Source organism: Salmo salar, chromosome 14 (assembly GCF_965601325.2).
Source record: "Salmo salar chromosome 14, fSalSal1, whole genome shotgun sequence".
NCBI classification, from domain to species: Eukaryota; Metazoa; Chordata; class Actinopteri; order Salmoniformes; family Salmonidae; genus Salmo; species Salmo salar.
In genome coordinates this window covers 59,030,596-59,318,953 of record NC_138304.1, presented here as the reverse complement: position 1 = coordinate 59,318,953, position 288,358 = coordinate 59,030,596, and positions in this window count along the sequence as shown.

The window sequence follows — 288,358 nt, the reverse complement described above, 5'->3', positions numbered from 1 at the left end:
TCAATTCTTAAGGTAGACACTTCATATTCAGGATTCTTTTTATGTCTACCCCAAAGACAACGTCTGTGGATCAAGAGCTTCCTGTGACAACCGGAAGTTGTTAAAAACAGCCTAGAGCTATTGTCATATGGCCAACCTGCAGATAGTAAAAATCACGCAACTCAACCATGTGTCATTCAGTCAATTCTTAAGGTAGAGGTTTCATATTCAGGATTCTGTTTATGCCTACCCCAAATACAACGTGTGTTGAGTAAGAGCTTCCTGTGACAACCGGAAGTGGTTAAAAACAGCCTAGAGCTATTGTCAATTAACCTGCACATAGTGAAAATCACGCAACTCAACCATCTGTCATTCAGTCAATTCTTAAGGTAGACACTTCATATTCAGGATTCTTTTTATGTCTATCCCAAAGACAACGTCTGTGGATCAAGAGCTTCCTGTGACAACCGGAAGTTGTTAAAAACAGCCTAGAGCTATTGTCATATGGCCAACCTGCAGATAGTGAAAATCACGCAACTCAACCATGTGTCATTCAGTCAATTCTTAAGGTAGACACTTCATATTCAAGATTCTGTTTATGCCTACCCCAAAGACAACGTGTGTTGAGTGAGAGCTTCCTGTGACAACCGGAAGTGGTTAAAAACAGCCTAGAGCTATTGTCAATTAACCTGCACATAGTGAAAATCACACAACTCAACCATCTGTCATTCAGTCAATTCTTAAGGTAGACACTTCATATTCAGGATTCTTTTTATGTCTACCCCAAAGACAAAGTGTGTGGATCAAGAGCTTCCTGTGACAACCAGAAGTTGTTAAAAACAGCCTAGAGCTATTGTCATATGGCCAACCTGCAGATAGTGAAAATCACGCAACTCAACCATGTGTCATTCAGTCAATTCTTAAGGTAGACACTTCATATTCAGGATTCTGTTTATGCCTACCCCAAAGACAACGTGTGTTGAGTAAGAGCTTCCTGTGACAACCGGAAGTGGTTAAAAACAGCCTAGAGCTATTGTCAATTAACCTGCACATAGTGAAAATCACGCAACTCAACCATCTGTCATTCAGTCAATTCTTAAGGTAGAGACTTCATATTCAGGATTCTTTTTATGTCTACCCCAAAGACAACGTGTGTGGATCAAGAGCTTCCTGTGTCAACCGGAAGTTGTTAAAAACAGCCTAGAGCTATTGTCATATGGCCAACCTGCAGATAGTGAAAATCACTCAACTCAACCATGTGTCATTCAGTCAATTCTTAAGGTAGATGCTTCATCTTCTGGATTCTGTTTATGGCTACCCCAAAGACAACGTGTGTTTAGTAAGAGCTTCCTGTGACAACCGGAAGTTGTTAAAAACAGCCTAGAGCTATTGTCATATGGCAAACCTGAAGATAGTGAAAATCACTCAACTCAACCATGTGTCATTTAGTCAATTCTTAAGGTAGAGACTTCATATTCAGGATTCTGTTTATGTCTACTCCAAAGACAACGTGTGTTGAGCAAGAGCTTCCTGTGACAACCGGACGTTGTTAAAAACAGCCAAGAGCTATTGTCATATGGCCACCTGCAGATAGTGAAAATCATGCAACTCAACCATGTGTCATTCAGTCAATTCTTAAGGTAGAGACTTCATATTCAGGATTCTTTTTATGTCTACCCCAAAGACAACGTGTGTAGATCAAGAGCTTCCTGTGACAACCGGAAGTTGTTAAAAACAGCCTAGAGCTATTGTCATATGGCCAACCTGCAGGTAGTGAAAATCACTCAACTCAACCATGTGTCATTCAGTCAATTCTTAAGGTAGATGCTTCATCTTCTGGATCCTGTTTATGGCTACCCCAAAGACAACGTGTGTTTAGTAAGAGCTTCCTGTGACAACCGGAAGTTGTTAAAAACAGCCTAGAGCTATTGTCATATGGCCAACCTGAAGAGAGTGAAAATCACTCAACTCAACCATGTGTCATTTAGTCAATACTTAAGGTAGAGACTTCATATTCAGGATTCTGTTTATGTCTACCCCAAAGACAACGTGTGTTGAGCAAGAGCTTCCTGTGGCAACCGGAAGTTGTTAAAAACAGCCTAGAGCTATTGTCATATGGCCAACCTGCAGATAGTGAAAATCATGCAACTCAACAATGTGTCATTCAGTCAATTCTTAAGGTAGATGCTTCATCTTCTGGATTATGTTTATGGCTACCCCAAAGACAACGTGTGTTTAGTAAGAGCTTCCTGTGACAACCAGAAGTTGTTAAAAACAGCCTAGAGCTTTTGTCATATGGCCAACCAGCAGATAGTGAAAATCATGCAACTCAACCATATGTCATTCAGTCAATACTTAAGGTAGATGCTTCATCTTCTGGATTCTGTTTATGTCTACCCCAAAGACAACGTGTGTTGTGTAAGAGCTTCCTTTGACAACCGGAAGTGGTTAAAAACAGCCAAGAGCTATTGTCATATGACCACCTGCAGATAGTGAAAATCACGCAACTCAACCATGTGTCATTCCGTCAATTCTTAAGGTAGACACTTCATATTCAGGATTCTGTTTATGCCTACCCCAAAGACAACGTGTGTTGTGTGAGAGCTTCCTGTGACAACCGGAAGTGGTTAAAAACAGCCTAGAGCTATTGTCAATTAACCTGCACATAGTGAAAATCACACAACTCAACCATCTGTCATTCAGTCAATTCTTAAGGTAGACACTTCATATTCAGGATTCTGTTTATGCCTACCCCAAAGACAACGTGTGTTGAGTAAGAGCTTCCTGTGACAACCGGAAGTGGTTAAAAACAGCCTAGAGCTATTGTCAATTAACCTGCACATAGTGAAAATCACGCAACTCAACCATCTGTCATTCAGTCAATTCTTAAGGTAGAGACTTCATATTCAGGATTCTTTTTATGTCTACCCCAAAGACAACGTGTGTGGATCAAGAGCTTCCTGTGACAACCGGAAGTTGTTAAAAACAGCCTAGAGCTATTGTCATATGGCCAACCTGCAGATAGTGAAAATCACTCAACTCAACCATGTGTCATTCAGTCAATTCTTAAGGTAGATGCTTCATCTTCTGGATTCTGTTTATGGCTACCCCAAAGACAACGTGTGTTTAGTAAGAGCTTCCTGTGACAACAGGAAGTTGTTAAAAACAGCCTAGAGCTATTGTCATATGGCCAACCTGCAGATAGTGAAAATCACTCAACTCAACCATGTGTCATTCAGTCAATTCTTAAGGTAGATGCTTCATCTTCTGGATTCTGTTTATGGCTACCCCAAAGACAACGTGTGTTTAGTAAGAGCTTCCTGTGACAACCGGACGTTGTTAAAAACAGCCTAGAGCTATTGTCATATGGCCAACCTGAAGATAGTGAAAATCACTCAACTCAACCATGTGTCATTTAGTCAATTCTTAAGGTAGAGACTTCATATTCAGGATTCTGTTTATGTCTACCCCAAAGACAACGTGTGTTGAGCAAGAGCTTCCTGTGACAACCGGACGTTGTTAAAAACAGCCAAGAGCTATTGTCATATGGCCACCTGCAGATAGTGAAAATCATGCAACTCAACCATGTGTCATTCAGTCCAATTCTTAAGGTAGATGCTTCATCTTCTGGATTCTGTTTATGGCTACCCCAAAGACAACGTGTGTTTAGTAAGAGCTTCCTGTGACAACCGGAAGTTGTTAAAAACAGCCTAGAGCTATTGTCATATGGCCAACCTGAAGAGAGTGAAAATCACTCAACTCAACCATGTGTCATTTAGTCAATACTTAAGGTAGACACTTCATATTCAGGATTCTGTTTATGCCTACCCAAAAGACAACGTGTGTTGAGTAAGAGCTTCCTGTGACAACCGGAAGTGGTTAAAAACAGCCTAGAGCTATTGTCAATTAACCTGCACATAGTGAAAATCACGCAACTCAATCATCTGTCATTCAGTCAATTCTTAAGGTAGAGACTTCATATTCAGGATTCTTTTTATGTCTACCCCAAAGACAACGTGTGTGGATCAAGAGCTTCCTGTGACAACCGGAAGTTGTTAAAAACAGCCTAGAGCTATTGTCATATGGCCAACCTGCAGATAGTGAAAATCACTCAACTCAACCATGTGTCATTCAGTCAATTCTTAAGGTAGATGCTTCATCTTCTGGATTCTGTTTATGGCTACCCCAAAGACAACGTGTGTTTAGTAAGAGCTTCCTGTGACAACCGGAAGTTGTTAAAAACAGCCTAGAGCTATTGTCATATGGCCAACCTGAAGATAGTGAAAATCACTCAACTCAACCATGTGTCATTTAGTCAATTCTTAAGGTAGAGACTTCATATTCAGGATTCTGTTTATGTCTACCCCAAAGACAACGTGTGTTGAGCAAGAGCTTCCTGTGGCAACCGGAAGTTATTAAAAACAGCCTAGAGCTATTGTCATATGGCCAACCTGCAGATAGTGAAAATCATGCAACTCAACAATGTGTCATTCAGTCAATTCTTAAGGTAGATGCTTCATCTTCTGGATTATGTTTATGGCTACCCCAAAGACAACGTGTGTTTAGTAAGAGCTTCCTGTGACAACCAGAAGTTGTTAAAAACAGCCTAGAGCTTTTGTCATATGGCCAACCAGCAGATAGTGAAAATCATGCAACTCAACCATATGATATTCAGTCAATACTTAAGGTAGATGCTTCATCTTCTGGATTCTGTTTATGTCTACCCCAAAGACAACGTGTGTTGTGTAAGAGCTTCCTTTGACAACCGGAAGTGGTTAAAAACAGCCAAGAGCTATTGTCATGTGACCACCTGCAGATAGTGAAAATCACGCAACTCAACCATGTGTCATTCAGTCAATTCTTAAGGTAGACACTTCATATTCAGGATTCTGTTTATGCCTACCCCAAAGACAACGTGTGTTGAGTGAGAGCTTCCTGTGACAACCGGAAGTGGTTAAAAACAGCCTAGAGCTATTGTCAATTAACCTGTACATAGTGAAAATCACACAACTCAACCATCTGTCATTCAGTCAATTCTTAAGGTAGACACTTCATATTCAGGATTCTTTTTATGTCTACCCCAAAGACAAAGTGTGTGGATCAAGAGCTTCCTGTGACAACCGGAAGTTGTTAAAAACAGCCTAGAGCTATTGTCATATGGCCAACCTGCAGATAGTGAAAATCACGCATCTCAACCATGTGTCATTCAGTCAATTCTTAAGGTAGACACTTCATATTCAGGATTCTGTTTATGCCTACCCCAAAGACAACGTGTGTTGAGTAAGAGCTTCCTGTGACAACCGGAAGTGGTTAAAAACAGCCTAGAGCTATTGTCAATTAACCTGCACATAGTGAAAATCACGCAACTCAACCATCTGTCATTCAGTCAATTCTTAAGGTAGAGACTTCATATTCAGGATTCTTTTTATGTCTACCCCAAAGACAACGTGTGTGGATCAAGAGCTTCCTGTGACAACCGGAAGTTGTTAAAAACAGCCTAGAGCTATTGTCATATGGCCAACCTGCAGATAGTGAAAATCACTCAACTCAACCATGTGTCATTCAGTCAATTCTTAAGGTAGATGCTTCATCTTCTGGATTCTGTTTATGGCTACCCCAAAGACAACGTGTGTTTAGTAAGAGCTTCCTGTGACAACAGGAAGTTGTTAAAAACAGCCTAGAGCTATTGTCATATGGCCAACCTGCAGATAGGGAAAATCACTCAACTCAACCATGTGTCATTCAGTCAATTCTTAAGGTAGATGCTTCATCTTCTGGATTCTGTTTATGGCTACCCCAAAGACAACGTGTGTTTAGTAAGAGCTTCCTGTGACAACCGGACGTTGTTAAAAACAGCCTAGAGCTATTGTCATATGGCCAACCTGAAGATAGTGAAAATCACTCAACTCAACCATGTGTCATTTAGTCAATTCTTAAGGTAGAGACTTCATATTCAGGATTCTGTTTATGTCTACCCCAAAGACAACGTGTGTTGAGCAAGAGCTTCCTGTGACAACCGGACGTTGTTAAAAACAGCCAAGAGCTATTGTCATATGGCCACCTGCAGATAGTGAAAATCATGCAACTCAACCATGTGTCATTCAGTCAATTCTTAAGGTAGAGACTTCATATTCAGGATTCTTTTTATGTCTACCCCAAAGACAACGTGTGTGGATCAAGAGCTTCCTGTGACAACCGGAAGTTGTTAAAAACAGCCTAGAGCTATTGTCATATGGCCAACCTGCAGATAGTGAAAATCACTCAACTCAACCATGTGTCATTCAGTCAATTCTTAAGGTAGATGCTTCATCTTCTGGATTCTGTTTATGGCTACCCCAAAGACAACGTGTGTTTAGTAAGAGCTTCCTGTGACAACCGGAAGTTGTTAAAAACAGCCTAGAGCTATTGTCATATGGCCAACCTGAAGAGAGTGAAAATCACTCAACTCAACCATGTGTCATTTAGTCAATACTTAAGGTAGACACTTCATATTCAGGATTCTGTTTATGCCTACCCAAAAGACAACGTGTGTTGAGTAAGAGCTTCCTGTGACAACCGGAAGTGGTTAAAAACAGCCTAGAGCTATTGTCAATTAACCTGCACATAGTGAAAATCACGCAACTCAATCATCTGTCATTCAGTCAATTCTTAAGGTAGAGACTCCATATTCAGGATTCTTTTTATGTCTACCCCAAAGACAACGTGTGTGGATCAAGAGCTTCCTGTGACAACCGGAAGTTGTTAAAAACAGCCTAGAGCTATTGTCATATGGCCAACCTGCAGATAGTGAAAATCACTCAACTCAACCATGTGTCATTCAGTCAATTCTTAAGGTAGATGCTTCATCTTCTGGATTCTGTTTATGGCTACCCCAAAGACAACGTGTGTTTAGTAAGAGCTTCCTGTGACAACCGGAAGTTGTTAAAAACAGCCTAGAGCTATTGTCATATGGCCAACCTGAAGATAGTGAAAATCACTCAACTCAACCATGTGTCATTTAGTCAATTCTTAAGGTAGAGACTTCATATTCAGGATTCTGTTTATGTCTACCCCAAAGACAACGTGTGTTGAGCAAGAGCTTCCTGTGGCAACCGGAAGTTATTAAAAACAGCCTAGAGCTATTGTCATATGGCCAACCTGCAGATAGTGAAAATCATGCAACTCAACAATGTGTCATTCAGTCAATTCTTAAGGTAGATGCTTCATCTTCTGGATTATGTTTATGGCTACCCCAAAGACAACATGTGTTTAGTAAGAGCTTCCTGTGACAACCAGAAGTTGTTAAAAACAGCCTAGAGCTTTTGTCATATGGCCAACCAGCAGATAGTGAAAATCATGCAACTCAACCATATGATATTCAGTCAATACTTAAGGTAGATGCTTCATCTTCTGGATTCTGTTTATGTCTACCCCAAAGACAACGTGTGTTGTGTAAGAGCTTCCTTTGACAACCGGAAGTGGTTAAAAACAGCCAAGAGCTATTGTCATGTGACCACCTGCAGATAGTGAAAATCACGCAACTCAACCATGTGTCATTCAGTCAATTCTTAAGGTAGACACTTCATATTCAGGATTCTGTTTATGCCTACCCCAAAGACAACGTGTGTTGAGTGAGAGCTTCCTGTGACAACCGGAAGTGGTTAAAAACAGCCTAGAGCTATTGTCATATGGCCAACCTGCAGATAGTGAAAATCACTCAACTCAACCATGTGTCATTCAGTCAATTCTTAAGGTAGATGCTTCATCTTCTGGATTCTGTTTATGGCTACCCCAAAGACAACGTGTGTTTAGTAAGAGCTTCCTGTGACAACAGGAAGTTGTTAAAAACAGCCTAGAGCTATTGTCATATGGCCAACCTGCAGATAGTGAAAATCACTCAACTCAACCATGTGTCATTCAGTCAATTCTTAAGGTAGATGCTTCATCTTCTGGATTCTGTTTATGGCTACCCCAAAGACAACGTGTGTTTAGTAAGAGCTTCCTGTGACAACCGGACGTTGTTAAAAACAGCCTAGAGCTATTGTCATATGGCCAACCTGAAGATAGTGAAAATCACTCAACTCAACCATGTGTCATTTAGTCAATTCTTAAGGTAGAGACTTCATATTCAGGATTCTGTTTATGTCTACCCCAAAGACAACGTGTGTTGAGCAAGAGCTTCCTGTGACAACCGGACGTTGTTAAAAACAGCCAAGAGCTATTGTCATATGGCCACCTGCAGATAGTGAAAATCATGCAACTCAACCATGTGTCATTCAGTCAATTCTTAAGGTAGAGACTTCATATTCAGGATTCTTTTTATGTCTACCCCAAAGACAACGTGTGTGGATCAAGAGCTTCCTGTGACAACCGGAAGTTGTTAAAAACAGCCTAGAGCTATTGTCATATGGCCAACCTGCAGATAGTGAAAATCACTCAACTCAACCATGTGTCATTCAGTCAATTCTTAAGGTAGATGCTTCATCTTCTGGATTCTGTTTATGGCTACCCCAAAGACAACGTGTGTTTAGTAAGAGCTTCCTGTGACAACCGGAAGTTGTTAAAAACAGCCTAGAGCTATTGTCATATGGCCAACCTGAAGAGAGTGAAAATCACTCAACTCAACCATGTGTCATTTAGTCAATACTTAAGGTAGACACTTCATATTCAGGATTCTGTTTATGCCTACCCAAAAGACAACGTGTGTTGAGTAAGAGCTTCCTGTGACAACCGGAAGTGGTTAAAAACAGCCTAGAGCTATTGTCAATTAACCTGCACATAGTGAAAATCACGCAACTCAATCATCTGTCATTCAGTCAATTCTTAAGGTAGAGACTTCATATTCAGGATTCTTTTTATGTCTACCCCAAAGACAACGTGTGTGGATCAAGAGCTTCCTGTGACAACCGGAAGTTGTTAAAAACAGCCTAGAGCTATTGTCATATGGCCAACCTGCAGATAGTGAAAATCACTCAACTCAACCATGTGTCATTCAGTCAATTCTTAAGGTAGATGCTTCATCTTCTGGATTCTGTTTATGGCTACCCCAAAGACAACGTGTGTTTAGTAAGAGCTTCCTGTGACAACCGGAAGTTGTTAAAAACAGCCTAGAGCTATTGTCATATGGCCAACCTGAAGATAGTGAAAATCACTCAACTCAACCATGTGTCATTTAGTCAATTCTTAAGGTAGAGACTTCATATTCAGGATTCTGTTTATGTCTACCCCAAAGACAACGTGTGTTGAGCAAGAGCTTCCTGTGGCAACCGGAAGTTATTAAAAACAGCCTAGAGCTATTGTCATATGGCCAACCTGCAGATAGTGAAAATCATGCAACTCAACAATGTGTCATTCAGTCAATTCTTAAGGTAGATGCTTCATCTTCTGGATTATGTTTATGGCTACCCCAAAGACAACGTGTGTTTAGTAAGAGCTTCCTGTGACAACCAGAAGTTGTTAAAAACAGCCTAGAGCTTTTGTCATATGGCCAACCAGCAGATAGTGAAAATCATGCAACTCAACCATATGATATTCAGTCAATACTTAAGGTAGATGCTTCATCTTCTGGATTCTGTTTATGTCTACCCCAAAGACAACGTGTGTTGTGTAAGAGCTTCCTTTGACAACCGGAAGTGGTTAAAAACAGCCAAGAGCTATTGTCATGTGACCACCTGCAGATAGTGAAAATCACGCAACTCAACCATGTGTCATTCAGTCAATTCTTAAGGTAGACACTTCATATTCAGGATTCTGTTTATGCCTACCCCAAAGACAACGTGTGTTGAGTGAGAGCTTCCTGTGACAACCGGAAGTGGTTAAAAACAGCCTAGAGCTATTGTCAATTAACCTGTACATAGTGAAAATCACACAACTCAACCATCTGTCATTCAGTCAATTCTTAAGGTAGACACTTCATATTCAGGATTCTTTTTATGTCTACCCCAAAGACAAAGTGTGTGGATCAAGAGCTTCCTGTGACAACCGGAAGTTGTTAAAAACAGCCTAGAGCTATTGTCATATGGCCAACCTGCAGATAGTGAAAATCACGCATCTCAACCATGTGTCATTCAGTCAATTCTTAAGGTAGACACTTCATATTCAGGATTCTGTTTATGCCTACCCCAAAGACAACGTGTGTTGAGTAAGAGCTTCCTGTGACAACCGGAAGTGGTTAAAAACAGCCTAGAGCTATTGTCAATTAACCTGCACATAGTGAAAATCACGCAACTCAACCATCTGTCATTCAGTCAATTCTTAAGGTAGAGACTTCATATTCAGGATTCTTTTTATGTCTACCCCAAAGACAACGTGTGTGGATCAAGAGCTTCCTGTGACAACCGGAAGTTGTTAAAAACAGCCTAGAGCTATTGTCATATGGCCAACCTGCAGATAGTGAAAATCACTCAACTCAACCATGTGTCATTCAGTCAATTCTTAAGGTAGATGCTTCATCTTCTGGATTCTGTTTATGGCTACCCCAAAGACAACGTGTGTTTAGTAAGAGCTTCCTGTGACAACAGGAAGTTGTTAAAAACAGCCTAGAGCTATTGTCATATGGCCAACCTGCAGATAGTGAAAATCACTCAACTCAACCATGTGTCATTCAGTCAATTCTTAAGGTAGATGCTTCATCTTCTGGATTCTGTTTATGGCTACCCCAAAGACAACGTGTGTTTAGTAAGAGCTTCCTGTGACAACCGGACGTTGTTAAAAACAGCCTAGAGCTATTGTCATATGGCCAACCTGAAGATAGTGAAAATCACTCAACTCAACCATGTGTCATTTAGTCAATTCTTAAGGTAGAGACTTCATATTCAGGATTCTGTTTATGTCTACCCCAAAGACAACGTGTGTTGAGCAAGAGCTTCCTGTGACAACCGGACGTTGTTAAAAACAGCCAAGAGCTATTGTCATATGGCCACCTGCAGATAGTGAAAATCATGCAACTCAACCATGTGTCATTCAGTCAATTCTTAAGGTAGAGACTTCATATTCAGGATTCTTTTTATGTCTACCCCAAAGACAACGTGTGTGGATCAAGAGCTTCCTGTGACAACCGGAAGTTGTTAAAAACAGCCTAGAGCTATTGTCATATGGCCAACCTGCAGATAGTGAAAATCACTCAACTCAACCATGTGTCATTCAGTCAATTCTTAAGGTAGATGCTTCATCTTCTGGATTCTGTTTATGGCTACCCCAAAGACAACGTGTGTTTAGTAAGAGCTTCCTGTGACAACCGGAAGTTGTTAAAAACAGCCTAGAGCTATTGTCATATGGCCAACCTGAAGAGAGTGAAAATCACTCAACTCAACCATGTGTCATTTAGTCAATACTTAAGGTAGACACTTCATATTCAGGATTCTGTTTATGCCTACCCAAAAGACAACGTGTGTTGAGTAAGAGCTTCCTGTGACAACCGGAAGTGGTTAAAAACAGCCTAGAGCTATTGTCAATTAACCTGCACATAGTGAAAATCACGCAACTCAATCATCTGTCATTCAGTCAATTCTTAAGGTAGAGACTTCATATTCAGGATTCTTTTTATGTCTACCCCAAAGACAACGTGTGTGGATCAAGAGCTTCCTGTGACAACCGGAAGTTGTTAAAAACAGCCTAGAGCTATTGTCATATGGCCAACCTGCAGATAGTGAAAATCACTCAACTCAACCATGTGTCATTCAGTCAATTCTTAAGGTAGATGCTTCATCTTCTGGATTCTGTTTATGGCTACCCCAAAGACAACGTGTGTTTAGTAAGAGCTTCCTGTGACAACCGGAAGTTGTTAAAAACAGCCTAGAGCTATTGTCATATGGCCAACCTGAAGATAGTGAAAATCACTCAACTCAACCATGTGTCATTTAGTCAATTCTTAAGGTAGAGACTTCATATTCAGGATTCTGTTTATGTCTACCCCAAAGACAACGTGTGTTGAGCAAGAGCTTCCTGTGGCAACCGGAAGTTATTAAAAACAGCCTAGGCATATTGTCATATGGCCAACCTGCAGATAGTGAAAATCATGCAACTCAACAATGTGTCATTCAGTCAATTCTTAAGGTAGATGCTTCATCTTCTGGATTATGTTTATGGCTACCCCAAAGACAACGTGTGTTTAGTAAGAGCTTCCTGTGACAACCAGAAGTTGTTAAAAACAGCCTAGAGCTTTTGTCATATGGCCAACCAGCAGATAGTGAAAATCATGCAACTCAACCATATGATATTCAGTCAATACTTAAGGTAGATGCTTCATCTTCTGGATTCTGTTTATGTCTACCCCAAAGACAACGTGTGTTGTGTAAGAGCTTCCTTTGACAACCGGAAGTGGTTAAAAACAGCCAAGAGCTATTGTCATGTGACCACCTGCAGATAGTGAAAATCACGCAACTCAACCATGTGTCATTCAGTCAATTCTTAAGGTAGACACTTCATATTCAGGATTCTGTTTATGCCTACCCCAAAGACAACGTGTGTTGAGTGAGAGCTTCCTGTGACAACCGGAAGTGGTTAAAAACAGCCTAGAGCTATTGTCAATTAACCTGTACATAGTGAAAATCACACAACTCAACCATCTGTCATTCAGTCAATTCTTAAGGTAGACACTTCATATTCAGGATTCTTTTTATGTCTACCCCAAAGACAAAGTGTGTGGATCAAGAGCTTCCTGTGACAACCGGAAGTTGTTAAAAACAGCCTAGAGCTATTGTCATATGGCCAACCTGCAGATAGTGAAAATCATGCAACTCAACAATGTGTCATTCAGTCAATTCTTAAGTTAGATGCTTCATCTTCTGGATTATGTTTATGGCTACCCCAAAGACAACGTGTGTTTAGTAAGAGCTTCCTGTGACAACCAGAAGTTGTTAAAAACAGCCTAGAGCTTTTGTCATATGGCCAACCAGCAGATAGTGAAAATCATGCAACTCAACCATATGTCATTCAGTCAATACTTAAGGTAGATGCTTCATCTTCTGGATTCTGTTTATGTCTACCCCAAAGACAACGTGTGTTGTGTAAGAGCTTCCTTTGACAACCGGAAGTTGTTAAAAACAGCCTAGAGCTATTGTCATATGGCCAACCTGCAGATAGTGAAAATCACTCAACTCAACCATGTGTCATTCAGTCAATTCTTAAGGTAGATGCTTCATCTTCTGGATTCTGTTTATGGCTACCCCAAAGACAACGTGTGTTTAGTAAGAGCTTCCTGTGACAACCGGAAGTTGTTAAAAACAGCCTAGAGCTATTGTCATATGGCCAACCTGAAGATAGTGAAAATCACTCAACTCAACCATGTGTCATTTAGTCAATTCTTAAGGTAGAGACTTCATATTCAGGATTCTGTTTATGTCTACCCCAAAGACAACGTGTGTTGAGCAAGAGCTTCCTGTGGCAACCGGAAGTTATTAAAAACAGCCTAGAGCTATTGTCATATGGCCAACCTGCAGATAGTGAAAATCATGCAACTCAACAATGTGTCATTCAGTCAATTCTTAAGGTAGATGCTTCATCTTCTGGATTATGTTTATGGCTACCCCAAAGACAACGTGTGTTTAGTAAGAGCTTCCTGTGACAACCAGAAGTTGTTAAAAACAGCCTAGAGCTTTTGTCATATGGCCAACCAGCAGATAGTGAAAATCATGCAACTCAACCATATGATATTCAGTCAATACTTAAGGTAGATGCTTCATCTTCTGGATTCTGTTTATGTCTACCCCAAAGACAACGTGTGTTGTGTAAGAGCTTCCTTTGACAACCGGAAGTGGTTAAAAACAGCCAAGAGCTATTGTCATGTGACCACCTGCAGATAGTGAAAATCACGCAACTCAACCATGTGTCATTCAGTCAATTCTTAAGGTAGACACTTCATATTCAGGATTCTGTTTATGCCTACCCCAAAGACAACGTGTGTTGAGTGAGAGCTTCCTGTGACAACCGGAAGTGGTTAAAAACAGCCTAGAGCTATTGTCAATTAACCTGTACATAGTGAAAATCACACAACTCAACCATCTGTCATTCAGTCAATTCTTAAGGTAGACACTTCATATTCAGGATTCTTTTTATGTCTACCCCAAAGACAAAGTGTGTGGATCAAGAGCTTCCTGTGACAACCGGAAGTTGTTAAAAACAGCCTAGAGCTATTGTCATATGGCCAACCTGCAGATAGTGAAAATCATGCAACTCAACAATGTGTCATTCAGTCAATTCTTAAGTTAGATGCTTCATCTTCTGGATTATGTTTATGGCTACCCCAAAGACAACGTGTGTTTAGTAAGAGCTTCCTGTGACAACCGAAGTTGTTAAAAACAGCCTAGAGCTTTGTCATATGGCCAACCGCAGATAGTGAAAATCATCAACTCAACCATTGTCATTCAGTCAATCTTAAGGTAGATGCTTCATCTTCTGGATTCTGTTTATGCTACCCCAAAGACAACGTGTGTTGTGTAAGAGCTTCCTTTGACAACCGGAAGTGGAAGTTGTTAAAAACAGCCTAGAGCTATTGTCATATGGCCAACCTGCAGATAGTGAAAATCACTCAACTCAACCATGTGTCATTCAGTCAATTCTTAAGGTAGATGCTTCATCTTCTGGATTCTGTTTATGGCTACCCCAAAGACAACGTGTGTTTAGTAAGAGCTTCCTGTGACAACCGGAAGTTGTTAAAAACAGCCTAGAGCTATTGTCATATGGCCAACCTGAAGATAGTGAAAATCACTCAACTCAACCATGTGTCATTTAGTCAATTCTTAAGGTAGAGACTTCATATTCAGGATTCTGTTTATGTCTACCCCAAAGACAACGTGTGTTGAGCAAGAGCTTCCTGTGGCAACCGGAAGTTATTAAAAACAGCCTAGAGCTATTGTCATATGGCCAACCTGCAGATAGTGAAAATCATGCAACTCAACAATGTGTCATTCAGTCAATTCTTAAGGTAGATGCTTCATCTTCTGGATTATGTTTATGGCTACCCCAAAGACAACGTGTGTTTAGTAAGAGCTTCCTGTGACAACCAGAAGTTGTTAAAAACAGCCTAGAGCTTTTGTCATATGGCCAACCAGCAGATAGTGAAAATCATGCAACTCAACCATATGTCATTCAGTCAATACTTAAGGTAGATGCTTCATCTTCTGGATTCTGTTTATGTCTACCCCAAAGACAACGTGTGTTGTGTAAGAGCTTCCTTTGACAACCGGAAGTGGTTAAAAACAGCCAAGAGCTATTGTCATATGACCACCTGCAGATAGTGAAAATCACGCAACTCAACCATGTGTCATTCAGTCAATTCTTAAGGTAGACACTTCATATTCAGGATTCTTTTTATGTCTACCCCAAAGACAACGTGTGTTGAGTGAGAGCTTCCTGTGACAACCGGAAGTGGTTAAAAACAGCCTAGAGCTATTGTCAATTAACCTGTACATAGTGAAAATCACACAACTCAACCATCTGTCATTCAGTCAATTCTTAAGGTAGACACTTCATATTCAGGATTCTTTTTATGTCTACCCCAAAGACAAAGTGTGTGGATCAAGAGGTTCCTGTGACAACCGGAAGTTGTTAAAAACAGCCTAGAGCTATTGTCATATGGCCAACCTGCAGGTAGTGAAAATCACGCAACTCAACCATGTGTCATTCAGTCAATTCTTAAGGTAGACACTTCATATTCAAGATTCTGTTTATGCCTACCCCAAAGACAACGTGTGTTGAGTAAGAGCTTCCTGTGACAACCGGAAGTGATTAAAAACAGCCTAGAGCTATTGTCAATTAACCTGCACATAGTGAAAATCACGCAATTCAACCATCTGTCATTCAGTCAATTCTTAAGGTAGAGACTTCATATTCAGGATTCTTTTTATGTCTACCCCAAAGACAACGTGTTTGGATCAAGAGCTTCCTGTGACAACCGGAAGTTGTTAAAAACAGCCTAGAGCTATTGTCATATGGCCAACCTGCAGATAGTGAAAATCACTCAACTCAACCATGTGTCATTCAGTCAATTCTTAAGGTAGATGCTTCATCTTCTGGATTCTGTTTATGGCTACCCCAAAGACAACGTGTGTTTAGTAAGAGCTTCCTGTGACAACCGGAAGTTGTTAAAAACAGCCTAGAGCTATTGTCATTTTGCCAACCTGAAGATAGTGAAAATCACTCAACTCAACCATGTGTCATTTAGTCAATTCTTAAGGTAGAGACTTCATATTCAGGATTCTGTTTTTGTCTACCCCAAAGACAACGTGTGTTGAGCAAGAGCTTCCTGTGACAACCGGAAGTTGTTAAAAACAGCCTAGAGCTATTGTCATATGGCCAACCAGCAGATAGTGAAAATCACGCAACTCAACCATGTGTCATTCAGTCAATTCTTAAGGTAGAGACTTCATATTCAGGATTCTGTTTATGTCTACCCCAAAGACAACGTGTGTTGAGCAAGAGCTTCCTGTGACAACCGGAAGTTGTTAAAAACAGCCTAGAGCTATTGTCATATGGCCAACCTGCAGATAGTGAAAATCATGCAACTCAACAATGTGTCATTCAGTCAATTCTTAAGTTAGATGCTTCATCTTCTGGATTATGTTTATGGCTACCCCAAAGACAACGTGTGTTTAGTAAGAGCTTCCTGTGACAACCAGAAGTTGTTAAAAACAGCCTAGAGCTTTTGTCATATGGCCAACCAGCAGATAGTGAAAATCATGCAACTCAACCATATGTCATTCAGTCAATACTTAAGGTAGATGCTTCATCTTCTGGATTCTGTTTATGTCTACCCCAAAGACAACGTGTGTTGTGTAAGAGCTTCCTTTGACAACCGGAAGTTGTTAAAAACAGCCTAGAGCTATTGTCATATGGCCAACCTGCAGATAGTGAAAATCACTCAACTCAACCATGTGTCATTCAGTCAATTCTTAAGGTAGATGCTTCATCTTCTGGATTCTGTTTATGGCTACCCCAAAGACAACGTGTGTTTAGTAAGAGCTTCCTGTGACAACCGGAAGTTGTTAAAAACAGCCTAGAGCTATTGTCATATGGCCAACCTGAAGATAGTGAAAATCACTCAACTCAACCATGTGTCATTTAGTCAATTCTTAAGGTAGAGACTTCATATTCAGGATTCTGTTTATGTCTACCCCAAAGACAACGTGTGTTGAGCAAGAGCTTCCTGTGGCAACCGGAAGTTATTAAAAACAGCCTAGAGCTATTGTCATATGGCCAACCTGCAGATAGTGAAAATCATGCAACTCAACAATGTGTCATTCAGTCAATTCTTAAGGTAGATGCTTCATCTTCTGGATTATGTTTATGGCTACCCCAAAGACAACGTGTGTTTAGTAAGAGCTTCCTGTGACAACCAGAAGTTGTTAAAAACAGCCTAGAGCTTTTGTCATATGGCCAACCAGCAGATAGTGAAAATCATGCAACTCAACCATATGATATTCAGTCAATACTTAAGGTAGATGCTTCATCTTCTGGATTCTGTTTATGTCTACCCCAAAGACAACGTGTGTTGTGTAAGAGCTTCCTTTGACAACCGGAAGTGGTTAAAAACAGCCAAGAGCTATTGTCATGTGACCACCTGCAGATAGTGAAAATCACGCAACTCAACCATGTGTCATTCAGTCAATTCTTAAGGTAGACACTTCATATTCAGGATTCTGTTTATGCCTACCCCAAAGACAACGTGTGTTGTGTGAGAGCTTCCTGTGACAACCGGAAGTGGTTAAAAACAGCCTAGAGCTATTGTCAATTAACCTGCACATAGTGAAAATCACACAACTCAACCATCTGTCATTCAGTCAATTCTTAAGGTAGACACTTCATATTCAGGATTCTGTTTATGCCTACCCCAAAGACAACGTGTGTTGAGTAAGAGCTTCCTGTGACAACCGGAAGTGGTTAAAAACAGCCTAGAGCTATTGTCAATTAACCTGCACATAGTGAAAATCACTCAACTCAACCATCTGTCATTCAGTCAATTCTTAAGGTAGAGACTTCATATTCAGGCTTCTTTTTATGTCTACCCCAAAGACAACGTGTGTGGATCAAGAGCTTCCTGTGACAACCGGAAGTTGTTAAAAACAGCCTAGAGCTATTGTCATATGGCCAACCTGCAGATAGTGAAAATCACTCAACTCAACCATGTGTCATTCAGTCAATTCTTAAGGTAGATGCTTCATCTTCTGGATTCTGTTTATGGCTACCCCAAAGACAACGTGTGTTTAGTAAGAGCTTCCTGTGACAACCGGAAGTTGTTAAAAACAGCCTAGAGCTATTGTCATATGGCCAACCTGAAGATAGTGAAAATCACTCAACTCAACCATGTGTCATTTAGTCAATTCTTAAGGTAGAGACTTCATATTCAGGATTCTGTTTATGTCTACCCCAAAGACAACGTGTGTTGAGCAAGAGCTTCCTGTGGCAACCGGAAGTTATTAAAAACAGCCTAGAGCTATTGTCATATGGCCAACCTGCAGATAGTGAAAATCATGCAACTCAACAATGTGTCATTCAGTCAATTCTTAAGGTAGATGCTTCATCTTCTGGATTATGTTTATGGCTACCCCAAAGACAACGTGTGTTTAGTAAGAGCTTCCTGTGACAACCAGAAGTTGTTAAAAACAGCCTAGAGCTTTTGTCATATGGCCAACCAGCAGATAGTGAAAATCATGCAACTCAACCATATGTCATTCAGTCAATACTTAAGGTAGATGCTTCATCTTCTGGATTCTGTTTATGTCTACCCCAAAGACAACGTGTGTTGTGTAAGAGCTTCCTTTGACAACCGGAAGTGGTTAAAAACAGCCAAGAGCTATTGTCATATGACCACCTGCAGATAGTGAAAATCACGCAACTCAACCATGTGTCATTCAGTCAATTCTTAAGGTAGACACTTCATATTCAGGATTCTTTTTATGTCTACCCCAAAGACAACGTGTGTTGAGTGAGAGCTTCCTGTGACAACCGGAAGTGGTTAAAAACAGCCTAGAGCTATTGTCAATTAACCTGTACATAGTGAAAATCACACAACTCAACCATCTGTCATTCAGTCAATTCTTAAGGTAGACACTTCATATTCAGGATTCTTTTTATGTCTACCCCAAAGACAAAGTGTGTGGATCAAGAGGTTCCTGTGACAACCGGAAGTTGTTAAAAACAGCCTAGAGCTATTGTCATATGGCCAACCTGCAGGTAGTGAAAATCACGCAACTCAACCATGTGTCATTCAGTCAATTCTTAAGGTAGACACTTCATATTCAAGATTCTGTTTATGCCTACCCCAAAGACAACGTGTGTTGAGTAAGAGCTTCCTGTGACAACCGGAAGTGATTAAAAACAGCCTAGAGCTATTGTCAATTAACCTGCACATAGTGAAAATCACGCAATTCAACCATCTGTCATTCAGTCAATTCTTAAGGTAGAGACTTCATATTCAGGATTCTTTTTATGTCTACCCCAAAGACAACGTGTTTGGATCAAGAGCTTCCTGTGACAACCAGAAGTTGTTAAAAACAGCCTAGAGCTTTTGTCATATGGCCAACCAGCAGATAGTGAAAATCATGCAACTCAACCATATGTCATTCAGTCAATACTTAAGGTAGATGCTTCATCTTCTGGATTCTGTTTATGTCTACCCCAAAGACAACGTGTGTTGTGTAAGAGCTTCCTTTGACAACCGGAAGTTGTTAAAAACAGCCTAGAGCTATTGTCATATGGCCAACCTGCAGATAGTGAAAATCACTCAACTCAACCATGTGTCATTCAGTCAATTCTTAAGGTAGATGCTTCATCTTCTGGATTCTGTTTATGGCTACCCCAAAGACAACGTGTGTTTAGTAAGAGCTTCCTGTGACAACCGGAAGTTGTTAAAAACAGCCTAGAGCTATTGTCATATGGCCAACCTGAAGATAGTGAAAATCACTCAACTCAACCATGTGTCATTTAGTCAATTCTTAAGGTAGAGACTTCATATTCAGGATTCTGTTTATGTCTACCCCAAAGACAACGTGTGTTGAGCAAGAGCTTCCTGTGGCAACCGGAAGTTATTAAAAACAGCCTAGAGCTATTGTCATATGGCCAACCTGCAGATAGTGAAAATCATGCAACTCAACAATGTGTCATTCAGTCAATTCTTAAGGTAGATGCTTCATCTTCTGGATTATGTTTATGGCTACCCCAAAGACAACGTGTGTTTAGTAAGAGCTTCCTGTGACAACCAGAAGTTGTTAAAAACAGCCTAGAGCTTTTGTCATATGGCCAACCAGCAGATAGTGAAAATCATGCAACTCAACCATATGATATTCAGTCAATACTTAAGGTAGATGCTTCATCTTCTGGATTCTGTTTATGTCTACCCCAAAGACAACGTGTGTTGTGTAAGAGCTTCCTTTGACAACCGGAAGTGGTTAAAAACAGCCAAGAGCTATTGTCATGTGACCACCTGCAGATAGTGAAAATCACGCAACTCAACCATGTGTCATTCAGTCAATTCTTAAGGTAGACACTTCATATTCAGGATTCTGTTTATGCCTACCCCAAAGACAACGTGTGTTGTGTGAGAGCTTCCTGTGACAACCGGAAGTGGTTAAAAACAGCCTAGAGCTATTGTCAATTAACCTGCACATAGTGAAAATCACACAACTCAACCATCTGTCATTCAGTCAATTCTTAAGGTAGACACTTCATATTCAGGATTCTGTTTATGCCTACCCCAAAGACAACGTGTGTTGAGTAAGAGCTTCCTGTGACAACCGGAAGTGGTTAAAAACAGCCTAGAGCTATTGTCAATTAACCTGCACATAGTGAAAATCACTCAACTCAACCATCTGTCATTCAGTCAATTCTTAAGGTAGAGACTTCATATTCAGGCTTCTTTTTATGTCTACCCCAAAGACAACGTGTGTGGATCAAGAGCTTCCTGTGACAACCGGAAGTTGTTAAAAACAGCCTAGAGCTATTGTCATATGGCCAACCTGCAGATAGTGAAAATCACTCAACTCAACCATGTGTCATTCAGTCAATTCTTAAGGTAGATGCTTCATCTTCTGGATTCTGTTTATGGCTACCCCAAAGACAACGTGTGTTTAGTAAGAGCTTCCTGTGACAACCGGAAGTTGTTAAAAACAGCCTAGAGCTATTGTCATATGGCCAACCTGAAGATAGTGAAAATCACTCAACTCAACCATGTGTCATTTAGTCAATTCTTAAGGTAGAGACTTCATATTCAGGATTCTGTTTATGTCTACCCCAAAGACAACGTGTGTTGAGCAAGAGCTTCCTGTGGCAACCGGAAGTTATTAAAAACAGCCTAGAGCTATTGTCATATGGCCAACCTGCAGATAGTGAAAATCATGCAACTCAACAATGTGTCATTCAGTCAATTCTTAAGGTAGATGCTTCATCTTCTGGATTATGTTTATGGCTACCCCAAAGACAACGTGTGTTTAGTAAGAGCTTCCTGTGACAACCAGAAGTTGTTAAAAACAGCCTAGAGCTTTTGTCATATGGCCAACCAGCAGATAGTGAAAATCATGCAACTCAACCATATGTCATTCAGTCAATACTTAAGGTAGATGCTTCATCTTCTGGATTCTGTTTATGTCTACCCCAAAGACAACGTGTGTTGTGTAAGAGCTTCCTTTGACAACCGGAAGTGGTTAAAAACAGCCAAGAGCTATTGTCATATGACCACCTGCAGATAGTGAAAATCACGCAACTCAACCATGTGTCATTCAGTCAATTCTTAAGGTAGACACTTCATATTCAGGATTCTTTTTATGTCTACCCCAAAGACAACGTGTGTTGAGTGAGAGCTTCCTGTGACAACCGGAAGTGGTTAAAAACAGCCTAGAGCTATTGTCAATTAACCTGTACATAGTGAAAATCACACAACTCAACCATCTGTCATTCAGTCAATTCTTAAGGTAGACACTTCATATTCAGGATTCTTTTTATGTCTACCCCAAAGACAAAGTGTGTGGATCAAGAGGTTCCTGTGACAACCGGAAGTTGTTAAAAACAGCCTAGAGCTATTGTCATATGGCCAACCTGCAGGTAGTGAAAATCACGCAACTCAACCATGTGTCATTCAGTCAATTCTTAAGGTAGACACTTCATATTCAAGATTCTGTTTATGCCTACCCCAAAGACAACGTGTGTTGAGTAAGAGCTTCCTGTGACAACCGGAAGTGATTAAAAACAGCCTAGAGCTATTGTCAATTAACCTGCACATAGTGAAAATCACGCAATTCAACCATCTGTCATTCAGTCAATTCTTAAGGTAGAGACTTCATATTCAGGATTCTTTTTATGTCTACCCCAAAGACAACGTGTTTGGATCAAGAGCTTCCTGTGACAACCGGAAGTTGTTAAAAACAGCCTAGAGCTATTGTCATATGGCCAACCTGCAGATAGTGAAAATCACTCAACTCAACCATGTGTCATTCAGTCAATTCTTAAGGTAGATGCTTCATCTTCTGGATTCTGTTTATGGCTACCCCAAAGACAACGTGTGTTTAGTAAGAGCTTCCTGTGACAACCGGAAGTTGTTAAAAACAGCCTAGAGCTATTGTCATTTTGCCAACCTGAAGATAGTGAAAATCACTCAACTCAACCATGTGTCATTTAGTCAATTCTTAAGGTAGAGACTTCATATTCAGGATTCTGTTTTTGTCTACCCCAAAGACAACGTGTGTTGAGCAAGAGCTTCCTGTGACAACCGGAAGTTGTTAAAAACAGCCTAGAGCTATTGTCATATGGCCAACCTGCAGATAGTGAAAATCACACAACTCAACAATGTGTCATTCAGTCAATTCTTAAGGTAGATGCTTCATCTTCTGGATTCTGTTTATGGCTACCCCAAAGACAACGTGTGTTTAGTAAGAGCTTCCTGTGACAACCAGAAGTTGTTAAAAACAGCCTAGAGCTATTGTCATATGGCCAACCAGCAGATAGTGAAAATCACGCAACTCAACCATGTGTCATTCAGTCAATTCTTAAGGTAGAGACTTCATATTCAGGATTCTGTTTATGTCTACCCCAAAGACAACGTGTGTTGAGCAAGAGCTTCCTGTGACAACCGGAAGTTGTTAAAAACAGCCTAGAGCTATTGTCATATGGCCAACCTGCAGATAGTGAAAATCACTCAACTCAACCATGTGTCATTCAGTCAATTCTTAAGGTAGATGCTTCATCTTCTGGATTCTGTTTATGGCTACCCCAAAGACAACGTGTGTTTAGTAAGAGCTTCCTGTGACAACCGGAAGTTGTTAAAAACAGCCTAGAGCTATTGTCATATGGCCAACCTGAAGATAGTGAAAATCACTCAACTCAACCATGTGTCATTTAGTCAATTCTTAAGGTAGAGACTTCATATTCAGGATTCTGTTTATGTCTACCCCAAAGACAACGTGTGTTGAGCAAGAGCTTCCTGTGGCAACCGGAAGTTATTAAAAACAGCCTAGAGCTATTGTCATATGGCCAACCTGCAGATAGTGAAAATCATGCAACTCAACAATGTGTCATTCAGTCAATTCTTAAGGTAGATGCTTCATCTTCTGGATTATGTTTATGGCTACCCCAAAGACAACGTGTGTTTAGTAAGAGCTTCCTGTGACAACCAGAAGTTGTTAAAAACAGCCTAGAGCTTTTGTCATATGGCCAACCAGCAGATAGTGAAAATCATGCAACTCAACCATATGTCATTCAGTCAATACTTAAGGTAGATGCTTCATCTTCTGGATTCTGTTTATGTCTACCCCAAAGACAACGTGTGTTGTGTAAGAGCTTCCTTTGACAACCGGAAGTGGTTAAAAACAGCCAAGAGCTATTGTCATATGACCACCTGCAGATAGTGAAAATCACGCAACTCAACCATGTGTCATTCAGTCAATTCTTAAGGTAGACACTTCATATTCAGGATTCTTTTTATGTCTACCCCAAAGACAACGTGTGTTGAGTGAGAGCTTCCTGTGACAACCGGAAGTGGTTAAAAACAGCCTAGAGCTATTGTCATATGGCCAACCTGAAGAGAGTGAAAATCACTCAACTCAACCATGTGTCATTTAGTCAATACTTAAGGTAGAGACTTCATATTCAGGATTCTGTTTATGTCTACCCCAAAGACAACGTGTGTTGAGCAAGAGCTTCCTGTGGCAACCGGAAGTTGTTAAAAACAGCCTAGAGCTATTGTCATATGGCTACCTGCAGATAGTGAAAATCATGCAACTCAACAATGTGTCATTCAGTCAATTCTTAAGGTAGATGCTTCATCTTCTGGATTATGTTTATGGCTACCCCAAAGACATCGTGTGTTTAGTAAGAGCTTCCTGTGACAACCAGAAGTTGTTAAAAACAGCCTAGAGCTTTTGTCATATGGCCAACCAGCAGATAGTGAAAATCATGCAACTCAACCATGTGTCATTCAGTCAATTCTTAAGGTAGATGCTTCATCTTCTGGATTCTGTTTATGGCTACCCCAAAGACAACGTGTGTTTAGTAAGAGCTTCCTGTGACAACCGGACGTTGTTAAAAACAGCCTAGAGCTATTGTCATATGGCCAACCTGAAGATAGTGAAAATCACTCAACTCAACCATGTGTCATTTAGTCAATTCTTAAGGTAGATGCTTCATCTTCTGGATTCTGTTTATGGCTACCCCAAAGACAACGTGTGTTTAGTAAGAGCTTCCTGTGACAACCGGAAGTTGTTAAAAACAGCCTAGAGCTATTGTCATATGGCCAACCTGAAGAGAGTGAAAATCACTCAACTCAACCATGTGTCATTTAGTCAATACTTAAGGTAGAGACTTCATATTCAGGATTCTGTTTATGTCTACCCCAAAGACAACGTGTGTTGAGCAAGAGCTTCCTGTGACAACCGGAAGTGGTTAAAAACAGCCTAGAGCTATTGTCATATGGCTACCTGCAGATAGTGAAAATCATGCAACTCAACAATGTGTCATTCAGTCAATTCTTAAGGTAGATGCTTCATCTTCTGGATTATGTTTATGGCTACCCCAAAGACATCGTGTGTTTAGTAAGAGCTTCCTGTGACAACCAGAAGTTGTTAAAAACAGCCTAGAGCTTTTGTCATATGGCCAACCAGCAGATAGTGAAAATCATGCAACTCAACCATATGTCATTCAGTCAATACTTAAGGTAGATGCTTCATCTTCTGGATTCTGTTTATATCTACCCCAAAGACAACGTGTGTTGTGTAAGAGCTTCCTTTGACAACCGGAAGTGGTTAAAAACAGCCAAGAGCTATTGTCATATGACCACCTGCAGATAGTGAAAATCACGCAACTCAACCATGTGTCATTCAGTCAATTCTTAAGGTAGACACTTCATATTCAGGATTCTGTTTATGCCTACCCCAAAGACAACGTGTGTTGTGTGAGAGCTTCCTGTGACAACCGGAAGTGGTTAAAAACAGCCTAGAGCTATTGTCAATTAACCTGCACATAGTGAAAATCACACAACTCAACCATCTGTCATTCAGTCAATTCTTAAGGTAGACACTTCATATTCAGGATTCTTTTTATGTCTACCCCAAAGACAAAGTGTGTGGATCAAGAGCTTCCTGTGACAACCGGAAGTTGTTAAAAACAGCCTAGAGCTATTGTCATATGGCCAACCTGCAGATAGTGAAAATCACGCAACTCAACCATGTGTCATTCAGTCAATTCTTAAGGTAGATGCTTCATCTTCTGGATTCTGTTTATGGCTACCCCAAAGACAACGTGTGTTTAGTAAGAGCTTCCTGTGACAACCAGAAGTTGTTAAAAACAGCCTAGAGCTATTGTCATATGGCCAACCAGCAGATAGTGAAAATCACGCAACTCAACCATGTGTCATTCAGTCAATTCTTAAGGTAGATGCTTCATCTTCTGGATTCTGTTTATGGCTACCCCAAAGACAACGTGTGTTTAGTAAGAGCTTCCTGTGACAACCAGAAGTTGTTAAAAACAGCCTAGAGCTATTGTCATATGGCCAACCAGCAGATAGTGAAAATCACGCAACTCAACCATGTGTCATTCAGTCAATTCTTAAGGTAGAGACTTCATATTCAGGATTCTGTTTATGTCTACCCCAAAGACAACGTGTGTTGAGCAAGAGCTTCCTGTGACAACCGGACGTTGTTAAAAACAGCCAAGAGCTATTGACATATGGCCACCTGCAGATAGTGAAAATCACACAACTCAACCATCTGTCATTCAGTCAATTCTTAAGGTAGACACTTCATATTCAGGATTCTTTTTATGTCTACCCCAAAGACAAAGTGTTTGGATCAAGAGCTTCCTGTGACAACCGGAAGTTGTTAAAAACAGCCTAGAGCTATTGTCATATGGCCAACCAGCAGATAGTGAAAATCACGCAACTCAACCATGTGTCATTCAGTCAATTCTTAAGGTAGAGACTTCATATTCAGGATTCTGTTTATGTCTACCCCAAAGACAACGTGTGTTGAGCAAGAGCTTCCTGTGACAACCGGACGTTGTTAAAAACAGCCAAGAGCTATTGACATATGACCACCTGCAGATAGTGAAAATCACACAACTCAACCATCTGTCATTCAGTCAATTCTTAAGGTAGACACTTCATATTCAGGATTCTTTTTATGTCTACCCCAAAGACAAAGTGTTTGGATCAAGAGCTTCCTGTGACAACCGGAAGTTGTTAAAAACAGCCTAGAGCTATTGTCATATGGCCAACCTGCAGATAGTGAAAATCACGCAACTCAACCATGTGTCATTCAGTCAATTCTTAAGGTTAGACACTTCATATTCAGGATTCTGTTTATGCCTACCCCAAAGACAACGTGTGTTGAGTAAGAGCTTCCTGTGACAACCGGAAGTGGTTAAAAACAGCCTAGAGCTATTGTCAATTAACCTGCACATAGTGAAAATCAAGCAATTCAACCATCTGTCATTCAGTCAATTCTTAAGGTAGAGACTTCATATTCAGGATTCTTTTTATGTCTACCCCAAAGACAACGTGTGTTGAGCAAGAGCTTCCTGTGACAACCAGAAGATGTTAAAAACAGCCTAGAGCTATTGTCAATTAACCTGCACATTGTGAAAATCAAGCAATTCAACCATCTGTCATTCAGTCAATTCTTAAGGTAGAGACTTCATATTCAGGAATCTTTTTATGGCTACCCTAAAGACAACGTGTGTGGATCAAGAGCTTCCTGTGACAACCGGAAGTTGTTAAAAACAGCCTAGAGCTATTGTCATATGGCCAACCTGCAGATAGTGAAAATCACTCAACTCAACCATGTGTCATTCAGTCAATTCTTAAGGTAGATGCTTCATCTTCTGGATTCTGTTTATTGCTAACCCAAAGACAACGTGTGTTTAGTAAGAGCTTCCTGTGACAACCGGAAGTTGTTAAAAACAGCCTAGAGCTATTGTCATATGGCCAACCTGAAGATAGTGAAAATCACTCAACTCAACCATGTGTCATTCAGTCAATTCTTAAGGTAGATGCTTCATCTTCTGGATTCTGTTTATGGCTACCCCAAAGACAACGTGTGTTTAGTAAGAGCTTCCTGTGACAACCGGACGTTGTTAAAAACAGCCTAGAGCTATTGTCATATGGCCAACCTGAAGATAGTGAAAATCACTCAACTCAACCATGTGTCATTTAGTCAATTCTTAAGGTAGATGCTTCATCTTCTGGATTCTGTTTATGGCTACCCCAAAGACAACGTGTGTTTAGTAAGAGCTTCCTGTGACAACCGGAAGTTGTTAAAAACAGCCTAGAGCTATTGTCATATGGCCAACCTGAAGAGAGTGAAAATCACTCAACTCAACCATGTGTCATTTAGTCAATACTTAAGGTAGAGACTTCATATTCAGGATTCTGTTTATGTCTACCCCAAAGACAACGTGTGTTGAGCAAGAGCTTCCTGTGGCAACCGGAAGTTGTTAAAAACAGCCTAGAGCTATTGTCATATGGCCAACCTGCAGATAGTGAAAATCATGCAACTCAACAATGTGTCATTCAGTCAATTCTTAAGGTAGATGCTTCATCTTCTGGATTCTGTTTATGTCTACCCCAAAGACAACGTGTGTTGAGCAAGAGCTTCCTGTGACAACCGGACATTGTTAAAAACAGCCAAGAGCTATTGACATATGGCCACCTGCAGATAGTGAAAATCACACAACTCAACCATCTGTCATTCAGTCAATTCTTAAGGTAGACACTTCATATTCAGGATTCTTTTTATGTCTACCCCAAAGACAAAGTGTTTGGATCAAGAGCTTCCTGTGACAACCGGAAGTTGTTAAAAACAGCCTAGAGCTATTGTCATATGGCCAACCTGCAGATAGTGAAAATCACGCAACTCAACCATGTGTCATTCAGTCAATTCTTAAGGTAGACACTTCATATTCAGGATTCTGTTTATGCCTACCCCAAAGACAACGTGTGTTGAGTAAGAGCTTCCTGTGACAACCGGAAGTGGTTAAAAACAGCCTAGAGCTATTGTCAATTAACCTGCACATAGTGAAAATCAAGCAATTCAACCATCTGTCATTCAGTCAATTCTTAAGGTAGAGACTTCATATTCAGGATTCTTTTTATGTCTACCCCAAAGACAACGTGTGTTGAGCAAGAGCTTCCTGTGACAACCAGAAGATGTTAAAAACAGCCTAGAGCTATTGTCAATTAACCTGCACATAGTGAAAATCAAGCAATTCAACCATCTGTCATTCAGTCAATTCTTAAGGTAGAGACTTCATATTCAGGATTCTTTTTATGGCTACCCCAAAGACAACGTGTGTGGATCAAGAGCTTCCTGTGACAACCGGAAGTTGTTAAAAAAAGCCTAGAGCTATTGTCATATGGCCAACCTGCAGATAGTGAAAATCACTCAACTCAACCATGTGTCATTCAGTCAATTCTTAAGGTAGATGCTTCATCTTCTGGATTCTGTTTATGGCTACCCCAAAGACATCGTGTGTTTAGTAAGAGCTTCCTGTGACAACCAGAAGTTGTTAAAAACAGCCTAGAGCTTTTGTCATATGGCCAACCAGCAGATAGTGAAAATCATGCAACTCAACCATATGTCATTCAGTCAATACTTAAGGTAGATGCTTCATCTTCTGGATTCTGTTTATGTCTACCCCAAAGACAACGTGTGTTGTGTAAGAGCTTCCTTTGACAACCGGAAGTGGTTAAAAACAGCCAAGAGCTATTGTCATATGACCACCTGCAGATAGTGAAAATCACGCAACTCAACCATGTGTCATTCAGTCAATTCTTAAGGTAGACACTTCATATTCAGGATTCTGTTTATGCCTACCCCAAAGACAACGTGTGTTGTGTGAGAGCTTCCTGTGACAACCGGAAGTGGTTAAAAACAGCCTAGAGCTATTGTCAATTAACCTGCACATAGTGAAAATCACACAACTCAACCATCTGTCATTCAGTCAATTCTTAAGGTAGACACTTCATATTCAGGATTCTTTTTATGTCTACCCCAAAGACAAAGTGTGTGGATCAAGAGCTTCCTGTGACAACCGGAAGTTGTTAAAAACAGCCTAGAGCTATTGTCATATGGCCAACCTGCAGATAGTGAAAATCACGCAACTCAACCATGTGTCATTCAGTCAATTCTTAAGGTAGATGCTTCATCTTCTGGATTCTGTTTATGGCTACCCCAAAGACAACGTGTGTTTAGTAAGAGCTTCCTGTGACAACCAGAAGTTGTTAAAAACAGCCTAGAGCTATTGTCATATGGCCAACCAGCAGATAGTGAAAATCACGCAACTCAACCATGTGTCATTCAGTCAATTCTTAAGGTAGATGCTTCATCTTCTGGATTCTGTTTATGGCTACCCCAAAGACAACGTGTGTTTAGTAAGAGCTTCCTGTGACAACCGGACGTTGTTAAAAACAGCCTAGAGCTATTGTCATATGGCCAACCTGAAGATAGTGAAAATCACTCAACTCAACCATGTGTCATTTAGTCAATACTTAAGGTAGAGACTTCATATTCAGGATTCTGTTTATGTCTACCCCAAAGACAACGTGTGTTGAGCAAGAGCTTCCTGTGGCAACCGGAAGTTTTTAAAAACAGCCTAGAGCTATTGTCATATGGCTACCTGCAGATAGTGAAAATCATGCAACTCAACAATGTGTCATTCAGTCAATTCTTAAGGTAGATGCTTCATCTTCTGGATTATGTTTATGGCTACCCCAAAGACATCGTGTGTTTAGTAAGAGCTTCCTGTGACAACCAGAAGTTGTTAAAAACAGCCTAGAGCTTTTGTCATATGGCCAACCAGCAGATAGTGAAAATCATGCAACTCAACCATATGTCATTCAGTCAATACTTAAGGTAGATGCTTCATCTTCTGGATTCTGTTTATGTCTACCCCAAAGACAACGTGTGTTGTGTAAGAGCTTCCTTTGACAACCGGAAGTGGTTAAAAACAGCCAAGAGCTATTGTCATATGACCACCTGCAGATAGTGAAAATCACGCAACTCAACCATGTGTCATTCAGTCAATTCTTAAGGTAGACACTTCATATTCAGGATTCTGTTTATGCCTACCCCAAAGACAACGTGTGTTGTGTGAGAGCTTCCTGTGACAACCGGAAGTGGTTAAAAACAGCCTAGAGCTATTGTCAATTAACCTGCACATAGTGAAAATCACACAACTCAACCATCTGTCATTCAGTCAATTCTTAAGGTAGACACTTCATATTCAGGATTCTTTTTATTTCTACCCCAAAGACAAAGTGTGTGGATCAAGAGCTTCCTGTGACAACCGGAAGTTGTTAAAAACAGCCTAGAGCTATTGTCATATGGCCAACCTGCAGATAGTGAAAATCACGCAACTCAACCATGTGTCATTCAGTCAATTCTTAAGGTAGATGCTTCATCTTCTGGATTCTGTTTATGGCTACCCCAAAGACAACGTGTGTTTAGTAAGAGCTTCCTGTGACAACCAGAAGTTGTTAAAAACAGCCTAGAGCTATTGTCATATGGCCAACCTGCAGATAGTGAAAATCACTCAACTCAACCATGTGTCATTCAGTCAATTCTTAAGGTAGATGCTTCATCTTCTGGATTCTGTTTATGGCTACCCCAAAGACAACGTGTGTTTAGTAAGAGCTTCCTGTGACAACCAGAAGTTGTTAAAAACAGCCTAGAGCTATTGTCATATGGCCAACCAGCAGATAGTGAAAATCACGCAACTCAACCATGTGTCATTCAGTCAATTCTTAAGGTAGAGACTTCATATTCAGGATTCTGTTTATGTCTACCCCAAAGACAACGTGTGTTGAGCAAGAGCTTCCTGTGACAACCGGACGTTGTTAAAAACAGCCAAGAGCTATTGACATATGGCCACCTGCAGATAGTGAAAATCACACAACTCAACCATCTGTCATTCTGTCAATTCTTAAGGTAGACACTTCATATTCAGGATTCTTTTTATGTCTACCCCAAAGACAAAGTGTTTGGATCAAGAGCTTCCTGTGACAACCGGAAGTTGTTAAAAACAGCCTAGAGCTATTGTCATATGGCCAACCAGCAGATAGTGAAAATCACGCAACTCAACCATGTGTCATTCAGTCAATTCTTAAGGTAGAGACTTCATATTCAGGATTCTGTTTATGTCTACCCCAAAGACAACGTGTGTTGAGCAAGAGCTTCCTGTGACAACCGGACGTTGTTAAAAACAGCCAAGAGCTATTGACATATGACCACCTGCAGATAGTGAAAATCACACAACTCAACCATCTGTCATTCAGTCAATTCTTAAGGTAGACACTTCATATTCAGGATTCTTTTTATGTCTACCCCAAAGACAAAGTGTTTGGATCAAGAGCTTCCTGTGACAACCGGAAGTTGTTAAAAACAGCCTAGAGCTATTGTCATATGGCCAACCTGCAGATAGTGAAAATCACGCAACTCAACCATGTGTCATTCAGTCAATTCTTAAGGTAGACACTTCATATTCAGGATTCTGTTTATGCCTACCCCAAAGACAACGTGTGTTGAGTAAGAGCTTCCTGTGACAACCGGAAGTGGTTAAAAACAGCCTAGAGCTATTGTCAATTAACCTGCACATAGTGAAAATCAAGCAATTCAACCATCTGTCATTCAGTCAATTCTTAAGGTAGAGACTTCATATTCAGGATTCTTTTTATGTCTACCCCAAAGACAACGTGTGTTGAGCAAGAGCTTCCTGTGACAACCAGAAGATGTTAAAAACAGCCTAGAGCTATTGTCAATTAACCTGCACATTGTGAAAATCAAGCAATTCAACCATCTGTCATTCAGTCAATTCTTAAGGTAGAGACTTCATATTCAGGAATCTTTTTATGGCTACCCTAAAGACAACGTGTGTGGATCAAGAGCTTCCTGTGACAACCGGAAGTTGTTAAAAACAGCCTAGAGCTATTGTCATATGGCCAACCTGCAGATAGTGAAAATCACTCAACTCAACCATGTGTCATTCAGTCAATTCTTAAGGTACATGCTTCATCTTCTGGATTCTGTTTATTGCTAACCCAAAGACAACGTGTGTTTAGTAAGAGCTTCCTGTGACAACCGGAAGTTGTTAAAAACAGCCTAGAGCTATTGTCATATGGCCAACCTGAAGATAGTGAAAATCACTCAACTCAACCATGTGTCATTCAGTCAATTCTTAAGGTAGATGCTTCATCTTCTGGATTCTGTTTATGGCTACCCCAAAGACAACGTGTGTTTAGTAAGAGCTTCCTGTGACAACCGGACGTTGTTAAAAACAGCCTAGAGCTATTGTCATATGGCCAACCTGAAGATAGTGAAAATCACTCAACTCAACCATGTGTCATTTAGTCAATTCTTAAGGTAGATGCTTCATCTTCTGGATTCTGTTTATGGCTACCCCAAAGACAACGTGTGTTTAGTAAGACCTTCCTGTGACAACCGGAAGTTGTTAAAAACAGCCTAGAGCTATTGTCATATGGCCAACCTGCAGATAGTGAAAATCATGCAACTCAACAATGTGTCATTCAGTCAATTCTTAACGTAGATGCTTCATCTTCTGGATTATGTTTATGGCTACCCCAAAGACATCGTGTGTTTAGTAAGAGCTTCCTGTGACAACCAGAAGTTGTTAAAAACAGCCTAGAGCTTTTGTCATATGGCCAACCAGCAGATAGTGAAAATCATGCAACTCAACCATATGTCATTCAGTCAATACTTAAGGTAGATGCTTCATCTTCTGGATTCTGTTTATGTCTACCCCAAAGACAACGTGTGTTGTGTAAGAGCTTCCTTTGACAACCGGAAGTGGTTAAAAACAGCCAAGAGCTATTGTCATATGACCAGCTGCAGATAGTGAAAATCACGCAACTCAACCATGTGTCATTCAGTCAATTCTTAAGGTAGACACTTCATATTCAGGATTCTGTTTATGCCTACCCCAAAGACAACGTGTGTTGTGTGAGAGCTTCCTGTGACAACCGGAAGTGGTTAAAAACAGCCTAGAGCTATTGTCAATTAACCTGCACATAGTGAAAATCACACAACTCAACCATCTGTCATTCAGTCAATTCTTAAGGTAGACACTTCATATTCAGGATTCTTTTTATGTCTACCCCAAAGACAAAGTGTGTGGATCAAGAGCTTCCTGTGACAACCGGAAGTTGTTAAAAACAGCCTAGAGCTATTGTCATATGGCCAACCTGCAGATAGTGAAAATCACGCAACTCAACCATGTGTCATTCAGTCAATTCTTAAGGTAGACACTTCATATTCAGGATTCTGTTTATGCCTACCCCAAAGACAACGTGTGTTGAGTAAGAGCTTCCTGTGACAACCGGAAGTGGTTAAAAACAGCCTAGAGCTATTGTCAATTAACCTGCACATAGTGAAAATCACGCAATTCAACCATCTGTCATTCAGTCAATTCTTAAGGTAGAGACTTCATATTCAGGATTCTTTTTATGGCTACCTCAAAGACAACGTGTGTGGATCAAGAGCTTCCTGTGACAACCGGAAGTTGTTAAAAACAGCCTAGAGCTATTGTCATATGGCCAACCTGCAGATAGTGAAAATCACTCAACTCAACCATGTGTCATTCAGTCAATTCTTAAGGTAGATGCTTCATCTTCTGGATTCTGTTTATGGCTAACCCAAAGACAACGTGTGTTTAGTAAGAGCTTCCTGTAACAACCGGAAGTTGTTAAAAACAGCCTAGAGCTATTGTCATATGGCCAACCTGCAGATAGTGAAAATCACTCAACTCAACCATGTGTCATTCAGTCAATTCTTAAGGTAGATGCTTCATCTTCTGGATTCTGTTTATGGCTACCCCAAAGACAACGTGTGTTTAGTAAGAGCTTCCTGTGACAACCGGACGTTGTTAAAAACAGCCTAGAGTTATTGTCATATGGCCAACCTGAAGATAGTGAAAATCACTCAACTCAACCATGTGTCATTTAGTCAATTCTTAAGGTAGATGCTTCATCTTCTGGATTCTGTTTATGGCTACCCCAAAGACAACGTGTGTTTAGTAAGACCTTCCTGTGACAACCGGAAGTTGTTAAAAACAGCCTAGAGCTATTGTCATATGGCCAACCTGCAGATAGTGAAAATCATGCAACTCAACAATGTGTCATTCAGTCAATTCTTAACGTAGATGCTTCATCTTCTGGATTATGTTTATGGCTACCCCAAAGACATCGTGTGTTTAGTAAGAGCTTCCTGTGACAACCAGAAGTTGTTAAAAACAGCCTAGAGCTTTTGTCATATGGCCAACCAGCAGATAGTGAAAATCATGCAACTCAACCATATGTCATTCAGTCAATACTTAAGGTAGATGCTTCATCTTCTGGATTCTGTTTATGTCTACCCCAAAGACAACGTGTGTTGTGTAAGAGCTTCCTTTGACAACCGGAAGTGGTTAAAAACAGCCAAGAGCTATTGTCATATGACCACCTGCAGATAGTGAAAATCACGCAACTCAACCATGTGTCATTCAGTCAATTCTTAAGGTAGACACTTCATATTCAGGATTCTGTTTATGCCTACCCCAAAGACAACGTGTGTTGTGTGAGAGCTTCCTGTGACAACCGGAAGTGGTTAAAAACAGCCTAGAGCTATTGTCAATTAACCTGCACATAGTGAAAATCACACAACTCAACCATCTGTCATTCAGTCAATTCTTAAGGTAGACACTTCATATTCAGGATTCTTTTTATGTCTACCCCAAAGACAAAGTGTGTGGATCAAGAGCTTCCTGTGACAACCGGAAGTTGTTAAAAACAGCCTAGAGCTATTGTCATATGGCCAACCTGCAGATAGTGAAAATCACGCAACTCAACCATGTGTCATTCAGTCAATTCTTAAGGTAGACACTTCATATTCAGGATTCTGTTTATGCCTACCCCAAAGACAACGTGTGTTGAGTAAGAGCTTCCTGTGACAACCGGAAGTGGTTAAAAACAGCCTAGAGCTATTGTCAATTAACCTGCACATAGTGAAAATCACGCAACTCAACCATCTGTCATTCAGTCAATTCTTAAGGTAGAGACTTCATATTCAGGATTCTTTTTATGTCTACCCCAAAGACAACGTGTGTGGATCAAGAGCTTCCTGTGACAACCGGAAGTTGTTAAAAACAGCCTAGAGCTATTGTCATATGGCCAACCTGCAGATAGTGAAAATCACTCAACTCAACCATGTGTCATTCAGTCAATTCTTAAGGTAGATGCTTCATCTTCTGGATTCTGTTTATGGCTACCCCAAAGACAACGTGTGTTTAGTAAGAGCTTCAAATCAAGTCAAATCAAATCAAATTTATTTTTATATAGCCCTTCGTACATCAGCTGATATTCTCAAAGTGCTGTACAGAAACCCAGCCTAAAACCCCAAACAGCAAGCAAAGCATGTGAAAGAAGCACGGTGGCTAGGAAAAACTCCCTAGGAAAAACTCCCTAGAAAGGCCAAAAACCTAGGAAGAAACCTAGAGAGGAACCAGGCTATGAGGGGTGGCCAGTCCTCTTCTGGCTGTGCAGGGTGGATATTATAACAGAACATGGTCAAAATGTTAAAATGTTAAAATGTTCATAAATGACCAGCATGGTCAAATAATAATAATCATAGTAGTTGTCGAGGGTGCAACAAGCACGTCCGGTGAACAGGTCAGGGTTCCATAGCCGCAGGCAGAACAGTTGAAACTGGAGCAGCAGCACGGCCAGGTGGACTGGGGACAGCAAGGAGTCATCATACCAGGTAGTCCTGAGGCATGGTCCTAGGGCTCAGGTCCTCCGAGAGAAAGACAGAAAGAGAGAAAGAGAGAATTAGAGAGAGCATATTTAAATACACACAGGTCACCGGATAAGACAAGAGAAATACTCCAGATGTAACAGACTGACCCTAGCCCCCCGACACATAAACTACTGCAGCATAAATACTGGAGGCTGAGACAGGAGGGATCAGAAGACACTGTGGCCCCATCCGATGATACCCCCGGACAGGGCCAAACAGGCAGGATATAACCCCACCCACTTTGCCAAAGCACAGCCCCCACACCACTAGAGGGATGTCTCCAACCACCAACTTACCGTCCTAAGACAAGGCCGAGTATAGCCCACAACGATCTCCGCCATGGCACAACCCAAGGGGGGGGGGCGCCAACCCAGACAGGAAGACCACGTCAGTGACTCAACCCACTCAAGTGACGCACCCCTCCCATGGACGGCATGGAAGAACACCAGTAGGCCAGTGACTCAGCCTCTGTAAAAGGGTTAGAGGCAGAGAATCCCAGTGGAAAGAGGGGAACCGGCAAGGCAGAGACAGCAAGGGCGGTTCGTTGCTCCAGCCTTTCCGTTCACCTTCACACTCCTGGGCCAGACTATACTTAATCATAGGACCTACTGAAGAGATAAGTCTTCAGTAAAGACTTAAAGGTTGAGACTGAGTCTGCGTCTCTCACATTGGTAGGCAGACCATTCCATAAAAATGGAGCTCTATAGGAGAAAGCCCTACCTCCAGCCTTTTGCTTAGAAATTCTAGGGACAATTAGGAGGCCTGCGTCTTGTGACCGTAGCGTACGTGTAGGTATGTACGGCAGGACCAAATCGGAAAGATAGGTAGGAGCAAGCCCATGTAATGCTTTGTAGGTTAGCAGTAAAACCTTGAAATCAGCCCTTGCCTTAACAGGAAGCCAGTGTAGGGAGGCTAACACTGGAGTAATATGATCAAATTTTTTGGTTCTAGTCAGGATTCTAGCAGCCGTATTTAGCACTAACTGAAGTTTATTTAGTGCTTTATCCGGGTAGCCGGAAAGTAGAGCATTGCAGTAGTCCAGCCTAGAAGTAACAAAAGCATGGATTAATTTTTCTGCGTCATTTTTGGACAGAAAATTTCTGATTTTTGCAATGTTACGTAGATGGAAAAAAGCTGTCCTTGAAACAGTCTTGATATGTTCATCAAAAGAGAGATCAGGGTCCAGAGTAACGCCGAGGTCCTTCACAGTTTTATTTGAGACGACTGTACAACCATCCAGATTAATTGTCAGATTCAACAGAAGATCTCTTTGTTTCTTGGGACCTAGAACAAGCATCTCTGTTTTGTCCGAGTTTAAAAGTAGAAAGTTTGCAGCCATCCACTTCTTTATGTCTGAAACACAGGCTTCTAGCGAGGGCAATTTTGGGGCTTCACCATGTTTCATTGAAATGTACAGCTGTGTGTCGTCTGCATAGCAGTGAAATTTAACATTATGTTTTCGAATGACATCCCCAAGAGGTAAAATTTATAGTGAAAACAATAGTGGTCCTAAAACGGAACCTTGAGGAACACCGAAATTTACAATTGATTTGTCAGAGGACAAACCATTCACAGAGACAAACTGATATCTTTCCGACAGATAAGATCTAAACCAGGCCAGAACTTGTCCATGTAGACCAATTTGGGTTTCCAATCTCTCCAAAAGAATGTGGTGATCGATGGTATCAAAAGCGGCACTAAGATCTAGGAGCACGAGGACAGATGCAGAGCCTCGGTCTGACGTCATTAAAAGGTCATTTACCACCTTCACAAGTGCAGTCTCAGTGCTATGATGGGGTCTAAAACCAGACTGAAGCGTTTCGTATACATTTTTTGTCTTCAGGAAGGCAGTCAGTTGCTGTGCAACAGCTTTTTCTAAAATTTTGGAGAGGAATGGAAGATTCGATATAGGCCGATAGTTTTTTATAATTTCTGGATCAAGATTCGGCTTTTTCAAGAGAGGCTTTATTACTGCCACTTTTAGTGAACTTGGTACACATCCGGTGGATAGAGAGCCGTTTATTATGTTCAACATAGGAGGGCCAAGCACAGGAAGCAGCTCTTTCAGTAGTTTAGTTGGAATAGGGTCCAGTATGCAGCTTGAGGGTTTGGAGGCCATGATTATTTTCATCATTGCGTCAAGAGATATAGTACTAAAACACTTTAGTGTCTCCCTTGATCCTAGGTCCTGGCAGAGTTGTGCAGACTCAGGACAATGGAGCTTTGGAGGAATACCCAGATTTAAAGAGGAGTCTGTAATTTGCTTTCTAATGATCATGATCTTTTCCTCAAAGAAGTTCATAAATTTATTACTGCTGAAGTGAAAGCCATCCTCCATTTGCGAAGGCTGCTTTTTAGTTAGCTTTGCGACAGTATCAAAAAGAAATTTCGGATTGTTCTTATTTTCCTCAATTAAGTTGGAAAAATAGGATGATCGAGCAGCAGTAAGGGCTCTTCGATACTGCACGGTACTGTCTTTCCAAGCTAGTCGGAAGACTTCCAGTTTGGTGTGGCGCCATTTCCGTTCCAATTTTCTGGAAGCTTGCTTCAGAGCTCGTGTATTTTCTGTATACCAGGGAGCTAGTTTCTTATGACAGATGTTTTTAGTTTTTAGGGGTGCAACTGCATCTAGGGTATTGCGCAAGGTTAAATTGAGTTCCTCGGTTAGGTGGTTAACTGATTTTTGTCCTCTGACGTCCTTGGGTAGGCAGAGGCAGTCTGGAAGGGCATCAAGGAATCTTTGGGTTGTCTGAGAATTTATAGCACGACTTTTAATGCTCCTTGGTTGGGGTCTGAGCAGATTATTTGTTGCAATTGCAAACGTAATAAAATGGTGGTCCGATAGTCCAGGATTATGAGGAAAAACATTTAGATCCACAACATTTATTCCATGGGACAAAACTAGGTCCAGAGTATGACTGTGGCAGTGAGTAGGTCCAGAGACATGTTGGACAAAACCCACTGAGTCGATGATGGCTCCGAAAGCCTTTTGGAGTGGGTCTGTGGACTTTTCCATGTGAATGTTAAAGTCACCAAAAATTAGAATATTATCTGCTATGACTACAAGATCCGATAGGAATTCAGGGAACTCAGTGAGGAACACTGCATATGGCCCAGGAGGCCTATAAACAGTAGCTATAAAAAGTGAGTGAGTAGGCTGCATAGATTTCATGACTAGAAGCTCAAAAGACGAAAACGTCATTGTTGTTTTTTTTTTTGTAAATTGACATTTGCTATCGTAAATGTTAGCAACACCTCCGCCTTTGCCGGATGCACGGGGGGTATGGTCACTAATGTAACCTGGGGGTGAGGCCTCATTTAACACAGTAAATTCATCAGGCTTAAGCCATGTTTCAGTCAGGCCAATCACATCAAGATTATTATCAGTGATTAGTTCATTGACTATAACTGCCTTGGAAGTGAGGGATCTAACATTAAGTAACCCAATTTTGAGATGTGAGGTATCACAATCTCTTTCAATAATGGCAGGAATGGAGGAGGTCTTTATACTAGTGAGATTGCTAAAGCGAACACCGCCATTTTTAATTTTGCCCAACCTAGATCGAGGCACAGACACGGTCTCAATGGGGAAAGCTGAGCTGACTACACTGACTGTGCTAGTGGCAGACTCCACTAAGCTGGCAGGCTGGCTAACAGCCTGCTGCCTGGCCTGCACCCTATTTCATTGTGGAGCTAGAGGAGTTAGAGCCCTGTCTATGTTCGTAGATAAGATGAGAGCACCCCTCCAGCTAGGATGGAGTCCGTCACTCCTCAACAGGCCAGGCTTGGTCCTGTTTGTGGGTGAGTCCCAGAAAGAGGGCCAATTATCTACAAATTCTATCTTTTGGGAGGGGCAGAAAACAGTTTTCAACCAGCGATTGAGTTGTGAGACTCTGCTGTAGAGCTCATCACTCCCCCTAACTGGGAGGGGGCCAGAGACAATTAATCGATGCCGACACATCTTTCTAGCTGATTTACACGCTGAAGCTATGTTGCGCTTGGTGACCTCTGACTGTTTCATCCTAACATCGTTGGTGCCGACGTGGATAACAATATCTCTATACTCTCTACACTCGCCAGTTTTAGCTTTAGCCAGCACCGTCTTTAGATTAGCCTTAACGTCGGTAGCCCTGCCCCCTGGTAAACAGTGTATGATCGCTGGATGATTAGTTTTAAGTCTAATACTGCGGGTAATGGAGTCGCCAATGACTAGGGTTTTCAATTTGTCAGAGCTAATGGTGGGAGCCGTCGGCGTCTCAGACCCCACAACGGGAGGAGTAGAGACCAGAGAAGTCTCGGCCTCCGACTCCGACTCGCTTAATGGGGAGAACCGGTTGAAAGTTTCTGTCGGCTGAATAAGCGACACCGGTTGAGCATTCCTACAGCGTTTCCCTCCAGAAGCCATGAGAAAGATGTCCGGCTGCGGGGACCGTGCGAGGGGGTTTATACTAACGTTACTATCTGTACTTACTGGTGGCACAGACGCTGTTTCATCCTTTCCTACACTGAAATTACCCTTGCCTAACGATCGCGTCTGAAGCTGGGCTTGCAGCACAGCTATCCTTGCCGTAAGGCGATCGTTCTCCTGTATATTATAAGTACAACGACTGCAATTAGAAGGCATCATGTTAATGTTACTTAGCTTCGGCTGTTTGAAGTCCTGACGAACCATGTCCAGATAAAACCTCCGGGGTGAAAAAGTTGAATGAAAAAAGTTGAGTGAGGGAAAAAGTAAAAATATACGGTAATGAAAAAGTAAAAAACCGTCAGGTATCAAAGTAAGATCGGCAACAAAAACGCACAGCAGCGTAAACAAGTCTGCAAGTTGTGACCAGGTGTAGACCAACCGGAAGTTGTTAAAAACAGCCTAGAGCTATTGTCATATGGCCAACCTGAAGATAGTGAAAATCACTCAACTCAACCATGTGTCATTTAGTCAATTCTTAAGGTAGAGACTTCATATTCAGGATTCTGTTTATGTCTACCCCAAAGACAACGTGTGTTGAGCAAGAGCTTCCTGTGACAACCGGAAGTTGTTAAAAACAGCCTAGAGCTATTGTCATATGGCCAACCTGCAGATAGTGAAAATCACTCAACTCAACCATGTGTCATTCAGTCAATTCTTAAGGTAGATGCTTCATCTTCTGGATTCTGTTTATGGCTACCCCAAAGACAACGTGTGTTTAGTAAGAGCTTCAAATCAAATCAAATCAAATCAAATTTATTTTTATATAGCCCTTCGTACATCAGCTGATATTCTCAAAGTGCTGTACAGAAACCCAGCCTAAAACCCCAAACAGCAAGCAAAGCATGTGAAAGAAGCACGGTGGCTAGGAAAAACTCCCTAGGAAAAACTCCCTAGAAAGGCCAAAAACCTAGGAAGAAACCTAGAGAGGAACCAGGCTATGAGGGGTGGCCAGTCCTCTTCTGGCTGTGCAGGGTGGATATTATAACAGAACATGGTCAAAATGTTAAAATGTTAAAATGTTCATAAATGACCAGCATGGTCAAATAATAATAATCATAGTAGTTGTCGAGGGTGCAACAAGCACGTCCGGTGAACAGGTCAGGGTTCCATAGCCGCAGGCAGAACAGTTGAAACTGGAGCAGCAGCACGGCCAGGTGGACTGGGGACAGCAAGGAGTCATCATACCAGGTAGTCCTGAGGCATGGTCCTAGGGCTCAGGTCCTCCGAGAGAAAGACAGAAAGAGAGAAAGAGAGAATTAGAGAGAGCATATTTAAATACACACAGGTCACCGGATAAGACAAGAGAAATACTCCAGATGTAACAGACTGACCCTAGCCCCCCGACACATAAACTACTGCAGCATAAATACTGGAGGCTGAGACAGGAGGGATCAGAAGACACTGTGGCCCCATCCGATGATACCCCCGGACAGGGCCAAACAGGCAGGATATAACCCCACCCACTTTGCCAAAGCACAGCCCCCACACCACTAGAGGGATGTCTCCAACCACCAACTTACCGTCCTAAGACAAGGCCGAGTATAGCCCACAACGATCTCCGCCATGGCACAACCCAAGGGGGGGGGGCGCCAACCCAGACAGGAAGACCACGTCAGTGACTCAACCCACTCAAGTGACGCACCCCTCCCATGGACGGCATGGAAGAACACCAGTAGGCCAGTGACTCAGCCTCTGTAAAAGGGTTAGAGGCAGAGAATCCCAGTGGAAAGAGGGGAACCGGCAAGGCAGAGACAGCAAGGGCGGTTCGTTGCTCCAGCCTTTCCGTTCACCTTCACACTCCTGGGCCAGACTATACTTAATCATAGGACCTACTGAAGAGATAAGTCTTCAGTAAAGACTTAAAGGTTGAGACTGAGTCTGCGTCTCTCACATTGGTAGGCAGACCATTCCATAAAAATGGAGCTCTATAGGAGAAAGCCCTACCTCCAGCCTTTTGCTTAGAAATTCTAGGGACAATTAGGAGGCCTGCGTCTTGTGACCGTAGCGTACGTGTAGGTATGTACGGCAGGACCAAATCGGAAAGATAGGTAGGAGCAAGCCCATGTAATGCTTTGTAGGTTAGCAGTAAAACCTTGAAATCAGCCCTTGCCTTAACAGGAAGCCAGTGTAGGGAGGCTAACACTGGAGTAATATGATCAAATTTTTTGGTTCTAGTCAGGATTCTAGCAGCCGTATTTAGCACTAACTGAAGTTTATTTAGTGCTTTATCCGGGTAGCCGGAAAGTAGAGCATTGCAGTAGTCCAGCCTAGAAGTAACAAAAGCATGGATTAATTTTTCTGCGTCATTTTTGGACAGAAAATTTCTGATTTTTGCAATGTTACGTAGATGGAAAAAAGCTGTCCTTGAAACAGTCTTGATATGTTCATCAAAAGAGAGATCAGGGTCCAGAGTAACGCCGAGGTCCTTCACAGTTTTATTTGAGACGACTGTACAACCATCCAGATTAATTGTCAGATTCAACAGAAGATCTCTTTGTTTCTTGGGACCTAGAACAAGCATCTCTGTTTTGTCCGAGTTTAAAAGTAGAAAGTTTGCAGCCATCCACTTCTTTATGTCTGAAACACAGGCTTCTAGCGAGGGCAATTTTGGGGCTTCACCATGTTTCATTGAAATGTACAGCTGTGTGTCGTCTGCATAGCAGTGAAATTTAACATTATGTTTTCGAATGACATCCCCAAGAGGTAAAATTTATAGTGAAAACAATAGTGGTCCTAAAACGGAACCTTGAGGAACACCGAAATTTACAATTGATTTGTCAGAGGACAAACCATTCACAGAGACAAACTGATATCTTTCCGACAGATAAGATCTAAACCAGGCCAGAACTTGTCCATGTAGACCAATTTGGGTTTCCAATCTCTCCAAAAGAATGTGGTGATCGATGGTATCAAAAGCGGCACTAAGATCTAGGAGCACGAGGACAGATGCAGAGCCTCGGTCTGACGTCATTAAAAGGTCATTTACCACCTTCACAAGTGCAGTCTCAGTGCTATGATGGGGTCTAAAACCAGACTGAAGCGTTTCGTATACATTGTTTGTCTTCAGGAAGGCAGTCAGTTGCTGTGCAACAGCTTTTTCTAAAATTTTGGAGAGGAATGGAAGATTCGATATAGGCCGATAGTTTTTTATAATTTCTGGATCAAGATTCGGCTTTTTCAAGAGAGGCTTTATTACTGCCACTTTTAGTGAACTTGGTACACATCCGGTGGATAGAGAGCCGTTTATTATGTTCAACATAGGAGGGCCAAGCACAGGAAGCAGCTCTTTCAGTAGTTTAGTTGGAATAGGGTCCAGTATGCAGCTTGAGGGTTTGGAGGCCATGATTATTTTCATCATTGCGTCAAGAGATATAGTACTAAAACACTTTAGTGTCTCCCTTGATCCTAGGTCCTGGCAGAGTTGTGCAGACTCAGGACAATGGAGCTTTGGAGGAATACCCAGATTTAAAGAGGAGTCTGTAATTTGCTTTCTAATGATCATGATCTTTTCCTCAAAGAAGTTCATAAATTTATTACTGCTGAAGTGAAAGCCATCCTCCATTTGCGAAGGCTGCTTTTTAGTTAGCTTTGCGACAGTATCAAAAAGAAATTTCGGATTGTTCTTATTTTCCTCAATTAAGTTGGAAAAATAGGATGATCGAGCAGCAGTAAGGGCTCTTCGATACTGCACGGTACTGTCTTTCCAAGCTAGTCGGAAGACTTCCAGTTTGGTGTGGCGCCATTTCCGTTCCAATTTTCTGGAAGCTTGCTTCAGAGCTCGTGTATTTTCTGTATACCAGGGAGCTAGTTTCTTATGACAGATGTTTTTAGTTTTTAGGGGTGCAACTGCATCTAGGGTATTGCGCAAGGTTAAATTGAGTTCCTCGGTTAGGTGGTTAACTGATTTTTGTCCTCTGACGTCCTTGGGTAGGCAGAGGCAGTCTGGAAGGGCATCAAGGAATCTTTGGGTTGTCTGAGAATTTATAGCACGACTTTTAATGCTCCTTGGTTGGGGTCTGAGCAGATTATTTGTTGCAATTGCAAACGTAATAAAATGGTGGTCCGATAGTCCAGGATTATGAGGAAAAACATTTAGATCCACAACATTTATTCCATGGGACAAAACTAGGTCCAGAGTATGACTGTGGCAGTGAGTAGGTCCAGAGACATGTTGGACAAAACCCACTGAGTCGATGATGGCTCCGAAAGCCTTTTGGAGTGGGTCTGTGGACTTTTCCATGTGAATGTTAAAGTCACCAAAAATTAGAATATTATCTGCTATGACTACAAGATCCGATAGGAATTCAGGGAACTCAGTGAGGAACACTGCATATGGCCCAGGAGGCCTATAAACAGTAGCTATAAAAAGTGAGTGAGTAGGCTGCATAGATTTCATGACTAGAAGCTCAAAAGACGAAAACGTCATTGTTGTTTTTTTTTTTGTAAATTGACATTTGCTATCGTAAATGTTAGCAACACCTCCGCCTTTGCCGGATGCACGGGGGGTATGGTCACTAATGTAACCTGTGGGTGAGGCCTCATTTAACACAGTAAATTCATCAGGCTTAAGCCATGTTTCAGTCAGGCCAATCACATCAAGATTATTATCAGTGATTAGTTCATTGACTATAACTGCCTTGGAAGTGAGGGATCTAACATTAAGTAACCCAATTTTGAGATGTGAGGTATCACAATCTCTTTCAATAATGGCAGGAATGGAGGAGGTCTTTATACTAGTGAGATTGCTAAAGCGAACACCGCCATTTTTAATTTTGCCCAACCTAGATCGAGGCACAGACACGGTCTCAATGGGGAAAGCTGAGCTGACTACACTGACTGTGCTAGTGGCAGACTCCACTAAGCTGGCAGGCTGGCTAACAGCCTGCTGCCTGGCCTGCACCCTATTTCATTGTGGAGCTAGAGGAGTTAGAGCCCTGTCTATGTTCGTAGATAAGATGAGAGCACCCCTCCAGCTAGGATGGAGTCCGTCACTCCTCAACAGGCCAGGCTTGGTCCTGTTTGTGGGTGAGTCCCAGAAAGAGGGCCAATTATCTACAAATTCTATCTTTTGGGAGGGGCAGAAAACAGTTTTCAACCAGCGATTGAGTTGTGAGACTCTGCTGTAGAGCTCATCACTCCCCCTAACTGGGAGGGGGCCAGAGACAATTAATCGATGCCGACACATCTTTCTAGCTGATTTACACGCTGAAGCTATGTTGCGCTTGGTGACCTCTGACTGTTTCATCCTAACATCGTTGGTGCCGACGTGGATAACAATATCTCTATACTCTCTACACTCGCCAGTTTTAGCTTTAGCCAGCACCGTCTTTAGATTAGCCTTAACGTCGGTAGCCCTGCCCCCTGGTAAACAGTGTATGATCGCTGGATGATTAGTTTTAAGTCTAATACTGCGGGTAATGGAGTCGCCAATGACTAGGGTTTTCAATTTGTCAGAGCTAATGGTGGGAGCCGTCGGCGTCTCAGACCCCACAACGGGAGGAGTAGAGACCAGAGAAGTCTCGGCCTCCGACTCCGACTCGCTTAATGGGGAGAACCGGTTGAAAGTTTCTGTCGGCTGAATAAGCGACACCGGTTGAGCATTCCTACAGCGTTTCCCTCCAGAAGCCATGAGAAAGATGTCCGGCTGCGGGGACCGTGCGAGGGGGTTTATACTAACGTTACTATCTGTACTTACTGGTGGCACAGACGCTGTTTCATCCTTTCCTACACTGAAATTACCCTTGCCTAACGATCGCGTCTGAAGCTGGGCTTGCAGCACAGCTATCCTTGCCGTAAGGCGATCGTTCTCCTGTATATTATAAGTACAACGACTGCAATTAGAAGGCATCATGTTAATGTTACTTAGCTTCGGCTGTTTGAAGTCCTGACGAACCATGTCCAGATAAAACCTCCGGGGTGAAAAAGTTGAATGAAAAAAGTTGAGTGAGGGAAAAAGTAAAAATATACGGTAATGAAAAAGTAAAAAACCGTCAGGTATCAAAGTAAGATCGGCAACAAAAACGCACAGCAGCGTAAACAAGTCTGCAAGTTGTGACCAGGTGTAGACCAACCGGAAGTTGTTAAAAACAGCCTAGAGCTATTGTCATATGGCCAACCTGAAGATAGTGAAAATCACTCAACTCAACCATGTGTCATTTAGTCAATTCTTAAGGTAGAGACTTCATATTCAGGATTCTGTTTATGTCTACCCCAAAGACAACGTGTGTTGAGCAAGAGCTTCCTGTGACAACCGGAAGTTGTTAAAAACAGCCTAGAGCTATTGTCATATGGCCAACCTGCAGATAGTGAAAATCACTCAACTCAACCATGTGTCATTCAGTCAATTCTTAAGGTAGATGCTTCATCTTCTGGATTCTGTTTATGGCTACCCCAAAGACAACGTGTGTTTAGTAAGAGCTTCAAATCAAATCAAATCAAATCAAATTTATTTTTATATAGCCCTTCGTACATCAGCTGATATTCTCAAAGTGCTGTACAGAAACCCAGCCTAAAACCCCAAACAGCAAGCAAAGCATGTGAAAGAAGCACGGTGGCTAGGAAAAACTCCCTAGGAAAAACTCCCTAGAAAGGCCAAAAACCTAGGAAGAAACCTAGAGAGGAACCAGGCTATGAGGGGTGGCCAGTCCTCTTCTGGCTGTGCAGGGTGGATATTATAACAGAACATGGTCAAAATGTTAAAATGTTAAAATGTTCATAAATGACCAGCATGGTCAAATAATAATAATCATAGTAGTTGTCGAGGGTGCAACAAGCACGTCCGGTGAACAGGTCAGGGTTCCATAGCCGCAGGCAGAACAGTTGAAACTGGAGCAGCAGCACGGCCAGGTGGACTGGGGACAGCAAGGAGTCATCATACCAGGTAGTCCTGAGGCATGGTCCTAGGGCTCAGGTCCTCCGAGAGAAAGACAGAAAGAGAGAAAGAGAGAATTAGAGAGAGCATATTTAAATACACACAGGTCACCGGATAAGACAAGAGAAATACTCCAGATGTAACAGACTGACCCTAGCCCCCCGACACATAAACTACTGCAGCATAAATACTGGAGGCTGAGACAGGAGGGATCAGAAGACACTGTGGCCCCATCCGATGATACCCCCGGACAGGGCCAAACAGGCAGGATATAACCCCACCCACTTTGCCAAAGCACAGCCCCCACACCACTAGAGGGATGTCTCCAACCACCAACTTACCGTCCTAAGACAAGGCCGAGTATAGCCCACAACGATCTCCGCCATGGCACAACCCAAGGGGGGGGGGCGCCAACCCAGACAGGAAGACCACGTCAGTGACTCAACCCACTCAAGTGACGCACCCCTCCCATGGACGGCATGGAAGAACACCAGTAGGCCAGTGACTCAGCCTCTGTAAAAGGGTTAGAGGCAGAGAATCCCAGTGGAAAGAGGGGAACCGGCAAGGCAGAGACAGCAAGGGCGGTTCGTTGCTCCAGCCTTTCCGTTCACCTTCACACTCCTGGGCCAGACTATACTTAATCATAGGACCTACTGAAGAGATAAGTCTTCAGTAAAGACTTAAAGGTTGAGACTGAGTCTGCGTCTCTCACATTGGTAGGCAGACCATTCCATAAAAATGGAGCTCTATAGGAGAAAGCCCTACCTCCAGCCTTTTGCTTAGAAATTCTAGGGACAATTAGGAGGCCTGCGTCTTGTGACCGTAGCGTACGTGTAGGTATGTACGGCAGGACCAAATCGGAAAGATAGGTAGGAGCAAGCCCATGTAATGCTTTGTAGGTTAGCAGTAAAACCTTGAAATCAGCCCTTGCCTTAACAGGAAGCCAGTGTAGGGAGGCTAACACTGGAGTAATATGATCAAATTTTTTGGTTCTAGTCAGGATTCTAGCAGCCGTATTTAGCACTAACTGAAGTTTATTTAGTGCTTTATCCGGGTAGCCGGAAAGTAGAGCATTGCAGTAGTCCAGCCTAGAAGTAACAAAAGCATGGATTAATTTTTCTGCGTCATTTTTGGACAGAAAATTTCTGATTTTTGCAATGTTACGTAGATGGAAAAAAGCTGTCCTTGAAACAGTCTTGATATGTTCATCAAAAGAGAGATCAGGGTCCAGAGTAACGCCGAGGTCCTTCACAGTTTTATTTGAGACGACTGTACAACCATCCAGATTAATTGTCAGATTCAACAGAAGATCTCTTTGTTTCTTGGGACCTAGAACAAGCATCTCTGTTTTGTCCGAGTTTAAAAGTAGAAAGTTTGCAGCCATCCACTTCTTTATGTCTGAAACACAGGCTTCTAGCGAGGGCAATTTTGGGGCTTCACCATGTTTCATTGAAATGTACAGCTGTGTGTCGTCTGCATAGCAGTGAAATTTAACATTATGTTTTCGAATGACATCCCCAAGAGGTAAAATTTATAGTGAAAACAATAGTGGTCCTAAAACGGAACCTTGAGGAACACCGAAATTTACAATTGATTTGTCAGAGGACAAACCATTCACAGAGACAAACTGATATCTTTCCGACAGATAAGATCTAAACCAGGCCAGAACTTGTCCATGTAGACCAATTTGGGTTTCCAATCTCTCCAAAAGAATGTGGTGATCGATGGTATCAAAAGCGGCACTAAGATCTAGGAGCACGAGGACAGATGCAGAGCCTCGGTCTGACGTCATTAAAAGGTCATTTACCACCTTCACAAGTGCAGTCTCAGTGCTATGATGGGGTCTAAAACCAGACTGAAGCGTTTCGTATACATTTTTTGTCTTCAGGAAGGCAGTCAGTTGCTGTGCAACAGCTTTTTCTAAAATTTTGGAGAGGAATGGAAGATTCGATATAGGCCGATAGTTTTTTATAATTTCTGGATCAAGATTCGGCTTTTTCAAGAGAGGCTTTATTACTGCCACTTTTAGTGAACTTGGTACACATCCGGTGGATAGAGAGCCGTTTATTATGTTCAACATAGGAGGGCCAAGCACAGGAAGCAGCTCTTTCAGTAGTTTAGTTGGAATAGGGTCCAGTATGCAGCTTGAGGGTTTGGAGGCCATGATTATTTTCATCATTGCGTCAAGAGATATAGTACTAAAACACTTTAGTGTCTCCCTTGATCCTAGGTCCTGGCAGAGTTGTGCAGACTCAGGACAATGGAGCTTTGGAGGAATACCCAGATTTAAAGAGGAGTCTGTAATTTGCTTTCTAATGATCATGATCTTTTCCTCAAAGAAGTTCATAAATTTATTACTGCTGAAGTGAAAGCCATCCTCCATTTGCGAAGGCTGCTTTTTAGTTAGCTTTGCGACAGTATCAAAAAGAAATTTCGGATTGTTCTTATTTTCCTCAATTAAGTTGGAAAAATAGGATGATCGAGCAGCAGTAAGGGCTCTTCGATACTGCACGGTACTGTCTTTCCAAGCTAGTCGGAAGACTTCCAGTTTGGTGTGGCGCCATTTCCGTTCCAATTTTCTGGAAGCTTGCTTCAGAGCTCGTGTATTTTCTGTATACCAGGGAGCTAGTTTCTTATGACAGATGTTTTTAGTTTTTAGGGGTGCAACTGCATCTAGGGTATTGCGCAAGGTTAAATTGAGTTCCTCGGTTAGGTGGTTAACTGATTTTTGTCCTCTGACGTCCTTGGGTAGGCAGAGGCAGTCTGGAAGGGCATCAAGGAATCTTTGGGTTGTCTGAGAATTTATAGCACGACTTTTAATGCTCCTTGGTTGGGGTCTGAGCAGATTATTTGTTGCAATTGCAAACGTAATAAAATGGTGGTCCGATAGTCCAGGATTATGAGGAAAAACATTTAGATCCACAACATTTATTCCATGGGACAAAACTAGGTCCAGAGTATGACTGTGGCAGTGAGTAGGTCCAGAGACATGTTGGACAAAACCCACTGAGTCGATGATGGCTCCGAAAGCCTTTTGGAGTGGGTCTGTGGACTTTTCCATGTGAATGTTAAAGTCACCAAAAATTAGAATATTATCTGCTATGACTACAAGATCCGATAGGAATTCAGGGAACTCAGTGAGGAACACTGCATATGGCCCAGGAGGCCTATAAACAGTAGCTATAAAAAGTGAGTGAGTAGGCTGCATAGATTTCATGACTAGAAGCTCAAAAGACGAAAACGTCATTGTTGTTTTTTTTTTTGTAAATTGACATTTGCTATCGTAAATGTTAGCAACACCTCCGCCTTTGCCGGATGCACGGGGGGTATGGTCACTAATGTAACCTGGGGGTGAGGCCTCATTTAACACAGTAAATTCATCAGGCTTAAGCCATGTTTCAGTCAGGCCAATCACATCAAGATTATTATCAGTGATTAGTTCATTGACTATAACTGCCTTGGAAGTGAGGGATCTAACATTAAGTAACCCAATTTTGAGATGTGAGGTATCACAATCTCTTTCAATAATGGCAGGAATGGAGGAGGTCTTTATACTAGTGAGATTGCTAAAGCGAACACCGCCATTTTTAATTTTGCCCAACCTAGATCGAGGCACAGACACGGTCTCAATGGGGAAAGCTGAGCTGACTACACTGACTGTGCTAGTGGCAGACTCCACTAAGCTGGCAGGCTGGCTAACAGCCTGCTGCCTGGCCTGCACCCTATTTCATTGTGGAGCTAGAGGAGTTAGAGCCCTGTCTATGTTCGTAGATAAGATGAGAGCACCCCTCCAGCTAGGATGGAGTCCGTCACTCCTCAACAGGCCAGGCTTGGTCCTGTTTGTGGGTGAGTCCCAGAAAGAGGGCCAATTATCTACAAATTCTATCTTTTGGGAGGGGCAGAAAACAGTTTTCAACCAGCGATTGAGTTGTGAGACTCTGCTGTAGAGCTCATCACTCCCCCTAACTGGGAGGGGGCCAGAGACAATTAATCGATGCCGACACATCTTTCTAGCTGATTTACACGCTGAAGCTATGTTGCGCTTGGTGACCTCTGACTGTTTCATCCTAACATCGTTGGTGCCGACGTGGATAACAATATCTCTATACTCTCTACACTCGCCAGTTTTAGCTTTAGCCAGCACCGTCTTTAGATTAGCCTTAACGTCGGTAGCCCTGCCCCCTGGTAAACAGTGTATGATCGCTGGATGATTAGTTTTAAGTCTAATACTGCAGGTAATGGAGTCGCCAATGACTAGGGTTTTCAATTTGTCAGAGCTAATGGTGGGAGCCGTCGGCGTCTCAGACCCCACAACGGGAGGAGTAGAGACCAGAGAAGTCTCGGCCTCCGACTCCGACTCGCTTAATGGGGAGAACCGGTTGAAAGTTTCTGTCGGCTGAATAAGCGACACCGGTTGAGCATTCCTACAGCGTTTCCCTCCAGAAGCCATGAGAAAGATGTCCGGCTGCGGGGACCGTGCGAGGGGGTTTATACTAACGTTACTATCTGTACTTACTGGTGGCACAGACGCTGTTTCATCCTTTCCTACACTGAAATTACCCTTGCCTAACGATCGCGTCTGAAGCTGGGCTTGCAGCACAGCTATCCTTGCCGTAAGGCGATCGTTCTCCTGTATATTATAAGTACAACGACTGCAATTAGAAGGCATCATGTTAATGTTACTTAGCTTCGGCTGTTTGAAGTCCTGACGAACCATGTCCAGATAAAACCTCCGGGGTGAAAAAGTTGAATGAAAAAAGTTGAGTGAGGGAAAAAGTAAAAATATACGGTAATGAAAAAGTAAAAAACCGTCAGGTATCAAAGTAAGATCGGCAACAAAAACGCACAGCAGCGTAAACAAGTCTGCAAGTTGTGACCAGGTGTAGACCAACCGGAAGTTGTTAAAAACAGCCTAGAGCTATTGTCATATGGCCAACCTGAAGATAGTGAAAATCACTCAACTCAACCATGTGTCATTTAGTCAATTCTTAAGGTAGAGACTTCATATTCAGGATTCTGTTTATGTCTACCCCAAAGACAACGTGTGTTGAGCAAGAGCTTCCTGTGACAACCGGAAGTTGTTAAAAACAGCCTAGAGCTATTGTCATATGGCCAACCTGCAGATAGTGAAAATCACTCAACTCAACCATGTGTCATTCAGTCAATTCTTAAGGTAGATGCTTCATCTTCTGGATTCTGTTTATGGCTACCCCAAAGACAACGTGTGTTTAGTAAGAGCTTCAAATCAAATCAAATCAAATCAAATTTATTTTTATATAGCCCTTCGTACATCAGCTGATATTCTCAAAGTGCTGTACAGAAACCCAGCCTAAAACCCCAAACAGCAAGCAAAGCATGTGAAAGAAGCACGGTGGCTAGGAAAAACTCCCTAGGAAAAACTCCCTAGAAAGGCCAAAAACCTAGGAAGAAACCTAGAGAGGAACCAGGCTATGAGGGGTGGCCAGTCCTCTTCTGGCTGTGCAGGGTGGATATTATAACAGAACATGGTCAAAATGTTAAAATGTTAAAATGTTCATAAATGACCAGCATGGTCAAATAATAATAATCATAGTAGTTGTCGAGGGTGCAACAAGCACGTCCGGTGAACAGGTCAGGGTTCCATAGCCGCAGGCAGAACAGTTGAAACTGGAGCAGCAGCACGGCCAGGTGGACTGGGGACAGCAAGGAGTCATCATACCAGGTAGTCCTGAGGCATGGTCCTAGGGCTCAGGTCCTCCGAGAGAAAGACAGAAAGAGAGAAAGAGAGAATTAGAGAGAGCATATTTAAATACACACAGGTCACCGGATAAGACAAGAGAAATACTCCAGATGTAACAGACTGACCCTAGCCCCCCGACACATAAACTACTGCAGCATAAATACTGGAGGCTGAGACAGGAGGGATCAGAAGACACTGTGGCCCCATCCGATGATACCCCCGGACAGGGCCAAACAGGCAGGATATAACCCCACCCACTTTGCCAAAGCACAGCCCCCACACCACTAGAGGGATGTCTCCAACCACCAACTTACCGTCCTAAGACAAGGCCGAGTATAGCCCACAACGATCTCCGCCATGGCACAACCCAAGGGGGGGGGGCGCCAACCCAGACAGGAAGACCACGTCAGTGACTCAACCCACTCAAGTGACGCACCCCTCCCATGGACGGCATGGAAGAACACCAGTAGGCCAGTGACTCAGCCTCTGTAAAAGGGTTAGAGGCAGAGAATCCCAGTGGAAAGAGGGGAACCGGCAAGGCAGAGACAGCAAGGGCGGTTCGTTGCTCCAGCCTTTCCGTTCACCTTCACACTCCTGGGCCAGACTATACTTAATCATAGGACCTACTGAAGAGATAAGTCTTCAGTAAAGACTTAAAGGTTGAGACTGAGTCTGCGTCTCTCACATTGGTAGGCAGACCATTCCATAAAAATGGAGCTCTATAGGAGAAAGCCCTACCTCCAGCCTTTTGCTTAGAAATTCTAGGGACAATTAGGAGGCCTGCGTCTTGTGACCGTAGCGTACGTGTAGGTATGTACGGCAGGACCAAATCGGAAAGATAGGTAGGAGCAAGCCCATGTAATGCTTTGTAGGTTAGCAGTAAAACCTTGAAATCAGCCCTTGCCTTAACAGGAAGCCAGTGTAGGGAGGCTAACACTGGAGTAATATGATCAAATTTTTTGGTTCTAGTCAGGATTCTAGCAGCCGTATTTAGCACTAACTGAAGTTTATTTAGTGCTTTATCCGGGTAGCCGGAAAGTAGAGCATTGCAGTAGTCCAGCCTAGAAGTAACAAAAGCATGGATTAATTTTTCTGCGTCATTTTTGGACAGAAAATTTCTGATTTTTGCAATGTTACGTAGATGGAAAAAAGCTGTCCTTGAAACAGTCTTGATATGTTCATCAAAAGAGAGATCAGGGTCCAGAGTAACGCCGAGGTCCTTCACAGTTTTATTTGAGACGACTGTACAACCATCCAGATTAATTGTCAGATTCAACAGAAGATCTCTTTGTTTCTTGGGACCTAGAACAAGCATCTCTGTTTTGTCCGAGTTTAAAAGTAGAAAGTTTGCAGCCATCCACTTCTTTATGTCTGAAACACAGGCTTCTAGCGAGGGCAATTTTGGGGCTTCACCATGTTTCATTGAAATGTACAGCTGTGTGTCGTCTGCATAGCAGTGAAATTTAACATTATGTTTTCGAATGACATCCCCAAGAGGTAAAATTTATAGTGAAAACAATAGTGGTCCTAAAACGGAACCTTGAGGAACACCGAAATTTACAATTGATTTGTCAGAGGACAAACCATTCACAGAGACAAACTGATATCTTTCCGACAGATAAGATCTAAACCAGGCCAGAACTTGTCCATGTAGACCAATTTGGGTTTCCAATCTCTCCAAAAGAATGTGGTGATCGATGGTATCAAAAGCGGCACTAAGATCTAGGAGCACGAGGACAGATGCAGAGCCTCGGTCTGACGTCATTAAAAGGTCATTTACCACCTTCACAAGTGCAGTCTCAGTGCTATGATGGGGTCTAAAACCAGACTGAAGCGTTTCGTATACATTTTTTGTCTTCAGGAAGGCAGTCAGTTGCTGTGCAACAGCTTTTTCTAAAATTTTGGAGAGGAATGGAAGATTCGATATAGGCCGATAGTTTTTTATAATTTCTGGATCAAGATTCGGCTTTTTCAAGAGAGGCTTTATTACTGCCACTTTTAGTGAACTTGGTACACATCCGGTGGATAGAGAGCCGTTTATTATGTTCAACATAGGAGGGCCAAGCACAGGAAGCAGCTCTTTCAGTAGTTTAGTTGGAATAGGGTCCAGTATGCAGCTTGAGGGTTTGGAGGCCATGATTATTTTCATCATTGCGTCAAGAGATATAGTACTAAAACACTTTAGTGTCTCCCTTGATCCTAGGTCCTGGCAGAGTTGTGCAGACTCAGGACAATGGAGCTTTGGAGGAATACCCAGATTTAAAGAGGAGTCTGTAATTTGCTTTCTAATGATCATGATCTTTTCCTCAAAGAAGTTCATAAATTTATTACTGCTGAAGTGAAAGCCATCCTCCATTTGCGAAGGCTGCTTTTTAGTTAGCTTTGCGACAGTATCAAAAAGAAATTTCGGATTGTTCTTATTTTCCTCAATTAAGTTGGAAAAATAGGATGATCGAGCAGCAGTAAGGGCTCTTCGATACTGCACGGTACTGTCTTTCCAAGCTAGTCGGAAGACTTCCAGTTTGGTGTGGCGCCATTTCCGTTCCAATTTTCTGGAAGCTTGCTTCAGAGCTCGTGTATTTTCTGTATACCAGGGAGCTAGTTTCTTATGACAGATGTTTTTAGTTTTTAGGGGTGCAACTGCATCTAGGGTATTGCGCAAGGTTAAATTGAGTTCCTCGGTTAGGTGGTTAACTGATTTTTGTCCTCTGACGTCCTTGGGTAGGCAGAGGCAGTCTGGAAGGGCATCAAGGAATCTTTGGGTTGTCTGAGAATTTATAGCACGACTTTTAATGCTCCTTGGTTGGGGTCTGAGCAGATTATTTGTTGCAATTGCAAACGTAATAAAATGGTGGTCCGATAGTCCAGGATTATGAGGAAAAACATTTAGATCCACAACATTTATTCCATGGGACAAAACTAGGTCCAGAGTATGACTGTGGCAGTGAGTAGGTCCAGAGACATGTTGGACAAAACCCACTGAGTCGATGATGGCTCCGAAAGCCTTTTGGAGTGGGTCTGTGGACTTTTCCATGTGAATGTTAAAGTCACCAAAAATTAGAATATTATCTGCTATGACTACAAGATCCGATAGGAATTCAGGGAACTCAGTGAGGAACACTGCATATGGCCCAGGAGGCCTATAAACAGTAGCTATAAAAAGTGAGTGAGTAGGCTGCATAGATTTCATGACTAGAAGCTCAAAAGACGAAAACGTCATTGTTGTTTTTTTTTTTGTAAATTGACATTTGCTATCGTAAATGTTAGCAACACCTCCGCCTTTGCCGGATGCACGGGGGGTATGGTCACTAATGTAACCTGGGGGTGAGGCCTCATTTAACACAGTAAATTCATCAGGCTTAAGCCATGTTTCAGTCAGGCCAATCACATCAAGATTATTATCAGTGATTAGTTCATTGACTATAACTGCCTTGGAAGTGAGGGATCTAACATTAAGTAACCCAATTTTGAGATGTGAGGTATCACAATCTCTTTCAATAATGGCAGGAATGGAGGAGGTCTTTATACTAGTGAGATTGCTAAAGCGAACACCGCCATTTTTAATTTTGCCCAACCTAGATCGAGGCACAGACACGGTCTCAATGGGGAAAGCTGAGCTGACTACACTGACTGTGCTAGTGGCAGACTCCACTAAGCTGGCAGGCTGGCTAACAGCCTGCTGCCTGGCCTGCACCCTATTTCATTGTGGAGCTAGAGGAGTTAGAGCCCTGTCTATGTTCGTAGATAAGATGAGAGCACCCCTCCAGCTAGGATGGAGTCCGTCACTCCTCAACAGGCCAGGCTTGGTCCTGTTTGTGGGTGAGTCCCAGAAAGAGGGCCAATTATCTACAAATTCTATCTTTTGGGAGGGGCAGAAAACAGTTTTCAACCAGCGATTGAGTTGTGAGACTCTGCTGTAGAGCTCATCACTCCCCCTAACTGGGAGGGGGCCAGAGACAATTAATCGATGCCGACACATCTTTCTAGCTGATTTACACGCTGAAGCTATGTTGCGCTTGGTGACCTCTGACTGTTTCATCCTAACATCGTTGGTGCCGACGTGGATAACAATATCTCTATACTCTCTACACTCGCCAGTTTTAGCTTTAGCCAGCACCGTCTTTAGATTAGCCTTAACGTCGGTAGCCCTGCCCCCTGGTAAACAGTGTATGATCGCTGGATGATTAGTTTTAAGTCTAATACTGCGGGTAATGGAGTCGCCAATGACTAGGGTTTTCAATTTGTCAGAGCTAATGGTGGGAGCCGTCGGCGTCTCAGACCCCACAACGGGAGGAGTAGAGACCAGAGAAGTCTCGGCCTCCGACTCCGACTCGCTTAATGGGGAGAACCGGTTGAAAGTTTCTGTCGGCTGAATAAGCGACACCGGTTGAGCATTCCTACAGCGTTTCCCTCCAGAAGCCATGAGAAAGATGTCCGGCTGCGGGGACCGTGCGAGGGGGTTTATACTAACGTTACTATCTGTACTTACTGGTGGCACAGACGCTGTTTCATCCTTTCCTACACTGAAATTACCCTTGCCTAACGATCGCGTCTGAAGCTGGGCTTGCAGCACAGCTATCCTTGCCGTAAGGCGATCGTTCTCCTGTATATTATAAGTACAACGACTGCAATTAGAAGGCATCATGTTAATGTTACTTAGCTTCGGCTGTTTGAAGTCCTGACGAACCATGTCCAGATAAAACCTCCGGGGTGAAAAAGTTGAATGAAAAAAGTTGAGTGAGGGAAAAAGTAAAAATATACGGTAATGAAAAAGTAAAAAACCGTCAGGTATCAAAGTAAGATCGGCAACAAAAACGCACAGCAGCGTAAACAAGTCTGCAAGTTGTGACCAGGTGTAGACCAACCGGAAGTTGTTAAAAACAGCCTAGAGCTATTGTCATATGGCCAACCTGAAGATAGTGAAAATCACTCAACTCAACCATGTGTCATTTAGTCAATTCTTAAGGTAGAGACTTCATATTCAGGATTCTGTTTATGTCTACCCCAAAGACAACGTGTGTTGAGCAAGAGCTTCCTGTGACAACCGGAAGTTGTTAAAAACAGCCTAGAGCTATTGTCATATGGCCAACCTGCAGATAGTGAAAATCACACAACTCAACAATGTGTCATTCAGTCAATTCTTAAGGTAGATGCTTCATCTTCTGGATTCTGTTTATGGCTACCCCAAAGACAACGTGTGTTTAGTAAGAGCTTCCTGTGACAACCAGAAGTTGTTAAAAACAGCCTAGAGCTATTGTCATATGGCCAACCAGCAGATAGTGAAAATCACGCAACTCAACCATGTGTCATTCAGTCAATTCTTAAGGTAGAGACTTCATATTCAGGATTCTGTTTATGTCTACCCCAAAGACAACGTGTGTTGAGCAAGAGCTTCCTGTGACAACCGGACGTTGTTAAAAACAGCCAAGAGCTATTGACATATGGCCACCTGCAGATAGTGAAAATCACACAACTCAACCATCTGTCATTCAGTCAATTCTTAAGGTAGACACTTCATATTCAGGATTCTTTTTATGTCTACCCCAAAGACAAAGTGTTTGGATCAAGAGCTTCCTGTGACAACCGGAAGTTGTTAAAAACAGCCTAGAGCTATTGTCATATGGCCAACCTGCAGATAGTGAAAATCACGCAACTCAACCATGTGTCATTCAGTCAATTCTTAAGGTAGACACTTCATATTCAGGATTCTGTTTATGCCTACCCCAAAGACAACGTGTGTTGAGTAAGAGCTTCCTGTGACAACCGGAAGTGGTTAAAAACAGCCTAGAGCTATTGTCAATTAACCTGCACATAGTGAAAATCACGCAATTCAACCATCTGTCATTCAGTCAATTCTTAAGGTAGAGACTTCATATTCAGGATTCTTTTTATGTCTACCCCAAAGACAACGTGTTTGGATCAAGAGCTTCCTGTGACAACCGGAAGTTGTTAAAAACAGCCTAGAGCTATTGTCATATGGCCAACCTGCAGATAGTGAAAATCACTCAACTCAACCATGTGTCATTCAGTCAATTCTTAAGGTAGATGCTTCATCTTCTGGATTCTGTTTATGGCTACCCCAAAGACAACGTGTGTTTAGTAAGAGCTTCCTGTGACAACCGGAAGTTGTTAAAAACAGCCTAGAGCTATTGTCATTTTGCCAACCTGAAGATAGTGAAAATCACTCAACTCAACCATGTGTCATTTAGTCAATTCTTAAGGTAGAGACTTCATATTCAGGATTCTGTTTATGTCTACCCCAAAGACAACGTGTGTTGAGCAAGAGCTTCCTGTGACAACCGGAAGTTGTTAAAAACAGCCTAGAGCTATTGTCATATGGCCAACCTGCAGATAGTGAAAATCACACAACTCAACAATGTGTCATTCAGTCAATTCTTAAGGTAGATGCTTCATCTTCTGGATTCTGTTTATGGCTACCCCAAAGACAACGTGTGTTTAGTAAGAGCTTCCTGTGACAACCAGAAGTTGTTAAAAACAGCCTAGAGCTATTGTCATATGGCCAACCAGCAGATAGTGATAATCACGCAACTCAACCATGTGTCATTCAGTCAATTCTTAAGGTAGAGACTTCATATTCAGGATTCTGTTTATGTCTACCCCAAAGACAACGTGTGTTGAGCAAGATCTTCCTGTGACAACCGGACGTTGTTAAAAACAGCCAAGAGCTATTGACATATGGCCACCTGCAGATAGTGAAAATCACACAACTCAACCATCTGTCATTCAGTCAATTCTTAAGGTAGACACTTCATATTCAGGATTCTTTTTATGTCTACCCCAAAGACAAAGTGTGTGGATCAAGAGCTTCCTGTGACAACCGGAAGTTGTTAAAAACAGCCTAGAGCTATTGTCAATTAACCTGCACATAGTGAAAATCACGCAACTCAACCATCTGTCATTCAGTCAATTCTTAAGGTAGAGACTTCATATTCAGGATTCTTTTTATGTCTACCCCAAAGACAACGTGTGTGGATCAAGAGCTTCCTGTGACAACCGGAAGTTGTTAAAAACAGCCTAGAGCTATTGTCATATGGCCAACCTGCAGATAGTGAAAATCACTCAACTCAACCATGTGTCATTCAGTCAATTCTTAAGGTAGATGCTTCATCTTCTGGATTCTGTTTATGGCTACCCCAAAGACAACGTGTGTTTAGTAAGAGCTTCCTGTGACAACCGGAAGTTGTTAAAAACAGCCTAGAGCTATTGTCATATGGCCAACCTGAAGATAGTGAAAATCACTCAACTCAACCATGTGTCATTTAGTCAATTCTTAAGGTAGAGACTTCATATTCAGGATTCTGTTTATGTCTACCCCAAAGACAACGTGTGTTGAGCAAGAGCTTCCTATGGCAACCGGAAGTTGTTAAAAACAGCCTAGAGCTATTGTCATATGGCCAACCTGCAGATAGTGAAAATCATGCAACTCAACAATGTGTCATTCAGTCAATTCTTAAGGTAGATGCTTCATCTTCTGGATTATGTTTATGTCTACCCCAAAGACAACGTGTGTTGAGCAAGAGCTTCCTGTGACAACCGGAAGTTGTTAAAAACAGCCTAGAGCTTTTGTCATATGGCCAACCAGCAGATAGTGAAAATCATGCAACTCAACCATATGTCATTCAGTCAATACTTAAGGTAGATGCTTCATCTTCTGGATTCTGTTTATGTCTACCCCAAAGACAACGTGTGTTGTGTAAGAGCTTCCTTTGACAACCGGAAGTGGTTAAAAACAGCCAAGAGCTATTGTCATATGACCACCTGCAGATAGTGAAAATCACGCAACTCAACCATGTGTCATTCAGTCAATTCTTAAGGTAGACACTTCATATTCAGGATTCTGTTTATGCCTACCCCAAAGACAATGTGTGTTGAGTGAGAGCTTCCTGTGACAACCGGAAGTGGTTAAAAACAGCCTAGAGCTATTGTCAATTAACCTGTACATAGTGAAAATCACACAACTCAACCATCTGTCATTCAGTCAATTCTTAAGGTAGACACTTCATATTCAGGATTCTTTTTATGTCTACCCCAAAGACAAAGTGTGTGGATCAAGAGCTTCCTGTGACAACCGGAAGTTGTTAAAAACAGCCTAGAGCTATTGTCATATGGCCAACCTGCAGATAGTGAAAATCACGCAACTCAACCATGTGTCATTCAGTCAATTCTTAAGGTAGACACTTCATATTCAGGATTCTGTTTATGCCTACCCCAAAGACAACGTGTGTTGAGTAAGAGCTTCCTGTGACAACCGGAAGTGGTTAAAAACAGCCTAGAGCTATTGTCAATTAACCTGCACATAGTGAAAATCACGCAATTCAACCATCTGTCATTCAGTCAATTCTTAAGGTAGAGACTTCATATTCAGGATTCTTTTTATGTCTACCCCAAAGACAACGTGTTTGGATCAAGAGCTTCCTGTGACAACCGGAAGTTGTTAAAAACAGCCTAGAGCTATTGTCATTTTGCCAACCTGAAGATAGTGAAAATCACTCAACTCAACCATGTGTCATTTAGTCAATTCTTAAGGTAGAGACTTCATATTCAGGATTCTGTTTATGTCTACCCCAAAGACAACGTGTGTTGAGCAAGAGCTTCCTGTGACAACCGGAAGTTGTTAAAAACAGCCTAGAGCTATTGTCATATGGCCAACCTGCAGATAGTGAAAATCACACAACTCAACAATGTGTCATTCAGTCAATTCTTAAGGTAGATGCTTCATCTTCTGGATTCTGTTTATGGCTACCCCAAAGACAACGTGTGTTTAGTAAGAGCTTCCTGTGACAACCAGAAGTTGTTAAAAACAGCCTAGAGCTATTGTCATATGGCCAACCAGCAGATAGTGATAATCACGCAACTCAACCATGTGTCATTCAGTCAATTCTTAAGGTAGAGACTTCATATTCAGGATTCTGTTTATGTCTACCCCAAAGACAACGTGTGTTGAGCAAGATCTTCCTGTGACAACCGGACGTTGTTAAAAACAGCCAAGAGCTATTGACATATGGCCACCTGCAGATAGTGAAAATCACACAACTCAACCATCTGTCATTCAGTCAATTCTTAAGGTAGACACTTCATATTCAGGATTCTTTTTATGTCTACCCCAAAGACAAAGTGTGTGGATCAAGAGCTTCCTGTGACAACCGGAAGTTGTTAAAAACAGCCTAGAGCTATTGTCATATGGCCAACCTGCAGATAGTGAAAATCACGCAACTCAACCATGTGTCATTCAGTCAATTCTTAAGGTAGACACTTCATATTCAGGATTCTGTTTATGCCTACCCCAAAGACAACGTGTGTTGAGTAAGAGCTTCCTGTGACAACCGGAAGTGGTTAAAAACAGCCTAGAGCTATTGTCAATTAACCTGCACATAGAGAAAATCACGCAATTCAACCATCTGTCATTCAGTCAATTCTTAAGGTAGAGACTTCATATTCAGGATTCTTTTTATGTCTACCCCAAAGACAACGTGTTTGGATCAAGAGCTTCCTGTGACAACCGGAAGTTGTTAAAAACAGCCTAGAGCTATTGTCATATGGCCAACCTGCAGATAGTGAAAATCACTCAACTCAACCATGTGTCATTCAGTCAATTCTTAAGGTAGATGCTTCATCTTCTGGATTCTGTTTATGGCTACCCCAAAGACAACGTGTGTTTAGTAAGAGCTTCCTGTGACAACCGGAAGTTGTTAAAAACAGCCTAGAGCTATTGTCATTTTGCCAACCTGAAGATAGTGAAAATCACTCAACTCAACCATGTGTCATTTAGTCAATTCTTAAGGTAGAGACTTCATATTCAGGATTCTGTTTATGTCTACCCCAAAGACAACGTGTGTTGAGCAAGAGCTTCCTGTGACAACCGGAAGTTGTTAAAAACAGCCTAGAGCTATTGTCATATGGCCAACCTGCAGATAGTGAAAATCACACAACTCAACAATGTGTCATTCAGTCAATTCTTAAGGTAGATGCTTCATCTTCTGGATTCTGTTTATGGCTACCCCAAAGACAACGTGTGTTTAGTAAGAGCTTCCTGTGACAACCAGAAGTTGTTAAAAACAGCCTAGAGCTATTGTCATATGGCCAACCAGCAGATAGTGATAATCACGCAACTCAACCATGTGTCATTCAGTCAATTCTTAAGGTAGAGACTTCATATTCAGGATTCTGTTTATGTCTACCCCAAAGACAACGTGTGTTGAGCAAGATCTTCCTGTGACAACCGGACGTTGTTAAAAACAGCCAAGAGCTATTGACATATGGCCACCTGCAGATAGTGAAAATCACACAACTCAACCATCTGTCATTCAGTCAATTCTTAAGGTAGACACTTCATATTCAGGATTCTTTTTATGTCTACCCCAAAGACAAAGTGTGTGGATCAAGAGCTTCCTGTGACAACCGGAAGTTGTTAAAAACAGCCTAGAGCTATTGTCATATGGCCAACCTGCAGATAGTGAAAATCACGCAACTCAACCATGTGTCATTCAGTCAATTCTTAAGGTAGACACTTCATATTCAGGATTCTGTTTATGCCTACCCCAAAGACAACGTGTGTTGAGCAAGAGCTTCCTGTGACAACCGGAAGTTGTTAAAAACAGCCTAGAGCTATTGTCATATGGCCAACCTGCAGATAGTGAAAATCACGCAACTCAACCATCTGTCATTCAGTCAATTCTTAAGGTAGATACTTCATATTCAGGATTCTTTTTATGTCTACCCCAAAGACAACGTGTGTGGATCAAGAGCTTCCTGTGACAACCGGAAGTTGTTAAAAACAGCCTAGAGCTATTGTCATATGGCCAACCTGCAGATAGTGAAAATCACGCAACTCAACCATCTGTCATTCAGTCAATTCTTAAGGTAGACACTTCATATTCAGGATTCTTGTTATGTCTACCCCGAAGACAACGTGTGTGGATCAAGAGCTTCCTGTGACAACCGGAAGTTGTTAAAAACAGCCTAGAGCTATTGTCATATGACCAACCTGCAGATAGTGAAAATCATGCAACTCAACCATGTGTCATTCAGTCAATTCTTAAGGTAGAGACTTCATATTCAGGATTCTGTTTATGTCTACCCCAAAGACAACGTGTGTTGAGCAAGAGCTTCCTGTGGCAACCGGAAGTTGTTAAAAACAGCCTAGAGCTATTGTCATATGGCCAACCTGCAGATAGTGAAAATCATGCAACTCAACAATGTGTCATTCAGTCAATTCCTAAGGTAGATGCTTCATCTTCTGGATTCTGTTTATGGCTACCCCAAAGACAACGTGTGTTTAGTAAGAGCTTCCTGTGACAACCGGAAGTGGTTAAAAACAGCCAAGAGCTTTTGTCATATGACCACCTGCAGATAGTGAAAATCACGCAACTCAACCATGTGTCATTCAGTCAATTCTTAAGGTAGACACTTCATATTCAGGATTCTGTTTATGCCTACCCCAAAGACAATGTGTGTTGAGTGAGAGCTTCCTGTGACAACCGGAAGTGGTTAAAAACAGCCTAGAGCTATTGTCAATTAACCTGTACATAGTGAAAATCACACAACTCAACCATCTGTCATTCAGTCAATTCTTAAGGTAGACACTTCATATTCAGGATTCTTTTTATGTCTACCCCAAAGACAAAGTGTGTGGATCAAGAGCTTCCTGTGACAACCGGAAGTTGTTAAAAACAGCCTAGAGCTATTGTCATATGGCCAACCTGCAGATAGTGAAAATCACGCAACTCAACCATGTGTCATTCAGTCAATTCTTAAGGTAGACACTTCATATTCAGGATTCTGTTTATGCCTACCCCAAAGACAACGTGTGTTGAGTAAGAGCTTCCTGTGACAACCGGAAGTGGTTAAAAACAGCCTAGAGCTATTGTCAATTAACCTGCACATAGTGAAAATCACGCAATTCAACCATCTGTCATTCAGTCAATTCTTAAGGTAGAGACTTCATATTCAGGATTCTTTTTATGTCTACCCCAAAGACAACGTGTTTGGATCAAGAGCTTCCTGTGACAACCGGAAGTTGTTAAAAACAGCCTAGAGCTATTGTCATATGGCCAACCTGCAGATAGTGAAAATCACTCAACTCAACCATGTGTCATTCAGTCAATTCTTAAGGTAGATGCTTCATCTTCTGGATTCTGTTTATGGCTACCCCAAAGACAACGTGTGTTTAGTAAGAGCTTCCTGTGACAACCGGAAGTTGTTAAAAACAGCCTAGAGCTATTGTCATTTTGCCAACCTGAAGATAGTGAAAATCACTCAACTCAACCATGTGTCATTTAGTCAATTCTTAAGGTAGAGACTTCATATTCAGGATTCTGTTTATGTCTACCCCAAAGACAACGTGTGTTGAGCAAGAGCTTCCTGTGACAACCGGAAGTTGTTAAAAACAGCCTAGAGCTATTGTCATATGGCCAACCTGCAGATAGTGAAAATCACACAACTCAACAATGTGTCATTCAGTCAATTCTTAAGGTAGATGCTTCATCTTCTGGATTCTGTTTATGGCTACCCCAAAGACAACGTGTGTTTAGTAAGAGCTTCCTGTGACAACCAGAAGTTGTTAAAAACAGCCTAGAGCTATTGTCATATGGCCAACCAGCAGATAGTGATAATCACGCAACTCAACCATGTGTCATTCAGTCAATTCTTAAGGTAGAGACTTCATATTCAGGATTCTGTTTATGTCTACCCCAAAGACAACGTGTGTTGAGCAAGATCTTCCTGTGACAACCGGACGTTGTTAAAAACAGCCAAGAGCTATTGACATATGGCCACCTGCAGATAGTGAAAATCACACAACTCAACCATCTGTCATTCAGTCAATTCTTAAGGTAGACACTTCATATTCAGGATTCTTTTTATGTCTACCCCAAAGACAAAGTGTGTGGATCAAGAGCTTCCTGTGACAACCGGAAGTTGTTAAAAACAGCCTAGAGCTATTGTCATATGGCCAACCTGCAGATAGTGAAAATCACGCAACTCAACCATGTGTCATTCAGTCAATTCTTAAGGTAGACACTTCATATTCAGGATTCTGTTTATGCCTACCCCAAAGACAACGTGTGTTGAGTAAGAGCTTCCTGTGACAACCGGAAGTGGTTAAAAACAGCCTAGAGCTATTGTCAATTAACCTGCACATAGAGAAAATCACGCAATTCAACCATCTGTCATTCAGTCAATTCTTAAGGTAGAGACTTCATATTCAGGATTCTTTTTATGTCTACCCCAAAGACAACGTGTTTGGATCAAGAGCTTCCTGTGACAACCGGAAGTTGTTAAAAACAGCCTAGAGCTATTGTCATATGGCCAACCTGCAGATAGTGAAAATCACTCAACTCAACCATGTGTCATTCAGTCAATTCTTAAGGTAGATGCTTCATCTTCTGGATTCTGTTTATGGCTACCCCAAAGACAACGTGTGTTTAGTAAGAGCTTCCTGTGACAACCGGAAGTTGTTAAAAACAGCCTAGAGCTATTGTCATTTTGCCAACCTGAAGATAGTGAAAATCACTCAACTCAACCATGTGTCATTTAGTCAATTCTTAAGGTAGAGACTTCATATTCAGGATTCTGTTTATGTCTACCCCAAAGACAACGTGTGTTGAGCAAGAGCTTCCTGTGACAACCGGAAGTTGTTAAAAACAGCCTAGAGCTATTGTCATATGACCAACCTGCAGATAGTGAAAATCATGCAACTCAACCATGTGTCATTCAGTCAATTCTTAAGGTAGAGACTTCATATTCAGGATTCTGTTTATGTCTACCCCAAAGACAACGTGTGTTGAGCAAGAGCTTGTTGTGGCAACCGGAAGTTGTTAAAAACAGCCTAGAGCTATTGTCATATGGCCAACCTGCAGATAGTGAAAATCATGCAACTCAACAATGTGTCATTCAGTCAATTCTTAAGGTAGATGCTTCATCTTCTGGATTCTGTTTATGGCTACCCCAAAGACAACGTGTGTTTAGTAAGAGCTTCCTGTGACAACCGGAAGTGGTTAAAAACAGCCAAGAGCTTTTGTCATATGACCACCTGCAGATAGTGAAAATCACGCAACTCAACCATGTGTCATTCAGTCAATTCTTAAGGTAGACACTTCATATTCAGGATTCTGTTTATGCCTACCCCAAAGACAATGTGTGTTGAGTGAGAGCTTCCTGTGACAACCGGAAGTGGTTAAAAACAGCCTAGAGCTATTGTCAATTAACCTGTACATAGTGAAAATCACACAACTCAACCATCTGTCATTCAGTCAATTCTTAAGGTAGACACTTCATATTCAGGATTCTTTTTATGTCTACCCCAAAGACAAAGTGTGTGGATCAAGAGCTTCCTGTGACAACCGGAAGTTGTTAAAAACAGCCTAGAGCTATTGTCATATGGCCAACCTGCAGATAGTGAAAATCACGCAACTCAACCATGTGTCATTCAGTCAATTCTTAAGGTAGACACTTCATATTCAGGATTCTGTTTATGCCTACCCCAAAGACAACGTGTGTTGAGTAAGAGCTTCCTGTGACAACCGGAAGTGGTTAAAAACAGCCTAGAGCTATTGTCAATTAACCTGCACATAGTGAAAATCACGCAATTCAACCATCTGTCATTCAGTCAATTCTTAAGGTAGAGACTTCATATTCAGGATTCTTTTTATGTCTACCCCAAAGACAACGTGTTTGGATCAAGAGCTTCCTGTGACAACTGGAAGTTGTTAAAAACAGCCTAGAGCTATTGTCATATGGCCAACCTGCAGATAGTGAAAATCACTCAACTCAACCATGTGTCATTCAGTCAATTCTTAAGGTAGATGCTTCATCTTCTGGATTCTGTTTATGGCTACCCCAAAGACAACGTGTGTTTAGTAAGAGCTTCCTGTGACAACCGGAAGTTGTTAAAAACAGCCTAGAGCTATTGTCATTTTGCCAACCTGAAGATAGTGAAAATCACTCAACTCAACCATGTGTCATTTAGTCAATTCTTAAGGTAGAGACTTCATATTCAGGATTCTGTTTATGTCTACCCCAAAGACAACGTGTGTTGAGCAAGAGCTTCCTGTGACAACCGGAAGTTGTTAAAAACAGCCTAGAGCTATTGTCATATGGCCAACCTGCAGATAGTGAAAATCACACAACTCAACAATGTGTCATTCAGTCAATTCTTAAGGTAGATGCTTCATCTTCTGGATTCTGTTTATGGCTACCCCAAAGACAACGTGTGTTTAGTAAGAGCTTCCTGTGACAACCAGAAGTTGTTAAAAACAGCCTAGAGCTTTTGTCATATGGCCAACCAGCAGATAGTGATAATCACGCAACTCAACCATGTGTCATTCAGTCAATTCTTAAGGTAGAGACTTCATATTCAGGATTCTGTTTATGTCTACCCCAAAGACAACGTGTGTTGAGCAAGATCTTCCTGTGACAACCGGACGTTGTTAAAAACAGCCAAGAGCTATTGAAATATGGCCACCTGCAGATAGTGAAAATCACACAACTCAACCATCTGTCATTCAGTCAATTCTTAAGGTAGACACTTCATATTCAGGATTCTTTTTATGTCTACCCCAAAGACAAAGTGTGTGGATCAAGAGCTTCCTGTGACAACCGGAAGTTGTTAAAAACAGCCTAGAGCTATTGTCATATGGCCAACCTGCAGATAGTGAAAATCACGCAACTCAACCATGTGTCATTCAGTCAATTCTTAAGGTAGACACTTCATATTCAGGATTCTGTTTATGCCTACCCCAAAGACAACGTGTGTTGAGTAAGAGCTTCCTGTGACAACCGGAAGTGGTTAAAAACAGCCTAGAGCTATTGTCAATTAACCTGCACATAGAGAAAATCACGCAATTCAACCATCTGTCATTCAGTTAATTCTTAAGGTAGAGACTTCATATTCAGGATTCTTTTTATGTCTACCCCAAAGACAACGTGTTTGGATCAAGAGCTTCCTGTGACAACCGGAAGTTGTTAAAAACAGCCTAGAGCTATTGTCATATGGCCAACCTGCAGATAGTGAAAATCACTCAACTCAACCATGTGTCATTCAGTCAATTCTTAAGGTAGATGCTTCATCTTCTGGATTCTGTTTATGGCTACCCCAAAGACAACGTGTGTTTAGTAAGAGCTTCCTGTGACAACCGGAAGTTGTTAAAAACAGCCTAGAGCTATTGTCATTTTGCCAACCTGAAGATAGTGAAAATCACTCAACTCAACCATGTGTCATTTAGTCAATTCTTAAGGTAGAGACTTCATATTCAGGATTCTGTTTATGTCTACCCCAAAGACAACGTGTGTTGAGCAAGAGCTTCCTGTGACAACCGGAAGTTGTTAAAAACAGCCTAGAGCTATTGTCATATGGCCAACCTGCAGATAGTGAAAATCACACAACTCAACAATGTGTCATTCAGTAAATTCTTAAGGTAGACACTTCATATTCAGGATTCTGTTTATGCCTACCCCAAAGACAACGTGTGTTGAGTAAGAGCTTCCTGTGACAACCGGAAGTGGTTAAAAACAGCCTAGAGCTATTGTCAATTAACCTGCACATAGTGAAAATCACGCAACTCAACCATCTGTCATTCAGTCAATTCTTAAGGTAGATACTTCATATTCAGGATTCTTTTTATGTCTACCCCAAAGACAACGTGTGTGGATCAAGAGCTTCCTGTGACAACCGGAAGTTGTTAAAAACAGCCTAGAGCTATTGTCATATGGCCAACCTGCAGATAGTGAAAATCACGCAACTCAACCATCTGTCATTCAGTCAATTCTTAAGGTAGACACTTCATATTCAGGATTCTTGTTATGTCTACCCCAAAGACAACGTGTGTGGATTAAGAGCTTCCTGTGACAACCGGAAGTTGTTAAAAACAGCCTAGAGCTATTGTCATATGACCAACCTGCAGATAGTGAAAATCATGCAACTCAACCATGTGTCATTCAGTCAATTCTTAAGGTAGAGACTTCATATTCAGGATTCTGTTTATGTCTACCCCAAAGACAACGTGTGTTGAGCAAGAGCTTCCTGTGGCAACCGGAAGTTGTTAAAAACAGCCTAGAGCTATTGTCATATGGCCAACCTGCAGATAGTGAAAATCATGCAACTCAACAATGTGTCATTCAGTCAATTCTTAAGGTAGATGCTTCATCTTCTGGATTCTGTTTATGTTTACCCCAAAGACAACGTGTGTTTAGTAAGAGCTTCCTGTGACAACCAGAAGTTGTTAAAAACAGCCTAGAGCTATTGTCATATGGCCAACCAGCAGATAGTGAAAATCACGCAACTCAACCATGTGTCATTCAGTCAATTCTTAAGGTAGAGACTTCATATTCAGGATTCTGTTTATGTCTACCCCAAAGACAACGTGTGTAGAGAAAGAGCTTCCTGTGACTACCGGAAGTGGTTAAAAACAGCCTAGAGCTATTGTCATATAACCTGCACATAGTGAAAATCACGCAACTCAACCATCTGTCATTCAGTCACTTCTTAAGGTAGAGCCTTCATATTCAGGATTCTGTTTATGTCTACCCCAAAGACAACTTGTGTTGAGCAAGATCTTCCTGTGACAACCGGACGTTGTTAAAAACAGCCAAGAGCTATTGAAATATGGCCACCTGCAGATAGTGAAAATCACACAACTCAACCATCTGTCATTCAGTCAATTCTTAAGGTAGACACTTCATATTCAAGATTCTTTTTATGTCTACCCCAAAGACAAAGTCTGTGGATCAAGAGTTTCCTGTGACAACCGGAAGTTGTTAAAAACAGCCTAGAGCTATTGTCATATGGCCAACCTGCAGATAGTGAAAATCACGCAACTCAACCATGTGTCATTCAGTCAATTCTTAAGGTAGACACTTCATATTCAGGATTCTGTTTATGCCTACCCCAAAGACAACGTGTGTTGAGTAAGAGCTCCCTGTGACAACCGGAAGTGGTTAAAAACAGCCTAGAGCTATTGTCAATTAACCTGCACATAGTGAAAATCACGCAATTCAACCATCTGTCATTCAGTCAATTCTTAAGGTAGAGACTTCATATTCAGGATTCTTTTTATGTCTACCCCAAAGACAACGTGTTTGGATCAAGAGCTTCCTGTGACAACCGGAAGTTGTTAAAAACAGCCTAGAGATATTGTCATATGGCCAACCTGCAGATAGTGAAAATCACTCAACTCAACCATGTGTCATTCAGTCAATTCTTAAGGTAGATGCTTCATCTTCTGGATTCTGTTTATGGCTACCCCAAAGACAACGTGTGTTTAGTAAGAGCTTCCTGTGACAACCGGAAGTTGTTAGAAACAGCCTAGAGCTATTGTCATTTTGCCAACCTGAAGATAGTGAAAATCACTCAACTCAACCATGTGTCATTTAGTCAATTCTTAAGGTAGAGACTTCATATTCAGGATTCTGTTTATGTCTACCCCAAAGACAACGTGTGTTGAGCAAGAGCTTCCTGTGGCAACCGGAAGTTGTTAAAAACAGCCTAGAGCTATTGTCATATGGCCAACCTGCAGATAGTGAAAATCATGCAACTCAACAATGTGTCATTCAGTCAATTCTTAAGGTAGATGCTTCATCTTCTGGATTATGTTTATGGCTACCCCAAAGACAACGTGTGTTTAGTAAGAGCTTCCTGTGACAACCAGAAGTTGTTAAAAACAGCCTAGAGCTTTTGTCATATGGCCAACCAGCAGATAGTGAAAATCATGCAACTCAACCATATGTCATTCAGTCAATACTTAAGGTAGATGCTTCATCTTCTGGATTCTGTTTATGTCTACCCCAAAGACAACGTGTGTTGTGTAAGAGCTTCCTTTGACAACCGGAAGTTGTTAAAAACAGCCTAGAGCTATTGTCATATGGCCAACCTGCAGATAGTGAAAATCACACAACTCAACAATGTGTCATTCAGTAAATTCTTAAGGTAGACACTTCATATTCAGGATTCTGTTTATGCCTACCCCAAAGACAACGTGTGTTGAGTAAGAGCTTCCTGTGACAACCGGAAGTGGTTAAAAACAGCCTAGAGCTATTGTCAATTAACCTGCACATAGTGAAAATCACGCAACTCAACCATCTGTCATTCAGTCAATTCTTAAGGTAGATACTTCATATTCAGGATTATTTTTATGTCTACCCCAAAGACAACGTGTGTGGATCAAGAGCTTCCTGTGACAACCGGAAGTTGTTAAAAACAGCCTCGAGCTATTGTCATATGGCCAACCTGCAGATAGTGAAAATCACGCAACTCAACCATCTGTCATTCAGTCAATTCTTAAGGTAGACACTTCATATTCAGGATTCTTGTTATGTCTACCCCAAAGACAACGTGTGTGGATTAAGAGCTTCCTGTGACAACCGGAAGTTGTTAAAAACAGCCTAGAGCTATTGTCATATGACCAACCTGCAGATAGTGAAAATCATGCAACTCAACCATGTGTCATTCAGTCAATTCTTAAGGTAGAGACTTCATATTCAGGATTCTGTTTATGTCTACCCCAAAGACAACGTGTGTTGAGCAAGAGCTTCCTGTGGCAACCAGAAGTTGTTAAAAACAGCCTAGAGCTATTGTCATATGGCCAACCTGCAGATAGTGATAATCATGCAACTCAACAATGTGTCATTCAGTCAATTCTTAAGGTAGATGCTTCATCTTCTGGATTCTGTTTATGGCTACCCCAAAGACAACGTGTGTTGAGCAAGAGCTTCCTGTGGCAACCGGAAGTTGTTAAAAACAGCCTAGAGCTATTGTCATATGGCCAACCTGCAGATAGTGAAAATCATGCAACTCAACAATGTGTCATTCAGTCAATTCTTAAGGTAGATGCTTCATCTTCTGGATTCTGTTTATGTCTACCCCAAAGACAACGTGTGTTGTGTAAGAGCTTCCTTTGACAACCGGAAGTTGTTAAAAACAGCCTAGAGCTATTGTCATATGGCCAACCTGCAGATAGTGAAAATCACACAACTCAACAATGTGTCATTCAGTAAATTCTTAAGGTAGACACTTCATATTCAGGATTCTGTTTATGCCTACCCCAAAGACAACGTGTGTTGAGTAAGAGCTTCCTGTGACAACCGGAAGTGGTTAAAAACAGCCTAGAGCTATTGTCAATTAACCTGCACATAGTGAAAATCACGCAACTCAACCATCTGTCATTCAGTCAATTCTTAAGGTAGATACTTCATATTCAGGATTATTTTTATGTCTACCCCAAAGACAACGTGTGTGGATCAAGAGCTTCCTGTGACAACCGGAAGTTGTTAAAAACAGCCTCGAGCTATTGTCATATGGCCAACCTGCAGATAGTGAAAATCACGCAACTCAACCATCTGTCATTCAGTCAATTCTTAAGGTAGACACTTCATATTCAGGATTCTTGTTATGTCTACCCCAAAGACAACGTGTGTGGATTAAGAGCTTCCTGTGACAACCGGAAGTTGTTAAAAACAGCCTAGAGCTATTGTCATATGACCAACCTGCAGATAGTGAAAATCATGCAACTCAACCATGTGTCATTCAGTCAATTCTTAAGGTAGAGACTTCATATTCAGGATTCTGTTTATGTCTACCCCAAAGACAACGTGTGTTGAGCAAGAGCTTCCTGTGGCAACCAGAAGTTGTTAAAAACAGCCTAGAGCTATTGTCATATGGCCAACCTGCAGATAGTGATAATCATGCAACTCAACAATGTGTCATTCAGTCAATTCTTAAGGTAGATGCTTCATCTTCTGGATTCTGTTTATGGCTACCCCAAAGACAACGTGTGTTTAGTAAGACCTTCCTGTGACAACCAGAAGTTGTTAAAAACAGCCTAGAGCTATTGTCATATGGCCAACCAGCAGATAGTGAAAATCACGCAACTCAACCATGTGTCATTCAGTCAATTCTTAAGGTAGAGACTTCATATTCAGGATTCTGTTTATGTCTACCCCAAAGACAACGTGTGTAGAGAAAGAGCTTCCTGTGACTACCGGAAGTGGTTAAAAACAGCCTAGAGCTATTGTCATATAACCTGCACATAGTGAAAATCACGCAACTCAACCATCTGTCATTCAGTCACTTCTTAAGGTAGAGCCTTCATATTCAGGATTCTGTTTATGTCTACCCCAAAGACAACTTGTGTTGAGCAAGATCTTCCTGTGACAACCGGACGTTGTTAAAAACAGCCAAGAGCTATTGAAATATGGCCACCTGCAGATAGTGAAAATCACACAACTCAACCATCTGTCATTCAGTCAATTCTTAAGGTAGACACTTCATATTCAAGATTCTTTTTATGTCTACCCCAAAGACAAAGTCTGTGGATCAAGAGCTTCCTGTGACAACCGGAAGTTGTTAAAAACAGCCTAGAGCTATTGTCATATGGCCAACCTGCAGATAGTGAAAATCACACAACTCAACAATGTGTCATTCAGTAAATTCTTAAGGTAGACACTTCATATTCAGGATTCTGTTTATGCCTACCCCAAAGACAACGTGTGTTGAGTAAGAGCTTCCTGTGACAACCGGAAGTGGTTAAAAACAGCCTAGAGCTATTGTCAATTAACCTGCACATAGTGAAAATCACGCAACTCAACCATCTGTCATTCAGTCAATTCTTAAGGTAGATACTTCATATTCAGGATTATTTTTATGTCTACCCCAAAGACAACGTGTGTGGATCAAGAGCTTCCTGTGACAACCGGAAGTTGTTAAAAACAGCCTCGAGCTATTGTCATATGGCCAACCTGCAGATAGTGAAAATCACGCAACTCAACCATCTGTCATTCAGTCAATTCTTAAGGTAGACACTTCATATTCAGGATTCTTGTTATGTCTACCCCAAAGACAACGTGTGTGGATTAAGAGCTTCCTGTGACAACCGGAAGTTGTTAAAAACAGCCTAGAGCTATTGTCATATGACCAACCTGCAGATAGTGAAAATCATGCAACTCAACCATGTGTCATTCAGTCAATTCTTAAGGTAGAGACTTCATATTCAGGATTCTGTTTATGTCTACCCCAAAGACAACGTGTGTTGAGCAAGAGCTTCCTGTGGCAACCAGAAGTTGTTAAAAACAGCCTAGAGCTATTGTCATATGGCCAACTTGCAGATAGTGATAATCATGCAACTCAACAATGTGTCATTCAGTCAATTCTTAAGGTAGATGCTTCATCTTCTGGATTCTGTTTATGGCTACCCCAAAGACAACGTGTGTTTAGTAAGACCTTCCTGTGACAACCAGAAGTTGTTAAAAACAGCCTAGAGCTATTGTCATATGGCCAACCAGCAGATAGTGAAAATCACGCAACTCAACCATGTGTCATTCAGTCAATTCTTAAGGTAGAGACTTCATATTCAGGATTCTGTTTATGTCTACCCCAAAGACAACGTGTGTAGAGAAAGAGCTTCCTGTGACTACCGGAAGTGGTTAAAAACAGCCTAGAGCTATTGTCATATAACCTGCACATAGTGAAAATCACGCAACTCAACCATCTGTCATTCAGTCACTTCTTAAGGTAGAGCCTTCATATTCAGGATTCTGTTTATGTCTACCCCAAAGACAACTTGTGTTGAGCAAGATCTTCCTGTGACAACCGGACGTTGTTAAAAACAGCCAAGAGCTATTGAAATATGGCCACCTGCAGATAGTGAAAATCACACAACTCAACCATCTGTCATTCAGTCAATTCTTAAGGTAGACACTTCATATTCAAGATTCTTTTTATGTCTACCCCAAAGACAAAGACTGTGGATCAAGAGCTTCCTGTGACAACCGGAAGTTGTTAAAAACAGCCTAGAGCTATTGTCATATGGCCAACCTGCAGATAGTGAAAATCACGCAACTCAACCATGTGTCATTTAGTCAATTCTTAAGGTAGAGACTTCATATTCAGGATTCTGTTTATGTCTACCCCAAAGACAACGTGTGTTGAGCAAGAGCTTCCTGTGGCAACCGGAAGTTGTTAAAAACAGCCTAGAGCTATTGTCATATGGCCAACCTGCAGATAGTGAAAATCATGCAACTCAACAATGTGTCATTCAGTCAATTCTTAAGGTAGATGCTTCATCTTCTGGATTATGTTTATGGCTACCCCAAAGACAACGTGTGTTTAGTAAGAGCTTCCTGTGACAACCAGAAGTTGTTAAAAACAGCCTAGAGCTTTTGTCATATGGCCAACCAGCAGATAGTGAAAATCATGCAACTCAACCATATGTCATTCAGTCAATACTTAAGGTAGATGCTTCATCTTCTGGATTCTGTTTATGTCTACCCCAAAGACAACGTGTGTTGTGTAAGAGCTTCCTTTGACAACCGGAAGTTGTTAAAAACAGCCTAGAGCTATTGTCATATGGCCAACCTGCAGATAGTGAAAATCACACAACTCAACAATGTGTCATTCAGTAAATTCTTAAGGTAGACACTTCATATTCAGGATTCTGTTTATGCCTACCCCAAAGACAACGTGTGTTGAGTAAGAGCTTCCTGTGACAACCGGAAGTTGTTAAAAACAGCCTAGAGCTATTGTCATATGACCAACCTGCAGATAGTGAAAATCATGCAACTCAACCATGTGTCATTCAGTCAATTCTTAAGGTAGAGACTTCATATTCAGGATTCTTGTTATGTCTACCCCAAAGACAACGTGTGTGGATTAAGAGCTTCCTGTGACAACCGGAAGTTGTTAAAAACAGCCTAGAGCTATTGTCATATGACCAACCTGCAGATAGTGAAAATCATGCAACTCAACCATGTGTCATTCAGTCAATTCTTAAGGTAGAGACTTCATATTCAGGATTCTGTTTATGTCTACCCCAAAGACAACGTGTGTTGAGCAAGAGCTTCCTGTGGCAACCAGAAGTTGTTAAAAACAGCCTAGAGCTATTGTCATATGGCCAACCTGCAGATAGTGATAATCATGCAACTCAACAATGTGTCATTCAGTCAATTCTCAATGTAGGTGCTTCATCTTCTGGATTCTGTTTATGGCTACCCCAAAGACAACGTGTGTTTAGTAAGACCTTCCTGTGACAACCAGAAGTTGTTAAAAACAGCCTAGAGCTATTGTCATATGGCCAACCAGCAGATAGTGAAAATCACGCAACTCAACCATGTGTCATTCAGTCAATTCTTAAGGTAGAGACTTCATATTCAGGATTCTGTTTATGTCTACCCCAAAGACAACGTGTGTAGAGAAAGAGCTTCCTGTGACTACCGGAAGTGGTTAAAAACAGCCTAGAGCTATTGTCATATAACCTGCACATAGTGAAAATCACGCAACTCAACCATCTGTCATTCAGTCACTTCTTAAGGTAGAGCCTTCATATTCAGGATTCTGTTTATGTCTACCCCAAAGACAACTTGTGTTGAGCAAGATCTTCCTGTGACAACCGGACGTTGTTAAAAACAGCCAAGAGCTATTGAAATATGGCCACCTGCAGATAGTGAAAATCACACAACTCAACCATCTGTCATTCAGTCAATTCTTAAGGTAGACACTTCATATTCAAGATTCTTTTTATGTCTACCCCAAAGACAAAGTCTGTGGATCAAGAGTTTCCTGTGACAACCGGAAGTTGTTAAAAACAGCCTAGAGCTATTGTCATATGGCCAACCTGCAGATAGTGAAAATCACGCAACTCAACCATGTGTCATTCAGTCAATTCTTAAGGTAGACACTTCATATTCAGGATTCTGTTTATGCCTACCCCAAAGACAACGTGTGTTGAGTAAGAGCTCCCTGTGACAACCGGAAGTGGTTAAAAACAGCCTAGAGCTATTGTCAATTAACCTGCACATAGTGAAAATCACGCAATTCAACCATCTGTCATTCAGTCAATTCTTAAGGTAGAGACTTCATATTCAGGATTCTTTTTATGTCTACCCCAAAGACAACGTGTTTGGATCAAGAGCTTCCTGTGACAACCGGAAGTTGTTAAAAACAGCCTAGAGATATTGTCATATGGCCAACCTGCAGATAGTGAAAATCACTCAACTCAACCATGTGTCATTCAGTCAATTCTTAAGGTAGATGCTTCATCTTCTGGATTCTGTTTATGGCTACCCCAAAGACAACGTGTGTTTAGTAAGAGCTTCCTGTGACAACCGGAAGTTGTTAGAAACAGCCTAGAGCTATTGTCATTTTGCCAACCTGAAGATAGTGAAAATCACTCAACTCAACCATGTGTCATTTAGTCAATTCTTAAGGTAGAGACTTCATATTCAGGATTCTGTTTATGGCTACCCCAAAGACAACGTGTGTTGAGCAAGAGCTTCCTGTGGCAACCGGAAGTTGTTAAAAACAGCCTAGAGCTATTGTCATATGGCCAACCTGCAGATAGTGAAAATCATGCAACTCAACAATGTGTCATTCAGTCAATTCTTAAGGTAGATGCTTCATCTTCTGGATTCTGTTTATGTCTACCCCAAAGACAACGTGTGTTGTGTAAGAGCTTCCTTTGACAACCGGAAGTTGTTAAAAACAGCCTAGAGCTATTGTCATATGGCCAACCTGCAGATAGTGAAAATCACACAACTCAACAATGTGTCATTCAGTAAATTCTTAAGGTAGACACTTCATATTCAGGATTCTGTTTATGCCTACCCCAAAGACAACGTGTGTTGAGTAAGAGCTTCCTGTGACAACCGGAAGTGGTTAAAAACAGCCTAGAGCTATTGTCAATTAACCTGCACATAGTGAAAATCACGCAACTCAACCATCTGTCATTCAGTCAATTCTTAAGGTAGATACTTCATATTCAGGATTATTTTTATGTCTACCCCAAAGACAACGTGTGTGGATCAAGAGCTTCCTGTGACAACCGGAAGTTGTTAAAAACAGCCTCGAGCTATTGTCATATGGCCAACCTGCAGATAGTGAAAATCACGCAACTCAACCATCTGTCATTCAGTCAATTCTTAAGGTAGACACTTCATATTCAGGATTCTTGTTATGTCTACCCCAAAGACAACGTGTGTGGATTAAGAGCTTCCTGTGACAACCGGAAGTTGTTAAAAACAGCCTAGAGCTATTGTCATATGACCAACCTGCAGATAGTGAAAATCATGCAACTCAACCATGTGTCATTCAGTCAATTCTTAAGGTAGAGACTTCATATTCAGGATTCTGTTTATGTCTACCCCAAAGACAACGTGTGTTGAGCAAGAGCTTCCTGTGGCAACCAGAAGTTGTTAAAAACAGCCTAGAGCTATTGTCATATGGCCAACCTGCAGATAGTGATAATCATGCAACTCAACAATGTGTCATTCAGTCAATTCTTAAGGTAGATGCTTCATCTTCTGGATTCTGTTTATGGCTACCCCAAAGACAACGTGTGTTTAGTAAGACCTTCCTGTGACAACCAGAAGTTGTTAAAAACAGCCTAGAGCTATTGTCATATGGCCAACCAGCAGATAGTGAAAATCACGCAACTCAACCATGTGTCATTCAGTCAATTCTTAAGGTAGAGACTTCATATTCAGGATTCTGTTTATGTCTACCCCAAAGACAACGTGTGTAGAGAAAGAGCTTCCTGTGACTACCGGAAGTGGTTAAAAACAGCCTAGAGCTATTGTCATATAACCTGCACATAGTGAAAATCACGCAACTCAACCATCTGTCATTCAGTCACTTCTTAAGGTAGAGCCTTCATATTCAGGATTCTGTTTATGTCTACCCCAAAGACAACTTGTGTTGAGCAAGATCTTCCTGTGACAACCGGACGTTGTTAAAAACAGCCAAGAGCTATTGAAATATGGCCACCTGCAGATAGTGAAAATCACACAACTCAACCATCTGTCATTCAGTCAATTCTTAAGGTAGACACTTCATATTCAAGATTCTTTTTATGTCTACCCCAAAGACAAAGTCTGTGGATCAAGAGCTTCCTGTGACAACCGGAAGTTGTTAAAAACAGCCTAGAGCTATTGTCATATGGCCAACCTGCAGATAGTGAAAATCACACAACTCAACAATGTGTCATTCAGTAAATTCTTAAGGTAGACACTTCATATTCAGGATTCTGTTTATGCCTACCCCAAAGACAACGTGTGTTGAGTAAGAGCTTCCTGTGACAACCGGAAGTGGTTAAAAACAGCCTAGAGCTATTGTCAATTAACCTGCACATAGTGAAAATCACGCAACTCAACCATCTGTCATTCAGTCAATTCTTAAGGTAGATACTTCATATTCAGGATTATTTTTATGTCTACCCCAAAGACAACGTGTGTGGATCAAGAGCTTCCTGTGACAACCGGAAGTTGTTAAAAACAGCCTCGAGCTATTGTCATATGGCCAACCTGCAGATAGTGAAAATCACGCAACTCAACCATCTGTCATTCAGTCAATTCTTAAGGTAGACACTTCATATTCAGGATTCTTGTTATGTCTACCCCAAAGACAACGTGTGTGGATTAAGAGCTTCCTGTGACAACCGGAAGTTGTTAAAAACAGCCTAGAGCTATTGTCATATGACCAACCTGCAGATAGTGAAAATCATGCAACTCAACCATGTGTCATTCAGTCAATTCTTAAGGTAGAGACTTCATATTCAGGATTCTGTTTATGTCTACCCCAAAGACAACGTGTGTTGAGCAAGAGCTTCCTGTGGCAACCAGAAGTTGTTAAAAACAGCCTAGAGCTATTGTCATATGGCCAACTTGCAGATAGTGATAATCATGCAACTCAACAATGTGTCATTCAGTCAATTCTTAAGGTAGATGCTTCATCTTCTGGATTCTGTTTATGGCTACCCCAAAGACAACGTGTGTTTAGTAAGACCTTCCTGTGACAACCAGAAGTTGTTAAAAACAGCCTAGAGCTATTGTCATATGGCCAACCAGCAGATAGTGAAAATCACGCAACTCAACCATGTGTCATTCAGTCAATTCTTAAGGTAGAGACTTCATATTCAGGATTCTGTTTATGTCTACCCCAAAGACAACGTGTGTTGAGCAAGAGCTTCCTGTGGCAACCAGAAGTTGTTAAAAACAGCCTAGAGCTATTGTCATATGGCCAACCTGCAGATAGTGATAATCATGCAACTCAACAATGTGTCATTCAGTCAATTCTTAAGGTAGATGCTTCATCTTCTGGATTCTGTTTATGGCTACCCCAAAGACAACGTGTGTTTAGTAAGACCTTCCTGTGACAACCAGAAGTTGTTAAAAACAGCCTAGAGCTATTGTCATATGGCCAACCAGCAGATAGTGAAAATCACGCAACTCAACCATGTGTCATTCAGTCAATTCTTAAGGTAGAGACTTCATATTCAGGATTCTGTTTATGTCTACCCCAAAGACAACGTGTGTAGAGAAAGAGCTTCCTGTGACTACCGGAAGTGGTTAAAAACAGCCTAGAGCTATTGTCATATAACCTGCACATAGTGAAAATCACGCAACTCAACCATCTGTCATTCAGTCACTTCTTAAGGTAGAGCCTTCATATTCAGGATTCTGTTTATGTCTACCCCAAAGACAACTTGTGTTGAGCAAGATCTTCCTGTGACAACCGGACGTTGTTAAAAACAGCCAAGAGCTATTGAAATATGGCCACCTGCAGATAGTGAAAATCACACAACTCAACCATCTGTCATTCAGTCAATTCTTAAGGTAGACACTTCATATTCAAGATTCTTTTTATGTCTACCCCAAAGACAAAGTCTGTGGATCAAGAGCTTCCTGTGACAACCGGAAGTTGTTAAAAACAGCCTAGAGCTATTGTCATATGGCCAACCTGCAGATAGTGAAAATCACACAACTCAACAATGTGTCATTCAGTAAATTCTTAAGGTAGACACTTCATATTCAGGATTCTGTTTATGCCTACCCCAAAGACAACGTGTGTTGAGTAAGAGCTTCCTGTGACAACCGGAAGTGGTTAAAAACAGCCTAGAGCTATTGTCAATTAACCTGCACATAGTGAAAATCACGCAACTCAACCATCTGTCATTCAGTCAATTCTTAAGGTAGATACTTCATATTCAGGATTATTTTTATGTCTACCCCAAAGACAACGTGTGTGGATCAAGAGCTTCCTGTGACAACCGGAAGTTGTTAAAAACAGCCTCGAGCTATTGTCATATGGCCAACCTGCAGATAGTGAAAATCACGCAACTCAACCATCTGTCATTCAGTCAATTCTTAAGGTAGACACTTCATATTCAGGATTCTTGTTATGTCTACCCCAAAGACAACGTGTGTGGATTAAGAGCTTCCTGTGACAACCGGAAGTTGTTAAAAACAGCCTAGAGCTATTGTCATATGACCAACCTGCAGATAGTGAAAATCATGCAACTCAACCATGTGTCATTCAGTCAATTCTTAAGGTAGAGACTTCATATTCAGGATTCTGTTTATGTCTACCCCAAAGACAACGTGTGTTGAGCAAGAGCTTCCTGTGGCAACCAGAAGTTGTTAAAAACAGCCTAGAGCTATTGTCATATGGCCAACTTGCAGATAGTGATAATCATGCAACTCAACAATGTGTCATTCAGTCAATTCTTAAGGTAGATGCTTCATCTTCTGGATTCTGTTTATGGCTACCCCAAAGACAACGTGTGTTTAGTAAGACCTTCCTGTGACAACCAGAAGTTGTTAAAAACAGCCTAGAGCTATTGTCATATGGCCAACCAGCAGATAGTGAAAATCACGCAACTCAACCATGTGTCATTCAGTCAATTCTTAAGGTAGAGACTTCATATTCAGGATTCTGTTTATGTCTACCCCAAAGACAACGTGTGTTGAGCAAGAGCTTCCTGTGGCAACCGGAAGTTGTTAAAAACAGCCTAGAGCTATTGTCATATGGCCAACCTGCAGATAGTGAAAATCATGCAACTCAACAATGTGTCATTCAGTCAATTCTTAAGGTAGATGCTTCATCTTCTGGATTATGTTTATGGCTACCCCAAAGACAACGTGTGTTTAGTAAGAGCTTCCTGTGACAACCGGACGTTGTTAAAAACAGCCAAGAGCTATTGAAATATGGCCACCTGCAGATAGTGAAAATCACACAACTCAACCATCTGTCATTCAGTCAATTCTTAAGGTAGACACTTCATATTCAAGATTCTTTTTATGTCTACCCCAAAGACAAAGTCTGTGGATCAAGAGCTTCCTGTGACAACCGGAAGTTGTTAAAAACAGCCTAGAGCTATTGTCATATGGCCAACCTGCAGATAGTGAAAATCACACAACTCAACAATGTGTCATTCAGTAAATTCTTAAGGTAGACACTTCATATTCAGGATTCTGTTTATGCCTACCCCAAAGACAACGTGTGTTGAGTAAGAGCTTCCTGTGACAACCGGAAGTGGTTAAAAACAGCCTAGAGCTATTGTCAATTAACCTGCACATAGTGAAAATCACGCAACTCAACCATCTGTCATTCAGTCAATTCTTAAGGTAGATACTTCATATTCAGGATTATTTTTATGTCTACCCCAAAGACAACGTGTGTGGATCAAGAGCTTCCTGTGACAACCGGAAGTTGTTAAAAACAGCCTCGAGCTATTGTCATATGGCCAACCTGCAGATAGTGAAAATCACGCAACTCAACCATCTGTCATTCAGTCAATTCTTAAGGTAGACACTTCATATTCAGGATTCTTGTTATGTCTACCCCAAAGACAACGTGTGTGGATTAAGAGCTTCCTGTGACAACCGGAAGTTGTTAAAAACAGCCTAGAGCTATTGTCATATGACCAACCTGCAGATAGTGAAAATCATGCAACTCAACCATGTGTCATTCAGTCAATTCTTAAGGTAGAGACTTCATATTCAGGATTCTGTTTATGTCTACCCCAAAGACAACGTGTGTTGAGCAAGAGCTTCCTGTGGCAACCAGAAGTTGTTAAAAACAGCCTAGAGCTATTGTCATATGGCCAACCTGCAGATAGTGATAATCATGCAACTCAACAATGTGTCATTCAGTCAATTCTTAAGGTAGATGCTTCATCTTCTGGATTCTGTTTATGGCTACCCCAAAGACAACGTGTGTTTAGTAAGACCTTCCTGTGACAACCAGAAGTTGTTAAAAACAGCCTAGAGCTATTGTCATATGGCCAACCAGCAGATAGTGAAAATCACGCAACTCAACCATGTGTCATTCAGTCAATTCTTAAGGTAGAGACTTCATATTCAGGATTCTGTTTATGTCTACCCCAAAGACAACGTGTGTAGAGAAAGAGCTTCCTGTGACTACCGGAAGTGGTTAAAAACAGCCTAGAGCTATTGTCATATAACCTGCACATAGTGAAAATCACGCAACTCAACCATCTGTCATTCAGTCACTTCTTAAGGTAGAGCCTTCATATTCAGGATTCTGTTTATGTCTACCCCAAAGACAACTTGTGTTGAGCAAGATCTTCCTGTGACAACCGGATGTTGTTAAAAACAGCCAAGAGCTATTGAAATATGGCCACCTGCAGATAGTGAAAATCACACAACTCAACCATCTGTCATTCAGTCAATTCTTAAGGTAGACACTTCATATTCAAGATTCTTTTTATGTCTACCCCAAAGACAAAGTCTGTGGATCAAGAGCTTCCTGTGACAACCGGAAGTTGTTAAAAACAGCCTAGAGCTATTGTCATATGGCCAACCTGCAGATAGTGAAAATCACGCAACTCAACCATGTGTCATTCAGTCAATTCTTAAGGTAGACACTTCATATTCAGGGTTCTGTTTATGCCTACCCCAAAGACAACGTGTGTTGAGTAAGAGCTCCCTGTGACAACCGGAAGTGGTTAAAAACAGCCTAGAGCTATTGTCAATTAACCTGCACATAGTGAAAATCACGCAATTCAACCATCTGTCATTCAGTCAATTCTTAAGGTAGAGACTTCATATTCAGGATTCTTTTTATGTCTACCCCAAAGACAACGTGTTTGGATCAAGAGCTTCCTGTGACAACCGGAAGTTGTTAAAAACAGCCTAGAGCTATTGTCATATGGTCAACCTGCAGATAGTGAAAATCACTCAACTCAACCATGTGTCATTCAGTCAATTCTTAAGGTAGATGCTTCATCTTCTGGATTCTGTTTATGGCTACCCCAAAGACAACGTGTGTTTAGTAAGAGCTTCCTGTGACAACCGGAAGTTGTTAGAAACAGCCTAGAGCTATTGTCATTTTGCCAACCTGAAGATAGTGAAAATCACTCAACTCAACCATGTGTCATTTAGTCAATTCTTAAGGTAGAGACTTCATATTCAGGATTCTGTTTATGTCTACCCCAAAGACAACGTGTGTTGAGCAAGAGCTTCCTGTGGCAACCGGAAGTTGTTAAAAACAGCCTAGAGCTATTGTCATATGGCCAACCTGCAGATAGTGAAAATCATGCAACTCAACAATGTGTCATTCAGTCAATTCTTAAGGTAGATGCTTCATCTTCTGGATTATGTTTATGGCTACCCCAAAGACAACGTGTGTTTAGTAAGAGCTTCCTGTGACAACCAGAAGTTGTTAAAAACAGCCTAGAGCTTTTGTCATATGGCCAACCAGCAGATAGTGAAAATCATGCAACTCAACCATATGTCATTCAGTCAATACTTAAGGTAGATGCTTCATCTTCTGGATTCTGTTTATGTCTACCCCAAAGACAACGTGTGTTGTGTAAGAGCTTCCTTTGACAACCGGAAGTTGTTAAAAACAGCCTAGAGCTATTGTCATATGGCCAACCTGCAGATAGTGAAAATCACACAACTCAACAATGTGTCATTCAGTAAATTCTTAAGGTAGACACTTCATATTCAGGATTCTGTTTATGCCTACCCCAAAGACAACGTGTGTTGAGTAAGAGCTTCCTGTGACAACCGGAAGTGGTTAAAAACAGCCTAGAGCTATTGTCAATTAACCTGCACATAGTGAAAATCACGCAACTCAACCATCTGTCATTCAGTCAATTCTTAAGGTAGATACTTCATATTCAGGATTATTTTTATGTCTACCCCAAAGACAACGTGTGTGGATCAAGAGCTTCCTGTGACAACCGGAAGTTGTTAAAAACAGCCTAGAGCTATTGTCATATGGCCAACCTGCAGATAGTGAAAGTCACGCAACTCAACCATCTGTCATTCAGTCAATTCTTAAGGTAGACACTTCATATTCAGGATTCTTGTTATGTCTACCCCAAAGACAACGTGTGTGGATTAAGAGCTTCCTGTGACAACCGGAAGTTGTTAAAAACAGCCTAGAGCTATTGTCATATGACCAACCTGCAGATAGTGAAAATCATGCAACTCAACCATGTGTCATTCAGTCAATTCTTAAGGTAGAGACTTCATATTCAGGATTCTGTTTATGTCTACCCCAAAGACAACGTGTGTTGAGCAAGAGCTTCCTGTGGCAACCGGAAGTTGTTAAAAACAGCCTAGAGCTATTGTCATATGGCCAACCTGCAGATAGTGAAAATCATGCAACTCAACAATGTGTCATTCAGTCAATTCTTAAGGTAGATGCTTCATCTTCTGGATTCTGTTTATGTTTACCCCAAAGACAACGTGTGTTTAGTAAGATCTTCCTGTGACAACCAGAAGTTGTTAAAAACAGCCTAGAGCTATTGTCATATGGCCAACCAGCAGATAGTGAAAATCACGCAACTCAACCATGTGTCATTCAGTCAATTCTTAAGGTAGAGACTTCATATTCAGGATTCTGTTTATGTCTACCCCAAAGACAACGTGTGTAGAGAAAGAGCTTCCTGTGACTACCGGAAGTGGTTAAAAACAGCCTAGAGCTATTGTCATATAACCTGCACATAGTGAAAATCACGCAACTCAACCATCTGTCATTCAGTCACTTCTTAAGGTAGAGCCTTCATATTCAGGATTCTGTTTATGTCTACCCCAAAGACAACTTGTGTTGAGCAAGATCTTCCTGTGACAACCGGACGTTGTTAAAAACAGCCAAGAGCTATTGAAATATGGCCACCTGCAGATAGTGAAAATCACACAACTCAACCATCTGTCATTCAGTCAATTCTTAAGGTAGACACTTCATATTCAAGATTCTTTTTATGTCTACCCCAAAGACAAAGTCTGTGGATCAAGAGCTTCCTGTGACAACCGGAAGTTGTTAAAAACAGCCTAGAGCTATTGTCATATGGCCAACCTGCAGATAGTGAAAATCACGCAACTCAACCATGTGTCATTCAGTCAATTCTTAAGGTAGACACTTCATATTCAGGATTCTGTTTATGCCTACCCCAAAGACAACGTGTGTTGAGTAAGAGCTCCCTGTGACAACCGGAAGTGGTTAAAAACAGCCTAGAGCTATTGTCAATTAACCTGCACATAGTGAAAATCACGCAATTCAACCATCTGTCATTCAGTCAATTCTTAAGGTAGAGACTTCATATTCAGGATTCTTTTTATGTCTACCCCAAAGACAACGTGTTTGGATCAAGAGCTTCCTGTGACAACCGGAAGTTGTTAAAAACAGCCTAGAGATATTGTCATATGGCCAACCTGCAGATAGTGAAAATCACTCAACTCAACCATGTGTCATTCAGTCAATTCTTAAGGTAGATGCTTCATCTTCTGGATTCTGTTTATGGCTACCCCAAAGACAACGTGTGTTTAGTAAGAGCTTCCTGTGACAACCGGAAGTTGTTAGAAACAGCCTAGAGCTATTGTCATTTTGCCAACCTGAAGATAGTGAAAATCACTCAACTCAACCATGTGTCATTTAGTCAATTCTTAAGGTAGAGACTTCATATTCAGGATTCTGTTTATGTCTACCCCAAAGACAACGTGTGTTGAGCAAGAGCTTCCTGTGGCAACCGGAAGTTGTTAAAAACAGCCTAGAGCTATTGTCATATGGCCAACCTGCAGATAGTGAAAATCATGCAACTCAACAATGTGTCATTCAGTCAATTCTTAAGGTAGATGCTTCATCTTCTGGATTATGTTTATGGCTACCCCAAAGACAACGTGTGTTTAGTAAGAGCTTCCTGTGACAACCAGAAGTTGTTAAAAACAGCCTAGAGCTTTTGTCATATGGCCAACCAGCAGATAGTGAAAATCATGCAACTCAACCATATGTCATTCAGTCAATACTTAAGGTAGATGCTTCATCTTCTGGATTCTGTTTATGTCTACCCCAAAGACAACGTGTGTTGTGTAAGAGCTTCCTTTGACAACCGGAAGTTGTTAAAAACAGCCTAGAGCTATTGTCATATGGCCAACCTGCAGATAGTGAAAATCACACAACTCAACAATGTGTCATTCAGTAAATTCTTAAGGTAGACACTTCATATTCAGGATTCTGTTTATGCCTACCCCAAAGACAACGTGTGTTGAGTAAGAGCTTCCTGTGACAACCGGAAGTGGTTAAAAACAGCCTAGAGCTATTGTCAATTAACCTGCACATAGTGAAAATCACGCAACTCAACCATCTGTCATTCAGTCAATTCTTAAGGTAGATACTTCATATTCAGGATTATTTTTATGTCTACCCCAAAGACAACGTGTGTGGATCAAGAGCTTCCTGTGACAACCGGAAGTTGTTAAAAACAGCCTCGAGCTATTGTCATATGGCCAACCTGCAGATAGTGAAAATCACGCACCTCAACCATCTGTCATTCAGTCAATTCTTAAGGTAGACACTTCATATTCAGGATTCTTGTTATGTCTACCCCAAAGACAACGTGTGTGGATTAAGAGCTTCCTGTGACAACCGGAAGTTGTTAAAAACAGCCTAGAGCTATTGTCATATGACCAACCTGCAGATAGTGAAAATCATGCAACTCAACCATGTGTCATTCAGTCAATTCTTAAGGTAGAGACTTCATATTCAGGATTCTGTTTATGTCTACCCCAAAGACAACGTGTGTTGAGCAAGAGCTTCCTGTGGCAACCAGAAGTTGTTAAAAACAGCCTAGAGCTATTGTCATATGGCCAACCTGCAGATAGTGAAAATCATGCAACTCAACAATGTGTCATTCAGTCAATTCTTAAGGTAGATGCTTCATCTTCTGGATTCTGTTTATGGCTACCCCAAAGACAACGTGTGTTTAGTAAGACCTTCCTGTGACAACCAGAAGTTGTTAAAAACAGCCTAGAGCTATTGTCATATGGCCAACCAGCAGATAGTGAAAATCACGCAACTCAACCATGTGTCATTCAGTCAATTCTTAAGGTAGAGACTTCATATTCAGGATTCTGTTTATGTCTACCCCAAAGACAACGTGTGTAGAGAAAGAGCTTCCTGTGACTACCGGAAGTGGTTAAAAACAGCCTAGAGCTATTGTCATATAACCTGCACATAGTGAAAATCACGCAACTCAACCATCTGTCATTCAGTCACTTCTTAAGGTAGAGCCTTCATATTCAGGATTCTGTTTATGTCTACCGCAAAGACAACTTGTGTTGAGCAAGATCTTCCTGTGACAACCGGACGTTGTTAAAAACAGCCAAGAGCTATTGACATATGGCCACCTGCAGATAGTGAAAATCACACAACTCAACCATGTGTCGTTCAGTCAATTCTTAAGGTAGAGACTTCATATTCAGGATTCTGTTTATGTCTACCCCAAAGACGACGTGTCTTGAGTAAGAGCTTCCTGTGACAACCGGAAGTGGTTAAAAACACCCTAGAGCTATTGTCATATTAACTGCACATAGTGAAAATCACGCAACTCAACCATCTGTCATTCAGTCAATTCTTAAGGTAGACACTTCATATTCAGGATTCTTGTTATGTCTACCCCAAAGACAACGTGTGTGGATCAAGAGCTTCCTGTGACAACCGGAAGTTGTTAAAAACAGCCTAGAGCTATTGTCATATGACCAACCTGCAGATAGTGAAAATCATGCAACTCAACCATGTGTCATTCAGTCAATTCTTAAGGTAGACTTCATATTCAGGATTCTGTTTATGTCTACCCCAAAGACAACGTTTGTTGAGCAAGAGCTTCCTGTGGCAACCGGAAGTTGTTAAAAACAGCCTAGAGCTATTGTCATATGGCCAACCTGCAGATAGTGAAAATCATGCAACTCAACAATGTGTCATTCAGTCAATTCTTAAGGTAGATGCTTCATCTTCTGGATTATGTTTATGGCTACCCCAAAGACAACGTGTGTTTAGTAAGAGCTTCCTGTGACAACCAGAAGTTGTTAAAAACAGCCTAGAGCTTTTGTCATATGGCCAACCAGCAGATAGTGAAAATCATGCAACTCAACCATATGTCATTCAGTCAATACTTAAGGTAGATGCTTCATCTTCTGGATTCTGTTTATGTCTACCCCAAAGACAACGTGTGTTGTGTAAGAGCTTCCTTTGACAACCGGAAGTGGTTAAAAACAGCCAAGAGCTATTGTCATATGACCACCTGCAGATAGTGAAAATCACGCAACTCAACCATGTGTCATTCAGTCAATTCTTAAGGTAGACACTTCATATTCAGGATTCTGTTTATGCCTACCCCAAAGACAACGTGTGTTGAGTGAGAGCTTCCTGTGACAACCGGAAGTGGTTAAAAACAGCCTAGAGCTATTGTCAATTAACCTGCACATAGTGAAAATCACACAACTCAACCATCTGTCATTCAGTCAATTCTTAAGGTAGACACTTCATATTCAGGATTCTTTTTATGTCTACCCCAAAGACAAAGTGTGTGGACCAAGAGCTTCCTGTGACAACCGGAAGTTGTTAAAAACAGCCTAGAGCTATTGTCATATGGCCAACCTGCAGATAGTGAAAATCACGCAACTCAACCATGTGTCATTCAGTCAATTCTTAAGGTAGACACTTCATATTCAGGATTCTGTTTATGCCTACCCCAAAGACAACGTGTGTTGAGTAAGAGCTTCCTGTGACAACCGGAAGTGGTTAAAAACAGCCTAGAGCTATTGTCAATTAACCTGCACATAGTGAAAATCACGCAATTCAACCATCTGTCATTCAGTCAATTCTTAAGGTAGAGACTTCATATTCAGGATTCTTTTTATGTCTACCGCAAAGACAACGTGTTTGGATCAAGAGCTTCCTGTGACAACCGGAAGTTGTTAAAAACAGCCTAGAGCTATTGTCATATGGCCAACCTGCAGATAGTGAAAATCACTCAACTCAACCATGTGTCATTCAGTCAATTCTTAAGGTAGATGCTTCATCTTCTGGATTCTGTTTATGGCTACCCCAAAGACAACGTGTGTTTAGTAAGAGCTTCCTGTGACAACCGGAAGTTGTTAAAAACAGCCTAGAGCTATTGTCATTTTACCAACCTGAAGATAGTGAAAATCACTCAACTCAACCATGTGTCATTTAGTCAATTCTTAAGGTAGAGACTTCATATTCAGGATTCTGTTTATGTCTACCCCAAAGACAACGTGTGTTGAGCAAGAGCTTCCTGTGACAACCGGAAGTTGTTAAAAACAGCCTAGAGCTATTGTCATATGGCCAACCTGCACATAGTGAAAATCACGCAACTCAACCATCTGTCATTCAGTCACTTCTTAAGGTAGAGCCTTCATATTCAGGATTCTGTTTATGTCTACCCCAAAGACAACTTGTGTTGAGCAAGATCTTCCTGTGACAACCGGACGTTGTTAAAAACAGCCAAGAGCTATTGAAATATGGCCACCTGCAGATAGTGAAAATCACACAACTCAACCATCTGTCATTCAGTCAATTCTTAAGGTAGACACTTCATATTCAAGATTCTTTTTATGTCTACCCCAAAGACAAAGTCTGTGGATCAAGAGCTTCCTGTGACAACCGGAAGTTGTTAAAAACAGCCTAGAGCTATTGTCATATGGCCAACCTGCAGATAGTGAAAATTACGCAACTCAACCATGTGTCATTCAGTCAATTCTTAAGGTAGACACTTCATATTCAGGATTCTGTTTATGCCTACCCCAAAGACAACGTGTGTTGAGTAAGAGCTTCCTGTGACAACCAGAAGTGGTTAAAAACAGCCTAGAGCTTTTGTCATATGGCCAACCAGCAGATAGTGAAAATCATGCAACTCAACCATATGTCATTCAGTCAATACTTAAGGTAGATGCTTCATCTTCTGGATTCTGTTTATGTCTACCCCAAAGACAACGTGTGTTGTGTAAGAGCTTCCTTTCACAACCGGAAGTGGTTAAAAACAGCCAAGAGCTATTGTCATATGACCACCTGCAGATAGTGAAAATCACGCAACTCAACCATGTGTCATTCAGTCAATTCTTAAGGTAGACACTTCATATTCAGGATTCTGTTTATGCCTACCCCAAAGACAACGTGTGTTGAGTGAGAGCTTCCTGTGACAACCGGAAGTGGTTAAAAACAGCCTAGAGCTATTGTCAATTAACCTGCACATAGTGAAAATCACACAACTCAACCATCTGTCATTCAGTCAATTCTTAAGGTAGACACTTCATATTCAGGATTCTTTTTATGTCTACCCCAAAGACAAAGTGTGTGGATCAAGAGCTTCCTGTGACAACCGGAAGTTGTTAAAAACAGCCTAGAGCTATTGTCATATGGCCAACCTGCAGATAGTGAAAATCACGCAACTCAACCATGTGTCATTCAGTCAATTCTTAAGGTAGACACTTCATATTCAGGATTCTGTTTATGCCTACCCCAAAGACAACGTGTGTTGAGTAAGAGCATCCTGTGACAACCGGAAGTGGTTAAAAACAGCCTAGAGCTATTGTCAATTAACCTGCACATAGTGAAAATCACGCAATTCAACCATCTGTCATTCAGTCAATTCTTAAGGTAGAGACTTCATATTCAGGATTCTTTTTATGTCTACCCCAAAGACAACGTGTTTGGATCAAGAGCTTCCTGTGACAACCGGAAGTTGTTAAAAACAGCCTAGAGCTATTGTCATATGGCCAACCTGCAGATAGTGAAAATCACTCAACTCAACCATGTGTCATTCAGTCAATTCTTAAGGTAGATGCTTCATCTTCTGGATTCTGTTTATGGCTACCCCAAAGACAACGTGTGTTTAGTAAGAGCTTCCTGTGACAACCGGAAGTTGTTAACCTCTTGGGGCTAGGTGGGACGCTAGCGTGCCACCCGTGGTGCACTCCATCAACAGCAGGTGCATTTCAAGAGCGGCAAATTTGAATCCAAATAAATGTCAAAATTCAAATTTTTCAAAAATACAACTATGTTACACCATTTGAAAGATAAACATCTCCTTAATCTAACCACGTTTTACGATTTCAAAAAGGTTTTACGGCGAAAGCATAAATTTAGAGTATGTTAGGACAGTACATTTACAAGAGTTGTGTGTAATGTTTTGTCAAGTCAAAGACAGGGTCACCAAAACCATAAAACCAGCTAAAATGATGCACTAACCTTTTACAATCTCCATCAGATGACACTGCTAGGACATTATGTTAGACAATGCATGCATTTTTAGTTCTATCAAGTTGATATTTATATACAAAAACAGCGTTTTACTATGGCATTGATGTTGAGGAAATCGTTTCCCTCCAATAACCGGCAGTCAAGTCAGCGTCACAAATTAAATAATTAAAATTAGAAAACATTGGTAAAATATTATATTGTCATTTAAAGAATTATAGATTTACATCTTTTGAACGCAATCAACTTGCCAGATTTAAAAATAACCTTACTGGGAAATCACACTTTGCAATAATCTGAGCACTGTGCCCAGAAAAATACGCGTTGCGATACAGACTAGACGTCATGTTGGGGAGATCTAAAATCGAAAATACTATGTAAATAATCCATTACCTTTGATTCTCTTCATCAGATGTCACTTCCAGGTATCACAGGTCCATAACGAATGTAGTTTTGTTCAAAAAAGCTCATCATTTATGTCCAAAAATCTCCGTCTCGTTAGCACATGATGTAAGCCAGCCGGACTTCTCGTCATGAACGAGGGGAAAAAATATATTTCCGTTCGTTCAAACATGTCAAACGTTGTATAGCATAAATCATTAGGGCCTTTTTTAACCAGAACATGAATAATATTCAAGGTGGACGAATGCATAGTCTTTTATAACGTATTGGAACGAGGGTACCCAACATGAAGTAGCGCGCCAGGTGTCTAATGGGACATCACCGTTCCATGGCTCTTGTTCGGTCAGATCTCCCTCCAGAAGACTCAAAACACTTTGTAAAGGCTGGTGACATCTAGTGGAAGCAATAGGAAGTGCCAAAATATTCCTAAACCCCTGTGTTTTTCAATGGGATAGGTTTAAAGTCAATACAACACATCAGGTATCCACTTCCTGTCAGAAAATGTCTCAGGGTTTTGCCTGCCAAATGAGTTCTGTTATACTCACAGACACCATTCAAACAGTTTTGGAAACTTTAGAGTGTTTTCTATCCATATATAATAAGTATATGCATATTCTAGTTACTGGGTAGGATTAGTAACCAGATTAAATCGGGTACATTTTTTTTATCCAGACGTGCAAATGCTGCCCCCTAGACCCAACAGGTTAAAAACAGCCTAGAGCTATTGTCATTTTACCAACCTGAAGATAGTGAAAATCACTCAACTCAACCATGTGTCATTTAGTCAATTCTTAAGGTAGAGACTTCATATTCAGGATTCTGTTTATGTCTACCCCAAAGACAACGTGTGTTGAGCAAGAGCTTCCTGTGACAACCGGAAGTTGTTAAAAACAGCCTAGAGCTATTGTCATATGGCCAACCTGCAGATAGTGAAAATCACACAACTCAACAATGTGTCATTCAATCAATTCTTAAGGTAGATGCTTCATCTTCTGGATTCTGTTTATGTCTACCCCAAAGACAACGTGTGTAGAGAAAGAGCTTCCTGTGACTACCGGAAGTGGTTAAAAACAGCCTAGAGCTATTGTCATATATCCTGCACATAGTGAAAATCACGCAACTCAACCATCTGTCATTCAGTCACTTCTTAAGGTAGAGCCTTCATATTCAGGATTCTGTTTATGTCTACCCCAAAGACAACTTGTGTTGAGCAAGATCTTCCTGTGACAACCGGACGTTGTTAAAAACAGCCAAGAGCTATTGAAATATGGCCACCTGCAGATAGTGAAAATCACACAACTCAACCATCTGTCATTCAGTCAATTCTTAAGGTAGACACTTCATATTCAAGATTCTTTTTATGTCTACCCCAAAGACAAAGTCTGTGGATCAAGAGCTTCCTGTGACAACCGGAAGTTGTTAAAAACAGCCTAGAGCTATTGTCATATGGCCAACCTGCAGATAGTGAAAATTACGCAACTCAACCATGTGTCATTCAGTCAATTCTTAAGGTAGACACTTCATATTCAGGATTCTGTTTATGCCTACCCCAAAGACAACGTGTGTTGAGTAAGAGCTTCCTGTGACAACCAGAAGTGGTTAAAAACAGCCTAGAGCTATTGTCAATTAACCTGCACATAGTGAAAATCTCGCAATTCAACCATCTGTCATTCAGTCAATTCTTAAGGTAGAGACTTCATATTCAGGATTCTTTTTATGTCTACCCCAAAGACAACGTGTTTGGATCAAGAGCTTCCTGTGACAACCGGAAGTTGTTAAAAACAGCCTAGAGCTATTGTCATATGGCCAACCTGCAGATAGTGAAAATCACTCAACTCAACCATGTGTCATTCAGTCAATTCTTAAGGTAGATGCTTCATCTTCTGGATTCTGTTTATGGCTACCCCAAAGACAACGTGTGTTTAGTAAGAGCTTCCTGTGACAACCGGAAGTTGTTAAAAACAGCCTAGAGCTATTATCATTTTTTCAACCTGAAGATAGTGAAAATCACTCAACTCAACCATGTGTCATTTAGTCAATTCTTAAGGTAGAGACTTCATATTCAGGATTCTGTTTATGTCTACCCCAAAGACAACGTGTGTTGAGCAAGAGCTTCCTGTGACAACCGGAAGTTGTTAAAAACAGCCTAGAGCTATTGTCATATGGCCAACCTGCAGATAGTGAAAATCACACAACTCAACAATGTGTCATTCAGTCAATTCTTAAGGTAGATGCTTCATCTTCTGGATTCTGTTTATGGCTACCCCAAAGACAACGTGTGTTTAGTAAGAGCTTCCTGTGACAACCAGAAGTTGTTAAAAACAGCCTAGAGCTTTTGCCATATGGCCAACCAGCAGATAGTGAAAATCACGCAACTCAACCATGTGTCATTCAGTCAATTCTTAAGGTAGAGACTTCATATTCAGGATTCTGTTTATGTCTACCCCAAAGACAACGTGTGTGGAGAAAGAGCTTCCTGTGACTACCGGAAGTGTTTAAAAACAGCCTAGAGCTATTGTCATATAACCTGCACATAGTGAAAATCACGCAACTCAACCATCTGTCATTCAGTCAATTCTTAAGGTAGATACTTCATATTCAGGATTCTTTTTATGTCTACCCCAAAGACAAAGTGTGTGGATCAAGAGCTTCCTGTGACAACCGGAAGTTGTTAAAAACAGCCTAGAGCTATTGTCATATGGCCAACCTGCAGATAGTGAAAATCACGCAACTCAACCATGTGTCATTCAGTCAATTCTTAAGGTAGACACTTCATATTCAGGATTCTGTTTATGCCTACCCCAAAGACAACGTGTGTTGAGTAAGAGATTCCTGTGACAACCGGAAGTGGTTAAAAACAGCCTAGAGCTATTGTCAATTAACCTGCACATAGTGAAAATCACGCAACTCAACCATCTGTCATTCAGTCAATTCTTAAGGTAGAGACTTCATATTCAGGATTCTTTTTATGTCTACCCCAAAGACAACGTGTGTGGATCAAGAGCTTCCTGTGACAACCGGAAGTTGTTAAAAACAGCCTAGAGCTATTGTCATATGGCCAACCTGCAGATAGTGAAAATCACTCAACTCAACCATCTGTCATTCAGTCAATTCTTAAGGTAGATGCTTCATCTTCTGGATTCTGTTTATGTCTACCCCAAAGACAACGTGTGTTGTGTAAGAGCTTCCTTTGACAACCGGAAGTGGTTAAAAACAGCCAAGAGCTATTGTCATATGACCACCTGCAGATAGTGAAAATCACGCAACTCAACCATGTGTCATTCAGTCAATTCTTAAGGTAGACACTTCATATTCAGGATTCTGTTTATGCCTACCCCAAAGACAACGTGTGTTGAGTGAGAGCTTCCTGTGACAACCGGAAGTGGTTAAAAACACCCTACAGCTATTGTCATATAACCTGCACATAGTGAAAATCACGCAACTCAACAATGTGTCATTCAGTCAATTCTTAAGGTAGAGGCTTCATATTCAGGATTCTGTTTATGTCTACCCCAAAGACAATGTGTGTTGAGTAAGAGCTTCCTTTGACAACCGGAAGTGGTTAAAAAAAGCCAAGAGCTATTGTCATATGGCCAACCTGCAGATAGTGAAAATCACGCAACTCAACCATGTGTCATTCAGTCAATTCTTAAGGTAGAGGTTTCATATTCAGGATTCTGTTTATGCCTACCCCAAATACAACGTGTGTTGAGTAAGAGCTTCCTGTGACAACCGGAAGTGGTTAAAAACAGCCTAGAGCTATTGTCAATTAACCTGCAAATAGTGAAAATCACGCAACTCAACCATCTGTCATTCAGTCAATTCTTAAGGTAGACACTTCATATTCAGGATTCTTTTTATGTCTACCCCAAAGACAACGTCTGTGGATCAAGAGCTTCCTGTGACAACCGGAAGTTGTTAAAAACAGCCTAGAGCTATTGTCATATGGCCAACCTGCAGATAGTGAAAATCACGCAACTCAACCATGTGTCATTCAGTCAATTCTTAAGGTAGATGCTTCATCTTCTGGATTATGTTTATGGCTACCACAAAGACAACGTGTGTTTAGTAAGAGCTTCCTGTGACAACCAGAAGTTGTTAAAAACAGCCTAGAGCTATTGTCATATGGCCAACCAGCAGATAGTGAAAATCACGCAACTCAACCATGTGTCATTCAGTCAATTCTTAAGGTAGAGACTTCATATTCAGGATTCTGTTTATGTCTACCCCAAAGACAACGTGTGTGGAGATGGAGCTTCCTGTGACTACCGGAAGTGGTTAAAAACAGCCTAGAGCTATTGTCATATAACCTGCACATAGTGAAAATCACGCAACTCAACCATCTGTCATTCAGTCACTTCTTAAGGTAGAGCCTTCATATTCAGGATTCTGTTTATGTCTACCCCAAAGACAACGTGTGTTGAGCAAGAGCTTCCTGTGACAACCGGACGTTGTTAAAAACAGCCAAGAGCTATTGACATATGGCCACCTGCAGATAGTGAAAATCACACAACTCAACCATGTGTCGTTCAGTCAATTCTTAAGGTAGAGACTTCATATTCAGGATTCTGTTTATGTCTACCCCAAAGACGACGTGTCTTGAGTAAGAGCTTCCTGTGACAACCGGAAGTGGTTAAAAACACCCTAGAGCTATTGTCATATAACCTGCACATAGTGAAAATCACGCAACTCAACCATCTGTCATTCATTCAATTCTTAAGGTAGACACTTCATATTCAGGATTCTTTTTATGTCTACCTCAAAGACAACGTGTGTGGATCAAGAGCTTCCTGTGACAACCGGAAGTTGTTAAAAACAGCCTAGAGCTATTGTCATATGGCCAACCTGCAGATAGTGAAAATCACTCAACTCAACCATGTGTCATTTAGTCAAATCTTAAGGTAGAGACTTCATATTCAGGATTATGTTTATGTCTACACCAAAGACAGCGTGTGTTGAGCAAGAGCTTCCTGTGACAACCGGAAGTTGTTAAAAACAGCCTAGAGCTATTGTCATATGGCCAACCTGCAGATAGTGAAAATCACGCAACTCAACCATGTGTCATTCAGTCAATTCATAAGGTAGACACTTCATATTCAGGATTCTGTTTATGCCTACCCCAAAGACAACGTGTGTTGAGTGAGAGCTTCCTGTGACAACCGGAAGTGGTTAAAAACAGCCTAGAGCTATTGTCAATTAACCTGCACATAGTGAAAATCACACAACTCAACCATCTGTCATTCAGTCAATTCTTAAGGTAGACACTTCATATTCAGGATTCTTTTTATGTCTACCCCAAAGACAAAGTGTGTGGATCAAGAGCTTCCTGTGACAACCGGAAGTTGTTAAAAACAGCCTAGAGCTATTGTCATATGGCCAACCTGCAGATAGTGAAAATCACGCAACTCAACCATGTGTCATTCAGTCAATTCTTAAGGTAGACACTTCATATTCAGGATTCTGTTTATGCCTACCCCAAAGACAACGTGTGTTGAGTAAGAGATTCCTGTGACAACCGGAAGTGGTTAAAAACAGCCTAGAGCTATTGTCAATTAACCTGCACATAGTGAAAATCACGCAACTCAACCATCTGTCATTCAGTCAATTCTTAAGGTAGAGACTATATATTCAGGATTCTGTTTATGTCTACCCCAAAGACAACGTGTGTTGAGCAAGAGCTTCCTGTGACAACCGGACGTTGTTAAAAACAGCCAAGAGCTATTGTCATATGGCCACCTGCAGATAGTGAAAATCACACAACTCAACCATGTGTCGTTCAGTCAATTCTTAAGGTAGAGACTTCATATTCAGGATTCTGTTTATGTCTACCCCAAAGACGACGTGTCTTGAGTAAGAGCTTCCTGTGACAACCGGAAGTGGTTAAAAACACCCTAGAGCTATTGTCATATAACCTGCACATAGTGAAAATCACGCAACTCAACCATGTGTCATTCAGTCAATGCTTAAGGTAGACACTTCATATTCAGGATTCTTGTTATGTCTACCCCAAAGACAACGTGTGTGGATCAAGAGCTTCCTGTGACAACCGGAAGTTGTTAAAAACAGCCTAGAGCTATTGTCATATGACCAACCTGCAGATAGTGAAAATCATGCAACTCAACCATGTGTCATTCAGTCAATTCTTAAGGTAGATGCTTCATCTTCTGGATTCTGTTTATGTCTACCCCAAAGACAACGTGTGTTAAGTAAGAGCTTCCTTTGACAACCGGAAGTGGTTAAAAACAGCCAAGAGCTATTGTCATATGACCACCTGCAGATAGTGAAAATCACGCAACTCAACCATGTGTCATTCAGTCAATTCTTAAGGTAGAGTTTTCATATTCAGGATTCTGTTTATGCCTACCCCAAAGACAACGTGTGTTGAGTAAGAGCTTCCTGTGACAACCGGAATTGGTTAAAAACAGCCTAGAGCTATTGTCAATTAACCTGCACATAGTGAAAATCACACAACTCAACCATCTGTCATTCAGTCAATTCTTAAGGTAGAGACTTCATATTCAGGATTCTTTTTATGTCTACCCCAAAGACAACGTGTGTGGATCAAGAGCTTCCTGTGACAACCGGAAGTTGTTAAAAACAGCCTAGAGCAATTGTCATATGGCCAACCTGAAGATAGTGAAAATCACTCAACTCAATATTGTGTCATTTAGTCAATTCTTAAGGTAGAGACTTCATATTCAGGATTCTGTTTATGTCTACCCCAAAGACAACGTGTGTTGAGCAAGAGCTTCCTGTGACAACCGGAAGTTGTTAAAAACAGCCTAGAGCTATTGTCATATGGCCAACCTGCAGATAGTGAAAATCACGCAACTCAACAATGTGTCATTCAGTCAATTCTTAAGGTAGATGCTTCATCTTCTGGATTCTGTTTATGGCTACCCAAAGACAACGTGTGTTTAGTAAGAGCTTCCTGTGAAAACCAGAAGTTGTTAAAAACAGCCTAGAGCTATTGTCATATGGCCAACCAGCAGATAGTGAAAATCACGCAACTCAACCATGTGTCATTCAGTCAATTCTTAAGGTAGATGCTTCATCTTCTGGATTCTGTTTATGTCTACCCCAAAGACAACGTGTGTTGAGTAAGAGCTTCCTTTGACAACCGGAAGTGGTTAAAAACAGCCAAGAGCTATTGTCATATGACCACCTGCAGATAGTGAAAATCACGCAACTCAACCATGTGTCATTCAGTCAATTCTTAAGGTAGACACTTCATAATCAGGATTCTGTTTATGCCTACCCCAAAGACAACGTGTGTTGAGTGAGAGCTTCCTGTGACAACCGGAAGTGGTTAAAAACAGCCTAGAGCTATTGTCAATTAACCTGCACATAGTGAAAATCACACAACTCAACCATCTGTCATTCAGTCAATTCTTAAGGTAGACACTTCATATTCAGGATTATTTTTATGTCTACCCCAAAGACAACGTGTGTTGAGCAAGAGCTTCCTGTGACAACCGGAAGTTGTTAAAAACAGCCTAGAGCTATTGTCATATGGCCAACCAGCAGATAGTGAAAATCACGCAACTCAACCATGTGTCATTCAGTCAATTCTTAAGGTAGAGACTTCATATTCAGGATTCTGTTTATGTCTACCCCAAAGACAACGTGTGTGGAGAAAGAGCTTCCTGTGACTACCGGAAGTTGTTAAAAACAGCCTAGAGCTATTGTCATATGGCCAACCAGCAGATAGTGAAAATCACGCAACTCAACCATGTGTCATTCAGTCAATTCTTAAGGTAGAGACTTCATATTCAGGATTCTGTTTATGGCTACCCCAAAGACAACGTGTGTTTAGTAAGAGCTTCCTGTGACAACCGGAAGTTGTTAAAAACAGCCTAGAGCTATTGTCATTTTTTCAACCTGAAGATAGTGAAAATCACTCAACTCAACCATGTGTCATTTAGTCAATTCTTAAGGTAGAGACTTCATATTCAGGATTCTGTTTATGTCTACCCCAAAGACAACGTGTGTTGAGCAAGAGCTTCCTGTGACAACCGGAAGTTGTTAAAAACAGCCTAGAGCTATTGTCATATGGCCAACTTGCAGATAGTGAAAATCACACAACTCAACCATGTGTCTTTCAGTCAATTCTTAAGGTAGAGACTTCATATTCAGGATTCTGTTTATGTCTACCCCAAAGACAACGTGTGTGGAGAAAGAGCTTCCTGTGACTACCGGAAGTGGTTAAAAACAGCCTAGAGCTATTGTCATATAACCTGCACATAGTGAAAATCACGCAACTCAACCATCTGTCATTCAGTCACTTCTTAAGGTAGAGCCTTCATATTCAGGATTCTGTTTATGTCTACCCGAAAGACAACGTGTGTTGAGCAAGAGCTTCCTGTGACAACCGGACGTTGTTAAAAACAGCCAAGAGCTATTGACATATGGCCACCTGCAGATAGTGAAAATCACACAACTCAACCATCTGTCATTCAGTCAATTCTTAAGGTAGACACTTCATATTCAAGATTCTTTTTATGTCTACCCCAAAGACAAAGTGTGTGGATCAAGAGCTTCCTGTGACAACCGGAAGTTGTTAAAAACAGCCTAGAGCTATTGTCATATGGCCAACCTGCAGATAGTGAAAATCACGCAACTCAACCATGTGTCATTCAGTCAATTCTTAAGGTAGACACTTCATATTCAGGATTCTGTTTATGCCTACCCCAAAGACAACGTGTGTTGAGTGAGAGCTTCCTGTGACAACCGGAAGTGGTTAAAAACAGCCTAGAGCTATTGTCAATTAACCTGCACATAGTGAAAATCACACAACTCAACCATCTGTCATTCAGTCAATTCTTAAGGTAGACACTTCATATTCAGGATTCTTTTTATGTCTACCCCAAAGACAAAGTGTGTGGATCAAGAGCTTCCTGTGACAACCGGAAGTTGTTAAAAACAGCCTAGAGCTATTGTCATATGGCCAACCTGCAGATAGTGAAAATCACGCAACTCAACCATGTGTCATTCAGTCAATTCTTAAGGTAGACACTTCATATTCAGGATTCTGTTTATGCCTACCCCAAAGACAACGTGTGTTGAGTAAGAGATTCCTGTGACAACCGGAAGTGGTTAAAAACAGCCTAGAGCTATTGTCAATTAACCTGCACATAGTGAAAATCACGCAACTCAACCATCTGTCATTCAGTCAATTCTTAAGGTAGAGACTTCATATTCAGGATTATTTTTATGTCTACCCCAAAGACAACGTGTGTGGATCAAGAGCTTCCTGTGACAACCGGAAGTTGTTAAAAACAGCCTAGAGCTATTGTGATATGGCCAACCTGCAGATAGTGAAAATCAAACAACTCAACCATCTGTCATTCAGTCAATTCTTAAGGTAGATGCTTCATCTTCTGGATTCTGTTTATGTCTACCCCAAAGACAACGTGTGTTGTGTAAGAGCTTCTTTTTACAACCGGAAGTGGTTAAAAACAGCCAAGAGCTATTGTTATATGACCACCTGCAGATAGTGAAAATCACGCAACTCAACCATGTGTCATTCAGTCAATTCGTAAGGTAGACACTTCATATTCAGGATTCTGTTTATGCCTACCCCAAAGACAACGTGTGTTGAGTGAGAGCTTCCTGTGACAACCGGAAGTGGTTAAAATCACCCTAGAGCTATTGTCATATAACCTGCACATAGTGAAAATCACGCAACTCAACCATGTGTCATTCAGTCAATTCTTAAGGTAGAGGCTTCATATTCAGGATTCTGTTTATGTCTACCCCAAAGACAATGTGTGTTGAGTAAGAGCTTCCTTTGACAACCGGAAGTGGTTAAAAAAAGCCAAGAGCTATTGTCATATGGCCAACCTGCAGATAGTGAAAATCACGCAACTCAACCATGTGTCATTCAGTCAATTCTTAAGGTAGACACTTCATAATCAGGATTCTGTTTATGCCTACCCCAAAGACAACGTGTGTTGAGTGAGAGCTTCCTGTGACAACCGGAAGTGGTTAAAAACAGCCTAGAGCTATTGTCAATTAACCTGCACATAGTGAAAATCACACAACTCAACCATCTGTCATTCAGTCAATTCTTAAGGTAGACACTTCATATTCAGGATTATTTTTATGTCTACCCCAAAGACAACGTGTGTTGAGCAAGAGCTTCCTGTGACAACCGGAAGTTGTTAAAAACAGCCTAGAGCTATTGTCATATGGCCAACCAGCAGATAGTGAAAATCACGCAACTCAACCATGTGTCATTCAGTCAATTCTTAAGGTAGAGACTTCATATTCAGGATTCTGTTTATGTCTACCCCAAAGACAACGTGTGTGGAGAAAGAGCTTCCTGTGACTACCGGAAGTTGTTAAAAACAGCCTAGAGCTATTGTCATATGGCCAACCAGCAGATAGTGAAAATCACGCAACTCAACCATGTGTCATTCAGTCAATTCTTAAGGTAGAGACTTCATATTCAGGATTCTGTTTATGGCTACCCCAAAGACAACGTGTGTTTAGTAAGAGCTTCCTGTGACAACCGGAAGTTGTTAAAAACAGCCTAGAGCTATTGTCATTTTTTCAACCTGAAGATAGTGAAAATCACTCAACTCAACCATGTGTCATTTAGTCAATTCTTAAGGTAGAGACTTCATATTCAGGATTCTGTTTATGTCTACCCCAAAGACAACGTGTGTTGAGCAAGAGCTTCCTGTGACAACCGGAAGTTGTTAAAAACAGCCTAGAGCTATTGTCATATGGCCAACTTGCAGATAGTGAAAATCACACAACTCAACCATGTGTCTTTCAGTCAATTCTTAAGGTAGAGACTTCATATTCAGGATTCTGTTTATGTCTACCCCAAAGACAACGTGTGTGGAGAAAGAGCTTCCTGTGACTACCGGAAGTGGTTAAAAACAGCCTAGAGCTATTGTCATATAACCTGCACATAGTGAAAATCACGCAACTCAACCATCTGTCATTCAGTCACTTCTTAAGGTAGAGCCTTCATATTCAGGATTCTGTTTATGTCTACCCGAAAGACAACGTGTGTTGAGCAAGAGCTTCCTGTGACAACCGGACGTTGTTAAAAACAGCCAAGAGCTATTGACATATGGCCACCTGCAGATAGTGAAAATCACACAACTCAACCATCTGTCATTCAGTCAATTCTTAAGGTAGACACTTCATATTCAAGATTCTTTTTATGTCTACCCCAAAGACAAAGTGTGTGGATCAAGAGCTTCCTGTGACAACCGGAAGTTGTTAAAAACAGCCTAGAGCTATTGTCATATGGCCAACCTGCAGATAGTGAAAATCACGCAACTCAACCATGTGTCATTCAGTCAATTCTTAAGGTAGACACTTCATATTCAGGATTCTGTTTATGCCTACCCCAAAGACAACGTGTGTTGAGTGAGAGCTTCCTGTGACAACCGGAAGTGGTTAAAAACAGCCTAGAGCTATTGTCAATTAACCTGCACATAGTGAAAATCACACAACTCAACCATCTGTCATTCAGTCAATTCTTAAGGTAGACACTTCATATTCAGGATTCTTTTTATGTCTACCCCAAAGACAAAGTGTGTGGATCAAGAGCTTCCTGTGACAACCGGAAGTTGTTAAAAACAGCCTAGAGCTATTGTCATATGGCCAACCTGCAGATAGTGAAAATCACGCAACTCAACCATGTGTCATTCAGTCAATTCTTAAGGTAGACACTTCATATTCAGGATTCTGTTTATGCCTACCCCAAAGACAACGTGTGTTGAGTAAGAGATTCCTGTGACAACCGGAAGTGGTTAAAAACAGCCTAGAGCTATTGTCAATTAACCTGCACATAGTGAAAATCACGCAACTCAACCATCTGTCATTCAGTCAATTCTTAAGGTAGAGACTTCATATTCAGGATTATTTTTATGTCTACCCCAAAGACAACGTGTGTGGATCAAGAGCTTCCTGTGACAACCGGAAGTTGTTAAAAACAGCCTAGAGCTATTGTGATATGGCCAACCTGCAGATAGTGAAAATCAAACAACTCAACCATCTGTCATTCAGTCAATTCTTAAGGTAGATGCTTCATCTTCTGGATTCTGTTTATGTCTACCCCAAAGACAACGTGTGTTGTGTAAGAGCTTCTTTTTACAACCGGAAGTGGTTAAAAACAGCCAAGAGCTATTGTTATATGACCACCTGCAGATAGTGAAAATCACGCAACTCAACCATGTGTCATTCAGTCAATTCGTAAGGTAGACACTTCATATTCAGGATTCTGTTTATGCCTACCCCAAAGACAACGTGTGTTGAGTGAGAGCTTCCTGTGACAACCGGAAGTGGTTAAAATCACCCTAGAGCTATTGTCATATAACCTGCACATAGTGAAAATCACGCAACTCAACCATGTGTCATTCAGTCAATTCTTAAGGTAGAGGCTTCATATTCAGGATTCTGTTTATGTCTACCCCAAAGACAATGTGTGTTGAGTAAGAGCTTCCTTTGACAACCGGAAGTGGTTAAAAAAAGCCAAGAGCTATTGTCATATGGCCAACCTGCAGATAGTGAAAATCACGCAACTCAACCATGTGTCATTCAGTCAATTCTTAAGGTAGAGGTTTCATATTCAGGATTCTGTTTATGCCTACCCCAAATACAACGTGTGTTGAGTAAGAGCTTCCTGTGACAACCGGAAGTGGTTAAAAACAGCCTAGAGCTATTGTCAATTAACCTGCACATAGTGAAAATCACGCAACTCAACCATCTGTCATTCAGTCAATTCTTAAGGTAGACACTTCATATTCAGGATTCTTTTTATGTCTACCCCAAAGACAAAGTGTGTGGATCAAGAGCTTCCTGTGACAACCGGAAGTGGTTAAAAACAGCCTAGAGCTATTGTCAATTAACCTGCACATAGTGAAAATCATGCAACTCAACCATCTGTCATTCAGTCAATTCTTAAGGTAGAGACTTCATATTCAGGATTCTTTTTATGTCTACCCCAAAGACAACGTGTGTGGATCAAGAGCTTCCTGTGACAACCGGAAGTTGTTAAAAACAGCCTAGAGCTATTGTCATATGGCCAACCTGCAGATAGTGAAAATCACTCAATTCAACCATCTGTCATTCAGTCAATTCTTAAGGTAGATGCTTCATCTTCTGGATTCTGTTTATGTCTACCCCAAAGACAACGTGTGTTGTGTAAGAGCTTCCTTTGACAACCGGAAGTGGTTAAAAACAGCCAAGAGCTATTGTCATATGACCACCTGCAGATAGTGAAAATCACGCAACTCAACCATGTGTCATTCAGTCAATTCTTAAGGTAGACACTTCATATTCAGGATTCTGTTTATGCCTACACCAAAGACAACGTGTGTTGAGTGAGAGCTTCCTGTGACAACCGGAAGTGGTTAAAAACACCCTAGAGCTATTGTCATATAACCTGCACATAGTGAAAATCACGCAACTCAACCATCTGTCATTCAGTCAATTCTTAAGGTAGACACTTCATATTCAGGATTCTTTTTATGTCTACCCCAAAGACAACGTGTGTGGATCAAGAGCTTCCTGTGACAACCGGAAGTTGTTAAAAACAGCCTAGAGCTATTGTCATATGGCCAACCTGCAGATAGTGAAAATCACTCAACTCAACCATGTGTCATTTAGTCAAATCTTAAGGTAGAGACTTCATATTCAGGATTATGTTTATGTCTACCCCAAAGACAGCGTGTGTTGAGCAAGAGCTTCCTGTGACAACCGGAAGTTGTTAAAAACAGCCTAGAGCTATTGTCATATGGCCAACCTGCAGATAGTGAAAATCACGCAACTCAACCATGTGTCATTCAGTCAATTCTTAAGGTAGACACTTCATATTCAGGATTCTGTTTATGCCTACCCCAAAGACAACGTGTGTTGAGTAAGAGCTTCCTGTGACAACCGGAAGTGGTTAAAAACAGCCTAGAGCTATTGTCATATGGCCAACCTGCAGATAGTGAAAATCACTCAACTCAACCATCTGTCATTCAGTCAATTCTTAAGGTAGATGCTTCATCTTCTGGATTCTGTTTATGTCTACCCCAAAGACAACGTGTGTTGTGTAAGAGCTTCCTTTGACAACCGGAAGTGGTTAAAAACAGCCAAGAGCTATTGTCATATGACCACCTGCAGATAGTGAAAATCATGCAACTCAACCATGTGTCATTCAGTCAATTCTTAAGGTAGACACTTCATATTCAGGATTCTGTTTATGCCTACCCCAAAGACAACGTGTGTTGAGTGAGAGCTTCCTGTGACAACCGGAAGTGGTTAAAAACACCCTAGAGCTATTGTCATATAACCTGCACATAGTGAAAATCACGCAACTCAACAATGTGTCATTCAGTCAATTCTTAAGGTAGAGGTTTCATATTCAGGATTCTGTTTATGCCTACCCCAAATACAACGTGTGTTGAGTAAGAGCTTCCTGTGACAACCGGAAGTGGTTAAAAACAGCCTAGAGCTATTGTCAATTAACCTGCACATAGTGAAAATCACGCAACTCAACCATCTGTCATTCAGTCAATTCTTAAGGTAGACACTTCATATTCAGGATTCTTTTTATGTCTACCCCAAAGACAACGTCTGTGGATCAAGAGCTTCCTGTGACAACCGAAAGTTGTTAAAAACAGCCTAGAGCTATTGTCATATGGCCAATCTGCAGATAGTGAAAATCACGCAACTCAACCATGTGTCATTCAGTCAATTCTTAAGGTAGATGCTTCATCTTCTGGATTATGTTCATGGCTACCCCAAAGACAACGTGTGTTGAGCAAGATCTTCCTGTGACAACCGGACGTTGTTAAAAACAGCCAAGAGCTATTGACATATGGCCACCTGCAGATAGTGAAAATCACACAACTCAACCATCTGTCATTCAGTCAATTCTTAAGGTAGACACTTCATATTCAGGATTCTTTTTATGCCTACCCCAAAGACAAAGTGTGTGGATCAAGAGCTTCCTGTGACAACCGGAAGTTGTTAAAAACAGCCTAGAGCTATTGTCATATGGCCAACCTGCAGATAGTGAAAATCACGCAACTCAACCATGTGTCATTCAGTCAATTCTTAAGGTAGACACTTCATATTCAGGATTCTGTTTATGCCTACCCCAAAGACAACGTGTGTTGAGCAAGAGCTTCCTGTGACAACCGGAAGTTGTTAAAAACAGCCTAGAGCTATTGTCATATGGCCAACCTGCAGATAGTGAAAATCACGCAACTCAACCATCTGTCATTCAGTCAATTCTTAAGGTAGATACTTCATATTCAGGATTCTTTTTATGTCTACCCCAAAGACAACGTGTGTGGATCAAGAGCTTCCTGTGACAACCGGAAGTTGTTAAAAACAGCCTAGAGCTATTGTCATATGGCCAACCTGCAGATAGTGAAAATCACGCAACTCAACCATCTGTCATTCAGTCAATTCTTAAGGTAGACACTTCATATTCAGGATTCTTGTTATGTCTACCCCGAAGACAACGTGTGTGGATCAAGAGCTTCCTGTGACAACCGGAAGTTGTTAAAAACAGCCTAGAGCTATTGTCATATGACCAACCTGCAGATAGTGAAAATCATGCAACTCAACCATGTGTCATTCAGTCAATTCTTAAGGTAGAGACTTCATATTCAGGATTCTGTTTATGTCTACCCCAAAGACAACGTGTGTTGAGCAAGAGCTTCCTGTGGCAACCGGAAGTTGTTAAAAACAGCCTAGAGCTATTGTCATATGGCCAACCTGCAGATAGTGAAAATCATGCAACTCAACAATGTGTCATTCAGTCAATTCTTAAGGTAGATGCTTCATCTTCTGGATTCTGTTTATGGCTACCCCAAAGACAACGTGTGTTTAGTAAGAGCTTCCTGTGACAACCGGAAGTGGTTAAAAACAGCCAAGAGCTTTTGTCATATGACCACCTGCAGATAGTGAAAATCACGCAACTCAACCATGTGTCATTCAGTCAATTCTTAAGGTAGACACTTCATATTCAGGATTCTGTTTATGCCTACCCCAAAGACAATGTGTGTTGAGTGAGAGCTTCCTGTGACAACCGGAAGTGGTTAAAAACAGCCTAGAGCTATTGTCAATTAACCTGTACATAGTGAAAATCACACAACTCAACCATCTGTCATTCAGTCAATTCTTAAGGTAGACACTTCATATTCAGGATTCTTTTTATGTCTACCCCAAAGACAAAGTGTGTGGATCAAGAGCTTCCTGTGACAACCGGAAGTTGTTAAAAACAGCCTAGAGCTATTGTCATATGGCCAACCTGCAGATAGTGAAAATCACGCAACTCAACCATGTGTCATTCAGTCAATTCTTAAGGTAGACACTTCATATTCAGGATTCTGTTTATGCCTACCCCAAAGACAACGTGTGTTGAGTAAGAGCTTCCTGTGACAACCGGAAGTGGTTAAAAACAGCCTAGAGCTATTGTCAATTAACCTGCACATAGTGAAAATCACGCAATTCAACCATCTGTCATTCAGTCAATTCTTAAGGTAGAGACTTCATATTCAGGATTCTTTTTATGTCTACCCCAAAGACAACGTGTTTGGATCAAGAGCTTCCTGTGACAACCGGAAGTTGTTAAAAACAGCCTAGAGCTATTGTCATATGGCCAACCTGCAGATAGTGAAAATCACTCAACTCAACCATGTGTCATTCAGTCAATTCTTAAGGTAGATGCTTCATCTTCTGGATTCTGTTTATGGCTACCCCAAAGACAACGTGTGTTTAGTAAGAGCTTCCTGTGACAACCGGAAGTTGTTAAAAACAGCCTAGAGCTATTGTCATTTTGCCAACCTGAAGATAGTGAAAATCACTCAACTCAACCATGTGTCATTTAGTCAATTCTTAAGGTAGAGACTTCATATTCAGGATTCTGTTTATGTCTACCCCAAAGACAACGTGTGTTGAGCAAGAGCTTCCTGTGACAACCGGAAGTTGTTAAAAACAGCCTAGAGCTATTGTCATATGGCCAACCTGCAGATAGTGAAAATCACACAACTCAACAATGTGTCATTCAGTCAATTCTTAAGGTAGATGCTTCATCTTCTGGATTCTGTTTATGGCTACCCCAAAGACAACGTGTGTTTAGTAAGAGCTTCCTGTGACAACCAGAAGTTGTTAAAAACAGCCTAGAGCTATTGTCATATGGCCAACCAGCAGATAGTGATAATCACGCAACTCAACCATGTGTCATTCAGTCAATTCTTAAGGTAGAGACTTCATATTCAGGATTCTGTTTATGTCTACCCCAAAGACAACGTGTGTTGAGCAAGATCTTCCTGTGACAACCGGACGTTGTTAAAAACAGCCAAGAGCTATTGACATATGGCCACCTGCAGATAGTGAAAATCACACAACTCAACCATCTGTCATTCAGTCAATTCTTAAGGTAGACACTTCATATTCAGGATTCTTTTTATGTCTACCCCAAAGACAAAGTGTGTGGATCAAGAGCTTCCTGTGACAACCGGAAGTTGTTAAAAACAGCCTAGAGCTATTGTCATATGGCCAACCTGCAGATAGTGAAAATCACGCAACTCAACCATGTGTCATTCAGTCAATTCTTAAGGTAGACACTTCATATTCAGGATTCTGTTTATGCCTACCCCAAAGACAACGTGTGTTGAGTAAGAGCTTCCTGTGACAACCGGAAGTGGTTAAAAACAGCCTAGAGCTATTGTCAATTAACCTGCACATAGAGAAAATCACGCAATTCAACCATCTGTCATTCAGTCAATTCTTAAGGTAGAGACTTCATATTCAGGATTCTTTTTATGTCTACCCCAAAGACAACGTGTTTGGATCAAGAGCTTCCTGTGACAACCGGAAGTTGTTAAAAACAGCCTAGAGCTATTGTCATATGGCCAACCTGCAGATAGTGAAAATCACTCAACTCAACCATGTGTCATTCAGTCAATTCTTAAGGTAGATGCTTCATCTTCTGGATTCTGTTTATGGCTACCCCAAAGACAACGTGTGTTTAGTAAGAGCTTCCTGTGACAACCGGAAGTTGTTAAAAACAGCCTAGAGCTATTGTCATTTTGCCAACCTGAAGATAGTGAAAATCACTCAACTCAACCATGTGTCATTTAGTCAATTCTTAAGGTAGAGACTTCATATTCAGGATTCTGTTTATGTCTACCCCAAAGACAACGTGTGTTGAGCAAGAGCTTCCTGTGACAACCGGAAGTTGTTAAAAACAGCCTAGAGCTATTGTCATATGGCCAACCTGCAGATAGTGAAAATCACACAACTCAACAATGTGTCATTCAGTAAATTCTTAAGGTAGACACTTCATATTCAGGATTCTGTTTATGCCTACCCCAAAGACAACGTGTGTTGAGTAAGAGCTTCCTGTGACAACCGGAAGTGGTTAAAAACAGCCTAGAGCTATTGTCAATTAACCTGCACATAGTGAAAATCACGCAACTCAACCATCTGTCATTCAGTCAATTCTTAAGGTAGATACTTCATATTCAGGATTCTTTTTATGTCTACCCCAAAGACAACGTGTGTGGATCAAGAGCTTCCTGTGACAACCGGAAGTTGTTAAAAACAGCCTAGAGCTATTGTCATATGGCCAACCTGCAGATAGTGAAAATCACGCAACTCAACCATCTGTCATTCAGTCAATTCTTAAGGTAGACACTTCATATTCAGGATTCTTGTTATGTCTACCCCAAAGACAACGTGTGTGGATTAAGAGCTTCCTGTGACAACCGGAAGTTGTTAAAAACAGCCTAGAGCTATTGTCATATGACCAACCTGCAGATAGTGAAAATCATGCAACTCAACCATGTGTCATTCAGTCAATTCTTAAGGTAGAGACTTCATATTCAGGATTCTGTTTATGTCTACCCCAAAGACAACGTGTGTTGAGCAAGAGCTTCCTGTGGCAACCGGAAGTTGTTAAAAACAGCCTAGAGCTATTGTCATATGGCCAACCTGCAGATAGTGAAAATCATGCAACTCAACAATGTGTCATTCAGTCAATTCTTAAGGTAGATGCTTCATCTTCTGGATTCTGTTTATGGCTACCCCAAAGACAACGTGTGTTTAGTAAGAGCTTCCTGTGACAACCGGAAGTGGTTAAAAACAGCCAAGAGCTTTTGTCATATGACCACCTGCAGATAGTGAAAATCACGCAACTCAACCATGTGTCATTCAGTCAATTCTTAAGGTAGACACTTCATATTCAGGATTCTGTTTATGCCTACCCCAAAGACAATGTGTGTTGAGTGAGAGCTTCCTGTGACAACCGGAAGTGGTTAAAAACAGCCTAGAGCTATTGTCAATTAACCTGTACATAGTGAAAATCACACAACTCAACCATCTGTCATTCAGTCAATTCTTAAGGTAGACACTTCATATTCAGGATTCTTTTTATGTCTACCCCAAAGACAAAGTGTGTGGATCAAGAGCTTCCTGTGACAACCGGAAGTTGTTAAAAACAGCCTAGAGCTATTGTCATATGGCCAACCTGCAGATAGTGAAAATCACGCAACTCAACCATGTGTCATTCAGTCAATTCTTAAGGTAGACACTTCATATTCAGGATTCTGTTTATGCCTACCCCAAAGACAACGTGTGTTGAGTAAGAGCTTCCTGTGACAACCGGAAGTGGTTAAAAACAGCCTAGAGCTATTGTCAATTAACCTGCACATAGTGAAAATCACGCAATTCAACCATCTGTCATTCAGTCAATTCTTAAGGTAGAGACTTCATATTCAGGATTCTTTTTATGTCTACCCCAAAGACAACGTGTTTGGATCAAGAGCTTCCTGTGACAACTGGAAGTTGTTAAAAACAGCCTAGAGCTATTGTCATATGGCCAACCTGCAGATAGTGAAAATCACTCAACTCAACCATGTGTCATTCAGTCAATTCTTAAGGTAGATGCTTCATCTTCTGGATTCTGTTTATGGCTACCCCAAAGACAACGTGTGTTTAGTAAGAGCTTCCTGTGACAACCGGAAGTTGTTAAAAACAGCCTAGAGCTATTGTCATTTTGCCAACCTGAAGATAGTGAAAATCACTCAACTCAACCATGTGTCATTTAGTCAATTCTTAAGGTAGAGACTTCATATTCAGGATTCTGTTTATGTCTACCCCAAAGACAACGTGTGTTGAGCAAGAGCTTCCTGTGACAACCGGAAGTTGTTAAAAACAGCCTAGAGCTATTGTCATATGGCCAACCTGCAGATAGTGAAAATCACACAACTCAACAATGTGTCATTCAGTAAATTCTTAAGGTAGACACTTCATATTCAGGATTCTGTTTATGCCTACCCCAAAGACAACGTGTGTTGAGTAAGAGCTTCCTGTGACAACCGGAAGTGGTTAAAAACAGCCTAGAGCTATTGTCAATTAACCTGCACATAGTGAAAATCACGCAACTCAACCATCTGTCATTCAGTCAATTCTTAAGGTAGATACTTCATATTCAGGATTCTTTTTATGTCTACCCCAAAGACAACGTGTGTGGATCAAGAGCTTCCTGTGACAACCGGAAGTTGTTAAAAACAGCCTAGAGCTATTGTCATATGGCCAACCTGCAGATAGTGAAAATCACGCAACTCAACCATCTGTCATTCAGTCAATTCTTAAGGTAGACACTTCATATTCAGGATTCTTGTTATGTCTACCCCAAAGACAACGTGTGTGGATTAAGAGCTTCCTGTGACAACCGGAAGTTGTTAAAAACAGCCTAGAGCTATTGTCATATGACCAACCTGCAGATAGTGAAAATCATGCAACTCAACCATGTGTCATTCAGTCAATTCTTAAGGTAGAGACTTCATATTCAGGATTCTGTTTATGTCTACCCCAAAGACAACGTGTGTTGAGCAAGAGCTTCCTGTGGCAACCGGAAGTTGTTAAAAACAGCCTAGAGCTATTGTCATATGGCCAACCTGCAGATAGTGAAAATCATGCAACTCAACAATGTGTCATTCAGTCAATTCTTAAGGTAGATGCTTCATCTTCTGGATTCTGTTTATGTTTACCCCAAAGACAACGTGTGTTTAGTAAGAGCTTCCTGTGACAACCAGAAGTTGTTAAAAACAGCCTAGAGCTATTGTCATATGGCCAACCAGCAGATAGTGAAAATCACGCAACTCAACCATGTGTCATTCAGTCAATTCTTAAGGTAGAGACTTCATATTCAGGATTCTGTTTATGTCTACCCCAAAGACAACGTGTGTAGAGAAAGAGCTTCCTGTGACTACCGGAAGTGGTTAAAAACAGCCTAGAGCTATTGTCATATAACCTGCACATAGTGAAAATCACGCAACTCAACCATCTGTCATTCAGTCACTTCTTAAGGTAGAGCCTTCATATTCAGGATTCTGTTTATGTCTACCCCAAAGACAACTTGTGTTGAGCAAGATCTTCCTGTGACAACCGGACGTTGTTAAAAACAGCCAAGAGCTATTGAAATATGGCCACCTGCAGATAGTGAAAATCACACAACTCAACCATCTGTCATTCAGTCAATTCTTAAGGTAGACACTTCATATTCAAGATTCTTTTTATGTCTACCCCAAAGACAAAGTCTGTGGATCAAGAGTTTCCTGTGACAACCGGAAGTTGTTAAAAACAGCCTAGAGCTATTGTCATATGGCCAACCTGCAGATAGTGAAAATCACGCAACTCAACCATGTGTCATTCAGTCAATTCTTAAGGTAGACACTTCATATTCAGGATTCTGTTTATGCCTACCCCAAAGACAACGTGTGTTGAGTAAGAGCTCCCTGTGACAACCGGAAGTGGTTAAAAACAGCCTAGAGCTATTGTCAATTAACCTGCACATAGTGAAAATCACGCAATTCAACCATCTGTCATTCAGTCAATTCTTAAGGTAGAGACTTCATATTCAGGATTCTTTTTATGTCTACCCCAAAGACAACGTGTTTGGATCAAGAGCTTCCTGTGACAACCGGAAGTTGTTAAAAACAGCCTAGAGATATTGTCATATGGCCAACCTGCAGATAGTGAAAATCACTCAACTCAACCATGTGTCATTCAGTCAATTCTTAAGGTAGATGCTTCATCTTCTGGATTCTGTTTATGGCTACCCCAAAGACAACGTGTGTTTAGTAAGAGCTTCCTGTGACAACCGGAAGTTGTTAGAAACAGCCTAGAGCTATTGTCATTTTGCCAACCTGAAGATAGTGAAAATCACTCAACTCAACCATGTGTCATTTAGTCAATTCTTAAGGTAGAGACTTCATATTCAGGATTCTGTTTATGTCTACCCCAAAGACAACGTGTGTTGAGCAAGAGCTTCCTGTGGCAACCGGAAGTTGTTAAAAACAGCCTAGAGCTATTGTCATATGGCCAACCTGCAGATAGTGAAAATCATGCAACTCAACAATGTGTCATTCAGTCAATTCTTAAGGTAGATGCTTCATCTTCTGGATTATGTTTATGGCTACCCCAAAGACAACGTGTGTTTAGTAAGAGCTTCCTGTGACAACCAGAAGTTGTTAAAAACAGCCTAGAGCTTTTGTCATATGGCCAACCAGCAGATAGTGAAAATCATGCAACTCAACCATATGTCATTCAGTCAATACTTAAGGTAGATGCTTCATCTTCTGGATTCTGTTTATGTCTACCCCAAAGACAACGTGTGTTGTGTAAGAGCTTCCTTTGACAACCGGAAGTTGTTAAAAACAGCCTAGAGCTATTGTCATATGGCCAACCTGCAGATAGTGAAAATCACACAACTCAACAATGTGTCATTCAGTAAATTCTTAAGGTAGACACTTCATATTCAGGATTCTGTTTATGCCTACCCCAAAGACAACGTGTGTTGAGTAAGAGCTTCCTGTGACAACCGGAAGTGGTTAAAAACAGCCTAGAGCTATTGTCAATTAACCTGCACATAGTGAAAATCACGCAACTCAACCATCTGTCATTCAGTCAATTCTTAAGGTAGATACTTCATATTCAGGATTATTTTTATGTCTACCCCAAAGACAACGTGTGTGGATCAAGAGCTTCCTGTGACAACCGGAAGTTGTTAAAAACAGCCTCGAGCTATTGTCATATGGCCAACCTGCAGATAGTGAAAATCACGCAACTCAACCATCTGTCATTCAGTCAATTCTTAAGGTAGACACTTCATATTCAGGATTCTTGTTATGTCTACCCCAAAGACAACGTGTGTGGATTAAGAGCTTCCTGTGACAACCGGAAGTTGTTAAAAACAGCCTAGAGCTATTGTCATATGACCAACCTGCAGATAGTGAAAATCATGCAACTCAACCATGTGTCATTCAGTCAATTCTTAAGGTAGAGACTTCATATTCAGGATTCTGTTTATGTCTACCCCAAAGACAACGTGTGTTGAGCAAGAGCTTCCTGTGGCAACCAGAAGTTGTTAAAAACAGCCTAGAGCTATTGTCATATGGCCAACCTGCAGATAGTGATAATCATGCAACTCAACAATGTGTCATTCAGTCAATTCTTAAGGTAGATGCTTCATCTTCTGGATTCTGTTTATGGCTACCCCAAAGACAACGTGTGTTTAGTAAGACCTTCCTGTGACAACCAGAAGTTGTTAAAAACAGCCTAGAGCTATTGTCATATGGCCAACCAGCAGATAGTGAAAATCACGCAACTCAACCATGTGTCATTCAGTCAATTCTTAAGGTAGAGACTTCATATTCAGGATTCTGTTTATGTCTACCCCAAAGACAACGTGTGTAGAGAAAGAGCTTCCTGTGACTACCGGAAGTGGTTAAAAACAGCCTAGAGCTATTGTCATATAACCTGCACATAGTGAAAATCACGCAACTCAACCATCTGTCATTCAGTCACTTCTTAAGGTAGAGCCTTCATATTCAGGATTCTGTTTATGTCTACCCCAAAGACAACTTGTGTTGAGCAAGATCTTCCTGTGACAACCGGACGTTGTTAAAAACAGCCAAGAGCTATTGAAATATGGCCACCTGCAGATAGTGAAAATCACACAACTCAACCATCTGTCATTCAGTCAATTCTTAAGGTAGACACTTCATATTCAAGATTCTTTTTATGTCTACCCCAAAGACAAAGTCTGTGGATCAAGAGCTTCCTGTGACAACCGGAAGTTGTTAAAAACAGCCTAGAGCTATTGTCATATGGCCAACCTGCAGATAGTGAAAATCACACAACTCAACAATGTGTCATTCAGTAAATTCTTAAGGTAGACACTTCATATTCAGGATTCTGTTTATGCCTACCCCAAAGACAACGTGTGTTGAGTAAGAGCTTCCTGTGACAACCGGAAGTGGTTAAAAACAGCCTAGAGCTATTGTCAATTAACCTGCACATAGTGAAAATCACGCAACTCAACCATCTGTCATTCAGTCAATTCTTAAGGTAGATACTTCATATTCAGGATTATTTTTATGTCTACCCCAAAGACAACGTGTGTGGATCAAGAGCTTCCTGTGACAACCGGAAGTTGTTAAAAACAGCCTCGAGCTATTGTCATATGGCCAACCTGCAGATAGTGAAAATCACGCAACTCAACCATCTGTCATTCAGTCAATTCTTAAGGTAGACACTTCATATTCAGGATTCTTGTTATGTCTACCCCAAAGACAACGTGTGTGGATTAAGAGCTTCCTGTGACAACCGGAAGTTGTTAAAAACAGCCTAGAGCTATTGTCATATGACCAACCTGCAGATAGTGAAAATCATGCAACTCAACCATGTGTCATTCAGTCAATTCTTAAGGTAGAGACTTCATATTCAGGATTCTGTTTATGTCTACCCCAAAGACAACGTGTGTTGAGCAAGAGCTTCCTGTGGCAACCAGAAGTTGTTAAAAACAGCCTAGAGCTATTGTCATATGGCCAACCTGCAGATAGTGATAATCATGCAACTCAACAATGTGTCATTCAGTCAATTCTTAAGGTAGATGCTTCATCTTCTGGATTCTGTTTATGGCTACCCCAAAGACAACGTGTGTTGAGCAAGAGCTTCCTGTGGCAACCGGAAGTTGTTAAAAACAGCCTAGAGCTATTGTCATATGGCCAACCTGCAGATAGTGAAAATCATGCAACTCAACAATGTGTCATTCAGTCAATTCTTAAGGTAGATGCTTCATCTTCTGGATTCTGTTTATGTTTACCCCAAAGACAACGTGTGTTTAGTAAGAGCTTCCTGTGACAACCAGAAGTTGTTAAAAACAGCCTAGAGCTATTGTCATATGGCCAACCAGCAGATAGTGAAAATCACGCAACTCAACCATGTGTCATTCAGTCAATTCTTAAGGTAGAGACTTCATATTCAGGATTCTGTTTATGTCTACCCCAAAGACAACGTGTGTAGAGAAAGAGCTTCCTGTGACTACCGGAAGTGGTTAAAAACAGCCTAGAGCTATTGTCATATAACCTGCACATAGTGAAAATCACGCAACTCAACCATCTGTCATTCAGTCACTTCTTAAGGTAGAGCCTTCATATTCAGGATTCTGTTTATGTCTACCCCAAAGACAACTTGTGTTGAGCAAGATCTTCCTGTGACAACCGGACGTTGTTTAAAACAGCCAAGAGCTATTGAAATATGGCCAACCTGCAGATAGTGAAAATCACACAACTCAACCATCTGTCATTCAGTCAATTCTTAAGGTAGACACTTCATATTCAAGATTCTTTTTATGTCTACCCCAAAGACAAAGTCTGTGGATCAAGAGTTTCCTGTGACAACCGGAAGTTGTTAAAAACAGCCTAGAGCTATTGTCATATGGCCAACCTGCAGATAGTGAAAATCACGCAACTCAACCATGTGTCATTCAGTCAATTCTTAAGGTAGACACTTCATATTCAGGATTCTGTTTATGCCTACCCCAAAGACAACGTGTGTTGAGTAAGAGCTCCCTGTGACAACCGGAAGTGGTTAAAAACAGCCTAGAGCTATTGTCAATTAACCTGCACATAGTGAAAATCACGCAATTCAACCATCTGTCATTCAGTCAATTCTTAAGGTAGAGACTTCATATTCAGGATTCTTTTTATGTCTACCCCAAAGACAACGTGTTTGGATCAAGAGCTTCCTGTGACAACCGGAAGTTGTTAAAAACAGCCTAGAGATATTGTCATATGGCCAACCTGCAGATAGTGAAAATCACTCAACTCAACCATGTGTCATTCAGTCAATTCTTAAGGTAGATGCTTCATCTTCTGGATTCTGTTTATGGCTACCCCAAAGACAACGTGTGTTTAGTAAGAGCTTCCTGTGACAACCGGAAGTTGTTAGAAACAGCCTAGAGCTATTGTCATTTTGCCAACCTGAAGATAGTGAAAATCACTCAACTCAACCATGTGTCATTTAGTCAATTCTTAAGGTAGAGACTTCATATTCAGGATTCTGTTTATGTCTACCCCAAAGACAACGTGTGTTGAGCAAGAGCTTCCTGTGGCAACCGGAAGTTGTTAAAAACAGCCTAGAGCTATTGTCATATGGCCAACCTGCAGATAGTGAAAATCATGCAACTCAACAATGTGTCATTCAGTCAATTCTTAAGGTAGATGCTTCATCTTCTGGATTATGTTTATGGCTACCCCAAAGACAACGTGTGTTTAGTAAGAGCTTCCTGTGACAACCAGAAGTTGTTAAAAACAGCCTAGAGCTTTTGTCATATGGCCAACCAGCAGATAGTGAAAATCATGCAACTCAACCATATGTCATTCAGTCAATACTTAAGGTAGATGCTTCATCTTCTGGATTCTGTTTATGTCTACCCCAAAGACAACGTGTGTTGTGTAAGAGCTTCCTTTGACAACCGGAAGTTGTTAAAAACAGCCTAGAGCTATTGTCATATGGCCAACCTGCAGATAGTGAAAATCACACAACTCAACAATGTGTCATTCAGTAATTTCTTAAGGTAGACACTTCATATTCAGGATTCTGTTTATGCCTACCCCAAAGACAACGTGTGTTGAGTAAGAGCTTCCTGTGACAACCGGAAGTGGTTAAAAACAGCCTAGAGCTATTGTCAATTAACCTGCACATAGTGAAAATCACGCAACTCAACCATCTGTCATTCAGTCACTTCTTAAGGTAGACACTTCATATTCAGGATTCTTTTTATGTCTACCCCAAAGACAAAGTGTGTGGATCAAGAGCTTCCTGTGACAACCGGAAGTTGTTAAAAACAGCCTAGAGCTATTGTCATATGGCCAACCTGCAGATAGTGAAAATCACGCAACTCAACCATGTGTCATTCAGTCAATTCTTAAGGTAGACACTTCATATTCAGGATTCTGTTTATGCCTACCCCAAAGACAACGTGTGTTGAGTAAGAGCTTCCTGTGACAACCGGAAGTGGTTAAAAACAGCCTAGAGCTATTGTCAATTAACCTGCACATAGTGAAAATCACGCAATTCAACCATCTGTCATTCAGTCAATTCTTAAGGTAGAGACTTCATATTCAGGATTCTTTTTATGTCTACCCCAAAGACAACGTGTTTGGATCAAGAGCTTCCTGTGACAACTGGAAGTTGTTAAAAACAGCCTAGAGCTATTGTCATATGGCCAACCTGCAGATAGTGAAAATCACTCAACTCAACCATGTGTCATTCAGTCAATTCTTAAGGTAGATGCTTCATCTTCTGGATTCTGTTTATGGCTACCCCAAAGACAACGTGTGTTTAGTAAGAGCTTCCTGTGACAACCGGAAGTTGTTAAAAACAGCCTAGAGCTATTGTCATTTTGCCAACCTGAAGATAGTGAAAATCACTCAACTCAACCATGTGTCATTTAGTCAATTCTTAAGGTAGAGACTTCATATTCAGGATTCTGTTTATGTCTACCCCAAAGACAACGTGTGTTGAGCAAGAGCTTCCTGTGACAACCGGAAGTTGTTAAAAACAGCCTAGAGCTATTGTCATATGGCCAACCTGCAGATAGTGAAAATCACACAACTCAACAATGTGTCATTCAGTAAATTCTTAAGGTAGACACTTCATATTCAGGATTCTGTTTATGCCTACCCCAAAGACAACGTGTGTTGAGTAAGAGCTTCCTGTGACAACCGGAAGTGGTTAAAAACAGCCTAGAGCTATTGTCAATTAACCTGCACATAGTGAAAATCACGCAACTCAACCATCTGTCATTCAGTCAATTCTTAAGGTAGATACTTCATATTCAGGATTCTTTTTATGTCTACCCCAAAGACAACGTGTGTGGATCAAGAGCTTCCTGTGACAACCGGAAGTTGTTAAAAACAGCCTAGAGCTATTGTCATATGGCCAACCTGCAGATAGTGAAAATCACGCAACTCAACCATCTGTCATTCAGTCAATTCTTAAGGTAGACACTTCATATTCAGGATTCTTGTTATGTCTACCCCAAAGACAACGTGTGTGGATTAAGAGCTTCCTGTGACAACCGGAAGTTGTTAAAAACAGCCTAGAGCTATTGTCATATGACCAACCTGCAGATAGTGAAAATCATGCAACTCAACCATGTGTCATTCAGTCAATTCTTAAGGTAGAGACTTCATATTCAGGATTCTGTTTATGTCTACCCCAAAGACAACGTGTGTTGAGCAAGAGCTTCCTGTGGCAACCGGAAGTTGTTAAAAACAGCCTAGAGCTATTGTCATATGGCCAACCTGCAGATAGTGAAAATCATGCAACTCAACAATGTGTCATTCAGTCAATTCTTAAGGTAGATGCTTCATCTTCTGGATTCTGTTTATGTTTACCCCAAAGACAACGTGTGTTTAGTAAGAGCTTCCTGTGACAACCAGAAGTTGTTAAAAACAGCCTAGAGCTATTGTCATATGGCCAACCAGCAGATAGTGAAAATCACGCAACTCAACCATGTGTCATTCAGTCAATTCTTAAGGTAGAGACTTCATATTCAGGATTCTGTTTATGTCTACCCCAAAGACAACGTGTGTAGAGAAAGAGCTTCCTGTGACTACCGGAAGTGGTTAAAAACAGCCTAGAGCTATTGTCATATAACCTGCACATAGTGAAAATCACGCAACTCAACCATCTGTCATTCAGTCACTTCTTAAGGTAGAGCCTTCATATTCAGGATTCTGTTTATGTCTACCCCAAAGACAACTTGTGTTGAGCAAGATCTTCCTGTGACAACCGGACGTTGTTAAAAACAGCCAAGAGCTATTGAAATATGGCCACCTGCAGATAGTGAAAATCACACAACTCAACCATCTGTCATTCAGTCAATTCTTAAGGTAGACACTTCATATTCAAGATTCTTTTTATGTCTACCCCAAAGACAAAGTCTGTGGATCAAGAGTTTCCTGTGACAACCGGAAGTTGTTAAAAACAGCCTAGAGCTATTGTCATATGGCCAACCTGCAGATAGTGAAAATCACGCAACTCAACCATGTGTCATTCAGTCAATTCTTAAGGTAGACACTTCATATTCAGGATTCTGTTTATGCCTACCCCAAAGACAACGTGTGTTGAGTAAGAGCTCCCTGTGACAACCGGAAGTGGTTAAAAACAGCCTAGAGCTATTGTCAATTAACCTGCACATAGTGAAAATCACGCAATTCAACCATCTGTCATTCAGTCAATTCTTAAGGTAGAGACTTCATATTCAGGATTCTTTTTATGTCTACCCCAAAGACAACGTGTTTGGATCAAGAGCTTCCTGTGACAACCGGAAGTTGTTAAAAACAGCCTAGAGATATTGTCATATGGCCAACCTGCAGATAGTGAAAATCACTCAACTCAACCATGTGTCATTCAGTCAATTCTTAAGGTAGATGCTTCATCTTCTGGATTCTGTTTATGGCTACCCCAAAGACAACGTGTGTTTAGTAAGAGCTTCCTGTGACAACCGGAAGTTGTTAGAAACAGCCTAGAGCTATTGTCATTTTGCCAACCTGAAGATAGTGAAAATCACTCAACTCAACCATGTGTCATTTAGTCAATTCTTAAGGTAGAGACTTCATATTCAGGATTCTGTTTATGTCTACCCCAAAGACAACGTGTGTTGAGCAAGAGCTTCCTGTGGCAACCGGAAGTTGTTAAAAACAGCCTAGAGCTATTGTCATATGGCCAACCTGCAGATAGTGAAAATCATGCAACTCAACAATGTGTCATTCAGTCAATTCTTAAGGTAGATGCTTCATCTTCTGGATTATGTTTATGGCTACCCCAAAGACAACGTGTGTTTAGTAAGAGCTTCCTGTGACAACCAGAAGTTGTTAAAAACAGCCTAGAGCTTTTGTCATATGGCCAACCAGCAGATAGTGAAAATCATGCAACTCAACCATATGTCATTCAGTCAATACTTAAGGTAGATGCTTCATCTTCTGGATTCTGTTTATGTCTACCCCAAAGACAACGTGTGTTGTGTAAGAGCTTCCTTTGACAACCGGAAGTTGTTAAAAACAGCCTAGAGCTATTGTCATATGGCCAACCTGCAGATAGTGAAAATCACACAACTCAACAATGTGTCATTCAGTAAATTCTTAAGGTAGACACTTCATATTCAGGATTCTGTTTATGCCTACCCCAAAGACAACGTGTGTTGAGTAAGAGCTTCCTGTGACAACCGGAAGTGGTTAAAAACAGCCTAGAGCTATTGTCAATTAACCTGCACATAGTGAAAATCACGCAACTCAACCATCTGTCATTCAGTCAATTCTTAAGGTAGATACTTCATATTCAGGATTATTTTTATGTCTACCCCAAAGACAACGTGTGTGGATCAAGAGCTTCCTGTGACAACCGGAAGTTGTTAAAAACAGCCTCGAGCTATTGTCATATGGCCAACCTGCAGATAGTGAAAATCACGCAACTCAACCATCTGTCATTCAGTCAATTCTTAAGGTAGACACTTCATATTCAGGATTCTTGTTATGTCTACCCCAAAGACAACGTGTGTGGATTAAGAGCTTCCTGTGACAACCGGAAGTTGTTAAAAACAGCCTAGAGCTATTGTCATATGACCAACCTGCAGATAGTGAAAATCATGCAACTCAACCATGTGTCATTCAGTCAATTCTTAAGGTAGAGACTTCATATTCAGGATTCTGTTTATGTCTACCCCAAAGACAACGTGTGTTGAGCAAGAGCTTCCTGTGGCAACCAGAAGTTGTTAAAAACAGCCTAGAGCTATTGTCATATGGCCAACCTGCAGATAGTGATAATCATGCAACTCAACAATGTGTCATTCAGTCAATTCTTAAGGTAGATGCTTCATCTTCTGGATTCTGTTTATGGCTACCCCAAAGACAACGTGTGTTTAGTAAGACCTTCCTGTGACAACCAGAAGTTGTTAAAAACAGCCTAGAGCTATTGTCATATGGCCAACCAGCAGATAGTGAAAATCACGCAACTCAACCATGTGTCATTCAGTCAATTCTTAAGGTAGAGACTTCATATTCAGGATTCTGTTTATGTCTACCCCAAAGACAACGTGTGTAGAGAAAGAGCTTCCTGTGACTACCGGAAGTGGTTAAAAACAGCCTAGAGCTATTGTCATATAACCTGCACATAGTGAAAATCACGCAACTCAACCATCTGTCATTCAGTCACTTCTTAAGGTAGAGCCTTCATATTCAGGATTCTGTTTATGTCTACCCCAAAGACAACTTGTGTTGAGCAAGATCTTCCTGTGACAACCGGACGTTGTTAAAAACAGCCAAGAGCTATTGAAATATGGCCACCTGCAGATAGTGAAAATCACACAACTCAACCATCTGTCATTCAGTCAATTCTTAAGGTAGACACTTCATATTCAAGATTCTTTTTATGTCTACCCCAAAGACAAAGTCTGTGGATCAAGAGCTTCCTGTGACAACCGGAAGTTGTTAAAAACAGCCTAGAGCTATTGTCATATGGCCAACCTGCAGATAGTGAAAATCACACAACTCAACAATGTGTCATTCAGTAAATTCTTAAGGTAGACACTTCATATTCAGGATTCTGTTTATGCCTACCCCAAAGACAACGTGTGTTGAGTAAGAGCTTCCTGTGACAACCGGAAGTGGTTAAAAACAGCCTAGAGCTATTGTCAATTAACCTGCACATAGTGAAAATCACGCAACTCAACCATCTGTCATTCAGTCAATTCTTAAGGTAGATACTTCATATTCAGGATTATTTTTATGTCTACCCCAAAGACAACGTGTGTGGATCAAGAGCTTCCTGTGACAACCGGAAGTTGTTAAAAACAGCCTCGAGCTATTGTCATATGGCCAACCTGCAGATAGTGAAAATCACGCAACTCAACCATCTGTCATTCAGTCAATTCTTAAGGTAGACACTTCATATTCAGGATTCTTGTTATGTCTACCCCAAAGACAACGTGTGTGGATTAAGAGCTTCCTGTGACAACCGGAAGTTGTTAAAAACAGCCTAGAGCTATTGTCATATGACCAACCTGCAGATAGTGAAAATCATGCAACTCAACCATGTGTCATTCAGTCAATTCTTAAGGTAGAGACTTCATATTCAGGATTCTGTTTATGTCTACCCCAAAGACAACGTGTGTTGAGCAAGAGCTTCCTGTGGCAACCAGAAGTTGTTAAAAACAGCCTAGAGCTATTGTCATATGGCCAACCTGCAGATAGTGATAATCATGCAACTCAACAATGTGTCATTCAGTCAATTCTTAAGGTAGATGCTTCATCTTCTGGATTCTGTTTATGGCTACCCCAAAGACAACGTGTGTTGAGCAAGAGCTTCCTGTGGCAACCGGAAGTTGTTAAAAACAGCCTAGAGCTATTGTCATATGGCCAACCTGCAGATAGTGAAAATCATGCAACTCAACAATGTGTCATTCAGTCAATTCTTAAGGTAGATGCTTCATCTTCTGGATTCTGTTTATGTTTACCCCAAAGACAACGTGTGTTTAGTAAGAGCTTCCTGTGACAACCAGAAGTTGTTAAAAACAGCCTAGAGCTATTGTCATATGGCCAACCAGCAGATAGTGAAAATCACGCAACTCAACCATGTGTCATTCAGTCAATTCTTAAGGTAGAGACTTCATATTCAGGATTCTGTTTATGTCTACCCCAAAGACAACGTGTGTAGAGAAAGAGCTTCCTGTGACTACCGGAAGTGGTTAAAAACAGCCTAGAGCTATTGTCATATAACCTGCACATAGTGAAAATCACGCAACTCAACCATCTGTCATTCAGTCACTTCTTAAGGTAGAGCCTTCATATTCAGGATTCTGTTTATGTCTACCCCAAAGACAACTTGTGTTGAGCAAGATCTTCCTGTGACAACCGGACGTTGTTTAAAACAGCCAAGAGCTATTGAAATATGGCCAACCTGCAGATAGTGAAAATCACACAACTCAACCATCTGTCATTCAGTCAATTCTTAAGGTAGACACTTCATATTCAAGATTCTTTTTATGTCTACCCCAAAGACAAAGTCTGTGGATCAAGAGTTTCCTGTGACAACCGGAAGTTGTTAAAAACAGCCTAGAGCTATTGTCATATGGCCAACCTGCAGATAGTGAAAATCACGCAACTCAACCATGTGTCATTCAGTCAATTCTTAAGGTAGACACTTCATATTCAGGATTCTGTTTATGCCTACCCCAAAGACAACGTGTGTTGAGTAAGAGCTCCCTGTGACAACCGGAAGTGGTTAAAAACAGCCTAGAGCTATTGTCAATTAACCTGCACATAGTGAAAATCACGCAATTCAACCATCTGTCATTCAGTCAATTCTTAAGGTAGAGACTTCATATTCAGGATTCTTTTTATGTCTACCCCAAAGACAACGTGTTTGGATCAAGAGCTTCCTGTGACAACCGGAAGTTGTTAAAAACAGCCTAGAGATATTGTCATATGGCCAACCTGCAGATAGTGAAAATCACTCAACTCAACCATGTGTCATTCAGTCAATTCTTAAGGTAGATGCTTCATCTTCTGGATTCTGTTTATGGCTACCCCAAAGACAACGTGTGTTTAGTAAGAGCTTCCTGTGACAACCGGAAGTTGTTAGAAACAGCCTAGAGCTATTGTCATTTTGCCAACCTGAAGATAGTGAAAATCACTCAACTCAACCATGTGTCATTTAGTCAATTCTTAAGGTAGAGACTTCATATTCAGGATTCTGTTTATGTCTACCCCAAAGACAACGTGTGTTGAGCAAGAGCTTCCTGTGGCAACCGGAAGTTGTTAAAAACAGCCTAGAGCTATTGTCATATGGCCAACCTGCAGATAGTGAAAATCATGCAACTCAACAATGTGTCATTCAGTCAATTCTTAAGGTAGATGCTTCATCTTCTGGATTATGTTTATGGCTACCCCAAAGACAACGTGTGTTTAGTAAGAGCTTCCTGTGACAACCAGAAGTTGTTAAAAACAGCCTAGAGCTTTTGTCATATGGCCAACCAGCAGATAGTGAAAATCATGCAACTCAACCATATGTCATTCAGTCAATACTTAAGGTAGATGCTTCATCTTCTGGATTCTGTTTATGTCTACCCCAAAGACAACGTGTGTTGTGTAAGAGCTTCCTTTGACAACCGGAAGTTGTTAAAAACAGCCTAGAGCTATTGTCATATGGCCAACCTGCAGATAGTGAAAATCACACAACTCAACAATGTGTCATTCAGTAATTTCTTAAGGTAGACACTTCATATTCAGGATTCTGTTTATGCCTACCCCAAAGACAACGTGTGTTGAGTAAGAGCTTCCTGTGACAACCGGAAGTGGTTAAAAACAGCCTAGAGCTATTGTCAATTAACCTGCACATAGTGAAAATCACGCAACTCAACCATCTGTCATTCAGTCACTTCTTAAGGTAGAGCCTTCATATTCAGGATTCTGTTTATGTCTACCCCAAAGACAACTTGTGTTGAGCAAGATCTTCCTGTGACAACCGGACGTTGTTAAAAACAGCCAAGAGCTATTGAAATATGGCCACCTGCAGATAGTGAAAATCACACAACTCAACCATCTGTCATTCAGTCAATTCTTAAGGTAGACACTTCATATTCAAGATTCTTTTTATGTCTACCCCAAAGACAAAGTCTGTGGATCAAGAGCTTCCTGTGACAACCGGAAGTTGTTAAAAACAGCCTAGAGCTATTGTCATATGGCCAACCTGCAGATAGTGAAAATCACACAACTCAACAATGTGTCATTCAGTAAATTCTTAAGGTAGACACTTCATATTCAGGATTCTGTTTATGCCTACCCCAAAGACAACGTGTGTTGAGTAAGAGCTTCCTGTGACAACCGGAAGTGGTTAAAAACAGCCTAGAGCTATTGTCAATTAACCTGCACATAGTGAAAATCACGCAACTCAACCATCTGTCATTCAGTCAATTCTTAAGGTAGATACTTCATATTCAGGATTATTTTTATGTCTACCCCAAAGACAACGTGTGTGGATCAAGAGCTTCCTGTGACAACCGGAAGTTGTTAAAAACAGCCTCGAGCTATTGTCATATGGCCAACCTGCAGATAGTGAAAATCACGCAACTCAACCATCTGTCATTCAGTCAATTCTTAAGGTAGACACTTCATATTCAGGATTCTTGTTATGTCTACCCCAAAGACAACGTGTGTGGATTAAGAGCTTCCTGTGACAACCGGAAGTTGTTAAAAACAGCCTAGAGCTATTGTCATATGACCAACCTGCAGATAGTGAAAATCATGCAACTCAACCATGTGTCATTCAGTCAATTCTTAAGGTAGAGACTTCATATTCAGGATTCTGTTTATGTCTACCCCGAAGACAACGTGTGTTGAGCAAGAGCTTCCTGTGGCAACCAGAAGTTGTTAAAAACAGCCTAGAGCTATTGTCATATGGCCAACCTGCAGATAGTGATAATCATGCAACTCAACAATGTGTCATTCAGTCAATTCTTAAGGTAGATGCTTCATCTTCTGGATTCTGTTTATGGCTACCCCAAAGACAACGTGTGTTGAGCAAGAGCTTCCTGTGGCAACCGGAAGTTGTTAAAAACAGCCTAGAGCTATTGTCATATGGCCAACCTGCAGATAGTGAAAATCATGCAACTCAACAATGTGTCATTCAGTCAATTCTTAAGGTAGATGCTTCATCTTCTGGATTCTGTTTATGTTTACCCCAAAGACAACGTGTGTTTAGTAAGAGCTTCCTGTGACAACCAGAAGTTGTTAAAAACAGCCTAGAGCTATTGTCATATGGCCAACCAGCAGATAGTGAAAATCACGCAACTCAACCATGTGTCATTCAGTCAATTCTTAAGGTAGAGACTTCATATTCAGGATTCTGTTTATGTCTACCCCAAAGACAACGTGTGTAGAGAAAGAGCTTCCTGTGACTACCGGAAGTGGTTAAAAACAGCCTAGAGCTATTGTCATATAACCTGCACATAGTGAAAATCACGCAACTCAACCATCTGTCATTCAGTCACTTCTTAAGGTAGAGCCTTCATATTCAGGATTCTGTTTATGTCTACCCCAAAGACAACTTGTGTTGAGCAAGATCTTCCTGTGACAACCGGACGTTGTTTAAAACAGCCAAGAGCTATTGAAATATGGCCAACCTGCAGATAGTGAAAATCACACAACTCAACCATCTGTCATTCAGTCAATTCTTAAGGTAGACACTTCATATTCAAGATTCTTTTTATGTCTACCCCAAAGACAAAGTCTGTGGATCAAGAGTTTCCTGTGACAACCGGAAGTTGTTAAAAACAGCCTAGAGCTATTGTCATATGGCCAACCTGCAGATAGTGAAAATCACGCAACTCAACCATGTGTCATTCAGTCAATTCTTAAGGTAGACACTTCATATTCAGGATTCTGTTTATGCCTACCCCAAAGACAACGTGTGTTGAGTAAGAGCTCCCTGTGACAACCGGAAGTGGTTAAAAACAGCCTAGAGCTATTGTCAATTAACCTGCACATAGTGAAAATCACGCAATTCAACCATCTGTCATTCAGTCAATTCTTAAGGTAGAGACTTCATATTCAGGATTCTTTTTATGTCTACCCCAAAGACAACGTGTTTGGATCAAGAGCTTCCTGTGACAACCGGAAGTTGTTAAAAACAGCCTAGAGATATTGTCATATGGCCAACCTGCAGATAGTGAAAATCACTCAACTCAACCATGTGTCATTCAGTCAATTCTTAAGGTAGATGCTTCATCTTCTGGATTCTGTTTATGGCTACCCCAAAGACAACGTGTGTTTAGTAAGAGCTTCCTGTGACAACCGGAAGTTGTTAGAAACAGCCTAGAGCTATTGTCATTTTGCCAACCTGAAGATAGTGAAAATCACTCAACTCAACCATGTGTCATTTAGTCAATTCTTAAGGTAGAGACTTCATATTCAGGATTCTGTTTATGTCTACCCCAAAGACAACGTGTGTTGAGCAAGAGCTTCCTGTGGCAACCGGAAGTTGTTAAAAACAGCCTAGAGCTATTGTCATATGGCCAACCTGCAGATAGTGAAAATCATGCAACTCAACAATGTGTCATTCAGTCAATTCTTAAGGTAGATGCTTCATCTTCTGGATTATGTTTATGGCTACCCCAAAGACAACGTGTGTTTAGTAAGAGCTTCCTGTGACAACCAGAAGTTGTTAAAAACAGCCTAGAGCTTTTGTCATATGGCCAACCAGCAGATAGTGAAAATCATGCAACTCAACCATATGTCATTCAGTCAATACTTAAGGTAGATGCTTCATCTTCTGGATTCTGTTTATGTCTACCCCAAAGACAACGTGTGTTGTGTAAGAGCTTCCTTTGACAACCGGAAGTTGTTAAAAACAGCCTAGAGCTATTGTCATATGGCCAACCTGCAGATAGTGAAAATCACACAACTCAACAATGTGTCATTCAGTAAATTCTTAAGGTAGACACTTCATATTCAGGATTCTGTTTATGCCTACCCCAAAGACAACGTGTGTTGAGTAAGAGCTTCCTGTGACAACCGGAAGTGGTTAAAAACAGCCTAGAGCTATTGTCAATTAACCTGCACATAGTGAAAATCACGCAACTCAACCATCTGTCATTCAGTCAATTCTTAAGGTAGATACTTCATATTCAGGATTATTTTTATGTCTACCCCAAAGACAACGTGTGTGGATCAAGAGCTTCCTGTGACAACCGGAAGTTGTTAAAAACAGCCTCGAGCTATTGTCATATGGCCAACCTGCAGATAGTGAAAATCACGCAACTCAACCATCTGTCATTCAGTCAATTCTTAAGGTAGACACTTCATATTCAGGATTCTTGTTATGTCTACCCCAAAGACAACGTGTGTGGATTAAGAGCTTCCTGTGACAACCGGAAGTTGTTAAAAACAGCCTAGAGCTATTGTCATATGACCAACCTGCAGATAGTGAAAATCATGCAACTCAACCATGTGTCATTCAGTCAATTCTTAAGGTAGAGACTTCATATTCAGGATTCTGTTTATGTCTACCCCAAAGACAACGTGTGTTGAGCAAGAGCTTCCTGTGGCAACCAGAAGTTGTTAAAAACAGCCTAGAGCTATTGTCATATGGCCAACCTGCAGATAGTGATAATCATGCAACTCAACAATGTGTCATTCAGTCAATTCTTAAGGTAGATGCTTCATCTTCTGGATTCTGTTTATGGCTACCCCAAAGACAACGTGTGTTGAGCAAGAGCTTCCTGTGGCAACCGGAAGTTGTTAAAAACAGCCTAGAGCTATTGTCATATGGCCAACCTGCAGATAGTGAAAATCATGCAACTCAACAATGTGTCATTCAGTCAATTCTTAAGGTAGATGCTTCATCTTCTGGATTCTGTTTATGTTTACCCCAAAGACAACGTGTGTTTAGTAAGAGCTTCCTGTGACAACCAGAAGTTGTTAAAAACAGCCTAGAGCTATTGTCATATGGCCAACCAGCAGATAGTGAAAATCACGCAACTCAACCATGTGTCATTCAGTCAATTCTTAAGGTAGAGACTTCATATTCAGGATTCTGTTTATGTCTACCCCAAAGACAACGTGTGTAGAGAAAGAGCTTCCTGTGACTACCGGAAGTGGTTAAAAACAGCCTAGAGCTATTGTCATATAACCTGCACATAGTGAAAATCACGCAACTCAACCATCTGTCATTCAGTCACTTCTTAAGGTAGAGCCTTCATATTCAGGATTCTGTTTATGTCTACCCCAAAGACAACTTGTGTTGAGCAAGATCTTCCTGTGACAACCGGACGTTGTTTAAAACAGCCAAGAGCTATTGAAATATGGCCAACCTGCAGATAGTGAAAATCACACAACTCAACCATCTGTCATTCAGTCAATTCTTAAGGTAGACACTTCATATTCAAGATTCTTTTTATGTCTACCCCAAAGACAAAGTCTGTGGATCAAGAGTTTCCTGTGACAACCGGAAGTTGTTAAAAACAGCCTAGAGCTATTGTCATATGGCCAACCTGCAGATAGTGAAAATCACGCAACTCAACCATGTGTCATTCAGTCAATTCTTAAGGTAGACACTTCATATTCAGGATTCTGTTTATGCCTACCCCAAAGACAACGTGTGTTGAGTAAGAGCTCCCTGTGACAACCGGAAGTGGTTAAAAACAGCCTAGAGCTATTGTCAATTAACCTGCACATAGTGAAAATCACGCAATTCAACCATCTGTCATTCAGTCAATTCTTAAGGTAGAGACTTCATATTCAGGATTCTTTTTATGTCTACCCCAAAGACAACGTGTTTGGATCAAGAGCTTCCTGTGACAACCGGAAGTTGTTAAAAACAGCCTAGAGATATTGTCATATGGCCAACCTGCAGATAGTGAAAATCACTCAACTCAACCATGTGTCATTCAGTCAATTCTTAAGGTAGATGCTTCATCTTCTGGATTCTGTTTATGGCTACCCCAAAGACAACGTGTGTTTAGTAAGAGCTTCCTGTGACAACCGGAAGTTGTTAGAAACAGCCTAGAGCTATTGTCATTTTGCCAACCTGAAGATAGTGAAAATCACTCAACTCAACCATGTGTCATTTAGTCAATTCTTAAGGTAGAGACTTCATATTCAGGATTCTGTTTATGTCTACCCCAAAGACAACGTGTGTTGAGCAAGAGCTTCCTGTGGCAACCGGAAGTTGTTAAAAACAGCCTAGAGCTATTGTCATATGGCCAACCTGCAGATAGTGAAAATCATGCAACTCAACAATGTGTCATTCAGTCAATTCTTAAGGTAGATGCTTCATCTTCTGGATTATGTTTATGGCTACCCCAAAGACAACGTGTGTTTAGTAAGAGCTTCCTGTGACAACCAGAAGTTGTTAAAAACAGCCTAGAGCTTTTGTCATATGGCCAACCAGCAGATAGTGAAAATCATGCAACTCAACCATATGTCATTCAGTCAATACTTAAGGTAGATGCTTCATCTTCTGGATTCTGTTTATGTCTACCCCAAAGACAACGTGTGTTGTGTAAGAGCTTCCTTTGACAACCGGAAGTTGTTAAAAACAGCCTAGAGCTATTGTCATATGGCCAACCTGCAGATAGTGAAAATCACACAACTCAACAATGTGTCATTCAGTAAATTCTTAAGGTAGACACTTCATATTCAGGATTCTGTTTATGCCTACCCCAAAGACAACGTGTGTTGAGTAAGAGCTTCCTGTGACAACCGGAAGTGGTTAAAAACAGCCTAGAGCTATTGTCAATTAACCTGCACATAGTGAAAATCACGCAACTCAACCATCTGTCATTCAGTCACTTCTTAAGGTAGAGCCTTCATATTCAGGATTCTGTTTATGTCTACCCCAAAGACAACTTGTGTTGAGCAAGATCTTCCTGTGACAACCGGACGTTGTTAAAAACAGCCAAGAGCTATTGAAATATGGCCACCTGCAGATAGTGAAAATCACACAACTCAACCATCTGTCATTCAGTCAATTCTTAAGGTAGACACTTCATATTCAAGATTCTTTTTATGTCTACCCCAAAGACAAAGTCTGTGGATCAAGAGCTTCCTGTGACAACCGGAAGTTGTTAAAAACAGCCTAGAGCTATTGTCATATGGCCAACCTGCAGATAGTGAAAATCACACAACTCAACAATGTGTCATTCAGTAAATTCTTAAGGTAGACACTTCATATTCAGGATTCTGTTTATGCCTACCCCAAAGACAACGTGTGTTGAGTAAGAGCTTCCTGTGACAACCGGAAGTGGTTAAAAACAGCCTAGAGCTATTGTCAATTAACCTGCACATAGTGAAAATCACGCAACTCAACCATCTGTCATTCAGTCAATTCTTAAGGTAGATACTTCATATTCAGGATTATTTTTATGTCTACCCCAAAGACAACGTGTGTGGATCAAGAGCTTCCTGTGACAACCGGAAGTTGTTAAAAACAGCCTCGAGCTATTGTCATATGGCCAACCTGCAGATAGTGAAAATCACGCAACTCAACCATCTGTCATTCAGTCAATTCTTAAGGTAGACACTTCATATTCAGGATTCTTGTTATGTCTACCCCAAAGACAACGTGTGTGGATTAAGAGCTTCCTGTGACAACCGGAAGTTGTTAAAAACAGCCTAGAGCTATTGTCATATGACCAACCTGCAGATAGTGAAAATCATGCAACTCAACCATGTGTCATTCAGTCAATTCTTAAGGTAGAGACTTCATATTCAGGATTCTGTTTATGTCTACCCCAAAGACAACGTGTGTTGAGCAAGAGCTTCCTGTGGCAACCAGAAGTTGTTAAAAACAGCCTAGAGCTATTGTCATATGGCCAACCTGCAGATAGTGATAATCATGCAACTCAACAATGTGTCATTCAGTCAATTCTTAAGGTAGATGCTTCATCTTCTGGATTCTGTTTATGGCTACCCCAAAGACAACGTGTGTTGAGCAAGAGCTTCCTGTGGCAACCGGAAGTTGTTAAAAACAGCCTAGAGCTATTGTCATATGGCCAACCTGCAGATAGTGAAAATCATGCAACTCAACAATGTGTCATTCAGTCAATTCTTAAGGTAGATGCTTCATCTTCTGGATTCTGTTTATGTTTACCCCAAAGACAACGTGTGTTTAGTAAGAGCTTCCTGTGACAACCAGAAGTTGTTAAAAACAGCCTAGAGCTATTGTCATATGGCCAACCAGCAGATAGTGAAAATCACGCAACTCAACCATGTGTCATTCAGTCAATTCTTAAGGTAGAGACTTCATATTCAGGATTCTGTTTATGTCTACCCCAAAGACAACGTGTGTAGAGAAAGAGCTTCCTGTGACTACCGGAAGTGGTTAAAAACAGCCTAGAGCTATTGTCATATAACCTGCACATAGTGAAAATCACGCAACTCAACCATCTGTCATTCAGTCACTTCTTAAGGTAGAGCCTTCATATTCAGGATTCTGTTTATGTCTACCCCAAAGACAACTTGTGTTGAGCAAGATCTTCCTGTGACAACCGGACGTTGTTTAAAACAGCCAAGAGCTATTGAAATATGGCCAACCTGCAGATAGTGAAAATCACACAACTCAACCATCTGTCATTCAGTCAATTCTTAAGGTAGACACTTCATATTCAAGATTCTTTTTATGTCTACCCCAAAGACAAAGTCTGTGGATCAAGAGTTTCCTGTGACAACCGGAAGTTGTTAAAAACAGCCTAGAGCTATTGTCATATGGCCAACCTGCAGATAGTGAAAATCACGCAACTCAACCATGTGTCATTCAGTCAATTCTTAAGGTAGACACTTCATATTCAGGATTCTGTTTATGCCTACCCCAAAGACAACGTGTGTTGAGTAAGAGCTCCCTGTGACAACCGGAAGTGGTTAAAAACAGCCTAGAGCTATTGTCAATTAACCTGCACATAGTGAAAATCACGCAATTCAACCATCTGTCATTCAGTCAATTCTTAAGGTAGAGACTTCATATTCAGGATTCTTTTTATGTCTACCCCAAAGACAACGTGTTTGGATCAAGAGCTTCCTGTGACAACCGGAAGTTGTTAAAAACAGCCTAGAGATATTGTCATATGGCCAACCTGCAGATAGTGAAAATCACTCAACTCAACCATGTGTCATTCAGTCAATTCTTAAGGTAGATGCTTCATCTTCTGGATTCTGTTTATGGCTACCCCAAAGACAACGTGTGTTTAGTAAGAGCTTCCTGTGACAACCGGAAGTTGTTAGAAACAGCCTAGAGCTATTGTCATTTTGCCAACCTGAAGATAGTGAAAATCACTCAACTCAACCATGTGTCATTTAGTCAATTCTTAAGGTAGAGACTTCATATTCAGGATTCTGTTTATGTCTACCCCAAAGACAACGTGTGTTGAGCAAGAGCTTCCTGTGGCAACCGGAAGTTGTTAAAAACAGCCTAGAGCTATTGTCATATGGCCAACCTGCAGATAGTGAAAATCATGCAACTCAACAATGTGTCATTCAGTCAATTCTTAAGGTAGATGCTTCATCTTCTGGATTATGTTTATGGCTACCCCAAAGACAACGTGTGTTTAGTAAGAGCTTCCTGTGACAACCAGAAGTTGTTAAAAACAGCCTAGAGCTTTTGTCATATGGCCAACCAGCAGATAGTGAAAATCATGCAACTCAACCATATGTCATTCAGTCAATACTTAAGGTAGATGCTTCATCTTCTGGATTCTGTTTATGTCTACCCCAAAGACAACGTGTGTTGTGTAAGAGCTTCCTTTGACAACCGGAAGTTGTTAAAAACAGCCTAGAGCTATTGTCATATGGCCAACCTGCAGATAGTGAAAATCACACAACTCAACAATGTGTCATTCAGTAAATTCTTAAGGTAGACACTTCATATTCAGGATTCTGTTTATGCCTACCCCAAAGACAACGTGTGTTGAGTAAGAGCTTCCTGTGACAACCGGAAGTGGTTAAAAACAGCCTAGAGCTATTGTCAATTAACCTGCACATAGTGAAAATCACGCAACTCAACCATCTGTCATTCAGTCAATTCTTAAGGTAGATACTTCATATTCAGGATTATTTTTATGTCTACCCCAAAGACAACGTGTGTGGATCAAGAGCTTCCTGTGACAACCGGAAGTTGTTAAAAACAGCCTCGACCTATTGTCATATGGCCAACCTGCAGATAGTGAAAATCACGCAACTCAACCATCTGTCATTCAGTCAATTCTTAAGGTAGACACTTCATATTCAGGATTCTTGTTATGTCTACCCCAAAGACAACGTGTGTGGATTAAGAGCTTCCTGTGACAACCGGAAGTTGTTAAAAACAGCCTAGAGCTATTGTCATATGACCAACCTGCAGATAGTGAAAATCATGCAACTCAACCATGTGTCATTCAGTCAATTCTTAAGGTAGAGACTTCATATTCAGGATTCTGTTTATGTCTACCCCAAAGACAACGTGTGTTGAGCAAGAGCTTCCTGTGGCAACCAGAAGTTGTTAAAAACAGCCTAGAGCTATTGTCATATGGCCAACCTGCAGATAGTGATAATCATGCAACTCAACAATGTGTCATTCAGTCAATTCTTAAGGTAGATGCTTCATCTTCTGGATTCTGTTTATGGCTACCCCAAAGACAACGTGTGTTTAGTAAGACCTTCCTGTGACAACCAGAAGTTGTTAAAAACAGCCTAGAGCTATTGTCATATGGCCAACCAGCAGATAGTGAAAATCACGCAACTCAACCATGTGTCATTCAGTCAATTCTTAAGGTAGAGACTTCATATTCAGGATTCTGTTTATGTCTACCCCAAAGACAACGTGTGTAGAGAAAGAGCTTCCTGTGACTACCGGAAGTGGTTAAAAACAGCCTAGAGCTATTGTCATATAACCTGCACATAGTGAAAATCACGCAACTCAACCATCTGTCATTCAGTCACTTCTTAAGGTAGAGCCTTCATATTCAGGATTCTGTTTATGTCTACCCCAAAGACAACTTGTGTTGAGCAAGATCTTCCTGTGACAACCGGACGTTGTTAAAAACAGCCAAGAGCTATTGAAATATGGCCACCTGCAGATAGTGAAAATCACACAACTCAACCATCTGTCATTCAGTCAATTCTTAAGGTAGACACTTCATATTCAAGATTCTTTTTATGTCTACCCCAAAGACAAAGTCTGTGGATCAAGAGCTTCCTGTGACAACCGGAAGTTGTTAAAAACAGCCTAGAGCTATTGTCATATGGCCAACCTGCAGATAGTGAAAATCACACAACTCAACAATGTGTCATTCAGTAAATTCTTAAGGTAGACACTTCATATTCAGGATTCTGTTTATGCCTACCCCAAAGACAACGTGTGTTGAGTAAGAGCTTCCTGTGACAACCGGAAGTGGTTAAAAACAGCCTAGAGCTATTGTCAATTAACCTGCACATAGTGAAAATCACGCAACTCAACCATCTGTCATTCAGTCAATTCTTAAGGTAGATACTTCATATTCAGGATTATTTTTATGTCTACCCCAAAGACAACGTGTGTGGATCAAGAGCTTCCTGTGACAACCGGAAGTTGTTAAAAACAGCCTCGAGCTATTGTCATATGGCCAACCTGCAGATAGTGAAAATCACGCAACTCAACCATCTGTCATTCAGTCAATTCTTAAGGTAGACACTTCATATTCAGGATTCTTGTTATGTCTACCCCAAAGACAACGTGTGTGGATTAAGAGCTTCCTGTGACAACCGGAAGTTGTTAAAAACAGCCTAGAGCTATTGTCATATGACCAACCTGCAGATAGTGAAAATCATGCAACTCAACCATGTGTCATTCAGTCAATTCTTAAGGTAGAGACTTCATATTCAGGATTCTGTTTATGTCTACCCCAAAGACAACGTGTGTTGAGCAAGAGCTTCCTGTGGCAACCAGAAGTTGTTAAAAACAGCCTAGAGCTATTGTCATATGGCCAACTTGCAGATAGTGATAATCATGCAACTCAACAATGTGTCATTCAGTCAATTCTTAAGGTAGATGCTTCATCTTCTGGATTCTGTTTATGGCTACCCCAAAGACAACGTGTGTTTAGTAAGACCTTCCTGTGACAACCAGAAGTTGTTAAAAACAGCCTAGAGCTATTGTCATATGGCCAACCAGCAGATAGTGAAAATCACGCAACTCAACCATGTGTCATTCAGTCAATTCTTAAGGTAGAGACTTCATATTCAGGATTCTGTTTATGTCTACCCCAAAGACAACGTGTGTAGAGAAAGAGCTTCCTGTGACTACCGGAAGTGGTTAAAAACAGCCTAGAGCTATTGTCATATAACCTGCACATAGTGAAAATCACGCAACTCAACCATCTGTCATTCAGTCACTTCTTAAGGTAGAGCCTTCATATTCAGGATTCTGTTTATGTCTACCCCAAAGACAACTTGTGTTGAGCAAGATCTTCCTGTGACAACCGGACGTTGTTAAAAACAGCCAAGAGCTATTGAAATATGGCCACCTGCAGATAGTGAAAATCACACAACTCAACCATCTGTCATTCAGTCAATTCTTAAGGTAGACACTTCATATTCAAGATTCTTTTTATGTCTACCCCAAAGACAAAGTCTGTGGATCAAGAGCTTCCTGTGACAACCGGAAGTTGTTAAAAACAGCCTAGAGCTATTGTCATATGGCCAACCTGCAGATAGTGAAAATCACGCAACTCAACCATGTGTCATTTAGTCAATTCTTAAGGTAGAGACTTCATATTCAGGATTCTGTTTATGTCTACCCCAAAGACAACGTGTGTTGAGCAAGAGCTTCCTGTGGCAACCGGAAGTTGTTAAAAACAGCCTAGAGCTATTGTCATATGGCCAACCTGCAGATAGTGAAAATCATGCAACTCAACAATGTGTCATTCAGTCAATTCTTAAGGTAGATGCTTCATCTTCTGGATTATGTTTATGGCTACCCCAAAGACAACGTGTGTTTAGTAAGAGCTTCCTGTGACAACCAGAAGTTGTTAAAAACAGCCTAGAGCTTTTGTCATATGGCCAACCAGCAGATAGTGAAAATCATGCAACTCAACCATATGTCATTCAGTCAATACTTAAGGTAGATGCTTCATCTTCTGGATTCTGTTTATGTCTACCCCAAAGACAACGTGTGTTGTGTAAGAGCTTCCTTTGACAACCGGAAGTTGTTAAAAACAGCCTAGAGCTATTGTCATATGGCCAACCTGCAGATAGTGAAAATCACACAACTCAACAATGTGTCATTCAGTAAATTCTTAAGGTAGACACTTCATATTCAGGATTCTGTTTATGCCTACCCCAAAGACAACGTGTGTTGAGTAAGAGCTTCCTGTGACAACCGGAAGTGGTTAAAAACAGCCTAGAGCTATTGTCAATTAACCTGCACATAGTGAAAATCACGCAACTCAACCATCTGTCATTCAGTCAATTCTTAAGGTAGATACTTCATATTCAGGATTATTTTTATGTCTACCCCAAAGACAACGTGTGTGGATCAAGAGCTTCCTGTGACAACCGGAAGTTGTTAAAAACAGCCTCGAGCTATTGTCATATGGCCAACCTGCAGATAGTGAAAATCACGCAACTCAACCATCTGTCATTCAGTCAATTCTTAAGGTAGACACTTCATATTCAGGATTCTTGTTATGTCTACCCCAAAGACAACGTGTGTGGATTAAGAGCTTCCTGTGACAACCGGAAGTTGTTAAAAACAGCCTAGAGCTATTGTCATATGACCAACCTGCAGATAGTGATAATCATGCAACTCAACCATCTGTCATTCAGTCAATTCTTAAGGTAGACACTTCATATTCAGGATTCTTGTTATGTCTACCCCAAAGACAACGTGTGTGGATTAAGAGCTTCCTGTGACAACCGGAAGTTGTTAAAAACAGCCTAGAGCTATTGTCATATGGCCAACCTGCAGATAGTGAAAATCATGCAACTCAACCATGTGTCATTCAGTCAATTCTTAACCTGTTGGGTCTAGGGGGCAGCATTTGCACGTCTGGATAAAAAAAATGTACCCGATTTAATCTGGTTACTAATCCTACCCAGTAACTAGAATATGCATATACTTATTATATATGGATAGAAAACACTCTAAAGTTTCCAAAACTGTTTGAATGGTGTCTGTGAGTATAACAGAACTCATTTGGCAGGCAAAACCCTGAGACATTTTCTGACAGGAAGTGGATACCTGATGTGTTGTATTGATTTTAAACCTATCCCATTGAAAAACACAGGGGTTTAGGAATATTTTGGCACTTCCTATTGCTTCCACTAGATGTCACCAGCCTTTACAAAGTGTTTTGAGTCTTCTGGAGGGAGATCTGACCGAACAAGAGCCATGGAACGGTGATGTCCCATTAGACACCTGGCGCGCTACTTCATGTTGGGTACCCTCGTTCCAATACGTTATAAAAGGCTATGCATTCGTCCACCTTGAATATTATTCATGTTCTGGTTAAAAAAGGCCCTAATGATTTATGCTATACAACGTTTGACATGTTTGAACGAACGGAAATATATTTTTTCCCCTCGTTCATGACGAGAAGTCCGGCTGGCTTACATCATGTGCTAACGAGACGGAGATTTTTGGACATAAATGATGAGCTTTTTTGAACAAAACTACATTCGTTATGGACCTGTGATACCTGGAAGTGACATCTGATGAAGAGAATCAAAGGTAATGGATTATTTACATAGTATTTTCGATTTTAGATCTCCCCAACATGACGTCTAGTCTGTATCGCAACGCGTATTTTTCTGGGCACAGTGCTCAGATTATTGCAAAGTGTGATTTCCCAGTAAGGTTATTTTTAAATCTGGCAAGTTGATTGCGTTCAAAAGATGTAAATCTATAATTCTTTAAATGACAATATAATATTTTACCAATGTTTTCTAATTTTAATTATTTAATTTGTGACGCTGACTTGACTGCCGGTTATTGGAGGGAAACGATTTCCTCAACATCAATGCCATAGTAAAACGCTGTTTTTGTATATAAATATGAACTTGATAGAACTAAAAATGCATGCATTGTCTAACATAATGTCCTAGGAGTGTCATCTGATGGAGATTGTAAAAGGTTAGTGTATCATTTTAGCTGGTTTTATGGTTTTGGTGACCCTGTCTTTGACTTGACAAAACATTACACACAACTCTTGTAAATGTACTGTCCTAACATACTCTAAATTTATGCTTTCGCCGTAAAACCTTTTTGAAATCGTAAAACGTGGTTAGATTAAGGAGATGTTTATCTTTCAAATGGTGTAACATAGTTGTATTTTTGAAAAATTTGAATTTTGACATTTATTTGGATTCAAATTTGCCGCTCTTGAAATGCACCTGCTGTTGATGGAGTGCACCACAGGTGGCACGCTAGCGTCCCACCTAGCCCCAAGAGGTTAAGGTAGAGACTTCATATTCAGGATTCTGTTTATGTCTACCCCAAAGACAACGTGTGTTGAGCAAGAGCTTCCTGTGGCAACCAGAAGTTGTTAAAAACAGCCTAGAGCTATTGTCATATGGCCAACCTGCAGATAGTGATAATCATGCAACTCAACAATGTGTCATTCAGTCAATTCTTAAGGTAGATGCTTCATCTTCTGGATTCTGTTTATGGCTACCCCAAAGACAACGTGTGTTTAGTAAGACCTTCCTGTGACAACGAGAAGTTGTTAAAAACAGCCTAGAGCTATTGTCATATGGCCAACCAGCAGATAGTGAAAATCACGCAACTCAACCATGTGTCATTCAGTCAATTCTTAAGGTAGAGACTTCATATTCAGGATTCTGTTTATGTCTACCCCAAAGACAACGTGTGTAGAGAAAGAGCTTCCTGTGACTACCGGAAGTGGTTAAAAACAGCCTAGAGCTATTGTCATATAACCTGCACATAGTGAAAATCACGCAACTCAACCATCTGTCATTCAGTCACTTCTTAAGGTAGAGCCTTCATATTCAGGATTCTGTTTATGTCTACCCCAAAGACAACTTGTGTTGAGCAAGATCTTCCTGTGACAACCGGACGTTGTTAAAAACAGCCAAGAGCTATTGAAATATGGCCACCTGCAGATAGTGAAAATCACACAACTCAACCATCTGTCATTCAGTCAATTCTTAAGGTAGACACTTCATATTCAAGATTCTTTTTATGTCTACCCCAAAGACAAAGTCTGTGGATCAAGAGCTTCCTGTGACAACCGGAAGTTGTTAAAAACAGCCTAGAGCTATTGTCATATGGCCAACCTGCAGATAGTGAAAATCACGCAACTCAACCATGTGTCATTTAGTCAATTCTTAAGGTAGAGACTTCATATTCAGGATTCTGTTTATGTCTACCCCAAAGACAACGTGTGTTGAGCAAGAGCTTCCTGTGGCAACCGGAAGTTGTTAAAAACAGCCTAGAGCTATTGTCATATGGCCAACCTGCAGATAGTGAAAATCATGCAACTCAACAATGTGTCATTCAGTCAATTCTTAAGGTAGATGCTTCATCTTCTGGATTATGTTTATGGCTACCCCAAAGACAACGTGTGTTTAGTAAGAGCTTCCTGTGACAACCAGAAGTTGTTAAAAACAGCCTAGAGCTTTTGTCATATGGCCAACCAGCAGATAGTGAAAATCATGCAACTCAACCATATGTCATTCAGTCAATACTTAAGGTAGATGCTTCATCTTCTGGATTCTGTTTATGTCTACCCCAAAGACAACGTGTGTTGTGTAAGAGCTTCCTTTGACAACCGGAAGTTGTTAAAAACAGCCTAGAGCTATTGTCATATGGCCAACCTGCAGATAGTGAAAATCACACAACTCAACAATGTGTCATTCAGTAAATTCTTAAGGTAGACACTTCATATTCAGGATTCTGTTTATGCCTACCCCAAAGACAACGTGTGTTGAGTAAGAGCTTCCTGTGACAACCGGAAGTGGTTAAAAACAGCCTAGAGCTATTGTCAATTAACCTGCACATAGTGAAAATCACGCAACTCAACCATCTGTCATTCAGTCAATTCTTAAGGTAGATACTTCATATTCAGGATTATTTTTATGTCTACCCCAAAGACAACGTGTGTGGATCAAGAGCTTCCTGTGACAACCGGAAGTTGTTAAAAACAGCCTCGAGCTATTGTCATATGGCCAACCTGCAGATAGTGAAAATCACGCAACTCAACCATCTGTCATTCAGTCAATTCTTAAGGTAGACACTTCATATTCAGGATTCTTGTTATGTCTACCCCAAAGACAACGTGTGTGGATTAAGAGCTTCCTGTGACAACCGGAAGTTGTTAAAAACAGCCTAGAGCTATTGTCATATGACCAACCTGCAGATAGTGAAAATCATGCAACTCAACCATGTGTCATTCAGTCAATTCTTAAGGTAGAGACTTCATATTCAGGATTCTGTTTATGTCTACCCCAAAGACAACGTGTGTTGAGCAAGAGCTTCCTGTGGCAACCAGAAGTTGTTAAAAACAGCCTAGAGCTATTGTCATATGGCCAACCTGCAGATAGTGATAATCATGCAACTCAACAATGTGTCATTCAGTCAATTCTCAATGTAGGTGCTTCATCTTCTGGATTCTGTTTATGGCTACCCCAAAGACAACGTGTGTTTAGTAAGACCTTCCTGTGACAACCAGAAGTTGTTAAAAACAGCCTAGAGCTATTGTCATATGGCCAACCAGCAGATAGTGAAAATCACGCAACTCAACCATGTGTCATTCAGTCAATTCTTAAGGTAGAGACTTCATATTCAGGATTCTGTTTATGTCTACCCCAAAGACAACGTGTGTAGAGAAAGAGCTTCCTGTGACTACCGGAAGTGGTTAAAAACAGCCTAGAGCTATTGTCATATAACCTGCACATAGTGAAAATCACGCAACTCAACCATCTGTCATTCAGTCACTTCTTAAGGTAGAGCCTTCATATTCAGGATTCTGTTTATGTCTACCCCAAAGACAACTTGTGTTGAGCAAGATCTTCCTGTGACAACCGGACGTTGTTAAAAACAGCCAAGAGCTATTGAAATATGGCCACCTGCAGATAGTGAAAATCACACAACTCAACCATCTGTCATTCAGTCAATTCTTAAGGTAGACACTTCATATTCAAGATTCTTTTTATGTCTACCCCAAAGACAAAGTCTGTGGATCAAGAGCTTCCTGTGACAACCGGAAGTTGTTAAAAACAGCCTAGAGCTATTGTCATATGGCCAACCTGCAGATAGTGAAAATCACACAACTCAACAATGTGTCATTCAGTAAATTCTTAAGGTAGACACTTCATATTCAGGATTCTGTTTATGCCTACCCCAAAGACAACGTGTGTTGAGTAAGAGCTTCCTGTGACAACCGGAAGTGGTTAAAAACAGCCTAGAGCTATTGTCAATTAACCTGCACATAGTGAAAATCACGCAACTCAACCATCTGTCATTCAGTCAATTCTTAAGGTAGATACTTCATATTCAGGATTATTTTTATGTCTACCCCAAAGACAACGTGTGTGGATCAAGAGCTTCCTGTGACAACCGGAAGTTGTTAAAAACAGCCTCGAGCTATTGTCATATGGCCAACCTGCAGATAGTGAAAATCACGCAACTCAACCATCTGTCATTCAGTCAATTCTTAAGGTAGACACTTCATATTCAGGATTCTTGTTATGTCTACCCCAAAGACAACGTGTGTGGATTAAGAGCTTCCTGTGACAACCGGAAGTTGTTAAAAACAGCCTAGAGCTATTGTCATATGACCAACCTGCAGATAGTGAAAATCATGCAACTCAACAATGTGTCATTCAGTCAATTCTCAATGTAGGTGCTTCATCTTCTGGATTCTGTTTATGGCTACCCCAAAGACAACGTGTGTTTAGTAAGACCTTCCTGTGACAACCAGAAGTTGTTAAAAACAGCCTAGAGACATTGTCATATGGCCAACCAGCACATAGTGAAAATCACGCAAGTCAACCATGTGTCATTCAGTCAATTCTTAAGGTAGAGACTTCATATTCAGGATTCTGTTTATGTCTACCCCAAAGACAACGTGTGTAGAGAAAGAGCTTCCTGTGACTACCGGAAGTGGTTAAAAACAGCCTAGAGCTATTGTCATATAACCTGCACATAGTGAAAATCACGCAACTCAACCATCTGTCATTCAGTCACTTCTTAAGGTAGAGCCTTCATATTCAGGATTCTGTTTATGTCTACCCCAAAGACAACTTGTGTTGAGCAAGATCTTCCTGTGACAACCGGACGTTGTTAAAAACAGCCAAGAGCTATTGAAATATGGCCACCTGCAGATAGTGAAAATCACACAACTCAACCATCTGTCATTCAGTCAATTCTTAAGGTAGACACTTCATATTCAAGATTCTTTTTATGTCTACCCCAAAGACAAAGTCTGTGGATCAAGAGCTTCCTGTGACAACCGGAAGTTGTTAAAAACAGCCTAGAGCTATTGTCATATGGCCAACCTGCAGATAGTGAAAATCACACAACTCAACAATGTGTCATTCAGTAAATTCTTAAGGTAGACACTTCATATTCAGGATTCTGTTTATGCCTACCCCAAAGACAACGTGTGTTGAGTAAGAGCTTCCTGTGACAACCGGAAGTGGTTAAAAACAGCCTAGAGCTATTGTCAATTAACCTGCACATAGTGAAAATCACGCAACTCAACCATCTGTCATTCAGTCAATTCTTAAGGTAGATACTTCATATTCAGGATTATTTTTATGTCTACCCCAAAGACAACGTGTGTGGATCAAGAGCTTCCTGTGACAACCGGAAGTTGTTAAAAACAGCCTCGAGCTATTGTCATATGGCCAACCTGCAGATAGTGAAAATCACGCAACTCAACCATCTGTCATTCAGTCAATTCTTAAGGTAGACACTTCATATTCAGGATTCTTGTTATGTCTACCCCAAAGACAACGTGTGTGGATTAAGAGCTTCCTGTGACAACCGGAAGTTGTTAAAAACAGCCTAGAGCTATTGTCATATGACCAACCTGCAGATAGTGAAAATCATGCAACTCAACCATGTGTCATTCAGTCAATTCTTAAGGTAGAGACTTCATATTCAGGATTCTGTTTATGTCTACCCCAAAGACAACGTGTGTTGAGCAAGAGCTTCCTGTGGCAACCAGAAGTTGTTAAAAACAGCCTAGAGCTATTGTCATATGGCCAACCTGCAGATAGTGATAATCATGCAACTCAACAATGTGTCATTCAGTCAATTCTTAAGGTAGATGCTTCATCTTCTGGATTCTGTTTATGGCTACCCCAAAGACAACGTGTGTTTAGTAAGACCTTCCTGTGACAACCAGAAGTTGTTAAAAACAGCCTAGAGCTATTGTCATATGGCCAACCAGCAGATAGTGAAAATCACGCAACTCAACCATGTGTCATTCAGTCAATTCTTAAGGTAGAGACTTCATATTCAGGATTCTGTTTATGTCTACCCCAAAGACAACGTGTGTAGAGAAAGAGCTTCCTGTGACTACCGGAAGTGGTTAAAAACAGCCTAGAGCTATTGTCATATAACCTGCACATAGTGAAAATCACGCAACTCAACCATCTGTCATTCAGTCACTTCTTAAGGTAGAGCCTTCATATTCAGGATTCTGTTTATGTCTACCCCAAAGACAACTTGTGTTGAGCAAGATCTTCCTGTGACAACCGGATGTTGTTAAAAACAGCCAAGAGCTATTGAAATATGGCCACCTGCAGATAGTGAAAATCACACAACTCAACCATCTGTCATTCAGTCAATTCTTAAGGTAGACACTTCATATTCAAGATTCTTTTTATGTCTACCCCAAAGACAAAGTCTGTGGATCAAGAGCTTCCTGTGACAACCGGAAGTTGTTAAAAACAGCCTAGAGCTATTGTCATATGGCCAACCTGCAGATAGTGAAAATCACGCAACTCAACCATGTGTCATTCAGTCAATTCTTAAGGTAGACACTTCATATTCAGGATTCTGTTTATGCCTACCCCAAAGACAACGTGTGTTGAGTAAGAGCTCCCTGTGACAACCGGAAGTGGTTAAAAACAGCCTAGAGCTATTGTCAATTAACCTGCACATAGTGAAAATCACGCAATTCAACCATCTGTCATTCAGTCAATTCTTAAGGTAGAGACTTCATATTCAGGATTCTTTTTATGTCTACCCCAAAGACAACGTGTTTGGATCAAGAGCTTCCTGTGACAACCGGAAGTTGTTAAAAACAGCCTAGAGCTATTGTCATATGGTCAACCTGCAGATAGTGAAAATCACTCAACTCAACCATGTGTCATTCAGTCAATTCTTAAGGTAGATGCTTCATCTTCTGGATTCTGTTTATGGCTACCCCAAAGACAACGTGTGTTTAGTAAGAGCTTCCTGTGACAACCGGAAGTTGTTAGAAACAGCCTAGAGCTATTGTCATTTTGCCAACCTGAAGATAGTGAAAATCACTCAACTCAACCATGTGTCATTTAGTCAATTCTTAAGGTAGAGACTTCATATTCAGGATTCTGTTTATGTCTACCCCAAAGACAACGTGTGTTGAGCAAGAGCTTCCTGTGGCAACCGGAAGTTGTTAAAAACAGCCTAGAGCTATTGTCATATGGCCAACCTGCAGATAGTGAAAATCATGCAACTCAACAATGTGTCATTCAGTCAATTCTTAAGGTAGATGCTTCATCTTCTGGATTATGTTTATGGCTACCCCAAAGACAACGTGTGTTTAGTAAGAGCTTCCTGTGACAACCAGAAGTTGTTAAAAACAGCCTAGAGCTTTTGTCATATGGCCAACCAGCAGATAGTGAAAATCATGCAACTCAACCATATGTCATTCAGTCAATACTTAAGGTAGATGCTTCATCTTCTGGATTCTGTTTATGTCTACCCCAAAGACAACGTGTGTTGTGTAAGAGCTTCCTTTGACAACCGGAAGTTGTTAAAAACAGCCTAGAGCTATTGTCATATGGCCAACCTGCAGATAGTGAAAATCACACAACTCAACAATGTGTCATTCAGTAAATTCTTAAGGTAGACACTTCATATTCAGGATTCTGTTTATGCCTACCCCAAAGACAACGTGTGTTGAGTAAGAGCTTCCTGTGACAACCGGAAGTGGTTAAAAACAGCCTAGAGCTATTGTCAATTAACCTGCACATAGTGAAAATCACGCAACTCAACCATCTGTCATTCAGTCAATTCTTAAGGTAGATACTTCATATTCAGGATTATTTTTATGTCTACCCCAAAGACAACGTGTGTGGATCAAGAGCTTCCTGTGACAACCGGAAGTTGTTAAAAACAGCCTAGAGCTATTGTCATATGGCCAACCTGCAGATAGTGAAAATCACGCAACTCAACCATCTGTCATTCAGTCAATTCTTAAGGTAGACACTTCATATTCAGGATTCTTGTTATGTCTACCCCAAAGACAACGTGTGTGGATTAAGAGCTTCCTGTGACAACCGGAAGTTGTTAAAAACAGCCTAGAGCTATTGTCATATAACCTGCACATAGTGAAAATCACGCAACTCAACCATCTGTCATTCAGTCACTTCTTAAGGTAGAGCCTTCATATTCAGGATTCTGTTTATGTCTACCCCAAAGACAACTTGTGTTGAGCAAGATCTTCCTGTGACAACCGGATGTTGTTAAAAACAGCCAAGAGCTATTGAAATATGGCCACCTGCAGATAGTGAAAATCACACAACTCAACCATCTGTCATTCAGTCAATTCTTAAGGTAGACACTTCATATTCAAGATTCTTTTTATGTCTACCCCAAAGACAAAGTCTGTGGATCAAGAGCTTCCTGTGACAACCGGAAGTTGTTAAAAACAGCCTAGAGCTATTGTCATATGGCCAACCTGCAGATAGTGAAAATCACGCAACTCAACCATGTGTCATTCAGTCAATTCTTAAGGTAGACACTTCATATTCAGGATTCTGTTTATGCCTACCCCAAAGACAACGTGTGTTGAGTAAGAGCTCCCTGTGACAACCGGAAGTGGTTAAAAACAGCCTAGAGCTATTGTCAATTAACCTGCACATAGTGAAAATCACGCAATTCAACCATCTGTCATTCAGTCAATTCTTAAGGTAGAGACTTCATATTCAGGATTCTTTTTATGTCTACCCCAAAGACAACGTGTTTGGATCAAGAGCTTCCTGTGACAACCGGAAGTTGTTAAAAACAGCCTAGAGCTATTGTCATATGGTCAACCTGCAGATAGTGAAAATCACTCAACTCAACCATGTGTCATTCAGTCAATTCTTAAGGTAGATGCTTCATCTTCTGGATTCTGTTTATGGCTACCCCAAAGACAACGTGTGTTTAGTAAGAGCTTCCTGTGACAACCGGAAGTTGTTAGAAACAGCCTAGAGCTATTGTCATTTTGCCAACCTGAAGATAGTGAAAATCACTCAACTCAACCATGTGTCATTTAGTCAATTCTTAAGGTAGAGACTTCATATTCAGGATTCTGTTTATGTCTACCCCAAAGACAACGTGTGTTGAGCAAGAGCTTCCTGTGGCAACCGGAAGTTGTTAAAAACAGCCTAGAGCTATTGTCATATGGCCAACCTGCAGATAGTGAAAATCATGCAACTCAACAATGTGTCATTCAGTCAATTCTTAAGGTAGATGCTTCATCTTCTGGATTATGTTTATGGCTACCCCAAAGACAACGTGTGTTTAGTAAGAGCTTCCTGTGACAACCAGAAGTTGTTAAAAACAGCCTAGAGCTTTTGTCATATGGCCAACCAGCAGATAGTGAAAATCATGCAACTCAACCATATGTCATTCAGTCAATACTTAAGGTAGATGCTTCATCTTCTGGATTCTGTTTATGTCTACCCCAAAGACAACGTGTGTTGTGTAAGAGCTTCCTTTGACAACCGGAAGTTGTTAAAAACAGCCTAGAGCTATTGTCATATGGCCAACCTGCAGATAGTGAAAATCACACAACTCAACAATGTGTCATTCAGTAAATTCTTAAGGTAGACACTTCATATTCAGGATTCTGTTTATGCCTACCCCAAAGACAACGTGTGTTGAGTAAGAGCTTCCTGTGACAACCGGAAGTGGTTAAAAACAGCCTAGAGCTATTGTCAATTAACCTGCACATAGTGAAAATCACGCAACTCAACCATCTGTCATTCAGTCAATTCTTAAGGTAGATACTTCATATTCAGGATTATTTTTATGTCTACCCCAAAGACAACGTGTGTGGATCAAGAGCTTCCTGTGACAACCGGAAGTTGTTAAAAACAGCCTAGAGCTATTGTCATATGGCCAACCTGCAGATAGTGAAAATCACGCAACTCAACCATCTGTCATTCAGTCAATTCTTAAGGTAGACACTTCATATTCAGGATTCTTGTTATGTCTACCCCAAAGACAACGTGTGTGGATTAAGAGCTTCCTGTGACAACCGGAAGTTGTTAAAAACAGCCTAGAGCTATTGTCATATGACCAACCTGCAGATAGTGAAAATCATGCAACTCAACCATGTGTCATTCAGTCAATTCTTAAGGTAGAGACTTCATATTCAGGATTCTGTTTATGTCTACCCCAAAGACAACGTGTGTTGAGCAAGAGCTTCCTGTGGCAACCGGAAGTTGTTAAAAACAGCCTAGAGCTATTGTCATATGGCCAACCTGCAGATAGTGAAAATCATGCAACTCAACAATGTGTCATTCAGTCAATTCTTAAGGTAGATGCTTCATCTTCTGGATTCTGTTTATGTTTACCCCAAAGACAACGTGTGTTTAGTAAGATCTTCCTGTGACAACCAGAAGTTGTTAAAAACAGCCTAGAGCTATTGTCATATGGCCAACCAGCAGATAGTGAAAATCACGCAACTCAACCATGTGTCATTCAGTCAATTCTTAAGGTAGAGACTTCATATTCAGGATTCTGTTTATGTCTACCCCAAAGACAACGTGTGTAGAGAAAGAGCTTCCTGTGACTACCGGAAGTGGTTAAAAACAGCCTAGAGCTATTGTCATATAACCTGCACATAGTGAAAATCACGCAACTCAACCATCTGTCATTCAGTCACTTCTTAAGGTAGAGCCTTCATATTCAGGATTCTGTTTATGTCTACCCCAAAGACAACTTGTGTTGAGCAAGATCTTCCTGTGACAACCGGACGTTGTTAAAAACAGCCAAGAGCTATTGAAATATGGCCACCTGCAGATAGTGAAAATCACACAACTCAACCATCTGTCATTCAGTCAATTCTTAAGGTAGACACTTCATATTCAAGATTCTTTTTATGTCTACCCCAAAGACAAAGTCTGTGGATCAAGAGCTTCCTGTGACAACCGGAAGTTGTTAAAAACAGCCTAGAGCTATTGTCATATGGCCAACCTGCAGATAGTGAAAATCACGCAACTCAACCATGTGTCATTCAGTCAATTCTTAAGGTAGACACTTCATATTCAGGATTCTGTTTATGCCTACCCCAAAGACAACGTGTGTTGAGTAAGAGCTCCCTGTGACAACCGGAAGTGGTTAAAAACAGCCTAGAGCTATTGTCAATTAACCTGCACATAGTGAAAATCACGCAATTCAACCATCTGTCATTCAGTCAATTCTTAAGGTAGAGACTTCATATTCAGGATTCTTTTTATGTCTACCCCAAAGACAACGTGTTTGGATCAAGAGCTTCCTGTGACAACCGGAAGTTGTTAAAAACAGCCTAGAGATATTGTCATATGGCCAACCTGCAGATAGTGAAAATCACTCAACTCAACCATGTGTCATTCAGTCAATTCTTAAGGTAGATGCTTCATCTTCTGGATTCTGTTTATGGCTACCCCAAAGACAACGTGTGTTTAGTAAGAGCTTCCTGTGACAACCGGAAGTTGTTAGAAACAGCCTAGAGCTATTGTCATTTTGCCAACCTGAAGATAGTGAAAATCACTCAACTCAACCATGTGTCATTTAGTCAATTCTTAAGGTAGAGACTTCATATTCAGGATTCTGTTTATGTCTACCCAAAGACAACGTGTGTTGAGCAAGAGCTTCCTGTGGCAACCGGAAGTTGTTAAAAACAGCCTAGAGCTATTGTCATATGGCCAACCTGCAGATAGTGAAAATCATGCAACTCAACAATGTGTCATTCAGTCAATTCTTAAGGTAGATGCTTCATCTTCTGGATTATGTTTATGGCTACCCCAAAGACAACGTGTGTTTAGTAAGAGCTTCCTGTGACAACCAGAAGTTGTTAAAAACAGCCTAGAGCTTTTGTCATATGGCCAACCAGCAGATAGTGAAAATCATGCAACTCAACCATATGTCATTCAGTCAATACTTAAGGTAGATGCTTCATCTTCTGGATTCTGTTTATGTCTACCCCAAAGACAACGTGTGTTGTGTAAGAGCTTCCTTTGACAACCGGAAGTTGTTAAAAACAGCCTAGAGCTATTGTCATATGGCCAACCTGCAGATAGTGAAAATCACACAACTCAACAATGTGTCATTCAGTAAATTCTTAAGGTAGACACTTCATATTCAGGATTCTGTTTATGCCTACCCCAAAGACAACGTGTGTTGAGTAAGAGCTTCCTGTGACAACCGGAAGTGGTTAAAAACAGCCTAGAGCTATTGTCAATTAACCTGCACATAGTGAAAATCACGCAACTCAACCATCTGTCATTCAGTCAATTCTTAAGGTAGATACTTCATATTCAGGATTATTTTTATGTCTACCCCAAAGACAACGTGTGTGGATCAAGAGCTTCCTGTGACAACCGGAAGTTGTTAAAAACAGCCTCGAGCTATTGTCATATGGCCAACCTGCAGATAGTGAAAATCATGCAACTCAACCATGTGTCATTCAGTCAATTCTTAAGGTAGAGACTTCATATTCAGGATTCTGTTTATGTCTACCCCAAAGACAACGTGTGTTGAGCAAGAGCTTCCTGTGGCAACCAGAAGTTGTTAAAAACAGCCTAGAGCTATTGTCATATGGCCAACCTGCAGATATTGAAAATCATGCAACTCAACAATGTGTCATTCAGTCAATTCTTAAGGTAGATGCTTCATCTTCTGGATTCTGTTTATGGCTACCCCAAAGACAACGTGTGTTTAGTAAGACCTTCCTGTGACAACCAGAAGTTGTTAAAAACAGCCTAGAGCTATTGTCATATGGCCAACCAGCAGATAGTGAAAATCACGCAACTCAACCATGTGTCATTCAGTCAATTCTTAAGGTAGAGACTTCATATTCAGGATTCTGTTTATGTCTACCCCAAAGACAACGTGTGTAGAGAAAGAGCTTCCTGTGACTACCGGAAGTGGTTAAAAACAGCCTAGAGCTATTGTCATATGGCCAACCTGCAGATAGTGAAAATCATGCAACTCAACAATGTGTCATTCAGTCAATTCTTAAGGTAGATGCTTCATCTTCTGGATTCTGTTTATGTTTACCCCAAAGACAACGTGTGTTTAGTAAGATCTTCCTGTGACAACCAGAAGTTGTTAAAAACAGCCTAGAGCTATTGTCATATGGCCAACCAGCAGATAGTGAAAATCACGCAACTCAACCATGTGTCATTCAGTCAATTCTTAAGGTAGAGACTTCATATTCAGGATTCTGTTTATGTCTACCCCAAAGACAACGTGTGTAGAGAAAGAGCTTCCTGTGACTACCGGAAGTGGTTAAAAACAGCCTAGAGCTATTGTCATATAACCTGCACATAGTGAAAATCACGCAACTCAACCATCTGTCATTCAGTCACTTCTTAAGGTAGAGCCTTCATATTCAGGATTCTGTTTATGTCTACCCCAAAGACAACTTGTGTTGAGCAAGATCTTCCTGTGACAACCGGACGTTGTTAAAAACAGCCAAGAGCTATTGAAATATGGCCACCTGCAGATAGTGAAAATCACACAACTCAACCATCTGTCATTCAGTCAATTCTTAAGGTAGACACTTCATATTCAAGATTCTTTTTATGTCTACCCCAAAGACAAAGTCTGTGGATCAAGAGCTTCCTGTGACAACCGGAAGTTGTTAAAAACAGCCTAGAGCTATTGTCATATGGCCAACCTGCAGATAGTGAAAATCACGCAACTCAACCATGTGTCATTCAGTCAATTCTTAAGGTAGACACTTCATATTCAGGATTCTGTTTATGCCTACCCCAAAGACAACGTGTGTTGAGTAAGAGCTCCCTGTGACAACCGGAAGTGGTTAAAAACAGCCTAGAGCTATTGTCAATTAACCTGCACATAGTGAAAATCACGCAATTCAACCATCTGTCATTCAGTCAATTCTTAAGGTAGAGACTTCATATTCAGGATTCTTTTTATGTCTACCCCAAAGACAACGTGTTTGGATCAAGAGCTTCCTGTGACAACCGGAAGTTGTTAAAAACAGCCTAGAGATATTGTCATATGGCCAACCTGCAGATAGTGAAAATCACTCAACTCAACCATGTGTCATTCAGTCAATTCTTAAGGTAGATGCTTCATCTTCTGGATTCTGTTTATGGCTACCCCAAAGACAACGTGTGTTTAGTAAGAGCTTCCTGTGACAACCGGAAGTTGTTAGAAACAGCCTAGAGCTATTGTCATTTTGCCAACCTGAAGATAGTGAAAATCACTCAACTCAACCATGTGTCATTTAGTCAATTCTTAAGGTAGAGACTTCATATTCAGGATTCTGTTTATGTCTACCCCAAAGACAACGTGTGTTGAGCAAGAGCTTCCTGTGGCAACCGGAAGTTGTTAAAAACAGCCTAGAGCTATTGTCATATGGCCAACCTGCAGATAGTGAAAATCATGCAACTCAACAATGTGTCATTCAGTCAATTCTTAAGGTAGATGCTTCATCTTCTGGATTATGTTTATGGCTACCCCAAAGACAACGTGTGTTTAGTAAGAGCTTCCTGTGACAACCAGAAGTTGTTAAAAACAGCCTAGAGCTTTTGTCATATGGCCAACCAGCAGATAGTGAAAATCATGCAACTCAACCATATGTCATTCAGTCAATACTTAAGGTAGATGCTTCATCTTCTGGATTCTGTTTATGTCTACCCCAAAGACAACGTGTGTTGTGTAAGAGCTTCCTTTGACAACCGGAAGTTGTTAAAAACAGCCTAGAGCTATTGTCATATGGCCAACCTGCAGATAGTGAAAATCACACAACTCAACAATGTGTCATTCAGTAAATTCTTAAGGTAGACACTTCATATTCAGGATTCTGTTTATGCCTACCCCAAAGACAACGTGTGTTGAGTAAGAGCTTCCTGTGACAACCGGAAGTGGTTAAAAACAGCCTAGAGCTATTGTCAATTAACCTGCACATAGTGAAAATCACGCAACTCAACCATCTGTCATTCAGTCAATTCTTAAGGTAGATACTTCATATTCAGGATTATTTTTATGTCTACCCCAAAGACAACGTGTGTGGATCAAGAGCTTCCTGTGACAACCGGAAGTTGTTAAAAACAGCCTCGAGCTATTGTCATATGGCCAACCTGCAGATAGTGAAAATCATGCAACTCAACCATGTGTCATTCAGTCAATTCTTAAGGTAGAGACTTCATATTCAGGATTCTGTTTATGTCTACCCCAAAGACAACGTGTGTTGAGCAAGAGCTTCCTGTGGCAACCAGAAGTTGTTAAAAACAGCCTAGAGCTATTGTCATATGGCCAACCTGCAGATATTGAAAATCATGCAACTCAACAATGTGTCATTCAGTCAATTCTTAAGGTAGATGCTTCATCTTCTGGATTCTGTTTATGGCTACCCCAAAGACAACGTGTGTTTAGTAAGACCTTCCTGTGACAACCAGAAGTTGTTAAAAACAGCCTAGAGCTATTGTCAATTAACCTGCACATAGTGAAAATCACGCAACTCAACCATCTGTCATTCAGTCAATTCTTAAGGTAGATACTTCATATTCAGGATTATTTTTATGTCTACCCCAAAGACAACGTGTGTGGATCAAGAGCTTCCTGTGACAACCGGAAGTTGTTAAAAACAGCCTCGAGCTATTGTCATATGGCCAACCTGCAGATAGTGAAAATCATGCAACTCAACCATGTGTCATTCAGTCAATTCTTAAGGTAGAGACTTCATATTCAGGATTCTGTTTATGTCTACCCCAAAGACAACGTGTGTTGAGCAAGAGCTTCCTGTGGCAACCAGAAGTTGTTAAAAACAGCCTAGAGCTATTGTCATATGGCCAACCTGCAGATATTGAAAATCATGCAACTCAACAATGTGTCATTCAGTCAATTCTTAAGGTAGATGCTTCATCTTCTGGATTCTGTTTATGGCTACCCCAAAGACAACGTGTGTTTAGTAAGACCTTCCTGTGACAACCAGAAGTTGTTAAAAACAGCCTAGAGCTATTGTCATATGGCCAACCAGCAGATAGTGAAAATCACGCAACTCAACCATGTGTCATTCAGTCAATTCTTAAGGTAGAGACTTCATATTCAGGATTCTGTTTATGTCTACCCCAAAGACAACGTGTGTAGAGAAAGAGCTTCCTGTGACTACCGGAAGTGGTTAAAAACAGCCTAGAGCTATTGTCATATAACCTGCACATAGTGAAAATCACGCAACTCAACCATCTGTCATTCAGTCACTTCTTAAGGTAGAGCCTTCATATTCAGGATTCTGTTTATGTCTACCGCAAAGACAACTTGTGTTGAGCAAGATCTTCCTGTGACAACCGGACGTTGTTAAAAACAGCCAAGAGCTATTGACATATGGCCACCTGCAGATAGTGAAAATCACACAACTCAACCATGTGTCGTTCAGTCAATTCTTAAGGTAGAGACTTCATATTCAGGATTCTGTTTATGTCTACCCCAAAGACGACGTGTCTTGAGTAAGAGCTTCCTGTGACAACCGGAAGTGGTTAAAAACACCCTAGAGCTATTGTCATATTAACTGCACATAGTGAAAATCACGCAACTCAACCATCTGTCATTCAGTCAATTCTTAAGGTAGACACTTCATATAAAGGATTCTTGTTATGTCTACCCCAAAGACAACGTGTGTGGATCAAGAGCTTCCTGTGACAACCGGAAGTTGTTAAAAACAGCCTAGAGCTATTGTCATATGACCAACCTGCAGATAGTGAAAATCATGCAACTCAACCATGTGTCATTCAGTCAATTCTTAAGGTAGACTTCATATTCAGGATTCTGTTTATGCCTACCCCAAAGACAACGTGTGTTGAGTAAGAGCTCCCTGTGACAACCGGAAGTGGTTAAAAACAGCCTAGAGCTATTGTCAATTAACCTGCACATAGTGAAAATCACGCAATTCAACCATCTGTCATTCAGTCAATTCTTAAGGTAGAGACTTCATATTCAGGATTCTTTTTATGTCTACCCCAAAGACAACGTGTTTGGATCAAGAGCTTCCTGTGACAACCGGAAGTTGTTAGAAACAGCCTAGAGCTATTGTCATTTTGCCAACCTGAAGATAGTGAAAATCACTCAACTCAACCATGTGTCATTTAGTCAATTCTTAAGGTAGAGACTTCATATTCAGGATTCTGTTTATGTCTACCCCAAAGACAACGTGTGTTGAGCAAGAGCTTCCTGTGGCAACCGGAAGTTGTTAAAAACAGCCTAGAGCTATTGTCATATGGCCAACCTGCAGATAGTGAAAATCATGCAACTCAACAATGTGTCATTCAGTCAATTCTTAAGGTAGATGCTTCATCTTCTGGATTATGTTTATGGCTACCCCAAAGACAACGTGTGTTTAGTAAGAGCTTCCTGTGACAACCAGAAGTTGTTAAAAACAGCCTAGAGCTTTTGTCATATGGCCAACCAGCAGATAGTGAAAATCATGCAACTCAACCATATGTCATTCAGTCAATACTTAAGGTAGATGCTTCATCTTCTGGATTCTGTTTATGTCTACCCCAAAGACAACGTGTGTTGTGTAAGAGCTTCCTTTGACAACCGGAAGTTGTTAAAAACAGCCTAGAGCTATTGTCATATGGCCAACCTGCAGATAGTGAAAATCACACAACTCAACAATGTGTCATTCAGTAAATTCTTAAGGTAGACACTTCATATTCAGGATTCTGTTTATGCCTACCCCAAAGACAACGTGTGTTGAGTAAGAGCTTCCTGTGACAACCGGAAGTGGTTAAAAACAGCCTAGAGCTATTGTCAATTAACCTGCACATAGTGAAAATCACGCAACTCAACCATCTGTCATTCAGTCAATTCTTAAGGTAGATACTTCATATTCAGGATTATTTTTATGTCTACCCCAAAGACAACGTGTGTGGATCAAGAGCTTCCTGTGACAACCGGAAGTTGTTAAAAACAGCCTCGAGCTATTGTCATATGGCCAACCTGCAGATAGTGAAAATCATGCAACTCAACCATGTGTCATTCAGTCAATTCTTAAGGTAGAGACTTCATATTCAGGATTCTGTTTATGTCTACCCCAAAGACAACGTGTGTTGAGCAAGAGCTTCCTGTGGCAACCAGAAGTTGTTAAAAACAGCCTAGAGCTATTGTCATATGGCCAACCTGCAGATATTGAAAATCATGCAACTCAACAATGTGTCATTCAGTCAATTCTTAAGGTAGATGCTTCATCTTCTGGATTCTGTTTATGGCTACCCCAAAGACAACGTGTGTTTAGTAAGACCTTCCTGTGACAACCAGAAGTTGTTAAAAACAGCCTAGAGCTATTGTCATATGGCCAACCAGCAGATAGTGAAAATCACGCAACTCAACCATGTGTCATTCAGTCAATTCTTAAGGTAGAGACTTCATATTCAGGATTCTGTTTATGTCTACCCCAAAGACAACGTGTGTAGAGAAAGAGCTTCCTGTGACTACCGGAAGTGGTTAAAAACAGCCTAGAGCTATTGTCATATAACCTGCACATAGTGAAAATCACGCAACTCAACCATCTGTCATTCAGTCACTTCTTAAGGTAGAGCCTTCATATTCAGGATTCTGTTTATGTCTACCGCAAAGACAACTTGTGTTGAGCAAGATCTTCCTGTGACAACCGGACGTTGTTAAAAACAGCCAAGAGCTATTGACATATGGCCACCTGCAGATAGTGAAAATCACACAACTCAACCATGTGTCGTTCAGTCAATTCTTAAGGTAGAGACTTCATATTCAGGATTCTGTTTATGTCTACCCCAAAGACGACGTGTCTTGAGTAAGAGCTTCCTGTGACAACCGGAAGTGGTTAAAAACACCCTAGAGCTATTGTCATATTAACTGCACATAGTGAAAATCACGCAACTCAACCATCTGTCATTCAGTCAATTCTTAAGGTAGACACTTCATATAAAGGATTCTTGTTATGTCTACCCCAAAGACAACGTGTGTGGATCAAGAGCTTCCTGTGACAACCGGAAGTTGTTAAAAACAGCCTAGAGCTATTGTCATATGACCAACCTGCAGATAGTGAAAATCATGCAACTCAACCATGTGTCATTCAGTCAATTCTTAAGGTAGACTTCATATTCAGGATTCTGTTTATGCCTACCCCAAAGACAACGTGTGTTGAGTAAGAGCTCCCTGTGACAACCGGAAGTGGTTAAAAACAGCCTAGAGCTATTGTCAATTAACCTGCACATAGTGAAAATCACGCAATTCAACCATCTGTCATTCAGTCAATTCTTAAGGTAGAGACTTCATATTCAGGATTCTTTTTATGTCTACCCCAAAGACAACGTGTTTGGATCAAGAGCTTCCTGTGACAACCGGAAGTTGTTAAAAACAGCCTAGAGATATTGTCATATGGCCAACCTGCAGATAGTGAAAATCACTCAACTCAACCATGTGTCATTCAGTCAATTCTTAAGGTAGATGCTTCATCTTCTGGATTCTGTTTATGGCTACCCCAAAGACAACGTGTGTTTAGTAAGAGCTTCCTGTGACAACCGGAAGTTGTTAGAAACAGCCTAGAGCTATTGTCATTTTGCCAACCTGAAGATAGTGAAAATCACTCAACTCAACCATGTGTCATTTAGTCAATTCTTAAGGTAGAGACTTCATATTCAGGATTCTGTTTATGTCTACCCCAAAGACAACGTGTGTTGAGCAAGAGCTTCCTGTGGCAACCGGAAGTTGTTAAAAACAGCCTAGAGCTATTGTCATATGGCCAACCTGCAGATAGTGAAAATCATGCAACTCAACAATGTGTCATTCAGTCAATTCTTAAGGTAGATGCTTCATCTTCTGGATTATGTTTATGGCTACCCCAAAGACAACGTGTGTTTAGTAAGAGCTTCCTGTGACAACCAGAAGTTGTTAAAAACAGCCTAGAGCTTTTGTCATATGGCCAACCAGCAGATAGTGAAAATCATGCAACTCAACCATATGTCATTCAGTCAATACTTAAGGTAGATGCTTCATCTTCTGGATTCTGTTTATGTCTACCCCAAAGACAACGTGTGTTGTGTAAGAGCTTCCTTTGACAACCGGAAGTTGTTAAAAACAGCCTAGAGCTATTGTCATATGGCCAACCTGCAGATAGTGAAAATCACACAACTCAACAATGTGTCATTCAGTAAATTCTTAAGGTAGACACTTCATATTCAGGATTCTGTTTATGCCTACCCCAAAGACAACGTGTGTTGAGTAAGAGCTTCCTGTGACAACCGGAAGTGGTTAAAAACAGCCTAGAGCTATTGTCAATTAACCTGCACATAGTGAAAATCACGCAACTCAACCATCTGTCATTCAGTCAATTCTTAAGGTAGATACTTCATATTCAGGATTATTTTTATGTCTACCCCAAAGACAACGTGTGTGGATCAAGAGCTTCCTGTGACAACCGGAAGTTGTTAAAAACAGCCTCGAGCTATTGTCATATGGCCAACCTGCAGATAGTGAAAATCATGCAACTCAACCATGTGTCATTCAGTCAATTCTTAAGGTAGAGACTTCATATTCAGGATTCTGTTTATGTCTACCCCAAAGACAACGTGTGTTGAGCAAGAGCTTCCTGTGGCAACCAGAAGTTGTTAAAAACAGCCTAGAGCTATTGTCATATGGCCAACCTGCAGATATTGAAAATCATGCAACTCAACAATGTGTCATTCAGTCAATTCTTAAGGTAGATGCTTCATCTTCTGGATTCTGTTTATGGCTACCCCAAAGACAACGTGTGTTTAGTAAGACCTTCCTGTGACAACCAGAAGTTGTTAAAAACAGCCTAGAGCTATTGTCATATGGCCAACCAGCAGATAGTGAAAATCACGCAACTCAACCATGTGTCATTCAGTCAATTCTTAAGGTAGAGACTTCATATTCAGGATTCTGTTTATGTCTACCCCAAAGACAACGTGTGTAGAGAAAGAGCTTCCTGTGACTACCGGAAGTGGTTAAAAACAGCCTAGAGCTATTGTCATATAACCTGCACATAGTGAAAATCACGCAACTCAACCATCTGTCATTCAGTCACTTCTTAAGGTAGAGCCTTCATATTCAGGATTCTGTTTATGTCTACCGCAAAGACAACTTGTGTTGAGCAAGATCTTCCTGTGACAACCGGACGTTGTTAAAAACAGCCAAGAGCTATTGACATATGGCCACCTGCAGATAGTGAAAATCACACAACTCAACCATGTGTCGTTCAGTCAATTCTTAAGGTAGAGACTTCATATTCAGGATTCTGTTTATGTCTACCCCAAAGACGACGTGTCTTGAGTAAGAGCTTCCTGTGACAACCGGAAGTGGTTAAAAACACCCTAGAGCTATTGTCATATTAACTGCACATAGTGAAAATCACGCAACTCAACCATCTGTCATTCAGTCAATTCTTAAGGTAGACACTTCATATAAAGGATTCTTGTTATGTCTACCCCAAAGACAACGTGTGTGGATCAAGAGCTTCCTGTGACAACCGGAAGTTGTTAAAAACAGCCTAGAGCTATTGTCATATGACCAACCTGCAGATAGTGAAAATCATGCAACTCAACCATGTGTCATTCAGTCAATTCTTAAGGTAGACTTCATATTCAGGATTCTGTTTATGTCTACCCCAAAGACAACGTGTGTTGAGCAAGAGCTTCCTGTGGCAACCGGAAGTTGTTAAAAACAGCCTAGAGCTATTGTCATATGGCCAACCTGCAGATAGTGAAAATCATGCAACTCAACAATGTGTCATTCAGTCAATTCTTAAGGTAGATGCTTCATCTTCTGGATTATGTTTATGGCTACCCCAAAGACAACGTGTGTTTAGTAAGAGCTTCCTGTGACAACCAGAAGTTGTTAAAAACAGCCTAGAGCTTTTGTCATATGGCCAACCAGCAGATAGTGAAAATCATGCAACTCAACCATATGTCATTCAGTCAATACTTAAGGTAGATGCTTCATCTTCTGGATTCTGTTTATGTCTACCCCAAAGACAACGTGTGTTGTGTAAGAGCTTCCTTTGACAACCGGAAGTGGTTAAAAACAGCCAAGAGCTATTGTCATATGACCACCTGCAGATAGTGAAAATCACGCAACTCAACCATGTGTCATTCAGTCAATTCTTAAGGTAGACACTTCATATTCAGGATTCTGTTTATGCCTACCCCAAAGACAACGTGTGTTGAGTGAGAGCTTCCTGTGACAACCGGAAGTGGTTAAAAACAGCCTAGAGCTATTGTCAATTAACCTGCACATAGTGAAAATCACACAACTCAACCATCTGTCATTCAGTCAATTCTTAAGGTAGACACTTCATATTCAGGATTCTTTTTATGTCTACCCCAAAGACAAAGTGTGTGGACCAAGAGCTTCCTGTGACAACCGGAAGTTGTTAAAAACAGCCTAGAGCTATTGTCATATGGCCAACCTGCAGATAGTGAAAATCACGCAACTCAACCATGTGTCATTCAGTCAATTCTTAAGGTAGACACTTCATATTCAGGATTCTGTTTATGCCTACCCCAAAGACAACGTGTGTTGAGTAAGAGCTTCCTGTGACAACCGGAAGTGGTTAAAAACAGCCTAGAGCTATTGTCAATTAACCTGCACATAGTGAAAATCACGCAATTCAACCATCTGTCATTCAGTCAATTCTTAAGGTAGAGACTTCATATTCAGGATTCTTTTTATGTCTACCGCAAAGACAACGTGTTTGGATCAAGAGCTTCCTGTGACAACCGGAAGTTGTTAAAAACAGCCTAGAGCTATTGTCATATGGCCAACCTGCAGATAGTGAAAATCACTCAACTCAACCATGTGTCATTCAGTCAATTCTTAAGGTAGATGCTTCATCTTCTGGATTCTGTTTATGGCTACCCCAAAGACAACGTGTGTTTAGTAAGAGCTTCCTGTGACAACCGGAAGTTGTTAAAAACAGCCTAGAGCTATTGTCATTTTACCAACCTGAAGATAGTGAAAATCACTCAACTCAACCATGTGTCATTTAGTCAATTCTTAAGGTAGAGACTTCATATTCAGGATTCTGTTTATGTCTACCCCAAAGACAACGTGTGTTGAGCAAGAGCTTCCTGTGACAACCGGAAGTTGTTAAAAACAGCCTAGAGCTATTGTCATATGGCCAACCTGCACATAGTGAAAATCACGCAACTCAACCATCTGTCATTCAGTCACTTCTTAAGGTAGAGCCTTCATATTCAGGATTCTGTTTATGTCTACCCCAAAGACAACTTGTGTTGAGCAAGATCTTCCTGTGACAACCGGACGTTGTTAAAAACAGCCAAGAGCTATTGAAATATGGCCACCTGCAGATAGTGAAAATCACACAACTCAACCATCTGTCATTCAGTCAATTCTTAAGGTAGACACTTCATATTCAAGATTCTTTTTATGTCTACCCCAAAGACAAAGTCTGTGGATCAAGAGCTTCCTGTGACAACCGGAAGTTGTTAAAAACAGCCTAGAGCTATTGTCATATGGCCAACCTGCAGATAGTGAAAATTACGCAACTCAACCATGTGTCATTCAGTCAATTCTTAAGGTAGACACTTCATATTCAGGATTCTGTTTATGCCTACCCCAAAGACAACGTGTGTTGAGTAAGAGCTTCCTGTGACAACCAGAAGTGGTTAAAAACAGCCTAGAGCTATTGTCAATTAACCTGCACATAGTGAAAATCTCGCAATTCAACCATCTGTCATTCAGTCAATTCTTAAGGTAGAGACTTCATATTCAGGATTCTTTTTATGTCTACCCCAAAGACAACGTGTTTGGATCAAGAGCTTCCTGTGACAACCGGAAGTTGTTAAAAACAGCCTAGAGCTATTGTCATATGGCCAACCTGCAGATAGTGAAAATCACTCAACTCAACCATGTGTCATTCAGTCAATTCTTAAGGTAGATGCTTCATCTTCTGGATTCTGTTTATGGCTACCCCAAAGACAACGTGTGTTTAGTAAGAGCTTCCTGTGACAACCGGAAGTTGTTAAAAACAGCCTAGAGCTATTATCATTTTTTCAACCTGAAGATAGTGAAAATCACTCAACTCAACCATGTGTCATTTAGTCAATTCTTAAGGTAGAGACTTCATATTCAGGATTCTGTTTATGTCTACCCCAAAGACAACGTGTGTTGAGCAAGAGCTTCCTGTGACAACCGGAAGTTGTTAAAAACAGCCTAGAGCTATTGTCATATGGCCAACCTGCAGATAGTGAAAATCACACAACTCAACAATGTGTCATTCAGTCAATTCTTAAGGTAGATGCTTCATCTTCTGGATTCTGTTTATGGCTACCCCAAAGACAACGTGTGTTTAGTAAGAGCTTCCTGTGACAACCAGAAGTTGTTAAAAACAGCCTAGAGCTTTTGCCATATGGCCAACCAGCAGATAGTGAAAATCACGCAACTCAACCATGTGTCATTCAGTCAATTCTTAAGGTAGAGACTTCATATTCAGGATTCTGTTTATGTCTACCCCAAAGACAACGTGTGTGGAGAAAGAGCTTCCTGTGACTACCGGAAGTGTTTAAAAACAGCCTAGAGCTATTGTCATATAACCTGCACATAGTGAAAATCACGCAACTCAACCATCTGTCATTCAGTCAATTCTTAAGGTAGATACTTCATATTCAGGATTCTTTTTATGTCTACCCCAAAGACAAAGTGTGTGGATCAAGAGCTTCCTGTGACAACCGGAAGTTGTTAAAAACAGCCTAGAGCTATTGTCATATGGCCAACCTGCAGATAGTGAAAATCACGCAAGTCAACCATGTGTCATTCAGTCAATTCTTAAGGTAGACACTTCATATTCAGGATTCTGTTTATGCCTACCCCAAAGACAACGTGTGTTGAGTAAGAGATTCCTGTGACAACCGGAAGTGGTTAAAAACAGCCTAGAGCTATTGTCAATTAACCTGCACATAGTGAAAATCACGCAACTCAACCATCTGTCATTCAGTCAATTCTTAAGGTAGAGACTTCATATTCAGGATTCTTTTTATGTCTACCCCAAAGACAACGTGTGTGGATCAAGAGCTTCCTGTGACAACCGGAAGTTGTTAAAAACAGCCTAGAGCTATTGTCATATGGCCAACCTGCAGATAGTGAAAATCACTCAACTCAACCATCTGTCATTCAGTCAATTCTTAAGGTAGATGCTTCATCTTCTGGATTCTGTTTATGTCTACCCCAAAGACAACGTGTGTTGTGTAAGAGCTTCCTTTGACAACCGGAAGTGGTTAAAAACAGCCAAGAGCTATTGTCATATGACCACCTGCAGATAGTGAAAATCACGCAACTCAACCATGTGTCATTCAGTCAATTCTTAAGGTAGACACTTCATATTCAGGATTCTGTTTATGCCTACCCCAAAGACAACGTGTGTTGAGTGAGAGCTTCCTGTGACAACCGGAAGTGGTTAAAAACACCCTACAGCTATTGTCATATAACCTGCACATAGTGAAAATCACGCAACTCAACAATGTGTCATTCAGTCAATTCTTAAGGTAGAGGCTTCATATTCAGGATTCTGTTTATGTCTACCCCAAAGACAATGTGTGTTGAGTAAGAGCTTCCTTTGACAACCGGAAGTGGTTAAAAAAAGCCAAGAGCTATTGTCATATGGCCAACCTGCAGATAGTGAAAATCACGCAACTCAACCATGTGTCATTCAGTCAATTCTTAAGGTAGAGGTTTCATATTCAGGATTCTGTTTATGCCTACCCCAAATACAACGTGTGTTGAGTAAGAGCTTCCTGTTACAACCGGAAGTGGTTAAAAACAGCCTAGAGCTATTGTCAATTAACCTGCAAATAGTGAAAATCACGCAACTCAACCATCTGTCATTCAGTCAATTCTTAAGGTAGACACTTCATATTCAGGATTCTTTTTATGTCTACCCCAAAGACAACGTCTGTGGATCAAGAGCTTCCTGTGACAACCGGAAGTTGTTAAAAACAGCCTAGAGCTATTGTCATATGGCCAACCTGCAGATAGTGAAAATCACGCAACTCAACCATGTGTCATTCAGTCAATTCTTAAGGTAGATGCTTCATCTTCTGGATTATGTTTATGGCTACCACAAAGACAACGTGTGTTTAGTAAGAGCTTCCTGTGACAACCAGAAGTTGTTAAAAACAGCCTAGAGCTTTTGTCATATGGCCAACCAGCAGATAGTGAAAATCACGCAACTCAACCATGTGTCATTCAATCAATTCTTAAGGTAGACACTTCATATTCAGGATTCTGTTTATGCCTACCCCAAAGACAACGTGTGTTGAGTAAGAGCTTCCTGTGACAATCGGAAGTGGTTAAAAACAGCCTAGAGCTATTGTCAATTAACCTGCACATAGTGAAAATCACGCAATTCAACCATCTGTCATTCAGTCAATTCTTAAGGTAGAGACTTCATATTCAGGATTCTGTTTATGTCTACCCCAAAGACAACGTGTGTGGAGAAAGAGCTTCCTGTGACTACCGGAAGTGGTTAAAAACAGCCTAGAGCTATTGTCATATAACCTGCACATAGTGAAAATCACGCAACTCAACCATCTGTCATTCAGTCACTTCTTAAGGTAGACACTTCATATTCAGGATTCTTTTTATGTCTACCCCAAAGACAACGTGTGTGGATCAAGAGCTTCCTGTGACAACCGGAAGTTGTTAAAAACAGCCTAGAGCTATTGTCATATGGCCAACCTGCAGATAGTGAAAATCACTCAACTCAACCATGTGTCATTTAGTCAAATCTTAAGGTAGAGACTTCATATTCAGGATTATGTTTATGTCTACCCCAAAGACAGCGTGTGTTGAGCAAGAGCTTCCTGTGACAACCGGAAGTTGTTAAAAACAGCCTAGAGCTATTGTCATATGGCCAACCTGCAGATAGTGAAAATCACGCAACTCAACCATGTGTCATTCAGTCAATTCTTAAGGTAGACACTTCATATTCAGGATTCTGTTTATGCCTACCCCAAAGACAACGTGTGTTGAGTAAGAGCTTCCTGTGACAACCGGAAGTGGTTAAAAACAGCCTAGAGCTATTGTCAATTATCCTGCACATAGTGAAAATCACGCAACTCAACCATCTGTCATTCAGTCAATTCTTAAGGTAGAGACTTCATATTCAGGATTCTGTTTATGTCTACCCCAAAGACAACGTGTGTTGAGCAAGAGCTTCCTGTGACAACCGGAAGTTGTTAAAAACAGCCTAGAGCTATTGTCATATGGCCATCCTGCAGATAGTGAAAATCACACAACTCAACAATGTGTCATTCAGTCAATTCTTAAGGTAGATGCTTCATCTTCTGGATTCTGTTTATGGCTACCCCAAAGACAACGTGTGTTTAGTAAGAGCTTCCTGTGACAACCAGAAGTTGTTAAAAACAGCCTAGAGCTATTGTCATATGGCCAACCAGCAGATAGTGAAAATCACGCAACTCAACCATGTGTCATTCAGTCAATTCTTAAGGTAGAGACTTCATATTCAGGATTCTGTTTATGTCTACCCCAAAGACAACGTGTGTGGAGATGGAGCTTCCTGTGACTACCGGAAGTGGTTAAAAACAGCCTAGAGCTATTGTCATATAACCTGCACATAGTGAAAATCACGCAACTCAACCATCTGTCATTCAGTCACTTCTTAAGGTAGAGCCTTCATATTCAGGATTCTGTTTATGTCTACCCCAAAGACAACGTGTGTTGAGCAAGAGCTTCCTGTGACAACCGGACGTTGTTAAAAACAGCCAAGAGCTATTGACATATGGCCACCTGCAGATAGTGAAAATCACACAACTCAACCATGTGTCGTTCAGTCAATTCTTAAGGTAGAGACTTCATATTCAGGATTCTGTTTATGTCTACCCCAAAGACGACGTGTCTTGAGTAAGAGCTTCCTGTGACAACCGGAAGTGGTTAAAAACACTCCTAGAGCTATTGTCATATAACCTGCACATAGTGAAAATCACGCAACTCAACCATCTGTCATTCATTCAATTCTTAAGGTAGACACTTCATATTCAGGATTCTTTTTATGTCTACCCCAAAGACAACGTGTGTGGATCAAGAGCTTCCTGTGACAACCGGAAGTTGTTAAAAACAGCCTAGAGCTATTGTCATATGGCCAACCTGCAGATAGTGAAAATCACTCAACTCAACCATGTGTCATTTAGTCAAATCTTAAGGTAGAGACTTCATATTCAGGATTATGTTTATGTCTACACCAAAGACAGCGTGTGTTGAGCAAGAGCTTCCTGTGACAACCAGAAGTGGTTAAAAACAGCCTAGAGCTATTGTCAATTAACCTGCACATAGTGAAAATCACGCAATTCAACCATCTGTCATTCAGTCAATTCTTAAGGTAGAGACTTCATATTCAGGATTCTGTTTATGTCTACCCCAAAGACAACGTGTGTGGAGAAAGAGCTTCCTGTGACTACCGGAAGTGGTTAAAAACAGCCTAGAGCTATTGTCATATAACCTGCACATAGTGAAAATCACGCAACTCAACCATCTGTCATTCAGTCACTTCTTAAGGTAGACACTTCATATTCAGGATTCTTTTTATGTCTACCCCAAAGACAACGTGTGTGGATCAAGAGCTTCCTGTGACAACCGGAAGTTGTTAAAAACAGCCTAGAGCTATTGTCATATGGCCAACCTGCAGATAGTGAAAATCACTCAACTCAACCATGTGTCATTTAGTCAAATCTTAAGGTAGAGACTTCATATTCAGGATTATGTTTATGTCTACCCCAAAGACAGCGTGTGTTGAGCAAGAGCTTCCTGTGACAACCGGAAGTTGTTAAAAACAGCCTAGAGCTATTGTCATATGGCCAACCTGCAGATAGTGAAAATCACGCAACTCAACCATGTGTCATTCAGTCAATTCTTAAGGTAGACACTTCATATTCAGGATTCTGTTTATGCCTACCCCAAAGACAACGTGTGTTGAGTAAGAGCTTCCTGTGACAACCGGAAGTGGTTAAAAACAGCCTAGAGCTATTGTCAATTATCCTGCACATAGTGAAAATCACGCAACTCAACCATCTGTCATTCAGTCAATTCTTAAGGTAGAGACTTCATATTCAGGATTCTGTTTATGTCTACCCCAAAGACAACGTGTGTTGAGCAAGAGCTTCCTGTGACAACCGGAAGTTGTTAAAAACAGCCTAGAGCTATTGTCATATGGCCATCCTGCAGATAGTGAAAATCACACAACTCAACAATGTGTCATTCAGTCAATTCTTAAGGTAGATGCTTCATCTTCTGGATTCTGTTTATGGCTACCCCAAAGACAACGTGTGTTTAGTAAGAGCTTCCTGTGACAACCAGAAGTTGTTAAAAACAGCCTAGAGCTATTGTCATATGGCCAACCAGCAGATAGTGAAAATCACGCAACTCAACCATGTGTCATTCAGTCAATTCTTAAGGTAGAGACTTCATATTCAGGATTCTGTTTATGTCTACCCCAAAGACAACGTGTGTGGAGATGGAGCTTCCTGTGACTACCGGAAGTGGTTAAAAACAGCCTAGAGCTATTGTCATATAACCTGCACATAGTGAAAATCACGCAACTCAACCATCTGTCATTCAGTCACTTCTTAAGGTAGAGCCTTCATATTCAGGATTCTGTTTATGTCTACCCCAAAGACAACGTGTGTTGAGCAAGAGCTTCCTGTGACAACCGGACGTTGTTAAAAACAGCCAAGAGCTATTGACATATGGCCACCTGCAGATAGTGAAAATCACACAACTCAACCATGTGTCGTTCAGTCAATTCTTAAGGTAGAGACTTCATATTCAGGATTCTGTTTATGTCTACCCCAAAGACGACGTGTCTTGAGTAAGAGCTTCCTGTGACAACCGGAAGTGGTTAAAAACACCCTAGAGCTATTGTCATATAACCTGCACATAGTGAAAATCACGCAACTCAACCATCTGTCATTCATTCAATTCTTAAGGTAGACACTTCATATTCAGGATTCTTTTTATGTCTACCCCAAAGACAACGTGTGTGGATCAAGAGCTTCCTGTGACAACCGGAAGTTGTTAAAAACAGCCTAGAGCTATTGTCATATGGCCAACCTGCAGATAGTGAAAATCACTCAACTCAACCATGTGTCATTTAGTCAAATCTTAAGGTAGAGACTTCATATTCAGGATTATGTTTATGTCTACACCAAAGACAGCGTGTGTTGAGCAAGAGCTTCCTGTGACAACCGGAAGTTGTTAAAAACAGCCTAGAGCTATTGTCATATGGCCAACCTGCAGATAGTGAAAATCACGCAACTCAACCATGTGTCATTCAGTCAATTCATAAGGTAGACACTTCATATTCAGGATTCTGTTTATGCCTACCCCAAAGACAACGTGTGTTGAGTGAGAGCTTCCTGTGACAACCGGAAGTGGTTAAAAACAGCCTAGAGCTATTGTCAATTAACCTGCACATAGTGAAAATCACACAACTCAACCATCTGTCATTCAGTCAATTCTTAAGGTAGACACTTCATATTCAGGATTCTTTTTATGTCTACCCCAAAGACAAAGTGTGTGGATCAAGAGCTTCCTGTGACAACCGGAAGTTGTTAAAAACAGCCTAGAGCTATTGTCATATGGCCAACCTGCAGATAGTGAAAATCACGCAACTCAACCATGTGTCATTCAGTCAATTCTTAAGGTAGACACTTCATATTCAGGATTCTGTTTATGCCTACCCCAAAGACAACGTGTGTTGAGTAAGAGATTCCTGTGACAACCGGAAGTGGTTAAAAACAGCCTAGAGCTATTGTCAATTAACCTGCACATAGTGAAAATCACGCAACTCAACCATCTGTCATTCAGTCAATTCTTAAGGTAGAGACTATATATTCAGGATTCTGTTTATGTCTACCCCAAAGACAACGTGTGTTGAGCAAGAGCTTCCTGTGACAACCGGACGTTGTTAAAAACAGCCAAGAGCTATTGTCATATGGCCACCTGCAGATAGTGAAAATCACACAACTCAACCATGTGTCGTTCAGTCAATTCTTAAGGTAGAGACTTCATATTCAGGATTCTGTTTATGTCTACCCCAAAGACGACGTGTCTTGAGTAAGAGCTTCCTGTGACAACCGGAAGTGGTTAAAAACACCCTAGAGCTATTGTCATATAACCTGCACATAGTGAAAATCACGCAACTCAACCATGTGTCATTCAGTCAATGCTTAAGGTAGACACTTCATATTCAGGATTCTTGTTATGTCTACCCCAAAGACAACGTGTGTGGATCAAGAGCTTCCTGTGACAACCGGAAGTTGTTAAAAACAGCCTAGAGCTATTGTCATATGACCAACCTGCAGATAGTGAAAATCATGCAACTCAACCATGTGTCATTCAGTCAATTCTTAAGGTAGATGCTTCATCTTCTGGATTCTGTTTATGTCTACCCCAAAGACAACGTGTGTTAAGTAAGAGCTTCCTTTGACAACCGGAAGTGGTTAAAAACAGCCAAGAGCTATTGTCATATGACCACCTGCAGATAGTGAAAATCACGCAACTCAACCATGTGTCATTCAGTCAATTCTTAAGGTAGAGTTTTCATATTCAGGATTCTGTTTATGCCTACCCCAAAGACAACGTGTGTTGAGTAAGAGCTTCCTGTGACAACCGGAATTGGTTAAAAACAGCCTAGAGCTATTGTCAATTAACCTGCACATAGTGAAAATCACACAACTCAACCATCTGTCATTCAGTCAATTCTTAAGGTAGAGACTTCATATTCAGGATTCTTTTTATGTCTACCCCAAAGACAACGTGTGTGGATCAAGAGCTTCCTGTGACAACCGGAAGTTGTTAAAAACAGCCTAGAGCAATTGTCATATGGCCAACCTGAAGATAGTGAAAATCACTCAACTCAATATTGTGTCATTTAGTCAATTCTTAAGGTAGAGACTTCATATTCAGGATTCTGTTTATGTCTACCCCAAAGACAACGTGTGTTGAGCAAGAGCTTCCTGTGACAACCGGAAGTTGTTAAAAACAGCCTAGAGCTATTGTCATATGGCCAACCTGCAGATAGTGAAAATCACGCAACTCAACAATGTGTCATTCAGTCAATTCTTAAGGTAGATGCTTCATCTTCTGGATTCTGTTTATGGCTACCCAAAGACAACGTGTGTTTAGTAAGAGCTTCCTGTGAAAACCAGAAGTTGTTAAAAACAGCCTAGAGCTATTGTCATATGGCCAACCAGCAGATAGTGAAAATCACGCAACTCAACCATGTGTCATTCAGTCAATTCTTAAGGTAGATGCTTCATCTTCTGGATTCTGTTTATGTCTACCCCAAAGACAACGTGTGTTGAGTAAGAGCTTCCTTTGACAACCGGAAGTGGTTAAAAACAGCCAAGAGCTATTGTCATATGACCACCTGCAGATAGTGAAAATCACGCAACTCAACCATGTGTCATTCAGTCAATTCTTAAGGTAGACACTTCATATTCAGGATTCTGTTTATGCCTACCCCAAAGACAACGTGTGTTGAGTAAGAGCTTCCTGTGACAACCGGAAGTGGTTAAAAACAGCCTAGAGCTATTGTCAATTAACCTGCACATAGTGAAAATCACGCAATTCAACCATCTGTCATTCAGTCAATTCTTAAGGTAGAGACTTCATATTCAGGATTCTTTTTATGTCTACCGCAAAGACAACGTGTTTGGATCAAGAGCTTCCTGTGACAACCGGAAGTTGTTAAAAACAGCCTAGAGCTATTGTCATATGGCCAACCTGCAGATAGTGAAAATCACTCAACTCAACCATGTGTCATTCAGTCAATTCTTAAGGTAGATGCTTCATCTTCTGGATTCTGTTTATGGCTACCCCAAAGACAACGTGTGTTTAGTAAGAGCTTCCTGTGACAACCGGAAGTTGTTAAAAACAGCCTAGAGCTATTGTCATTTTACCAACCTGAAGATAGTGAAAATCACTCAACTCAACCATGTGTCATTTAGTCAATTCTTAAGGTAGAGACTTCATATTCAGGATTCTGTTTATGTCTACCCCAAAGACAACGTGTGTTGAGCAAGAGCTTCCTGTGACAACCGGAAGTTGTTAAAAACAGCCTAGAGCTATTGTCATATGGCCAACCTGCACATAGTGAAAATCACGCAACTCAACCATCTGTCATTCAGTCACTTCTTAAGGTAGAGCCTTCATATTCAGGATTCTGTTTATGTCTACCCCAAAGACAACTTGTGTTGAGCAAGATCTTCCTGTGACAACCGGACGTTGTTAAAAACAGCCAAGAGCTATTGAAATATGGCCACCTGCAGATAGTGAAAATCACACAACTCAACCATCTGTCATTCAGTCAATTCTTAAGGTAGACACTTCATATTCAAGATTCTTTTTATGTCTACCCCAAAGACAAAGTCTGTGGATCAAGAGCTTCCTGTGACAACCGGAAGTTGTTAAAAACAGCCTAGAGCTATTGTCATATGGCCAACCTGCAGATAGTGAAAATTACGCAACTCAACCATGTGTCATTCAGTCAATTCTTAAGGTAGACACTTCATATTCAGGATTCTGTTTATGCCTACCCCAAAGACAACGTGTGTTGAGTAAGAGCTTCCTGTGACAACCAGAAGTGGTTAAAAACAGCCTAGAGCTATTGTCAATTAACCTGCACATAGTGAAAATCTCGCAATTCAACCATCTGTCATTCAGTCAATTCTTAAGGTAGAGACTTCATATTCAGGATTCTTTTTATGTCTACCCCAAAGACAACGTGTTTGGATCAAGAGCTTCCTGTGACAACCGGAAGTTGTTAAAAACAGCCTAGAGCTATTGTCATATGGCCAACCTGCAGATAGTGAAAATCACTCAACTCAACCATGTGTCATTCAGTCAATTCTTAAGGTAGATGCTTCATCTTCTGGATTCTGTTTATGGCTACCCCAAAGACAACGTGTGTTTAGTAAGAGCTTCCTGTGACAACCGGAAGTTGTTAAAAACAGCCTAGAGCTATTATCATTTTTTCAACCTGAAGATAGTGAAAATCACTCAACTCAACCATGTGTCATTTAGTCAATTCTTAAGGTAGAGACTTCATATTCAGGATTCTGTTTATGTCTACCCCAAAGACAACGTGTGTTGAGCAAGAGCTTCCTGTGACAACCGGAAGTTGTTAAAAACAGCCTAGAGCTATTGTCATATGGCCAACCTGCAGATAGTGAAAATCACACAACTCAACAATGTGTCATTCAGTCAATTCTTAAGGTAGATGCTTCATCTTCTGGATTCTGTTTATGGCTACCCCAAAGACAACGTGTGTTTAGTAAGAGCTTCCTGTGACAACCAGAAGTTGTTAAAAACAGCCTAGAGCTTTTGCCATATGGCCAACCAGCAGATAGTGAAAATCACGCAACTCAACCATGTGTCATTCAGTCAATTCTTAAGGTAGAGACTTCATATTCAGGATTCTGTTTATGTCTACCCCAAAGACAACGTGTGTGGAGAAAGAGCTTCCTGTGACTACCGGAAGTGTTTAAAAACAGCCTAGAGCTATTGTCATATAACCTGCACATAGTGAAAATCACGCAACTCAACCATCTGTCATTCAGTCAATTCTTAAGGTAGATACTTCATATTCAGGATTCTTTTTATGTCTACCCCAAAGACAAAGTGTGTGGATCAAGAGCTTCCTGTGACAACCGGAAGTTGTTAAAAACAGCCTAGAGCTATTGTCATATGGCCAACCTGCAGATAGTGAAAATCACGCAACTCAACCATGTGTCATTCAGTCAATTCTTAAGGTAGACACTTCATATTCAGGATTCTGTTTATGCCTACCCCAAAGACAACGTGTGTTGAGTAAGAGATTCCTGTGACAACCGGAAGTGGTTAAAAACAGCCTAGAGCTATTGTCAATTAACCTGCACATAGTGAAAATCACGCAACTCAACCATCTGTCATTCAGTCAATTCTTAAGGTAGAGACTTCATATTCAGGATTCTTTTTATGTCTACCCCAAAGACAACGTGTGTGGATCAAGAGCTTCCTGTGACAACCGGAAGTTGTTAAAAACAGCCTAGAGCTATTGTCATATGGCCAACCTGCAGATAGTGAAAATCACTCAACTCAACCATCTGTCATTCAGTCAATTCTTAAGGTAGATGCTTCATCTTCTGGATTCTGTTTATGTCTACCCCAAAGACAACGTGTGTTGTGTAAGAGCTTCCTTTGACAACCGGAAGTGGTTAAAAACAGCCAAGAGCTATTGTCATATGACCACCTGCAGATAGTGAAAATCACGCAACTCAACCATGTGTCATTCAGTCAATTCTTAAGGTAGACACTTCATATTCAGGATTCTGTTTATGCCTACCCCAAAGACAACGTGTGTTGAGTGAGAGCTTCCTGTGACAACCGGAAGTGGTTAAAAACACCCTACAGCTATTGTCATATAACCTGCACATAGTGAAAATCACGCAACTCAACAATGTGTCATTCAGTCAATTCTTAAGGTAGAGGCTTCATATTCAGGATTCTGTTTATGTCTACCCCAAAGACAATGTGTGTTGAGTAAGAGCTTCCTTTGACAACCGGAAGTGGTTAAAAAAAGCCAAGAGCTATTGTCATATGGCCAACCTGCAGATAGTGAAAATCACGCAACTCAACCATGTGTCATTCAGTCAATTCTTAAGGTAGAGGTTTCATATTCAGGATTCTGTTTATGCCTACCCCAAATACAACGTGTGTTGAGTAAGAGCTTCCTGTGACAACCGGAAGTGGTTAAAAACAGCCTAGAGCTATTGTCAATTAACCTGCAAATAGTGAAAATCACGCAACTCAACCATCTGTCATTCAGTCAATTCTTAAGGTAGACACTTCATATTCAGGATTCTTTTTATGTCTACCCCAAAGACAACGTCTGTGGATCAAGAGCTTCCTGTGACAACCGGAAGTTGTTAAAAACAGCCTAGAGCTATTGTCATATGGCCAACCTGCAGATAGTGAAAATCACGCAACTCAACCATGTGTCATTCAGTCAATTCTTAAGGTAGATGCTTCATCTTCTGGATTATGTTTATGGCTACCACAAAGACAACGTGTGTTTAGTAAGAGCTTCCTGTGACAACCAGAAGTTGTTAAAAACAGCCTAGAGCTTTTGTCATATGGCCAACCAGCAGATAGTGAAAATCACGCAACTCAACCATGTGTCATTCAATCAATTCTTAAGGTAGACACTTCATATTCAGGATTCTGTTTATGCCTACCCCAAAGACAACGTGTGTTGAGTAAGAGCTTCCTGTGACAATCGGAAGTGGTTAAAAACAGCCTAGAGCTATTGTCAATTAACCTGCACATAGTGAAAATCACGCAATTCAACCATCTGTCATTCAGTCAATTCTTAAGGTAGAGACTTCATATTCAGGATTCTGTTTATGTCTACCCCAAAGACAACGTGTGTGGAGAAAGAGCTTCCTGTGACTACCGGAAGTGGTTAAAAACAGCCTAGAGCTATTGTCATATAACCTGCACATAGTGAAAATCACGCAACTCAACCATCTGTCATTCAGTCACTTCTTAAGGTAGACACTTCATATTCAGGATTCTTTTTATGTCTACCCCAAAGACAACGTGTGTGGATCAAGAGCTTCCTGTGACAACCGGAAGTTGTTAAAAACAGCCTAGAGCTATTGTCATATGGCCAACCTGCAGATAGTGAAAATCACTCAACTCAACCATGTGTCATTTAGTCAAATCTTAAGGTAGAGACTTCATATTCAGGATTATGTTTATGTCTACCCCAAAGACAGCGTGTGTTGAGCAAGAGCTTCCTGTGACAACCGGAAGTTGTTAAAAACAGCCTAGAGCTATTGTCATATGGCCAACCTGCAGATAGTGAAAATCACGCAACTCAACCATGTGTCATTCAGTCAATTCTTAAGGTAGACACTTCATATTCAGGATTCTGTTTATGCCTACCCCAAAGACAACGTGTGTTGAGTAAGAGCTTCCTGTGACAACCGGAAGTGGTTAAAAACAGCCTAGAGCTATTGTCAATTATCCTGCACATAGTGAAAATCACGCAACTCAACCATCTGTCATTCAGTCAATTCTTAAGGTAGAGACTTCATATTCAGGATTCTGTTTATGTCTACCCCAAAGACAACGTGTGTTGAGCAAGAGCTTCCTGTGACAACCGGAAGTTGTTAAAAACAGCCTAGAGCTATTGTCATATGGCCATCCTGCAGATAGTGAAAATCACACAACTCAACAATGTGTCATTCAGTCAATTCTTAAGGTAGATGCTTCATCTTCTGGATTCTGTTTATGGCTACCCCAAAGACAACGTGTGTTTAGTAAGAGCTTCCTGTGACAACCAGAAGTTGTTAAAAACAGCCTAGAGCTATTGTCATATGGCCAACCAGCAGATAGTGAAAATCACGCAACTCAACCATGTGTCATTCAGTCAATTCTTAAGGTAGAGACTTCATATTCAGGATTCTGTTTATGTCTACCCCAAAGACAACGTGTGTGGAGATGGAGCTTCCTGTGACTACCGGAAGTGGTTAAAAACAGCCTAGAGCTATTGTCATATAACCTGCACATAGTGAAAATCACGCAACTCAACCATCTGTCATTCAGTCACTTCTTAAGGTAGAGCCTTCATATTCAGGATTCTGTTTATGTCTACCCCAAAGACAACGTGTGTTGAGCAAGAGCTTCCTGTGACAACCGGACGTTGTTAAAAACAGCCAAGAGCTATTGACATATGGCCACCTGCAGATAGTGAAAATCACACAACTCAACCATGTGTCGTTCAGTCAATTCTTAAGGTAGAGACTTCATATTCAGGATTCTGTTTATGTCTACCCCAAAGACGACGTGTCTTGAGTAAGAGCTTCCTGTGACAACCGGAAGTGGTTAAAAACACCCTAGAGCTATTGTCATATAACCTGCACATAGTGAAAATCACGCAACTCAACCATCTGTCATTCATTCAATTCTTAAGGTAGACACTTCATATTCAGGATTCTTTTTATGTCTACCCCAAAGACAACGTGTGTGGATCAAGAGCTTCCTGTGACAACCGGAAGTTGTTAAAAACAGCCTAGAGCTATTGTCATATGGCCAACCTGCAGATAGTGAAAATCACTCAACTCAACCATGTGTCATTTAGTCAAATCTTAAGGTAGAGACTTCATATTCAGGATTATGTTTATGTCTACACCAAAGACAGCGTGTGTTGAGCAAGAGCTTCCTGTGACAACCGGAAGTTGTTAAAAACAGCCTAGAGCTATTGTCATATGGCCAACCTGCAGATAGTGAAAATCACGCAACTCAACCATGTGTCATTCAGTCAATTCATAAGGTAGACACTTCATATTCAGGATTCTGTTTATGCCTACCCCAAAGACAACGTGTGTTGAGTGAGAGCTTCCTGTGACAACCGGAAGTGGTTAAAAACAGCCTAGAGCTACCATGTGTCATTCAGTCAATTCTTAAGGTAGACACTTCATATTCAGGATTCTGTTTATGCCTACCCCAAAGACAACGTGTGTTGAGTAAGAGCTTCCTGTGACAACCGGAAGTGGTTAAAAACAGCCTAGAGCTATTGTCATATGGCCAACCTGCAGATAGTGAAAATCACTCAACTCAACCATCTGTCATTCAGTCAATTCTTAAGGTAGATGCTTCATCTTCTGGATTCTGTTTATGTCTACCCCAAAGACAACGTGTGTTGTGTAAGAGCTTCCTTTGACAACCGGAAGTGGTTAAAAACAGCCAAGAGCTATTGTCATATGACCACCTGCAGATAGTGAAAATCACGCAACTCAACCATGTGTCATTCAGTCAATTCTTAAGGTAGACACTTCATATTCAGGATTCTGTGTTATGTCTACCCCAAAGACAACGTGTGTTGAGTGAAGAGCTTCCTGTGACAACCGGAAGTGGTTAAAAACACCCTAGAGCTATTGTCATATAACCTGCACATAGTGAAAATCACGCAACTCAACAATGTGTCATTCAGTCAATTCTTAAGGTAGAGGCTTCATATTCAGGATTCTGTTTATGTCTACCCCAAAGACAATGTGTTGAGTAAGAGCTTCCTTTGACAACCGGAAGTGGTTAAAAAAAGCCAAGAGCTATTGTCATATGGCCAACCTGCAGATAGTGAAAATCACGCAACTCAACCATGTGTCATTCAGTCAATTCTTAAGGTAGAGGTTTCATATTCAGGATTCTGTTTATGCCTACCCCAAATACAACGTGTGTTGAGTAAGAGCTTCCTGTGACAACCGGAAGTGGTTAAAAACAGCCTAGAGCTATTGTCAATTAACCTGCACATAGTGAAAATCACGCAACTCAACCATCTGTCATTCAGTCAATTCTTAAGGTAGACACTTCATATTCAGGATTCTTTTTATGTCTACCCCAAAGACAACGTCTGTGGATCAAGAGCTTCCTGTGACAACCGAAAGTTGTTAAAAACAGCCTAGAGCTATTGTCATATGGCCAATCTGCAGATAGTGAAAATCACGCAACTCAACCATGTGTCATTCAGTCAATTCTTAAGGTAGATGCTTCATCTTCTGGATTATGTTTATGGCTACCCCAAAGACAACGTGTGTTTAGTAAGAGCTTCCTGTGACAACCAGAAGTTGTTAAAAACAGCCTAGAGCTTTTGTCATATGGCCAACCTGCAGATAGTGAAAATCACTCAATTCAACCATCTGTCATTCAGTCAATTCTTAAGGTAGATGCTTCATCTTCTGGATTCTGTTTATGTCTACCCCAAAGACAACGTGTGTTGTGTAAGAGCTTCCTTTGACAACCGGAAGTGGTTAAAAACAGCCAAGAGCTATTGTCATATGACCACCTGCAGATAGTGAAAATCACGCAACTCAACCATGTGTCATTCAGTCAATTCTTAAGGTAGACACTTCATATTCAGGATTCTGTTTATGCCTACACCAAAGACAACGTGTGTTGAGTGAGAGCTTCCTGTGACAACCGGAAGTGGTTAAAAACACCCTAGAGCTATTGTCATATAACCTGCACATAGTGAAAATCACGCAACTCAACCATCTGTCATTCAGTCAATTCTTAAGGTAGACACTTCATATTCAGGATTCTTTTTATGTCTACCCCAAAGACAACGTGTGTGGATCAAGAGCTTCCTGTGACAACCGGAAGTTGTTAAAAACAGCCTAGAGCTATTGTCATATGGCCAACCTGCAGATAGTGAAAATCACTCAACTCAACCATGTGTCATTTAGTCAAATCTTAAGGTAGAGACTTCATATTCAGGATTATGTTTATGTCTACCCCAAAGACAGCGTGTGTTGAGCAAGAGCTTCCTGTGACAACCGGAAGTTGTTAAAAACAGCCTAGAGCTATTGTCATATGGCCAACCTGCAGATAGTGAAAATCACGCAACTCAACCATGTGTCATTCAGTCAATTCTTAAGGTAGACACTTCATATTCAGGATTCTGTTTATGCCTACCCCAAAGACAACGTGTGTTGAGTAAGAGCTTCCTGTGACAACCGGAAGTGGTTAAAAACAGCCTAGAGCTATTGTCATATGGCCAACCTGCAGATAGTGAAAATCACTCAACTCAACCATCTGTCATTCAGTCAATTCTTAAGGTAGATGCTTCATCTTCTGGATTCTGTTTATGTCTACCCCAAAGACAACGTGTGTTGTGTAAGAGCTTCCTTTGACAACCGGAAGTGGTTAAAAACAGCCAAGAGCTATTGTCATATGACCACCTGCAGATAGTGAAAATCACGCAACTCAACCATGTGTCATTCAGTCAATTCTTAAGGTAGACACTTCATATTCAGGATTCTGTTTATGCCTACCCCAAAGACAACGTGTGTTGAGTGAGAGCTTCCTGTGACAACCGGAAGTGGTTAAAAACACCCTAGAGCTATTGTCATATAACCTGCACATAGTGAAAATCACGCAACTCAACAATGTGTCATTCAGTCAATTCTTAAGGTAGAGGCTTCATATTCAGGATTCTGTTTATGTCTACCCCAAAGACAATGTGTGTTGAGTAAGAGCTTCCTTTGACAACCGGAAGTGGTTAAAAAAAGCCAAGAGCTATTGTCATATGGCCAACCTGCAGATAGTGAAAATCACGCAACTCAACCATGTGTCATTCAGTCAATTCTTAAGGTAGAGGTTTCATATTCAGGATTCTGTTTATGCCTACCCCAAATACAACGTGTGTTGAGTAAGAGCTTCCTGTGACAACCGGAAGTGGTTAAAAACAGCCTAGAGCTATTGTCAATTATCCTGCACATAGTGAAAATCACGCAACTCAACCATCTGTCATTCAGTCAATTCTTAAGGTAGAGACTTCATATTCAGGATTCTGTTTATGTCTACCCCAAAGACAACGTGTGTTGAGCAAGAGCTTCCTGTGACAACCGGAAGTTGTTAAAAACAGCCTAGAGCTATTGTCATATGGCCAACCTGCAGATAGTGAAAATCACACAACTCAACAATGTGTCATTCAGTCAATTCTTAAGGTAGATGCTTCATCTTCTGGATTCTGTTTATGGCTACCCCAAAGACAACGTGTGTTTAGTAAGAGCTTCCTGTGACAACCAGAAGTTGTTAAAAACAGCCTAGAGCTATTGTCATATGGCCAACCAGCAGATAGTGAAAATCACGCAACTCAACCATGTGTCATTCAGTCAATTCTTAAGGTAGAGACTTCATATTCAGGATTCTGTTTATGTCTACCCCAAAGACAACGTGTGTGGAGAAAGAGCTTCCTGTGACTACCGGAAGTGGTTAAAAACAGCCTAGAGCTATTGTCATATAACCTGCACATAGTGAAAATCACGCAACTCAACCATCTGTCATTCAGTCACTTCTTAAGGTAGAGCCTTCATATTCAGGATTCTGTTTATGTCTACCCCAAAGACAACGTGTGTTGAGCAAGAGCTTCCTGTGACAACCGGATGTTGTTAAAAACAGCCAAGAGCTATTGACATATGGCCACCTGCAGATAGTGAAAATCACACAACTCAACCATGTGTCGTTCAGTCAATTCTTAAGGTAGAGACTTCATATTCAGGATTCTGTTTATGTCTACCCCAAAGACGACGTGTCTTGAGTAAGAGCTTCCTGTGACAACCGGAAGTGGTTAAAAACACCCTAGAGCTATTGTCATATAACCTGCACATAGTGAAAATCACGCAACTCAACCATCTGTCATTCAGTCAATTCTTAAGGTAGACACTTCATATTCAGGATTCTTTTTATGTCTACCCAAAGACAACGTGTGTGGATCAAGAGCTTCCTGTGACAACCGGAAGTTGTTAAAAACAGCCTAGAGCTATTGTCATATGGCCAACCTGCAGATAGTGAAAATCACTCAACTCAACCATGTGTCATTTAGTCAAATCTTAAGGTAGAGACTTCATATTCAGGATTATGTTTATGTCTACACCAAAGACAGCGTGTGTTGAGCAAGAGCTTCCTGTGACAACCGGAAGTTGTTAAAAACAGCCTAGAGCTATTGTCATATGGCCAACCTGCAGATAGTGAAAATCACGCAACTCAACCATGTGTCATTCAGTCAATTCTTAAGGTAGACACTTCATATTCAGGATTCTGTTTATGCCTACCCCAAAGACAACGTGTGTTGAGTGAGAGCTTCCTGTGACAACCGGAAGTGGTTAAAAACAGCCTAGAGCTATTGTCAATTAACCTGCACATAGTGAAAATCACACAACTCAACCATCTGTCATTCAGTCAATTCTTAAGGTAGACACTTCATATTCAGGATTCTTTTTATGTCTACCCCAAAGACAAAGTGTGTGGATCAAGAGCTTCCTGTGACAACCGGAAGTTGTTAAAAACAGCCTAGAGCTATTGTCATATGGCCAACCTGCAGATAGTGAAAATCACGCAACTCAACCATGTGTCATTCAGTCAATTCTTAAGGTAGACACTTCATATTCAGGATTCTGTTTATGCCTACCCCAAAGACAACGTGTGTTGAGTGAGAGCTTCCTGTGACAACCGGAAGTGGTTAAAAACACCCTAGAGCTATTGTCATATAACCTGCACATAGTGAAAATCACGCAACTCAACAATGTGTCATTCAGTCAATTCTTAAGGTAGAGGCTTCATATTCAGGATTCTGTTTATGTCTACCCCAAAGACAATGTGTGTTGAGTAAGAGCTTCCTTTGACAACCGGAAGTGGTTAAAAAAAGCCAAGAGCTATTGTCATATGGCCAACCTGCAGATAGTGAAAATCACGCAACTCAACCATGTGTCATTCAGTCAATTCTTAAGGTAGAGGTTTCATATTCAGGATTCTGTTTATGCCTACCCCAAATACAACGTGTGTTGAGTAAGAGCTTCCTGTGACAACCGGAAGTGGTTAAAAACAGCCTAGAGCTATTGTCAATTAACCTGCACATAGTGAAAATCACGCAACTCAACCATCTGTCATTCAGTCAATTCTTAACGTAGACACTTCATATTCAGGATTCTTTTTATGTCTACCCCAAAGACAACGTCTGTGGATCAAGAGCTTCCTGTGACAACCGAAAGTTGTTAAAAACAGCCTAGAGCTATTGTCATATGGCCAATCTGCAGATAGTGAAAATCACGCAACTCAACCATGTGTCATTCAGTCAATTCTTAAGGTAGATGCTTCATCTTCTGGATTATGTTTATGGCTACCCCAAAGACAACGTGTGTTTAGTAAGAGCTTCCTGTGACAACCAGAAGTTGTTAAAAACAGCCTAGAGCTTTTGTCATATGGCCAACCAGCAGATAGTGAAAATCACGCAACTCAACCATGTGTCATTCAATCAATTCTTAAGGTAGACACTTCATATTCAGGATTCTGTTTATGCCTACCCCAAAGACAACGTGTGTTGAGTAAGAGCTTCCTGTGACAATCGGAAGTGGTTAAAAACAGCCTAGAGCTATTGTCAATTAACCTGCACATAGTGAAAATCACACAACTCAACCATCTGTCATTCAGTCAATTCTTAAGGTAGACACTTCATATTCAGGATTCTTTTTATGTCTACCCCAAAGACAAAGTGTGTGGATCAAGAGCTTCCTGTGACAACCGGAAGTTGTTAAAAACAGCCTAGAGCTATTGTCATATGGCCAACCTGCAGATAGTGAAAATCACGCAACTCAACCATGTGTCATTCAGTCAATTCTTAAGGTAGACACTTCATATTCAGGATTCTGTTTATGCCTACCCCAAAGACAACGTGTGTTGAGTGAGAGCTTCCTGTGACAACCGGAAGTGGTTAAAAACACCCTAGAGCTATTGTCATATAACCTGCACATAGTGAAAATCACGCAACTCAACAATGTGTCATTCAGTCAATTCTTAAGGTAGAGGCTTCATATTCAGGATTCTGTTTATGTCTACCCCAAAGACAATGTGTGTTGAGTAAGAGCTTCCTTTGACAACCGGAAGTGGTTAAAAAAAGCCAAGAGCTATTGTCATATGGCCAACCTGCAGATAGTGAAAATCACGCAACTCAACCATGTGTCATTCAGTCAATTCTTAAGGTAGAGGTTTCATATTCAGGATTCTGTTTATGCCTACCCCAAATACAACGTGTGTTGAGTAAGAGCTTCCTGTGACAACCGGAAGTGGTTAAAAACAGCCTAGAGCTATTGTCAATTAACCTGCACATAGTGAAAATCACGCAACTCAACCATCTGTCATTCAGTCAATTCTTAACGTAGACACTTCATATTCAGGATTCTTTTTATGTCTACCCCAAAGACAACGTCTGTGGATCAAGAGCTTCCTGTGACAACCGAAAGTTGTTAAAAACAGCCTAGAGCTATTGTCATATGGCCAATCTGCAGATAGTGAAAATCACGCAACTCAACCATGTGTCATTCAGTCAATTCTTAAGGTAGATGCTTCATCTTCTGGATTATGTTTATGGCTACCCCAAAGACAACGTGTGTTTAGTAAGAGCTTCCTGTGACAACCAGAAGTTGTTAAAAACAGCCTAGAGCTTTTGTCATATGGCCAACCAGCAGATAGTGAAAATCACGCAACTCAACCATGTGTCATTCAATCAATTCTTAAGGTAGACACTTCATATTCAGGATTCTGTTTATGCCTACCCCAAAGACAACGTGTGTTGAGTAAGAGCTTCCTGTGACAATCGGAAGTGGTTAAAAACAGCCTAGAGCTATTGTCAATTAACCTGCACATAGTGAAAATCACGCAATTCAACCATCTGTCATTCAGTCAATTCTTAAGGTAGAGACTTCATATTCAGGATTCTGTTTATGTCTACCCCAAAGACAACGTGTGTGGAGAAAATTCTTCCTGTGACTACCGGAAGTGGTTAAAAACAGCCTAGAGCTATTGTCAATTATCCTGCACATAGTGAAAATCACGCAACTCAACCATCTGTCATTCAGTCAATTCTTAAGGTAGAGACTTCATATTCAGGATTCTGTTTATGTCTACCCCAAAGACAACGTGTGTTGAGCAAGAGCTTCCTGTGACAACCGGAAGTTGTTAAAAACAGCCTAGAGCTATTGTCATATGGCCAACCTGCAGATAGTGAAAATCACACAACTCAACAATGTGTCATTCAGTCAATTCTTAAGGTAGATGCTTCATCTTCTGGATTCTGTTTATGGCTACCCCAAAGACAACGTGTGTTTAGTAAGAGCTTCCTGTGACAACCAGAAGTTGTTAAAAACAGCCTAGAGCTATTGTCATATGGCCAACCAGCAGATAGTGAAAATCACGCAACTCAACCATGTGTCATTCAGTCAATTCTTAAGGTAGAGACTTCATATTCAGGATTCTGTTTATGTCTACCCCAAAGACAACGTGTGTGGAGAAAGAGCTTCCTGTGACTACCGGAAGTGGTTAAAAACAGCCTAGAGCTATTGTCATATAACCTGCACATAGTGAAAATCACGCAACTCAACCATCTGTCATTCAGTCACTTCTTAAGGTAGAGCCTTCATATTCAGGATTCTGTTTATGTCTACCCCAAAGACAACGTGTGTTGAGCAAGAGCTTCCTGTGACAACCGGATGTTGTTAAAAACAGCCAAGAGCTATTGACATATGGCCACCTGCAGATAGTGAAAATCACACAACTCAACCATGTGTCGTTCAGTCAATTCTTAAGGTAGAGACTTCATATTCAGGATTCTGTTTATGTCTACCCCAAAGACAACGTGTCTTGAGTAAGAGCTTCCTGTGACAACCGGAAGTGGTTAAAAACACCCTAGAGCTATTGTCATATAACCTGCACATAGTGAAAATCACGCAACTCAACCATCTGTCATTCAGTCAATTCTTAAGGTAGACACTTCATATTCAGGATTCTTTTTATGTCTACCCAAAGACAACGTGTGTGGATCAAGAGCTTCCTGTGACAACCGGAAGTTGTTAAAAACAGCCTAGAGCTATTGTCATATGGCCAACCTGCAGATAGTGAAAATCACTCAACTCAACCATGTGTCATTTAGTCAAATCTTAAGGTAGAGACTTCATATTCAGGATTATGTTTATGTCTACACCAAAGACAGCGTGTGTTGAGCAAGAGCTTCCTGTGACAACCGGAAGTTGTTAAAAACAGCCTAGAGCTATTGTCATATGGCCAACCTGCAGATAGTGAAAATCACGCAACTCAACCATGTGTCATTCAGTCAATTCTTAAGGTAGACACTTCATATTCAGGATTCTGTTTATGCCTACCCCAAAGACAACGTGTGTTGAGTGAGAGCTTCCTGTGACAACCGGAAGTGGTTAAAAACAGCCTAGAGCTATTGTCAATTAACCTGCACATAGTGAAAATCACACAACTCAACCATCTGTCATTCAGTCAATTCTTAAGGTAGACACTTCATATTCAGGATTCTTTTTATGTCTACCCCAAAGACAAAGTGTGTGGATCAAGAGCTTCCTGTGACAACCGGAAGTTGTTAAAAACAGCCTAGAGCTATTGTCATATGGCCAACCTGCAGATAGTGAAAATCACGCAACTCAACCATGTGTCATTCAGTCAATTCTTAAGGTAGACACTTCATATTCAGGATTCTGTTTATGCCTACCCCAAAGACAACGTGTGTTGAGTGAGAGCTTCCTGTGACAACCGGAAGTGGTTAAAAACACCCTAGAGCTATTGTCATATAACCAGCACATAGTGAAAATCACGCAACTCAACAATGTGTCATTCAGTCAATTCTTAAGGTAGAGGCTTCATATTCAGGATTCTGTTTATGTCTACCCCAAAGACAATGTGTGTTGAGTAAGAGCTTCCTTTGACAACCGGAAGTGGTTAAAAAAAGCCAAGAGCTATTGTCATATGGCCAACCTGCAGATAGTGAAAATCACGCAACTCAACCATGTGTCATTCAGTCAATTCTTAAGGTAGAGGTTTCATATTCAGGATTCTGTTTATGCCTACCCCAAATACAACGTGTGTTGAGTAAGAGCTTCCTGTGACAACCGGAAGTGGTTAAAAACAGCCTAGAGCTATTGTCAATTAACCTGCACATAGTGAAAATCACGCAACTCAACCATCTGTCATTCAGTCAATTCTTAACGTAGACACTTCATATTCAGGATTCTTTTTATGTCTACCCCAAAGACAACGTCTGTGGATCAAGAGCTTCCTGTGACAACCGAAAGTTGTTAAAAACAGCCTAGAGCTATTGTCATATGGCCAATCTGCAGATAGTGAAAATCACGCAACTCAACCATGTGTCATTCAGTCAATTCTTAAGGTAGATGCTTCATCTTCTGGATTATGTTTATGGCTACCCCAAAGACAACGTGTGTTTAGTAAGAGCTTCCTGTGACAACCAGAAGTTGTTAAAAACAGCCTAGAGCTTTTGTCATATGGCCAACCAGCAGATAGTGAAAATCACGCAACTCAACCATGTGTCATTCAATCAATTCTTAAGGTAGACACTTCATATTCAGGATTCTGTTTATGCCTACCCCAAAGACAACGTGTGTTGAGTAAGAGCTTCCTGTGACAATCGGAAGTGGTTAAAAACAGCCTAGAGCTATTGTCAATTAACCTGCACATAGTGAAAATCACGCAATTCAACCATCTGTCATTCAGTCAATTCTTAAGGTAGAGACTTCATATTCAGGATTCTGTTTATGTCTACCCCAAAGACAACGTGTGTGGAGAAAGTTCTTCCTGTGACTACCGGAAGTGGTTAAAAACAGCCTAGAGCTATTGTCAATTATCCTGCACATAGTGAAAATCACGCAACTCAACCATCTGTCCTTCAGTCAATTCTTAAGGTAGAGACTTCATATTCAGGATTCTGTTTATGTCTACCCCAAAGACAACGTGTGTTGAGCAAGAGCTTCCTGTGACAACCGGAAGTTGTTAAAAACAGCCTAGAGCTATTGTCATATGGCCAACGTGCAGATAGTGACAATCACACAACTCAACAATGTGTCATTCAGTCAATTCTTAAGGTAGATGCTTCATCTTCTGGATTCTGTTTATGGCTACCCCAAAGACAACGTGTGTTTAGTAAGAGCTTCCTGTGACAACCAGAAGTTGTTAAAAACAGCCTAGAGCTATTGTCATATGGCCAACCAGCAGATAGTGAAAATCACGCAACTCAACCATGTGTCATTCAGTCAATTCTTAAGGTAGAGACTTCATATTCAGGATTCTGTTTATGTCTACCCCAAAGACAACGTGTGTGGAGAAAGAGCTTCCTGTGACTACCGGAAGTGGTTAAAAACAGCCTAGAGCTATTGTCATATAACCTGCACATAGTGAAAATCACGCAACTCAACCATCTGTCATTCAGTCACTTCTTAAGGTAGAGCCTTCATATTCAGGATTCTGTTTATGTCTACCCCAAAGACAACGTGTGTTGAGCAAGAGCTTCCTGTGACAACCGGATGTTGTTAAAAACAGCCAAGAGCTATTGACATATGGCCACCTGCAGATAGTGAAAATCACTCAACTCAACCATGTGTCATTTAGTCAAATCTTAAGGTAGAGACTTCATATTCAGGATTATGTTTATGTCTACCCCAAAGACAGCGTGTGTTGAGCAAGAGCTTCCTGTGACACCCGGAAGTTGTTATAAACAGCCTAGAGCTATTGTCATATGGCCAACCTGCAGATAGTGAAAATCACGCAACTCAACCATGTGTCATTCAGTCAATTCTTAAGGTAGACACTTCATATTCAGGATTCTGTTTATGCCTACCCCAAAGACAACGTGTGTTGAGTAAGAGCTTCCTGTGACAACCGGAAGTGGTTAAAAACAGCCTAGAGCTATTGTCATATGGCCAACCTGCAGATAGTGAAAATCACTCAACTCAACCATCTGTCATTCAGTCAATTCTTAAGGTAGATGCTTCATCTTCTGGATTCTGTTTATGTCTACCCCAAAGACAACGTGTGTTGTGTAAGAGCTTCCTTTGACAACCGGAAGTGGTTAAAAACAGCCAAGAGCTATTGTCATATGACCACCTGCAGATAGTGAAAATCACGCAACTCAACCATGTGTCATTCAGTCAATTCTTAAGGTAGACACTTCATATTCAGGATTCTGTTTATGCCTACCCCAAAGACAACGTGTGTTGAGTGAGAGCTTCCTGTGACAACCGGAAGTGGTTAAAAACACCCTAGAGCTATTGTCATATAACCTGCACATAGTGAAAATCACGCAACTCAACAATGTGTCATTCAGTCAATTCTTAAGGTAGAGGCTTCATATTCAGGATTCTGTTTATGTCTACCCCAAAGACAATGTGTGTTGAGTAAGAGCTTCCTTTGACAACCGGAAGTGGTTAAAAAAAGCCAAGAGCTATTGTCATATGGCCAACCTGCAGATAGTGAAAATCACGCAACTCAACCATGTGTCATTCAGTCAATTCTTAAGGTAGAGGTTTCATATTCAGGATTCTGTTTATGCCTACCCCAAATACAACGTGTGTTGAGTAAGAGCTTCCTGTGACAACCGGAAGTGGTTAAAAACAGCCTAGAGCTATTGTCAATTAACCTGCACATAGTGAAAATCACGCAACTCAACCATCTGTCATTCAGTCAATTCTTAAGGTAGACACTTCATATTCAGGATTCTTTTTATGTCTACCCCAAAGACAACGTCTGTGGATCAAGAGCTTCCTGTGACAACCGAAAGTTGTTAAAAACAGCCTAGAGCTATTGTCATATGGCCAATCTGCAGATAGTGAAAATCACGCAACTCAACCATGTGTCATTCAGTCAATTCTTAAGGTAGATGCTTCATCTTCTGGATTATGTTTATGGCTACCCCAAAGACAACGTGTGTTTAGTAAGAGCTTCCTGTGACAACCAGAAGTTGTTAAAAACAGCCTAGAGCTTTTGTCATATGGCCAACCAGCAGATAGTGAAAATCACGCAACTCAACCATGTGTCATTCAATCAATTCTTAAGGTAGACACTTCATATTCAGGATTCTGTTTATGCCTACCCCAAAGACAACGTGTGTTGAGTAAGAGCTTCCTGTGACAATCGGAAGTGGTTAAAAACAGCCTAGAGCTATTGTCAATTAACCTGCACATAGTGAAAATCACGCAATTCAACCATCTGTCATTCAGTCAATTCTTAAGGTAGAGACTTCATATTCAGGATTCTGTTTATGTCTACCCCAAAGACAACGTGTGTGGAGAAAGTTCTTCCTGTGACTACCGGAAGTGGTTAAAAACAGCCTAGAGCTATTGTCAATTATCCTGCACATAGTGAAAATCACGCAACTCAACCATCTGTCATTCAGTCAATTCTTAAGGTAGAGACTTCATATTCAGGATTCTGTTTATGTCTACCCCAAAGACAACGTGTGTTGAGCAAGAGCTTCCTGTGACAACCGGAAGTGGTTAAAAACAGCCTAGAGCTATTGTCAATTATCCTGCACATAGTGAAAATCACGCAACTCAACCATCTGTCATTCAGTCAATTCTTAAGGTAGAGACTTCATATTCAGGATTCTGTTTATGTCTACCCCAAAGACAACGTGTGTTGAGCAAGAGCTTCCTGTGACAACCGGAAGTTGTTAAAAACAGCCTAGAGCTATTGTCATATGGCCAACCTGCAGATAGTGAAAATCACACAACTCAACAATGTGTCATTCAGTCAATTCTTAAGGTAGATGCTTCATCTTCTGGATTCTGTTTATGGCTACCCCAAAGACAACGTGTGTTTAGTAAGAGCTTCCTGTGACAACCAGAAGTTGTTAAAAACAGCCTAGAGCTATTGTCATATGGCCAACCAGCAGATAGTGAAAATCACGCAACTCAACCATGTGTCATTCAGTCAATTCTTAACCTCTTGGGGCTAGGTGGGACGCTAGCGTGCCACCCGTGGTGCACTCCATCAACAGCAGGTGCATTTCAAGAGCGGCAAATTTGAATCCAAATAAATGTCAAAATTCAAATTTTTCAAAAATACAACTATGTTACACCATTTGAAAGATAAACATCTCCTTAATCTAACCACGTTTTACGATTTCAAAAAGGTTTTACGGCGAAAGCATAAATTTAGAGTATGTTAGGACAGTACATTTACAAGAGTTGTGTGTAATGTTTTGTCAAGTCAAAGACAGGGTCACCAAAACCATAAAACCAGCTAAAATGATACACTAACCTTTTACAATCTCCATCAGATGACACTCCTAGGACATTATGTTAGACAATGCATGCATTTTTAGTTCTATCAAGTTGATATTTATATCCAAAAACAGCGTTTTACTATGGCATTGATGTTGAGGAAATCGTTTCCCTCCAATAACCGGCAGTCAAGTCAGCGTCACAAATTAAATAATTAAAATTAGAAAACATTGGTAAAATATTATATTGTCATTTAAAGAATTATAGATTTACATCTTTTGAACGCAATCAACTTGCCAGATTTAAAAATAACCTTACTGGGAAATCACACTTTGCAATAATCTGAGCACTGTGCCCAGAAAAATACGCGTTGCGATACAGACTAGACGTCATGTTGGGGAGATCTAAAATCGAAAATACTATGTAAATAATCCATTACCTTTGATTCTCTTCATCAGATGTCACTTCCAGGTATCACAGGTCCATAACGAATGTAGTTTTGTTCAAAAAAGCTCATCATTTATGTCCAAAAATCTCCGTCTCGTTAGCACATGATGTAAGCCAGCCGGACTTCTCGTCATGAACGAGGGGAAAAAATATATTTCCGTTCGTTCAAACATGTCAAACGTTGTATAGCATAAATCATTAGGGCCTTTTTTAACCAGAACATGAATAATATTCAAGGTGGACGAATGCATACTCTTTTATAACGTATTGGAACGAGGGTACCCAACATGAAGTAGCGCGCCAGGTGTCTAATGGGACATCACCGTTCCATGGCTCTTGTTCGGTCAGATCTCCCTCCAGAAGACTCAAAACACTTTGTAAAGGCTGGTGACATCTAGTGGAAGCAATAGGAAGTGCCAAAATATTCCTAAACCCCTGTGTTTTTCAATGGGATAGGTTTAAAGTCAATACAACACATCAGGTATCCACTTCCTGTCAGAAAATGTCTCAGGGTTTTGCCTGCCAAATGAGTTCTGTTATACTCACAGACACCATTCAAACAGTTTTGGAAACTTTAGAGTGTTTTCTATCCATATATAATAAGTATATGCATATTCTAGTTACTGGGTAGGATTAGTAACCAGATTAAATCGGGTACATTTTTTTTATCCAGACGTGCAAATGCTGCCCCCTAGACCCAACAGGTTAAGGTAGAGACTTCATATTCAGGATTCTGTTTATGTCTACCCCAAAGACAACGTGTGTGGAGAAAGAGCTTCCTGTGACTACCGGAAGTGGTTAAAAACAGCCTAGAGCTATTGTCATATAACCTGCACATAGTGAAAATCACGCAACTCAACCATCTGTCATTCAGTCACTTCTTAAGGTAGAGCCTTCATATTCAGGATTCTGTTTATGTCTACCCCAAAGACAACGTGTGTTGAGCAAGAGCTTCCTGTGACATCCGGATGTTGTTAAAAACAGCCAAGAGCTATTGACATATGGCCACCTGCAGATAGTGAAAATCACACAACTCAACCATGTGTCGTTCAGTCAATTCTTAAGGTAGAGACTTCATATTCAGGATTCTGTTTATGTCTACCCCAAAGACGACGTGTCTTGAGTAAGAGCTTCCTGTGACAACCGGAAGTGGTTAAAAACACCCTAGAGCTATTGTCATATAACCTGCACATAGTGAAAATCACGCAACTCAACCATCTGTCATTCAGTCAATTCTTAAGGTAGACACTTCATATTCAGGATTCTTTTTATGTCTACCCCAAAGACAACGTGTGTGGATCAAGAGCTTCCTGTGACAACCGGAAGTTGTTAAAAACAGCCTAGAGCTATTGTCATATGGCCAACCTGCAGATAGTGAAAATCACTCAACTCAACCATGTGTCATTTAGTCAAATCTTAAGGTAGAGACTTCATATTCAGGATTATGTTTATGTCTACACCAAAGACAGCGTGTGTTGAGCAAGAGCTTCCTGTGACAACCGGAAGTTGTTAAAAACAGCCTAGAGCTATTGTCATATGGCCAACCTGCAGATAGTGAAAATCACGCAACTCAACCATGTGTCATTCAGTCAATTCTTAAGGTAGACACTTCATATTCAGGATTCTGTTTATGCCTACCCCAAAGACAACGTGTGTTGAGTGAGAGCTTCCTGTGACAACCGGAAGTGGTTAAAAACAGCCTAGAGCTATTGTTAATTAACCTGCACATAGTGAAAATCACTCAACTCAACCATCTGTCATTCAGTCAATTCTTAAGGTAGACACTTCATATTCAGGATTCTTTTTATGTCTACCCCAAAGACAAAGTGTGTGGATCAAGAGCTTCCTGTGACAACCGGAAGTTGTTAAAAACAGCCTAGAGCTATTGTCATATGGCCAACCTGCAGATAGTGAAAATCACGCAACTCAACCATGTGTCATTCAGTCAATTCTTAAGGTAGACACTTCATATTCAGGATTCTGTTTATGCCTACCCCAAAGACAACGTGTGTTGAGTGAGAGCTTCCTGTGACAACCGGAAGTGGTTAAAAACACCCTAGAGCTATTGTCATATAACCTGCACATAGTGAAAATCACGCAACTCAACAATGTGTCATTCAGTCAATTCTTAAGGTAGAGGCTTCATATTCAGGATTCTGTTTATGTCTACCCCAAAGACAATGTGTGTTGAGTAAGAGCTTCCTTTGACAACCGGAAGTGGTTAAAAAAAGCCAAGAGCTATTGTCATATGGCCAACCTGCAGATAGTGAAAATCACTCAACTCAACCATGTGTCATTTAGTCAAATCTTAAGGTAGAGACTTCATATTCAGGATTATGTTTATGTCTACACCAAAGACAGCGTGTGTTGAGCAAGAGCTTCCTGTGACAACCGGAAGTTGTTAAAAACAGCCTAGAGCTATTGTCATATGGCCAACCTGCAGATAGTGAAAATCACGCAACTCAACCATGTGTCATTCAGTCAATTCTTAAGGTAGACACTTCATATTCAGGATTCTGTTTATGCCTACCCCAAAGACAACGTGTGTTGAGTGAGAGCTTCCTGTGACAACCGGAAGTGGTTAAAAACAGCCTAGAGCTATTGTTAATTAACCTGCACATAGTGAAAATCACTCAACTCAACCATCTGTCATTCAGTCAATTCTTAAGGTAGACACTTCATATTCAGGATTCTTTTTATGTCTACCCCAAAGACAAAGTGTGTGGATCAAGAGCTTCCTGTGACAACCGGAAGTTGTTAAAAACAGCCTAGAGCTATTGTCATATGGCCAACCTGCAGATAGTGAAAATCACGCAACTCAACCATGTGTCATTCAGTCAATTCTTAAGGTAGACACTTCATATTCAGGATTCTGTTTATGCCTACCCCAAAGACAACGTGTGTTGAGTGAGAGCTTCCTGTGACAACCGGAAGTGGTTAAAAACACCCTAGAGCTATTGTCATATAACCTGCACATAGTGAAAATCACGCAACTCAACAATGTGTCATTCAGTCAATTCTTAAGGTAGAGGCTTCATATTCAGGATTCTGTTTATGTCTACCCCAAAGACAATGTGTGTTGAGTAAGAGCTTCCTTTGACAACCGGAAGTGGTTAAAAAAAGCCAAGAGCTATTGTCATATGGCCAACCTGCAGATAGTGAAAATCACGCAACTCAACCATGTGTCATTCAGTCAATTCTTAAGGTAGATGCTTCATCTTCTGGATTCTGTTTATGTCTACCCCAAAGACAACGTGTGTTGTGTAAGAGCTTCCTTTGACAACCGGAAGTGGTTAAAAACAGCCAAGAGCTATTGTCATATGACCACCTGCAGATAGTGAAAATCACGCAACTCAACCATGTGTCATTCAGTCAATTCTTAAGGTAGACACTTCATATTCAGGATTCTGTTTATGCCTACCCCAAAGACAACGTGTGTTGAGTGAGAGCTTCCTGTGACAACCGGAAGTGGTTAAAAACACCCTAGAGCTATTGTCATATAACCTGCACATAGTGAAAATCACGCAACTCAACAATGTGTCATTCAGTCAATTCTTAAGGTAGAGGCTTCATATTCAGGATTCTGTTTATGTCTACCCCAAAGACAATGTGTGTTGAGTAAGAGCTTCCTTTGACAACCGGAAGTGGTTAAAAAAAGCCAAGAGCTATTGTCATATGGCCAACCTGCAGATAGTGAAAATCACGCAACTCAACCATGTGTCATTCAGTCAATTCTTAAGGTAGAGGTTTCATATTCAGGATTCTGTTTATGCCTACCCCAAATACAACGTGTGTTGAGTAAGAGCTTCCTGTGACAACCGGAAGTGGTTAAAAACAGCCTAGAGCTATTGTCAATTAACCTGCACATAGTGAAAATCACGCAACTCAACCATCTGTCATTCAGTCAATTCTTAAGGTAGACACTTCATATTCAGGATTCTTTTTATGTCTACCCCAAAGACAACGTCTGTGGATCAAGAGCTTCCTGTGACAACCGAAAGTTGTTAAAAACAGCCTAGAGCTATTGTCATATGGCCAATCTGCAGATAGTGAAAATCACGCAACTCAACCATGTGTCATTCAGTCAATTCTTAAGGTAGATGCTTCATCTTCTGGATTATGTTTATGGCTACCCCAAAGACAACGTGTTTAGTAAGAGCTTCCTGTGACAACCAGAAGTTGTTAAAAACAGCCTAGAGCTTTTGTCATATGGCCAACCAGCAGATAGTGAAAATCACGCAACTCAACCATGTGTCATTCAATCAATTCTTAAGGTAGACACTTCATATTCAGGATTCTGTTTATGCCTACCCCAAAGACAACGTGTGTTGAGTAAGAGCTTCCTGTGACAATCGGAAGTGGTTAAAAACAGCCTAGAGCTATTGTCAATTAACCTGCACATAGTGAAAATCACGCAATTCAACCATCTGTCATTCAGTCAATTCTTAAGGTAGAGACTTCATATTCAGGATTCTGTTTATGTCTACCCCAAAGACAACGTGTGTGGAGAAAGTTCTTCCTGTGACTACCGGAAGTGGTTAAAAACAGCCTAGAGCTATTGTCAATTATCCTGCACATAGTGAAAATCACGCAACTCAACCATCTGTCATTCAGTCAATTCTTAAGGTAGAGACTTCATATTCAGGATTCTGTTTATGTCTACCCCAAAGACAACGTGTGTTGAGCAAGAGCTTCCTGTGACAACCGGAAGTTGTTAAAAACAGCCTAGAGCTATTGTCATATGGCCAACCTGCAGATAGTGAAAATCACACAACTCAACAATGTGTCATTCAGTCAATTCTTAAGGTAGATGCTTCATCTTCTGGATTCTGTTTATGGCTACCCCAAAGACAACGTGTGTTTAGTAAGAGCTTCCTGTGACAACCAGAAGTTGTTAAAAACAGCCTAGAGCTATTGTCATATGGCCAACCAGCAGATAGTGAAAATCACGCAACTCAACCATGTGTCATTCAGTCAATTCTTAACCTCTTGGGGCTAGGTGGGACGCTAGCGTGCCACCCGTGGTGCACTCCATCAACAGCAGGTGCATTTCAAGAGCGGCAAATTTGAATCCAAATAAATGTCAAAATTCAAATTTTTCAAAAATACAACTATGTTACACCATTTGAAAGATAAACATCTCCTTAATCTAACCACGTTTTACGATTTCAAAAAGGTTTTACGGCGAAAGCATAAATTTAGAGTATGTTAGGACAGTACATTTACAAGAGTTGTGTGTAATGTTTTGTCAAGTCAAAGACAGGGTCACCAAAACCATAAAACCAGCTAAAATGATACACTAACCTTTTACAATCTCCATCAGATGACACTCCTAGGACATTATGTTAGACAATGCATGCATTTTTAGTTCTATCAAGTTGATATTTATATCCAAAAACAGCGTTTTACTATGGCATTGATGTTGAGGAAATCGTTTCCCTCCAATAACCGGCAGTCAAGTCAGCGTCACAAATTAAATAATTAAAATTAGAAAACATTGGTAAAATATTATATTGTCATTTAAAGAATTATAGATTTACATCTTTTGAACGCAATCAACTTGCCAGATTTAAAAATAACCTTACTGGGAAATCACACTTTGCAATAATCTGAGCACTGTGCCCAGAAAAATACGCGTTGCCATACAGACTAGACGTCATGTTGGGGAGATCTAAAATCGAAAATACTATGTAAATAATCCATTACCTTTGATTCTCTTCATCAGATGTCACTTCCAGGTATCACAGGTCCATAACGAATGTAGTTTTGTTCAAAAAAGCTCATCATTTATGTCCAAAAATCTCCGTCTCGTTAGCACATGATGTAAGCCAGCCGGACTTCTCGTCATGAACGAGGGGAAAAAATATATTTCCGTTCGTTCAAACATGTCAAACGTTGTATAGCATAAATCATTAGGGCCTTTTTTAACCAGAACATGAATAATATTCAAGGTGGACGAATGCATACTCTTTTATAACGTATTGGAACGAGGGTACCCAACATGAAGTAGCGCGCCAGGTGTCTAATGGGACATCACCGTTCCATGGCTCTTGTTCGGTCAGATCTCCCTCCAGAAGACTCAAAACACTTTGTAAAGGCTGGTGACATCTAGTGGAAGCAATAGGAAGTGCCAAAATATTCCTAAACCCCTGTGTTTTTCAATGGGATAGGTTTAAAGTCAATACAACACATCAGGTATCCACTTCCTGTCAGAAAATGTCTCAGGGTTTTGCCTGCCAAATGAGTTCTGTTATACTCACAGACACCATTCAAACAGTTTTGGAAACTTTAGAGTGTTTTCTATCCATATATAATAAGTATATGCATATTCTAGTTACTGGGTAGGATTAGTAACCAGATTAAATCGGGTACATTTTTTTTATCCAGACGTGCAAATGCTGCCCCCTAGACCCAACAGGTTAAGGTAGAGACTTCATATTCAGGATTCTGTTTATGTCTACCCCAAAGACAACGTGTGTGGAGAAAGAGCTTCCTGTGACTACCGGAAGTGGTTAAAAACAGCCTAGAGCTATTGTCATATAACCTGCACATAGTGAAAATCACGCAACTCAACCATCTGTCATTCAGTCACTTCTTAAGGTAGAGCCTTCATATTCAGGATTCTGTTTATGTCTACCCCAAAGACAACGTGTGTTGAGCAAGAGCTTCCTGTGACATCCGGATGTTGTTAAAAACAGCCAAGAGCTATTGACATATGGCCACCTGCAGATAGTGAAAATCACACAACTCAACCATGTGTCGTTCAGTCAATTCTTAAGGTAGAGACTTCATATTCAGGATTCTGTTTATGTCTACCCCAAAGACGACGTGTCTTGAGTAAGAGCTTCCTGTGACAACCGGAAGTGGTTAAAAACACCCTAGAGCTATTGTCATATAACCTGCACATAGTGAAAATCACGCAACTCAACCATCTGTCATTCAGTCAATTCTTAAGGTAGACACTTCATATTCAGGATTCTTTTTATGTCTACCCCAAAGACAACGTGTGTGGATCAAGAGCTTCCTGTGACAACCGGAAGTTGTTAAAAACAACCTAGAGCTATTGTCATATGGCCAACCTGCAGATAGTGAAAATCACTCAACTCAACCATGTGTCATTTAGTCAAATCTTAAGGTAGAGACTTCATATTCAGGATTATGTTTATGTCTACACCAAAGACAGCGTGTGTTGAGCAAGAGCTTCCTGTGACAACCGGAAGTTGTTAAAAACAGCCTAGAGCTATTGTCATATGGCCAACCTGCAGATAGTGAAAATCACGCAACTCAACCATGTGTCATTCAGTCAATTCTTAAGGTAGACACTTCATATTCAGGATTCTGTTTATGCCTACCCCAAAGACAACGTGTGTTGAGTGAGAGCTTCCTGTGACAACCGGAAGTGGTTAAAAACAGCCTAGAGCTATTGTCAATTAACCTGCACATAGTGAAAATCACTCAACTCAACCATCTGTCATTCAGTCAATTCTTAAGGTAGACACTTCATATTCAGGATTCTTTTTATGTCTACCCCAAAGACAAAGTGTGTGGATCAAGAGCTTCCTGTGACAACCGGAAGTTGTTAAAAACAGCCTAGAGCTATTGTCATATGGCCAACCTGCAGATAGTGAAAATCACGCAACTCAACCATGTGTCATTCAGTCAATTCTTAAGGTAGACACTTCATATTCAGGATTCTGTTTATGCCTACCCCAAAGACAACGTGTGTTGAGTGAGAGCTTCCTGTGACAACCGGAAGTGGTTAAAAACACCCTAGAGCTTTTGTCATATAACCTGCACATAGTGAAAATCACGCAACTCAACAATGTGTCATTCAGTCAATTCTTAAGGTAGAGGCTTCATATTCAGGATTCTGTTTATGTCTACCCCAAAGACAATGTGTGTTGAGTAAGAGCTTCCTTTGACAACCGGAAGTGGTTAAAAAAAGCCAAGAGCTATTGTCATATGGCCAACCTGCAGATAGTGAAAATCACGCAACTCAACCATGTGTCATTCAGTCAATTCTTAAGGTAGAGGTTTCATATTCAGGATTCTGTTTATGCCTACCCCAAATACAACGTGTGTTGAGTAAGAGCTTCCTGTGACAACCGGAAGTGGTTAAAAACAGCCTAGAGCTATTGTCAATTAACCTGCACATAGTGAAAATCACGCAACTCAACCATCTGTCATTCAGTCAATTCTTAAGGTAGACACTTCATATTCAGGATTCTTTTTATGTCTACCCCAAAGACAACGTCTGTGGATCAAGAGCTTCCTGTGACAACCGAAAGTTGTTAAAAACAGCCTAGAGCTATTGTCATATGGCCAATCTGCAGATAGTGAAAATCACGCAACTCAACCATGTGTCATTCAGTCAATTCTTAAGGTAGATGCTTCATCTTCTGGATTATGTTTATGGCTACCCCAAAGACAACGTGTTTAGTAAGAGCTTCCTGTGACAACCAGAAGTTGTTAAAAACAGCCTAGAGCTTTTGTCATATGGCCAACCAGCAGATAGTGAAAATCACGCAACTCAACCATGTGTCATTCAATCAATTCTTAAGGTAGACACTTCATATTCAGGATTCTGTTTATGCCTACCCCAAAGACAACGTGTGTTGAGTAAGAGCTTCCTGTGACAATCGGAAGTGGTTAAAAACAGCCTAGAGCTATTGTCAATTAACCTGCACATAGTGAAAATCACGCAATTCAACCATCTGTCATTCAGTCAATTCTTAAGGTAGAGACTTCATATTCAGGATTCTGTTTATGTCTACCCCAAAGACAACGTGTGTGGAGAAAGTTCTTCCTGTGACTACCGGAAGTGGTTAAAAACAGCCTAGAGCTATTGTCAATTATCCTGCACATAGTGAAAATCACGCAACTCAACCATCTGTCATTCAGTCAATTCTTAAGGTAGAGACTTCATATTCAGGATTCTGTTTATGTCTACCCCAAAGACAACGTGTGTTGAGCAAGAGCTTCCTGTGACAACCGGAAGTTGTTAAAAACAGCCTAGAGCTATTGTCATATGGCCAACCTGCAGATAGTGAAAATCACACAACTCAACAATGTGTCATTCAGTCAATTCTTAAGGTAGATGCTTCATCTTCTGGATTCTGTTTATGGCTACCCCAAAGACAACGTGTGTTTAGTAAGAGCTTCCTGTGACAACCAGAAGTTGTTAAAAACAGCCTAGAGCTATTGTCATATGGCCAACCAGCAGATAGTGAAAATCACGCAACTCAACCATGTGTCATTCAGTCAATTCTTAACCTCTTGGGGCTAGGTGGGACGCTAGCGTGCCACCCGTGGTGCACTCCATCAACAGCAGGTGCATTTCAAGAGCGGCAAATTTGAATCCAAATAAATGTCAAAATTCAAATTTTTCAAAAATACAACTATGTTACACCATTTGAAAGATAAACATCTCCTTAATCTAACCACGTTTTACGATTTCAAAAAGGTTTTACGGCGAAAGCATAAATTTAGAGTATGTTAGGACAGTACATTTACAAGAGTTGTGTGTAATGTTTTGTCAAGTCAAAGACAGGGTCACCAAAACCATAAAACCAGCTAAAATGATACACTAACCTTTTACAATCTCCATCAGATGACACTCCTAGGACATTATGTTAGACAATGCATGCATTTTTAGTTCTATCAAGTTGATATTTATATCCAAAAACAGCGTTTTACTATGGCATTGATGTTGAGGAAATCGTTTCCCTCCAATAACCGGCAGTCAAGTCAGCGTCACAAATTAAATAATTAAAATTAGAAAACATTGGTAAAATATTATATTGTCATTTAAAGAATTATAGATTTACATCTTTTGAACGCAATCAACTTGCCAGATTTAAAAATAACCTTACTGGGAAATCACACTTTGCAATAATCTGAGCACTGTGCCCAGAAAAATACGCGTTGCCATACAGACTAGACGTCATGTTGGGGAGATCTAAAGTCGAAAATACTATGTAAATAATCCATTACCTTTGATTCTCTTCATCAGATGTCACTTCCAGGTATCACAGGTCCATAACGAATGTAGTTTTGTTCAAAAAAGCTCATCATTTATGTCCAAAAATCTCCGTCTCGTTAGCACATGATGTAAGCCAGCCGGACTTCTCGTCATGAACGAGGGGAAAAAATATATTTCCGTTCGTTCAAACATGTCAAACGTTGTATAGCATAAATCATTAGGGCCTTTTTTAACCAGAACATGAATAATATTCAAGGTGGACGAATGCATACTCTTTTATAACGTATTGGAACGAGGGTACCCAACATGAAGTAGCGCGCCAGGTGTCTAATGGGACATCACCGTTCCATGGCTCTTGTTCGGTCAGATCTCCCTCCAGAAGACTCAAAACACTTTGTAAAGGCTGGTGACATCTAGTGGAAGCAATAGGAAGTGCCAAAATATTCCTAAACCCCTGTGTTTTTCAATGGGATAGGTTTAAAGTCAATACAACACATCAGGTATCCACTTCCTGTCAGAAAATGTCTCAGGGTTTTGCCTGCCAAATGAGTTCTGTTATACTCACAGACACCATTCAAACAGTTTTGGAAACTTTAGAGTGTTTTCTATCCATATATAATAAGTATATGCATATTCTAGTTACTGGGTAGGATTAGTAACCAGATTAAATCGGGTACATTTTTTTTATCCAGACGTGCAAATGCTGCCCCCTAGACCCAACAGGTTAAGGTAGAGACTTCATATTCAGGATTCTGTTTATGTCTACCCCAAAGACAACGTGTGTGGAGAAAGAGCTTCCTGTGACTACCGGAAGTGGTTAAAAACAGCCTAGAGCTATTGTCATATAACCTGCACATAGTGAAAATCACGCAACTCAACCATCTGTCATTCAGTCACTTCTTAAGGTAGAGCCTTCATATTCAGGATTCTGTTTATGTCTACCCCAAAGACAACGTGTGTTGAGCAAGAGCTTCCTGTGACATCCGGATGTTGTTAAAAACAGCCAAGAGCTATTGACATATGGCCACCTGCAGATAGTGAAAATCACACAACTCAACCATGTGTCGTTCAGTCAATTCTTAAGGTAGAGACTTCATATTCAGGATTCTGTTTATGTCTACCCCAAAGACGACGTGTCTTGAGTAAGAGCTTCCTGTGACAACCGGAAGTGGTTAAAAACACCCTAGAGCTATTGTCATATAACCTGCACATAGTGAAAATCACGCAACTCAACCATCTGTCATTCAGTCAATTCTTAAGGTAGACACTTCATATTCAGGATTCTTTTTATGTCTACCCCAAAGACAACGTGTGTGGATCAAGAGCTTCCTGTGACAACCGGAAGTTGTTAAAAACAACCTAGAGCTATTGTCATATGGCCAACCTGCAGATAGTGAAAATCACTCAACTCAACCATGTGTCATTTAGTCAAATCTTAAGGTAGAGACTTCATATTCAGGATTATGTTTATGTCTACACCAAAGACAGCGTGTGTTGAGCAAGAGCTTCCTGTGACAACCGGAAGTTGTTAAAAACAGCCTAGAGCTATTGTCATATGGCCAACCTGCAGATAGTGAAAATCACGCAACTCAACCATGTGTCATTCAGTCAATTCTTAAGGTAGACACTTCATATTCAGGATTCTGTTTATGCCTACCCCAAAGACAACGTGTGTTGAGTGAGAGCTTCCTGTGACAACCGGAAGTGGTTAAAAACAGCCTAGAGCTATTGTCAATTAACCTGCACATAGTGAAAATCACTCAACTCAACCATCTGTCATTCAGTCAATTCTTAAGGTAGACACTTCATATTCAGGATTCTTTTTATGTCTACCCCAAAGACAAAGTGTGTGGATCAAGAGCTTCCTGTGACAACCGGAAGTTGTTAAAAACAGCCTAGAGCTATTGTCATATGGCCAACCTGCAGATAGTGAAAATCACGCAACTCAACCATGTGTCATTCAGTCAATTCTTAAGGTAGACACTTCATATTCAGGATTCTGTTTATGCCTACCCCAAAGACAACGTGTGTTGAGTGAGAGCTTCCTGTGACAACCGGAAGTGGTTAAAAACACCCTAGAGCTTTTGTCATATAACCTGCACATAGTGAAAATCACGCAACTCAACAATGTGTCATTCAGTCAATTCTTAAGGTAGAGGCTTCATATTCAGGATTCTGTTTATGTCTACCCCAAAGACAATGTGTGTTGAGTAAGAGCTTCCTTTGACAACCGGAAGTGGTTAAAAAAAGCCAAGAGCTATTGTCATATGGCCAACCTGCAGATAGTGAAAATCACGCAACTCAACCATGTGTCATTCAGTCAATTCTTAAGGTAGAGGTTTCATATTCAGGATTCTGTTTATGCCTACCCCAAATACAACGTGTGTTGAGTAAGAGCTTCCTGTGACAACCGGAAGTGGTTAAAAACAGCCTAGAGCTATTGTCAATTAACCTGCACATAGTGAAAATCACGCAACTCAACCATCTGTCATTCAGTCAATTCTTAAGGTAGACACTTCATATTCAGGATTCTTTTTATGTCTACCCCAAAGACAACGTCTGTGGATCAAGAGCTTCCTGTGACAACCGAAAGTTGTTAAAAACAGCCTAGAGCTATTGTCATATGGCCAATCTGCAGATAGTGAAAATCACGCAACTCAACCATGTGTCATTCAGTCAATTCTTAAGGTAGATGCTTCATCTTCTGGATTATGTTTATGGCTACCCCAAAGACAACGTGTTTAGTAAGAGCTTCCTGTGACAACCAGAAGTTGTTAAAAACAGCCTAGAGCTTTTGTCATATGGCCAACCAGCAGATAGTGAAAATCACGCAACTCAACCATGTGTCATTCAATCAATTCTTAAGGTAGACACTTCATATTCAGGATTCTGTTTATGCCTACCCCAAAGACAACGTGTGTTGAGTAAGAGCTTCCTGTGACAATCGGAAGTGGTTAAAAACAGCCTAGAGCTATTGTCAATTAACCTGCACATAGTGAAAATCACGCAATTCAACCATCTGTCATTCAGTCAATTCTTAAGGTAGAGACTTCATATTCAGGATTCTGTTTATGTCTACCCCAAAGACAACGTGTGTGGAGAAAGTTCTTCCTGTGACTACCGGAAGTGGTTAAAAACAGCCTAGAGCTATTGTCAATTATCCTGCACATAGTGAAAATCACGCAACTCAACCATCTGTCATTCAGTCAATTCTTAAGGTAGAGACTTCATATTCAGGATTCTGTTTATGTCTACCCCAAAGACAACGTGTGTTGAGCAAGAGCTTCCTGTGACAACCGGAAGTTGTTAAAAACAGCCTAGAGCTATTGTCATATGGCCAACCTGCAGATAGTGAAAATCACACAACTCAACAATGTGTCATTCAGTCAATTCTTAAGGTAGATGCTTCATCTTCTGGATTCTGTTTATGGCTACCCCAAAGACAACGTGTGTTTAGTAAGAGCTTCCTGTGACAACCAGAAGTTGTTAAAAACAGCCTAGAGCTATTGTCATATGGCCAACCAGCAGATAGTGAAAATCACGCAACTCAACCATGTGTCATTCAGTCAATTCTTAACCTCTTGGGGCTAGGTGGGACGCTAGCGTGCCACCCGTGGTGCACTCCATCAACAGCAGGTGCATTTCAAGAGCGGCAAATTTGAATCCAAATAAATGTCAAAATTCAAATTTTTCAAAAATACAACTATGTTACACCATTTGAAAGATAAACATCTCCTTAATCTAACCACGTTTTACGATTTCAAAAAGGTTTTACGGCGAAAGCATAAATTTAGAGTATGTTAGGACAGTACATTTACAAGAGTTGTGTGTAATGTTTTGTCAAGTCAAAGACAGGGTCACCAAAACCATAAAACCAGCTAAAATGATACACTAACCTTTTACAATCTCCATCAGATGACACTCCTAGGACATTATGTTAGACAATGCATGCATTTTTAGTTCTATCAAGTTGATATTTATATCCAAAAACAGCGTTTTACTATGGCATTGATGTTGAGGAAATCGTTTCCCTCCAATAACCGGCAGTCAAGTCAGCGTCACAAATTAAATAATTAAAATTAGAAAACATTGGTAAAATATTATATTGTCATTTAAAGAATTATAGATTTACATCTTTTGAACGCAATCAACTTGCCAGATTTAAAAATAACCTTACTGGGAAATCACACTTTGCAATAATCTGAGCACTGTGCCCAGAAAAATACGCGTTGCCATACAGACTAGACGTCATGTTGGGGAGATCTAAAATCGAAAATACTATGTAAATAATCCATTACCTTTGATTCTCTTCATCAGATGTCACTTCCAGGTATCACAGGTCCATAACGAATGTAGTTTTGTTCAAAAAAGCTCATCATTTATGTCCAAAAATCTCCGTCTCGTTAGCACATGATGTAAGCCAGCCGGACTTCTCGTCATGAACGAGGGGAAAAAATATATTTCCGTTCGTTCAAACATGTCAAACGTTGTATAGCATAAATCATTAGGGCCTTTTTTAACCAGAACATGAATAATATTCAAGGTGGACGAATGCATACTCTTTTATAACGTATTGGAACGAGGGTACCCAACATGAAGTAGCGCGCCAGGTGTCTAATGGGACATCACCGTTCCATGGCTCTTGTTCGGTCAGATCTCCCTCCAGAAGACTCAAAACACTTTGTAAAGGCTGGTGACATCTAGTGGAAGCAATAGGAAGTGCCAAAATATTCCTAAACCCCTGTGTTTTTCAATGGGATAGGTTTAAAGTCAATACAACACATCAGGTATCCACTTCCTGTCAGAAAATGTCTCAGGGTTTTGCCTGCCAAATGAGTTCTGTTATACTCACAGACACCATTCAAACAGTTTTGGAAACTTTAGAGTGTTTTCTATCCATATATAATAAGTATATGCATATTCTAGTTACTGGGTAGGATTAGTAACCAGATTAAATCGGGTACATTTTTTTTATCCAGACGTGCAAATGCTGCCCCCTAGACCCAACAGGTTAAGGTAGAGACTTCATATTCAGGATTCTGTTTATGTCTACCCCAAAGACAACGTGTGTGGAGAAAGAGCTTCCTGTGACTACCGGAAGTGGTTAAAAACAGCCTAGAGCTATTGTCATATAACCTGCACATAGTGAAAATCACGCAACTCAACCATCTGTCATTCAGTCACTTCTTAAGGTAGAGCCTTCATATTCAGGATTCTGTTTATGTCTACCCCAAAGACAACGTGTGTTGAGCAAGAGCTTCCTGTGACATCCGGATGTTGTTAAAAACAGCCAAGAGCTATTGACATATGGCCACCTGCAGATAGTGAAAATCACACAACTCAACCATGTGTCGTTCAGTCAATTCTTAAGGTAGAGACTTCATATTCAGGATTCTGTTTATGTCTACCCCAAAGACGACGTGTCTTGAGTAAGAGCTTCCTGTGACAACCGGAAGTGGTTAAAAACACCCTAGAGCTATTGTCATATAACCTGCACATAGTGAAAATCACGCAACTCAACCATCTGTCATTCAGTCAATTCTTAAGGTAGACACTTCATATTCAGGATTCTTTTTATGTCTACCCCAAAGACAACGTGTGTGGATCAAGAGCTTCCTGTGACAACCGGAAGTTGTTAAAAACAACCTAGAGCTATTGTCATATGGCCAACCTGCAGATAGTGAAAATCACTCAACTCAACCATGTGTCATTTAGTCAAATCTTAAGGTAGAGACTTCATATTCAGGATTATGTTTATGTCTACACCAAAGACAGCGTGTGTTGAGCAAGAGCTTCCTGTGACAACCGGAAGTTGTTAAAAACAGCCTAGAGCTATTGTCATATGGCCAACCTGCAGATAGTGAAAATCACGCAACTCAACCATGTGTCATTCAGTCAATTCTTAAGGTAGACACTTCATATTCAGGATTCTGTTTATGCCTACCCCAAAGACAACGTGTGTTGAGTGAGAGCTTCCTGTGACAACCGGAAGTGGTTAAAAACAGCCTAGAGCTATTGTCAATTAACCTGCACATAGTGAAAATCACTCAACTCAACCATCTGTCATTCAGTCAATTCTTAAGGTAGACACTTCATATTCAGGATTCTTTTTATGTCTACCCCAAAGACAAAGTGTGTGGATCAAGAGCTTCCTGTGACAACCGGAAGTTGTTAAAAACAGCCTAGAGCTATTGTCATATGGCCAACCTGCAGATAGTGAAAATCACGCAACTCAACCATGTGTCATTCAGTCAATTCTTAAGGTAGACACTTCATATTCAGGATTCTGTTTATGCCTACCCCAAAGACAACGTGTGTTGAGTGAGAGCTTCCTGTGACAACCGGAAGTGGTTAAAAACACCCTAGAGCTTTTGTCATATAACCTGCACATAGTGAAAATCACGCAACTCAACAATGTGTCATTCAGTCAATTCTTAAGGTAGAGGCTTCATATTCAGGATTCTGTTTATGTCTACCCCAAAGACAATGTGTGTTGAGTAAGAGCTTCCTTTGACAACCGGAAGTGGTTAAAAAAAGCCAAGAGCTATTGTCATATGGCCAACCTGCAGATAGTGAAAATCACGCAACTCAACCATGTGTCATTCAGTCAATTCTTAAGGTAGAGGTTTCATATTCAGGATTCTGTTTATGCCTACCCCAAATACAACGTGTGTTGAGTAAGAGCTTCCTGTGACAACCGGAAGTGGTTAAAAACAGCCTAGAGCTATTGTCAATTAACCTGCACATAGTGAAAATCACGCAACTCAACCATCTGTCATTCAGTCAATTCTTAAGGTAGACACTTCATATTCAGGATTCTTTTTATGTCTACCCCAAAGACAACGTCTGTGGATCAAGAGCTTCCTGTGACAACCGAAAGTTGTTAAAAACAGCCTAGAGCTATTGTCATATGGCCAATCTGCAGATAGTGAAAATCACGCAACTCAACCATGTGTCATTCAGTCAATTCTTAAGGTAGATGCTTCATCTTCTGGATTATGTTTATGGCTACCCCAAAGACAACGTGTTTAGTAAGAGCTTCCTGTGACAACCAGAAGTTGTTAAAAACAGCCTAGAGCTTTTGTCATATGGCCAACCAGCAGATAGTGAAAATCACGCAACTCAACCATGTGTCATTCAATCAATTCTTAAGGTAGACACTTCATATTCAGGATTCTGTTTATGCCTACCCCAAAGACAACGTGTGTTGAGTAAGAGCTTCCTGTGACAATCGGAAGTGGTTAAAAACAGCCTAGAGCTATTGTCAATTAACCTGCACATAGTGAAAATCACGCAATTCAACCATCTGTCATTCAGTCAATTCTTAAGGTAGAGACTTCATATTCAGGATTCTGTTTATGTCTACCCCAAAGACAACGTGTGTGGAGAAAGTTCTTCCTGTGACTACCGGAAGTGGTTAAAAACAGCCTAGAGCTATTGTCAATTATCCTGCACATAGTGAAAATCACGCAACTCAACCATCTGTCATTCAGTCAATTCTTAAGGTAGAGACTTCATATTCAGGATTCTGTTTATGTCTACCCCAAAGACAACGTGTGTTGAGCAAGAGCTTCCTGTGACAACCGGAAGTTGTTAAAAACAGCCTAGAGCTATTGTCATATGGCCAACCTGCAGATAGTGAAAATCACACAACTCAACAATGTGTCATTCAGTCAATTCTTAAGGTAGATGCTTCATCTTCTGGATTCTGTTTATGGCTACCCCAAAGACAACGTGTGTTTAGTAAGAGCTTCCTGTGACAACCAGAAGTTGTTAAAAACAGCCTAGAGCTATTGTCATATGGCCAACCAGCAGATAGTGAAAATCACGCAACTCAACCATGTGTCATTCAGTCAATTCTTAACCTCTTGGGGCTAGGTGGGACGCTAGCGTGCCACCCGTGGTGCACTCCATCAACAGCAGGTGCATTTCAAGAGCGGCAAATTTGAATCCAAATAAATGTCAAAATTCAAATTTTTCAAAAATACAACTATGTTACACCATTTGAAAGATAAACATCTCCTTAATCTAACCACGTTTTACGATTTCAAAAAGGTTTTACGGCGAAAGCATAAATTTAGAGTATGTTAGGACAGTACATTTACAAGAGTTGTGTGTAATGTTTTGTCAAGTCAAAGACAGGGTCACCAAAACCATAAAACCAGCTAAAATGATACACTAACCTTTTACAATCTCCATCAGATGACACTCCTAGGACATTATGTTAGACAATGCATGCATTTTTAGTTCTATCAAGTTGATATTTATATCCAAAAACAGCGTTTTACTATGGCATTGATGTTGAGGAAATCGTTTCCCTCCAATAACCGGCAGTCAAGTCAGCGTCACAAATTAAATAATTAAAATTAGAAAACATTGGTAAAATATTATATTGTCATTTAAAGAATTATAGATTTACATCTTTTGAACGCAATCAACTTGCCAGATTTAAAAATAACCTTACTGGGAAATCACACTTTGCAATAATCTGAGCACTGTGCCCAGAAAAATACGCGTTGCCATACAGACTAGACGTCATGTTGGGGAGATCTAAAGTCGAAAATACTATGTAAATAATCCATTACCTTTGATTCTCTTCATCAGATGTCACTTCCAGGTATCACAGGTCCATAACGAATGTAGTTTTGTTCAAAAAAGCTCATCATTTATGTCCAAAAATCTCCGTCTCGTTAGCACATGATGTAAGCCAGCCGGACTTCTCGTCATGAACGAGGGGAAAAAATATATTTCCGTTCGTTCAAACATGTCAAACGTTGTATAGCATAAATCATTAGGGCCTTTTTTAACCAGAACATGAATAATATTCAAGGTGGACGAATGCATACTCTTTTATAACGTATTGGAACGAGGGTACCCAACATGAAGTAGCGCGCCAGGTGTCTAATGGGACATCACCGTTCCATGGCTCTTGTTCGGTCAGATCTCCCTCCAGAAGACTCAAAACACTTTGTAAAGGCTGGTGACATCTAGTGGAAGCAATAGGAAGTGCCAAAATATTCCTAAACCCCTGTGTTTTTCAATGGGATAGGTTTAAAGTCAATACAACACATCAGGTATCCACTTCCTGTCAGAAAATGTCTCAGGGTTTTGCCTGCCAAATGAGTTCTGTTATACTCACAGACACCATTCAAACAGTTTTGGAAACTTTAGAGTGTTTTCTATCCATATATAATAAGTATATGCATATTCTAGTTACTGGGTAGGATTAGTAACCAGATTAAATCGGGTACATTTTTTTTATCCAGACGTGCAAATGCTGCCCCCTAGACCCAACAGGTTAAGGTAGAGACTTCATATTCAGGATTCTGTTTATGTCTACCCCAAAGACAACGTGTGTGGAGAAAGAGCTTCCTGTGACTACCGGAAGTGGTTAAAAACAGCCTAGAGCTATTGTCATATAACCTGCACATAGTGAAAATCACGCAACTCAACCATCTGTCATTCAGTCACTTCTTAAGGTAGAGCCTTCATATTCAGGATTCTGTTTATGTCTACCCCAAAGACAACGTGTGTTGAGCAAGAGCTTCCTGTGACATCCGGATGTTGTTAAAAACAGCCAAGAGCTATTGACATATGGCCACCTGCAGATAGTGAAAATCACACAACTCAACCATGTGTCGTTCAGTCAATTCTTAAGGTAGAGACTTCATATTCAGGATTCTGTTTATGTCTACCCCAAAGACGACGTGTCTTGAGTAAGAGCTTCCTGTGACAACCGGAAGTGGTTAAAAACACCCTAGAGCTATTGTCATATAACCTGCACATAGTGAAAATCACGCAACTCAACCATCTGTCATTCAGTCAATTCTTAAGGTAGACACTTCATATTCAGGATTCTTTTTATGTCTACCCCAAAGACAACGTGTGTGGATCAAGAGCTTCCTGTGACAACCGGAAGTTGTTAAAAACAACCTAGAGCTATTGTCATATGGCCAACCTGCAGATAGTGAAAATCACTCAACTCAACCATGTGTCATTTAGTCAAATCTTAAGGTAGAGACTTCATATTCAGGATTATGTTTATGTCTACACCAAAGACAGCGTGTGTTGAGCAAGAGCTTCCTGTGACAACCGGAAGTTGTTAAAAACAGCCTAGAGCTATTGTCATATGGCCAACCTGCAGATAGTGAAAATCACGCAACTCAACCATGTGTCATTCAGTCAATTCTTAAGGTAGACACTTCATATTCAGGATTCTGTTTATGCCTACCCCAAAGACAACGTGTGTTGAGTGAGAGCTTCCTGTGACAACCGGAAGTGGTTAAAAACAGCCTAGAGCTATTGTCAATTAACCTGCACATAGTGAAAATCACTCAACTCAACCATCTGTCATTCAGTCAATTCTTAAGGTAGACACTTCATATTCAGGATTCTTTTTATGTCTACCCCAAAGACAAAGTGTGTGGATCAAGAGCTTCCTGTGACAACCGGAAGTTGTTAAAAACAGCCTAGAGCTATTGTCATATGGCCAACCTGCAGATAGTGAAAATCACGCAACTCAACCATGTGTCATTCAGTCAATTCTTAAGGTAGACACTTCATATTCAGGATTCTGTTTATGCCTACCCCAAAGACAACGTGTGTTGAGTGAGAGCTTCCTGTGACAACCGGAAGTGGTTAAAAACACCCTAGAGCTTTTGTCATATAACCTGCACATAGTGAAAATCACGCAACTCAACAATGTGTCATTCAGTCAATTCTTAAGGTAGAGGCTTCATATTCAGGATTCTGTTTATGTCTACCCCAAAGACAATGTGTGTTGAGTAAGAGCTTCCTTTGACAACCGGAAGTGGTTAAAAAAAGCCAAGAGCTATTGTCATATGGCCAACCTGCAGATAGTGAAAATCACGCAACTCAACCATGTGTCATTCAGTCAATTCTTAAGGTAGAGGTTTCATATTCAGGATTCTGTTTATGCCTACCCCAAATACAACGTGTGTTGAGTAAGAGCTTCCTGTGACAACCGGAAGTGGTTAAAAACAGCCTAGAGCTATTGTCAATTAACCTGCACATAGTGAAAATCACGCAACTCAACCATCTGTCATTCAGTCAATTCTTAAGGTAGACACTTCATATTCAGGATTCTTTTTATGTCTACCCCAAAGACAACGTCTGTGGATCAAGAGCTTCCTGTGACAACCGAAAGTTGTTAAAAACAGCCTAGAGCTATTGTCATATGGCCAATCTGCAGATAGTGAAAATCACGCAACTCAACCATGTGTCATTCAGTCAATTCTTAAGGTAGATGCTTCATCTTCTGGATTATGTTTATGGCTACCCCAAAGACAACGTGTTTAGTAAGAGCTTCCTGTGACAACCAGAAGTTGTTAAAAACAGCCTAGAGCTTTTGTCATATGGCCAACCAGCAGATAGTGAAAATCACGCAACTCAACCATGTGTCATTCAATCAATTCTTAAGGTAGACACTTCATATTCAGGATTCTGTTTATGCCTACCCCAAAGACAACGTGTGTTGAGTAAGAGCTTCCTGTGACAATCGGAAGTGGTTAAAAACAGCCTAGAGCTATTGTCAATTAACCTGCACATAGTGAAAATCACGCAATTCAACCATCTGTCATTCAGTCAATTCTTAAGGTAGAGACTTCATATTCAGGATTCTGTTTATGTCTACCCCAAAGACAACGTGTGTGGAGAAAGTTCTTCCTGTGACTACCGGAAGTGGTTAAAAACAGCCTAGAGCTATTGTCAATTATCCTGCACATAGTGAAAATCACGCAACTCAACCATCTGTCATTCAGTCAATTCTTAAGGTAGAGACTTCATATTCAGGATTCTGTTTATGTCTACCCCAAAGACAACGTGTGTTGAGCAAGAGCTTCCTGTGACAACCGGAAGTTGTTAAAAACAGCCTAGAGCTATTGTCATATGGCCAACCTGCAGATAGTGAAAATCACACAACTCAACAATGTGTCATTCAGTCAATTCTTAAGGTAGATGCTTCATCTTCTGGATTCTGTTTATGGCTACCCCAAAGACAACGTGTGTTTAGTAAGAGCTTCCTGTGACAACCAGAAGTTGTTAAAAACAGCCTAGAGCTATTGTCATATGGCCAACCAGCAGATAGTGAAAATCACGCAACTCAACCATGTGTCATTCAGTCAATTCTTAACCTCTTGGGGCTAGGTGGGACGCTAGCGTGCCACCCGTGGTGCACTCCATCAACAGCAGGTGCATTTCAAGAGCGGCAAATTTGAATCCAAATAAATGTCAAAATTCAAATTTTTCAAAAATACAACTATGTTACACCATTTGAAAGATAAACATCTCCTTAATCTAACCACGTTTTACGATTTCAAAAAGGTTTTACGGCGAAAGCATAAATTTAGAGTATGTTAGGACAGTACATTTACAAGAGTTGTGTGTAATGTTTTGTCAAGTCAAAGACAGGGTCACCAAAACCATAAAACCAGCTAAAATGATACACTAACCTTTTACAATCTCCATCAGATGACACTCCTAGGACATTATGTTAGACAATGCATGCATTTTTAGTTCTATCAAGTTGATATTTATATCCAAAAACAGCGTTTTACTATGGCATTGATGTTGAGGAAATCGTTTCCCTCCAATAACCGGCAGTCAAGTCAGCGTCACAAATTAAATAATTAAAATTAGAAAACATTGGTAAAATATTATATTGTCATTTAAAGAATTATAGATTTACATCTTTTGAACGCAATCAACTTGCCAGATTTAAAAATAACCTTACTGGGAAATCACACTTTGCAATAATCTGAGCACTGTGCCCAGAAAAATACGCGTTGCCATACAGACTAGACGTCATGTTGGGGAGATCTAAAATCGAAAATACTATGTAAATAATCCATTACCTTTGATTCTCTTCATCAGATGTCACTTCCAGGTATCACAGGTCCATAACGAATGTAGTTTTGTTCAAAAAAGCTCATCATTTATGTCCAAAAATCTCCGTCTCGTTAGCACATGATGTAAGCCAGCCGGACTTCTCGTCATGAACGAGGGGAAAAAATATATTTCCGTTCGTTCAAACATGTCAAACGTTGTATAGCATAAATCATTAGGGCCTTTTTTAACCAGAACATGAATAATATTCAAGGTGGACGAATGCATACTCTTTTATAACGTATTGGAACGAGGGTACCCAACATGAAGTAGCGCGCCAGGTGTCTAATGGGACATCACCGTTCCATGGCTCTTGTTCGGTCAGATCTCCCTCCAGAAGACTCAAAACACTTTGTAAAGGCTGGTGACATCTAGTGGAAGCAATAGGAAGTGCCAAAATATTCCTAAACCCCTGTGTTTTTCAATGGGATAGGTTTAAAGTCAATACAACACATCAGGTATCCACTTCCTGTCAGAAAATGTCTCAGGGTTTTGCCTGCCAAATGAGTTCTGTTATACTCACAGACACCATTCAAACAGTTTTGGAAACTTTAGAGTGTTTTCTATCCATATATAATAAGTATATGCATATTCTAGTTACTGGGTAGGATTAGTAACCAGATTAAATCGGGTACATTTTTTTTATCCAGACGTGCAAATGCTGCCCCCTAGACCCAACAGGTTAAGGTAGAGACTTCATATTCAGGATTCTGTTTATGTCTACCCCAAAGACAACGTGTGTGGAGAAAGAGCTTCCTGTGACTACCGGAAGTGGTTAAAAACAGCCTAGAGCTATTGTCATATAACCTGCACATAGTGAAAATCACGCAACTCAACCATCTGTCATTCAGTCACTTCTTAAGGTAGAGCCTTCATATTCAGGATTCTGTTTATGTCTACCCCAAAGACAACGTGTGTTGAGCAAGAGCTTCCTGTGACATCCGGATGTTGTTAAAAACAGCCAAGAGCTATTGACATATGGCCACCTGCAGATAGTGAAAATCACACAACTCAACCATGTGTCGTTCAGTCAATTCTTAAGGTAGAGACTTCATATTCAGGATTCTGTTTATGTCTACCCCAAAGACGACGTGTCTTGAGTAAGAGCTTCCTGTGACAACCGGAAGTGGTTAAAAACACCCTAGAGCTATTGTCATATAACCTGCACATAGTGAAAATCACGCAACTCAACCATCTGTCATTCAGTCAATTCTTAAGGTAGACACTTCATATTCAGGATTCTTTTTATGTCTACCCCAAAGACAACGTGTGTGGATCAAGAGCTTCCTGTGACAACCGGAAGTTGTTAAAAACAGCCTAGAGCTATTGTCATATGGCCAACCTGCAGATAGTGAAAATCACGCAACTCAACCATGTGTCATTCAGTCAATTCTTAAGGTAGACACTTCATATTCAGGATTCTGTTTATGCCTACCCCAAAGACAACGTGTGTTGAGTGAGAGCTTCCTGTGACAACCGGAAGTGGTTAAAAACAGCCTAGAGCTATTGTCAATTAACCTGCACATAGTGAAAATCACTCAACTCAACCATCTGTCATTCAGTCAATTCTTAAGGTAGACACTTCATATTCAGGATTCTTTTTATGTCTACCCCAAAGACAAAGTGTGTGGATCAAGAGCTTCCTGTGACAACCGGAAGTTGTTAAAAACAGCCTAGAGCTATTGTCATATGGCCAACCTGCAGATAGTGAAAATCACGCAACTCAACCATGTGTCATTCAGTCAATTCTTAAGGTAGACACTTCATATTCAGGATTCTGTTTATGCCTACCCCAAAGACAACGTGTGTTGAGTGAGAGCTTCCTGTGACAACCGGAAGTGGTTAAAAACACCCTAGAGCTATTGTCATATAACCTGCACATAGTGAAAATCACGCAACTCAACAATGTGTCATTCAGTCAATTCTTAAGGTAGAGGCTTCATATTCAGGATTCTGTTTATGTCTACCCCAAAGACAATGTGTGTTGAGTAAGAGCTTCCTTTGACAACCGGAAGTGGTTAAAAAAAGCCAAGAGCTATTGTCATATGGCCAACCTGCAGATAGTGAAAATCACGCAACTCAACCATGTGTCATTCAGTCAATTCTTAAGGTAGAGGTTTCATATTCAGGATTCTGTTTATGCCTACCCCAAATACAACGTGTGTTGAGTAAGAGCTTCCTGTGACAACCGGAAGTGGTTAAAAACAGCCTAGAGCTATTGTCAATTAACCTGCACATAGTGAAAATCACGCAACTCAACCATCTGTCATTCAGTCAATTCTTAAGGTAGACACTTCATATTCAGGATTCTTTTTATGTCTACCCCAAAGACAACGTCTGTGGATCAAGAGCTTCCTGTGACAACCGAAAGTTGTTAAAAACAGCCTAGAGCTATTGTCATATGGCCAATCTGCAGATAGTGAAAATCACGCAACTCAACCATGTGTCATTCAGTCAATTCTTAAGGTAGATGCTTCATCTTCTGGATTATGTTTATGGCTACCCCAAAGACAACGTGTTTAGTAAGAGCTTCCTGTGACAACCAGAAGTTGTTAAAAACAGCCTAGAGCTTTTGTCATATGGCCAACCAGCAGATAGTGAAAATCACGCAACTCAACCATGTGTCATTCAATCAATTCTTAAGGTAGACACTTCATATTCAGGATTCTGTTTATGCCTACCCCAAAGACAACGTGTGTTGAGTAAGAGCTTCCTGTGACAATCGGAAGTGGTTAAAAACAGCCTAGAGCTATTGTCAATTAACCTGCACATAGTGAAAATCACGCAATTCAACCATCTGTCATTCAGTCAATTCTTAAGGTAGAGACTTCATATTCAGGATTCTGTTTATGTCTACCCCAAAGACAACGTGTGTGGAGAAAGTTCTTCCTGTGACTACCGGAAGTGGTTAAAAACAGCCTAGAGCTATTGTCAATTATCCTGCACATAGTGAAAATCACGCAACTCAACCATCTGTCATTCAGTCAATTCTTAAGGTAGAGACTTCATATTCAGGATTCTGTTTATGTCTACCCCAAAGACAACGTGTGTTGAGCAAGAGCTTCCTGTGACAACCGGAAGTTGTTAAAAACAGCCTAGAGCTATTGTCATATGGCCAACCTGCAGATAGTGAAAATCACACAACTCAACAATGTGTCATTCAGTCAATTCTTAAGGTAGATGCTTCATCTTCTGGATTCTGTTTATGGCTACCCCAAAGACAACGTGTGTTTAGTAAGAGCTTCCTGTGACAACCAGAAGTTGTTAAAAACAGCCTAGAGCTATTGTCATATGGCCAACCAGCAGATAGTGAAAATCACGCAACTCAACCATGTGTCATTCAGTCAATTCTTAACCTCTTGGGGCTAGGTGGGACGCTAGCGTGCCACCCGTGGTGCACTCCATCAACAGCAGGTGCATTTCAAGAGCGGCAAATTTGAATCCAAATAAATGTCAAAATTCAAATTTTTCAAAAATACAACTATGTTACACCATTTGAAAGATAAACATCTCCTTAATCTAACCACGTTTTACGATTTCAAAAAGGTTTTACGGCGAAAGCATAAATTTAGAGTATGTTAGGACAGTACATTTACAAGAGTTGTGTGTAATGTTTTGTCAAGTCAAAGACAGGGTCACCAAAACCATAAAACCAGCTAAAATGATACACTAACCTTTTACAATCTCCATCAGATGACACTCCTAGGACATTATGTTAGACAATGCATGCATTTTTAGTTCTATCAAGTTGATATTTATATCCAAAAACAGCGTTTTACTATGGCATTGATGTTGAGGAAATCGTTTCCCTCCAATAACCGGCAGTCAAGTCAGCGTCACAAATTAAATAATTAAAATTAGAAAACATTGGTAAAATATTATATTGTCATTTAAAGAATTATAGATTTACATCTTTTGAACGCAATCAACTTGCCAGATTTAAAAATAACCTTACTGGGAAATCACACTTTGCAATAATCTGAGCACTGTGCCCAGAAAAATACGCGTTGCCATACAGACTAGACGTCATGTTGGGGAGATCTAAAATCGAAAATACTATGTAAATAATCCATTACCTTTGATTCTCTTCATCAGATGTCACTTCCAGGTATCACAGGTCCATAACGAATGTAGTTTTGTTCAAAAAAGCTCATCATTTATGTCCAAAAATCTCCGTCTCGTTAGCACATGATGTAAGCCAGCCGGACTTCTCGTCATGAACGAGGGGAAAAAATATATTTCCGTTCGTTCAAACATGTCAAACGTTGTATAGCATAAATCATTAGGGCCTTTTTTAACCAGAACATGAATAATATTCAAGGTGGACGAATGCATACTCTTTTATAACGTATTGGAACGAGGGTACCCAACATGAAGTAGCGCGCCAGGTGTCTAATGGGACATCACCGTTCCATGGCTCTTGTTCGGTCAGATCTCCCTCCAGAAGACTCAAAACACTTTGTAAAGGCTGGTGACATCTAGTGGAAGCAATAGGAAGTGCCAAAATATTCCTAAACCCCTGTGTTTTTCAATGGGATAGGTTTAAAGTCAATACAACACATCAGGTATCCACTTCCTGTCAGAAAATGTCTCAGGGTTTTGCCTGCCAAATGAGTTCTGTTATACTCACAGACACCATTCAAACAGTTTTGGAAACTTTAGAGTGTTTTCTATCCATATATAATAAGTATATGCATATTCTAGTTACTGGGTAGGATTAGTAACCAGATTAAATCGGGTACATTTTTTTTATCCAGACGTGCAAATGCTGCCCCCTAGACCCAACAGGTTAAGGTAGAGACTTCATATTCAGGATTCTGTTTATGTCTACCCCAAAGACAACGTGTGTGGAGAAAGAGCTTCCTGTGACTACCGGAAGTGGTTAAAAACAGCCTAGAGCTATTGTCATATAACCTGCACATAGTGAAAATCACGCAACTCAACCATCTGTCATTCAGTCACTTCTTAAGGTAGAGCCTTCATATTCAGGATTCTGTTTATGTCTACCCCAAAGACAACGTGTGTTGAGCAAGAGCTTCCTGTGACATCCGGATGTTGTTAAAAACAGCCAAGAGCTATTGACATATGGCCACCTGCAGATAGTGAAAATCACACAACTCAACCATGTGTCGTTCAGTCAATTCTTAAGGTAGAGACTTCATATTCAGGATTCTGTTTATGTCTACCCCAAAGACGACGTGTCTTGAGTAAGAGCTTCCTGTGACAACCGGAAGTGGTTAAAAACACCCTAGAGCTATTGTCATATAACCTGCACATAGTGAAAATCACGCAACTCAACCATCTGTCATTCAGTCAATTCTTAAGGTAGACACTTCATATTCAGGATTCTTTTTATGTCTACCCCAAAGACAACGTGTGTGGATCAAGAGCTTCCTGTGACAACCGGAAGTTGTTAAAAACAGCCTAGAGCTATTGTCATATGGCCAACCTGCAGATAGTGAAAATCACTCAACTCAACCATGTGTCATTTAGTCAAATCTTAAGGTAGAGACTTCATATTCAGGATTATGTTTATGTCTACACCAAAGACAGCGTGTGTTGAGCAAGAGCTTCCTGTGACAACCGGAAGTTGTTAAAAACAGCCTAGAGCTATTGTCATATGGCCAACCTGCAGATAGTGAAAATCACGCAACTCAACCATGTGTCATTCAGTCAATTCTTAAGGTAGACACTTCATATTCAGGATTCTGTTTATGCCTACCCCAAAGACAACGTGTGTTGAGTGAGAGCTTCCTGTGACAACCGGAAGTGGTTAAAAACAGCCTAGAGCTATTGTCAATTAACCTGCACATAGTGAAAATCACTCAACTCAACCATCTGTCATTCAGTCAATTCTTAAGGTAGACACTTCATATTCAGGATTCTTTTTATGTCTACCCCAAAGACAAAGTGTGTGGATCAAGAGCTTCCTGTGACAACCGGAAGTTGTTAAAAACAGCCTAGAGCTATTGTCATATGGCCAACCTGCAGATAGTGAAAATCACGCAACTCAACCATGTGTCATTCAGTCAATTCTTAAGGTAGACACTTCATATTCAGGATTCTGTTTATGCCTACCCCAAAGACAACGTGTGTTGAGTGAGAGCTTCCTGTGACAACCGGAAGTGGTTAAAAACACCCTAGAGCTTTTGTCATATAACCTGCACATAGTGAAAATCACGCAACTCAACAATGTGTCATTCAGTCAATTCTTAAGGTAGAGGCTTCATATTCAGGATTCTGTTTATGTCTACCCCAAAGACAATGTGTGTTGAGTAAGAGCTTCCTTTGACAACCGGAAGTGGTTAAAAAAAGCCAAGAGCTATTGTCATATGGCCAACCTGCAGATAGTGAAAATCACGCAACTCAACCATGTGTCATTCAGTCAATTCTTAAGGTAGAGGTTTCATATTCAGGATTCTGTTTATGCCTACCCCAAATACAACGTGTGTTGAGTAAGAGCTTCCTGTGACAACCGGAAGTGGTTAAAAACAGCCTAGAGCTATTGTCAATTAACCTGCACATAGTGAAAATCACGCAACTCAACCATCTGTCATTCAGTCAATTCTTAAGGTAGACACTTCATATTCAGGATTCTTTTTATGTCTACCCCAAAGACAACGTCTGTGGATCAAGAGCTTCCTGTGACAACCGAAAGTTGTTAAAAACAGCCTAGAGCTATTGTCATATGGCCAATCTGCAGATAGTGAAAATCACGCAACTCAACCATGTGTCATTCAGTCAATTCTTAAGGTAGATGCTTCATCTTCTGGATTATGTTTATGGCTACCCCAAAGACAACGTGTTTAGTAAGAGCTTCCTGTGACAACCAGAAGTTGTTAAAAACAGCCTAGAGCTTTTGTCATATGGCCAACCAGCAGATAGTGAAAATCACGCAACTCAACCATGTGTCATTCAATCAATTCTTAAGGTAGACACTTCATATTCAGGATTCTGTTTATGCCTACCCCAAAGACAACGTGTGTTGAGTAAGAGCTTCCTGTGACAATCGGAAGTGGTTAAAAACAGCCTAGAGCTATTGTCAATTAACCTGCACATAGTGAAAATCACGCAATTCAACCATCTGTCATTCAGTCAATTCTTAAGGTAGAGACTTCATATTCAGGATTCTGTTTATGTCTACCCCAAAGACAACGTGTGTGGAGAAAGTTCTTCCTGTGACTACCGGAAGTGGTTAAAAACAGCCTAGAGCTATTGTCAATTATCCTGCACATAGTGAAAATCACGCAACTCAACCATCTGTCATTCAGTCAATTCTTAAGGTAGAGACTTCATATTCAGGATTCTGTTTATGTCTACCCCAAAGACAACGTGTGTTGAGCAAGAGCTTCCTGTGACAACCGGAAGTTGTTAAAAACAGCCTAGAGCTATTGTCATATGGCCAACCTGCAGATAGTGAAAATCACACAACTCAACAATGTGTCATTCAGTCAATTCTTAAGGTAGATGCTTCATCTTCTGGATTCTGTTTATGGCTACCCCAAAGACAACGTGTGTTTAGTAAGAGCTTCCTGTGACAACCAGAAGTTGTTAAAAACAGCCTAGAGCTATTGTCATATGGCCAACCAGCAGATAGTGAAAATCACGCAACTCAACCATGTGTCATTCAGTCAATTCTTAACCTCTTGGGGCTAGGTGGGACGCTAGCGTGCCACCCGTGGTGCACTCCATCAACAGCAGGTGCATTTCAAGAGCGGCAAATTTGAATCCAAATAAATGTCAAAATTCAAATTTTTCAAAAATACAACTATGTTACACCATTTGAAAGATAAACATCTCCTTAATCTAACCACGTTTTACGATTTCAAAAAGGTTTTACGGCGAAAGCATAAATTTAGAGTATGTTAGGACAGTACATTTACAAGAGTTGTGTGTAATGTTTTGTCAAGTCAAAGACAGGGTCACCAAAACCATAAAACCAGCTAAAATGATACACTAACCTTTTACAATCTCCATCAGATGACACTCCTAGGACATTATGTTAGACAATGCATGCATTTTTAGTTCTATCAAGTTGATATTTATATCCAAAAACAGCGTTTTACTATGGCATTGATGTTGAGGAAATCGTTTCCCTCCAATAACCGGCAGTCAAGTCAGCGTCACAAATTAAATAATTAAAATTAGAAAACATTGGTAAAATATTATATTGTCATTTAAAGAATTATAGATTTACATCTTTTGAACGCAATCAACTTGCCAGATTTAAAAATAACCTTACTGGGAAATCACACTTTGCAATAATCTGAGCACTGTGCCCAGAAAAATACGCGTTGCCATACAGACTAGACGTCATGTTGGGGAGATCTAAAATCGAAAATACTATGTAAATAATCCATTACCTTTGATTCTCTTCATCAGATGTCACTTCCAGGTATCACAGGTCCATAACGAATGTAGTTTTGTTCAAAAAAGCTCATCATTTATGTCCAAAAATCTCCGTCTCGTTAGCACATGATGTAAGCCAGCCGGACTTCTCGTCATGAACGAGGGGAAAAAATATATTTCCGTTCGTTCAAACATGTCAAACGTTGTATAGCATAAATCATTAGGGCCTTTTTTAACCAGAACATGAATAATATTCAAGGTGGACGAATGCATACTCTTTTATAACGTATTGGAACGAGGGTACCCAACATGAAGTAGCGCGCCAGGTGTCTAATGGGACATCACCGTTCCATGGCTCTTGTTCGGTCAGATCTCCCTCCAGAAGACTCAAAACACTTTGTAAAGGCTGGTGACATCTAGTGGAAGCAATAGGAAGTGCCAAAATATTCCTAAACCCCTGTGTTTTTCAATGGGATAGGTTTAAAGTCAATACAACACATCAGGTATCCACTTCCTGTCAGAAAATGTCTCAGGGTTTTGCCTGCCAAATGAGTTCTGTTATACTCACAGACACCATTCAAACAGTTTTGGAAACTTTAGAGTGTTTTCTATCCATATATAATAAGTATATGCATATTCTAGTTACTGGGTAGGATTAGTAACCAGATTAAATCGGGTACATTTTTTTTATCCAGACGTGCAAATGCTGCCCCCTAGACCCAACAGGTTAAGGTAGAGACTTCATATTCAGGATTCTGTTTATGTCTACCCCAAAGACAACGTGTGTGGAGAAAGAGCTTCCTGTGACTACCGGAAGTGGTTAAAAACAGCCTAGAGCTATTGTCATATAACCTGCACATAGTGAAAATCACGCAACTCAACCATCTGTCATTCAGTCACTTCTTAAGGTAGAGCCTTCATATTCAGGATTCTGTTTATGTCTACCCCAAAGACAACGTGTGTTGAGCAAGAGCTTCCTGTGACATCCGGATGTTGTTAAAAACAGCCAAGAGCTATTGACATATGGCCACCTGCAGATAGTGAAAATCACACAACTCAACCATGTGTCGTTCAGTCAATTCTTAAGGTAGAGACTTCATATTCAGGATTCTGTTTATGTCTACCCCAAAGACGACGTGTCTTGAGTAAGAGCTTCCTGTGACAACCGGAAGTGGTTAAAAACACCCTAGAGCTATTGTCATATAACCTGCACATAGTGAAAATCACGCAACTCAACCATCTGTCATTCAGTCAATTCTTAAGGTAGACACTTCATATTCAGGATTCTTTTTATGTCTACCCCAAAGACAACGTGTGTGGATCAAGAGCTTCCTGTGACAACCGGAAGTTGTTAAAAACAGCCTAGAGCTATTGTCATATGGCCAACCTGCAGATAGTGAAAATCACGCAACTCAACCATGTGTCATTCAGTCAATTCTTAAGGTAGACACTTCATATTCAGGATTCTGTTTATGCCTACCCCAAAGACAACGTGTGTTGAGTGAGAGCTTCCTGTGACAACCGGAAGTGGTTAAAAACAGCCTAGAGCTATTGTCAATTAACCTGCACATAGTGAAAATCACTCAACTCAACCATCTGTCATTCAGTCAATTCTTAAGGTAGACACTTCATATTCAGGATTCTTTTTATGTCTACCCCAAAGACAAAGTGTGTGGATCAAGAGCTTCCTGTGACAACCGGAAGTTGTTAAAAACAGCCTAGAGCTATTGTCATATGGCCAACCTGCAGATAGTGAAAATCACGCAACTCAACCATGTGTCATTCAGTCAATTCTTAAGGTAGACACTTCATATTCAGGATTCTGTTTATGCCTACCCCAAAGACAACGTGTGTTGAGTGAGAGCTTCCTGTGACAACCGGAAGTGGTTAAAAACACCCTAGAGCTATTGTCATATAACCTGCACATAGTGAAAATCACGCAACTCAACAATGTGTCATTCAGTCAATTCTTAAGGTAGAGGCTTCATATTCAGGATTCTGTTTATGTCTACCCCAAAGACAATGTGTGTTGAGTAAGAGCTTCCTTTGACAACCGGAAGTGGTTAAAAAAAGCCAAGAGCTATTGTCATATGGCCAACCTGCAGATAGTGAAAATCACGCAACTCAACCATGTGTCATTCAGTCAATTCTTAAGGTAGAGGTTTCATATTCAGGATTCTGTTTATGCCTACCCCAAATACAACGTGTGTTGAGTAAGAGCTTCCTGTGACAACCGGAAGTGGTTAAAAACAGCCTAGAGCTATTGTCAATTAACCTGCACATAGTGAAAATCACGCAACTCAACCATCTGTCATTCAGTCAATTCTTAAGGTAGACACTTCATATTCAGGATTCTTTTTATGTCTACCCCAAAGACAACGTCTGTGGATCAAGAGCTTCCTGTGACAACCGAAAGTTGTTAAAAACAGCCTAGAGCTATTGTCATATGGCCAATCTGCAGATAGTGAAAATCACGCAACTCAACCATGTGTCATTCAGTCAATTCTTAAGGTAGATGCTTCATCTTCTGGATTATGTTTATGGCTACCCCAAAGACAACGTGTTTAGTAAGAGCTTCCTGTGACAACCAGAAGTTGTTAAAAACAGCCTAGAGCTTTTGTCATATGGCCAACCAGCAGATAGTGAAAATCACGCAACTCAACCATGTGTCATTCAATCAATTCTTAACGTAGACACTTCATATTCAGGATTCTGTTTATGCCTACCCAAAAGACAACGTGTGTTGAGTAAGAGCTTCCTGTGACAATCGGAAGTGGTTAAAAACAGCCTAGAGCTATTGTCAATTAACCTGCACATAGTGAAAATCACGCAATTCAACCATCTGTCATTCAGTCAATTCTTAAGGTAGAGACTTCATATTCAGGATTCTGTTTATGTCTACCCCAAAGACAACGTGTGTGGAGAAAGTTCTTCCTGTGACTACCGGAAGTGGTTAAAAACAGCCTAGAGCTATTGTCAATTATCCTGCACATAGTGAAAATCACGCAACTCAACCATCTGTCATTCAGTCAATTCTTAAGGTAGAGACTTCATATTCAGGATTCTGTTTATGTCTACCCCAAAGACAACGTGTGTTGAGCAAGAGCTTCCTGTGACAACCGGAAGTTGTTAAAAACAGCCTAGAGCTATTGTCATATGGCCAACCTGCAGATAGTGAAAATCACACAACTCAACAATGTGTCATTCAGTCAATTCTTAAGGTAGATGCTTCATCTTCTGGATTCTGTTTATGGCTACCCCAAAGACAACGTGTGTTTAGTAAGAGCTTCCTGTGACAACCAGAAGTTGTTAAAAACAGCCTAGAGCTATTGTCATATGGCCAACCAGCAGATAGTGAAAATCACGCAACTCAACCATGTGTCATTCAGTCAATTCTTAACCTCTTGGGGCTAGGTGGGACGCTAGCGTGCCACCCGTGGTGCACTCCATCAACAGCAGGTGCATTTCAAGAGCGGCAAATTTGAATCCAAATAAATGTCAAAATTCAAATTTTTCAAAAATACAACTATGTTACACCATTTGAAAGATAAACATCTCCTTAATCTAACCACGTTTTACGATTTCAAAAAGGTTTTACGGCGAAAGCATAAATTTAGAGTATGTTAGGACAGTACATTTACAAGAGTTGTGTGTAATGTTTTGTCAAGTCAAAGACAGGGTCACCAAAACCATAAAACCAGCTAAAATGATACACTAACCTTTTACAATCTCCATCAGATGACACTCCTAGGACATTATGTTAGACAATGCATGCATTTTTAGTTCTATCAAGTTGATATTTATATCCAAAAACAGCGTTTTACTATGGCATTGATGTTGAGGAAATCGTTTCCCTCCAATAACCGGCAGTCAAGTCAGCGTCACAAATTAAATAATTAAAATTAGAAAACATTGGTAAAATATTATATTGTCATTTAAAGAATTATAGATTTACATCTTTTGAACGCAATCAACTTGCCAGATTTAAAAATAACCTTACTGGGAAATCACACTTTGCAATAATCTGAGCACTGTGCCCAGAAAAATACGCGTTGCCATACAGACTAGACGTCATGTTGGGGAGATCTAAAATCGAAAATACTATGTAAATAATCCATTACCTTTGATTCTCTTCATCAGATGTCACTTCCAGGTATCACAGGTCCATAACGAATGTAGTTTTGTTCAAAAAAGCTCATCATTTATGTCCAAAAATCTCCGTCTCGTTAGCACATGATGTAAGCCAGCCGGACTTCTCGTCATGAACGAGGGGAAAAAATATATTTCCGTTCGTTCAAACATGTCAAACGTTGTATAGCATAAATCATTAGGGCCTTTTTTAACCAGAACATGAATAATATTCAAGGTGGACGAATGCATACTCTTTTATAACGTATTGGAACGAGGGTACCCAACATGAAGTAGCGCGCCAGGTGTCTAATGGGACATCACCGTTCCATGGCTCTTGTTCGGTCAGATCTCCCTCCAGAAGACTCAAAACACTTTGTAAAGGCTGGTGACATCTAGTGGAAGCAATAGGAAGTGCCAAAATATTCCTAAACCCCTGTGTTTTTCAATGGGATAGGTTTAAAGTCAATACAACACATCAGGTATCCACTTCCTGTCAGAAAATGTCTCAGGGTTTTGCCTGCCAAATGAGTTCTGTTATACTCACAGACACCATTCAAACAGTTTTGGAAACTTTAGAGTGTTTTCTATCCATATATAATAAGTATATGCATATTCTAGTTACTGGGTAGGATTAGTAACCAGATTAAATCGGGTACATTTTTTTTATCCAGACGTGCAAATGCTGCCCCCTAGACCCAACAGGTTAAGGTAGAGACTTCATATTCAGGATTCTGTTTATGTCTACCCCAAAGACAACGTGTGTGGAGAAAGAGCTTCCTGTGACTACCGGAAGTGGTTAAAAACAGCCTAGAGCTATTGTCATATAACCTGCACATAGTGAAAATCACGCAACTCAACCATCTGTCATTCAGTCACTTCTTAAGGTAGAGCCTTCATATTCAGGATTCTGTTTATGTCTACCCCAAAGACAACGTGTGTTGAGCAAGAGCTTCCTGTGACATCCGGATGTTGTTAAAAACAGCCAAGAGCTATTGACATATGGCCACCTGCAGATAGTGAAAATCACACAACTCAACCATGTGTCGTTCAGTCAATTCTTAAGGTAGAGACTTCATATTCAGGATTCTGTTTATGTCTACCCCAAAGACGACGTGTCTTGAGTAAGAGCTTCCTGTGACAACCGGAAGTGGTTAAAAACACCCTAGAGCTATTGTCATATAACCTGCACATAGTGAAAATCACGCAACTCAACCATCTGTCATTCAGTCAATTCTTAAGGTAGACACTTCATATTCAGGATTCTTTTTATGTCTACCCCAAAGACAACGTGTGTGGATCAAGAGCTTCCTGTGACAACCGGAAGTTGTTAAAAACAGCCTAGAGCTATTGTCATATGGCCAACCTGCAGATAGTGAAAATCACTCAACTCAACCATGTGTCATTTAGTCAAATCTTAAGGTAGAGACTTCATATTCAGGATTATGTTTATGTCTACACCAAAGACAGCGTGTGTTGAGCAAGAGCTTCCTGTGACAACCGGAAGTGGTTAAAAACACCCTAGAGCTATTGTCATATAACCTGCACATAGTGAAAATCACGCAACTCAACAATGTGTCATTCAGTCAATTCTTAAGGTAGAGGCTTCATATTCAGGATTCTGTTTATGTCTACCCCAAAGACAATGTGTGTTGAGTAAGAGCTTCCTTTGACAACCGGAAGTGGTTAAAAAAAGCCAAGAGCTATTGTCATATGGCCAACCTGCAGATAGTGAAAATCACGCAACTCAACCATGTGTCATTCAGTCAATTCTTAAGGTAGAGGTTTCATATTCAGGATTCTGTTTATGCCTACCCCAAATACAACGTGTGTTGAGTAAGAGCTTCCTGTGACAACCGGAAGTGGTTAAAAACAGCCTAGAGCTATTGTCAATTAACCTGCACATAGTGAAAATCACGCAACTCAACCATCTGTCATTCAGTCAATTCTTAAGGTAGACACTTCATATTCAGGATTCTTTTTATGTCTACCCCAAAGACAACGTCTGTGGATCAAGAGCTTCCTGTGACAACCGAAAGTTGTTAAAAACAGCCTAGAGCTATTGTCATATGGCCAATCTGCAGATAGTGAAAATCACGCAACTCAACCATGTGTCATTCAGTCAATTCTTAAGGTAGATGCTTCATCTTCTGGATTATGTTTATGGCTACCCCAAAGACAACGTGTTTAGTAAGAGCTTCCTGTGACAACCAGAAGTTGTTAAAAACAGCCTAGAGCTTTTGTCATATGGCCAACCAGCAGATAGTGAAAATCACGCAACTCAACCATGTGTCATTCAATCAATTCTTAAGGTAGACACTTCATATTCAGGATTCTGTTTATGCCTACCCCAAAGACAACGTGTGTTGAGTAAGAGCTTCCTGTGACAATCGGAAGTGGTTAAAAACAGCCTAGAGCTATTGTCAATTAACCTGCACATAGTGAAAATCACGCAATTCAACCATCTGTCATTCAGTCAATTCTTAAGGTAGAGACTTCATATTCAGGATTCTGTTTATGTCTACCCCAAAGACAACGTGTGTGGAGAAAGTTCTTCCTGTGACTACCGGAAGTGGTTAAAAACAGCCTAGAGCTATTGTCAATTATCCTGCACATAGTGAAAATCACGCAACTCAACCATCTGTCATTCAGTCAATTCTTAAGGTAGAGACTTCATATTCAGGATTCTGTTTATGTCTACCCCAAAGACAACGTGTGTTGAGCAAGAGCTTCCTGTGACAACCGGAAGTTGTTAAAAACAGCCTAGAGCTATTGTCATATGGCCAACCTGCAGATAGTGAAAATCACACAACTCAACAATGTGTCATTCAGTCAATTCTTAAGGTAGATGCTTCATCTTCTGGATTCTGTTTATGGCTACCCCAAAGACAACGTGTGTTTAGTAAGAGCTTCCTGTGACAACCAGAAGTTGTTAAAAACAGCCTAGAGCTATTGTCATATGGCCAACCAGCAGATAGTGAAAATCACGCAACTCAACCATGTGTCATTCAGTCAATTCTTAAGGTAGAGACTTCATATTCAGGATTCTGTTTATGTCTACCCCAAAGACAACGTGTGTGGAGAAAGAGCTTCCTGTGACTACCGGAAGTGGTTAAAAACAGCCTAGAGCTATTGTCATATAACCTGCACATAGTGAAAATCACGCAACTCAACCATCTGTCATTCAGTCACTTCTTAAGGTAGAGCCTTCATATTCAGGATTCTGTTTATGTCTACCCCAAAGACAACGTGTGTTGAGCAAGAGCTTCCTGTGACAACCGGATGTTGTTAAAAACAGCCAAGAGCTATTGACATATGGCCACCTGCAGATAGTGAAAATCACACAACTCAACCATGTGTCGTTCAGTCAATTCTTAAGGTAGAGACTTCATATTCAGGATTCTGTTTATGTCTACCCCAAAGACGACGTGTCTTGAGTAAGAGCTTCCTGTGACAACCGGAAGTGGTTAAAAACACCCTAGAGCTATTGTCATATAACCTGCACATAGTGAAAATCACGCAACTCAACCATCTGTCATTCAGTCAATTCTTAAGGTAGACACTTCATATTCAGGATTCTTTTTATGTCTACCCCAAAGACAACGTGTGTGGATCAAGAGCTTCCTGTGACAACCGGAAGTTGTTAAAAACAGCCTAGAGCTATTGTCATATGGCCAACCTGCAGATAGTGAAAATCACTCAACTCAACCATGTGTCATTTAGTCAAATCTTAAGGTAGAGACTTCATATTCAGGATTATGTTTATGTCTACCCCAAAGACAGCGTGTGTTGAGCAAGAGCTTCCTGTGACAACCGGAAGTTGTTAAAAACAGCCTAGAGCTATTGTCATATGGCCAACCTGCAGATAGTGAAAATCACGCAACTCAACCATGTGTCATTCAGTCAATTCTTAAGGTAGACACTTCATATTCAGGATTCTGTTTATGCCTACCCCAAAGACAACGTGTGTTGAGTAAGAGCTTCCTTTGACAACCGGAAGTGGTTAAAAACAGCCAAGAGCTATTGTCATATGACCACCTGCAGATAGTGAAAATCACGCAACTCAACCATGTGTCATTCAGTCAATTCTTAAGGTAGAGTTTTCATATTCAGGATTCTGTCTATGCCTACCCCAAAGACAACGTGTGTTGAGTAAGAGCTTCCTGTGACAACCGGAATTGGTTAAAAACAGCCTAGAGCTATTGTCAATTAACCTGCACATAGTGAAAATCACACAACTCAACCATGTGTCATTCAGTCAATTCTTAAGGTAGACACTTCATATTCAGGATTCTGTTTATGCCTACCCCAAAGACAACGTGTGTTGAGTGAGAGCTTCCTGTGACAACCGGAAGTGGTTAAAAACACCCTAGAGCTATTGTCATATAACCTGCACATAGTGAAAATCACGCAACTCAACAATGTGTCATTCAGTCAATTCTTAAGGTAGAGGCTTCATATTCAGGATTCTGTTTATGTCTACCCCAAAGACAACGTGTGTGGAGAAAGTTCTTCCTGTGACTACCGGAAGTGGTTAAAAACAGCCTAGAGCTATTGTCAATTATCCTGCACATAGTGAAAATCACGCAACTCAACCATCTGTCATTCAGTCAATTCTTAAGGTAGAGACTTCATATTCAGGATTCTGTTTATGTCTACCCCAAAGACAACGTGTGTTGAGCAAGAGCTTCTTGTGACAACCGGAAGTTGTTAAAAACAGCCTAGAGCTATTGTCATATGGCCAACCTGCAGATAGTGAAAATCACACAACTCAACAATGTGTCATTCAGTCAATTCTTAAGGTAGATGCTTCATCTTCTGGATTCTGTTTATGGCTACCCCAAAGACAACGTGTGTTTAGTAAGAGCTTCCTGTGACAACCAGAAGTTGTTAAAAACAGCCTAGAGCTATTGTCATATGGCCAACCAGCAGATAGTGAAAATCACGCAACTCAACCATGTGTCATTCAGTCAATTCTAAAGGTAGAGACTTCATATTCAGGATTCTGTTTATGTCTACCCCAAAGACAACGTGTGTGGAGAAAGAGCTTCCTGTGACTACCGGAAGTGGTTAAAAACAGCCTAGAGCTATTGTCATATAACCTGCACATAGTGAAAATCACGCAACTCAACCATCTGTCATTCAGTCACTTCTTAAGGTAGAGCCTTCATATTCAGGATTCTGTTTATGTCTACCCCAAAGACAACGTGTGTTGAGCAAGAGCTTCCTGTGACAACCGGATGTTGTTAAAAACAGCCAAGAGCTATTGACATATGGCCACCTGCAGATAGTGAAAATCACACAACTCAACCATGTGTCGTTCAGTCAATTCTTAAGGTAGAGACTTCATATTCAGGATTCTGTTTATGTCTACCCCAAAGACGACGTGTCTTGAGTAAGAGCTTCCTGTGACAACCGGAAGTGGTTAAAAACACCCTAGAGCTATTGTCATATAACCTGCACATAGTGAAAATCACGCAACTCAACCATCTGTCATTCAGTCAATTCTTAAGGTAGACACTTCATATTCAGGATTCTTTTTATGTCTACCCCAAAGACAACGTGTGTGGATCAAGAGCTTCCTGTGACAACCGGAAGTTGTTAAAAACAGCCTAGAGCTATTGTCATATAACCTGCACATAGTGAAAATCACGCAACTCAACCATCTGTCATTCAGTCAATTCTTAAGGTAGACACTTCATATTCAGGATTCTTTTTATGTCTACCCCAAAGACAACGTGTGTGGATCAAGAGCTTCCTGTGACAACCGGAAGTTGTTAAAAACAGCCTAGAGCTATTGTCATATGGCCAACCTGCAGATAGTGAAAATCACTCAACTCAACCATGTGTCATTTAGTCAAATCTTAAGGTAGAGACTTCATATTCAGGATTATGTTTATGTCTACCCCAAAGACAGCGTGTGTTGAGCAAGAGCTTCCTGTGACAACCGGAAGTTGTTAAAAACAGCCTAGAGCTATTGTCATATGGCCAACCTGCAGATAGTGAAAATCACGCAACTCAACCATGTGTCATTCAGTCAATTCTTAAGGTAGACACTTCATATTCAGGATTCTGTTTATGCCTACCCCAAAGACAACGTGTGTTGAGTAAGAGCTTCCTTTGACAACCGGAAGTGGTTAAAAACAGCCAAGAGCTATTGTCATATGACCACCTGCAGATAGTGAAAATCACGCAACTCAACCATGTGTCATTCAGTCAATTCTTAAGGTAGAGTTTTCATATTCAGGATTCTGTCTATGCCTACCCCAAAGACAACGTGTGTTGAGTAAGAGCTTCCTGTGACAACCGGAATTGGTTAAAAACAGCCTAGAGCTATTGTCAATTAACCTGCACATAGTGAAAATCACACAACTCAACCATCTGTCATTCAGTCAATTCTTAAGGTAGAGACTTCATATTCAGGATTCTGTTTATGTCTACCCCAAAGACAACGTGTGTGGATCAAGAGCTTCCTGTGACAACCGGAAGTTGTTAAAAACAGCCTAGAGCTATTGTCATATGGCCAACCTGCAGATAGTGAAAATCACGCAACTCAACCATGTGTCATTCAGTCAATTCTTAAGGTAGACACTTCATATTCAGGATTCTGTTTATGCCTACCCCAAAGACAACGTGTGTTGAGTGAGAGCTTCCTGTGACAACCGGAAGTGGTTAAAAACAGCCTAGAGCTATTGTCAATTAACCTGCACATAGTGAAAATCACGCAACTCAACCATCTGTCATTCAGTCAATTCTTAAGGTAGAGACTTCATATTCAGGATTCTTTTTATGTCTACCCCAAAGACAACGTGTGTGGATCAAGAGCTTCCTGTGACAACCGGAAGTTGTTAAAAACAGCCTAGAGCTATTGTCATATGGCCAACCTGCAGATAGTGAAAATCACTCAATTCAACCATCTGTCATTCAGTCAATTCTTAAGGTAGATGCTTCATCTTCTGGATTCTGTTTATGTCTACCCCAAAGACAACGTGTGTTGTGTAAGAGCTTCCTTTGACAACCGGAAGTGGTTAAAAACAGCCAAGAGCTATTGTCATATGACCACCTGCAGATAATGAAAATCACGCAACTCAACCATGTGTCATTCAGTCAATTCTTAAGGTAGACACTTCATATTCAGGATTCTGTTTATGCCTACACCAAAGACAACGTGTGTTGAGTGAGAGCTTCCTGTGACAACCGGAAGTGGTTAAAAACACCCTAGAGCTATTGTCATATAACCTGCACATAGTGAAAATCACGCAACTCAACCATCTGTCATTCAGTCAATTCTTAAGGTAGACACTTCATATTCAGGATTCTTTTTATGTCTACCCCAAAGTCAACGTGTGTGGATCAAGACCTTCCTGTGACAACCGGAAGTTGTTAAAAACAGCCTAGAGCTATTGTCATATGGCCAACCTGCAGATAGTGAAAATCACGCAACTCAACCATGTGTCATTCAGTCAATTCTTAAGGTAGACACTTCATATTCAGGATTCTGTTTATGCCTACCCCAAAGACAACGTGTGTTGAGTGAGAGCTTCCTGTGACAACCGGAAGTGGTTAAAAACACCCTAGAGCTATTGTCATATAACCTGCACATAGTGAAAATCACGCAACTCAACAATGTGTCATTCAGTCAATTCTTAAGGTAGAGGCTTCATATTCAGGATTCTGTTTATGTCTACCCCAAAGACAATGTGTGTTGAGTAAGAGCTTCCTTTGACAACCGGAAGTGGTTAAAAAAAGCCAAGAGCTATTGTCATATGGCCAACCTGCAGATAGTGAAAATCACGCAACTCAACCATGTGTCATTCAGTCAATTCTTAAGGTAGAGGTTTCATATTCAGGATTCTGTTTATGCCTACCCCAAATACAACGTGTGTTGAGTAAGAGCTTCCTGTGACAACCGGAAGTGGTTAAAAACAGCCTAGAGCTATTGTCAATTAACCTGCACATAGTGAAAATCACGCAACTCAACCATCTGTCATTCAGTCAATTCTTAAGGTAGACACTTCATATTCAGGATTCTTTTTATGTCTACCCCAAAGACAACGTCTGTGGATCAAGAGCTTCCTGTGACAACCGAAAGTTGTTAAAAACAGCCTAGAGCTATTGTCATATGGCCAATCTGCAGATAGTGAAAATCACGCAACTCAACCATGTGTCATTCAGTCAATTCTTAAGGTAGATGCTTCATCTTCTGGATTATGTTTATGGCTACCCCAAAGACAACGTGTGTTTAGTAAGAGCTTCCTGTGACAACCAGAAGTTGTTAAAAACAGCCTAGAGCTTTTGTCATATGGCCAACCAGCAGATAGTGAAAATCACGCAACTCAACCATGTGTCATTCAATCAATTCTTAAGGTAGACACTTCATATTCAGGATTCTGTTTATGCCTACCCCAAAGACAACGTGTGTTGAGTAAGAGCTTCCTGTGACAATAGGAAGTGGTTAAAAACAGCCTAGAGCTATTGTCAATTAACCTGCACATAGTGAAAATCACGCAATTCAACCATCTGTCATTCAGTCAATTCTTAAGGTAGAGACTTCATATTCAGGATTCTGTTTATGTCTACCCCAAAGACAACGTGTGTGGAGAAAGTTCTTCCTGTGACTACCGGAAGTGGTTAAAAACAGCCTAGAGCTATTGTCAATTATCCTGCACATAGTGAAAATCACGCAACTCAACCATCTGTCATTCAGTCAATTCTTAAGGTAGAGACTTCATATTCAGGATTCTGTTTATGTCTACCCCAAAGACAACGTGTGTTGAGCAAGAGCTTCCTGTGACAACCGGAAGTTGTTAAAAACAGCCTAGAGCTATTGTCATATGGCCAACCTGCAGATAGTGAAAATCACACAACTCAACAATGTGTCATTCAGTCAATTCTTAAGGTAGATGCTTCATCTTCTGGATTCTGTTTATGGCTACCCCAAAGACAACGTGTGTTTAGTAAGAGCTTCCTGTGACAACCAGAAGTTGTTAAAAACAGCCTAGAGCTATTGTCATATAACCTGCACATAGTGAAAATCACGCAACTCAACCATCTGTCATTCAGTCACTTCTTAAGGTAGAGCCTTCATATTCAGGATTCTGTTTATGTCTACCCCAAAGACAACGTGTGTTGAGCAAGAGCTTCCTGTGACAACCGGATGTTGTTAAAAACAGCCAAGAGCTATTGACATATGGCCACCTGCAGATAGTGAAAATCACACAACTCAACCATGTGTCGTTCAGTCAATTCTTAAGGTAGAGACTTCATATTCAGGATTCTGTTTATGTCTACCCCAAAGACGACGTGTCTTGAGTAAGAGCTTCCTGTGACAACCGGAAGTGGTTAAAAACACCCTAGAGCTATTGTCATATAACCTGCACATAGTGAAAATCACGCAACTCAACCATCTGTCATTCAGTCAATTCTTAAGGTAGACACTTCATATTCAGGATTCTTTTTATGTCTACCCCAAAGACAACGTGTGTGGATCAAGAGCTTCCTGTGACAACCGGAAGTTGTTAAAAACAGCCTAGAGCTATTGTCATATAACCTGCACATAGTGAAAATCACGCAACTCAACCATCTGTCATTCAGTCAATTCTTAAGGTAGACACTTCATATTCAGGATTCTTTTTATGTCTACCCCAAAGACAACGTGTGTGGATCAAGAGCTTCCTGTGACAACCGGAAGTTGTTAAAAACAGCCTAGAGCTATTGTCATATGGCCAACCTGCAGATAGTGAAAATCACTCAACTCAACCATGTGTCATTTAGTCAAATCTTAAGGTAGAGACTTCATATTCAGGATTATGTTTATGTCTACCCCAAAGACAGCGTGTGTTGAGCAAGAGCTTCCTGTGACAACCGGAAGTTGTTAAAAACAGCCTAGAGCTATTGTCATATGGCCAACCTGCAGATAGTGAAAATCACGCAACTCAACCATGTGTCATTCAGTCAATTCTTAAGGTAGACACTTCATATTCAGGATTCTGTTTATGCCTACCCCAAAGACAACGTGTGTTGAGTAAGAGCTTCCTTTGACAACCGGAAGTGGTTAAAAACAGCCAAGAGCTATTGTCATATGACCACCTGCAGATAGTGAAAATCACGCAACTCAACCATGTGTCATTCAGTCAATTCTTAAGGTAGAGTTTTCATATTCAGGATTCTGTCTATGCCTACCCCAAAGACAACGTGTGTTGAGTAAGAGCTTCCTGTGACAACCGGAATTGGTTAAAAACAGCCTAGAGCTATTGTCAATTAACCTGCACATAGTGAAAATCACACAACTCAACCATCTGTCATTCAGTCAATTCTTAAGGTAGAGACTTCATATTCAGGATTCTGTTTATGTCTACCCCAAAGACAACGTGTGTGGATCAAGAGCTTCCTGTGACAACCGGAAGTTGTTAAAAACAGCCTAGAGCTATTGTCATATGGCCAACCTGCAGATAGTGAAAATCACGCAACTCAACCATGTGTCATTCAGTCAATTCTTAAGGTAGACACTTCATATTCAGGATTCTGTTTATGCCTACCCCAAAGACAACGTGTGTTGAGTGAGAGCTTCCTGTGACAACCGGAAGTGGTTAAAAACAGCCTAGAGCTATTGTCAATTAACCTGCACATAGTGAAAATCACGCAACTCAACCATCTGTCATTCAGTCAATTCTTAAGGTAGAGACTTCATATTCAGGATTCTTTTTATGTCTACCCCAAAGACAACGTGTGTGGATCAAGAGCTTCCTGTGACAACCGGAAGTTGTTAAAAACAGCCTAGAGCTATTGTCATATGGCCAACCTGCAGATAGTGAAAATCACTCAATTCAACCATCTGTCATTCAGTCAATTCTTAAGGTAGATGCTTCATCTTCTGGATTCTGTTTATGTCTACCCCAAAGACAACGTGTGTTGTGTAAGAGCTTCCTTTGACAACCGGAAGTGGTTAAAAACAGCCAAGAGCTATTGTCATATGACCACCTGCAGATAATGAAAATCACGCAACTCAACCATGTGTCATTCAGTCAATTCTTAAGGTAGACACTTCATATTCAGGATTCTGTTTATGCCTACACCAAAGACAACGTGTGTTGAGTGAGAGCTTCCTGTGACAACCGGAAGTGGTTAAAAACACCCTAGAGCTATTGTCATATAACCTGCACATAGTGAAAATCACGCAACTCAACCATCTGTCATTCAGTCAATTCTTAAGGTAGACACTTCATATTCAGGATTCTTTTTATGTCTACCCCAAAGTCAACGTGTGTGGATCAAGAGCTTCCTGTGACAACCGGAAGTTGTTAAAAACAGCCTAGAGCTATTGTCATATGGCCAACCTGCAGATAGTGAAAATCACGCAACTCAACCATGTGTCATTCAGTCAATTCTTAAGGTAGACACTTCATATTCAGGATTCTGTTTATGCCTACCCCAAAGACAACGTGTGTTGAGTGAGAGCTTCCTGTGACAACCGGAAGTGGTTAAAAACACCCTAGAGCTATTGTCATATAACCTGCACATAGTGAAAATCACGCAACTCAACAATGTGTCATTCAGTCAATTCTTAAGGTAGAGGCTTCATATTCAGGATTCTGTTTATGTCTACCCCAAAGACAATGTGTGTTGAGTAAGAGCTTCCTTTGACAACCGGAAGTGGTTAAAAAAAGCCAAGAGCTATTGTCATATGGCCAACCTGCAGATAGTGAAAATCACGCAACTCAACCATGTGTCATTCAGTCAATTCTTAAGGTAGAGGTTTCATATTCAGGATTCTGTTTATGCCTACCCCAAATACAACGTGTGTTGAGTAAGAGCTTCCTGTGACAACCGGAAGTGGTTAAAAACAGCCTAGAGCTATTGTCAATTAACCTGCACATAGTGAAAATCACGCAACTCAACCATCTGTCATTCAGTCAATTCTTAAGGTAGACACTTCATATTCAGGATTCTTTTTATGTCTACCCCAAAGACAACGTCTGTGGATCAAGAGCTTCCTGTGACAACCGAAAGTTGTTAAAAACAGCCTAGAGCTATTGTCATATGGCCAATCTGCAGATAGTGAAAATCACGCAACTCAACCATGTGTCATTCAGTCAATTCTTAAGGTAGATGCTTCATCTTCTGGATTATGTTTATGGCTACCCCAAAGACAACGTGTGTTTAGTAAGAGCTTCCTGTGACAACCAGAAGTTGTTAAAAACAGCCTAGAGCTTTTGTCATATGGCCAACCAGCAGATAGTGAAAATCACGCAACTCAACCATGTGTCATTCAATCAATTCTTAAGGTAGACACTTCATATTCAGGATTCTGTTTATGCCTACCCCAAAGACAACGTGTGTTGAGTAAGAGCTTCCTGTGACAATCGGAAGTGGTTAAAAACAGCCTAGAGCTATTGTCAATTAACCTGCACATAGTGAAAATCACGCAATTCAACCATCTGTCATTCAGTCAATTCTTAAGGTAGAGACTTCATATTCAGGATTCTGTTTATGTCTACCCCAAAGACAACGTGTGTGGAGAAAGTTCTTCCTGTGACTACCGGAAGTGGTTAAAAACAGCCTAGAGCTATTGTCAATTATCCTGCACATAGTGAAAATCACGCAACTCAACCATCTGTCATTCAGTCAATTCTTAAGGTAGAGACTTCATATTCAGGATTCTGTTTATGTCTACCCCAAAGACAACGTGTGTTGAGCAAGAGCTTCCTGTGACAACCGGAAGTTGTTAAAAACAGCCTAGAGCTATTGTCATATGGCCAACCTGCAGATAGTGAAAATCACACAACTCAACAATGTGTCATTCAGTCAATTCTTAAGGTAGATGCTTCATCTTCTGGATTCTGTTTATGGCTACCCCAAAGACAACGTGTGTTTAGTAAGAGCTTCCTGTGACAACCAGAAGTTGTTAAAAACAGCCTAGAGCTATTGTCATATGGCCAACCAGCAGATAGTGAAAATCACGCAACTCAACCATGTGTCATTCAGTCAATTCTTAAGGTAGAGACTTCATATTCAGGATTCTGTTTATGTCTACCCCAAAGACAACGTGTGTGGAGAAAGAGCTTCCTGTGACTACCGGAAGTGGTTAAAAACAGCCTAGAGCTATTGTCATATAACCTGCACATAGTGAAAATCACGCAACTCAACCATCTGTCATTCAGTCACTTCTTAAGGTAGAGCCTTCATATTCAGGATTCTGTTTATGTCTACCCCAAAGACAACGTGTGTTGAGCAAGAGCTTCCTGTGACAACCGGATGTTGTTAAAAACAGCCAAGAGCTATTGACATATGGCCACCTGCAGATAGTGAAAATCACACAACTCAACCATGTGTCGTTCAGTCAATTCTTAAGGTAGAGACTTCATATTCAGGATTCTGTTTATGTCTACCCCAAAGACGACGTGTCTTGAGTAAGAGCTTCCTGTGACAACCGGAAGTGGTTAAAAACACCCTAGAGCTATTGTCATATAACCTGCACATAGTGAAAATCACGCAACTCAACCATCTGTCATTCAGTCAATTCTTAAGGTAGACACTTCATATTCAGGATTCTTTTTATGTCTACCCCAAAGACAACGTGTGTGGATCAAGAGCTTCCTGTGACAACCGGAAGTTGTTAAAAACAGCCTAGAGCTATTGTCATATGGCCAACCTGCAGATAGTGAAAATCACTCAACTCAACCATGTGTCATTTAGTCAAATCTTAAGGTAGAAACTTCATATTCAGGATTATGTTTATGTCTACCCCAAAGACAGCGTGTGTTGAGCAAGAGCTTCCTGTGACAACCGGAAGTTGTTAAAAACAGCCTAGAGCTATTGTCATATGGCCAACCTGCAGATAGTGAAAATCACGCAACTCAACCATGTGTCATTCAGTCAATTCTTAAGGTAGACACTTCATATTCAGGATTCTGTTTATGCCTACCCCAAAGACAACGTGTGTTGAGTAAGAGCTTCCTTTGACAACCGGAAGTGGTTAAAAACAGCCAAGAGCTATTGTCATATGACCACCTGCAGATAGTGAAAATCACGCAACTCAACCATGTGTCATTCAGTCAATTCTTAAGGTAGAGTTTTCATATTCAGGATTCTGTCTATGCCTACCCCAAAGACAACGTGTGTTGAGTAAGAGCTTCCTGTGACAACCGGAATTGGTTAAAAACAGCCTAGAGCTATTGTCAATTAACCTGCACATAGTGAAAATCACACAACTCAACCATGTGTCATTCAGTCAATTCTTAAGGTAGACACTTCATATTCAGGATTCTGTTTATGCCTACCCCAAAGACAACGTGTGTTGAGTGAGAGCTTCCTGTGACAACCGGAAGTGGTTAAAAACACCCTAGAGCTATTGTCATATAACCTGCACATAGTGAAAATCACGCAACTCAACAATGTGTCATTCAGTCAATTCTTAAGGTAGAGGCTTCATATTCAGGATTCTGTTTATGTCTACCCCAAAGACAATGTGTGTTGAGTAAGAGCTTCCTTTGACAACCGGAAGTGGTTAAAAAAAGCCAAGAGCTATTGTCATATGGCCAACCTGCAGATAGTGAAAATCACGCAACTCAACCATGTGTCATTCAGTCAATTCTTAAGGTAGAGGTTTCATATTCAGGATTCTGTTTATGCCTACCCCAAATACAACGTGTGTTGAGTAAGAGCTTCCTGTGACAACCGGAAGTGGTTAAAAACAGCCTAGAGCTATTGTCAATTAACCTGCACATAGTGAAAATCACGCAACTCAACCATCTGTCATTCAGTCAATTCTTAAGGTAGACACTTCATATTCAGGATTCTTTTTATGTCTACCCCAAAGACAACGTCTGTGGATCAAGAGCTTCCTGTGACAACCGAAAGTTGTTAAAAACAGCCTAGAGCTATTGTCATATGGCCAATCTGCAGATAGTGAAAATCACGCAACTCAACCATGTGTCATTCAGTCAATTCTTAAGGTAGATGCTTCATCTTCTGGATTATGTTTATGGCTACCCCAAAGACAACGTGTGTTTAGTAAGAGCTTCCTGTGACAACCAGAAGTTGTTAAAAACAGCCTAGAGCTTTTGTCATATGGCCAACCAGCAGATAGTGAAAATCACGCAACTCAACCATGTGTCATTCAATCAATTCTTAAGGTAGACACTTCATATTCAGGATTCTGTTTATGCCTACCCCAAAGACAACGTGTGTTGAGTAAGAGCTTCCTGTGACAATCGGAAGTGGTTAAAAACAGCCTAGAGCTATTGTCAATTAACCTGCACATAGTGAAAATCACGCAATTCAACCATCTGTCATTCAGTCAATTCTTAAGGTAGAGACTTCATATTCAGGATTCTGTTTATGTCTACCCCAAAGACAACGTGTGTGGAGAAAGTTCTTCCTGTGACTACCGGAAGTGGTTAAAAACAGCCTAGAGCTATTGTCAATTATCCTGCACATAGTGAAAATCACGCAACTCAACCATCTGTCATTCAGTCAATTCTTAAGGTAGAGACTTCATATTCAGGATTCTGTTTATGTCTACCCCAAAGACAACGTGTGTTGAGCAAGAGCTTCCTGTGACAACCGGAAGTTGTTAAAAACAGCCTAGAGCTATTGTCATATGGCCAACCTGCAGATAGTGAAAATCACACAACTCAACAATGTGTCATTCAGTCAATTCTTAAGGTAGATGCTTCATCTTCTGGATTCTGTTTATGGCTACCCCAAAGACAACGTGTGTTTAGTAAGAGCTTCCTGTGACAACCAGAAGTTGTTAAAAACAGCCTAGAGCTATTGTCATATGGCCAACCAGCAGATAGTGAAAATCACGCAACTCAACCATGTGTCATTCAGTCAATTCTTAAGGTAGAGACTTCATATTCAGGATTCTGTTTATGTCTACCCCAAAGACAACGTGTGTGGAGAAAGAGCTTCCTGTGACTACCGGAAGTGGTTAAAAACAGCCTAGAGCTATTGTCATATAACCTGCACATAGTGAAAATCACGCAACTCAACCATCTGTCATTCAGTCACTTCTTAAGGTAGAGCCTTCATATTCAGGATTCTGTTTATGTCTACCCCAAAGACAACGTGTGTTGAGCAAGAGCTTCCTGTGACAACCGGATGTTGTTAAAAACAGCCAAGAGCTATTGACATATGGCCACCTGCAGATAGTGAAAATCACACAACTCAACCATGTGTCGTTCAGTCAATTCTTAAGGTAGAGACTTCATATTCAGGATTCTGTTTATGTCTACCCCAAAGACGACGTGTCTTGAGTAAGAGCTTCCTGTGACAACCGGAAGTGGTTAAAAACACCCTAGAGCTATTGTCATATAACCTGCACATAGTGAAAATCACGCAACTCAACCATCTGTCATTCAGTCAATTCTTAAGGTAGACACTTCATATTCAGGATTCTTTTTATGTCTACCCCAAAGACAACGTGTGTGGATCAAGAGCTTCCTGTGACAACCGGAAGTTGTTAAAAACAGCCTAGAGCTATTGTCATATGGCCAACCTGCAGATAGTGAAAATCACTCAACTCAACCATGTGTCATTTAGTCAAATCTTAAGGTAGAGACTTCATATTCAGGATTATGTTTATGTCTACCCCAAAGACAGCGTGTGTTGAGCAAGAGCTTCCTGTGACAACCGGAAGTTGTTAAAAACAGCCTAGAGCTATTGTCATATGGCCAACCTGCAGATAGTGAAAATCACGCAACTCAACCATGTGTCATTCAGTCAATTCTTAAGGTAGACACTTCATATTCAGGATTCTGTTTATGCCTACCCCAAAGACAACGTGTGTTGAGTAAGAGCTTCCTTTGACAACCGGAAGTGGTTAAAAACAGCCAAGAGCTATTGTCATATGACCACCTGCAGATAGTGAAAATCACGCAACTCAACCATGTGTCATTCAGTCAATTCTTAAGGTAGAGTTTTCATATTCAGGATTCTGTCTATGCCTACCCCAAAGACAACGTGTGTTGAGTAAGAGCTTCCTGTGACAACCGGAATTGGTTAAAAACAGCCTAGAGCTATTGTCAATTAACCTGCACATAGTGAAAATCACACAACTCAACCATGTGTCATTCAGTCAATTCTTAAGGTAGACACTTCATATTCAGGATTCTGTTTATGCCTACCCCAAAGACAACGTGTGTTGAGTGAGAGCTTCCTGTGACAACCGGAAGTGGTTAAAAACACCCTAGAGCTATTGTCATATAACCTGCACATAGTGAAAATCACGCAACTCAACAATGTGTCATTCAGTCAATTCTTAAGGTAGAGGCTTCATATTCAGGATTCTGTTTATGTCTACCCCAAAGACAATGTGTGTTGAGTAAGAGCTTCCTTTGACAACCGGAAGTGGTTAAAAAAAGCCAAGAGCTATTGTCATATGGCCAACCTGCAGATAGTGAAAATCACGCAACTCAACCATGTGTCATTCAGTCAATTCTTAAGGTAGAGGTTTCATATTCAGGATTCTGTTTATGCCTACCCCAAATACAACGTGTGTTGAGTAAGAGCTTCCTGTGACAACCGGAAGTGGTTAAAAACAGCCTAGAGCTATTGTCAATTAACCTGCACATAGTGAAAATCACGCAACTCAACCATCTGTCATTCAGTCAATTCTTAAGGTAGACACTTCATATTCAGGATTCTTTTTATGTCTACCCCAAAGACAACGTCTGTGGATCAAGAGCTTCCTGTGACAACCGAAAGTTGTTAAAAACAGCCTAGAGCTATTGTCATATGGCCAATCTGCAGATAGTGAAAATCACGCAACTCAACCATGTGTCATTCAGTCAATTCTTAAGGTAGATGCTTCATCTTCTGGATTATGTTTATGGCTACCCCAAAGACAACGTGTGTTTAGTAAGAGCTTCCTGTGACAACCAGAAGTTGTTAAAAACAGCCTAGAGCTTTTGTCATATGGCCAACCAGCAGATAGTGAAAATCACGCAACTCAACCATGTGTCATTCAATCAATTCTTAAGGTAGACACTTCATATTCAGGATTCTGTTTATGCCTACCCCAAAGACAACGTGTGTTGAGTAAGAGCTTCCTGTGACAATCGGAAGTGGTTAAAAACAGCCTAGAGCTATTGTCAATTAACCTGCACATAGTGAAAATCACGCAATTCAACCATCTGTCATTCAGTCAATTCTTAAGGTAGAGACTTCATATTCAGGATTCTGTTTATGTCTACCCCAAAGACAACGTGTGTGGAGAAAGTTCTTCCTGTGACTACCGGAAGTGGTTAAAAACAGCCTAGAGCTATTGTCAATTATCCTGCACATAGTGAAAATCACGCAACTCAACCATCTGTCATTCAGTCAATTCTTAAGGTAGAGACTTCATATTCAGGATTCTGTTTATGTCTACCCCAAAGACAACGTGTGTTGAGCAAGAGCTTCCTGTGACAACCGGAAGTTGTTAAAAACAGCCTAGAGCTATTGTCATATGGCCAACCTGCAGATAGTGAAAATCACACAACTCAACAATGTGTCATTCAGTCAATTCTTAAGGTAGATGCTTCATCTTCTGGATTCTGTTTATGGCTACCCCAAAGACAACGTGTGTTTAGTAAGAGCTTCCTGTGACAACCAGAAGTTGTTAAAAACAGCCTAGAGCTATTGTCATATGGCCAACCAGCAGATAGTGAAAATCACGCAACTCAACCATGTGTCATTCAGTCAATTCTTAAGGTAGAGACTTCATATTCAGGATTCTGTTTATGTCTACCCCAAAGACAACGTGTGTGGAGAAAGAGCTTCCTGTGACTACCGGAAGTGGTTAAAAACAGCCTAGAGCTATTGTCATATAACCTGCACATAGTGAAAATCACGCAACTCAACCATCTGTCATTCAGTCACTTCTTAAGGTAGAGCCTTCATATTCAGGATTCTGTTTATGTCTACCCCAAAGACAACGTGTGTTGAGCAAGAGCTTCCTGTGACAACCGGATGTTGTTAAAAACAGCCAAGAGCTATTGACATATGGCCACCTGCAGATAGTGAAAATCACACAACTCAACCATGTGTCGTTCAGTCAATTCTTAAGGTAGAGACTTCATATTCAGGATTCTGTTTATGTCTACCCCAAAGACGACGTGTCTTGAGTAAGAGCTTCCTGTGACAACCGGAAGTGGTTAAAAACACCCTAGAGCTATTGTCATATAACCTGCACATAGTGAAAATCACGCAACTCAACCATCTGTCATTCAGTCAATTCTTAAGGTAGACACTTCATATTCAGGATTCTTTTTATGTCTACCCCAAAGACAACGTGTGTGGATCAAGAGCTTCCTGTGACAACCGGAAGTTGTTAAAAACAGCCTAGAGCTATTGTCATATGGCCAACCTGCAGATAGTGAAAATCACTCAACTCAACCATGTGTCATTTAGTCAAATCTTAAGGTAGAGACTTCATATTCAGGATTATGTTTATGTCTACCCCAAAGACAGCGTGTGTTGAGCAAGAGCTTCCTGTGACAACCGGAAGTTGTTAAAAACAGCCTAGAGCTATTGTCATATGGCCAACCTGCAGATAGTGAAAATCACGCAACTCAACCATGTGTCATTCAGTCAATTCTTAAGGTAGACACTTCATATTCAGGATTCTGTTTATGCCTACCCCAAAGACAACGTGTGTTGAGTAAGAGCTTCCTTTGACAACCGGAAGTGGTTAAAAACAGCCAAGAGCTATTGTCATATGACCACCTGCAGATAGTGAAAATCACGCAACTCAACCATGTGTCATTCAGTCAATTCTTAAGGTAGAGTTTTCATATTCAGGATTCTGTCTATGCCTACCCCAAAGACAACGTGTGTTGAGTAAGAGCTTCCTGTGACAACCGGAATTGGTTAAAAACAGCCTAGAGCTATTGTCAATTAACCTGCACATAGTGAAAATCACACAACTCAACCATGTGTCATTCAGTCAATTCTTAAGGTAGACACTTCATATTCAGGATTCTGTTTATGCCTACCCCAAAGACAACGTGTGTTGAGTGAGAGCTTCCTGTGACAACCGGAAGTGGTTAAAAACACCCTAGAGCTATTGTCATATAACCTGCACATAGTGAAAATCACGCAACTCAACAATGTGTCATTCAGTCAATTCTTAAGGTAGAGGCTTCATATTCAGGATTCTGTTTATGTCTACCCCAAAGACAATGTGTGTTGAGTAAGAGCTTCCTTTGACAACCGGAAGTGGTTAAAAAAAGCCAAGAGCTATTGTCATATGGCCAACCTGCAGATAGTGAAAATCACGCAACTCAACCATGTGTCATTCAGTCAATTCTTAAGGTAGAGGTTTCATATTCAGGATTCTGTTTATGCCTACCCCAAATACAACGTGTGTTGAGTAAGAGCTTCCTGTGACAACCGGAAGTGGTTAAAAACAGCCTAGAGCTATTGTCAATTAACCTGCACATAGTGAAAATCACGCAACTCAACCATCTGTCATTCAGTCAATTCTTAAGGTAGACACTTCATATTCAGGATTCTTTTTATGTCTACCCCAAAGACAACGTCTGTGGATCAAGAGCTTCCTGTGACAACCGAAAGTTGTTAAAAACAGCCTAGAGCTATTGTCATATGGCCAATCTGCAGATAGTGAAAATCACGCAACTCAACCATGTGTCATTCAGTCAATTCTTAAGGTAGATGCTTCATCTTCTGGATTATGTTTATGGCTACCCCAAAGACAACGTGTGTTTAGTAAGAGCTTCCTGTGACAACCAGAAGTTGTTAAAAACAGCCTAGAGCTTTTGTCATATGGCCAACCAGCAGATAGTGAAAATCACGCAACTCAACCATGTGTCATTCAATCAATTCTTAAGGTAGACACTTCATATTCAGGATTCTGTTTATGCCTACCCCAAAGACAACGTGTGTTGAGTAAGAGCTTCCTGTGACAATCGGAAGTGGTTAAAAACAGCCTAGAGCTATTGTCAATTAACCTGCACATAGTGAAAATCACGCAATTCAACCATCTGTCATTCAGTCAATTCTTAAGGTAGAGACTTCATATTCAGGATTCTGTTTATGTCTACCCCAAAGACAACGTGTGTGGAGAAAGTTCTTCCTGTGACTACCGGAAGTGGTTAAAAACAGCCTAGAGCTATTGTCAATTATCCTGCACATAGTGAAAATCACGCAACTCAACCATCTGTCATTCAGTCAATTCTTAAGGTAGAGACTTCATATTCAGGATTCTGTTTATGTCTACCCCAAAGACAACGTGTGTTGAGCAAGAGCTTCCTGTGACAACCGGAAGTTGTTAAAAACAGCCTAGAGCTATTGTCATATGGCCAACCTGCAGATAGTGAAAATCACACAACTCAACAATGTGTCATTCAGTCAATTCTTAAGGTAGATGCTTCATCTTCTGGATTCTGTTTATGGCTACCCCAAAGACAACGTGTGTTTAGTAAGAGCTTCCTGTGACAACCAGAAGTTGTTAAAAACAGCCTAGAGCTATTGTCATATGGCCAACCAGCAGATAGTGAAAATCACGCAACTCAACCATGTGTCATTCAGTCAATTCTTAAGGTAGAGACTTCATATTCAGGATTCTGTTTATGTCTACCCCAAAGACAACGTGTGTGGAGAAAGAGCTTCCTGTGACTACCGGAAGTGGTTAAAAACAGCCTAGAGCTATTGTCATATAACCTGCACATAGTGAAAATCACGCAACTCAACCATCTGTCATTCAGTCACTTCTTAAGGTAGAGCCTTCATATTCAGGATTCTGTTTATGTCTACCCCAAAGACAACGTGTGTTGAGCAAGAGCTTCCTGTGACAACCGGATGTTGTTAAAAACAGCCAAGAGCTATTGACATATGGCCACCTGCAGATAGTGAAAATCACACAACTCAACCATGTGTCGTTCAGTCAATTCTTAAGGTAGAGACTTCATATTCAGGATTCTGTTTATGTCTACCCCAAAGACGACGTGTCTTGAGTAAGAGCTTCCTGTGACAACCGGAAGTGGTTAAAAACACCCTAGAGCTATTGTCATATAACCTGCACATAGTGAAAATCACGCAACTCAACCATCTGTCATTCAGTCAATTCTTAAGGTAGACACTTCATATTCAGGATTCTTTTTATGTCTACCCCAAAGACAACGTGTGTGGATCAAGAGCTTCCTGTGACAACCGGAAGTTGTTAAAAACAGCCTAGAGCTATTGTCATATGGCCAACCTGCAGATAGTGAAAATCACTCAACTCAACCATGTGTCATTTAGTCAAATCTTAAGGTAGAGACTTCATATTCAGGATTATGTTTATGTCTACCCCAAAGACAGCGTGTGTTGAGCAAGAGCTTCCTGTGACAACCGGAAGTTGTTAAAAACAGCCTAGAGCTATTGTCATATGGCCAACCTGCAGATAGTGAAAATCACGCAACTCAACCATGTGTCATTCAGTCAATTCTTAAGGTAGACACTTCATATTCAGGATTCTGTTTATGCCTACCCCAAAGACAACGTGTGTTGAGTAAGAGCTTCCTTTGACAACCGGAAGTGGTTAAAAACAGCCAAGAGCTATTGTCATATGACCACCTGCAGATAGTGAAAATCACGCAACTCAACCATGTGTCATTCAGTCAATTCTTAAGGTAGAGTTTTCATATTCAGGATTCTGTCTATGCCTACCCCAAAGACAACGTGTGTTGAGTAAGAGCTTCCTGTGACAACCGGAATTGGTTAAAAACAGCCTAGAGCTATTGTCAATTAACCTGCACATAGTGAAAATCACACAACTCAACCATGTGTCATTCAGTCAATTCTTAAGGTAGACACTTCATATTCAGGATTCTGTTTATGCCTACCCCAAAGACAACGTGTGTTGAGTGAGAGCTTCCTGTGACAACCGGAAGTGGTTAAAAACACCCTAGAGCTATTGTCATATAACCTGCACATAGTGAAAATCACGCAACTCAACAATGTGTCATTCAGTCAATTCTTAAGGTAGAGGCTTCATATTCAGGATTCTGTTTATGTCTACCCCAAAGACAATGTGTGTTGAGTAAGAGCTTCCTTTGACAACCGGAAGTGGTTAAAAAAAGCCAAGAGCTATTGTCATATGGCCAACCTGCAGATAGTGAAAATCACGCAACTCAACCATGTGTCATTCAGTCAATTCTTAAGGTAGAGGTTTCATATTCAGGATTCTGTTTATGCCTACCCCAAATACAACGTGTGTTGAGTAAGAGCTTCCTGTGACAACCGGAAGTGGTTAAAAACAGCCTAGAGCTATTGTCAATTAACCTGCACATAGTGAAAATCACGCAACTCAACCATCTGTCATTCAGTCAATTCTTAAGGTAGACACTTCATATTCAGGATTCTTTTTATGTCTACCCCAAAGACAACGTCTGTGGATCAAGAGCTTCCTGTGACAACCGAAAGTTGTTAAAAACAGCCTAGAGCTATTGTCATATGGCCAATCTGCAGATAGTGAAAATCACGCAACTCAACCATGTGTCATTCAGTCAATTCTTAAGGTAGATGCTTCATCTTCTGGATTATGTTTATGGCTACCCCAAAGACAACGTGTGTTTAGTAAGAGCTTCCTGTGACAACCAGAAGTTGTTAAAAACAGCCTAGAGCTTTTGTCATATGGCCAACCAGCAGATAGTGAAAATCACGCAACTCAACCATGTGTCATTCAATCAATTCTTAAGGTAGACACTTCATATTCAGGATTCTGTTTATGCCTACCCCAAAGACAACGTGTGTTGAGTAAGAGCTTCCTGTGACAATCGGAAGTGGTTAAAAACAGCCTAGAGCTATTGTCAATTAACCTGCACATAGTGAAAATCACGCAATTCAACCATCTGTCATTCAGTCAATTCTTAAGGTAGAGACTTCATATTCAGGATTCTGTTTATGTCTACCCCAAAGACAACGTGTGTGGAGAAAGTTCTTCCTGTGACTACCGGAAGTGGTTAAAAACAGCCTAGAGCTATTGTCAATTATCCTGCACATAGTGAAAATCACGCAACTCAACCATCTGTCATTCAGTCAATTCTTAAGGTAGAGACTTCATATTCAGGATTCTGTTTATGTCTACCCCAAAGACAACGTGTGTTGAGCAAGAGCTTCCTGTGACAACCGGAAGTTGTTAAAAACAGCCTAGAGCTATTGTCATATGGCCAACCTGCAGATAGTGAAAATCACACAACTCAACAATGTGTCATTCAGTCAATTCTTAAGGTAGATGCTTCATCTTCTGGATTCTGTTTATGGCTACCCCAAAGACAACGTGTGTTTAGTAAGAGCTTCCTGTGACAACCAGAAGTTGTTAAAAACAGCCTAGAGCTATTGTCATATGGCCAACCAGCAGATAGTGAAAATCACGCAACTCAACCATGTGTCATTCAGTCAATTCTTAAGGTAGAGACTTCATATTCAGGATTCTGTTTATGTCTACCCCAAAGACAACGTGTGTGGAGAAAGAGCTTCCTGTGACTACCGGAAGTGGTTAAAAACAGCCTAGAGCTATTGTCATATAACCTGCACATAGTGAAAATCACGCAACTCAACCATCTGTCATTCAGTCACTTCTTAAGGTAGAGCCTTCATATTCAGGATTCTGTTTATGTCTACCCCAAAGACAACGTGTGTTGAGCAAGAGCTTCCTGTGACAACCGGATGTTGTTAAAAACAGCCAAGAGCTATTGACATATGGCCACCTGCAGATAGTGAAAATCACACAACTCAACCATGTGTCGTTCAGTCAATTCTTAAGGTAGAGACTTCATATTCAGGATTCTGTTTATGTCTACCCCAAAGACGACGTGTCTTGAGTAAGAGCTTCCTGTGACAACCGGAAGTGGTTAAAAACACCCTAGAGCTATTGTCATATAACCTGCACATAGTGAAAATCACGCAACTCAACCATCTGTCATTCAGTCAATTCTTAAGGTAGACACTTCATATTCAGGATTCTTTTTATGTCTACCCCAAAGACAACGTGTGTGGATCAAGAGCTTCCTGTGACAACCGGAAGTTGTTAAAAACAGCCTAGAGCTATTGTCATATAACCTGCACATAGTGAAAATCACGCAACTCAACCATCTGTCATTCAGTCAATTCTTAAGGTAGACACTTCATATTCAGGATTCTTTTTATGTCTACCCCAAAGACAACGTGTGTGGATCAAGAGCTTCCTGTGACAACCGGAAGTTGTTAAAAACAGCCTAGAGCTATTGTCATATGGCCAACCTGCAGATAGTGAAAATCACTCAACTCAACCATGTGTCATTTAGTCAAATCTTAAGGTAGAGACTTCATATTCAGGATTATGTTTATGTCTACCCCAAAGACAGCGTGTGTTGAGCAAGAGCTTCCTGTGACAACCGGAAGTTGTTAAAAACAGCCTAGAGCTATTGTCATATGGCCAACCTGCTGATAGTGAAAATCACGCAACTCAACCATGTGTCATTCAGTCAATTCTTAAGGTAGACACTTCATATTCAGGATTCTGTTTATGCCTACCCCAAAGACAACGTGTGTTGAGTAAGAGCTTCCTTTGACAACCGGAAGTGGTTAAAAACAGCCAAGAGCTATTGTCATATGACCACCTGCAGATAGTGAAAATCACGCAACTCAACCATGTGTCATTCAGTCAATTCTTAAGGTAGAGTTTTCATATTCAGGATTCTGTCTATGCCTACCCCAAAGACAACGTGTGTTGAGTAAGAGCTTCCTGTGACAACCGGAATTGGTTAAAAACAGCCTAGAGCTATTGTCAATTAACCTGCACATAGTGAAAATCACACAACTCAACCATCTGTCATTCAGTCAATTCTTAAGGTAGAGACTTCATATTCAGGATTCTGTTTATGTCTACCCCAAAGACAACTTGTGTGGATCAAGAGCTTCCTGTGACAACCGGAAGTTGTTAAAAACAGCCTAGAGCTATTGTCATATGGCCAACCTGCAGATAGTGAAAATCACGCAACTCAACCATGTGTCATTCAGTCAATTCTTAAGGTAGACACTTCATATTCAGGATTCTGTTTATGCCTACCCCAAAGACAACGTGTGTTGAGTGAGAGCTTCCTGTGACAACCGGAAGTGGTTAAAAACAGCCTAGAGCTATTGTCAATTAACCTGCACATAGTGAAAATCACGCAACTCAACCATCTGTCATTCAGTCAATTCTTAAGGTAGAGACTTCATATTCAGGATTCTTTTTATGTCTACCCCAAAGACAACGTGTGTGGATCAAGAGCTTCCTGTGACAACCGGAAGTTGTTAAAAACAGCCTAGAGCTATTGTCATATGGCCAACCTGCAGATAGTGAAAATCACTCAATTCAACCATCTGTCATTCAGTCAATTCTTAAGGTAGATGCTTCATCTTCTGGATTCTGTTTATGTCTACCCCAAAGACAACGTGTGTTGTGTAAGAGCTTCCTTTGACAACCGGAAGTGGTTAAAAACAGCCAAGAGCTATTGTCATATGACCACCTGCAGATAATGAAAATCACGCAACTCAACCATGTGTCATTCAGTCAATTCTTAAGGTAGACACTTCATATTCAGGATTCTGTTTATGCCTACACCAAAGACAACGTGTGTTGAGTGAGAGCTTCCTGTGACAACCGGAAGTGGTTAAAAACACCCTAGAGCTATTGTCATATAACCTGCACATAGTGAAAATCACGCAACTCAACCATCTGTCATTCAGTCAATTCTTAAGGTAGACACTTCATATTCAGGATTCTTTTTATGTCTACCCCAAAGTCAACGTGTGTGGATCAAGAGCTTCCTGTGACAACCGGAAGTTGTTAAAAACAGCCTAGAGCTATTGTCATATGGCCAACCTGCAGATAGTGAAAATCACGCAACTCAACCATGTGTCATTCAGTCAATTCTTAAGGTAGACACTTCATATTCAGGATTCTGTTTATGCCTACCCCAAAGACAACGTGTGTTGAGTAAGAGCTTCCTGTGACAACCGGAAGTGGTTAAAAACAGCCTAGAGCTATTGTCAATTAACCTGCACATAGTGAAAATCACGCAACTCAACCATCTGTCATTCAGTCAATTCTTAAGGTAGACACTTCATATTCAGGATTCTTTTTATGTCTACCCCAAAGACAACGTGTGTGGATCAAGAGCTTCCTGTGACAACCGGAAGTTGTTAAAAACAGCCTAGAGCTATTGTCATATGGCCAACCTGCAGATAGTGAAAAACACTCAACTCAACCATCTGTCATTCAGTCAATTCTTAAGGTAGATGCTTCATCTTCTGGATTCTGTTTATGTCTACCCAAAAGACAACGTGTGTTGTGTAAGAGCTTCCTTTGACAACCGGAAGTGGTTAAAAACAGCCAAGAGCTATTGTCATATGACCACCTGCAGATAGTGAAAATCACGCAACTCAACCATGTGTCATTCAGTCAATTCTTAAGGTAGACACTTCATATTCAGGATTCTGTTTATGCCTACCCCAAAGACAACGTGTGTTGAGTGAGAGCTTCCTGTGACAACCGGAAGTGGTTAAAAACACCCTAGAGCTATTGTCATATAACCTGCACATAGTGAAAATCACGCAACTCAACAATGTGTCATTCAGTCAATTCTTAAGGTAGAGGCTTCATATTCAGGATTCTGTTTATGTCTACCCCAAAGACAATGTGTGTTGAGTAAGAGCTTCCTTTGACAACCGGAAGTGGTTAAAAAAAGCCAAGAGCTATTGTCATATGGCCAACCTGCAGATAGTGAAAATCACGCAACTCAACCATGTGTCATTCAGTCAATTCTTAAGGTAGAGGTTTCATATTCAGGATTCTGTTTATGCCTACCCCAAATACAACGTGTGTTGAGTAAGAGCTTCCTGTGACAACCGGAAGTGGTTAAAAACAGCCTAGAGCTATTGTCAATTAACCTGCACATAGTGAAAATCACGCAACTCAACCATCTGTCATTCAGTCAATTCTTAAGGTAGACACTTCATATTCAGGATTCTTTTTATGTCTACCCCAAAGACAACGTCTGTGGATCAAGAGCTTCCTGTGACAACCGAAAGTTGTTAAAAACAGCCTAGAGCTATTGTCATATGGCCAATCTGCAGATAGTGAAAATCACGCAACTCAACCATGTGTCATTCAGTCAATTCTTAAGGTAGATGCTTCATCTTCTGGATTATGTTTATGGCTACCCCAAAGACAACGTGTGTTTAGTAAGAGCTTCCTGTGACAACCAGAAGTTGTTAAAAACAGCCTAGAGCTTTTGTCATATGGCCAACCAGCAGATAGTGAAAATCACGCAACTCAACCATGTGTCATTCAATCAATTCTTAAGGTAGACACTTCATATTCAGGATTCTGTTTATGCCTACCCCAAAGACAACGTGTGTTGAGTAAGAGCTTCCTGTGACAATCGGAAGTGGTTAAAAACAGCCTAGAGCTATTGTCAATTAACCTGCACATAGTGAAAATCACGCAATTCAACCATCTGTCATTCAGTCAATTCTTAAGGTAGAGACTTCATATTCAGGATTCTGTTTATGTCTACCCCAAAGACAACGTGTGTGGAGAAAGTTCTTCCTGTGACTACCGGAAGTGGTTAAAAACAGCCTAGAGCTATTGTCAATTATCCTGCACATAGTGAAAATCACGCAACTCAACCATCTGTCATTCAGTCAATTCTTAAGGTAGAGACTTCATATTCAGGATTCTGTTTATGTCTACCCCAAAGACAACGTGTGTTGAGCAAGAGCTTCCTGTGACAACCGGAAGTTGTTAAAAACAGCCTAGAGCTATTGTCATATGGCCAACCTGCAGATAGTGAAAATCACACAACTCAACAATGTGTCATTCAGTCAATTCTTAAGGTAGATGCTTCATCTTCTGGATTCTGTTTATGGCTACCCCAAAGACAACGTGTGTTTAGTAAGAGCTTCCTGTGACAACCAGAAGTTGTTAAAAACAGCCTAGAGCTATTGTCATATGGCCAACCAGCAGATAGTGAAAATCACGCAACTCAACCATGTGTCATTCAGTCAATTCTTAAGGTAGAGACTTCATATTCAGGATTCTGTTTATGTCTACCCCAAAGACAACGTGTGTGGAGAAAGAGCTTCCTGTGACTACCGGAAGTGGTTAAAAACAGCCTAGAGCTATTGTCATATAACCTGCACATAGTGAAAATCACGCAACTCAACCATCTGTCATTCAGTCACTTCTTAAGGTAGAGCCTTCATATTCAGGATTCTGTTTATGTCTACCCCAAAGACAACGTGTGTTGAGCAAGAGCTTCCTGTGACAACCGGATGTTGTTAAAAACAGCCAAGAGCTATTGACATATGGCCACCTGCAGATAGTGAAAATCACACAACTCAACCATGTGTCGTTCAGTCAATTCTTAAGGTAGAGACTTCATATTCAGGATTCTGTTTATGTCTACCCCAAAGACGACGTGTCTTGAGTAAGAGCTTCCTGTGACAACCGGAAGTGGTTAAAAACACCCTAGAGCTATTGTCATATAACCTGCACATAGTGAAAATCACGCAACTCAACCATCTGTCATTCAGTCAATTCTTAAGGTAGACACTTCATATTCAGGATTCTTTTTATGTCTACCCCAAAGACAACGTGTGTTGAGTAAGAGCTTCCTGTGACAACCGGAAGTGGTTAAAAACAGCCTAGAGCTATTGTCAATTAACCTGCACATAGTGAAAATCACGCAACTCAACCATCTGTCATTCAGTCAATTCTTAAGGTAGACACTTCATATTCAGGATTCTTTTTATGTCTACCCCAAAGACAACGTGTGTGGATCAAGAGCTTCCTGTGACAACCGGAAGTTGTTAAAAACAGCCTAGAGCTATTGTCATATGGCCAACCTGCAGATAGTGAAAAACACTCAACTCAACCATCTGTCATTCAGTCAATTCTTAAGGTAGATGCTTCATCTTCTGGATTCTGTTTATGTCTACCCCAAAGACAACGTGTGTTGTGTAAGAGCTTCCTTTGACAACCGGAAGTGGTTAAAAACAGCCAAGAGCTATTGTCATATGACCACCTGCAGATAGTGAAAATCACGCAACTCAACCATGTGTCATTCAGTCAATTCTTAAGGTAGACACTTCATATTCAGGATTCTGTTTATGCCTACCCCAAAGACAACGTGTGTTGAGTGAGAGCTTCCTGTGACAACCGGAAGTGGTTAAAAACACCCTAGAGCTATTGTCATATAACCTGCACATAGTGAAAATCACGCAACTCAACAATGTGTCATTCAGTCAATTCTTAAGGTAGAGGCTTCATATTCAGGATTCTGTTTATGTCTACCCCAAAGACAATGTGTGTTGAGTAAGAGCTTCCTTTGACAACCGGAAGTGGTTAAAAAAAGCCAAGAGCTATTGTCATATGGCCAACCTGCAGATAGTGAAAATCACGCAACTCAACCATGTGTCATTCAGTCAATTCTTAAGGTAGAGGTTTCATATTCAGGATTCTGTTTATGCCTACCCCAAATACAACGTGTGTTGAGTAAGAGCTTCCTGTGACAACCGGAAGTGGTTAAAAACAGCCTAGAGCTATTGTCAATTAACCTGCACATAGTGAAAATCACGCAACTCAACCATCTGTCATTCAGTCAATTCTTAAGGTAGACACTTCATATTCAGGATTCTTTTTATGTCTACCCCAAAGACAACGTCTGTGGATCAAGAGCTTCCTGTGACAACCGAAAGTTGTTAAAAACAGCCTAGAGCTATTGTCATATGGCCAATCTGCAGATAGTGAAAATCACGCAACTCAACCATGTGTCATTCAGTCAATTCTTAAGGTAGATGCTTCATCTTCTGGATTATGTTTATGGCTACCCCAAAGACAACGTGTGTTTAGTAAGAGCTTCCTGTGACACCCAGAAGTTGTTAAAAACAGCCTAGAGCTTTTGTCATATGGCCAACCAGCAGATAGTGAAAATCACGCAACTCAACCATGTGTCATTCAATCAATTCTTAAGGTAGACACTTCATATTCAGGATTCTGTTTATGCCTACCCCAAAGACAACGTGTGTTGAGTAAGAGCTTCCTGTGACAATCGGAAGTGGTTAAAAACAGCCTAGAGCTATTGTCAATTAACCTGCACATAGTGAAAATCACGCAATTCAACCATCTGTCATTCAGTCAATTCTTAAGGTAGAGACTTCATATTCAGGATTCTGTTTATGTCTACCCCAAAGACAACGTGTGTGGAGAAAGTTCTTCCTGTGACTACCGGAAGTGGTTAAAAACAGCCTAGAGCTATTGTCAATTATCCTGCACATAGTGAAAATCACGCAACTCAACCATCTGTCATTCAGTCAATTCTTAAGGTAGAGACTTCATATTCAGGATTCTGTTTATGTCTACCCCAAAGACAACGTGTGTTGAGCAAGAGCTTCCTGTGACAACCGGAAGTTGTTAAAAACAGCCTAGAGCTATTGTCATATGGCCAACCTGCAGATAGTGAAAATCACACAACTCAACAATGTGTCATTCAGTCAATTCTTAAGGTAGATGCTTCATCTTCTGGATTCTGTTTATGGCTACCCCAAAGACAACGTGTGTTTAGTAAGAGCTTCCTGTGACAACCAGAAGTTGTTAAAAACAGCCTAGAGCTATTGTCATATGGCCAACCAGCAGATAGTGAAAATCACGCAACTCAACCATGTGTCATTCAGTCAATTCTTAAGGTAGAGACTTCATATTCAGGATTCTGTTTATGTCTACCCCAAAGACAACGTGTGTGGAGAAAGAGCTTCCTGTGACTACCGGAAGTGGTTAAAAACAGCCTAGAGCTATTGTCATATAACCTGCACATAGTGAAAATCACGCAACTCAACCATCTGTCATTCAGTCACTTCTTAAGGTAGAGCCTTCATATTCAGGATTCTGTTTATGTCTACCCCAAAGACAACGTGTGTTGAGCAAGAGCTTCCTGTGACAACCGGATGTTGTTAAAAACAGCCAAGAGCTATTGACATATGGCCACCTGCAGATAGTGAAAATCACACAACTCAACCATGTGTCGTTCAGTCAATTCTTAAGGTAGAGACTTCATATTCAGGATTCTGTTTATGTCTACCCCAAAGACGACGTGTCTTGAGTAAGAGCTTCCTGTGACAACCGGAAGTGGTTAAAAACACCCTAGAGCTATTGTCATATAACCTGCACATAGTGAAAATCACGCAACTCAACCATCTGTCATTCAGTCAATTCTTAAGGTAGACACTTCATATTCAGGATTCTTTTTATGTCTACCCCAAAGACAACGTGTGTGGATCAAGAGCTTCCTGTGACAACCGGAAGTTGTTAAAAACAGCCTAGAGCTATTGTCATATGGCCAACCTGCAGATAGTGAAAATCACTCAACTCAACCATGTGTCATTTAGTCAAATCTTAAGGTAGAGACTTCATATTCAGGATTATGTTTATGTCTACACCAAAGACAGCGTGTGTTGAGCAAGAGCTTCCTGTGACAACCGGAAGTTGTTAAAAACAGCCTAGAGCTATTGTCATATGGCCAACCTGCAGATAGTGAAAATCACGCAACTCAACCATGTGTCATTCAGTCAATTCTTAAGGTAGACACTTCATATTCAGGATTCTGTTTATGCCTACCCCAAAGACAACGTGTGTTGAGTGAGAGCTTCCTGTGACAAGCGGAAGTGGTTAAAAACAGCCTAGAGCTATTGTCAATTAACCTGCACATAGTGAAAATCACACAACTCAACCATCTGTCATTCAGTCAATTCTTAAGGTAGACACTTCATATTCAGGATTCTTTTTATGTCTACCCCAAAGACAAAGTGTGTGGATCAAGAGCTTCCTGTGACAACCGGAAGTTGTTAAAAACAGCCTAGAGCTATTGTCATATGGCCAACCTGCAGATAGTGAAAATCACGCAACTCAACCATGTGTCATTCAGTCAATTCTTAAGGTAGACACTTCATATTCAGGATTCTGTTTATGCCTACCCCAAAGACAACGTGTGTTGAGTAAGAGATTCCTGTGACAACCGGAAGTGGTTAAAAACAGCCTAGAGCTATTGTCAATTAACCTGCACATAGTGAAAATCACGCAACTCAACCATCTGTCATTCAGTCAATTCTTAAGGTAGAGACTTCATATTCAGGATTCTTTTTATGTCTACCCCAAAGACAACGTGTGTGGATCAAGAGCTTCCTGTGACAACCGGAAGTTGTTAAAAACAGCCTAGAGCTATTGTCATATGGCAAACCTGCAGATAGTGAAAATCACTCAACTCAACCATCTGTCATTCAGTCAATTCTTAAGGTAGATGCTTCATCTTCTGGATTCTGTTTATGTCTACCCCAAAGACAACGTGTGTTGTGTAAGAGCTTCCTTTGACAACCGGAAGTGGTTAAAAACAGCCAAGAGCTATTGTCATATGACCACCTGCAGATAGTGAAAATCACGCAACTCAACCATGTGTCATTCAGTCAATTCTTAAGGTAGACACTTCATATTCAGGATTCTGTTTATGCCTACCCCAAAGACAACGTGTGTTGAGTGAGAGCTTCCTGTGACAACCGGAAGTGGTTAAAAACACCCTACAGCTATTGTCATATAACCTGCACATAGTAAAAATCACGCAACTCAACAATGTGTCATTCAGTCAATTCTTAAGGTAGAGGCTTCATATTCAGGATTCTGTTTATGTCTACCCCAAAGACAATGTGTGTTGAGTAAGAGCTTCCTTTGACAACCGGAAGTGGTTAAAAAAAGCCAAGAGCTATTGTCATATGGCCAACCTGCAGATAGTGAAAATCACGCAACTCAACCATGTGTCATTCAGTCAATTCTTAAGGTAGAGGTTTCATATTCAGGATTCTGTTTATGCCTACCCCAAATACAACGTGTGTTGAGTAAGAGCTTCCTGTGACAACCGGAAGAGGTTAAAAACAGCCTAGAGCTATTGTCAATTAACCTGCAAATAGTGAAAATCACGCAACTCAACCATCTGTCATTCAGTCAATTCTTAAGGTAGACACTTCATATTCAGGATTCTTTTTATGTCTACCCCAAAGACAACGTCTGTGGATCAAGAGCTTCCTGTGACAACCGGAAGTTGTTAAAAACAGCCTAGAGCTATTGTCATATGGCCAACCTGCAGATAGTGAAAATCACGCAACTCAACCATGTGTCATTCAGTCAATTCTTAAGGTAGATGCTTCATCTTCTGGATTATGTTTATGGCTACCCCAAAGACAACGTGTGTTTAGTAAGAGCTTCCTGTGACAACCAGAAGTTGTTAAAAACAGCCTAGAGCTTTTGTCATATGGCCAACCAGCAGATAGTGAAAATCACGCAACTCAACCATGTGTCATTCAATCAATTCTTAAGGTAGACACTTCATATTCAGGATTCTGTTTATGCCTACCCCAAAGACAACGTGTGTTGAGTAAGAGCTTCCTGTGACAATCGGAAGTGGTTAAAAACAGCCTAGAGCTATTGTCAATTAACCTGCACATAGTGAAAATCATGCAATTCAACCATCTGTCATTCAGTCAATTCTTAAGGTAGAGACTTCATATTCAGGATTCTGTTTATGTCTACCCCAAAGACAACGTGTGTGGAGAAAGAGCTTCCTTTGACTACCGGAAGTGGTTAAAAACAGCCTAGAGCTATTGTCATATAACCTGCACATAGTGAAAATCACGCAACTCAACCATCTGTCATTCAGTCACTTCTTAAGGTAGAGCCTTCATATTCAGGATTCTGTTTATGTCTACCCCAAAGACAACGTGTGTTGAGCAAGAGCTTCCTGTGACAACCGGACGTTGTTAAAAACAGCCAAGAGCTATTGTCATATGGCCACCTGCAGATAGTGAAAATCACACAACTCAACCATGTGTCGTTCAGTCAATTCTTAAGGTAGAGACTTCATATTCAGGATTCTGTTTATGTCTACCCCAAAGACGACGTGTCTTGAGTAAGAGCTTCCTGTGACAACCGGAAGTGGTTAAAAACAGCCTAGAGCTATTGTCATATAACCTGCACATAGTGAAAATCACGCAACTCAACCATCTGTCATTCAGTCAATTCTTAAGGTAGACACTTCATATTCAGGATTCTTTTTATGTCTACCCCAAAGACAACGTCTGTGGATCAAGAGCTTCCTGTGACAACCGAAAGTTGTTAAAAACAGCCTAGAGCTATTGTCATATGGCCAATCTGCAGATAGTGAAAATCACGCAACTCAACCATGTGTCATTCAGTCAATTCTTAAGGTAGATGCTTCATCTTCTGGATTATGTTTATGGCTACCCCAAAGACAACGTGTGTTTAGTAAGAGCTTCCTGTGACAACCAGAAGTTGTTAAAAACAGCCTAGAGCTTTTGTCATATGGCCAACCAGCAGATAGTGAAAATCACGCAACTCAACCATGTGTCATTCAATCAATTCTTAAGGTAGACACTTCATATTCAGGATTCTGTTTATGCCTACCCCAAAGACAACGTGTGTTGAGTAAGAGCTTCCTGTGACAATCGGAAGTGGTTAAAAACAGCCTAGAGCTATTGTCAATTAACCTGCACATAGTGAAAATCACGCAATTCAACCATCTGTCATTCAGTCAATTCTTAAGGTAGAGACTTCATATTCAGGATTCTGTTTATGTCTACCCCAAAGACAACGTGTGTGGAGAAAGTTCTTCCTGTGACTACCGGAAGTGGTTAAAAACAGCCTAGAGCTATTGTCAATTATCCTGCACATAGTGAAAATCACGCAACTCAACCATCTGTCATTCAGTCAATTCTTAAGGTAGAGACTTCATATTCAGGATTCTGTTTATGTCTACCCCAAAGACAACGTGTGTTGAGCAAGAGCCTCCTGTGACAACCGGAAGTGGTTAAAAACAGCCTAGAGCTATTGTCATATGGCCAACCTGCAGATAGTGAAAATCACACAACTCAACAATGTGTCATTCAGTCAATTCTTAAGGTAGCTGCTTCATCTTCTGGATTCTGTTTATGGCTACCCCAAAGACAACGTGTGTTTAGTAAGAGCTTCCTGTGACAACCAGAAGTTGTTAAAAACAGCCTAGAGCTATTGTCATATGGCCAACCAGCAGATAGTGAAAATCACGCAACTCAACCATGTGTCATTCAGTCAATTCTTAAGGTAGAGACTTCATATTCAGGATTCTGTTTATGTCTACCCCAAAGACAACGTGTGTGGAGAAAGAGCTTCCTGTGACTACCGGAAGTGGTTAAAAACAGCCTAGAGCTATTGTCATATAACCTGCACATAGTGAAAATCACGCAACTCAACCATCTGTCATTCAGTCACTTCTTAAGGTAGAGCCTTCATATTCAGGATTCTGTTTATGTCTACCCCAAAGACAACGTGTGTTGAGCAAGAGCTTCCTGTGACAACCGGATGTTGTTAAAAACAGCCAAGAGCTATTGACATATGGCCACCTGCAGATAGTGAAAATCACACAACTCAACCATGTGTCGTTCAGTCAATTCTTAAGGTAGAGACTTCATATTCAGGATTCTGTTTATGTCTACCCCAAAGACGACGTGTCTTGAGTAAGAGCTTCCTGTGACAACCGGAAGTGGTTAAAAACACCCTAGAGCTATTGTCATATAACCTGCACATAGTGAAAATCACGCAACTCAACCATCTGTCATTCAGTCAATTCTTAAGGTAGACACTTCATATTCAGGATTCTTTTTATGTCTACCCCAAAGACAACGTGTGTGGATCAAGAGCTTCCTGTGACAACCGGAAGTTGTTAAAAACAGCCTAGAGCTATTGTCATATGGCCAACCTGCAGATAGTGAAAATCACTCAACTCAACCATGTGTCATTTAGTCAAATCTTAAGGTAGAGACTTCATATTCAGGATTATGTTTATGTCTACACCAAAGACAGCGTGTGTTGAGCAAGAGCTTCCTGTGACAACCGGAAGTTGTTAAAAACAGCCTAGAGCTATTGTCATATGGCCAACCTGCAGATAGTGAAAATCACGCAACTCAACCATGTGTCATTCAGTCAATTCTTAAGGTAGACACTTCATATTCAGGATTCTGTTTATGCCTACCCCAAAGACAACGTGTGTTGAGTGAGAGCTTCCTGTGACAAGCGGAAGTGGTTAAAAACAGCCTAGAGCTATTGTCAATTAACCTGCACATAGTGAAAATCACACAACTCAACCATCTGTCATTCAGTCAATTCTTAAGGTAGACACTTCATATTCAGGATTCTTTTTATGTCTACCCCAAAGACAAAGTGTGTGGATCAAGAGCTTCCTGTGACAACCGGAAGTTGTTAAAAACAGCCTAGAGCTATTGTCATATGGCCAACCTGCAGATAGTGAAAATCACGCAACTCAACCATGTGTCATTCAGTCAATTCTTAAGGTAGACACTTCATATTCAGGATTCTGTTTATGCCTACCCCAAAGACAACGTGTGTTGAGTAAGAGATTCCTGTGACAACCGGAAGTGGTTAAAAACAGCCTAGAGCTATTGTCAATTAACCTGCACATAGTGAAAATCACGCAACTCAACCATCTGTCATTCAGTCAATTCTTAAGGTAGAGACTTCATATTCAGGATTCTTTTTATGTCTACCCCAAAGACAACGTGTGTGGATCAAGAGCTTCCTGTGACAACCGGAAGTTGTTAAAAACAGCCTAGAGCTATTGTCATATGGCCAACCTGCAGATAGTGAAAATCACTCAACTCAACCATCTGTCATTCAGTCAATTCTTAAGGTAGATGCTTCATCTTCTGGATTCTGTTTATGTCTACCCCAAAGACAACGTGTGTTGTGTAAGAGCTTCCTTTGACAACCGGAAGTGGTTAAAAACAGCCAAGAGCTATTGTCATATGACCACCTGCAGATAGTGAAAATCACGCAACTCAACCATGTGTCATTCAGTCAATTCTTAAGGTAGACACTTCATATTCAGGATTCTGTTTATGCCTACCCCAAAGACAACGTGTGTTGAGTGAGAGCTTCCTGTGACAACCGGAAGTGGTTAAAAACACCCTACAGCTATTGTCATATAACCTGCACATAGTAAAAATCACGCAACTCAACAATGTGTCATTCAGTCAATTCTTAAGGTAGAGGCTTCATATTCAGGATTCTGTTTATGTCTACCCCAAAGACAATGTGTGTTGAGTAAGAGCTTCCTTTGACAACCGGAAGTGGTTAAAAAAAGCCAAGAGCTATTGTCATATGGCCAACCTGCAGATAGTGAAAATCACGCAACTCAACCATGTGTCATTCAGTCAATTCTTAAGGTAGAGGTTTCATATTCAGGATTCTGTTTATGCCTACCCCAAATACAACGTGTGTTGAGTAAGAGCTTCCTGTGACAACCGGAAGAGGTTAAAAACAGCCTAGAGCTATTGTCAATTAACCTGCAAATAGTGAAAATCACGCAACTCAACCATCTGTCATTCAGTCAATTCTTAAGGTAGACACTTCATATTCAGGATTCTTTTTATGTCTACCCCAAAGACAACGTCTGTGGATCAAGAGCTTCCTGTGACAACCGGAAGTTGTTAAAAACAGCCTAGAGCTATTGTCATATGGCCAACCTGCAGATAGTGAAAATCACGCAACTCAACCATGTGTCATTCAGTCAATTCTTAAGGTAGATGCTTCATCTTCTGGATTATGTTTATGGCTACCCCAAAGACAACGTGTGTTTAGTAAGAGCTTCCTGTGACAACCAGAAGTTGTTAAAAACAGCCTAGAGCTTTTGTCATATGGCCAACCAGCAGATAGTGAAAATCACGCAACTCAACCATGTGTCATTCAATCAATTCTTAAGGTAGACACTTCATATTCAGGATTCTGTTTATGCCTACCCCAAAGACAACGTGTGTTGAGTAAGAGCTTCCTGTGACAATCGGAAGTGGTTAAAAACAGCCTAGAGCTATTGTCAATTAACCTGCACATAGTGAAAATCACGCAATTCAACCATCTGTCATTCAGTCAATTCTTAAGGTAGAGACTTCATATTCAGGATTCTGTTTATGTCTACCCCAAAGACAACGTGTGTGGAGAAAGTTCTTCCTGTGACTACCGGAAGTGGTTAAAAACAGCCTAGAGCTATTGTCAATTATCCTGCACATAGTGAAAATCACGCAACTCAACCATCTGTCATTCAGTCAATTCTTAAGGTAGAGACTTCATATTCAGGATTCTGTTTATGTCTACCCCAAAGACAACGTGTGTTGAGCAAGAGCTTCCTGTGACAACCGGAAGTTGTTAAAAACAGCCTAGAGCTATTGTCATATGGCCAACCTGCAGATAGTGAAAATCACACAACTCAACAATGTGTCATTCAGTCAATTCTTAAGGTAGATGCTTCATCTTCTGGATTCTGTTTATGGCTACCCCAAAGACAACGTGTGTTTAGTAAGAGCTTCCTGTGACAACCAGAAGTTGTTAAAAACAGCCTAGAGCTATTGTCATATGGCCAACCAGCAGATAGTGAAAATCACGCAACTCAACCATGTGTCATTCAGTCAATTCTTAAGGTAGAGACTTCATATTCAGGATTCTGTTTATGTCTACCCCAAAGACAACGTGTGTGGAGAAAGAGCTTCCTGTGACTACCGGAAGTGGTTAAAAACAGCCTAGAGCTATTGTCATATAACCTGCACATAGTGAAAATCACGCAACTCAACCATCTGTCATTCAGTCACTTCTTAAGGTAGAGCCTTCATATTCAGGATTCTGTTTATGTCTACCCCAAAGACAACGTGTGTTGAGCAAGAGCTTCCTGTGACAACCGGATGTTGTTAAAAACAGCCAAGAGCTATTGACATATGGCCACCTGCAGATAGTGAAAATCACACAACTCAACCATGTGTCGTTCAGTCAATTCTTAAGGTAGAGACTTCATATTCAGGATTCTGTTTATGTCTACCCCAAAGACGACGTGTCTTGAGTAAGAGCTTCCTGTGACAACCGGAAGTGGTTAAAAACACCCTAGAGCTATTGTCATATAACCTGCACATAGTGAAAATCACGCAACTCAACCATCTGTCATTCAGTCAATTCTTAAGGTAGACACTTCATATTCAGGATTCTTTTTATGTCTACCCCAAAGACAACGTGTGTGGATCAAGAGCTTCCTGTGACAACCGGAAGTTGTTAAAAACAGCCTAGAGCTATTGTCATATAACCTGCACATAGTGAAAATCACGCAACTCAACCATCTGTCATTCAGTCAATTCTTAAGGTAGACACTTCATATTCAGGATTCTTTTTATGTCTACCCCAAAGACAACGTGTGTGGATCAAGAGCTTCCTGTGACAACCGGAAGTTGTTAAAAACAGCCTAGAGCTATTGTCATATGGCCAACCTGCAGATAGTGAAAATCACTCAACTCAACCATGTGTCATTTAGTCAAATCTTAAGGTAGAGACTTCATATTCAGGATTATGTTTATGTCTACCCCAAAGACAGCGTGTGTTGAGCAAGAGCTTCCTGTGACAACCGGAAGTTGTTAAAAACAGCCTAGAGCTATTGTCATATGGCCAACCTGCTGATAGTGAAAATCACGCAACTCAACCATGTGTCATTCAGTCAATTCTTAAGGTAGACACTTCATATTCAGGATTCTGTTTATGCCTACCCCAAAGACAACGTGTGTTGAGTAAGAGCTTCCTTTGACAACCGGAAGTGGTTAAAAACAGCCAAGAGCTATTGTCATATGACCACCTGCAGATAGTGAAAATCACGCAACTCAACCATGTGTCATTCAGTCAATTCTTAAGGTAGAGTTTTCATATTCAGGATTCTGTCTATGCCTACCCCAAAGACAACGTGTGTTGAGTAAGAGCTTCCTGTGACAACCGGAATTGGTTAAAAACAGCCTAGAGCTATTGTCAATTAACCTGCACATAGTGAAAATCACACAACTCAACCATCTGTCATTCAGTCAATTCTTAAGGTAGAGACTTCATATTCAGGATTCTGTTTATGTCTACCCCAAAGACAACGTGTGTGGATCAAGAGCTTCCTGTGACAACCGGAAGTTGTTAAAAACAGCCTAGAGCTATTGTCATATGGCCAACCTGCAGATAGTGAAAATCACGCAACTCAACCATGTGTCATTCAGTCAATTCTTAAGGTAGACACTTCATATTCAGGATTCTGTTTATGCCTACCCCAAAGACAACGTGTGTTGAGTGAGAGCTTCCTGTGACAACCGGAAGTGGTTAAAAACAGCCTAGAGCTATTGTCAATTAACCTGCACATAGTGAAAATCACGCAACTCAACCATCTGTCATTCAGTCAATTCTTAAGGTAGAGACTTCATATTCAGGATTCTTTTTATGTCTACCCCAAAGACAACGTGTGTGGATCAAGAGCTTCCTGTGACAACCGGAAGTTGTTAAAAACAGCCTAGAGCTATTGTCATATGGCCAACCTGCAGATAGTGAAAATCACTCAATTCAACCATCTGTCATTCAGTCAATTCTTAAGGTAGATGCTTCATCTTCTGGATTCTGTTTATGTCTACCCCAAAGACAACGTGTGTTGTGTAAGAGCTTCCTTTGACAACCGGAAGTGGTTAAAAACAGCCAAGAGCTATTGTCATATGACCACCTGCAGATAATGAAAATCACGCAACTCAACCATGTGTCATTCAGTCAATTCTTAAGGTAGACACTTCATATTCAGGATTCTGTTTATGCCTACACCAAAGACAACGTGTGTTGAGTGAGAGCTTCCTGTGACAACCGGAAGTGGTTAAAAACACCCTAGAGCTATTGTCATATAACCTGCACATAGTGAAAATCACGCAACTCAACCATCTGTCATTCAGTCAATTCTTAAGGTAGACACTTCATATTCAGGATTCTTTTTATGTCTACCCCAAAGTCAACGTGTGTGGATCAAGAGCTTCCTGTGACAACCGGAAGTTGTTAAAAACAGCCTAGAGCTATTGTCATATGGCCAACCTGCAGATAGTGAAAATCACGCAACTCAACCATGTGTCATTCAGTCAATTCTTAAGGTAGACACTTCATATTCAGGATTCTGTTTATGCCTACCCCAAAGACAACGTGTGTTGAGTAAGAGCTTCCTGTGACAACCGGAAGTGGTTAAAAACAGCCTAGAGCTATTGTCAATTAACCTGCACATAGTGAAAATCACGCAACTCAACCATCTGTCATTCAGTCAATTCTTAAGGTAGACACTTCATATTCAGGATTCTTTTTATGTCTACCCCAAAGACAACGTGTGTGGATCAAGAGCTTCCTGTGACAACCGGAAGTTGTTAAAAACAGCCTAGAGCTATTGTCATATGGCCAACCTGCAGATAGTGAAAAACACTCAACTCAACCATCTGTCATTCAGTCAATTCTTAAGGTAGATGCTTCATCTTCTGGATTCTGTTTATGTCTACCCAAAAGACAACGTGTGTTGTGTAAGAGCTTCCTTTGACAACCGGAAGTGGTTAAAAACAGCCAAGAGCTATTGTCATATGACCACCTGCAGATAGTGAAAATCACGCAACTCAACCATGTGTCATTCAGTCAATTCTTAAGGTAGACACTTCATATTCAGGATTCTGTTTATGCCTACCCCAAAGACAACGTGTGTTGAGTGAGAGCTTCCTGTGACAACCGGAAGTGGTTAAAAACACCCTAGAGCTATTGTCATATAACCTGCACATAGTGAAAATCACGCAACTCAACAATGTGTCATTCAGTCAATTCTTAAGGTAGAGGCTTCATATTCAGGATTCTGTTTATGTCTACCCCAAAGACAATGTGTGTTGAGTAAGAGCTTCCTTTGACAACCGGAAGTGGTTAAAAAAAGCCAAGAGCTATTGTCATATGGCCAACCTGCAGATAGTGAAAATCACGCAACTCAACCATGTGTCATTCAGTCAATTCTTAAGGTAGAGGTTTCATATTCAGGATTCTGTTTATGCCTACCCCAAATACAACGTGTGTTGAGTAAGAGCTTCCTGTGACAACCGGAAGTGGTTAAAAACAGCCTAGAGCTATTGTCAATTAACCTGCACATAGTGAAAATCACGCAACTCAACCATCTGTCATTCAGTCAATTCTTAAGGTAGACACTTCATATTCAGGATTCTTTTTATGTCTACCCCAAAGACAACGTCTGTGGATCAAGAGCTTCCTGTGACAACCGAAAGTTGTTAAAAACAGCCTAGAGCTATTGTCATATGGCCAATCTGCAGATAGTGAAAATCACGCAACTCAACCATGTGTCATTCAGTCAATTCTTAAGGTAGATGCTTCATCTTCTGGATTATGTTTATGGCTACCCCAAAGACAACGTGTGTTTAGTAAGAGCTTCCTGTGACACCCAGAAGTTGTTAAAAACAGCCTAGAGCTTTTGTCATATGGCCAACCAGCAGATAGTGAAAATCACGCAACTCAACCATGTGTCATTCAATCAATTCTTAAGGTAGACACTTCATATTCAGGATTCTGTTTATGCCTACCCCAAAGACAACGTGTGTTGAGTAAGAGCTTCCTGTGACAATCGGAAGTGGTTAAAAACAGCCTAGAGCTATTGTCAATTAACCTGCACATAGTGAAAATCACGCAATTCAACCATCTGTCATTCAGTCAATTCTTAAGGTAGAGACTTCATATTCAGGATTCTGTTTATGTCTACCCCAAAGACAACGTGTGTGGAGAAAGTTCTTCCTGTGACTACCGGAAGTGGTTAAAAACAGCCTAGAGCTATTGTCAATTATCCTGCACATAGTGAAAATCACGCAACTCAACCATCTGTCATTCAGTCAATTCTTAAGGTAGAGACTTCATATTCAGGATTCTGTTTATGTCTACCCCAAAGACAACGTGTGTTGAGCAAGAGCTTCCTGTGACAACCGGAAGTTGTTAAAAACAGCCTAGAGCTATTGTCATATGGCCAACCTGCAGATAGTGAAAATCACACAACTCAACAATGTGTCATTCAGTCAATTCTTAAGGTAGATGCTTCATCTTCTGGATTCTGTTTATGGCTACCCCAAAGACAACGTGTGTTTAGTAAGAGCTTCCTGTGACAACCAGAAGTTGTTAAAAACAGCCTAGAGCTATTGTCATATGGCCAACCAGCAGATAGTGAAAATCACGCAACTCAACCATGTGTCATTCAGTCAATTCTTAAGGTAGAGACTTCATATTCAGGATTCTGTTTATGTCTACCCCAAAGACAACGTGTGTGGAGAAAGAGCTTCCTGTGACTACCGGAAGTGGTTAAAAACAGCCTAGAGCTATTGTCATATAACCTGCACATAGTGAAAATCACGCAACTCAACCATCTGTCATTCAGTCACTTCTTAAGGTAGAGCCTTCATATTCAGGATTCTGTTTATGTCTACCCCAAAGACAACGTGTGTTGAGCAAGAGCTTCCTGTGACAACCGGATGTTGTTAAAAACAGCCAAGAGCTATTGACATATGGCCACCTGCAGATAGTGAAAATCACACAACTCAACCATGTGTCGTTCAGTCAATTCTTAAGGTAGAGACTTCATATTCAGGATTCTGTTTATGTCTACCCCAAAGACGACGTGTCTTGAGTAAGAGCTTCCTGTGACAACCGGAAGTGGTTAAAAACACCCTAGAGCTATTGTCATATAACCTGCACATAGTGAAAATCACGCAACTCAACCATCTGTCATTCAGTCAATTCTTAAGGTAGACACTTCATATTCAGGATTCTTTTTATGTCTACCCCAAAGACAACGTGTGTGGATCAAGAGCTTCCTGTGACAACCGGAAGTTGTTAAAAACAGCCTAGAGCTATTGTCATATGGCCAACCTGCAGATAGTGAAAATCACTCAACTCAACCATGTGTCATTTAGTCAAATCTTAAGGTAGAGACTTCATATTCAGGATTATGTTTATGTCTACACCAAAGACAGCGTGTGTTGAGCAAGAGCTTCCTGTGACAACCGGAAGTTGTTAAAAACAGCCTAGAGCTATTGTCATATGGCCAACCTGCAGATAGTGAAAATCACGCAACTCAACCATGTGTCATTCAGTCAATTCTTAAGGTAGACACTTCATATTCAGGATTCTGTTTATGCCTACCCCAAAGACAACGTGTGTTGAGTGAGAGCTTCCTGTGACAAGCGGAAGTGGTTAAAAACAGCCTAGAGCTATTGTCAATTAACCTGCACATAGTGAAAATCACACAACTCAACCATCTGTCATTCAGTCAATTCTTAAGGTAGACACTTCATATTCAGGATTCTTTTTATGTCTACCCCAAAGACAAAGTGTGTGGATCAAGAGCTTCCTGTGACAACCGGAAGTTGTTAAAAACAGCCTAGAGCTATTGTCATATGGCCAACCTGCAGATAGTGAAAATCACGCAACTCAACCATGTGTCATTCAGTCAATTCTTAAGGTAGACACTTCATATTCAGGATTCTGTTTATGCCTACCCCAAAGACAACGTGTGTTGAGTAAGAGATTCCTGTGACAACCGGAAGTGGTTAAAAACAGCCTAGAGCTATTGTCAATTAACCTGCACATAGTGAAAATCACGCAACTCAACCATCTGTCATTCAGTCAATTCTTAAGGTAGAGACTTCATATTCAGGATTCTTTTTATGTCTACCCCAAAGACAACGTGTGTGGATCAAGAGCTTCCTGTGACAACCGGAAGTTGTTAAAAACAGCCTAGAGCTATTGTCATATGGCAAACCTGCAGATAGTGAAAATCACTCAACTCAACCATCTGTCATTCAGTCAATTCTTAAGGTAGATGCTTCATCTTCTGGATTCTGTTTATGTCTACCCCAAAGACAACGTGTGTTGTGTAAGAGCTTCCTTTGACAACCGGAAGTGGTTAAAAACAGCCAAGAGCTATTGTCATATGACCACCTGCAGATAGTGAAAATCACGCAACTCAACCATGTGTCATTCAGTCAATTCTTAAGGTAGACACTTCATATTCAGGATTCTGTTTATGCCTACCCCAAAGACAACGTGTGTTGAGTGAGAGCTTCCTGTGACAACCGGAAGTGGTTAAAAACACCCTACAGCTATTGTCATATAACCTGCACATAGTAAAAATCACGCAACTCAACAATGTGTCATTCAGTCAATTCTTAAGGTAGAGGCTTCATATTCAGGATTCTGTTTATGTCTACCCCAAAGACAATGTGTGTTGAGTAAGAGCTTCCTTTGACAACCGGAAGTGGTTAAAAAAAGCCAAGAGCTATTGTCATATGGCCAACCTGCAGATAGTGAAAATCACGCAACTCAACCATGTGTCATTCAGTCAATTCTTAAGGTAGAGGTTTCATATTCAGGATTCTGTTTATGCCTACCCCAAATACAACGTGTGTTGAGTAAGAGCTTCCTGTGACAACCGGAAGAGGTTAAAAACAGCCTAGAGCTATTGTCAATTAACCTGCAAATAGTGAAAATCACGCAACTCAACCATCTGTCATTCAGTCAATTCTTAAGGTAGACACTTCATATTCAGGATTCTTTTTATGTCTACCCCAAAGACAACGTCTGTGGATCAAGAGCTTCCTGTGACAACCGGAAGTTGTTAAAAACAGCCTAGAGCTATTGTCATATGGCCAACCTGCAGATAGTGAAAATCACGCAACTCAACCATGTGTCATTCAGTCAATTCTTAAGGTAGATGCTTCATCTTCTGGATTATGTTTATGGCTACCCCAAAGACAACGTGTGTTTAGTAAGAGCTTCCTGTGACAACCAGAAGTTGTTAAAAACAGCCTAGAGCTTTTGTCATATGGCCAACCAGCAGATAGTGAAAATCACGCAACTCAACCATGTGTCATTCAATCAATTCTTAAGGTAGACACTTCATATTCAGGATTCTGTTTATGCCTACCCCAAAGACAACGTGTGTTGAGTAAGAGCTTCCTGTGACAATCGGAAGTGGTTAAAAACAGCCTAGAGCTATTGTCAATTAACCTGCACATAGTGAAAATCATGCAATTCAACCATCTGTCATTCAGTCAATTCTTAAGGTAGAGACTTCATATTCAGGATTCTGTTTATGTCTACCCCAAAGACAACGTGTGTGGAGAAAGAGCTTCCTTTGACTACCGGAAGTGGTTAAAAACAGCCTAGAGCTATTGTCATATAACCTGCACATAGTGAAAATCACGCAACTCAACCATCTGTCATTCAGTCACTTCTTAAGGTAGAGCCTTCATATTCAGGATTCTGTTTATGTCTACCCCAAAGACAACGTGTGTTGAGCAAGAGCTTCCTGTGACAACCGGACGTTGTTAAAAACAGCCAAGAGCTATTGTCATATGGCCACCTGCAGATAGTGAAAATCACACAACTCAACCATGTGTCGTTCAGTCAATTCTTAAGGTAGAGACTTCATATTCAGGATTCTGTTTATGTCTACCCCAAAGACGACGTGTCTTGAGTAAGAGCTTCCTGTGACAACCGGAAGTGGTTAAAAACAGCCTAGAGCTATTGTCATATAACCTGCACATAGTGAAAATCACGCAACTCAACCATCTGTCATTCAGTCAATTCTTAAGGTAGACACTTCATATTCAGGATTCTTTTTATGTCTACCCCAAAGACAACGTCTGTGGATCAAGAGCTTCCTGTGACAACCGAAAGTTGTTAAAAACAGCCTAGAGCTATTGTCATATGGCCAATCTGCAGATAGTGAAAATCACGCAACTCAACCATGTGTCATTCAGTCAATTCTTAAGGTAGATGCTTCATCTTCTGGATTATGTTTATGGCTACCCCAAAGACAACGTGTGTTTAGTAAGAGCTTCCTGTGACAACCAGAAGTTGTTAAAAACAGCCTAGAGCTTTTGTCATATGGCCAACCAGCAGATAGTGAAAATCACGCAACTCAACCATGTGTCATTCAATCAATTCTTAAGGTAGACACTTCATATTCAGGATTCTGTTTATGCCTACCCCAAAGACAACGTGTGTTGAGTAAGAGCTTCCTGTGACAATCGGAAGTGGTTAAAAACAGCCTAGAGCTATTGTCAATTAACCTGCACATAGTGAAAATCACGCAATTCAACCATCTGTCATTCAGTCAATTCTTAAGGTAGAGACTTCATATTCAGGATTCTGTTTATGTCTACCCCAAAGACAACGTGTGTGGAGAAAGTTCTTCCTGTGACTACCGGAAGTGGTTAAAAACAGCCTAGAGCTATTGTCAATTATCCTGCACATAGTGAAAATCACGCAACTCAACCATCTGTCATTCAGTCAATTCTTAAGGTAGAGACTTCATATTCAGGATTCTGTTTATGTCTACCCCAAAGACAACGTGTGTTGAGCAAGAGCCTCCTGTGACAACCGGAAGTGGTTAAAAACAGCCTAGAGCTATTGTCATATGGCCAACCTGCAGATAGTGAAAATCACACAACTCAACAATGTGTCATTCAGTCAATTCTTAAGGTAGATGCTTCATCTTCTGGATTCTGTTTATGGCTACCCCAAAGACAACGTGTGTTTAGTAAGAGCTTCCTGTGACAACCAGAAGTTGTTAAAAACAGCCTAGAGCTATTGTCATATGGCCAACCAGCAGATAGTGAAAATCACGCAACTCAACCATGTGTCATTCAGTCAATTCTTAAGGTAGAGACTTCATATTCAGGATTCTGTTTATGTCTACCCCAAAGACAACGTGTGTGGAGAAAGAGCTTCCTGTGACTACCGGAAGTGGTTAAAAACAGCCTAGAGCTATTGTCATATAACCTGCACATAGTGAAAATCACGCAACTCAACCATCTGTCATTCAGTCACTTCTTAAGGTAGAGCCTTCATATTCAGGATTCTGTTTATGTCTACCCCAAAGACAACGTGTGTTGAGCAAGAGCTTCCTGTGACAACCGGATGTTGTTAAAAACAGCCAAGAGCTATTGACATATGGCCACCTGCAGATAGTGAAAATCACACAACTCAACCATGTGTCGTTCAGTCAATTCTTAAGGTAGAGACTTCATATTCAGGATTCTGTTTATGTCTACCCCAAAGACGACGTGTCTTGAGTAAGAGCTTCCTGTGACAACCGGAAGTGGTTAAAAACACCCTAGAGCTATTGTCATATAACCTGCACATAGTGAAAATCACGCAACTCAACCATCTGTCATTCAGTCAATTCTTAAGGTAGACACTTCATATTCAGGATTCTTTTTATGTCTACCCCAAAGACAACGTGTGTGGATCAAGAGCTTCCTGTGACAACCGGAAGTTGTTAAAAACAGCCTAGAGCTATTGTCATATGGCCAACCTGCAGATAGTGAAAATCACTCAACTCAACCATGTGTCATTTAGTCAAATCTTAAGGTAGAGACTTCATATTCAGGATTATGTTTATGTCTACACCAAAGACAGCGTGTGTTGAGCAAGAGCTTCCTGTGACAACCGGAAGTTGTTAAAAACAGCCTAGAGCTATTGTCATATGGCCAACCTGCAGATAGTGAAAATCACGCAACTCAACCATGTGTCATTCAGTCAATTCTTAAGGTAGACACTTCATATTCAGGATTCTGTTTATGCCTACCCCAAAGACAACGTGTGTTGAGTGAGAGCTTCCTGTGACAAGCGGAAGTGGTTAAAAACAGCCTAGAGCTATTGTCAATTAACCTGCACATAGTGAAAATCACACAACTCAACCATCTGTCATTCAGTCAATTCTTAAGGTAGACACTTCATATTCAGGATTCTTTTTATGTCTACCCCAAAGACAAAGTGTGTGGATCAAGAGCTTCCTGTGACAACCGGAAGTTGTTAAAAACAGCCTAGAGCTATTGTCATATGGCCAACCTGCAGATAGTGAAAATCACGCAACTCAACCATGTGTCATTCAGTCAATTCTTAAGGTAGACACTTCATATTCAGGATTCTGTTTATGCCTACCCCAAAGACAACGTGTGTTGAGTAAGAGATTCCTGTGACAACCGGAAGTGGTTAAAAACAGCCTAGAGCTATTGTCAATTAACCTGCACATAGTGAAAATCACGCAACTCAACCATCTGTCATTCAGTCAATTCTTAAGGTAGAGACTTCATATTCAGGATTCTTTTTATGTCTACCCCAAAGACAACGTGTGTGGATCAAGAGCTTCCTGTGACAACCGGAAGTTGTTAAAAACAGCCTAGAGCTATTGTCATATGGCCAACCTGCAGATAGTGAAAATCACTCAACTCAACCATCTGTCATTCAGTCAATTCTTAAGGTAGATGCTTCATCTTCTGGATTCTGTTTATGTCTACCCCAAAGACAACGTGTGTTGTGTAAGAGCTTCCTTTGACAACCGGAAGTGGTTAAAAACAGCCAAGAGCTATTGTCATATGACCACCTGCAGATAGTGAAAATCACGCAACTCAACCATGTGTCATTCAGTCAATTCTTAAGGTAGACACTTCATATTCAGGATTCTGTTTATGCCTACCCCAAAGACAACGTGTGTTGAGTGAGAGCTTCCTGTGACAACCGGAAGTGGTTAAAAACACCCTACAGCTATTGTCATATAACCTGCACATAGTAAAAATCACGCAACTCAACAATGTGTCATTCAGTCAATTCTTAAGGTAGAGGCTTCATATTCAGGATTCTGTTTATGTCTACCCCAAAGACAATGTGTGTTGAGTAAGAGCTTCCTTTGACAACCGGAAGTGGTTAAAAAAAGCCAAGAGCTATTGTCATATGGCCAACCTGCAGATAGTGAAAATCACGCAACTCAACCATGTGTCATTCAGTCAATTCTTAAGGTAGAGGTTTCATATTCAGGATTCTGTTTATGCCTACCCCAAATACAACGTGTGTTGAGTAAGAGCTTCCTGTGACAACCGGAAGAGGTTAAAAACAGCCTAGAGCTATTGTCAATTAACCTGCAAATAGTGAAAATCACGCAACTCAACCATCTGTCATTCAGTCAATTCTTAAGGTAGACACTTCATATTCAGGATTCTTTTTATGTCTACCCCAAAGACAACGTCTGTGGATCAAGAGCTTCCTGTGACAACCGGAAGTTGTTAAAAACAGCCTAGAGCTATTGTCATATGGCCAACCTGCAGATAGTGAAAATCACGCAACTCAACCATGTGTCATTCAGTCAATTCTTAAGGTAGATGCTTCATCTTCTGGATTATGTTTATGGCTACCCCAAAGACAACGTGTGTTTAGTAAGAGCTTCCTGTGACAACCAGAAGTTGTTAAAAACAGCCTAGAGCTTTTGTCATATGGCCAACCAGCAGATAGTGAAAATCACGCAACTCAACCATGTGACAACCGGAAGTGGTTAAAAACACCCTAGAGCTATTGTCATATAACCTGCACATAGTGAAAATCACGCAACTCAACCATGTGTCATTCAGTCAATTCTTAAGGTAGACACTTCATATTCAGGATTCTTGTTATGTCTACCCCAAAGACAACGTGTGTGGATCAAGAGCTTCCTGTGACAACCGGAAGTTGTTAAAAACAGCCTAGAGCTATTGTCATATGACCAACCTGCAGATAGTGAAAATCATGCAACTCAACCATGTGTCATTCAGTCAATTCTTAAGGTAGATGCTTCATCTTCTGGATTCTGTTTATGTCTACCCCAAAGACAACGTGTGTTGAGTAAGAGCTTCCTTTGACAACCGGAAGTGGTTAAAAACAGCCAAGAGCTATTGTCATATGACCACCTGCAGATAGTGAAAATCACGCAACTCAACCATGTGTCATTCAGTCAATTCTTAAGGTAGAGTTTTCATATTCAGGATTCTGTTTATGCCTACCCCAAAGACAACGTGTGTTGAGTGAGAGCTTCCTGTGACAACCGGAAGTGGTTAAAAACACCCTAGAGCTATTGTCATATAACCTGCACATAGTGAAAATCACGCAACTCAACCATCTGTCATTCAGTCAATTCTTAAGGTAGACACTTCATATTCAGGATTCTTTTTATGTCTACCCCAAAGTCAACGTGTGTGGATCAAGAGCTTCCTGTGACAACCGGAAGTTGTTAAAAACAGCCTAGAGCTATTGTCATATAACCTGCACATAGTGAAAATCACGCAACTCAACAATGTGTCATTCAGTCAATTCTTAAGGTAGAGGCTTCATATTCAGGATTCTGTTTATGTCTACCCCAAAGACAACGTGTGTTGAGTGAGAGCTTCCTGTGACAACCGGAAGTGGTTAAAAACACCCTAGAGCTATTGTCATATAACCTGCACATAGTGAAAATCACGCAACTCAACAATGTGTCATTCAGTCAATTCTTAAGGTAGAGGCTTCATATTCAGGATTCTGTTTATGTCTACCCCAAAGACAATGTGTGTTGAGTAAGAGCTTCCTTTGACAACCGGAAGTGGTTAAAAAAAGCCAAGAGCTATTGTCATATGGCCAACCTGCAGATAGTGAAAATCACGCAACTCAACCATGTGTCATTCAGTCAATTCTTAAGGTAGAGGTTTCATATTCAGGATTCTGTTTATGCCTACCCCAAATACAACGTGTGTTGAGTAAGAGCTTCCTGTGACAACCGGAAGTGGTTAAAAACAGCCTAGAGCTATTGTCAATTAACCTGCACATAGTGAAAATCACGCAACTCAACCATCTGTCATTCAGTCAATTCTTAAGGTAGACACTTCATATTCAGGATTCTTTTCATGTCTACCCCAAAGACAACGTCTGTGGATCAAGAGCTTCCTGTGACAACCGAAAGTTGTTAAAAACAGCCTAGAGCTATTGTCATATGGCCAATCTGCAGATAGTGAAAATCACGCAACTCAACCATGTGTCATTCAGTCAATTCTTAAGGTAGATGCTTCATCTTCTGGATTATGTTTATGGCTACCCCAAAGACAACGTGTGTTTAGTAAGAGCTTCCTGTGACAACCAGAAGTTGTTAAAAACAGCCTAGAGCTTTTGTCATATGGCCAACCAGCAGATAGTGAAAATCACGCAACTCAACCATGTGTCATTCAATCAATTCTTAAGGTAGACACTTCATATTCAGGATTCTGTTTATGCCTACCCCAAAGACAACGTGTGTTGAGTAAGAGCTTCCTGTGACAATTGGAAGTGGTTAAAAACAGCCTAGAGCTATTGTCAATTAACCTGCACATAGTGAAAATCACGCAATTCAACCATCTGTCATTCAGTCAATTCTTAAGGTAGAGACTTCATATTCAGGATTCTGTTTATGTCTACCCCAAAGACAACGTGTGTGGAGAAAGTTCTTCCTGTGACTACCGGAAGTGGTTAAAAACAGCCTAGAGCTATTGTCAATTATCCTGCACATAGTGAAAATCACGCAACTCAACCATCTGTCTTTCAGTCAATTCTTAAGGTAGAGACTTCATATTCAGGATTCTGTTTATGTCTACCCCAAAGACAACATGTGTTGAGCAAGAGCTTCCTGTGACAACCGGAAGTTGTTAAAAACAGCCTAGAGCTATTGTCATATGGCCAACCTGCAGATAGTGAAAATCACACAACTCAACAATGTGTCATTCAGTCAATTCTTAAGGTAGATGCTTCATCTTCTGGATTCTGTTTATGGCTACCCCAAAGACAACGTGTGTTTAGTAAGAGCTTCCTGTGACAACCAGAAGTTGTTAAAAACAGCCTAGAGCTATTGTCATATGGCCAACCAGCAGATAGTGAAAATCACGCAACTCAACCATGTGTCATTCAGTCAATTCTTAAGGTAGAGACTTCATATTCAGGATTCTGTTTATGTCTACCCCAAAGACAACGTGTGTGGAGAAAGAGCTTCCTGTGACTACCGGAAGTGGTTAAAAACAGCCTAGAGCTATTGTCATATAACCTGCACATAGTGAAAATCACGCAACTCAACCATCTGTCATTCAGTCACTTCTTAAGGTAGAGCCTTCATATTCAGGATTCTGTTTATGTCTACCCCAAAGACAACGTGTGTTGAGCAAGAGCTTCCTGTGACAACCGGATGTTGTTAAAAACAGCCAAGAGCTATTGACATATGGCCACCTGCAGATAGTGAAAATCACACAACTCAACCATGTGTCGTTCAGTCAATTCTTAAGGTAGAGACTTCATATTCAGGATTCTGTTTATGTCTACCCCAAAGACGACGTGTCTTGAGTAAGAGCTTCCTGTGACAACCGGAAGTGGTTAAAAACACCCTAGAGCTATTGTCATATAACCTGCACATAGTGAAAATCACGCAACTCAACCATCTGTCATTCAGTCAATTCTTAAGGTAGACACTTCATATTCAGGATTCTTTTTATGTCTACCCCAAAGACAACGTGTGTGGATCAAGAGCTTCCTGTGACAACCGGAAGTTGTTAAAAACAGCCTAGAGCTATTGTCATATAACCTGCACATAGTGAAAATCACGCAACTCAACCATCTGTCATTCAGTCAATTCTTAAGGTAGACACTTCATATTCAGGATTCTTTTTATGTCTACCCCAAAGACAACGTGTGTGGATCAAGAGCTTCCTGTGACAACCGGAAGTTGTTAAAAACAGCCTAGAGCTATTGTCATATGGCCAACCTGCAGATAGTGAAAATCACTCAACTCAACCATGTGTCATTTAGTCAAATCTTAAGGTAGAGACTTCATATTCAGGATTATGTTTATGTCTACCCCAAAGACAGCGTGTGTTGAGGAAGAGCTTCCTGTGACAACCGGAAGTTGTTAAAAACAGCCTAGAGCTATTGTCATATGGCCAACCTGCAGATAGTGAAAATCACGCAACTCAACCATGTGTCATTCAGTCAATTCTTAAGGTAGACACTTCATATTCAGGATTCTGTTTATGCCTACCCCAAAGACAACGTGTGTTGAGTAAGAGCTTCCTTTGACAACCGGAAGTGGTTAAAAACAGCCAAGAGCTATTGTCATATGACCACCTGCAGATAGTGAAAATCACGCAACTCAACCATGTGTCATTCAGTCAATTCTTAAGGTAGAGTTTTCATATTCAGGATTCTGTCTATGCCTACCCCAAAGACAACGTGTGTTGAGTAAGAGCTTCCTGTGACAACCGGAATTGGTTAAAAACAGCCTAGAGCTATTGTCAATTAACCTGCACATAGTGAAAATCACACAACTCAACCATCTGTCATTCAGTCAATTCTTAAGGTAGAGACTTCATATTCAGGATTCTGTTTATGTCTACCCCAAAGACAACGTGTGTGGATCAAGAGCTTCCTGTGACAACCGGAAGTTGTTAAAAACAGCCTAGAGCTATTGTCATATGGCCAACCTGCAGATAGTGAAAATCACGCAACTCAACCATGTGTCATTCAGTCAATTCTTAAGGTAGACACTTCATATTCAGGATTCTGTTTATGCCTACCCCAAAGACAACGTGTGTTGAGTGAGAGCTTCCTGTGACAACCGGAAGTGGTTAAAAACAGCCTAGAGCTATTGTCAATTAACCTGCACATAGTGAAAATCACGCAACTCAACCATCTGTCATTCAGTCAATTCTTAAGGTAGAGACTTCATATTCAGGATTCTTTTTATGTCTACCCCAAAGACAACGTGTGTGGATCAAGAGCTTCCTGTGACAACCGGAAGTTGTTAAAAACAGCCTAGAGCTATTGTCATATGGCCAACCTGCAGATAGTGAAAATCACTCAATTCAACCATCTGTCATTCAGTCAATTCTTAAGGTAGATGCTTCATCTTCTGGATTCTGTTTATGTCTACCCCAAAGACAACGTGTGTTGTGTAAGAGCTTCCTTTGACAACCGGAAGTGGTTAAAAAAAGACAAGAGCTATTGTCATATGACCACCTGCAGATAATGAAAATCACGCAACTCAACCATGTGTCATTCAGTCAATTCTTAAGGTAGACACTTCATATTCAGGATTCTGTTTATGCCTACACCAAAGACAACGTGTGTTGAGTGAGAGCTTCCTGTGACAACCGGAAGTGGTTAAAAACACCCTAGAGCTATTGTCATATAACCTGCACATAGTGAAAATCACGCAACTCAACCATCTGTCATTCAGTCAATTCTTAAGGTAGACACTTCATATTCAGGATTCTTTTTATGTCTACCCCAAAGTCAACGTGTGTGGATCAAGAGCTTCCTGTGACAACCGGAAGTTGTTAAAAACAGCCTAGAGCTATTGTCATATGGCCAACCTGCAGATAGTGAAAATCACGCAACTCAACCATGTGTCATTCAGTCAATTCTTAAGGTAGACACTTCATATTCAGGATTCTGTTTATGCCTACCCCAAAGACAACGTGTGTTGAGTGAGAGCTTCCTGTGACAACCGGAAGTGGTTAAAAACACCCTAGAGCTATTGTCATATAACCTGCACATAGTGAAAATCACGCAACTCAACAATGTGTCATTCAGTCAATTCTTAAGGTAGAGGCTTCATATTCAGGATTCTGTTTATGTCTACCCCAAAGACAATGTGTGTTGAGTAAGAGCTTCCTTTGACAACCGGAAGTGGTTAAAAAAAGCCAAGAGCTATTGTCATATGGCCAACCTGCAGATAGTGAAAATCACGCAACTCAACCATGTGTCATTCAGTCAATTCTTAAGGTAGAGGTTTCATATTCAGGATTCTGTTTATGCCTACCCCAAATACAACGTGTGTTGAGTAAGAGCTTCCTGTGACAACCGGAAGTGGTTAAAAACAGCCTAGAGCTATTGTCAATTAACCTGCACATAGTGAAAATCACGCAACTCAACCATCTGTCATTCAGTCAATTCTTAAGGTAGACACTTCATATTCAGGATTCTGTTTATGTCTACCCCAAAGACAACGTGTGTGGATCAAGAGCTTCCTGTGACAACCGGAAGTTGTTAAAAACAGCCTAGAGCTATTGTCATATGGCCAACCTGCAGATAGTGAAAATCACGCAACTCAACCATGTGTCATTCAGTCAATTCTTAAGGTAGACACTTCATATTCAGGATTCTGTTTATGCCTACCCCAAAGACAACGTGTGTTGAGTGAGAGCTTCCTGTGACAACCGGAAGTGGTTAAAAACAGCCTAGAGCTATTGTCAATTAACCTGCACATAGTGAAAATCACGCAACTCAACCATCTGTCATTCAGTCAATTCTTAAGGTAGAGACTTCATATTCAGGATTCTTTTTATGTCTACCCCAAAGACAACGTGTGTGGATCAAGAGCTTCCTGTGACAACCGGAAGTTGTTAAAAACAGCCTAGAGCTATTGTCATATGGCCAACCTGCAGATAGTGAAAATCACTCAATTCAACCATCTGTCATTCAGTCAATTCTTAAGGTAGATGCTTCATCTTCTGGATTCTGTTTATGTCTACCCCAAAGACAACGTGTGTTGTGTAAGAGCTTCCTTTGACAACCGGAAGTGGTTAAAAACAGCCAAGAGCTATTGTCATATGACCACCTGCAGATAATGAAAATCACGCAACTCAACCATGTGTCATTCAGTCAATTCTTAAGGTAGACACTTCATATTCAGGATTCTGTTTATGCCTACACCAAAGACAACGTGTGTTGAGTGAGAGCTTCCTGTGACAACCGGAAGTGGTTAAAAACACCCTAGAGCTATTGTCATATAACCTGCACATAGTGAAAATCACGCAACTCAACCATCTGTCATTCAGTCAATTCTTAAGGTAGACACTTCATATTCAGGATTCTTTTTATGTCTACCCCAAAGTCAACGTGTGTGGATCAAGAGCTTCCTGTGACAACCGGAAGTTGTTAAAAACAGCCTAGAGCTATTGTCATATGGCCAACCTGCAGATAGTGAAAATCACGCAACTCAACCATGTGTCATTCAGTCAATTCTTAAGGTAGACACTTCATATTCAGGATTCTGTTTATGCCTACCCCAAAGACAACGTGTGTTGAGTGAGAGCTTCCTGTGACAACCGGAAGTGGTTAAAAACACCCTAGAGCTATTGTCATATAACCTGCACATAGTGAAAATCACGCAACTCAACAATGTGTCATTCAGTCAATTCTTAAGGTAGAGGCTTCATATTCAGGATTCTGTTTATGTCTACCCCAAAGACAATGTGTGTTGAGTAAGAGCTTCCTTTGACAACCGGAAGTGGTTAAAAAAAGCCAAGAGCTATTGTCATATGGCCAACCTGCAGATAGTGAAAATCACGCAACTCAACCATGTGTCATTCAGTCAATTCTTAAGGTAGAGGTTTCATATTCAGGATTCTGTTTATGCCTACCCCAAATACAACGTGTGTTGAGTAAGAGCTTCCTGTGACAACCGGAAGTGGTTAAAAACAGCCTAGAGCTATTGTCAATTAACCTGCACATAGTGAAAATCACGCAACTCAACCATCTGTCATTCAGTCAATTCTTAAGGTAGACACTTCATATTCAGGATTCTTTTTATGTCTACCCCAAAGACAACGTCTGTGGATCAAGAGCTTCCTGTGACAACCGAAAGTTGTTAAAAACAGCCTAGAGCTATTGTCATATGGCCAATCTGCAGATAGTGAAAATCACGCAACTCAACCATGTGTCATTCAGTCAATTCTTAAGGTAGATGCTTCATCTTCTGGATTATGTTTATGGCTACCCCAAAGACAACGTGTGTTTAGTAAGAGCTTCCTGTGACAACCAGAAGTTGTTAAAAACAGCCTAGAGCTTTTGTCATATGGCCAACCAGCAGATAGTGAAAATCACGCAACTCAACCATGTGTCATTCAATCAATTCTTAAGGTA